The sequence below is a fragment of the Hevea brasiliensis genome, chromosome 1 (assembly GCF_030052815.1).
Source record: "Hevea brasiliensis isolate MT/VB/25A 57/8 chromosome 1, ASM3005281v1, whole genome shotgun sequence".
NCBI classification, from domain to species: domain Eukaryota; kingdom Viridiplantae; phylum Streptophyta; class Magnoliopsida; order Malpighiales; family Euphorbiaceae; genus Hevea; species Hevea brasiliensis.
In genome coordinates, this window is record NC_079493.1 from 122,281,184 (window position 1) to 122,568,662 (window position 287,479).

The 287,479-nt window shown below is 34.4% G+C and overlaps 26 protein-coding genes, 2 non-coding genes and 1 pseudogene across 43 annotated transcripts in view; 12 read left to right on the top strand and 17 right to left on the bottom strand.

Annotated features, from left to right (window-relative positions):
- Positions 1-5,866: 5,866 nt before the first annotated feature.
- LOC110650332 (profilin-6) lies at positions 5,867-8,272 on the bottom strand. 2 transcript variants are annotated; one of them, NM_001405323.1, is given in 3 exon segments: positions 5,867-6,374; positions 7,385-7,522; positions 7,969-8,272. In NM_001405323.1, coding segments are annotated over 3 exon segments (396 nt in total). In that variant the 5' UTR covers positions 8,092-8,272; the 3' UTR covers positions 5,867-6,239.
- Positions 8,273-10,575: 2,303 nt separating this feature from the next.
- On the bottom strand, positions 10,576-16,329 carry LOC110650326 (DNA-directed RNA polymerase III subunit rpc31). 3 transcript variants are annotated; one of them, XR_002493926.2, is made up of 10 exons: positions 15,688-16,329; positions 15,460-15,555; positions 14,715-14,835; positions 13,673-13,798; positions 13,489-13,542; positions 13,024-13,070; positions 12,728-12,841; positions 11,751-11,805; positions 11,486-11,599; positions 10,576-11,175 (listed from the first exon to the last, which is right to left on the bottom strand). XR_002493926.2 is itself a non-coding variant. In XM_021805260.2 (9 exons), the coding sequence occupies exons 2-9, from the start codon at positions 15,553-15,555 to the stop codon at positions 11,583-11,585; spliced, it is 630 nt and encodes a 209-aa protein (XP_021660952.2). In that variant the 5' UTR covers positions 15,688-16,329; the 3' UTR covers positions 10,576-11,582. The 3 variants fall into 3 exon arrangements, 1 of the variants encoding a protein (XP_021660952.2); XR_002493925.2 differs by having other exon boundaries at positions 11,449-11,599; XM_021805260.2 differs by having other exon boundaries at positions 10,576-11,599.
- A 2,110-nt stretch (positions 16,330-18,439) lies between these two features.
- LOC110650328 (mitochondrial-processing peptidase subunit alpha) lies at positions 18,440-24,409 on the bottom strand. Of its 2 annotated transcripts, XM_058150344.1 has the most exons (13): positions 24,250-24,409; positions 23,268-23,507; positions 22,845-23,141; positions 22,387-22,554; positions 22,051-22,218; positions 21,797-21,877; positions 21,609-21,675; positions 21,310-21,407; positions 19,794-19,866; positions 19,606-19,676; positions 19,316-19,365; positions 18,897-19,009; positions 18,440-18,800 (listed from the first exon to the last, which is right to left on the bottom strand). In XM_058150344.1, the coding sequence occupies exons 1-13, from the start codon at positions 24,286-24,288 to the stop codon at positions 18,751-18,753; spliced, it is 1,515 nt and encodes a 504-aa protein (XP_058006327.1). In that variant the 5' UTR covers positions 24,289-24,409; the 3' UTR covers positions 18,440-18,750. The 2 variants fall into 2 exon arrangements, 1 of the variants encoding a protein (XP_058006327.1); XR_009150123.1 differs by lacking the exon at positions 19,316-19,365.
- Positions 24,410-25,107: 698 nt separating this feature from the next.
- LOC110650327 (uncharacterized) lies at positions 25,108-26,712 on the bottom strand. Its single transcript, XM_021805262.2, has 4 exons — positions 26,157-26,712; positions 25,601-26,055; positions 25,317-25,511; positions 25,108-25,209 (listed from the first exon to the last, which is right to left on the bottom strand). Exons 1-4 carry the CDS (start codon positions 26,710-26,712, stop codon positions 25,108-25,110), a joined length of 1,308 nt encoding a protein of 435 aa, XP_021660954.2.
- Positions 26,713-36,667: 9,955 nt separating this feature from the next.
- LOC110649974 (ATP-dependent 6-phosphofructokinase 3-like) lies at positions 36,668-42,223 on the top strand (annotated as a pseudogene).
- A 45-nt stretch (positions 42,224-42,268) lies between these two features.
- LOC110649971 (protein LIM3-like) lies at positions 42,269-43,415 on the top strand. Its single transcript, XM_058150349.1, has 2 exons — positions 42,269-42,921; positions 43,001-43,415. The coding sequence occupies exon 2, from the start codon at positions 43,040-43,042 to the stop codon at positions 43,373-43,375; it is 336 nt and encodes a 111-aa protein (XP_058006332.1). The 5' UTR covers positions 42,269-42,921; positions 43,001-43,039; the 3' UTR covers positions 43,376-43,415.
- Positions 43,416-48,864: 5,449 nt separating this feature from the next.
- LOC131169717 (small nucleolar RNA R71) lies at positions 48,865-48,972 on the bottom strand. Its single transcript, XR_009140617.1, has one exon. It is a non-coding gene; the product is annotated as a small nucleolar RNA R71 (small nucleolar RNA).
- A 12,640-nt stretch (positions 48,973-61,612) lies between these two features.
- On the top strand, positions 61,613-65,112 carry LOC110649977 (putative disease resistance protein RGA3). 3 transcript variants are annotated; one of them, XR_009150128.1, is made up of 3 exons: positions 61,613-64,543; positions 64,651-64,738; positions 64,849-65,111. XR_009150128.1 is itself a non-coding variant. In XM_058150358.1 (2 exons), exons 1-2 carry the CDS (start codon positions 61,664-61,666, stop codon positions 64,675-64,677), a joined length of 2,907 nt encoding a protein of 968 aa, XP_058006341.1. In that variant the 5' UTR covers positions 61,613-61,663; the 3' UTR covers positions 64,678-65,112. The 3 variants fall into 3 exon arrangements, 1 of the variants encoding a protein (XP_058006341.1); XR_009150126.1 differs by having other exon boundaries at positions 61,613-64,738; positions 64,849-65,112; XM_058150358.1 differs by having other exon boundaries at positions 64,651-65,112.
- Positions 65,113-66,517: 1,405 nt separating this feature from the next.
- Positions 66,518-70,246, top strand: LOC110649973 (putative disease resistance protein RGA3). The gene is made up of 3 exons (XM_058150361.1): positions 66,518-69,546; positions 69,716-69,767; positions 69,979-70,246. The coding sequence occupies exon 1, from the start codon at positions 66,685-66,687 to the stop codon at positions 69,529-69,531; it is 2,847 nt and encodes a 948-aa protein (XP_058006344.1). The 5' UTR covers positions 66,518-66,684; the 3' UTR covers positions 69,532-69,546; positions 69,716-69,767; positions 69,979-70,246.
- LOC110649972 (protein CHUP1, chloroplastic) lies at positions 66,856-88,913 on the top strand. Of its 4 annotated transcripts, XM_021804744.2 has the most exons (6): positions 85,163-85,381; positions 85,464-85,542; positions 86,143-86,376; positions 86,474-86,553; positions 86,939-87,712; positions 87,807-88,913. In XM_021804744.2, the coding sequence occupies exons 3-6, from the start codon at positions 86,232-86,234 to the stop codon at positions 88,713-88,715; spliced, it is 1,908 nt and encodes a 635-aa protein (XP_021660436.2). In that variant the 5' UTR covers positions 85,163-85,381; positions 85,464-85,542; positions 86,143-86,231; the 3' UTR covers positions 88,716-88,913. The 4 variants fall into 4 exon arrangements, with proteins under 4 accessions (XP_021660437.2, XP_021660433.2, XP_021660435.2 ...); XM_021804745.2 differs by lacking the exons at positions 85,163-85,381; positions 85,464-85,542 and adding an exon at positions 66,856-66,996; XM_021804741.2 differs by having other exon boundaries at positions 85,158-85,542.
- A 1,227-nt stretch (positions 88,914-90,140) lies between these two features.
- Positions 90,141-94,870, top strand: LOC110649975 (uncharacterized). Its single transcript, XM_021804747.2, has 7 exons — positions 90,141-90,450; positions 91,983-92,292; positions 93,061-93,326; positions 93,416-93,712; positions 93,805-94,091; positions 94,179-94,240; positions 94,508-94,870. Exons 1-7 carry the CDS (start codon positions 90,240-90,242, stop codon positions 94,512-94,514), a joined length of 1,440 nt encoding a protein of 479 aa, XP_021660439.2. The 5' UTR covers positions 90,141-90,239; the 3' UTR covers positions 94,515-94,870.
- Positions 94,871-95,035: 165 nt separating this feature from the next.
- LOC110649976 (GDSL esterase/lipase APG) lies at positions 95,036-96,752 on the bottom strand. Its single transcript, XM_021804749.2, has 5 exons — positions 96,405-96,752; positions 96,175-96,305; positions 95,849-96,082; positions 95,465-95,720; positions 95,036-95,383 (listed from the first exon to the last, which is right to left on the bottom strand). The coding sequence occupies exons 1-5, from the start codon at positions 96,658-96,660 to the stop codon at positions 95,190-95,192; spliced, it is 1,071 nt and encodes a 356-aa protein (XP_021660441.1). The 5' UTR covers positions 96,661-96,752; the 3' UTR covers positions 95,036-95,189.
- An 11,677-nt stretch (positions 96,753-108,429) lies between these two features.
- TRNAS-UGA (transfer RNA serine (anticodon UGA)) lies at positions 108,430-108,511 on the bottom strand. Its single transcript has one exon. It is a non-coding gene; the product is annotated as a tRNA-Ser (tRNA).
- A 535-nt stretch (positions 108,512-109,046) lies between these two features.
- LOC110649970 (probable LRR receptor-like serine/threonine-protein kinase At1g05700) lies at positions 109,047-113,995 on the bottom strand. 3 transcript variants are annotated; one of them, XM_021804738.2, is made up of 13 exons: positions 113,506-113,993; positions 112,469-113,015; positions 111,752-112,218; positions 111,541-111,676; positions 111,351-111,407; positions 111,175-111,246; positions 111,019-111,099; positions 110,771-110,922; positions 110,426-110,655; positions 110,196-110,322; positions 110,027-110,089; positions 109,746-109,935; positions 109,047-109,660 (listed from the first exon to the last, which is right to left on the bottom strand). In XM_021804738.2, exons 1-13 carry the CDS (start codon positions 113,693-113,695, stop codon positions 109,231-109,233), a joined length of 2,742 nt encoding a protein of 913 aa, XP_021660430.2. In that variant the 5' UTR covers positions 113,696-113,993; the 3' UTR covers positions 109,047-109,230. The 3 variants fall into 3 exon arrangements, with proteins under 3 accessions (XP_021660430.2, XP_021660429.2, XP_058006377.1); XM_021804737.2 differs by having other exon boundaries at positions 111,351-111,422; positions 113,506-113,992; XM_058150394.1 differs by lacking the exon at positions 110,027-110,089 and having other exon boundaries at positions 111,351-111,422; positions 113,506-113,995.
- A 6,318-nt stretch (positions 113,996-120,313) lies between these two features.
- Positions 120,314-121,784, bottom strand: LOC110649809 (probable 2-oxoglutarate-dependent dioxygenase AOP1). Its single transcript, XM_021804519.2, has 3 exons — positions 121,264-121,784; positions 120,825-121,146; positions 120,314-120,586 (listed from the first exon to the last, which is right to left on the bottom strand). The coding sequence occupies exons 1-3, from the start codon at positions 121,638-121,640 to the stop codon at positions 120,329-120,331; spliced, it is 957 nt and encodes a 318-aa protein (XP_021660211.2). The 5' UTR covers positions 121,641-121,784; the 3' UTR covers positions 120,314-120,328.
- A 4,259-nt stretch (positions 121,785-126,043) lies between these two features.
- LOC110649810 (probable 2-oxoglutarate-dependent dioxygenase AOP1) lies at positions 126,044-127,710 on the bottom strand. The gene is made up of 3 exons (XM_021804520.2): positions 127,270-127,710; positions 126,825-127,146; positions 126,044-126,585 (listed from the first exon to the last, which is right to left on the bottom strand). Exons 1-3 carry the CDS (start codon positions 127,644-127,646, stop codon positions 126,328-126,330), a joined length of 957 nt encoding a protein of 318 aa, XP_021660212.1. The 5' UTR covers positions 127,647-127,710; the 3' UTR covers positions 126,044-126,327.
- Positions 127,711-128,705: 995 nt separating this feature from the next.
- LOC110649812 (probable 2-oxoglutarate-dependent dioxygenase AOP1) lies at positions 128,706-130,093 on the bottom strand. 2 transcript variants are annotated; one of them, XM_021804523.2, is made up of 3 exons: positions 129,549-130,093; positions 129,190-129,460; positions 128,706-129,047 (listed from the first exon to the last, which is right to left on the bottom strand). In XM_021804523.2, the coding sequence occupies exons 1-3, from the start codon at positions 129,920-129,922 to the stop codon at positions 128,799-128,801; spliced, it is 894 nt and encodes a 297-aa protein (XP_021660215.2). In that variant the 5' UTR covers positions 129,923-130,093; the 3' UTR covers positions 128,706-128,798. The 2 variants fall into 2 exon arrangements, with proteins under 2 accessions (XP_021660215.2, XP_021660214.2); XM_021804522.2 differs by having other exon boundaries at positions 129,139-129,460; positions 129,549-130,083.
- A 584-nt stretch (positions 130,094-130,677) lies between these two features.
- On the bottom strand, positions 130,678-134,091 carry LOC110649813 (inositol oxygenase 1). The gene is made up of 11 exons (XM_058150410.1): positions 133,336-134,091; positions 133,009-133,117; positions 132,492-132,573; positions 132,162-132,366; positions 131,884-131,943; positions 131,740-131,792; positions 131,529-131,651; positions 131,339-131,408; positions 131,160-131,238; positions 130,997-131,078; positions 130,678-130,912 (listed from the first exon to the last, which is right to left on the bottom strand). The coding sequence occupies exons 1-11, from the start codon at positions 133,364-133,366 to the stop codon at positions 130,886-130,888; spliced, it is 921 nt and encodes a 306-aa protein (XP_058006393.1). The 5' UTR covers positions 133,367-134,091; the 3' UTR covers positions 130,678-130,885.
- A 971-nt stretch (positions 134,092-135,062) lies between these two features.
- Positions 135,063-138,471, bottom strand: LOC110649814 (mediator of RNA polymerase II transcription subunit 6). The gene is made up of 5 exons (XM_021804525.2): positions 138,161-138,471; positions 137,682-137,856; positions 137,223-137,292; positions 135,889-135,995; positions 135,063-135,438 (listed from the first exon to the last, which is right to left on the bottom strand). The coding sequence occupies exons 1-5, from the start codon at positions 138,388-138,390 to the stop codon at positions 135,283-135,285; spliced, it is 738 nt and encodes a 245-aa protein (XP_021660217.2). The 5' UTR covers positions 138,391-138,471; the 3' UTR covers positions 135,063-135,282.
- A 448-nt stretch (positions 138,472-138,919) lies between these two features.
- On the bottom strand, positions 138,920-143,943 carry LOC110649808 (putative leucine-rich repeat receptor-like protein kinase At2g19210). Its single transcript, XM_021804517.2, has 13 exons — positions 143,795-143,943; positions 142,301-142,835; positions 141,731-142,206; positions 141,408-141,546; positions 141,247-141,318; positions 141,068-141,139; positions 140,846-140,926; positions 140,623-140,774; positions 140,317-140,537; positions 140,052-140,178; positions 139,923-139,985; positions 139,628-139,817; positions 138,920-139,514 (listed from the first exon to the last, which is right to left on the bottom strand). The coding sequence occupies exons 1-13, from the start codon at positions 143,856-143,858 to the stop codon at positions 139,091-139,093; spliced, it is 2,616 nt and encodes an 871-aa protein (XP_021660209.2). The 5' UTR covers positions 143,859-143,943; the 3' UTR covers positions 138,920-139,090.
- A 1-nt stretch (position 143,944) lies between these two features.
- Positions 143,945-147,324, bottom strand: LOC110649817 (putative F-box/FBD/LRR-repeat protein At2g05300). The gene is made up of 3 exons (XM_021804529.2): positions 146,042-147,324; positions 145,674-145,919; positions 143,945-145,554 (listed from the first exon to the last, which is right to left on the bottom strand). Exons 1-3 carry the CDS (start codon positions 147,308-147,310, stop codon positions 145,315-145,317), a joined length of 1,755 nt encoding a protein of 584 aa, XP_021660221.2. The 5' UTR covers positions 147,311-147,324; the 3' UTR covers positions 143,945-145,314.
- Positions 147,325-157,852: 10,528 nt separating this feature from the next.
- Positions 157,853-159,910, bottom strand: LOC110649815 (putative F-box/FBD/LRR-repeat protein At2g05300). The gene is made up of 3 exons (XM_021804527.2): positions 158,619-159,910; positions 158,305-158,496; positions 157,853-158,185 (listed from the first exon to the last, which is right to left on the bottom strand). The coding sequence occupies exons 1-3, from the start codon at positions 159,885-159,887 to the stop codon at positions 157,955-157,957; spliced, it is 1,692 nt and encodes a 563-aa protein (XP_021660219.2). The 5' UTR covers positions 159,888-159,910; the 3' UTR covers positions 157,853-157,954.
- Positions 159,911-160,768: 858 nt separating this feature from the next.
- LOC110649816 (putative FBD-associated F-box protein At5g56700) lies at positions 160,769-162,171 on the bottom strand. Its single transcript, XM_058128366.1, has 4 exons — positions 162,157-162,171; positions 161,648-162,064; positions 161,198-161,477; positions 160,769-160,851 (listed from the first exon to the last, which is right to left on the bottom strand). Exons 1-4 carry the CDS (start codon positions 162,169-162,171, stop codon positions 160,769-160,771), a joined length of 795 nt encoding a protein of 264 aa, XP_057984349.1.
- Positions 162,172-166,695: 4,524 nt separating this feature from the next.
- Positions 166,696-172,235, top strand: LOC110652831 (LRR receptor-like serine/threonine-protein kinase IOS1). Of its 3 annotated transcripts, none has more exons than XM_058150439.1 (13): positions 166,697-167,012; positions 167,292-167,393; positions 167,954-168,494; positions 168,574-169,040; positions 169,153-169,291; positions 169,391-169,462; positions 169,545-169,616; positions 169,705-169,785; positions 170,066-170,220; positions 170,372-170,604; positions 170,698-170,824; positions 171,294-171,483; positions 171,739-172,235. In XM_058150439.1, exons 1-13 carry the CDS (start codon positions 166,973-166,975, stop codon positions 172,133-172,135), a joined length of 2,616 nt encoding a protein of 871 aa, XP_058006422.1. In that variant the 5' UTR covers positions 166,697-166,972; the 3' UTR covers positions 172,136-172,235. The 3 variants fall into 3 exon arrangements, with proteins under 3 accessions (XP_058006429.1, XP_058006422.1, XP_058006433.1); XM_058150450.1 differs by having other exon boundaries at positions 166,698-167,012; positions 168,254-168,494; XM_058150446.1 differs by lacking the exons at positions 169,545-169,616; positions 169,705-169,785 and having other exon boundaries at positions 166,696-167,012.
- A 58,628-nt stretch (positions 172,236-230,863) lies between these two features.
- LOC131169265 (putative leucine-rich repeat receptor-like serine/threonine-protein kinase At2g19230) lies at positions 230,864-231,645 on the top strand. Its single transcript, XM_058128370.1, has 3 exons — positions 230,864-230,985; positions 231,296-231,358; positions 231,452-231,645. The coding sequence occupies exons 1-3, from the start codon at positions 230,973-230,975 to the stop codon at positions 231,643-231,645; spliced, it is 270 nt and encodes an 89-aa protein (XP_057984353.1). The 5' UTR covers positions 230,864-230,972.
- Positions 231,646-234,194: 2,549 nt separating this feature from the next.
- Positions 234,195-235,850, top strand: LOC110654889 (uncharacterized). The gene has a single exon (XM_058128376.1). It carries the CDS (start codon positions 234,195-234,197, stop codon positions 235,848-235,850), a length of 1,656 nt encoding a protein of 551 aa, XP_057984359.1.
- A 7,555-nt stretch (positions 235,851-243,405) lies between these two features.
- On the top strand, positions 243,406-250,823 carry LOC110653753 (LRR receptor-like serine/threonine-protein kinase IOS1). The gene is made up of 15 exons (XM_058128378.1): positions 243,406-243,475; positions 243,542-243,603; positions 246,149-246,275; positions 246,357-246,903; positions 247,090-247,578; positions 247,730-247,870; positions 247,960-248,031; positions 248,144-248,215; positions 248,294-248,374; positions 249,022-249,188; positions 249,303-249,517; positions 249,605-249,731; positions 249,965-250,027; positions 250,105-250,294; positions 250,406-250,823. The coding sequence occupies exons 1-15, from the start codon at positions 243,406-243,408 to the stop codon at positions 250,821-250,823; spliced, it is 2,841 nt and encodes a 946-aa protein (XP_057984361.1).
- Positions 250,824-276,037: 25,214 nt separating this feature from the next.
- Positions 276,038-281,807, top strand: LOC131181609 (LRR receptor-like serine/threonine-protein kinase IOS1). 2 transcript variants are annotated; one of them, XM_058150452.1, is made up of 14 exons: positions 276,038-276,146; positions 276,425-276,526; positions 277,093-277,633; positions 277,727-278,193; positions 278,306-278,444; positions 278,544-278,615; positions 278,698-278,769; positions 278,858-278,911; positions 279,892-280,058; positions 280,151-280,389; positions 280,477-280,603; positions 280,837-280,899; positions 280,977-281,166; positions 281,278-281,807. In XM_058150452.1, the coding sequence occupies exons 1-14, from the start codon at positions 276,107-276,109 to the stop codon at positions 281,696-281,698; spliced, it is 2,694 nt and encodes an 897-aa protein (XP_058006435.1). In that variant the 5' UTR covers positions 276,038-276,106; the 3' UTR covers positions 281,699-281,807. The 2 variants fall into 2 exon arrangements, with proteins under 2 accessions (XP_058006435.1, XP_058006438.1); XM_058150455.1 differs by having other exon boundaries at positions 277,393-277,633.
- Positions 281,808-284,297: 2,490 nt separating this feature from the next.
- Positions 284,298-287,479, top strand: part of LOC110639053 (LRR receptor-like serine/threonine-protein kinase IOS1) — a 4,326-nt gene continuing 1,144 nt past the window's right edge. The window contains exons 1-10 of the mRNA XM_021789836.2: positions 284,298-284,373; positions 284,481-285,036; positions 285,121-285,596; positions 285,698-285,839; positions 285,922-285,993; positions 286,076-286,147; positions 286,223-286,303; positions 286,703-286,863; positions 286,964-287,187; positions 287,314-287,440. Of these exons, the coding sequence (XP_021645528.2) occupies positions 284,298-284,373; positions 284,481-285,036; positions 285,121-285,596; positions 285,698-285,839; positions 285,922-285,993; positions 286,076-286,147; positions 286,223-286,303; positions 286,703-286,863; positions 286,964-287,187; positions 287,314-287,440 (1,987 nt within the window). The remainder of the gene's footprint in view (positions 284,374-284,480; positions 285,037-285,120; positions 285,597-285,697; positions 285,840-285,921; positions 285,994-286,075; positions 286,148-286,222; positions 286,304-286,702; positions 286,864-286,963; positions 287,188-287,313; positions 287,441-287,479) is intronic.

The window sequence follows — 287,479 nt, forward strand, 5'->3', positions numbered from 1 at the left end:
TTTTCATTGATATAAATTTCAGGTCAATTTGACTTTTCTACACTGAGTTATGACTATTTGAACAAACACTATTCATTTGGTCATTTTATCCAGGCAGAATGAATGGTACCCGGATTTGGTCAATTTTTAGGTCAGTCTATTGTAGTTTTCTGAGCAGGGTTTCTTCATCAAAGTCGTGCCATTATGTATCTAATTTCATGTCCAATTGACCCTGCACCAATTGAACCTACACAACTCCAGTTATAGCTGCCCAAATCTGTTGGACTCACACCCAGTCCTGCAGCTCACATTAGGCAGCATATCTAACTTCAATTCCCATGGCACAAATCACTTCATTTCATAATCACACATAACCAAATGGTCACTAATTGACCATTAGAACTTCCTTTCACCAATACATGAGCAAAATCTCAAATTTGTGCCCAAACCCTAACTCTACCATTTCAATTCTTCGAACACATACAATCAATGGATCAATTCATACTCCCAATGATGGATACACAAAGTTTAAAGGATTAATTGACATTAACCTTTGTTGGAGAGTTTCTCACACTTGCAAAACCTCTTTGTTTCCTTTCCTTTTTGCTGCCTCAAGTTTACAAAAGGTATAAAGATCAAATTTAGTGAAGACAAGGTAAGGTTTTATGGTGATTTAAGGTGGGATTTGAAGCTTTGTTGAGATGGCAATGGTGGAACACTAGGGAGCCGGTTCGGCCAGCTGAAGAAGAAAGACAATTCTGATTTTTTTTTTCTTAATTCTTATCTCTTTTATTTGTTCTAAGAAGACTTGCTAAATGGTGATTGGTGGGAGGGTTTTAAATGACATCATTATGATGTCATAATTAGGCATTTTATTCATTTTTCTTTTTACTTTCATTTCTACTCACTTCAAATTAATTTTTCATCAACATTGATTCATATTTTATGTCATATAATTTATGTACTTAATTGGATAAATTAGTCAAAAATCATCTCTAAAGACGAAATGACCAAAGTCCTACGTTTGACTTAACGAGCTAAAATTGTGTGTGCCGATTGATTAAATTTTTTTTGTGTTTTCTTAGCATTTTATTATCATTAAAACCCCAATAATCCTTCCCTAAAATCCCAAAAATTATTTCATGGAGTTTTTCCAGGGTTTAGGGTTGCTAACGGCCTTCACCGTCACTTCCCGTTAGGGTCACTCATCGCTGGAACTACGGTTCATTTAATCTTGGTGCATTTCATTTCTAAAAATTTTCCTTAATTTTTCTTATCATTATTTGGTTTATTTATAACTCCTCACTCCAGTCTAATTATGATTCTAAATGTTCTAACTGCCCGGACAGACATTGGTCACCGGAACAGTAGAACATACGGATTAGCTAAAGTGAGAATGTCACAATGTTAAACTAATGAATGTGTATTTATGTCATATATGTATAAGTAATAACACATTGTTACCATCTTAAGTAATAATCTAACCCTCTAAGAGTTAATTCATAAATAAAATTCTGTTAGTCTCGTAAAAAATAATTTATACATAGAAAATATTTTTTATTGTTTGATGAAAATATTAAACTAATTAATGTATATTTAGGTCATATATGTATAAGTATTTTTATATTTTAATAAGATTATCAAAATTTTAAAAATGAAAAATGGCATTTTCTTTTAAAAAATTAAAAATAACTTAATTTTTTTCTTTAATAAAAAATATTTTCCATTAACTCATTTTTCTAAATAATTTAAATATAAAAAAATACATAAAATATTTTTCATGTAAAATAAATAGAGTCTAAATTTATGTATTTTCTTATCTTATTAATTAAGATATTTAAAATTACTATTAAGATATTTATGAATCAACATATTTAAAATAGTTTCAATAAACTTTTAGAAGTAAATCATGGTTGGCTCCAATTGAAAGGCATAATTATCTAATCAATGTAGTAAAAAAAAACAGCATCACATTGTTAAGTATATGATGAATAAAAAAGAATGGTTAATTTTAAAGGTTGCATACTCTAAAAGGTGAAAAGCAAGAAGAGACAAAAAGATAGTATATAATAAACTAGCTTAGATGTTGCTAAACCAAGGGGTGCCTTTTGGAGAACAAGAGCAAAGGAATGCAATACCATGGGCACACCACTACCCTATCTAATTATTTATTGTATAATTCACTAAAATTGTTGATTACATTTTATAAGGTTTATCTCATCTCATCTCATTGGAATCTTTATGCCCTTTTGATATGTTTGAGTGGCTTGCAGTTGTGGCATGCATGATATTTTAACTCTCATTTCATTAATTAATTCATTCCCTTGATCATAGATTATTAATTAATTTATTTATGTGTGTTTTATAATATTAGTTATTTTAACAGTTATTAATTGTTTTAATAATTTTCAACTATTATATATTAATTATTAATAATTAACTATTTATGTGTCTATTGAAATAAAAGTGTTATATACATAGCTTTTGACAAATCCTCTTTTCCCCTTTTTTCACATTACCATTTTTCAAAATCAAATGACTATTATTATATACATATAATATAAACTATTTTGACCATATACCTTAAATTATAGCATATTCAACCCTCTCTATCTTATCAAATGAATTCTTAATATATTATTGTTTGAACCTAACATTTATTATAATTGAGATAGGACTTGAATTTTAATCAAAAGATATAAATTTAATTTAATTATATAAAAGTTTGCTTGATAGAGTTAGTCTAATTAGTTAAAATGAGAGATATTCTTCTTCATTTACCAAGTATACATTTGAATTTGTTATATAACATTTAAACTTTATAATTTTGAATACGATTTTAATATTATTCTTAAAGCACCAACAAATTGCGAAGCTTAAACCTATCTATCTTCTAGAGAGAGTAGAAGACAAGGGTGGCACCAAAGGAAAGTGGTAGGAAGGCGTGCAAGGATAAGGAAATAGACAAGATAGTGCAAGTCACCTACCAAAAATACCCAAAACCCAAAAAGTGGTGAGATGGGCAAGTTAGTCTCCACCACATTATTTTAGGTTACAATCTTATCCATGTTATGTTAGACCTTCAAATCCCATCAATGATCAAGCTATATATTTATTATCTTCTTGATAAGTTTTAATAGAAGGCTTGGTATAATGTTTGTTGGTGTGAGAACCAATCTCTAGCTCCAAAGTGTCATGTTTAGGTTCATTGCAATTATCCTTTATCCCATTTCCTTCATATTTAAATTATGTCTCTATTTGTTTAATTTAATTTAATTTAATAATTAAAAATTTATTATTTACCTAATAAGTGTCGTATTGGAATCTTTATTCTCTCGATCTCCCTATAAAAAGAAAGACATATATCTACCAATATGGACAAGAAATGTATATAGCAAATGTACGGGGAAACGTGGACCAATTGATTATGGTAACATGGCAAGTTTTCCACATATTTTTTGCGTTTAATTAATATTCTTTATCTGTGGAACCGTTGAAAAATTGTTTGTAGGTGCAATATTGCCTCGTTTAAAAAATGGGAAAAATGAGAATTTGGTTGCTTATTTCATTTTTTGAATTTTACTTATTTTAATATTGAATATAGAAACTATGCAAGAAAAAAAGATCTAATAAGTTGAAAGGGAAAATTAAAAGATACATTTTAAATATGTCTTTGATTATTCGTTGAATTGTTAATTTATTGACTTAAATAAATATCTTTTAAAATTTTTATTCTTCATATAATTTTTCTAAGGTCTCAAATGCAAATGAATTTTATTAATTTTATTTTTATTTAAAAAAAACTTTTTTAAAAATTAACATTTTAACCTCTATGATGCCTGAAAAATACAAAATTTTAAGGATCGAAGAATTTCTTAAAATAATAATTCAAGGACTTTTATGTAATTAAAATTTCAACTTTAAGGATTTAAATATGATTTAAGGCCTGTTTGAGATTATGGTTGAAAGTCAGAAAAAATATTTTTTTTAAAAGTATTATTTTAAATTTTATTAAAAAAATAGTTTGGAAGAATCTATATAATTATTTACAAGTTTTTATAGTTAAAATATATCAAATTTAAGTTTTAATTAATTTTTAATAATGTCAAATAAAACCTTAATTTAAAACATCATAATTTTATAATTAGCAAAATTGTTTAAGGGCCCAAGAGAGTTGAACTGAGCTTTGGCAGAGATCAGGCGACGTAGTTTGCCCTGGATGGCGGAAATACATTTTCTATCCAGTATTTTATATATATATATATATATATATATATATATATATATATATATATATATAAGAACCAAAATGTGTATTAAGGCAAACATCGAAGGATCTTTTGTAATTAACTTATTTTTGTATGGAAAATTTATAATTAGAATAGTTTAGTTGGCTACCGTCTTAATTTGATATATTTGGTAGGAGGTTGAATATTAATTACTCTTATAAATTTTAATATTTAAGAGAATAATTATTAATTTAGATCCTTTAAGATTAGTATTTAACTTAGTTCCTCATGATAAACTTTTAATTTTTAAAAAAATTATAAATATTAATAAGGTGAAAAATTAATTTATTATCTTTTAAATATAAAAGTTACAATAATAATAATTATTCCTGTTAATCTCATACTAAATAATAAAAAAAAATAAATCCCATAATTTTTTTAAAAAAAAATAATATAGATAATTAAATGATTTATTTTTTTAAAATAATTTTTTTAGTTTATCCCAATAGACTCACTTGTTGTAACAACAATATATTTTTTTATTTTTCTTTTTAAGAGATAAGGGGTTAGAGTGCGAGAGACTCAAATAAAAGTAATCACTGAATAAATAATAAGATTTTATGTTAATTAGGTGAAAAAAAGAGAAATTTCATATTGTTAAACTAAAAAAAAATTGTGTTTATAATATATAGAATGGTAATTTAAATAAAATTAGAATTAGGGAAACTCATCATGGGCCCAACCTAAACCCCACCCTATTGATTGCCTCAGCCCAATTGAATTGGTTTGAGCAGATTTGAAGTCCGGCCGAATTCTTAAACATAAAAATGCATACATTTTTTATTTTTAAATAATTTTATATATAAAAAAATTATAAAACTATATATATATATTTAACTAAATAAGAGTATCGAATCTAAACAAGACTATTGAAAAAAAAAAAAAAATATCTAAACAAGACCATTTTAATTCATTCGGCTCAACCTATCTCGTAATAAATGAAATGGTAAGATTTAGATTTTTCTTTTAATAGAAAACACACAGGATAAGATCTAAAGATTGATATTAGAGAATAATATTATTAATACCCAAACAACTATATCTTTTTATTAACTTTTTATGCCAATCATGATTTAAAAATTTCGATATTTAAATCTTATTTTATACAGTTTTCTCCTATTATTTAGTTCGTTCTTAAATTTTATTCCGTGTTTTATTTTTACCACTTAATTCTAGTTTGTATTAAAAAATTTTAAAAACTTCTATTTTATTTAAAAAAAATACCCTGCAGTTCATCTAAATTATCTAAATGATATGTATAAAAAATATACCTTCAACCTACAGTTCCTCTGAACAACATTTATAGGTATAGTTTCAGTACTTCCCTGTAAAGGGTCAAGAAGTTGAAATGTTTTTTAAATGTAAGAGAAAAAGAAATAAAAAATTCATTTTAAACCCACAACAAAAAAGTTAGCGAGCGTAAAAGAATCGAAACTATTTAACTTTCCAAGTTCAACGAAGTATACATTGCACCAACACAAACTGGCTTCTCATGATGCACAGCCAAGATTAGCCACGACTACCATTCTATTCAATGCTACTCAGAATTATAAATCTTCTCACCAACTGTTTTTGCAGATAAACCCTAACAGAAGTGATGAAAATGCTTTCCATTAAAACCAGAAATGTAAGAGTATCAAAGATATCGAGCGTAGAAACTCAAAAAGATACTATTATGTAGTATAAAATAAATCCAAAATATTCAACCTTTAGATATCCAAACTTAATTCAAGCATAAAAGAGGGCAGCATGAATACACATAAATTAAGAAAGCATGGCGGGAGTTGAAAAGATAAAAAGGCAATGATCCTACAATCAACAACAAAAGGTGACAAAAAAAAAATATCATTGTTTCTGTCCTCACAATGTTATTTCCCAGCAAAATCACTAATGCCAGTTCATAGCCAGCTGCAAGCCCAATCCTGAAATCAGCATTTGACAACCATGAAGCTAAGACGAGGTATTGAAAGCCTACAGGCCTTGATCAAGGAGGTAATCACCCAGCCTCTCTACGATCATGTTGCACTGTCCTGGAGTCAATGGTTCATCGTAAATACCAATAATGAGAGCTTGGCCGGTTTTCTTCACAGTGATGCCACCAGAACCCTGCAAAATGCATGTTAAATATATAAAAGAAAGTATAATAAAATCTTCACTCAATTCCACCTAATTAGATGGAGCTTGAAAGGTTCAATGTCTTATCAAGTCTTTACCAAACAATTCCCCACCAACAGTGCAATAAATTTGAATATTTTAGTGGCAGTTACTAAAAAAGAAAATTCATACCACAACATGAAATTATGAATAATTAAAATTGCATTCATCTTCCTACCCACATTGCACCGAAATAGCAAGCAAAGTTGATCCCCGCCAAATGAAGAGGAATAATACGTTATTAGGTCTTGCCACCAAAACAGATGAAAATGACGCATCCCACGATACATTACATTAGGGATACCAAATAACTTGGGACAGTTTGTCAACTAAACTTTATAAAAGCAAAACCAACCTGTCATATATGTGTTTTATCTCTCCTGCGTAGGCCTAATAAAAGGAAACAATAGTCCATGACCAAAATAATTGAGGACTACAGTGCAAATAAGAAAAAAAAAAGGTCATTAAAGACTCTTAAAGGTGGTCCAAAGTATGAAATTCTTAAAGCCTTACCATTATTTGCTAAAGAACGAGTGGGATTTTAAGATCTATACCAAAGTGCTATTACAGTAAAGTTCCCGACAGCATCAATAACAGACGTTACAGGAATTCTTTACGTTAGATATTTGAAAGTCAAAAGATGTTAAGGTGGCCCATTAATCATAATAAAGATGCATATTAACACAAATCATCGTCATTTTGATAAATCTTAAATAATCAGGAGAAAATGGACTTTTATCTGCAGACAACTGTAATGCCTTTATTATTCTGAATTTGACAACAGCATTATGCAATCTTAAGCATCTTCATAAAGTAAATGAGATACCATGTTATGCAGTAGTTGAATAATACTATAAAAGCCTAAAACTTTAGGTAACTGCCACATGATTCATACTAAATATAGATCAACAGTTAACAAAAAGAATAATATCAGAAACCCAATTATCTAAACAATTAAATACCTTCTTTCCACGAATCACAGCTCCGGGCTCTCCCTGGATCACCATGTACTTTGTGCCACCAAGATGCAAACCAGTTGGGGCAAGGGATCCAGGCTCATCAAAATCTTTCATGACGGCAGCAACCTCATCTGACTTAAACTGCAAAAAACCAAAGGGATCTTATATATCAGGGACAGGTAAAATTTCAGATAAAGGGAGATGGAGGAGAAAACCACGATATAAAACCAGATATAAAACCAGAAATGTGCTAAAAGGGATAAAAGAATTGAAAAATGGAAACTCACTGACATCACAAAAATAGCAATTCCAATAATAAGGCAATTGCTAGAACTTGCAATTTGCAAAACCAAACATGTTCCTTAATAGTACTGATAATTTGCAGACCAAATCCCAGGGGAAAAACCCCAAAAACACAGATCATCTAACAGGAATTGGATTAATAAAGTGAAGATTATAGTGTTTGTATATTGTAAGACCAGATCCAATTAAAATCTAAACAAATTAACGCAATCAACAAACAAAAACCAATAATCCAAACAAATGGATCAGGACAAAATAGAATTCTAAAGAGAGAGAATAGGGACCTGAGGGAAGCTGGAGCTCTGGGCCCACACGCTGCCATCGTGGCCGATGATAGCGGCCGCCGTGAGACGGTGGCCGTCGATATCACACATAAGGTGATCATCAACGTACGTTTGCCACGACATTTTCGATCAACAAATCGTAACCGTTGATCCCTTTACTTTGAATATTTTTTTTTGTATAACGGGCTTTCTCTTTTCTTTTAAGTTGGGTGCTGTGAAATCTTCAGGTTCAAAGAAGAAAGGTATATATAGTGATTTCAAAGCTCAGAGTGTGTGGTCTAGGTGTTAAATGGGTCCCTTAGCGCTATGATTGATGATGGTGATTTCTGATTTGTGATCGGATCTTGGCCGTGCATTTTAACATGATTGAATGAGTGCCGTCCACGTTCTCCTTGCGTTTCAAGGGGTGCTTTGGGCGTATGATCACTCGCTCATTAACCGTGGATACATTGGATAGACAACTATATATATATATATATTAAAAATTTATAATTTTATGAATAAGAGTATATTTTAAAATTTATTCCACATGAAAAATCAAATGCATTGAACTTCCACTTTCAAATTTCTATAAATTATTATTATTATTATTATTATTATTATTATTAATATTTTATAATTTACAGAATTAAAACATTTAAATGATAGAAAATAAAATTCAGAATTTACATTTGAATTGCAAAGACATTATTCTCTTTAAAGGCGTAGAGGGTCTCACTTGGGTAACCTGGCACTGTCCTCCTTGTCATTATGAGTTCATGGTATAGCTTTATTAGAGGAAATGATAATCCAGTCTTTTTTGCTTTCATCATTTGCTATTACTCGGTTGATTGTATTCTGGGGACGAGATGATAGAATTTTTAACATCATTATTAGTATAATTAGATATTGAATGAGAAGAGTGCCGATTAATACATCCAAACCGCTAATTTATATGAATTTTATTATTTAAGGTTTGATTTATTTTGTGAAAAATAAATTATATATAAAAAAATATTTTTTATAAAAATATTTTTTTATTATTTAATTATAATATTAATATGTATTTATATAACATATGTATAAATATTTTTATATAAAATTATTAAAATTTAAAAAATGATTATTACTCTTTTAAAAGGAAGAAATAATTTTCCATAAGAATCATTTAGTTGTCTCTTCCAGTGAAATTTTTTTTTTGTTGACTATCTTTTTAGCCCCTTATCGATAGATAATTAAAAAAAATTCTGTAAAATAAGCGGATTCTAAACTCAATTTATTTAGACAAAATAATTTATATATAAAAAATTTTTATGAAAATTATTTTATACAAAAATATTTTTTATGATAATATTTTTTTATTATTTAATTATAATATTAAATTAATAAGATATATTTATATTGTATAATAAAATTATTAAAATTTAATAAATTATTTATTTTTAAAAAGAATTTTTTTAAAAAAATTATTTATTTTTTATTTTAATTATAAAAATATTTTTTATTAATTTAATTTATAAATACTTCAAACACTAAAAAATATTTAAAAATTATTTATCGTGAAATAACGAGCCTTAGTATATATAAAGTTACATGAATTAAGAGTAAATGCGTCAGATAGGAATGACGCTAGTTGGGTCACCCACGACCGACTCCAGCATTTTTAACCGAATAATTACGCGTGTAAGCATTCTTTTTCCACTGCCATTTATATGCTTCGTTTCAAACTTAAATTCTTTTTCTTAATATGCCCGTTAGCTGTTGTGCTGAAAATTAAAGGATGGAGAAATGATGCCCCTGGCATGAAAAGGGTAGGAAACTACCCGAAGAATACATGCCATTGACGTATGAACCCTTAGCTAAGAAAAATATTCCATTTTTTCTTCTGTATAATCGATCCTTCCCGAGGTAATAATATAAGCCCTATTTAATATTAAATTTTATAGTCTAAAACTACCCTTCTAAATAGAATATCATTTTAAATATTATTAAAAAAATAATTTTATTATTTTAATATTTTATTTTTATAATTAAAATTAATCAAATTTAATTTTTAATTATTTTTTAATATTTTTTAATTAATATATTTAAAAAAATAATTTTTTCAATTATAATTTCAACAACAATCCCAAATAAACCTATAGTTAAAAAGAAGGCGTGTCCTCTTAAATATATTAATTGAAGATTATTAAAATTGATTTTAAATTAAAGTTATACATTTTAATTATAAAAATTTTAAAATAAAAATTTAATTACTTTCAACCTCTAATATATATATATATATATATATATATATATATATATATATATATATATATATATATAAAGGCAGATTGAAACCAAACCAAACTCAAAACAATAGATTAAGGATATATTAATATTAATATTAATATTAGAACTATTATTAAGAAAATTATTTTTCTCTTTAAATATATTAATGAAGTATTAAAAAATAATTTTAAAATTAAATTTAATAAATTTTAATCATAAAATCACTAAAATAATAAAATAATTTTTTTAAATACTTTTTTTCAATAGCAGCTGAAAAAAACTTTTTGACTCTTAAACCATAAGCATTCAATGGCGAAACAAGCCAGAAATGTAAAATGAGAAAGAGAAGAAAGCACATGGAAGGACTAAAAAGGTTAAAAGCAACCAAGCAGCCGTCCACAAGACATGCTTTAGCCTAAAGAGTTGGACCAAAAATAGTTTCTTTCCCTAACCATGTCTAGTTATTTCATCATTCTCACTGTATCAATGTTACTTGCTTGGATGTTTCCAGATTCTATACCCAAAACCAAAAGCACAGTACCTCCAGACTCCACTTACAAATACAATACAATACAGCTTCTCACCATTCAAACCCAAGACAGAGCACTTGAGCTTCTATATCAGTTAGAGAAAAAGCAAGAATTCAAACATTCATGGGTGACAACAAGAGGAACAACAAGTCTGTTCTTAAGTTATTCAAGGGCAAGGCTCGGAAACCTCTGAGAGAAGAAGATAGTTCTAGCCATGGTAGGAGGTCACAGAAGGTGCTGCCTAGCGATGAAGATGAAAGTCCTTGGACTGCTGATCCTCGCATCAATGATAAAACTTCAGCCTTTATAGCTCGTATCCAAGCAACTCACTACTTTGCGTCCTGATTCAAAAAATTAGGCTGGAAAAGCCTTTCATGCGTGACTTGTGTGTGTTGGGTTCATATTTTTGTTTAAAGTTGACAGTAGCCTGCATATTTAAGTAACATAGGAACTTGTTGATTACTTGATTAGCCTATTTTCTCATATAGACTCTCTCTCTTTATGTACTTATGCCTTACTGCAATACTGCCAATGCCTCAATTTTATCACTTTGAAGCTATCATTCTGTTATTGGGCTAGACTGAAGATTTCTAGTGTATATTACCATTTCCAAATTTGCTTGTTGCTCAGTATTTTCTCCTCCAAAAAAAGGAAGAAATTTAAGGTAACCATTAAAAGAAAAAGGCCTTTGTAGTTTTACCACCATGAATAATGCCTGGTTGAAATTTGATATCTACCTTTGAAAATATTTTCATATTCATAGAACGAGTTCTATGAATCTGCTGAAGACAGTGCTGTCAGACGAATGCCAGGAAAACTTTCTTTGAACGCCATCTAATATACAGGTTCATCTGCAAGATTAGAAAACTATTAGCATATGCTGAAGGAATCCATTTTGTTCACTTATTTCATAGCACCAAAATCAGGAAAAAACTGCACTCAAGTTCGATAAAATTCCAACACAGCAGCAAGTTTAACAGCTGATCAATTGAAGTTGCATACCATCATTGCCATCATCATCATTATAATCATCATCATCATCATCAAAATCAACGTTCTGCAAGATTAAAAAAGATTTGGTTAAAACCTAGCTGCAATCTAAATAAGGTTTCAAATTCAATTTCTCATGAACAGAACTTAAAAGAACACATAGAGGTGTACTATGTCACACATAAAAGAAAAAAGAAATGGATCCCTCCAATAAAACATCAACTAACCTTATTGTTCAATTACAGAATATAACTTTAATAGTACAGACTCATTGAACAATTTAGCATTCAAATGATGAATCAAACAAATAAACTATAATCCACACAGAGAATTGAAACAATACATTCAACATATAATCAAAGTTCCACCAAAGTTTTTCACAACGTGCAGCAAGAATTTTGAAATTCCCAACCAATGGCATACCATCATCCATTAGGACAAGGAATTAACAATTCCTAAATTAAAGACTGTTTGCCCAGGCCCAGCAAGCCTGGCTATAAAATGTCCTCAACAATCCATAGAAGCTGATGTGCAAACTCATCATCCTAGTGCTTCTGTTATTGTTTTTAAGAAAGATGCCACAAATTAGTTGATTAGTGAGATAATGTAATTATGAACCTCAGTTAGCAATTATCTGTCCCAGTAATTTAAATGGTGTGATCCTCAAAAATTTGCTTATAATGAATATTGTGTCCCTAAAGCTTAGAGACTCTATTGTCAACGCAATCTGTTTACTATGATGGATAAATCTATTTACATGAGAAGTTTCTTCAACTGGATTCATTTTTTGTAGGTCACTATTTTCCACTTGCAATGGTCATTCTTGGTGATGATAAAACACTTTGTCCCATAGGGAATAAAAATGACAAGACATCCATCATGAGAAGAACTACTAATATGAAGTGTAATGATCCTGAATATCTGAAGCTTATGAAGTGTAAGGAATAAAGATGAAGCAAAATATAGTATCCTAGGTTTCCTGAATGAACCTGATTATAGTCATCATCACTTAAATCTTCCTCAGCTTCATCTACTTCTTCATCTTGATCTTCTTCCTCATCTTCACCTTCTTTCTTTTCCTTTTGATCTTTCTCTTCTCGTCCCTGGAGATATCGCATAAACACAAAAAAACAATCTGTTGGAACAAAATTCACAACGAAGACATAAATAAAAGCACCAAACTTAGAAGTCCAAAGCCAAAAAAAAAATCAATGACAGTGTTTATGACCTGTTACAATAATTTCTGACCAAACAGGTTGAAGATTTAAATCTAGAAATAATTTACCTGATACTTCTGTTCAAGCTTCTCAAACAGATCGAACTTTTGCAGGTCTGCAATGCACAATCCAAATCAATTTAATAAAATATTGAAAAACTTCATGTTGCAAGACAGTTGCAACTTGCACACAAACAAAGCATGGGTACTTTATAGAAAATATTGAATATATTTATTACTGAGATTTCAAATTTTAAACAAGTTATTCAAACTATGTATATGTAAAGCAAAGGCAAGCAAATGGAATCTCAAAACTACGAATATTTTAAATTTGATTAAAATTAATAAAGAATAGCTACTCATTTATATCATTTACTACGATGGTAATGGTTATAAAGATAAAATTAAATCCAAAAGGACAACATCAAGATATACCTTGAATTTCTAAAAGACATTACCAGTATGACAATATCCATTCATCCAGAAACAAATAAAAGTACATAAAGTAAGAACCAATCATGCCATATTACAGACCTGAGTCTGGGTTCCATCGAACTTTTTTGGGATTTGGCTGCTGTGTCTTTACACCTGAACCATTATTGCAACATCAGAAAAGTATCCAAAGTGACCATTAAAAACACCATTAATTAGTGAAGTATTAAAAACGAGTTTGAGAGAGAGAGAGAGAGCACATAAGTAAAAGATATACTAAGCAAACCTTGAATAAGTTCTGCAGGAAAATGCATAGGTGTGAGCAATAGAAAATTGTTAAGTTTATCACGTTTTGATGTGGACTTTGACTTTCCCCAATCAGAAAATCTTTCTATGTCAATGCTCTGGCCCTCTGATGTCATGGTCAGGGAAAAGGCAAATGAGGGAAAAATCATTAAAAAAAAATAACAGAACAAACTCATATAGCAGACATGGAACTGGCAAAAACATATAAATCTGAATGCCAATGGCAATTCATACTAACACAAGTAATGTAAAAGCAGCATGGGAAACAGTTAAGTTCACCGACTCACTGCTGGGTCTGCAACAACTATGTCGTAAGAAACACAACAGTAAGATTTAAATTTATGGCATAGAAGCTAGTACTACTATCAAGAATTTTCTTCAGTTCTTCACAAACATATAACCATGACTCATTACTGGGTATGGAAACACATATCTCCCTGCAGCTTTCACAAATGGCTTTCTGTTCTTTTTCTTTTTCCCCATATTGCACGATGTGGCTTCAACTCTTAAAGTAAATGGTGCAGAAAATAGGAAAATGACAGTGGATGTACAATGCAAAAGATGTGGGACAAATGGAACCCAAAATCCTATAACTATCTTCTAGATTTAATTTTGTGCTACAACTCATTTGAAGCGCCAAACATATACTAAACTGTAGTGAACAATCAGAGGCAGTAAATCTCACTAGTCACTACCAATCTAGGATAATGATCATATCTCCTGTCAATCCAAATAGGATATAATAAGAGATGTGCGCTAGTGTTGGAACATTTAAAAGAAGAAAGAAACTCCTCCTCCTTTCACATGTCTATATCTAGTTCATTTACATATGATGATTGAAAAAAACATAAACCATAGAGTATAATCACCTGTCAGTGAATTCGTGAGTGTATCATGAATTTGAACTTATTGAAAGCCATATACTCAAGTGAAGTAGGAAATTTTTTCTCCTTTTTATCATTAACTTATTTATTTGGGAAATAGAACATAAACAATGAAACTCATAAGCTTTCCATACTCACTCTTTGAAACAGTCTCATCAAGATAATAAGCAGAGCTTTTCCAAAAATTTTGTAACTTTGCATTCCCAACAACTAAGGCCCTTTCCTCCTTCACAGCTTTGTGATCAGGTAATTCAATTTCCTGCAATTTTCATAGAGCAAGTTTCATGTAGAAAACAACGCAAAATAACGGGCTTTACTCATTTGACAGTGTTACAGTTACTACAAAAAACCTCTCAATCAAATTGAACAAAAACAACATCTTTGCATGAATATGACCATGTTAAAGATCAATCATATAAATGGCAACCAGAAAATATAAGGAGAAAAAAAAAATGTGCTTAAAGTAGATAGCATAAGAAGTATTTTTAAATTATTCAAGAAGGATATCCTACATTTTATTTCCATTCAACAACAATAAATCAACCACCACAACTTTAAGAACAATCTGAGTTATAAATGATTTTCCCTCTAGTGTATTTATGTTCAAGCAAAATTTGAACTCCAGTAATTCCACTCTAGTGTCTGTAGCACCTCCTAATAGAATTTAACACTAAACACGAATTAGTATATCCATAGTTCAAAAGTAGACAAATTCAAATCAACACAACACTACTTTATCAAAATAATAAGTCAAAATAACAAAAATGGTAAAAATAAAATCTAAATTTAGCTTGCCAATTCCAATGATAAATATAAAATTCAATGTTCAAGGCTTCGAGCAATGATCTTCTTTTAAGGTAAATAAGCAGTAAAATTGACTCACAGGAAACTCCACAAAAGGCTCTTGCTTTATATAGCCGAATCCACCACCTCCTCCTCCAAATCGCCCTCTCCCTCGACCTCGCCCCCGCCAAGCCATCTACAAAACACACACGCAAACCCAGTTTGTTTTTTTTCTTTAAAATCTCTTGACCATGGTTTAAAATAAACTGGGAAGCCAGTGTTTCAGCTTCTTCCTGGTTCCTTGATAATCTAAAACGAATAGTTTTACCTTTAGAGATGTTTCTTTCCTTTCTTTCGCTGCCTTCTCTGCTAAAGACACCGCTCGCTCGAGTGAATGTGGAGGTTTTGCGAGCTTTCACTTTTCGCAGTTAAGCTTGTATTACAAGAGGAAGCGACGGGAGCGGATGAGCTTTTAGTGTAGGCTTAAAATGGGATGGAAATAGGGGTGTACAATCCGTCGGTTAGGTTCAGAACCGTACTAACCGGAAACCGAAGTGCAAAATTGTAGAAATCGAATCGAATTAAGAGAAAAAAAAAATCAAATCGAACCAAAAGAATTTTCAGTTCGGCTTGGTTGAAGCAGTTCAAACCCAAGCCACACAACTCAAATGAATCAACGCTACAAAATCAAATGAAATTCATCTATAACACTACAAAAACAAATAATACGAGAAGATAATGAGCAGAGACAATGAGCTCGATATGGGTCGGGGTGGGCGCGAGACGGCGAGAGGGAGCAGAGGAGGCCCAATAGCACATGCAGCTCTCGGTGACGTCGTGGGTTGGGTGGAGAGAAGAAAATAAGGGGGGAGAAGAGATGAGAGTAGGGATTCGAGAATGGAGATAATGGAAGACAGGGACAGGGAGGGTGGCGTCGGTGCAGATGGGAGTGGGATTTGAGAGAGCTTAGCGCTGAGGGATTCAGATTTCTTCAAATGGCTGGGCTGGGCTGGGCTATGTGCATGTATTAACTAATGGACCACTTGAGCCTGTCTTGAGGAATACGAGTGTAAGCCCAAATTTCGGTCCGTTCGATTAATTATTAATTTTTCTAAAAAGTAAAATCAAATTGAATCATTTAATTAAAAAATTAAATTAAAAAATTGAAACTAAATCAATTTAATTCAATGTTCAATAAACAACTGATCAATGGTCGGAAGAGAGTTAATCTATAGTTTTAAATTAATAAAAAAGATAACATACATATATTTTATTGAGGATTTGAAGGTACATTAATTATAACATGATGAACACTTGACAGAATAAGCTGCTTATTATTATTTTTTTTAATTCCCATAATTATTAAACCCTAATATCCCAGGGGCAGCAGTAACACAGAAGGAAGTTGGATTAAGGTAAATAATGCATTGGATTAGGTAGATTGAAGCATCTTCTTCCTGCACTAGGCCCTGATAATAGATCAATCCATTGGTCAGCTGTATTCCCAACAATTCTGTATCATTCCTTCCCAAGTTTTGACCTAATACTCGATTTATATTCTAGCGCTGTCTTGTTTTTGAAAGCTTCACTCCTGCAATAAACATTTGTCAGATGATATGATCCCTTCGTTCAAGAACCGAACTCATGTTCTTCATTATAATTAAGCTAGTGATTAAGATTTTACTTTAGTATGAGCTTCTCCCATGTTTCATATCCAACTTCCTTTAGATTTCTTATTGTCTTGTCTTTTTTGTCCTCTCCTCTTCCTGTCAAGCAAACAACCTTAATCCCAACGGATAACACTTCTTGTACAGCCTTAGAGACTCTAGCAATGCCGGTGCTGTGTCTGAGGAATCATTGAGCTGTCGTGAATTGTATGTCTCCAACCTGAAATTTCAGTTATACAAAACTACAATTAATCAACTAAATTAAGTAATTAAAGCTGGTTATGAATATTATAAGTAGTGATTACATACCCTAACCCATGGTTAAGAAAGTAATCCACATTAGAAAGAACAGTCTCATCTATGTCAAAAATCCAAATGCTCCTTCCATCTCTTGGAATATGAAGGGTATCAACATAATGGAGAACCTAATGAATCACAACTTTTGAATCTTCCTGGTATTGGCCGTCTAGTAAATACCTCCTTATATAGCTTTCACACCCTCTTGGAGGTGTTTTCCACCCAATGGTATTGTTAGCTTCATTGGCAACTCGCCAACCTAGGCAAAAATTCACCCTGTGACGCGGCCACTATCGGCTGGCCTCCGTTTCTGGCCGGACGGAGATACCCCCTTGGCAGGTTGCAAGACTTGCAGCAACAAGTAGGAACAACAACATTACCATTTTCATAGGAGGGCGAAGTTGTTTAATTTTACGTGAATGGTCGGCCAACTTTCGTTTGTTTATACTGACTTCAATGTTCATATATGCCCCTAGATTTTTTTTTTTTCTATTTACATATTTGAAGCTTTTATCACATTGAAAATTTCCAAAAATTATATACATATATCTTCCATAGCTTCCACCTTAATTTAAATATATTGGTGCCCTTAGGAATTCGTCCCTCTCTCAAGGCACTCCATTAACATTTGATTTATTTTTCTTTATTTAATTAATTATGGCCATCATATATGAAAGCTGCCTTCTTTGCAAGCAAATGATACTCGATCTTTATCCCATATGCATTTATCTATGCGAACGTGAGTTGTCATATATTGAATCCAAATCTTCATTTAATTTAATATCATTATTTTAATTTAATAAATTAATTATTTATAATTTTTTTTAAAAAATATATTGTTTCAAAATTAAAAAAAAAAATTATCTATTATTTTTTTAAGGAACTCAAAATCATTATTGATTACCAAGATGAAAGAAAAGAGCTAAGCGACCATTTTAGGCTATTGCAATTCCAGGGCTAAACTGCAAGATGCTGCTGTTCTGAGAACACAATTCAGATATGGTATAGGTACTAGGAAAGAATTTGCTGGTAAAAATTCAATCATGGGAGTGGAGTCGATGTAAGGTTTCATTTGCTAATGATAAATAAACGTCCCATAACAGAGCTGAAAGTGAGTTCAAATTGAACACATTGCTGGATTTCATTTTTCCTTGGGAGTAACATTGACATGAACAAGCAAAATTCCAAAATTCTTATGATGATATTCATAAACAAAAACTCCTTAGCCTTCCAGGTTTGGAATAAATGATCAGTCAAATCCAAAAGAATTGGAAGGGTCCTATTTCCTTTCATCTACAGAAAACCTTCTTCCCGAATCATTTTTATTTCGACAGCATGCAAGAAAAGGAAATCGCTTGATTTGAGCACAGGATCCGATGATGATAGCAAAGTGAAGGCCAAATTGCAATGTACCATCATTGGTCAATTTATGCATGGAACTTGCAGCTAACATACTCGTAGCTGGGGACGTTAACAACTGCCAACAAAAGAAAAAGAAGAAAAAAAGAACATATATTACAAACCAGATTACAGTGATACAAAAAGTCAGGGTTATCAGAAAACTAGACATTACCATCTCCATAAGACGCCATTGTTAGAGGAGAAGAAAGAATCTTTTGTGCAATGTTAGTAATGTCCTTGGTAGTGATTTCATCCAAGGCCTTCAAGAAATGTTCAACAGGCTTCCTGAGAGGATAAATGATGGCAGTGTTATAAAAATATATTTCACATCCATTTCGTGAAGCAAGATTAACAAGAAAGCAGAAATCATGGCTATCTTGGGCAAAATAAGCATTCTAGTTTTGTTTACAAAAACAAGAGTTCCTATAATGACCATTAAATGACTTCCACCTACACTATTAAATTCATCCATCCAGATTCTTACAATGTTTGCCCTCACAAAAATACAGTATGCTGACAAATTCTGAACCCTTATTCAATTGGAAAAATGCAATGTTATAAACAGAATAGAAGTGAGGTCTTTAAGCAAACCTTTCTCCGTAGGTCAAAAACTGCCTTCCTAAATCTTCTGTCACAATCATCTACAGAATGCAGTCATGAAACAATTATAAGAGCCCTCAACAAACAAAAGAAACCAAGACAAACTAAAAAATTGGGGAAGTAGATATACTTCAATAATGTAACATCCGCTATGGGAAGTACATGCACAGGAACTCAAAAAATACTCCACTATCATGTAGGAGTTAGAAATGCATTGGCCCAAATGCAACAAATACACTAAGCAATAAGATCAGTAAAACTCAAGAAAGAAAGAGACATACTCGAGATTCCAGATTCATCAGCACAGCAGATTTTGTAGACTCTTTGGCACGATCAAGTTGTAACTTGGAAACTGCCACCAGAAAATTAAAAAGCGAAAATGATAAGAAATGGAGCTCTAACACCAACTTGGTGATTGCTTCAGAAGTAGCTCATCAAATCACAACAATGTGAAGAGATGCAAAGGAACCTTGTCCAGGTGCTGCAATTGCAATTAGTTCTCCAACTGCTATGTCAACTGCTTTTGGCACAAAGTCTGGGGTCTGTCACAGTAAAGAGCATTTATTAAATCTATGAAGAGTGACAATAAAGATCAATATTCAATAACAGATTTTCACCCAAAAGAGTTCAAAACAAACATCAGCAGCAAATAATAATAATAATGATAATCATAATAATAAGGGCTAATGGTTTAATATATTCTTAACTTTATTCACCTTTTCAATTATGTACAATAATTTTAATTTCATCTATTTGGTTGGTGAATTTCTCATTTTTTGTAGTTATATCCAACGGGCCTAGGGTGTGCACATGCAAACATTTTGTTGACCCTTAACTCCAAAGGAATTACAATATAACTTTACTTGAGTACCTAAAACATCCCTCAGTCTTCCTCAAGTAGCACATTCAGAACAACTTTCTACAGTGAGGCTATTACTGAACATAATAGCATATCATATCTAGAAAGAACTCAAGAGTCGAGTAACAGAAACGGGCTTGCAACACGCATGTAACAGTAACGGCTTGTCACTACGCAAATTTTTTTGAAAAATTGGTAAAGTTCATGATAAAAAATATAATTAAAACTAAGATATACAACTAAATGATAAGTACAAATTTATCAAATAAAGGCATTAAATCCACCATTCTTATACATCAGTAGTATTAATCAATTTAAAAACCAAACTAGCTAAAAAGATAATAAATAACTAATCTTATTACCACTAAAATGAATGTCTAGGAGGTTCTTGATTATCTTGACTTTAATCCTAGGGCTAGCACTAGGAGCTTTGATCATTAGCTTAGGTTGTAAACTTACTATTTAATTTATGAAAATTAATTTCAAGTGCAAATTTCATAATTATTTATTTTTCTTAAATTTTATCTTGTAAAAGCCTAAATTTATACTTAGAAAATATTATTAAAGCCTAAAACTTTTGTTGATATTATTTTCTAATTATTTATGTATTTACCTAAAAATAATTCAAAAATAGCTAAAAATTAGTAAAAGAAACAATAACTCACTCTTTAATCTCCTTTATTTCAAAACTATCTTGTCTATTTGATGATCTATGCTCTTGCTGATAAAAAATTATAGAAAAATGAAGGATTTCACTTAAGTTGGTTGTCGAGAAAATTGAGAAAAAGTGGCTTAGTTGCCCAAAGAGGAAATAAAAAGGTGCTAAAATGAATAAGCCAAGATAATTTTTTGTGCAAAAAAAGGTTCCTCTACTACATTTCACATGAAAGATGTAAAAAAAAGCCAAGAATTCTTAGCTAGAAAAGTAACAGCCATTACGACTGTTAACGGCCATAACAGCCTTTATAGTTACAAATTTTAAAATCCATTAAATAAAGGTGGTAGCAGTAAGAGTAAGCCAAAAAAAAAAAAAAACCTTTAAAGAACGGCCGTTATGTAACGTAAAGGCCATTACTTAAAACCATGCTTACATCACACGTTATATTATTTGAGCAACTGGACTTACAGTGCTGGCATGGATGCCAAACAATCCGGTCTTATTGAAGATACTGTTGAATGCAGAAAAAGATTGGAGTTGTTGATACTCATTCAAGACTCGGAGATCTGTTTTTCAAGCGCATTCAATAGAGTTAATATAAGAAAAAAAAAATGGTAAATTTCTGTACCAGAAACTATGCAGTTTAAGAAATTAAAGAGCTACAGCCATTTTTGGAAAAAACACACAACAAGATACAAGCATAACCAGAATGAAGACACATCATCAAGTTTAAGTTACCAGTAAAGTGCTAGATGGTTGCAACTTACACAGTCGTGAGTGCATCCCTTTTCCAGGGCCCCCTGCAGAGAATGACCCACCACCTCCCATAAGCATCTGCAGTATTTCTAGAATGGTTATTTACTGTGCTTTACTAGTAAAATGCAAACGAAACTGTAAAAGTAGGTTGTAAAGAGAGTAAAAGGAACAAAGTAAAGCCAAGGTCAATATATAAAACCTGAAGAACAGTCAAAATTATAGCTTCTTTCTCATCATGCCAGCCTCCAGGAACTTCAAAAGCAAGAGCAACATGTGTCATCTACCATCATAAGCAACCAAAGAAAAATTGTAAGTATCATACAAACTGAATAAATCTCATTTGAATCCACATCATAAGGTGTGATGAAATTTTTACGCTGGTTGTCACACAAACTGAATAAATGATTAAGAATATATAAAGAGCATATTCAAGGGATGATAATAAATAAGCACCGATGAATCAGCTTGGCGACGATAATCCCCACCAACATACACAGATTTTGGCTCTTCTGGACGTTGCACACGTGGGAGGTCAGAAAGCAGTGGCTCTGCAACAGATATAAGCTCCTCAAATTCAACACCAGAAGCTGCAAGAACCATTCGAGGAGCTGTATAGTGCTCCTAAAATTCATTTACAAAATCATCCAGTTAAAGGAAAAGCAAAATAGAGGTAAGAGAAAAATAACAGAATCGATGAAAGAATATAGATCCAATAATAATGGTAATTTGAATGCATAAATTAAGAAATCTGTAGCCTGGACACACTATTCAAGGATTATTTGTTCTTACAGAAACAAATTCCTCCAAAATAACACCATCTAATCGATTTAGTGCTGATTCAGGAGCCAAAAGAGGATTTGCCAATGCACCGCTATACCCAGCAGAGTGTATTGCCTCCAGCAGTAAGCCTTGTGGATTGTTAGAGAGTTGTCCGATTTCATCTTTAATCTTCTTGAGCTGTACAAAAATATGGTAGATTATTAACAACTCAAGACATTTATACACCCTGACAACAGTGAGCAAATGTAGGCACTCAAGAAGGCAACAATAGATACTAATACTGAATTGTTTTCTTTCCACAACATAGCATCAAAATGAAATTACTAACACAAAAGCAGCATATTAGAGCACATTTTATAAATCTATAAAACATAAGATAGTCTAAAGAAAAACCAAAAAGAGCCTGAAGAGAACCCTTGGAGGTTCACATATCAGGAATACTAAAACATCATCATTTCTAAAATCACCTCTTCACTGACTTCCCAATCCAAGAAGACAGGATTTCTCACAGAGTCAACAAGCAATTCTACCATTTCAGGAACATGACTCTTAAGAGCATCAAAAGTGTAAGCCATTTGCTCCCGAGAGGCTGAAGCAGCAACACTACCCCCAATTGCCTCCACTTCCCTAACAATGCGCAAGTGGCTCCTGTTCCTAGTGCTCTTGAATGCCATCCGTTCAAGCAAGTGTGTGGCCCCACGTGACATGGGTGTCTCATAGATAGAACCACAATCAAGATAAAACCCTATGGAGGCTGCGGGATTCTAATCAATCAACCAAATGAAGATTCATTAGGAAATCAAAACAAGAAATTGATGATAATAACAATACAAGTCATAATGGAAATTAATAAAAGAAAGCTTATAAAGAATGCAACATAGCAAGCATACCGGTGATGCTTCTGAGACAATCCTGACACCATTTTCAAGAGTCTTTGACTTAACCTTGCTTGGTTCAACGTAATCTGGCAGAAGAGGTGGAAGGGAAACACCAGGAATTGGGGAATCCAAAGGAGGAAGAGAAGCAGAATGTTCCCCAGTCAGCCAGCTAAAGAACACCGGTGAGGATGTCCTAGAAGCAACTGCACTTGAAGTTGCATATCGCGTAGCCCCCAAAATGCCAACAGGGCTCTAATCACAAAGAACGAGAGATTCACTTAGTCAGAGCAACCATGCAAGATGCTTCAGAAAAGTACACAAGACTAACAATAACCACCCTATTATGCAACATATTTCAACTTTATTTATGGAAGTAAAAGTCATGGAACTGACTTTCACATTATCATAAAGTTACTGTCCTCTTTACAGGAGAGGGGAACAAACAAGAAAGGAAGCTAACATTTTTACGCCCACAACAAAATTGACCACTTCCCCATTTAAGAGCTATCGGAAGAGATGTACACAAAGACAGTAATCTTGTGTGAGAAATATTATGGGTCCCATTTGTTTGCCAAAAATATTAATGCATTAAAAACTAATTCAAATACTGAACCGATTATAATTTGAATAGCAAAGACATATCTGAAATGAGATAAGCTAAATTGGGAAAAAATAATTACACACCTAAAAACATAACTAAAATGAAAAATTCATAGCCAAATATCAAAAAATCCATTAAAACCCACAAATGGAAAATAAATTAAGATCTAGCAGCGACACGAAGAGCGTTCTCTCACCTAGTTGTTCACCAATAAAATATTGAGCAAAACGAAATTTTAAAAATAAAAACTAATAATCTTCGCCTTCTAATTATGCAGTTGACTGAGAAAAATATTTCCGTTAGCTTCACCTCATCAGAAAACATACCAACAAACTCCATCTTCCTACATTTTCTCGAAAACCAAACAGAAAGTTAGGGTTTTTAAGAACCTACCTTGAGAGCTCGAAGTCGCGAAGCTGCCGTTCTATACATAATAACCTTCAATCTACCGGAGAAACCCTAGAAATTGGCTGTTAAGGCTGCGGTCCCCCTCTCTGTTTATTGTATTTTGATTTTGTAAGAGAGAGAGGTGGCTACATCGAAGAAGCAGAAAAACGACCAGTTTGCTAGTACTTTGGAAATTTTGGATTCTCTGCAGTGCAGCGTATACTAATCAAGTCAGATTCAGCACTGTGATCTTGCCACGTCGGTATTTTGAAGGCCCGAACCTATTTTGCAATTCTGGCTAAATTTTATAAAAATTATAGCTTAGATAAAACTCAAAATTCAATGTTATTAAATTAAAATTCATTAAAAAGTTTTATATTCTTACCTAATATAAATATTGAAAATATTCATACAATATCACTGACCTAATAATATTAGAATTATTTTCAAAACTCTGATATTTCAAATTTAAATTAGGATTGAAATTAAATGAATAAAAAAAGAACTCTCTCTTAAAATTTTTCAAATTAATAATAATAATAATAATAATAATAATAATAATAATAATAGTAATACTTTTAGAAATCATCCCAAACATTGATAAAAGCATATCATAATTATCATTTGAAATGCAGACACTTTGCATGTACCAGTCACCTTCCTCTTGAAAGCTTTTATTCATGATTGGTACAAGGCTTGTGTACTCCAATTCAAAGCAAAATATACATGGCCTCCTCCAAGTTTTGGCAGAGCATTTAATAAAGTATCCCATTGAAGAGGCCTCTGTTTTAAGAGAGCCAAGCATTGCGGATCATCTTCTTTGGCCCTTTTAACTCTCTCAATCTTCACATCCTTTAAGTAGTGTCACCAACATTTTTGTTCTCTGAAGCTGCAGCAATTTGGGTCCTTGATGTCCATTGGATTTTCACATACAAGCAACCAAAGAATTCTCGAGTTGTTAGCAACCTTGAAAAAGATCAAAGCTACGTACATGTGCATGTTTTATCCTTGTGGGTGCAATGATTCTTGATATATAGTGCCTGACTGCCTGTATCAAGAAAAGAATTACATACCCTAATGAATTTGTTTGCAGACTTGATGGTAGATGCTACAGAAAGAATCTTAGGTTGGCAAATAGAAAATAGGCCTTCTATAATTGCTTTGTAACTTGACTGTGATGCATCTGTTCCTAAACTCAAGTGTTCCACCTCGCAACATGGAGAGATTGCTAATGGCTTTTTTTCATCATCATCATAATATGATGAAATCTTGACACGCAACGCAAATAGAGAAGAGGGTGAGATCATGAATTGATAAGGTTTTGTATATGAAACAATGCATGTTATCGATTAATTACCTCTTCAGAAGAGATTGATAGCGTCAGATCTTTAAATCTTTTTCCCTGAACCAAAGACTCCAAATCACATAACCATAAGATGTCACAATCTAGTTCAAGTTTCACTTTCCACTGACATGGGGCATAGATAAAACCACCACAAAAGGCACTCAAATTCCCATCATATTCGAAAGACAGTAAATTTGGAGTAACAATTTCACAATGCTCCAGATAGAGACAATCCCTTATTGTCAAGCTTTTGAGACGATGGCTTGAAATTTTTATCCTTTCTAACATCTTGCAATGATCCAACTGTAAGGTTTCAAAAAGGGGATGTTCAGACATCAGGTTATGGAACAACTCATCAGTAACCATATCTACCCCTTTCAAGGTTAAAGATGACAATCCCTTATTGTCAAGCTTTTGAGATGATGGCTTGAAATTTTTATCCTTTCTAACATCTTGCAATGATCCAACTGTAAGGTTTCAAGAAGGGGATGTTCGGACATAAGGTTATGGAACAACTCATCAGTAACCATATCTACCCCTTTCAAGGTTAAAGATTTTAGTTCCTGACTCTTATGTGCTTTGATCATAACTGCATCACCACTAATAGTTAAACTTTGAAGACTTGGTGCTACAATAGTAACTCTCTCGAGTTCTTCAAATCCGCTTTTCGGCATGATTAACTTCAGTATCTTCAAATTTTCCAGTCCTGCAACGAAAAGATCATTGAAGTCGCCCTTGCAGTTCCTGAAACAAAAGCGTGCAATCAAGGGACAGCTCAATAAAAGAACTTTGACAGTGAATTCATCAACAAAAACTTGGTTGAGAGACAAATTATGCAGAGAGGGCAACTTAATAGCACCTTTGGCTTTGTATAAGAGTCCCCTTAAATCACAACAGCATAACTTCAGAACTGTTACTGATTTGCAAGCAAAGATTTCTTGAGGTAAAGTGTGTATACGTATCAAAAACGGTGGCATCGGTGTATGCACTTTTACCTCTCTGACACTTCGTTTCATGGCTAAACGTATCCACTTTTTCACCAAAGAAATATGCTTCAATTCATGGATGCTTATATAGAGCTTGAATTTCTGTACGCATATCTCACGATCACGGACTCTGTGCATGGTGCCATTCACATGCAAATTTTATGAACTTCTCTTTTCTTACTCTCTTTTGTCTATTCTCTGTCGGGTTCTCTCTATGAAATCCAAAAATTTCTAGCTCTTTACCAAATAAAGATTGATCAAGATCCAGGTTAGGATATGAAGCCCACTTTGATCCCCAGCTCTTGGATAAAAGAGTGGTTATAGCCGTATCTTTTGTGGGCAGGAATGAGTAGATGTGATGGATTATAGATTCTGGCAACTCCGAGATTCGATCTATCCTCTCTATGTTCAGTTCTGAAATTCAATAAAAAATTTGATTGTATCATATTGCATTCCGGTCTACGTAACATAAATATATGTTAATGAACAACGTTCATTCTAGTTTCATGAAGACCAGTAAACTTTAAAACCAAGGACTTGATTGATTCAATAATTAGGGTAGCCTAGCTAATTGATCACCACCTTATACAGTAAGACGAAATGGTGGAAGAGAATCACACCCACCTAAAAACCCCAACATACTAACAAACTATGAAAGAAAAGGATACTTGATTGATTCAGGAAGAAAAGGAATAGAAACTCTATATCTAACGTAACAAAACAAAACAGATAAATCACAGCTAATAGTGTGTTTGGATGGAGTAAAGAAATGTTTTATAAAGTAAAATAAAATAAGATAGCAAAATCTTCTAACTCATTGGACGGTTGATAAAGTAAAAGTTTGAAGGTTTTGAAACTCTCCAAAATTTTTACCTTCTTTAAAATTCCTTCCTCCCAAGTAAGTATAGTTACCTCTTCCCAAACAAGCTTTATAAAATTAAGTTTTTCAAGCTAAAACTAAACAGTAACGGGTAACAATTTAATAAAATATCTTCTGTCTTTTGTCTTTTATATATTTCTTTTCAATTTTTCTGGGTAACCAAACAAGAGTCATGATTAAAATTTATGAGAAGAAAAGTAGCAAAAATAAATAGGTACCTTGAGGAGAATCTGAAACGGTGGCATCCATGATGTTTTCTGTAGTTAATTCATAACACAAAGAAAGAGAATGTATTTTAGGCCCCAAATTGACAACCTGTTCTGTTTGGCTATTGGAAATATATGGTTTTGTGATATATATATATATATATATATATATATATATATATATATATATATATATATATATATATATATATATATATATATATATGTTTATGTTTTTAAAAATTTTTCTACGTGCCCGTAATTTAATTTTTTTATATGTAATTTTAAAAAAATAGTATTAATTAATTAATTAATCATAAAATTACAAAAAATTCTTTCAAAACAGTAATATGATAAAACTAAGAAAAATAATGTTCTAAATAAAAGTATGAAAACATCTAAATAATAAAAATGTTATATTCTAGTTATGTATTTAAGTAAATAATATGTATTTTTTTTTATGAAATAAAGATGTATTCTTAAGATATAAAATTAAATTAATTATTTTTATTGTAATATAAAATTTTTATTTATTATGAATAATTAAATATTTATAAATTTTATTTGCATAAATCTAAAATAAATTAGGAAATAAAAAATAAAAAGATAGAAAATTAATTAGTTTGATATGTGGATTGGATTTGCTCTCCAAACTTAAATTATACCACTAATTTTTTGCGTGCTTTGTACGTTTTCTAATTTTTATATTAATTTAAAAAATATATATAATTTTATTGATAAATTTTAAAATTAATATAATTTTTTTAAAAAAACAGGTATAATAATAAAATAAAATTAAGAAAAAAATAATGATTTAAATTAAAACTATAAAAACAAAAAATTCGTTATATTCTAGTTGATGTATTTAAGTAAATAAGGTATATTTTTGAAATATAAAGTTAAATTATCTATTTTATTGAAATAATATAAAATTTTTATTTAAGTAAGTAAGATGTATTTAATTAATAACTAAATTATTTAATTTTATTGATATATAAAATTTTTATTTTTTATGAAAATATAAAATTAAATTAAAATTAAAAAATAAAAAAACAGAAAATTAGTTAGTTTAATGTGTAGACTAGATTTACTTTTCAAACTTAAATTTACCATTAGTTTTTAATGTGCTTTGCACATTTTCTTGTATGTATTTATAATTTAATTTTTTATATTAATTTTTAAAAGGAATTATACAATTTTATTAATAAGTTTTAAAATTAATAGAAATTTTCTTTCAAAACATGTTCAGTGATACAATAAAATTAAGAAAAAAAATAATAATCTAAATTAAAACTATAAAAACATCTAAATAATAAATTCGTTATATTCTAATTGATGTATTTAAGTAAACAAAATATATTTTAAAACATAAAATTAAATTATTTATTTTTATTGAAATATAAAATTTTTACTTAAGTATATGTTTAATTAATTAATTAATTAGTTAAATTATTTATTTTTATTGAAATATAAATTTTTATTTTATGAATAATTAAATATTTATAAATTTCTATTTGAATATAAAAGTCTAAGTGTAAAATCAATTAAAAAAAAGTTAAAAAATAAAAAGAAAAACTTGGCGGATTTGCTTTCCTACTTTCCCTAGAAAATCATTAGAACATAAATTCATGTAGAAGAAAGTTGCATTCAAACTACTTAAAAATAAAACTTTTACTGTATTATTAAGTAAAAATAATTTTTTTTATTAAAGAATTTTTATTTATTTATTAATTTGTTATCATACTTTATATAAAACTTATTATTATTAAATTTTTTTCTTTGAAAATATTATTATTAAGTTAATAAATACCGCTAAAATAGTAGATAGTTTCAAGGATTTTTCAGTTTACAATGATTATTGATTAATTTTGATAAATTCATATTACCCACAAATGTGTTCTTTTTTTAATACGTTTTATTTAATAATATTTTTTTTTATTTTAGATATAATTAATCTTACCCATATTCATTAAAATATAAATTCTTTATGGTACAATAAAAAGTAAAAAAGCAGAAAAAAAAACCTACATATTGTGAATTTATCTAAGCTGATTTATTTTGTTTGCCTTGAATTTATTCCTTATTATTAAGGTGCATTCTTAAACCACGCTTGAATCCATTTATAATCATGTTCATTAAAGTATAAGTTTTTTTTTTTTAGCCTTGTTGCTTTCCTATTTGTAATTATTTCATTAATTATTAAGAATTTGTTCATTTTTACTAAATACCAAGTTATCATGCAGCCTTCATTGAAAATAAATTATTTATAAAAAAATTTAAATAAAATTTCATATAATCATATTTAATTTTTATTTATTTAAAAATAAAATTTTAAATTAAAAAAAATTCTTTCATTTTAAATATAAGAATTGATAAAAAAAATTAATTAAATTAAATTCTTATGGAAATCAATATTTCAAACGATAGAATGTGTTTATATTTACTATAATAAAATTTATGTGGTGGATGTTATAATAAAAACTTGAAAAGATTATCCCTCCTTTCCTCCCTTTTATCTTCTACTCTTTGGGTGGTGGCAATTTTTTTTTTTTTCTAATAATTTTCAAATATATATATATTTAGAACGGATTTTAAGCATATCTTATTAGATCAATTATTTTTTTATAGATATTAGGTGAATAAATCCTTAATTTGTCTTTATTGGTAGATTTTGTATATATGATTTTTTATATATATTTTTCTTCTTTAGTAGATTTTGCTATAAAATTATTTTAATTTTTAGAAAAAAAGTGACTTATAAGGTATAAATCATTTCTTTAATATAAGATATAAATTTGAAGGTTACCTGATGAGACTCATAAAAAAAAAAAAAAAAGAAATCGAAGAGTAAAAAACAGAGCTCACTTATTAACAAATTTATATACTTTGTTAATACTATCAGATTTTTCAAATTCTTTATATTTTTTTATAAGTATTTAATTTTATTTATATAAAAAATAAAATAAGTTAATTTGTATATCAATTTTATACTTTGTTTTCATTGATAAAATATCTTCACTATTCTATAAAAAAAAAAAAAAAAAACTTGATGAGATTAAAACATTAATAAAAAAAATCTCTCATTATTAATAAAAATGATATATTTTATTAAAGAAGAGAACTTTTAACATTGAGTTTTAATTAAATAAGACTTTGAAGAGTTATTCTTTGAGATTATGAAATTTTGAATTCGAAACTCAAATTAATTTTAACAAAACAAACTATATCTTAATTTACATATGCATCTAAAAATAAAATTAAACTATATATATATATATATATATATATATATATATATATATATATATATATTTTTTTTTTTTTTTCGATTGTAGGCTTATAACGGGCTTTAAAAGTTGTATATTTTTGATAGGTTTTAGAGGGCAAAATATTGGAGATGACTCTCACCCAGTTTCACCATTGGACGAACCAACTGGGAAAGTGAAATTTGGGGACAATGTTCAAGAAAAATAACCAAGTGTAACAATGGCTAGGGTTTTGGATTAGAAAAGCATTTATCTAGGCTTAGTGGTAGTCACAATATATGAAGGTTGTAGTTGTGGGAAGGCTTTGGCCAAATTTTGTTTGAAATTTCTAGGGAATAGATAAGTCTTGACCCCAGTTGAAAGGATGGATGACTTTGATAATGATACAAGTGGAATAGTTTGGAACATGGGAGTGTATATATATATATATATATATATATATATATATATATATATATATATATATATATATATATATATATATATATATAAAACTCTCATAAACATTCTTGATTTGTATTGACAAAATTTTAATAAATGATTTATAGTTTTCTATTTCAGTTGGTGTTGACGGCAGAGAGCATGTGGAATTAAAATGAATGTTGTCGCTAATTAATTAACTAGATCATGCACAGTCACATTTAATACTAGCTAAATGCCTGTTGTATGCATAGTTTTAATATAAATAATTTTTTTATATATTTAATTAAAATTTAATAATTTAATTTTTATTAAATTTTTTAAATATTTTTTATATAATTTTAATTACTAAAATTTGTAACACAAAATTATAATATTCTCATTTTAATATTTTATTTTTAATCTTTACATATTATTATTTTTTAAAGGATGATCATTACATATCAATTAGATTTTTAATAAAATTGCATTTCTTATCCTATTTTGCAATCATTTTCTATGGAAATAAATTAGTTAATATATATAATTAAAATATATTATCACTCATATATGATAAATAAATAAAAAAATAAAAAAATTAAATATTATTATCGTCATGATTAATAGATAAATAATTATGAACATATTCAAATTTAATTGAATAAATATACTTAAATTTAATTGAATAAATATAATAATTTTTAAGTAATAAATTTAATTGCAAATAATCTTTTAAATAATAATAATAATAATAATAATAATAATAATAATAATAATATACTTAAAAAAATAAAAGATAATTAAATTCGGTAAAAAAATATAATAATTGGTAATTATAAAGCAAGATAAATTTTTTATAAAAAAATATCATGTGGCAACACGATAAAAAAATAATATCATATATTAACACCTTAAAAAAACTTGCATAATTTATATAAATATATAGGTCGATTTTAGTTATCTCCAGTACCTTGTATTTTTTCTTTCACGTAAGGTTGTCTTGCGATTGCTTTTACAACTTGGCCTGCAACAATACCTTGATCAACCTTGGATCAATAGAAGTAAGCCTCAACGATCAACCAAGCAGCAATAAAGAAAGAAAAATAAAAAAGAAAATTGGAAGTGAATTAGACTATATATTAAATCTCATACAACAAACGCATGAATGATTACGTAGATGGAATCAACGATACGTTAATGCAAAGAACTCAACAGCTAGAGAAATAAAATTATTATTAGACCATATAACAAGAATTTGGGAAAAGTGTAAGAAAAGGTTCATGTAATTTTACCCATTGATATTTAAGGATTTGTGATTTAATTTTTATTAAAAATGCCATTTTGAAATTATTTTCGTTAGCACTAATGGTTTAAAGTATATTAATAGTGTTAATTTAATTTGCTATATCACAGCTAAAATTAATAATTTTTTTAATACAGTGAATTATTGGAAAGGCAGCTATTAGCTGCCACATATTTTTGTATTTATTTAGGGCATTTGTTTAGGAATTTTTGTGTGCATATCTGTTCTTACATTTTGTTGTATGATTCTGATACAATTTTGGTAGTTTAGCTCGATCAGGAACCTATTTGTTAGCTGTAATTTTTTATTTATATCTTTGATTTCTGGGGCAATAAACATCAGAATTCTTATTCCAAAATTTCTTAGTTCTTTTACATGGTATCAGAGCCATGACGGATGAAAAGAAAAATGAGAGTTCTGGATCAGGGAAGAAAACTTCTAGTTCTTACACACTGAATTCAAATGACAACCCAGGTAACTTGATTACCCAAGTTCAGTTGAAGGGCGAGAATTACGAACAATGGGCGCGAGCTATGCGGACTGCATTGCGGGCCAAAAAGAAATATGATTTTATTGATGGATCTGTTAAGCAACTAGCAGATGACTCACTGAAACTCGAAGATTGGTGGACGGTTCACTCTATGCTGGTTTCTTGGGTGTTTAACATCATTGAACCGATGCTTCGCTCGACCATCTCTCACATGGAGAACGTAAAGGATCTGTAGGAGGATATTAAACAGAGGTTCTCGATTGGGAATGGTCCACGAATGCAGCAACTGAGATCGGATCTGGCGAATTGTAGGCAGGAAGGTCAACTGATCGTGTCCCATTTCAGAAGACTCAAAACGTTATGGGATGAAATAAACAACTATGATCAGATACCGCGGTGTATGCATGCAGTCGCAGATGCAATCTTACCATTGAATTGGAAAGAAAGCGTGAAGAAGAGAGAGTTCATCAGTTTTTGATGGGCTTGGATGAAGAAGGATATGGAACAGTGCGCTCTAATATTTTGAGCACTGAACCCTTGCCCAATTTGAATCGTTCCTATGCTATGGTTGTTCAGCAAGAGCAGGTGCGAACTATGACACGAACCAAGGAAGAAAGAGGCAATCCTATGAGTTTTGCAATTCGAGTAGGAAGTCGAAATTCAGGGGAGGATAAAGACAAATCCTCAATTTGTTCTAATTGCAACCGAGAGGGACATGATGCTGAAAGTTGTTTCCAGCTGATAGGTTATCCAGAATGGTAGGGTAATAGACCACGTGGAACTTCTGCTGGACGAGGAGGTGGTCAAAAGCGTGGCAATGGAGCAAGACATAGCAAGGGAGGAGTTGCTCGTGCCAACGCCACACAAGCAACTGGAGTTAATGGTGGGCGTGGAATTGTGACAGATTCAGATCGAAAGGGTCTTAGTGGATTAAATGAAGAGCAGTGGGCTGCTTTGCTGGGCATGTTGAATTCTTGTCAGAATGGTAACAATGAGAGGCTAACAGGTACGCAGAGGATATTTCCTTGGATTATTGACACAAGAGCTTCCCATCATATGATAGGAACGTTGGCATTTTTGAGTGAATTGCGTGACTTGTGCCATGCTCAGTCGGGTTACCTAATGGAGAAAAGACCTTGGCGGTGAAAAAAGGAACTGTGTTGCTTGGAGGAGACTTGAAATTGCAATGAGCCCTTTATGTGCCAAATTTGAATTGCAATCTGATCTCTGTATCACAACTACTTAATGATTCAAATTTGGTTATTCAACTCACTAACAAAATTTATGCTATACAGGACCTAAATTCGAGGAACCTGATTGGAGCGGGTGAGCAACGTGAGGGGCTGTACTTTCTCAAGGGAGTGACATCAGTACATGCTTGCAACGTAACTGATGTGGGATCTTTTGAGCTTTGGCATAAGAGAATGGGTCATCCTTCTTATAAGGTGGTAGAGTTAATTCCAGAAGCTGGTAACATAGTTAGGAAAACTAATAAAACTTGTGAAGTTTGTTTTAGAGCAAAGCAAACAAGAGAGATTTCTTTTCTAGTGACAATAAAGCTGATGGTTGTTTTGAATTGATACATTGTGATTTGTGGGAACCTTATAGAGTCCCAACTTCTTGTGGAGCAATTTACTTCTTAACAATTATTAATGATTACTCTCGTGCTATTTGGATATATTTGCTGAATGGAAAACAAGAAGTAGCTTGTGTTCTTAAGAAATTTGTTGTGATGGTTAAACTCCAATTTGAAAAAAATGTGAAAATTGTCAGAAGTGATAACGGAAGTGAATTTATGTGCTTGAAAGAATATTTTGATGAACAAGGGATGTTGCATCAGACTTCCTGTGTAGGAACACCTCAACAAAATGGCCGAGTGGAAAGAAAACATCGCCATATTCTTAATGTGGCAAGAGCCTTGCGTTTCCAAGCAAATTTACCCATAGAATTTTGGGGAGAATTTGTACTTGCAGCCGGGTATTTGATTAATAGGACTCCATCTATGTTATTAAATGGTAAAACCCCATATGAGATGCTCTTTGGGAAAGTACCTTCTTACAAACACGTTCGGGTTTTCGGTTATTTATGCTATGCGCATAATCTGAATCGAAATAAAGATATATTTGGTAGTAGAAGTCGTAGGTGTGTTTTTGTTGGATATCCATTTGAAAAGAAGGGATGGAGATTGTATGATTTGGAAACTAAAGAATACTTTGTATCAAGAGACGTGGTATTACCTGAAACAGAATTTTCCATATGCAAATGAGAAAACAATGGGTGATGAACTCATTAAAAATGGAGTTGAGGAGTTGGGTGATGAAGTTGATGGTTTAGAAAACAACTTGGGAAAGGAGCACGATGAAAGTGTAGGTAGAGAAAGTGAGGTGAATCCTGAAACGGAAGAATTGATCCATGAAAACAGTGAGAGAGTGGATAGAGATGAAGTTGTTGAAGAGCAACTAGGTAGGGGACAAAGAGCCAAGCAACCTAGTGTTCGTTTGAAGGACTATGTGACAAACGCTATCAAAACAAGCCCCTCGATATGCTCACCTTCCCAATCTGATTCCTCAGGTACGCCTTACTCTATAGCACATTATGTGGGTTATGATAAATTCTCTGCACAACACCGATGTTTTTTGGCAGCCATTATTACAGGACATGAACCAAGCTCTTATGCAGAAGCAGTTAAGGATGAACGGTGGAGATCGGCTATGAGAAAAGAAATACAGGCTTTGGAGGACAATGATACATGGACAGTTGAAAATCTGCCATTTGGGAAGAAAGCAATAGGAAGCAAGTGGGTATACAAAATTAAATACAATTCTGATGGAAGTGTTGAACGATACAAGGCGCGGTTAGTGATATTGGGAAATAATCAAGTTGAAGGCATAGATTATCAGGAGACTTTTGCTCCTACAGCAAAAATGGTTACTATGCGCACCTTTCTTGTCGTTGTGGCTGTAAAGAATTGGGAACTCCATCAGATGGATGTCCAAAATGCTTTCTTACACTGTGATTTGGAGGAAGAGATTTACATGAAGATGCCATCTGGATTTGCTTCTCAATCACCAGGGAAGGTTTGTAAACTCTGGAAATCTCTATACGGTTTGCGGCAAGCACCTAGATGTTGGTTTGCGAAATTGGCTACATCTCTGAAAGCTTATGGATTTCAGCAATCATATTCAGATTACTCTTTGTTCACTTTTCGAGCTGGGACTGTTCAATTGAATGTGCTTATTTATGTGGATGACTTATTATCTCCAGCAATGATGTTTCCGCTGTACAAAAATTTAACAACTATTTGAGTCGTTGCTTTCATATAAAAGACTTGGAGAAGCTAAAATTTTTCTTAGGGATTGAAGTAGCCAGAAACTCGAATGGTATTTTCTTATGTCAACGTAAGTATGCATTGGATGTAATTTCAGAAGTTGGATTACTGGGTTGCAAGCCGGCTAAAACTCCTTTTGAACAAAGTCACAAGCTGGCCCTTACCGAGAGTGATGATGTGGATGACCCTGCTCAGTATAGGCGTCTGGTGGGATAGCTTATTTATCTAACAATAACTCGGCCCGAGTTGTCTTATTGTGTGCATATTCTTGCTCAGTTCATGCAACAACCGAAGAAAGCTCATTGGGAGGCAGCTGTTAGAGTTGTGCATTATTTGAAAGGAAATCCAGGTTAGGGTATACTACTGCATGCCAATTGTGATATCAAATTGTCTGCTTACTGTGATTCTGATTGGGCTAGCTGTCCTTTGACAAGACGGTCTTTGACCGGTTATTTTGTTCTTTTGGGTGAATCCCCTATCTCGTGGAAGACTAAAAAGCAACAGACAGTGTCTCGCTCATCCGTTGAAGCTGAATATCGGTCTATGAGTACTACAACTTGTGAACTTAAATGGTTGAAAGGATTATTGAATTCTCTTAGTGTGGCGCATACTGAATGTCACGACCCAACCTATGGGCCGGACCGGCACTAGGACCTGGGCCAGCCTAAAGCCCCCGAGGCCCGTAGTAAGCCTTAACTGTTCATTTACCCAATTCTAAGGCCCATTGGGCCCAAATTCAAGAAAACAAACGGACAGAGTCCGGCCATAAAATGGACTTTCCAACGGGGAGTTTTCGACTCACCCGACCTGTAAACACAATATATAGTCAATTGGGGAGCTCAGCTCACCCTCCACATACTCATCAACATAAAATAAATGGGAGCTCAGCTCCCTCATCCAATCCATCAAACATGCATAGCACATTTAAGTTTACAGGTCCAAAAATAATAATTTAGTTTACAGACCCAAATCAAATAAACATTTCTAACACATGCGGAAATTCTAAGATTTAACAAGTTTATACAAACAGTAGTAATCGACCTGCGAGGGAGAAAGCAGGTTAACCTCAAAAAAATATCCTCCTGTGGCCTGTAAAAATTTTTGAACAGGAGTGAGCGTTCGACTCAGAGAGTAAAATATCAATTTTAACCATAATCTCTATAACTATCTCAGAACTAATGCACTCGTAGCGTGAAATGCAACATCAACATCATATTCACATCATAGCATCAAAAGGTAATTTAGAGCACTCACGCACTCGTAGCATCAATCATAATATATTGGGAGCCGATCCCTATACTGACTCTCTTAGATCCAACCTGGTGCCAGCGAAGAACTCAAGCCGGACTTTCGATTAATAAACCAAATCGAGGGTCCCAGCGAAGAACTCAAGCCGTGACTACCCCTCGAAGGAACGGGTCCCAGCGAAGAACTCAAGCCGTGTCTACCCCGTCCTATCCATCGTCCACACCACATCACACGACGCCAACGCACGCACACCGCCTCCAAATTACCACAACAACACTCATGGCACATTAACAGTTATGAATGCAACATAAATCGTGCCTAGAGTTTAACTACATAAATATATGCATATAAGTGATGCATGGGCATGCTGAACATATAATAATATCGAAATTATAATTAAAATTAATATTTTACTCACAGACTTGACGACAATCACTGTGTAGGCTGGGCGGAGGAAGAAGGCTGTCCCGTCTCACCTGACAATTACATTACATTTATTTAACACAAATGACTCAATACAAATAAAGAAAAGACCAAATACGTCCTAAGTCATGCCGAAAATCCGGCAGAGTCTCCCCTATACCTAGGACCTACCCAACCTGCAAAAGGGCTCAAAACACACTTCTATATCCACAATCCATATATCCACAACTCAATCACATCACACAGCCCATCCTGGGCCCATCAAATCAATCATTCATCACAATATGGAAAAATTTCAATTTAGTCCTTATAATTGATCATTTTTGCAAAAATTGCCCAAACAAGCTCTAAAAATTATAAAACTTTGCCCCGCGGTCCTTAGCAATATTACTAAGCTATTGCAAAAAGAATCGTAATTTTCTAAGCTACCACGAATATTTTATGAATTTTTAATCCTATTTAAGCACTAGAAAATTACGAAAAAGCAAGGTTCGGGTTTACCTTTGCCGATTCCGACTTGAACGCTCGGGACGTCTGACAATGGGGGGCTAGCCAAAACCTCGGTCCAATTCGGAGACTTTTCCGGTAACGGGTCTGTCTGGCCGGAAATTCACAGATCCGGACAACTGTCGAATTTCCGCGAATTGAGGATACCTACACGAAGCCCAATAATAATATATAAAAAATCAGGGGTGTTACACTGAACCTATGAATTTGTATTGTGATAGTCAGGCAGCTCTGCATATAGCTGCTAATCCTGTCTATCATGAACGTACCAAGCTTATTGAAGTGGACTGTCATTTTATCCGTGATGAGATATTGAATGGTAACATTCAAACAGATTATGTACATAGTTCAATGCAACCTGCGGATATCTTCACAAAAGCGTTAGGAAATGATCAGTTTGACTTTCTTCTTCACAAGTTGGGCATTCGAGATCTCCATGCTCCAACTTGAGGGGAGTATTGGAAAGGCAGCTGTTAGCTGCCACTTATTTTGCATTTATTTAGGGCATTTGTTTATGAATTTTTGTGTGCATATCTGTTCTTACCTTTTGTTGTATGATTCTGATACAATTTTGATAGTTTAGCTTGGTTAGGAACTTATTTGTTAGCTGTAATTTTATATATATATATTTGATTTCTGGAGCAATAAACATCAGAATTCATATTCCAAAATTTTTTAGTTCTTTTACATTGATCATATAAAATTCAATTTATTTTATGATTTTTAATATAATGAAATCTTACAAATAAATAAAAATTATTTTTAAAATTATTTTAATAAAACTGTTTTATTTTAATTGAATTTTAAAATTAAAAGGGTAGAACACGAAGAGTATGTTCCGCCCCCCTCCCCCCCACAATTTTTATTTAGTCAAACTCTTCAAATTCATCAAACTCTGTCTCTCTAAAATCACTAATTTATACTCACAGATTCTCATACAAAAGGCGCAATCTAATAATTTCCAAAAACAATCTTGTTTCAGTCTACATTTCATGGCCGAGACCCATCTCCGATGGCCGGCGGAGCAAATGAAGAATTCATGGCCTAGACCCACATTTCATGCAAACCTATGCAAGTCCCTGTTTTTTTTTTTCAAGCCATTTCCTTTGTCAGTTTACTCTGTTTTTTACCCTTCTTCTAGCACCATCTCAAAGGCTCAAACCGCCAAATTTTCTTTTTTTTTTCAATCGTTTTATCATTTTTGCCTTTTTAGTTTCGATGTTTATTACGCAATAAGTACCACCTTTTGCAATCTAATAAATCTCCACCGTTTAACTGCTTTCTTATCAACGGCTACAATCTATCAGCGACGCTGGATACGTTCTTGAAGACGTTCCTCACTTGACAGATTACATATCTGACCTCCCTGTACTTATATTATTTCTTTCTTGAAAAAAAAAATCGATTTTTTGTCGGTGATGAACTGACTGAACTGTTATATTTCAGTGTTTATGTTACTTGCGTTTGTTCTTGTTTTGTGGTCTGATGCAGACAAATCCTAATCCATTACAAGACAATCCTTCCTATTCAGTTGTTAAGTAAGTTTAGCTTTGTGTTCTTAACTGAAAATTTGGAGACATAAATGTTTGATTCATAACATGAAAACTTCTATACCAGGCAACATTTTGTTAACGCCAATGATACTTTAGCCCAGAAGGTATCTTTCTCAAACTTTCTGATTTAAAGAAGTTTCATGCTCTGATTAATGACCCATCACTGCAATTTTTTTTGGGTTTTTGTTTTATATTTTATTTTATTTTCTATTTAATGCATGCAGATTGTTGTTCTGAAAGATAGTCCAAGAGGAACACACTTTAGACGTGCTGGGCCTCTTCAAAAGGTTTGAATTGTGTGCCTAATTAATTTCTTGAATTTGGATTTTTGAACCTTAGATGGGTGCATGACATCATGTTATTGCATGATCTTCATTACTCAGGTGTACTTTGAATCAGATGAAGTTCACGCATGTATTGTAACATGTGGTGGGCTATGCCCTGGTTTAAACACAGTGATTAGGGAATTAGCATGTGGCTTACATTACGTGTATGGTGTCAACAGAGTTCTTGGGATAGAGGTAAGAAAGCAAATGTTTTGCTCATTAGTTTGTTCTTTTATCAATTCATGGTAATATTAGATTAAAGGAATTTGGATTTTGAAAACAGGGAGGATACAAGGGCTTTTATGCTCGCAATACAGTTCCTTTGTCGCCAAAGGTTGTGAATTCTATCCATAAACGTGGTGGCACCATTCTTGGAGCGTCCAGAGGAGGCTATGATACCTCTAAGATAGTTGACAGCATCCAGGAAAGGGGCATTAATCAGGTTCTCGTCCTCTGACAACATTTCCATTTTCAAACGCATTGTAAGAATGATAACTGAATGTATTTTTCAGGTTTATATAATCGGAGGAGATGGAACTCTAAAAGGGGCTGCAGTGATTTTTGAGGTAATTTTCTAGTCTCCAGTCAGACAGAAGGATTTTTTTTTTTTTCAGATTGTTTTCTGCTGGGAATTTGTAAACATTATTAGCATTGCTTGTTTTCAAGCAGGAAATTAGAAGACGTGGTCTCAAAGTTGCCGTGGTTGGAATTCCAAAGACCATTGACAATGACATTCCGATATTCTTCTTATCACAAGAATTTCTGCTTCTGATGCAAAATTTCAAACAAACTGAAAATTTTGCATTTTTTGCAACTTTTTGGGTTCGGGTTATAGACAAGTCCTTCGGCTTTGATACTGCTGTTGAGGCTCAACGAGCTATTAATGCAGCCCATGTTGAGGCAGAGAGTTTCGAGAATGGTATTGGTGTTGTCAAGTTAACGGGCAGGTACAGTGGTAAGGTCTGCATCGTTATACTCTCTACTATAATGCGAGTTCTGCATCCTCACATGGTTATTGTAATTGCTGAAGGTGCAGGACAAGAGCTTCTTTGTGAAAGTATGCGTGCCGTGGACCAACAGGATGCTTCAGGAAACAAGCTACTCCAAGATGTTGGTCTGTGGATATCCCAGAAAATTAAGGTAAGAATTCTGCAGCAGAGTTTAACTATTCATGTCATTCAACTTTGTCTTATTTTACATATATTTAATTTGCTCTTGCAGGATCACTTTGCAAACCAGCAAAAGATGAATATAACTCTGAAATACATTGGTTAGTCAATTAAAATTTTTCCTTCATACCAATTGAAAGCAACAGCCATTATGAAACAAGCAATGTAAAGACTAATGGATTTGGCTTGTATGGCAGATCCCACCTACATATTCTGAGCTATTCCAAGCAATGCGTCTGACAATGTGTACTGCACTTTACTAACTCACAGTGCCATTCATGAGGCAATGGCAGGATATACAGGTTTCACAGTTGGACCTGTAAATGGAAGACACGCTTACATACCATTTCATGTAAGTTCCTCTATAACCAGTTCATACTCTTTCCTGTTTGTCATTGATTGTTCAGGGCAAAACTAATTCCATAAAAACATGCACTCTCCTGCTGATAAGTTCCACATTACTGATCCATAGCATAAAAGGGGATTCTGCATTTTTGCATATTGCCTCATGATATCAGTATCAATTTGTCTGTGTCTAAATCCTTATGAGCTTTCTCTCGGTTAATCTCGGTTAATCCACATTACTAATCCATGTAACTATCATGGTTAATTATCTATTTGAATTGTTTGAAAGTCGTCACCATTTTTATTAATTTCTTTCTGATTTATCCAATGTTATTAAAAGTAAATGGTAGTTTTGAGATGCCTACACAATAAACATACACTAAAAAACAGGGTAAATTGGACCAACTGTTGCTTGTTATTTCACTTCAGTATCTCTCAATTTTAGCATGGTGTCAGAAAAAGTTTCTTGATTTCTAGGTTTAAAAGAAGTTTTTTATTTTTCTCTTTTTTATTTTTATAATTAATAATTATTATCATAAAATTATTTTATTTTAACTCAATTTATTAAGAAAATTATTAATTATATATATGTTATTTGTTATTAATTAAAATTAATTTATAACAATCTAGGAAAATAATAATATAATAATAATTTTTAAAATAATATTTTATTCTCTCTCTCTTTCAAATTTTTTACTTTTAGGATGATCATGTGAAAATTTAGGGTGGGAGCATTATCATAGATGGAACTTCACACCATATGTGTAACAGAAGAAGCTAGCTGCCAAAGGGAGCCAGCAAAATCCTCGTTTGTTCCTCTGTAAGTTGTAAAAGAGGTGAAAATGGAAGCGTTTCACAGCAAACAACTAATTTCAAGAACACCAAAAACAGCCAATGCACAGAGGTAACAGTCATGCAAAGATTCCAATTTCCCTTCTTCAAAACTAAAGTTCTTGTCTATATAAAGCCAACCACATATGCAGGCTCGCACTCACACACATACAAAGAAACAGAGAAAGGATATGGCGATGATCTTGAACATCAACTTCATGGGATTTGCTATTCTTGCAATGGCTGGAATTCTGATTTCCAATGGATCCAATGTAGGTCTGGGTCAACCATGCGAAGGTGACCTGCAAGGTCTAATAACACAGTGTGCTATGTATGTTCAAAAGGGAGGTCCAAGAATGGATCCATCTCAAGGGTGTTGCAATGTAATAAAGTATGTTGATATTCCATGCGTGTGCAAGTACATTTCCAAGGAGATTGAGGACGTTATTGACATGGACAAGGTTGTTCATGTTGCTGATTTCTGTGGCAAACCACTTAGCCATGGCATGAAATGTGGAAGTGAGTAACAATTCAATCTTTTCTGGATTTTATTTCTTTTATTTGCTTGTGGTTATGGATCAAATGTTCAAAACCAACTAATTTATTTATTTTCTTTGTTCTGTCTAAATTGCAGGCTATACAGTCCCGTAAGATGGTTGACAAGAGCATATATATATATATATATTTCTGTATTTCAGAATAAATATATTCATGTAGTAGCCTCTAAATTAAAATGAAATGAAGCTACAAATTAAATCTATGGTATTTCCCTAAATCAGCATGCAATTTTCCCCCTTTTCTCTCATGTTGAGCTAATTAAAAGAAAAAGTGCTTCAAACTCATAATATTATATGAGGATGACGTGACGCAAAAATAATACAAGCGAATTTAAACTCGAGATTTTTAATATATATTTACACTTTTTAAAAGATAAAATTTAAAATATACTAATTATATATATAACAATTTTATTATAACAATTAATTATGATGAATTTTATTGAAGATACCCATTTAGATTTTTTCTATTGGAATTTAATTTTATTTATTGAAATAATTAAATTCAAATAATTTTATAATAAAATTTTTATAGTTTAAAAAAGTTAAATAAATTATATTTTTAATCAATTGAAAAGTAAATTAAATTAAATTCTTTTAAAATTTTGTAACTTTTTAATATAAATTTTGTTATAATAGACACATGCACTGTGCATATAATTGTAGTGTAGAGAGAAGAAGAAAAATGAACAGAAAAAAAAAAAAAGAACTTATATCTGATAATGATGATTCGAATGATAGAAAAATGTATAAAGGAATGCAAAAATGATCCCTCAATGTGTTTACTAAATTTCTCAAAATGTTTAGCTTATACTCTTCGCTTCCATCACAAATCTCATAAAAATATTTTATTCAGATTACAATATAAAACTTTTCAAATCAGATTACAATTAGAATATGCGAAGACAGATATAAAATTTAAGTAACATAAATAATAAATTCATATTTTAAATTATTTTTTAAAAATAAAAAAATCAATTTTAATAATTTGAAATTTTCAGTATAAAGATTGATTAAATATAAACAATTAATTGAATTTCAAATTTTCTTTTGTTTTGTTTTTCATAGTATTCAATTTTTCATTTTAGACCCTCCAAACTTGTCAAACTTATCAAAGTTCTTCGAAGTGCCAAATAAAAGGCTAGAGATTCAATTATCTGAAATCAACATAATTAAATAGTCTGAAAGTGATTTTGTTAATTAATTCAAATACGAAAGAGATTTTGCAGCTGTATATGACGGCTGGATAATGACTGGGTGGGAAATTTTAATTATAGTCAACGTACGTATCTAGTTTTTAATCAATTCAAAAAAAAAAAAAAAATTGAGTCTATTTAATGAAATGTCCATCCGCTTTCGATAGCTGAATTGATATTTTGAGATCTTTACATCAGTCGTAAACAACGTGTGTGTGTGTGAGATATAAGACTTAATATATTTTGATAAAATTATTATGATTTTGTTAAAATGTATATCTTTTCTGTTTTTTATGTGTGCATATATTTTTAATCAATTTTTTAAAAAAAAAATATTTGAAGAAATAAACATTTTTAGAGACTTATATTAACACGAGATAAAAGAATCAACCAATGTATATAATTAAAAGATTCTCCCAGCTAGAGAAAAAACTTGCAAATATATACAAAATCTACAAAATAGGCTCAACTATCAATTATACTAATAACTCCCATAATTTATTTATTAAGGTCAATAGAAATTAAGTGTGAAAATGAATGAATTGTGGTGTAGTGTAAGTATTTGATTAGAGTATCGTGGAAGAAATAATAATAATAATAATAATAATAATAATAATAATAATAATAATAATAATAATAATAATGTTTCATTTTTTTTCTTCATTTTTATTGTGAGAGAGTCAATTTTTAATATTATTAGTGAGAATGTAGGTAGAGGTTCATGTTTATACTTTATCTTAATCATAAATTAGTCAATGAAAAAGCAAACGTAAATGTAAAACAATTTAATTAATTCTGTATTGGTAATGGTTAAAGCGTGTTAAGATTACCATGGTAGGTGAAGTTACAAATTAATAATATTATAGTATTTAAATTTAATTCAACCAATGACCCATTCTTCCACTTTTATTTGAGAATTGAACCTTTTCAATATTCAGAAAGGAGATTATCTTAACAAGTTAATCAATGTATTAAATTATCAAATCTCAATATTTTTTTTAAAAAAAATATTAAATAAAACTAAAGCAAATTGGGGTTCAATTTATTTCATAAAAAATATATTTTTTAAAAAATATTTTTTAGTGCTTGGTAAAAAAAATATTAATGAAATATATTTTCCTAATAAAAAAAATTAAGTTTTTTTGGAGAAAATAATTTTTTTTAAAAAGAAACACATTTTTCATTTTTTAAGATTTGATAATTTTTATGAAAATGTAAAAATATTCATATATATATATATATATATATATATATATATATATATAATACAAATACATATTATTAATTTAATATTATAGCAAAATAATTAAAAATATTTTTATGAAAAAATTTCTTAAAAATATTTTTAATATACAGTTTTTTAAAAGATATTTTTCATTGAAAATATTTTTCATATGAAAATATTTTATGAGCCTAAGTATTTAGCTATGACACACTCTTATACCTTATCCTTGGCCATGAACTTCCATAGGATTTTTTACTCACTCAATTCTCCTTTCTTTTCTATTCAAAGTAAAAAAAATAATAATAACAATAATAAAAGAAATTATTAGTTTAAAATTATAATTATAAAAAAATTAATTTATTAAAATGAATATAGTGATAATAAATAATACGAAAGTTTTAAATAATATTTATATTATATTCTTTTTAGAGTTTTTTTAATCCTAATTTTAATTTGTGGATTTCATTATAAATAAAAATAACCCTTACCTTAATTTTTTTTTTGATGTACTTCCAATAAATATAGATATGTTCTTTTTATGGCATATTGGCTTTTGCTTTTCTTATTTCTCTGCTCATATGGAGTTGAATTCCCTATGTATTTATCTTCTCTAATAATCATGCAAAAAATATATTGATTCTAAGCTCAAAGAGGATTCATCATTAGCAAATTCACTTGAATTCCACAAATTGACTGATGCATACATTTTGCATAGTCATTTAGGTCTAATTTCATAACCATTTTATTTGATTATTAGTCATTTTTAGCTAATTTCATTAGTTAATTAGTTAGTTTTTCATAATTGTCGATTTTGGATTAATTTGTAATTTTTACTTTGTTTTGTAGGAAAAATGGTGTTTTTGAAGGACTGAAGAGAAATTTTGCCACTGAGGAGTGTCTTCTACAGCCAAAGATGTCAAAAACAAGTTCTCAAGCTGAAATATGCATTGACCAAACTGTGCATAACTTGCCGCATAAGCTATGCAGATCTGCATAAGGAGAAAGATCATCGCTGTAACCAGCCGAAATGTGCATAAGGAGACTGCATAGCTTATGCACATTCTCGCCTCCCTTATGCACCTTCACGGAATTGTGCATAACCTATGCACCAAGTCATGCAGCTTCGCATAAGTGACTCAGAAACAGCCGAAAACTGCATAAGGGACTGCATGACTTATGCAATCCACTTATGCAGTCCCATAAAGAGTTCATTAATGAGCTGGCAGAAGATTCCCTCAGATAATTCCTCCTAGAACATACCATTTTAGGGCTCCATGTTAGAAAAATGCTATAAATAGTCTCATTTTCCCATTTTAGAGAGAGAGGACAAGGAGCAGAAAAGGAAAGGAGAAGGGAGGCAGAATTTGAAGAGTCACTTTCACCTTCCACACCATTTTCAACCAAGATTTGCAGATTTCTTTCTTTCCTTATATTTTTCTATACTTCTAGTGTTTAATTTCTTACTCCTTAGCTTAGATTAAAGCTTTATTTCCATTTAAACTCAATATATCTTGTAAGCATTATGGATAGTGAGTAGTTTTATTTTGATTCTGGAGTAAGGGTTGTAATATTTGATATATTTTGTGGATTTTGATTGGGTAATCCATATTTTGTGGTCTTAATGAGTTTTATTCATTTCTTGTATGCTTAATGACATGCTTAGTGTAGGATCCCATTAAGTAATATTTTTAATCCATGGTTGAAACACCGAAAGGAGAAGGCCTTGAGATAGATAATTAAAAATTTGGACTTAATTAACTTAGACCTAGAAATAGGCTAAAGGTTAAGAGGATTCACAGATTAATTAAAGAACTTAATGGGTCTTAATTAATTCTAAGTCCACGAAAGTAGGATTAGATTGATTAAGGCACTCTTTGTCTCACTCGAAAGGGAATTCAAAGGATTTAAGAATTGATCTCCTTAAAACCCATTAGTTTCACAAGATTGGATAACCAATTTAAAATCCCAAAATAGCTCGAATATGAAATCCCGAACTCCGGAATCGCCTTTTTTCCATTGTTAATTTCTAATCGAATTTAATTACTTGCCATTTTGAATATTGCCACATCTGAACTTGCTTATTTCAATTTGATGCAATTTTAGTTTATACATTGTTGAATAGAACATTAATTTTGCACATTTAGATTTCATACTCCATTACCCATCAATTCATTACTTTAATTTCATAAATACTTCGATTTAGTCAACTTTTATATCAAAAATTCAATCATTAACATAACTCCTCGTGGGATCGATATCTTTTCTATACTACTTGTACGACCCGTGCACTTGCGGTAGGGACGCATCAAGTTTTTGGCGCCGTTGCCGGGGAATTGTTTGTTTAAGATTGAATTCTTGATTATTTTAGCTATTTTTAGTTTTATTTTTGTTATCTTTTCATTTTGTGTTTGTTTGTTCTTTTTCAAGTACTTTTAATCTTTTATGAGAAGAGCTAGAAGCTCAAGTGACACATCCTTATTGTTCAATCCTGAAATTGAGAAATTTTGTAAAGCCAATAAGAAAGAAACCAGAAGAAGGAAAGAAGCATTGAGAGAAACTGAATTAGAAGCAGACATGGCTGATGAAAGAATTAGAATCGGTGGTAATGCTGGAAATGGTCAAAACAATGAAGATGCAGCCCAAGGGGAAGAAGTTGTTAATGCTAACGTGCCTAGGGGAAGTATGATGGATCATGCTTTTCCTCGTTTTGATGACTTGAGAGAGAGTATAGCAAGACCAAGAATTGATGCAAATAGCTACAAGATGGATTTTGGAGTTCTTCAAATGATTCAGAATTCTCAATTTGGAGGACATCCTTCTGAAAATCCACATACACATCTGAAGAAGTTTGCTATGAATTGCGACATGCAAAAACAACCTGGAGTGTCAGATGATGCAGTAAGATTGAAGCTATTCCCATTCTCTTTGAAAGATAGAGCATTGGATTGGCTTGATTCTTTACCTCATAACTCCATTACAAATTGGGAGCAACTCACTGATGCATTTCTTGCACAATATTTTCCACCTGGAAAAACTCAAGAGTTGAGGAATCAAATGACAGCTTTCAGACCAAGAGAAGATGAAACTCTCTATGAGTCATGGATGAGATGGAAGGAATTAGAGAGATTATGCCCACATCATGCCATTCCGAAATGGATGATAAACCAGAATTTTTACTCAAATGTCACTCCTGCAGTTAGAGGAATTATTGATGCTCAAACAGGAGGAGAATTTATTATAAAGCATGAAGATGAAGCTTATGAGCTATTGGAGAAAATTGCAAAGAATACTCATCTTTGGAGTAGTCTAAGAGGACCAGCTCCAACTCAAAAGAGGCAAGCTGCTGGAATGTATGACCTTGATCCATTCAACATGATTAATGCAAAATTTGATGCACTTACAAATGTCCTTGCTAAGAAGATGGAAGATTTGAGTATGTTGGTTAGTTCATCATCATCAGCTGGAAGTTCACAACAAGTGGCTTATGCAGAGGAAACTACCAGCTGTGGAGTAGATTATGGAGAACAAGCAGCATATGTTGGTAATTATGGAAACAAGCAAATGGGGAATTCTTATTCTCAAACTTACAATCCAAATTGGAGGAATCATCCCAACTTTTCATGGGGAAATCAGCAAAATCAAGTTCAAAATCAGAATTTTCAACCACAACAGCAACAAGGAGTTTCATATCAGCAAAATAGGCAACCATTGCCTAATTTTCAGCAGAAAAATATGAACCCTCCACCAAAACAAAGAAGAACGAAATTCCACCACAAGCTTGATTACAACACATTCGTGCTAACCAAAATACGCATGATGTGGAGAGGAGAGAGATTAAAGCAAGGTGGAGCAGATGCAAACACACAAAGAATCTTTGGAAAACCAGATTGCACAACAAGCATCTTCCTCAGGTGCTAAATCTTTTGGAAAACTTCCAAGTCAACCAGAAAACCCAAGAGAGCAGTGTCAAGCTATTACTTTAAGAAGTGGAAAAGTTATAAATGATGAGAAGAGTGAAAATAGTGAGAAGAGAGAAAATGAGAAAGGAACTGATGAGAGTGAAAAACAAGAGAGTGCAGAAAAATGTAAGGAGGAATTTGAAGAGAAGGAAGAGAAATATATACCTCCTGAACCCTACAAGCCACAACTTCCCTTTCCACAAAGATTTCACAAAGTAATTTGGGAAGTTCTTAGAAGTTTTGAAGAAGCTATACATAAATGTGCCTTTTGTTGACGCTCTTTCACAAATGCCCTCTTATGCAAAATTCTTGAAAGAAATTCTCTCAAACAAGAGGAAACTTGAAGATGATGAAACTGTAGCTTTGACAAAAGAATGTAGTGCTATCCTTCAAAGGAAACTTCCCCAAAAGCTCAAGGATCCAGGGAGTTTTTCAATTCCATGCCACATAGGGGAATCATGTTCTACAAAAGCTTTATATGATTTAGGGGCTAGTGTTAGCCTTATGCCCCTCTCCATTTATGAAAAGCTCAATATGGGAGATCTTAAACCAACCCACATTTCTCTTCAGTTAGCTGACAGGTCAATTAAGTATCCTGAAGGGATTTTGGAGAATGTGCCTCTGAAGGTTGGGAAGTTCTACATACCTGTTGACTTTGTCATCTTGGACATGGAGGAAGATTTTAATATCCCAATTATCTTGGGAAGACCCTTTCTAGCTACAGCAGGAGCATTGATTGATGTTAAGGGAGAAAAGCTGACTCTTAGTGTTGGTGAAGAGCAATTGGTTTTTAATATTAATAACACTATGAAAAAGCATCATTCTGAAGCTGATACTTGCTTGAGAGTTGATATTATTGATGAGCTGGTTGAAGAACACTTTAGAAAGAAATATCCAGAAGATCCACTTGAAAATTGTTTGGTTCATGGAGGAGGCATAGACTATGACAACCCTCATGTAGCTGCATATGCTCAACACTTAGAGGGAAGTCCACCATTCATTTCTGCTCCAGTTTTTCAACTCACACAAAAGGAAAAAGTAGAATTTAAGCAACCATCATTCAAGGAAGAAGATGCACCTAAGGTAGAACTTAAGCAACTTCCTTCTCAGCTCAGGTATGAATTTCTTGGCACTAATAACACTTATCCAGTAATTGTAAATGAAAATTTGAGTACTTTAGAGGCTGATAAGTTGTTAAGAGTGTTGAGGCAATTTAGGAAAGTTTTGGGATACACCATAGATGACATTAAGGGAATAAGCCCACACTTTTGCATGCATAGAATCAGTTTGGAAGAAAATTGTAAGCCATCTATTGAACATCAGAGGAGGTTGAACCCAAATATGAAAGAAGTTGTTAAAAAGGAAATTTTGAAGTTGCTTGATGCAGGGATCATATATCCCATCTCGCATGAAGACTTGGGTGAGCCCAAGACATGTTGTCCCAAAAAGGGTGGAATGACAATTGTCAAAAATGAAAATAATGAATTAATTCCCACCGTAATAAAGAACTAGTTGGCGAATGTGCATAGATTACAGAAAATTAAATGTTGCCACTAGAAAAGATCATTTTCTACTTCCCTTCATTGATCAGATGTTAGAAAGACTGGCTAGGCATTCTTACTTTTGCTATTTAGATGGATATTCAGGTTTTTTTCAAATCCCTATCCATCCAAATGATCAAGAGAAAACCACTTTTACTTGTCCGTATGGAACCTTTGCTTATAGAAGGATGCCATTTGGGTTGTGTAATGCACCAGCCACTTTTCAAAGGTGCATGATGGCAATCTTCTCAGATTTCATTGAAGACATAATGGAGGTTTTTATGGACGATTTTTCTGTTTATGGATCTTCATTTGATATATGCTTGGCTAACCTTTCTAAAGTTTTGCAGCGATGTGCAGATACTGACCTTGTGTTAAACTGGGAAAAGTGTCATTTCATGGTTCAGGAAGGGATAGTGCTTGGACATTTGGTGTCTAACAGAGGAATAGAGGTTGATAAAGCCAAGGTTGAAGTGATAGAGAAGATGGCTCCTCCTACCAATGTCAAGGGAATTCGAAGTTTCCTAGGACATGCCGGGTTCTACAGACGCTTTATCAAGGATTTTTCTAAAATAGCTAAACCTTTGTCTAATTTGTTAAGTAATGACACACCATTTGTATTTGACCAAGAGTGTTTGGATGCCTTTTGCAGATTGAAGCAAGCTCTTATCACTGCTCCAATCATGCAACCACTTGATTGGAGCCTACCTTTTGAAATTATGTGTGATGCTAGCAACTATGCAATTAGAGCTGTTCTTGGTCAAAGAAAGGACAAAAAGGCTTATGCTATTTATTATGCTAGTAGAACACTGGATGAGGCTCAAACAAATTATGCAACAACTGAAAAGGAATTTTTAGCAATTGTCTTTGCCTTGGAAAAATTCAGACCTTACATTATTGACTCAAAGGTGGTTATATTTTCAGATCATGCAGCAATCAGGTATTTGCTCCGTAAAAAGGAGGCTAAACCTAGACTCATTAGGTGGATTCTGATATTACAAGAGTTTGATTTGGAGATTAGAGATAAGAAGGGAGCTGAAAATGTAGTTGCTGATAATCTTAGTAGGTTGAAATTGGATGATGAAGAATTGGATGAAATCCCTATTGATGAGTTTTTCTTGGATGAACAACTTTTCTCTCTTGTTGCTAAACTACCTTGGTATGCAGACATTATGAATTATCTATCTTGTGGAGTTTTACCTCTAGGTATGACATGGCAACAAAAGAAAAAGTTTTTGCATGAGGTGAAGTTTTATAGATGGGACGATCCTTTACTCTTCAAGAGATGTTTTGATGGTTTAATAAGGAGGTGTATTCTTGATGAGGAGACATAGAGTATTTTGCATCATTGCCATGCTTCTGATTATGGAGGACATTTTGGAATCTCTAAGACAGCTAGTAAAATTTTGCAAGCTGGTTTCTTTTGGCCAAATCTTTTTAAGGATGTGAGGAAATTTGTGTTGGATTGTGATAAATGTCAAAGGAGTGGAAATTTGTCAAAAAGAGATCAAATGCCCCTAAATAATATTCTTGAAGTGGAATTATTTGATGTTTGGGGAATAGATTTTATGGGGCCATTCCCTCCTTCATATGGTAATAGATACATCTTAGTTGGGGTTGACTATGTGTCAAAGTGGGTGGAAGCTATTGCAACTCCAACTAATGATGCTAGAGTGGTAGTGAAATTCTTGAAGAAATTTGTCTTGAGCAGATTTGGAGCTCCTAGGGCTGTAATTAGTGATGGGGGTTCCCATTTTTGCAATAAGCAATTTGAGAGCTTAATGAGGAAGTATGGTGTAGTGCACAAGATAGCTACCCCATACCACCCTCAAACTTCAGGACAAGTTGAAATTTCTAACAGAGAGCTCAAGCATATTTTGGAGAAAACAAAGGAACAATTCTCGGAAAGATTGGTCTATCAAACTAGATGATGCTTTATGGGCATATAGGACTGCCTACAAAACCCCTATAGGAACTACTCCCTTTAGGTTGGTGTATGGTAAGTCTTGTCATTTACCTGTGGAGCTAGAACATAGAGCATATTGGGCCATTCAGACCTTGAATTTTGATCTTAAACAAGCTGGTGAGAAAAGGTTGTTACAACTTAATGAGCTTGAGGAATTGAGGATGGATGCTTATGAAAGTGCCCGTATTTACAAAGAAAGAACTAAAGTTTGGCATGATAAGCATCTTAGGAAAAAGGAATTCAAAGAAGGTGATTTAGTTTTGTTGTTCAACTCAAGATTGAAATTGTTCCCTGGAAAACTCAAGTCAAGGTGGACTGGTCCATATAGAGTTTCTAATGTTTTCCCTTATGGAGTAATTGAAATTTGGAGTGAAAAATCTGGGAATTTTAAGGTCAATGGGCATAGATTGAAGCATTACATAACTGGAGACCCAATAATAGGAGCAAGCTGTTACAAGCTCTCCAATCCCTCACATCTTTTCAGTGAAATTCATGAAAAGTCCAGCTAAGGACTATAAATTAGCCCTCTTGGGAGGCATCCCAAGTCCTTTTATTTTGCTTTTGTTGATTTACTTTCATTTTCAATGATTTTGTTTTTATCTTAAATTTCCCCAAATTTAATTTTTGACATTGTTAAATCTTGTCCCTTGTAGATGTATTTCAATGAAGAAAGGCTGGTGAACTGTTGGGGGAGTGACCCTTAACTTGAAAATTTTGTCCTTCAAACTCTCCCAAAAACTGATAAGTTTTTGCTGCATAACTGCGGCAGAGCTGCAATCTAGTTCATACAGAGGAAAAATGAAATCAAAGAAAAGGGTGTCTGCAGCAAATGGCTTGTATTTTTGGTGAGGTTGAATGTATATCAATGGAGAAAGGTTAGTGAACTGCAGGAGCTGCAATCTGGTTTATGCAGAGGAAAAATGAAATTTGCAGCAAAGAGAGTGTCTGCAGTAGATGGCTTATGTTCTTGGTAAGGTTGGGTGTGTGACTTTTAAGTATATATGCTTATAATGTTAATATGGTGGTAAGTGAATCATTTTTGCAGTTTTGAGCTTCTTTGGGTTGTAGGATTCAAGATAGAAATGCTGCATTTTCTTGGCAAAACTTGGAGAGTTCATTTCTCATTTGTGGTTAGATGCAACTTTATGCAGATTTTATTGAGTTTTAATGTGCTAAATGTTGATTTGCTCAATTTGAGTCAAAATGGCATAGTTCTCAAAGGTCTTTTATGTAGGATCCATACCTACATACTTGTGTGATGCATTTTTTTGATGAACTTTGTATATATTGATGTGTTTTTGGTGAAAATTCTCATGGTTTATGCTTCATAGAATTATATTTCCTCATTTTAGGGTATTTTTCACAGTTGCAATTCATGTTCCATTGCAATCTTAATCTTGTTGAATTGTGCATAAGCAACTGCATAGCTTATGCACTCCTGCATAACCACAATTCTTGCCATTTTTCACCTTTATTACAAGTGCATAAGGAGAGTGCATAGCTTATACAACTCTGCATAGCCTAATTTTGTCAAATTTCACATCTTTCGAAACCTGCATAAGCAGAGTGCATGACTTATGCACATTTGCATAACTTCAAATTTTTCATTTTCTCTCTCTGCCGAAGTCTGCATAAGGAGGGTGCATAACTTATGCACTTTCGCATGACCAAAAACTCCAAAAATTCAAACCTGCCGAGGAGTGCATAAGGGGAGTGCATGACTTATGCACTTCTGCATAACCAAAAACTCCAAAAATTCAAATCTGCCGAGGGGTGCATAAGCAGAGTGCATAGCTTATGCACTTCTGCATGACCAGAAATCAGAAAATTCCACACTTGCCGAGAGGTGCATAAGCAATGTGCATAGCTTATGCACTTCTGCATAACCAAAGACTCTGAATTTCAAAACCCACCAAAGAGTGCATAAGCAGAGTGCATAGCTTATGCACATCTGCATGACCACCAACCCAAATTCCAAAAATTGCCGAAGAGTGCATGAGCAGAGTGCATGACCTATGCACTTCTGCATGACCCGATTCTCTGAAAAACCAATTCTGCCGAGAGATGCATAAGGGGAGTGCATGACTTATGCACTCCCGCATGACTTCACTCCTCAAATTTCAAAAGTTGACGAAACCTGCATAAGCAGAGTGCATGGCCTATGCACTTCTGCATGACATATTTTTCTGAACTTCAAAACAAGGCGACACTTGCATAAGCTGGTGCATAAGCTATGCACATGCACTTTCCCCTTATGCAGTCTTTTACAAACCCGATTCAAATTCCTTTTCGGCAAACAAAATTCCCACCTCCACTTCCCGACTCTTCTACCCACGACCGTCCTTCAACCTCCATTTCTTCCGGCATTTTCACCGTCTCTCTCCATTCTTCTCCATTAGAAATTCCACCGCATAAACCCTAAACTTCCCCCTGCATTTTCATTTCCGCCCTTATCTCTCCATCCTCTCCATCGGCAATGGAGTCCCCTCCCCATTCCCGTCCAGCTTCCCCTCTCCAGGTTTCACCATTGTCAACTATACCTCCTAACCCTAATTCCCCTCCACAAGAAACACCCCCACCACCTCCCCCAACCACGTACAAACGAAAAATCCGGTCAAAATCTGTGCGACCCATGTCCTCTGCCCCTCCTCTATCCAAACGCAAAGAACCACCCACCCCATTGTCGGAACCACCACCCAAAAAGCCAAAAGCTCCAGCCTCTACACCCTCTTCCAGCAAAAAGACAATTTCGGTAGCCTCACATGTATCAAAGCTACCTTGGCCTCTTCCTGATACAATTCAAAAAGCAGCTTTTAAGCGACTCAAGGATAGGAGGGTACAACCCACTAGGTATATATCTGCTGATTCTCTACAATCTCTTGGTTTATTTGACAATGTAGTTACATATCTTGATGGTATGGGTTGGATGGAATTTGTGCATAAGCAGGAGATAGTTTATCCAACTCTAGTTTTGGAGTTTATTTCTTCATTCTCTGCTACCCTCAAATTGCATGATGTAGACCATAAGCCACTTATGAAATTTAGATGCTTGGGGCAAAATAGAGAGCTGTCATTGGACCAATTTCATAACATTTTTGGTTTTGCAATTGATGGGTTATTTCGAGTGCCACATACTGGAGTAGAGGTAGCCAACAAGGGTATTTGGAATGCTGCCCAATTTTGGCGAATCATCACAAACCAACCTCAAACTTTCTCTGCTGGAAGATCAAAAACCTCCCAAATACTTGACCACGCACTTAGGTTTATTCATAGGTGATTGCTAGCACCATATTGGGCGGAGGGACTAGTTCAGTCTTTGTGAGGAAATCTGAACTATTTATGTTATGGTGTGCATTTCACAAAGTTAAGGTTTCTCCCGGTTATTTCTTACGTGAGCATGTCTTGCATATTGCCACCAAATCCATAGGTGACATTGTTTTGGGTGGGCTCATAACTGTCATAGCCAAGCATTTTGGTTTTAATCCTGCAGAGCACTCAATACCAGCACTTGTGGACACTTTATATTTTGATACTGCATACTTAACCAAAACAGGGTTCAATTTGTCATATTTTGATACTGCCCAACCTGCAGCAGAAACTGAGCCCATTGCACAACCAGAAACCCAACATTTCCCATCAGTCCCACAGCACCCTACTACACCTACCCCACCCTCACCGCACAAGACACCCCAAAGCCTGCCACCCCATACCTCCTACAGCTGAACCTTCCTCATCCACAACCCCTCCTGCATTCAACACTAAAGCCTTATTCACCTATCTTGACAGGCTTAGTGATGATATATACTTTGTGGATAGGAAGCTTGACACCGGTCTTGATACACTCAAGGATCGTCATGATCACCTATTTGACCTTGTCATGGAAACCAGGGACAAGCAGAAAGAATTGAAGGAAATGGTGAAGCAACTCATGATCTTTCTAGGCATGCCACCCCCACCTCCATCACCTCCTCCAAAGACCATCATTTCGACAAATGCAGCCACCACTTCTTAGCAACATCTTTGGACAAAGGCAAAACAATAGAACTAGATTAGATTCTGTTTTACTTTTGTTCAATCTTGTAGGACCTTTTCTTTGTAAATATGTTCATACATTTATAGTTTGCTTTGAATTATGTTTGTTTTGAATTAGTTTGTTTTAAATTCTGTTTTTCTTGAAGTTTTATTGGATAGCTATTACATTAGTCTTCTTTGATTTTCATTGCACTTATTACCCTTTTGTACATATTTGCCCATACTTTGTATATATTTCAATGCTTCTACTGCTGGTTGTACATTTCCCTTGCCAATTCCCATGCAGCAGCTTTTGTATACACTGCACAGGCTATGAATTTCCTCATGCAAATATTTTGCATAGCCTGTGCAACCCTTTCTGCTACTTATGCAGAACTGCACAGGTTGTATTCCCTTTATGCAGATGTCCTGCATAGCCTATGCAACCTATATTACCTCTTATGCAGAACCGCACGGCTTATGCACCCTACTTATGCCCATGTTCTGGACAGCACTTAACTCTGCATAACCTGTGCAGCTTCTTATGCATTCCCATTATATCTTGAATTCTCATCTGCTCCATACCAGGTAACTCTTTCTTTTTGCTTTTAATCTTTACAATTCCTGGTAATTACTATTTGCTTTGACTTTTGATAATACATTGCATGAGACATTGAGGACAATGTCCAATTTTGAGTTTGGGGGTGCACATTCTGATTTTTGCTTGATTTTTGCTTCATTTTTCACATTTTGAGTATAGGAACATCTCATCCCATTTCATTTTCATATATTGTAAATATTTTACATATACATCCACACATACATATACATAACACATTTACACACACATTATACATCACTTAGAAATTATACACATTGCATACAAATAGACTTTCTCCATTTAGTTAATGCATTACTCATTTTAGGAATCATGCACCATGCATTAAAATCTTTTGCCAAACCCCTTGAGTATTGAAAATGTGCCTATGAGAGTGATTTGACTCACCTTTTAGTTGGGTTTGTGGATTGAAAGTTTCCTAAAAGATGCAAGGCTTTGAAATGTCTATCCCTTGCCTATATCTTCTTAGCCAAAAAGCCACCCAACTAGTCATTTGGAGATGGAAGTGTTTAGAGGGAGTTATTGGATATAAGGTAGTCAAATGATGTCTCACCAATCCTAGAACAAATTTTCTAAACCTTTCAAGGCGAAATACCAGCTTATACTTGAAAAGAGAAATGATTAGGCATTCTTTGATTTAAACCTTCTCATTTTGAACCTTTGGCCCTTTTTCCTAATTAAAATTTACCCTTGCAAACCCCTTTGAGCCTTTTTATCCCTAATTTTTCTTGAAATCCTTATTGCTATCTAGCCAATGAACCAAACACTCCTACCCTTTTCATGAGAATAGTATTGAATATTAGGTACACTTTCTGGAAAAAAAAATAATAATAATAAAAATAAAAAATATACAATAAAAGGGAGAAGAAGTGCTTGTCATCTTGTAAAAGTGCTAGTATATGTGCTTTTCACTATTGCCATTCAAAATGAAAGAAATCCACCCAAAGTATTAAAAGAAATGAGTTTGGGGGTGGCATTTTTAGGGACAATCATCAAAAGAAAATGCAAAATACAAGTTTAAAGTATCAAAATGTCCCTCCATTTTATGTGTTTTGTAAACTATGCTAGCACTTGACAATTCTCATTGTGTACTTCTCTCCTCCATATATACAAAAAAAATAAAAAAAATAAAATAAAATAAGAAGTGTACCTTATGTTGTTAAGATTGGAAATATTCTCATGCTTTGAATCCTTTTTACCCATTCTTCTTCTTAGGCTCATTTTGAACCCCATGGCCCCATTACATCCCTAAAAAGACCTTTGATCTCTAGATAGTACTTGCTACATTAGTGGAGATGGGAGTAGGGAATTTGCCTATGGGATTGGAAAACTATTCATTCACTCATTCAATTCCATCATTCCATATAGAGACACTTTGACTATTGATTGTTCTAGAATTCCTTTTGAGCATGACTCTCTCTCTTGATTGGTTGGTTTGGGGATTTTGAATGATAATTGACTTGATGGCTAAGCGGTGAAAGCTTGGATAAGCATTAAATTCTTTGCATTTTGAAGGATGGGTATATGGATTGCTGGTATGGCTAAAAGGGTGTTAAGTTACCTCAATGGGTGATTTTCATAACTCTTTGGATAAGGCACCCCTAAAATTTTTGCACCACATTTTAAAGTTTGCTTGAGGACAAGCAAAAGCTTGAGTTTGGGGGTATTTGATGCATACATTTTGCATAGTCATTTAGGTCTAATTTCATAACCATTTTATTTGATTATTAGTCATTTTTAGCTAATTTCATTAGTTAATTAGTTAGTTTTTCATAATTGTCGATTTTGGATTAATTTGTAATTTTTACTTTGTTTTGTAGGAAAAATGGTGTTTTTGAAGGACTGAAGAGAAATTTTGCCACTGAGGAGTGTCTTCCACAGCCAAAGATGTCAAAAACAAGTTCTCAAGCTGAAATATGCATTGACCAAACTGTGCATAACTTGCCGCATAAGCTATGCAGATCTGCATAAGGAGAAAGATCACTGTTCTGAATCCAAATTAAATGTGCATAAGGAGATCGCATAGCTTATGCACATTCTCGCCTCCCTTATGCACCTTCACGGAATTGTGCATAACCTATACATCAAGTCATGCGACCGCATAAGTGACTCAGAACAAAAGCGCATAAGGGACTGCATGACTTATGCAGTCCACTTATGCAGTCCCATAAAGAGTTCATTAATGAGCTGGCAGAAGATTCCCTCAGATAATTCCTCCTAGAACATACCATTTTAGGGCTCCATTTCAGAAAAATGCTATAAATAGTCTCATTTTCCCATTTTAGAGAGAGAGGACAAGGAGCAGAAAAGGAAAGGAGAAGGGAGGCAGAATTTGAAGAGTCACTTTCACCTTCCACACCATTTTCAACCAAGATTTGCAGATTTCTTTCTTCCCTTATATTTTTCTATACTTCTAGTGTTTAATTTCTTACTCCTTAGCTTAGATTAAAGCTTTATTTCCATTTAAACTCAATATATCTTGTAAGCATTATGGATAGTGAGTAGTTTTATTTTGATTCTGGAGTAAGGGTTGTAATATTTGAGATATTTTGTGGATTTTGATTGGGTAATCCATATTTTGTGGTCTTAATGAGTTTTATTCATTTCTTGTATGCTTAATGACATGCTTAGTGTAGGATCCCATTAAGTAATGTTTTTAATCCATGGTTGAAGCACCGAAAGGAGAAGGCCTTGAGATAGATAATCAAGAATTTGGACTTAATTAACTTAGACCTAGAAATAGGCTAAAGGTTAAGAGGATTCACAGATTAATTAAAGAACTTAATGGGACTTAATTAATTCCAAGTCCACGAAAGTAGGATTAGATTGATTAAGGCACTCTTTGTCTCACTCGAAAGGGAATTCAAAGGATTTAAGAATTGATCTCCTTAAAACCCATTAGTTTCACAGGATTGGATAACCAATTTAAAATCCCAAAATAGCTCGAATATGAAATCCCGTTCTCCGGAATCGCCTTTTTACCATTGTTAATTTCTAATCGAATTTAATTACTTGCCATTTTGAATATTGCCACATCTGAACTTGCTTATTTCAATTTGATGCAATTTTAGTTTATACATTGTTGAATAGAACATTAATTTTGCACATTTAGATTTCATACTCCATTACCCATCAATTCATTATTTTAATTTCATAAATACTTCGATTTAGTCAACTTTTATATCAAAAATTCAATTATTAACACAACTCCTCGTGGGATCGATATCTTTTCTATACTACTTGTACGACCCGTGCACTTGCGGTAGGGACGCATCATTGACAACAGCCTTACTGATCACCAGAATGAGCAGTTAGTAATTAAGGATTAATTACAGTGATATTAGGAAGTATTCCATTTGTAAGTGAATTATATCTGGGTATACATGTGGGATTTTCTTGATTTGACAAATATGAACTTCAAATTCACATATCTTGGATTTATTCAATTCCATTGTATATATATATTTTTAGTTTTATATATATATATATATATATATATATATATATATATATTTTAGTTTATGGTAATATAATATTGCAAAAGCAGCTTTCAGCTTTCAGCTTTCGTGTAATTATGAAAAATGTTTACAAAATATTTTAATTTACCATGAAGGTTTTTGGCTTTTCCCATGCAATGCACTATAAATTTGAAGCATGGAAGCTTCATCTTTCCCACAAACATATTCTACAAACGCTTCAATTTCCCCATTACCAATCAGCTACCACAGAACTTTGAGAGACATGGCTGAGACGCTTGTTTCTATAGCCCTACAGCAGCTGGCGAAAATCATGGAAGAACAGGTGAAGCTTGTAACTGGTGTAGAGGAAGATGTTAGAACCCTCAAAAGCAATCTCCAGTCTATCCAAGGTGTGCTGGTTGAAGCAGAGAAGAAACAATTTGAAAATGTTCCCATCAAGCAATGGTTGGATAACCTTAAGGATGTGTCCTATGCAATCGACGATGTGCTGGACGAGTGGAGCACAGCCATTGTTAGAGCACAGACTGAGGAAGATGACTTTTCCCACAGCTGGTTCGAGAGCCAACTCCTTCAGTTTCCTTTTCTCAGACAAGTATGTTCCTTCCTCCCAATAAATTCTTGCTTTGCTTGCACTGAATTTGGTAACCGCTATGAGATTGCTCGTAAGATTAAGAAACTAAATGCAAGGCTAGATGATATTGCCAAGGAGAGAAAGAGGTATACTTTTAAATTAACTGAGGGAAATGAAGAAGTTAATAAACCGCTTGTTGTTACTTCTGCTATTGATGTAGCTGAAGTGAAGGGTAGAGAGCAAGATAAAACTGCAATTAAGAAAATGTTAATGGTTGAGAGCGGTAATAGATCAAACCTGCAGCTGCAGGTTGTTTCTATTGCAGGGATCGGGGGGTTGGGAAAAACTACTTTAGCCAAACTAGTCTACAATGACAAAGATGTGGAGAAGTATTTTGAGAACAGAGTATGGGTTTCTGTCTCAAAGCCCTTTGATGAGGTTAAGATAGCAAAATCAATCCTAGAAATTCTTACTGATGCTGCTTCATTTTTTAATGAATTTGAAACTATAATGCAACACATACAAAAATTAGTTAAGGGGAAAAGGTTTCTGCTTGTCTTGGATGATGTGTGGGAAGATGGTCCGAGCAAGTGGGAAAGAATGAGAGATTCTTTCACATCTGCTTCACTAGGAAGCAGTATTTTGCTGACCACTCGAGATATGAGTGTACCAGGGAACATGGGTTGCAGGAGAGATTGCTTATTCAAACTAGGAAAATTATCCCTGGAGGATTGTTGGTCAATATTTAGTGAAATTGCCTTCTTTCAGAAAAATAACGAAGAGAGAGGACGTTTAGAAGCTATTGGTAGGGAAATTGTAGAGAAGTGTGATGGTTTACCTATGGCTGCAAAAACTTTAGCATGTCTTTTGCGCTCGAAACAATCATGGAAAGAGTGGCAGAGTGTCTTGGATAGTGAGGTGTGGGAACTGGATGGGTTATGGGAAAAGGGCTCAGAAACTCAAAGTGGTTTTGCCTCCTTGTGGTTGAGCTATTATAACATGGTTTCAGAACTGAGACCATGTTTTTCGTATTGTTCTATCTTCCCTAAGGACCATGAGATAAAAAAAGATGTCTTGATTCAATTGTGGATGGCTCAGGGATATCTTAGGCAAACACCTGCAGAAGACATGGAGAGAATTGGTGAAAAGTACTTCCAAAATTTAGCTGCATTTTCTTTCTTTGAAGAGTTGAAAAAAGATGATTATGGTAATATAATAAGCTGTAAGATGTATAACATAGTGCATGATTTTGCCAAATACATTAGAAAGAATGAATGTTTAAGCATTAAGGTTGATGGTGGCGAAGAGTTGAGGACGGACTCTCTCGGAAAAGAAGTGCGCCACTTAAGGGTAATGCTTGGGAAAGAGGTCTCATTCCCTAGCTCCATTTATAGGCTAAAGAATCTGCGTAGTCTCTGGGTTCAAAGTAAAGGGAATTCGATGATCGGGGCAGCCCTGCCTAATTTATTCAGTGGATTGACTTGTTTGAGAACCTTAAACCTGAGCAACTGTAACATTGTAGAAATTCCATCCACAATAAGCAAACTCATCCATTTGAGACAAATTGATTTGTCTTACAATAAGGAACTGAAGGAGTTGCCTGAAACATTATGTGAATTATATAATTTGCAAACCTTGAATATCAGTTGGTGTGTTAGCTTAGTAAAACTGCCTCGTGGTATAGAAAAGCTAATCAACTTGAGGCATCTGAACAATGGAGGTTTTGAAGGAGTCCTGCCAAAAGGGATCAGGAGATTAAGTTGTCTGAGATCATTAGATCGGTTTGGCATTGGACATGATGGTGAAGAATCATGCACTCTTGGAGACATGAAGGGCTTAAACAGCCTTCAAGGATACTTCTGTATCAGGGGGTTAGAAAATGTTGCTGATGTTGATGAGGGAAAACAAGCAGAACTCAAGAAAAAGACAGAAGTCTCTCCTTTGGAATTAAGGTTTGGCAAAGGGGATGCAGAGTGGAGGAAAAGCCATGATGGGGAATTGCTAGACGCCTTGGAGCCACCTCCATATGTGCAAGAATTAAGGGTATATGACTACCAAGGCAGCACAGTGTTTCCAACCTGGATGATTTCCTTAACTAGTTTGAAGACGCTTTTGCTTACCAATTGTAAAGCCTGTCAACATTTGCCTCCTCTGGGGCAGCTCCCTTCCCTTGAATTTCTTCGGATATGGGGTATGGATGGAATAAAAAAGGTGGGTCCTGAGTTCCTGGGAACAGAAACTCAGTCCGCATTGGTGGTTGCATTTCCCAGACTGATAAAACTTCGTTTCGTGCGCATGCGGAATTTGGAAGGATGGGCTGATGAGTTTAGCATTAAAAGAACAATAATGCCAAGGCTTCGCACTCTGTCCTTTGCTTGGTGCCCAAAGTTGAAGGCAGTGCCAGATCAGATGCTGGGGAAGGCAACATTGCAAGAGTTAATATTCACTTGCTCCCCTATTCTGAAACAACGTTACCAGAAGGGGACTGGAGAGGATTGGCACAAAATCTCTCACATTCCTAACATCAAAGTTTGGAACTTCGGAGAGAAACGGTTCTTGAAATTGCTAGAGGTGCACCTTAAACTTCTACTTCGACTTGTTCTGTTTTGATTTTATTTTGTACTGATAAATGCTGCTTCTTTACACCTGGAAACAAAATTTTGGCCAATTTTCTATAGGAGAGAGGACTGATCCTTCATTCCTAATCTGATGAATTAACCAACTCTGTTGCTGTGGCTGTACGTTGTAGATACTATCGACTCGTAGGTAATGTTCCTAAAATTGTAGGATTTAATGGGAAATTTTCTTTTTTTTTTTTAATTAAGATTTTAATTTTATTGGATTGGCAAAAGTTCTGATAACCCTTAATTTTGCAGGTATTTCTTGTTGGAGAGACATTAGGCAGATATTTCACGAGGGTGGGAAAACAACAGCAATTCCCTCTTTGATGCTCTTCCAATATGGGAAATCAAGCAATCTGAAACATCTTCTAAAGGATACGGCAGGCCAATTTTTGAAGAAATTCTTGAAATGATCTTAGATATGCAATGAGATAGTCGACAAGTGCAACTGCTTGTAACTTCCATAAACTACTAAAAAAAATTTCCATAAACAATTGCATTATATTTTTATTGGATTTTAGTAATTTGAAATGTTAAATAATTTAATTTGACATTTTCAAGATTACTCAACAAAATCGATGAAAATTTATGGTTAAAAATTTAAAATTCAACTGGGATTGAAATGAAATTTAATCTATATATTATTACATAAATGATAATAATGTATTATAAAATTATTAATTTCCCAAAAAACAATGATAATGTATTTATTACAATTGTTAGTGCAATATATTTTTTATAAATAATTAGCAAAGTAAAATTAATTATATTTTAAGTTAAAATTTTTTAAAAGTAAGTGTGCAGTGCAGTTGGTCATTCCTCATTGAAACTTGTGGCAGCTATAGGTTTGAAGCTCAGCTGCGCGCTTCCAAATTTTTTTAAAGTGAGGCAGTGAGTTGATTTAACTGTTTAAATTGATCGGATTAACTGGTTCGCCGGTTATCCCATCGAGTTGAAAGGATCAATATTGATTTTTAGTATGAGAGGGTTTAAAATTTGAATCAAACCGATTATTGGTTCAACTTCCGATTAAATTGGTTTGACCTACAGGATCGATTTTAATAATATTGCTTATAACTATGGTGATTAAACCTGACTTAGAAATTGACTGCATTGAGGGATCGGATTAACAGGTCACTGATTCAATTGGTGGTCATATCAGAGTCTTATTTGCAATTTAAGATGCTGGTTTACCCTCTATTGCAAAAGTTGCTCGACAAAAGTTCCAGCTGGTTGATCTCCTTGACTGCTCAGGGGCGGAAAGGCTACCCCTAGCTCCTCCCCGAAATGATTTGCAAAAATTTTTTAATTGGTCTAAAAAAAATTTCTTAGCTCTACTGCTGCTTTTGCCACCGAATTTCAAAATATTTTTCTCTTTCCTTGTCTTGGATGCCTTTCTTCGATTTTGAGGTCTATGAGAGGGGTTGAGTTTTTCGGGTTTTAGCCGATGTCTGAGAATTTTGTAGGTATATTAGTAAGATGGATAAAACGGTGCGTTTAATTTTTAAATTTTGGTATATTAATAAAAATAAATTAATTGGTTTGTTTGTATTTTTTTTTAAATGTTTAATGATATCAAAAGATGTGGAAATTTTCATTTCAAATTCCTATCCATATATCTCAGAACAACTTTAATGATAAGTCTTTGTTGCTTTAGTGGTTTCCACTTCTCCACATATATTATATTAATAAAAATCAAAGGAATCACTAATCTAAGGCCATAAAATTGACAACAACTAAGCAATTAGGTAGAAAAGGATATGTAGAAAAATTTTTAATTAAAATTTAAATTTCTTTTCCAAAGGTCATGCGTCAAAAGGCAGCGTGACTGGTTGGATCCAACGGCATAGATGTTTACTTTATTAAGATAGTGGTAAAATTGGTGGGGATATATTGGAAAGATACAAAAGTAGAGCACCGAAAGAATAAAAAGAAACAAAAGAAAAAGAAGCTTATGCATTAGTCTAATATGAATGATTATTTGGCTCTCTCATATCTATGGTAGTACTATAAATTTGAAAGCATAGGAGCCATATCGTTGCATAAGCATCCTTGATATTTCTATTTCTCGCTACTCTTTCACCTTTCAGTATGGCTTTTGCAGTTATTTCCATGATCCTGGAACGCTTGAGTTCTTTTGCTCTTTCAGGGCTTGAACAAGAAGCGAGATTGGTTATGGATGTTGAGCGAGAAATCCAAAAGCTCAAATACAATCTTGAATCCATCCAAGTTGTGCTTGATGATGCAGATGTAAGACAAAGGAAGGAGGCCAGTGTGAAACTTTGGCTACACAGGCTCAAAGACATATCGTACGACATTGACGATGTGTTGGACGAGTGGAGCACTGCAATTTACAAATCCCAAATTGAGCCAAGTCCAGAAGCTCCGGAGCCTAAGAGGAAGGTATGTTCTTCCATCCCCTTTGCTCGTTTTCTCCGTAGAGAAGTTGTCCCTCGTCATGACATTGCTTGCAAGATAAAAGAGCTAAATGAAAGATTAGATGCTATTGCCAAGGAGAAGGATAGGTACAACTTTAGCTTTAGAAAGAGCACTGAACAACTTGAAAGACAGATCACTGCATCTGTCATTGATGTAGCAGAGGTGAAAGGCAGGGAGAATGATAAAAATGAAATCATAAATAAGTTGTTGACTGAGGTTAGACAAACACCAAATCCCCACATCATCTCCCTAGTAGGGATGGGGGGAATTGGTAAAACAACTCTAGCCAAATTAGTCTACAATGACAGCAAAGTAGCAGCCCATTTCAATAAGAGAATATGGGTGTGTGTCTCGGATCCCTTTGATGAGGTCAGGATTGCCAAAGCAATCCTCGAATCACTCAGGGATACTGAAACAAATTCGGTTGAACTACAAACTTTATTGCAGCAAATGCAACAATCCATTAAGGGACAAAGGTTTCTTCTTGTCCTAGATGACGTGTGGACTGAAGATGCCAGAAAGTGGGAAAATTTGATGCATTCTTTCAAGTGTGGTGAGCGGGGAAGTAGAATTCTGATTACCACACGCAAGGAGAATGTTGCAACCCGCATAGGTTGCACTGACATACTCCCAATAGGACAATTGTCCATGGAGGAATGCTGGTCAGTGTTTAGTCAAATTGCATTTTTTGGAAAGACCAGTATAGAATGTGAACGTGTAGAAGACATTGGTAGGAAAATTGTAAAAAAGTGTAAGGGTTTGCCTCTTGCTGCAAAGACACTGGGAGGTCTTCTGCGCTTCAGAAAATTTAGAGAGGAGTGGCAAAGTGTTTTGGACAGTGATGTATGGGAATTAGAAGAAGCTGAAAAGGATCTTTTAGGTGCCCTATGGTTGAGCTACTATGATTTGCCTATGGCATTGAGACAATGTTTCTCATATTGTGCCATTTTCCCTAAAGACCACCTGATATCAAAGCCTAGATTAATTAAATTATGGATGGCTCAAGGATATCTCAAGGCAACTAAAAGAAAAGACATGGAGATGGTTGGTGAAGAATACTTCCAAAATTTAGTGGTTCGCTCTTTTTTCCAAGACTTTGACAAATGTGATGATGAAATATTGGCATGTAAGATGCATGACATAGTGCATGATTTTGCCCAATTTCTTACACAAAATGAATGCTTTAGTATGGAGGTCAATGGTTTTTTAGTGCCGAGCATGTATTTTTCCGGTAAAGAACCACGTCATTCAATGGTTGTGCTAGCAGAAAATGCCGTTTTACCTGGTTCACTTGGTTCTCTAAAAAAGCTGCGTACTCTCTTGATCGAGTCCCATGGCCAATCAGAGATTAGAGCAGCCCCACCTGATTTATTGAATCAGCTAACCTGTCTGAGGTCGTTAGACCTAAGTAATTGTGGAATTGGAGAAATCCCACCCGAAATAGGCAAATTAATACATTTGAGGTTTCTTGACTTGTCTGCAAATGAGTTGGTGGAGTTGCCTGAAACAGTATGTGAATTATACAATTTGCAATCTCTAGATGTCCATTGGAATCTTCTGACGCTGCCTCCGGGGATTGGAAAGTTAATCAACTTGAGGCATTTTTATCATGACGGAGGAAACGGTGTGTTGCCGAAAGGACTTGGAAAATTGATTAGTCTTAGGGAAATAAAGGAACTCACTGTTGGCCACAATGATGAGGAAGCATTTTCTTTCGGAGATCTAAAAGACTTGAACAACCTTCGAGGATCCTTGTGGATTAAAGGGTTGGGACATGTTGCAGATGTGGGTGAGGCTAAGCAAGCACAGCTGAAGAAGAAGAAACATGTCACTTTGATGAGACTAGATTTCTTTGAAGATAAAGAAGGGACAAGGGGAATTCATGATCAACAGTTAATGGAAGGGTTGGAGCCATCTTCAAATTTGGAAGATTTAATTATAGTCAAATACCAAGGTACTACAATGGTTCCCAGTTGGATGATGTCGTTAACTAATCTAAGATATCTTTCAATGAGTTTTTGTAGAAACTGCGAACATTTGCCTCCTTTGGGGAAGTTGCCAGCCCTCGAATCTCTTTACTTCCATGTTATGGGAGTGAAAAAGTTTGGTGCTGAGTTTCTGGGAATGGGAACTCAAATTGACAAGGATATATCATCATCATCATCATCAGTTGTTTTATTTCCCAGATTGGTAGAACTGAAGTTTATACAAATGCCCAAGTGGGAAGAGTGGGAAGAGTGGGACAATAGGATGATAAGTAGAGATGAAGATACAATAATGCCACGTCTTCATCGTTTGGAGGTTGTTAACTGCTCAAAGTTGAAGAAATTGCCAGACAAGCTTCTCCAAAAGACGACATTGCAGGAATTGATAATTGATCATTGCGAAATTCTCTCTCCACATTACCGAAGGGGAACAGGAAAGTACTGGCATAACATCTCTCACATTCCCAACATCAAAATTGACTGGAAAATTATGCAAGGAGAAGACATTTACTGAGCTTATGGAATTCAGGTTCTTACTAATACTATCCAGCCACTTGCTTTATTCTCTTCCCTTTGCTTTGATTGTTCATTGTTTCAATTACATTCTTAAGCTGTAACATAATCTCAAAAATAAAATTAGTTATCATTCTAATGATATTACAGCAAAAAGATAATTTATTTATTTTGGCTTCATTTAGACAGGAGAGTGCTGGCTTCAGGGTGCTACAGGTTCTATCAATGTAACCAAAGGTAAATTCCTCCTTGATATTCCTTATATAATTAATTATTATAAATTAATGGAAAATTTGGTATGCTAGATCAAAATGCAACCAATTAAATTGGCAATTTTATTTCCCGACAAATAATGAATTTGATTTTCTGTAAAGTAAACAGCGAAATGAAAAATCATAGTTTATTAGATTTAGGCAAAAATGACAGGATAGCAAACTTTGTTATGCAGGTGTCTTCTGAAATTGTGAATCAATGATTTATTTAGCAAGACAGGAGCAGATGGAGAACCATATATGTTCAGATTCATGAAAAGAGATGGGTGCTAAAGAATTATGTGATACTGTGAAGCAAGCTCCTGCCTGCAGGATGTAAAGAAATAAGAATCAGACAATTGTATATCTATCTCTTCAGCAACTTCACTGTAATAATATTAGAAACTCTCTTCTACAGTTCAAATGGCTTAAACATGAAAATCATCTGATATGTTGTTTTGCTGATTGATTGTCCCGTCTCATTAGAAGAAAGAATTATCACTACTACAATGATTTTAAGTTTTAAGATCAGTAATAACAGAGACAAGACTGAAATTAACAAATGAAAAACATAATCTATCATATTAAAAAAGTATGATGTTTGCAAAAACAGGTCCATTCCCTTGCTTGAATCCATTTCAATTTCAGAATATTGTGAATTTAAATTTTAATAATAGCTTTAATAATGCAATCAAAAGCTTGCAAAGATTAATAAATGATGATTGCATTTAATTGGTAATGAATTGATCTACTTAATTACCTGCACATTAAATTAGTGACTAAGCTTGGAAACGCGTGTCCGAAGATTGAAGTGAACACCTCCATAACTATTTTAATTATATTCAATATAAACCTTTTTTTTTTACATAATTAATTTTTTTAAAAAAAATAATATTTTTATTTGATAGAAACTCGGAAGATTAAATAGTAATTAGTCGGCTATAAAATCGTAAATAGCTCTTCTCGTTTTTCACTACAAAAGTAATAAATATTAAAATAAATATAAAAAGATTTTAATTTAAAACTTACTGTAAGAATGATAATGGGTTATATATTTTTTAAATATAAATATGTTTATATTTAAAAAATAATATTTTATTAAATTTAAATAAAATAAATTTTTTTATTGAATATTTATTATTTCAATTTATTTATTTAAATAATTATATATATATTTATAATATATTTATGATTTTTTATATATTATATATTTGAAATAAACAGAATTTGAATATTTTATTAATTTATTAATTAAAATTTTAAAATATAAATTATCAATTAAAATATATATAATTAAATAGGTTTGATCATTATTTAAACAACAACAATAATAAATTTGATATGATTTTTAATAATCTAAAATAAATTTTAATTAAATTTAAAATGTTTAAATATTAAAAATATTATTTAAATTTTAAATAGAATAATTTTTGCAATACTCAATCTGTTATCCTTCGTAATTAAAAATTAAAAAAAAATATTAACTATTTATTTTTATTTGGTGGTGAAAAACTTAAATTAAATTATAAAATCATTAATAAGTTTGCATATATATATATATATATATATATATATATATATATATATATATATATATATATATATATATATATATAATTTTTTTTCTATGGGAGATTTGGCAAATTGTAGTCCAGTTCTTTGAGAAACTAGAAGAACGGCTTTAATTGAGCGACCTACACCGACCTTCATTATTAATCTTCTTAAGTTTAGAATATGACTAGTGATTTCTCATGTTTCATTCGTTTCCTTTTTTTTTTTTTTAATTTTCATTTCCTTTTTTATATAATTAATTAATTAATTAATTTTATAAGAAACTCACAAAATACACAATCTGGCCTGCATAATACCACTCATAAAAATTTTAAATACATAATTTAAACTATTTAATATAGGACTGTAACACCCCAAAATTTTATTATTTATGAGTATTTTTGGTATTTTAATTTTATTTGAATTTTAGGAATTTTTTTGAGATTTTTCGGATTTTAAAAATCGGGTTCGATTTTCCGAAAATATAAACTTTGATGATTTTTAAAAATTAATTTAAAGACCACGTGGCAAAACTAAAAATATATTTAGAGTCTACGTATTTTTCTGAGTTTTATGAAATTTTTTCGAAATTTTTGGACCTCGTTTTCGGTCCCGAGGCAGAGTAAAAATTTAAAATTTTGTATCCTGAATCGAACCGACCGAATCGAACCGGACCGGATCGGACCGGTCGAATCGGACCGGCCCTTTTCCTTCTTCCTTTTTCTTTCCCCGCGCGCCCTCTCCTTTTCTCTCTCGCTTTCTCTCTCCTCCCCTCGCCGCCCGCCTCCCTGCCTCCTCGCCGGGCCGCCTCACCGCCCCGGCCACCGGCACCGCCTGTAACGGCCGGAAACGCGCGATCTCCTCTACGCGCGCCGCTTCGACTTCCTCGGCCAAATCCGGCCGATCCGGCCACCAATTGGACCGGGTCTTGTATCCAAAATCATCTACTCGGCGAGAGCTTTCCATAGACACCAAGAACGCCGAAATCCATCGAGCGGATTGTCCGATTTTTGCTCGGGAAGATTTTAGCCCATTTCGACTTTTGGGCTAGATTTCTCGAAAACCGTGAATCCCACAAGAAAACCGAGGCCACCAGCATGCTCCATTCGTTGAGAGCTTCGCAACGACATAAATTTCGAATTTTTCCGACACCGTTTTTCGGTGGGTCCCACGGAACTTCGCAGTGTGTTTTCGAGCATTAAATGAGCTTAGAAAATTCTGAAAAATTTATGTACTAACCCCCGTGTTATGGGCTTCGTGTAGGTATCCTCGATTCGCGGAAATTCGACAGTTGATCGGGTCTACAAATTTCGGGCCGATGGACTGCACTCGAAAAGTCTCCGAATTGGGCCGAGGTTTTGGCTAGCCCCCCATTGTCAGACGTCCCGAGCGCGTTCCCAAAGTCGGAATCGGCAAAGGTAAACCCGAACCTTGCTTTTTCGTAATTTTCTAGTGCTTAAATAGGATTAAAAATCCATAAAATATTCGTGGTAGCTTAGAAAATTACGATTCTTTTTGCAATAGCCTAGTAATATTGCTAAGGACCGCGGGGCAAAGTTTTATAATTTTTAGAGCTTGTTTGGGCAGTTTTTGCAAAAATAATCAATAATAAGGACTAAATTGAAATTTTGCGTATTGTGATGGATGATTGATTTGATGGGCCCAGGAGGGGTTGTGTGATATGATTGAACTGTTGATATATGGATTGTGAATATAGAAGTGCGTTTTTAGCCCTTTTGCAGGTTGGGTAGGTCCTAGGTATAGGGGAGACTCTGCCGGATTTTCGGCACGACTTAGGACGTAATTGGTTTTTTTCTTTGTTTGTATTGAGTCAGATTGTATTAAATAAATGTAATATGATTGTCAGGTGAGCCGGGACAGCCTTCTTCCTCCGCCCAGCCGCCACAGTAATTTGTCGTCAAGTCTGTGAGTAAAATATTAATTTTTAATTGTAATTTCGATATTATTATATGTTCAGCATGCCCATGCATCACTTATATGCATATATTTATGTAGTTAAACTCTAGGCACGATTTATGTTGCATTCATAACTGTTAATATGCCATGGATGTTGTTGTGGTAATTTGGAGCAGTGTGCGTGCGTTGGCGTGCGTGTGATGTGGTGTGGACTATGGATAGGACGGGGTAGTCACGGCTTGAGTAATTCGCTGGGACCCGTTCCTTCGAGGGGTAGTCACGGCTTGAGTTGTCACGACCCAACCTATGGGCCGGACCGGCATTAGGACCTGGGCCAGCCTAAAGCCCCCGAGGCCCGTAGTAAGCCTAACTGTTCATTTACCCAATTCTAAGGCCCATTTGGGCCCAATTTCAAGAAAACAAACGGACAGAGTCCGGCCATAAAATGGACTTACCAACGGGGAGTTTTTGACTCACCCGACCTGTAAACACAATAAACAATCCATTGGGGAGCTCAGCTCACCCTCCACATACTCATCAACATAATAATAAATGGGAGCTCAGCTCCCTCATCCAATCCATCAAAACAGACTTAAAATATTAAGTTTACAGGTCCAACATGATAATAATATTACAGACCAAATTCAAATAATTACTGCTAACACATGCGGAAATTCTAGGAGTAAATAAAATTACACAAATACCGATAAACAACCTGCGAAGTATAAAAGCAGGTTAACCCAGAATAAAATATCCTCCTGCGGCCTGTAAAAATTTTTGAACAGGAGTGAGCGTTCGACTCAGAGAGTAAAATATCAATCTTAACTATAATCTCTATAACTATCTGAACTAATGCACCCTGTAGAGTGAAATGCAACATAAACAACATTTTCACATCATAACATCAAAAAGGTAATTTGGAGCACTCACACACCCTGTAGTATCAATCATAACATATGGGAGCCGATCCCTATACGACTCTCTTAAATCCAACCCGTGCCAATGAATTACTCAAGCTCGGACTTCCACTTAATAACCAAATCGAGGGTCCCAAATGAATTACTCAAGCCGTGACTACCCCTCGAAGGAACGGGTCCCAATTACTCAAGCCTTGACTACCCCGTCCTATCAATAGTCCACACCACAGCACACGCACGCCAACGCACTCACACTGCTCCAAATTACCACATCAACTTCCATGGCACATAAACTGTTATTAATGCAACATAAATCTTGCCTTGAGTTTAACTACATAAATATATGCATATAATTGATGATTGGGCATTCTTAACATATAATAATATAGACTTTATAATTAAAATTAATATTTTACTCACAGACTTGACGACAAATTATCATATGCGGCGGAGGAAGAAGGCTGTCCCGCTCACGACAATCATATTACATTTATTTAATACAATCTGACTCAATACAAATAAAGAAAAGACCAATTACGCCCTAAGTCGTGTAGAAAATCGCAGAGTCTCCCTATACCTAGGACCTACCCAACCCGCAAAAGGGCTAAAAATGCACTTCTATACTCACAATCCATACATCAGCTCAATCATATCACACAGCCCTCCCGCCCATCAAATCAATCATCCATCACAATACGCAAAATTTCAATTTAGTCCTTATTATTGATCATTTTTGCAAAACCGCCCAAACAAGCTCTAAAAATTATAAAACTTTGCCTCTGTCCTTAGCAATATTACTAAGCTATTGCAAAAGAATCGTAATTTTCTAAGCTACCACGAATATTTTATGGATTTTTAATCCTATTTAAGCACTAGAAAATTACGTAAAACTAGGTTCGGGTTTACCTTTGCCGATTCCGACTTCGGGGACGCGCTCGGACGTCGACAATGGGGCTAGCCAAAACCTCGCCCAATTCGAGACTTTTCCGGCCACGGTCCGTTCGCCCGAAATTTGCGCATCGGCCAATCGCCGAATTTCCGCGAATCGAGGATACCTACACGAAGCCCATAACACGGGGTTAGCACATAAATTTTTCAGAATTTTCTAAGCTCATTTAATGCTCGAAATTACATCGCGAAGTTCCGTGGGACCCACCAAAAATGGTGTCGGAAAAATTAAATTTATGTCGTGCGAAGCTCTCGACGAATGGAGCGTGCTGGTGGCCTCGGTTTCCTCGTGGGATTCACGGTTGCCGAAATCTAGCCCAAAAGTCGAAATGGGCTAAAATCTTCCCGAGCAAAAATCGGACAAACCGCTCGATGGATTTCGCGTTCTTGGTGTCTATGGAAAGCTCACGAGTAGATGATTTTGACACAATACCGGTCCAATCGGTGGCGGATCGGCGGATTTGGCCGAGAAATCGAGCGACGCGGCCAGGGAGGGGAGGAGAGAGAAAAGAAAGAGAAAAGAGAGGGACGACGCGCGGAGAAGAAAAAGGAAAGGGAGCCGGTTCGATTCGACCGTCCGATCCGTCCGGTTTGATTTGGCGGTTCGATTCGAATACAAAATTTTGAATTTTTACTGCGCTCGGACCGAAAAACGAGGTTCAAAAATTTCAAAAATTCCGTAAAACTCGTAAAAATACGTAGACTCCAAATATATTTTTAGTTTTGCCACGTGGTCTTTAAATTAATTTTTAAAAATCATCAAAGTTTATATTTTGGAAAATCGAACCCGATTTTTAAAATCGAAAAATCTCAAAAAATTCCTAAAATTTAAATAAAATTAAAATATCAAAAATACTCATAAATAATAAAATTTGGGGTGTTACATTCTTCCCCTTACGTAAAAATTCGCCCTAATTTTTTACACAAGGCGAATAAAACACATGATTATGCATTGAACAAGTAAGGGTACTTGCTACGCATGTCCCGCTCGACTCCTGTGTGCACTCTTCCACCGATCGACTCCTCCACAAAACCTTAACCATAGGGATCTGTTTGGATCTCACTGTCTCACTTGGTAGTCCACTATGGCTACAGTCGCTCCTCAAATGTCAAGTTCTCTTTAGCTCTATCACATCCGGTGCAAAGACATGAGAAGGATCAGGAATGTATTTCCAGAGCATGGAGATGTGAAACACGGGATGAACGTGAGAAAGGTTGGGTGGTAGCTCAAACAGGTAGGCAACTGCTCCAGCTCTATCACTAACCTCAAAAGGTCAGATATACCGACGTGCCAACTTGCCCTTCTTTCCAAATCTCATGACTCCTTCATTGGAGAAACCTTCAGAATACATAGTCGCCATCGCAAACTCCACATCCCTCCGTCTGGGTCCGCATAACTCTTACGCCTCTTGAAAGCCGCCCTCGTTCTCGATTAAAGGAACTAACTCTGAAGTGTACTGCACTAGGTCTACATCATGCACTTTCGCTTCCCCCATTTCTGTCCAACACAGAGGAGACCTACACTTTCTTCCATATACTGCCTCATAGGGTGCCAACCCTATGCTGGAGTGATAATCGTTGTTGTAGGCAAACTCCACGAGCTAGTCGCTCATCCCATCGACCTCCAAAATCCAAGACACTCATGCGAAGCATGTCTTCGATGTTTGGATCGTCCTTTCGATTTGTCCGTCTGTCGAGGGTGGAAGGTCGCATCAAGTTCAATCAGTGTGCCAAGTGCCTCCCGCAACTTTCTCCAAAACCGAGAAGTGAATCGGGCCCTCTGCCGATATTATGGAAGGAACTCCATGCAATCGACTATTTCTCGAATGTAGAGCCGCATACTGTGCCACAGTATGTAGTCTTTACAGTAAGAAGTGAGCTGATTTGGTCAAGCGGTCTACAATTACCCATATCGAGTCATATCCTCGCGTGGTACGAGGCAACCCACCACAAAATCCATAGTAATCATTTCCCACTTCCATTACGGGATAGGGAGCTCTTGTAGCTTCCCCGACGGTCTCTCGTGTTCAAACTTCACCTTCCGACAAGTCAAGCACTTGGACACAAAGTCGCTATGTCTCTCTTCATGCCATTCCACCGTAGCTATCTTTCACATCATGGTACATCTTGGTGGAACACAGGTGGATCTTGTCTGATGTATAGTGTGCCTCTTGCATGATTTCATTCCCGAGGTTGTCCACATCGGGCACACATATCCTAGAACCTTGCACTAGGGCGCCATCATTGGCAAATCTAAACTCACCACCTTCACCTTGTACTCTTTCTATGATCTTCATCAATTGTTGGTCTCGTGGCCGGGAAACTCTAACTCTGTCCCTCAAGTCCGCCTCACCGAAAAGTGAGCCAACAATACCCCTCATCCGAAAGATCTAGGATTAGACCTTGATCCATCAACTCATGTACTTCTGAATCAATGGTCTTTTCTCTGCTGAAATGTGCGCCAAACCGCTGTAAGATTTTCTCGCTCAAGGCATCCGCCACAACATTGGCCTTCCTGTGGTGGTACCGATGGTGCAATCATAGTCTTTCGTAAGCTCCATCCATCTCCTCTGTCTCAAGTTTAAATCCTCTGTTGGAAGATGTACTTTAAACTCTTGTGGTCGGTGTATATCTCGCACACTTCACCGCATGTAGTGTCTCCGCATTTTAAGTGCAAAGACTACAGCCGCCATTTCCAAATCATGGGTGGGGTAGTTCTGCTCATGCCTCTTCGGCTGCCTTGAAGCATAAGCCACTACCTTTCCATTCTGCATCAAAACGCACCCTAGGCCAACTCTGGAGGCGTCACAGTACACGGCGTATCCTTCACCACTCACAGGTAGTGTCAACACAGGGGCAGTGGTTAGACACTCCTTGAGCTTCTGGAAACTCACCTCACAGTCATCTGTCCAAATGAATGGAACATTCTTCCTGGTCAACTTAGTTAGGGGAGCCGCTATCTTGGAGAAATCTTGCACAAAACGCCTGTAGTAGCCAGCTAAACCCAGAAAACTTCGCACCTCAGTGACTGTTGTAGGCCTAAGCCAATCGATTCTGACTTCAATTTTCTTGGGATCCACTTGAATACCGTCACTTGAAACCACGTGTCCCAAGAATGAGATGCTTTCTAGCCAAAATTCACATTTTGAAAATTTGGCATATAGCTGGTGCTCCCTCAACGTCTGCAACACCATCCTCAAGTGCCACACGTGTTCTTCCTCGGTCTGAGAATATACCAAAATGTCATCTATGAATACGATGACAAAACGATCCAAAAATGGCTTGAACACCCTGTTCATCAAGTCCATAAAGGCTGCTGGTGCATTAGTGAGTCCAAAAGACATCACCAAAAACTCATAATGACCATACCTTCTCCTGAATGCCGTTTTGGACACGTCCTCATTCCTGATTCTCAATTGATGGTAGCCTGACCGCAGGTCTATCTTGGAAAAGAATCTAGCTCCTTGGAGCTGATCAAACAAATCATCGATCCGAGGAAGTGGATACTTATTCTTCACAGTCACCTTGTTCAGCTGTCTGTAGTCGATACACAACCTCAATGACCCATCCTTCTTTCTCACAAATAGAACAGGAGCACCCCAGGGTGAAGTGCTCGGACGTATGAAACCCTTGTCCAAAAGCTCCTGTAGTTGCTCCTTCAGCTCTTTCAATTCTGCTGGTGCCATCCTGTAAGGTGGCATGGATATGGGGTTTGTACCCGGCACAACATCAATACAAAACTCTATTTCCCTTCCTGGTGGCAACCCTGGAAGCTCCTCTGGGAAGACATCCATAAATTCTCTGACAACAGGAACATTTCCCATGCTGACACCTTCTACAGATGTATCTCTCACCAATGCCAAATACCCTTGGCATCCACGCCTCAACATTTTTCTGGCACTAATTGCTGACACCAAATTATATGGAGCCACGCTCCTGTCACCATCAAAGCTAAACTCTTCCACACCAGGTATGTGGAAATACACCTTTTTGTTCCTGCAGTCTAAGGTGGCATAATGAGTTGCCAACCAGTCCATCCCCAGGATTACATCGAAATCCATTACTGGTAGAGGAACCAAGTCTGCTGGGAGGATCTTTCCATCCACAACCACTGGGCTACCCGGAAATACCATGTCTACATCTATGTTGTCACTAAGTGGGGTAGCTACCGACAAAGGGCACTCTAAAGTTGTAGGGTTTCTACCCAACCTCATGGCAAACACAGGGGAGACAAATGAGTGCGTAGCACCATGATCTATCAATACACGAGCCTCATAAGAATGACTGAAGAATACCGCCACAACCGCATTTGAAGCTTGAGCATCCCGTGGGTCGTGGTGAAAACCCGAGCTTGACCCCTACCCCGAGTGGCGTAACCACGACATCGACTTCTACCTCGACCGCCTCCAAATCCACGCCCCTTGTCCTCGGCCTGGCATCCGAATCGATCGCCGCCATGTTGGAAGCACCGGATACAATCGCCGAGGAACATTCGCAATGAACCCCGTGACCCCATCCGTGGCTCACTGAACATGGGGCATTCTCTAGCAAAGTGACCGGTTGGCCACACTGAAGCATACTCGATCCCATCAAACAAGGTCACGAATGTCCTCTTCCACACTGCGTGCACAAGGTGCCAAGGAGGATCTGAACTGCACCTAATCGCCAGATTTCGAATCGTGACCACCGCTGATCCGCACTCGTCTCAATCCTCGTGGTCCGTGGTTCAAACCACTTCTCTTGCTCCTACCCTTTCCTCTGTAATTACCACGCCACCACCGTCCGAGTACCCATGGAAGGGACACCGAGGAACCCTTCGCCTGCTTTTTCTTTGCTCTTTCATTGTCATCCACAAAGATAATCGATCTCAATCTGTCTAGCTCGATCAACCACCACATCAAAAGATCGATCCGACATCATGGCTGTGTTCGCATACCTCTGTCAAGCCCCTTTAGGAACCTCTTCACCTTCATAGTTTCGTAGCTACTGCTGTAGGGGCATATCTGCTCAATTCGTAAATTCTCAGAGCATATTCATCTACTGCACTGCCATTCGTCTTAAGGCCTCAAAGGCCCACCGCTTCGATCTCTCAAGCTTTCGCACAAACCGATTGATAAAAGTTCCACAACCGAGCCCATGTCAAACCCTCCATCCGGTAACACGTAGTCATTAATCCATTGGCTAGGCATGGGCCCCATGACATGCTGCATACACTCTATCAATCTTCTATCACCAATCAGACTGCTCTCGCCGTCATAGAATCCGTAAACCGATATGCATCGTCGACACATCATAAGTACCGTGCACCAACTTCTTAAAATTTATGATCTGCTTGTAAGGTTCCCCTCTTGTGCGGTGGATCTGCCGCTTTGGAGGGTGGACCATATCTCGCGCCATCATGTCGATGGTTCTCTCGCACCGGCTAGAGTAGCTGCCATGGGGTCCATAGGACCCTTTGCCATGAAAGACTGTTCCTGAACTGTGGGTAGCTGCTCTTCTACTTGAGCAGCTCTAGGCCTCCTACCCCGCCTCCTCGGGGCAGGCGCCTCATCCTGTGCTGACACCTCGTCAGGCACATCCGCTCTAGTGCGATGGCGGCTCTCTTGCTTCTACGCATTTTCACGAAATTCAGCAAAGATTAGCCCACAAAATTCAAAACTGCACATTGCACAGCTCTATAGACTCATATTTACACACAATATATGAAGCAGAAACTAGAAGCAAAGACGACAATGCAAGACGAATATGGACCCTATTTTTCCGCATGTGACTCCTAGTAGACTCTTCCCAACACTTAGACAATTTTTCCCTAAGAATCTGGAGCCTAAGCTCTGATACCACATTTGTCACGACCCAACCTATGGGCCGGACCGGCATTAGGACCTGGGCCAGCCTAAAGCCCCCGAGGCCCGTAGTAAGCCTAACTGTTCATTTACCCAATTCTAAGGCCCATTTGGGCCCAATTTCAAGAAAACAAACGGACAGAGTCCGGCCATAAAATAGACTTACCAACGGGGAGTTTTTAACTCACCCGACCTGTAAACACAATAAACAATCCATTGGGGAGCTCAGCTCACCCTCCACATACTCATCAACATAATAATAAATGGGAACTCAGCTCCCTCATCCAATCCATCAAAACAGACTTAAAATATTAAGTTTACAGGTCCAACATGATAATAATATTACAGACCAAATTCAAATAATTACTGCTAACACATGCAGAAATTCTAGGAGTAAATAAAATTACACAAATACCGATAAACAACCTGCGAAGTATAAAAGCAGGTTAACCCAGAATAAAATATCCTCCTGCGGCCTGTAAAAATTTTTGAACAGGAGTGAGCGTTCGACTCAGAGAGTAAAATATCAATCTTAACTATAATCTCTATAACTATCTGAACTAATGCACCCTGTAGAGTGAAATGCAACATAAACAACATTTTCACATCATAAAATCAAAAGGTAATTTGGAGCACTCACACACCTGTAGTATCAATCATAACATATGGGAGCCGATCCCTATACTCTCTTAAATCCAACTTTGGTGCCAAATAATTACTCAAGCTCGGACTTCCACTTAATAACCAAATCGAGGGTCCCAAATAATTACTCAAGCCGTGACTACCCTCAAGGAACGGGTCCCAAATAATTACTCTGCCGTGACTACCCCGGCCCTATCCATAGTCCACACCACATCACACGCACGCCAACGCACGCACACTGCTCCAAATTACCACAACAACATCCATGGCACATCAACAGTTATTAATGCAACATAAATCGTGCCTAGAGTTTAACTACATAAATATATGCATATAAGTGATGCATGGGCATGCTGAACATATAATAATATCGAAATTATAATTAAAATTAATATTTTACTCACAGACTTGACGACAAATTACTGTGGCGGCTGGGCGGAGGAAGAAGGCTGTCCCGGCTCACCTGACAATCATATTACATTTATTTAATACAATCTGACTCAATACAAATAAAGAAAAAGACCAATTACGTCCTAAGTCGTACCGAAAATCGTGAGTCTCCACTATACCTAGGACCTACCCAACCTGCAAAAGGGCTAAAAACGCACTTCTATACTCACAATCCATACATCAACAGTTCAATCATATCACACAGCCCCTCCTGGGCCCATCAAATCAATCATCCATCACAATACGCAAAATTTCAATTTAGTCCTTATTATTGATCATTTTTGCAAAAACTGCCCAAACAAGCTCTAAAAATTATAAAACTTTGCCCCGCGGTCCTTAGCAATATTACTAAGCTATTGCAAAAAGAATCGTAATTTTCTAAGCTACCACGAATATTTTATGGATTTTTAATCCTATTTAAGCACTAGAAAATTACGTAAAAACTAGGTTCGGGTTTACCTTTGCCAATTCCGACTTCGGGGACGCGCTCGGGACGTCTGACAATGGGGGGCTAGCCAAAACCTCGGCCCAATTCGGAGACTTTTCCGGTCACGTGCATGCGGCGAAATTTGCGAACCGGTCAATCGCCGAATTTCCGAATCGAGGATACCTACACGAAGCCCATAACACGGGGGTTAGCACATAAATTTTTCAGAATTTTCTAAGCTCATTTAATGCTCGAAATTACACTGCAAAGTTCCGTGGGACCCACCGAAAAACGGTGTCGGAAAAATTCGAAATTTATGTCATTGCGAAGCTCTCGACGAATGGAGCGTGCTGGTGGCCTCGGTTTCCTCGTGGGATTCACGGTTTTCGAGAAATCTAGCCCAAAAGTCGAAATGGGCTAAAATCTTCCCGAGCAAAAATCGGACAAACCGCTCGATGGAGTTTGGCGTTCTTGGTGTCTATGGAAAGCTCTCGCGAGTAGATGATTTTGACACAAGACCCGGTCCAATCGGTGGCGGATCGGCGGATTTGGCCGGAAAGCTGAGCGGCAGCGCGAGAGGAGGAGGGAGAAAAGAAAGAGAAAAGAGAGTGTCGACGCGCGCGGGAGAAGTTAAAGGATAGGGAGCCGGTTCGATTCGACCGGTCGATCCGATCGGTTCGATTCGGCGGTTCGATTGAAATACAAAATTTTGAATTTTTACTCGCCTCGGACCGAAAAGCGAGGTCCAAAATTCGAAAAAATTCCGTAAAACTCAGAAAAATACGTAGACTCCAAATATATTTTTAGTTTTGCCACGTGGTCTTTAAATTAATTTTTAAAAATCATCAAAGTTTATATTTTCGGAAAATCGAACCCGATTTTTAAAATCCGAAAAATCTCAAAAAAATTCCTAAAATTTAAATAAAATTAAACTATCAAAAATACTCATAAATAATAAAATTTGGGGTGTTACATGAGTAATTCGCTGGGACCCTCGATTTGGTTATTAAGTGGAAGTCCGAGCTTGAGTAATTCGCTGGCACCAGGTTGGATTTAAGAGAGCTGTATAGGAGATCAGCTCCCATATGTTATGATTGATACTACAGGGTGTGTGAGTGCTCCAAATTACCTTTTTGATGTTATGATGTGAAAATGTTGTTTATGTTGCATTTCACTCCACAGGGTGCATTAGTTCAGATAGTTATAGAGATTATAGTTAAGATTGATATTTTACTCTCTGAGTCGAACGCTCACTCCTGTTCAAAAATTTTTACAGGCCGCAGGAGGATATTTTATTCTGGGTTAACCTGCTTTTATACTTCGCAGGTTGTTTATCGATATTTTTGTACTTTTATTTAATCCTATAATTTGCGCTTGTGTTATCATTATTTATTTGAATTTGGTCTGTAATATTATTATCATGTTGGACCTGTAAACTTAATATTTTAAGTCTGTTTTGATGGATTGGATGAGGGAGCTGAGCTCCCATTTATTATTATGTTGATGAGTATGTGGAGGGTGAGCTGAGCTCCCCAAATGGATTGTTTATTGTGTTTACAGGTCGGGTGAGTAGAAAACTCCCCGTTGGAAAGTCCATTTTATGGCCAGACTCTGTCCGTTTGTTTTCTTGAATTTGGGCCCAATGGGCCTTAGAGTTGGGTTAATGAACAGTTAGGCTTACTACGGGCCTCGGGGGCTTTAGGCTGGCCCAGGTCCTAGTGCCGGTCCGGCCCATAGGTTGGGTCGTGACAAGGACTTTCAATCTATTATATTTATCACTTTAATTTGAATATTTGTTTTCTTTTTTTATTGGAGTTTTCTGTATTTTATTCTTTTGTTGATAATTAAAAAATAGATAATTTTTTTCTTAATATAAGGAGCTGCTCTCTTCAATTGTAATCAGATTTCAGTTTTCCCTTGCAATAATATTTTCTGAAGTTTTCTTCTATGACTTTCTAAACATTTCTCTTTCTCTTCGAAAACTTTTGAACTTGTATCATACTCTTATAATCAGATATAGGTCACATATTGTTCAGCGAATGAGCTCTGAAAAGAGCATTTATCCATTATAGAGATCTGAACATATTCTTTTAATAAAGACCTTCTGAAAAAAACGAGGGATCTGATGTCTTATCAATTTACTTTGCCTCTAAACGAGATAGGCCGATCTACCCGGAGCTTGCTATTTAAAATTTTACATTAACTATGAAGTGTGTAAAAATGTGGCCTGTATAAAAGTAAAAATTTTATTAAAATTATAATAAAATTTTATTAAAATTATTATAATTTTTATTTTTATTATTAATATGTGTTTTATCTCTAAAAAAACTTATTTTACCTTTTTTTAATTAAAAAAATTGAAAAAAAAAATATTACATGGCCAACTCATATACGGACCCATCTACCAGCCAGAAAAATGGAGGGAAAATCAAATAGATTGCGAAAGATTATTTTAATTAGTGTGTTAATTATTTTTATATCTTTTTAAATTATAATTAATTTTAAATTTAAATTCATTTAAAATCTGATTATATTTTTATTGTCCAAATTTATTGTTAATTATTTAAATTTAAAATGAGAGCATATTTAAAAAAGAAATTAAATAATTATTATTATAATAATAAACATCACATTCAATTCAACGATACATAAGACAAAGATCCAATAGGCTGCGTGTGCGTGTTCGGTGTAAATGTTTTTTATATCTTATTCCTGATTTTGAAACTGAAAGCGCTCATCATTCCGATCGGAAGTGGAGTTCTTCACTTTATTATAATAGCGAAGAGAATAAAAGAGATGTGTTACTGTTCAACAGAGACTATGAACAGCAATCAAAGCGTTACTGTTTGATTCATTCACAGTTCAGAATCAATCTGTTGGAGACACCTCTCTGTGGACTATAATAGTAAGTCCTCTGTTTCTCCGTCTCAAATTCAACCAAATTTGACTTGGGTCTTGCTTATTTTTTGCCTTTGTTGAAATTTCAGCTTGTTTTGAGATGGTCTATATTGGTTTTCTTAATCTTTGGTTTTGGGTATGATCGGCGTTTCATTGAAGTGCGAATTGGTATACTTACTATCTATATATATATATATATTTTTTTTTTCTCTTTTTTTTTTCTTTAATTTTTGTTTTTGATTCGATGGGTTTAGAAGCATTTATTTGGGAGGGGGAGCATTTACGAGCTTTCTCTATATGGAATTTCGTTTAAACTAAAATGAATTTTGATATTTTTCGATTGATTATCTTTGCTCCTTCATAGTTTAATCTGTGATCGTTGAAGTGAATCTTTCTACTTATGGGCGTGTACTCCTGACAGTCAGATTATTGATAAATGGGTTGCCTATTTTGAACTTTTCAATTTTATTTTCGATATAATACGGTTTGGACAATTTTCATCTAATATGCAAGCTTTATGCGAAGAATTTAGCATAAGATGATGCAAGTTTAATATCTGATGCCCTTGGGGCCTTGTGATTCATCGATAAAAAAAAGCTCCTAATTGCATAAGCGATAGCTTACTTCTTTCGAGTTTTATGCGGTTATTCCGCTTTTTCTGGTCTTTGTGTTGGGTATACACAGGTTTTGCTGCTGCTTCATTTTTTCTTTTTATTCTGTTTCTGGATTGGTCTAGACATGCTAATCCTTCTTTTCTTATCCATGTAGATTGGAGGATGAGGAAGACAACCTGTGATCTACTTATCTCTTTGTTTTTGCATGCAATTTGATTATAATTAAAAGTACTAATTCTCAATATGGTGAAAGATAAGAAAGATATTAGGCCTGTTTTAGTGCAACTGGGGGTGGCTTTAGCTCTTTCATTTGCTGGATTTCTGTATTCTCGCATAAAATGCAGAAGGCCAACATCTTCTCAGCCTCCTCAATCTCCACAGCCACCAGGTTTGTGCATGCCTTTTGTTGATCATTCTTGTCTGAACTTTTATCTGGGTTTTCACATTTTTGTTCTCATTTTGATTGTGTTATGTGTGTTTTTCAGATCATGTTAGTGAAGTTGATGGAGGAGGAAGAGCTGCTGCATTGGAGAAAACATCCAGTTTGGGTTCAGTGGAAAGACATGTAAGTTCTTTTCATGATTTTGTTAGTAGTTGATTGTTTTTTCATTAAACTACTTTTAAAATTTGTTTTGTTATATGTCCCTGTTTTCTTATTCTATGGTAAATGACAGGTCATGATTGTGGATTATATCTTCTTTCTTTGTCTGTATGCCACAAATTTTTTTCCGCCTATTTTGGTGCAATAACTGTTTGTAATGTGTGACTTCAAAAACTAAATGATCTTTTCTGCTCACTTGCTAATAATGTTGATTATGGCTATTTTTTTTTGTATAAGAATTTGTGAATATGGTGATAATGTTTTTAACTTTTAAGTTATAGACAAGTAGTTGAAATGCTGTTTCTGCATTTTACTTGATACGAAAACTATTTTTGGTTGTGTCTGGCAGGAAGATACACAGATAGTCAAGATTGCTGCTGATAATCCTATGGTTCTTTCTCCAAGTTGTAGACATGGTGGGGAAAAAGATGGGTACCTCTTTCCGGAATTTAATGATCTTGTGGAGGAATTTGACTTCACTGCCAGTTATAGTGGGATATCTACAAAAGACCTAGATACACCTACGTTGCACGTGGGAACTACAAGAGCATTTCAAAATGTGGAAAATGATGATAATGAGCAAGAGATTAGACATCTGAATGACATGGTTAAAATGCTTCAAGAAAGGGAGAAGAACCTTGAGGCCCAATTACTTGAGTTTTATGGCCTTAAAGAGCAAGAAACAGCCATGATGGAGCTGCAGAACCGTCTGAAAATAAGCAATATGCAAGCTAAGCTTTTCAATCTCAAGATAGAGTCCTTACAGACAGATAACCAAAGACTACAGGCACAAGTAGCTGATCATGCAAAAATCATTGCTGATCTGGATTCTGCAAAAGCAGAAATTAAATTGCTGAGGAAGATGCTAAGATCTGAAGCTGAGCAGAGCAAAGAACAGATCTTAACCCTTAAGAAAAGAGTAAATCTGTTGCAAGAACAAGAACTCAAGGCCGCTGCAACTGATTCAGAGATACAATTAAAGTTACAAAAGCTTAAGGATTTGGAGGCTGAGGCAGAAAAGTTAAGGGAGTCTAACTTTAGATTGCATCTAGAAAATTCTGAATTGGCTCGTCAGTTGGGGTCCACCCAAATTCTTGCAAATTCTGTTCTGGAAGATCCTGAGGTAGTTTGTTCATTCTTGATAAATTCTGCTCTATTTCTTAATATCCATTGTTCTTGGATTTATTTTCTAGGTTTATTTTGTATTTTTGTTTCAGGTGGAAGAACTAAGAGAACTTAGCAACCGGCTAAGACAGGAAAATGCAGACTTGGCAAAGGAAGTTGAGCGACTCCAAGCTGGCCGATGTACTGATCTCGAAGAATTAGTCTATCTCCGATGGATAAATGCTTGCTTGAGATATGAATTGCGCAATTTTCAGCCTCCTCATGGTAAAACAGTTGCAAGAGACCTAAGCAAGTCCCTTAGTCCTGAGTCTGAGCTGAAAGCGAAACAGCTAATACTTGAATATGCAAACACTGAAGGGATGGGGGAGATTGGGATTGACAATTTGGATTTTGAGTCTGACCAGTGGTCATCCTCACACACTTCCTATATTGCAGACCCAGTGGACTTTGATGATTCTTCAGTTTCACCAAAAAACAACTTTAGAAAAATCAAAATTTTCAACAAGCTAAGGAGACTGATTGGGGGAAATGACATTCAGCATCGTAATCATGGGTCGTCAGTAGGCAAAACTGGAGGAGCTGAAGATTCTGATTCCCCACTTGATAGTTCAAGTATTTCAACAGCAACTGATGCTGCAGGTGATCAACAATCTAATAGATTACGAAGTCTGTCTCCAGATTTATCTAGGCACTCATCTAGACATTCTGCAGATATCCAAAGAATGAAGAGTGCAAAGATGGATGACACAAAGAATATTGAAATTCGTCGGAGAAATAGTCACTCTGGATTCTTTTATGGGCATAGGAGATTTTCGTCAGGTAGGATATCTGCTACTGATTTTTCAACTGAAAATCAACTAGAACAAGACCCATATTACACTGAGAAATCTGAATTGTTGAAGATGGCCGAAGTTCTTATGGACTCTAGAACAGGAAAGTTTCATAGAAAAGCAACTTCACTTGGTTCATTTGAGGCTTTTCAACGCAGAGCTTCACAATAATCTCACCTCATACCTGTTTATGTATACTCTTGGTCAGTGTAGATGAATGATATTCATATAATAGAAACTAGTTGCACAAAAAGAAGCATTGTAAATGAATGATAAAATGTTTTTAGTTACCAGCTTAATCAGCCATTACACATTTTATGCTAGTGACTCAGATTTTTGAATGAATAATGATTCCATAGTTTTCCTCTCCATGTCTCTCTTTGCACACTGATTATTCAATTTGGATTAAGATCAAGTATGTGGGAAGCATATTCCCTTCTTGGGGGATTATCAAATGAAAGGGTGTTTCTTATTTGAGATTTTATAGTTTCAAAACGACTTTAGTATGGCTTAATTAAAGCAAATTGGACAATTATCATTTGAACAAAACTTCACTCGTGGTCCAAAAATGAGGCCAAAAAAAAAATCAAATTAAGTTATGGGCTAAATAAATATTAAACTTTTTGATTAAGGTCAAATAAGTCAAAATTTAATAAAATATTATTTTTTTTAATTTTAAATATTAAAAATTATTCATTATTTTTAAATAAAATAAAATTTTTTAAAGAAGAGATTGGAGTATATGATGAATAAAAATTATTTAATATTAAAATTATTATTTTTAATATTTTATTATTAAAAATAAGGGAAAATAATTTTATAATTTTTTTAAAAAAAGTTGGATTCATAAAAAATTATCTATGTTTAATTTAAAACTTAATTTTAAATTTATTTATCAAAAGTATAAGAATTTATTTAATTTTTTTTCCTCCAAAAATCACAATATATTGTCATTCATAGCCAAATTTGTGAAAAAGATGAAATGGGAAACTTGCACGAGTAACCAAGTTTTGATTTCTACTTACATATGAAGTTGCTCATCTCATGGGCATTAAAAGGGCACACTTTTCTCCCTACTTGCTAGCTAAGTTTACTTTTCAGTGACCCCTGTTGAGGGCTTCATGTTTTACTTTTATGATGTTCCCGAAACTGGTTTCTTGATGAAATCCAACGGTGATGAGACGATAGTACATCGAGATTAATGGTCTCTCGTCCAAACGTCAGGTCGTTTTACCAAACTCTTCCAGTCTTCTTCATTTTTCCATATTCTTTCTTGGCTCACGTGTCCACCTTTTCAGAGCGAGTAAAGGGTTTTTTTCTACTTCACAGGAGTAACTAGGCGCTAAAAGCTTAAACCACCGTCTCTTATTCTGCGCCTATTCTACGAAAACGACATCGTTCGGTAACTTGTGGGGCCATTTGGGAGCACTTTGCATCATCTGAAAGCGAGTATCTGAGCTACTCCACCGTGGAGCGAGTAGCCATCACACCTGAAAAAATATAAAAACACACGCACGCAGAGAGCTCACCGTTATAACAAACGAAAATTCCCTCCTCTCTGTTTCTGTCTCTTCAGAAGGCAAAAACCCTTCCCTCTCCTACTCCAATTCTCTCTCTCTCTCTCTCTCTCTCTCTCTCTCTCTCTCTCTCTCTCTCCCCGCCCCCTCTGTTTGTGCGTTGAGAGCAAGACAATCAATGGCGGCGGCACCGTTACTGCATGCAGCGGCCGACCTGCGACAGAAGACGTCGCTGTATGTGGGTGATTTGCATCCGGAAGTCACAGAAATGGACCTGAGAACTGTGTTTTGCTCCGTGTGTCCCTTTTTCACTCTTCGTCTCTGCCGTTGCGCTTTCACCGGCAAGTCTCTTTGTTACGGCTACGTCAACTTCTACTCTCACATGCAAGGTATAATCCATTGTCGATCGCCACATTCCCTGTGCAAGAGGAATTTCTTGGATTCTTGGTCGTTTCTCTGTTTCTCTTTCTACGAACTTTTAACCTCTCTCTGTACACATTTACGTGGATGCATATGTGTGATTTTATGGAGATTTGGTTTTCTGTTCTCCAAAAAAGGAGATTTGGGTTTTGGTTCTTCACTAACGAGAATTTGGGTGGTTTTTATGTTTCTCTGTACTCCGTTTCTTTTGCAAACAACCATTTCTTGTAGATTTTCTTTCATCTTTCTGTTGTGTGTATGCATTGGCGTGATCTTTAGTTCTTTTTGGCACTGTTGAAGCTCTGTTTCTGTTTATCTCTTACTCCCCCTACAATCAATTTCTGTGGGAAGAAAATCTCTATTTCTGTATATGTATATGTATATGTTTTCTTTCATGTAGTTTTGTGCTTGGGTACAGTCTTTCAGAATTTAGCTCTGTTTGTTTTTTTACAACCTTCCTCCGATACTTCTATTGCTGCGTTTCTTCTTTAGTTCCACGGTTTTGTGCTTGGGATTAGGGAAGTATGCTTTTTTGAGACTCTCTGTTTCATCTTCTGATCTGTCTCCTTATATTTTTTCAATGTATGCTTGTTTGTCTGGTTCGTGGGGTTTTTCTTTTTTCCCCGGTTGTGCGGTTTGAATACTCTTCATCTTCTTTTCAGTCTCTGTTTTATTCTGAAATTTCTTTCCATGTGAGTGTATATTTTATTGGAAGCGGGCTATTGTAATGTTATCTTCCCTCACTGCATGTTTGCGTGAATATTATATGTCTATTATTGGTTTGAAATTTGTTTCTCGGCTGTTTATTATCTCTCTATACGCCGTGGTCTTTTGCATTTATAGTTGAGCTTTGGATAAATTCTTATCTATCTCTATCTGTAGGTCTCTGCATATGAATAGGATTTATTTTTCCAGTTCAATTTCTTTATTCTGCTGACATTGCTTTTAGTTCTCAAAATCAACCTTTGAGCACATGTGAATATATTTTGCCTAAAACTTCACCACTCTGCATGTATTCACCCCTACACTTGATTTCCTGGTTCATATATTTGACATGATTATAATATCGGTATTTTTGGCTCCCATGTTGACATATTGTTGCAAACTATAGGTTGTATTCTTGTTCATGCTGGGTTGTGCTTCTCTTCATTATTAAAGTCTGTCTTTTCTGTTTTGCGTGATGAACTCTAATTCATTTTTCCATTTAAATTTCTTTGACTTCATTATGGATAATTAACCCAGTTTGATTTGAATGCTGGTGAGAGTTAAGGAAAACTGAAAATTACTCTTATGCTGTTGTGATTTTCAGAAAATATCCACTCAGGCCAGGCTAAATGATCTTTTTGGGTAGAATATATCCCCTAGAATGATATGTTTAGTCCTTGGATTGTTTATTTTATTTTATTTTATTTTATTTTTCAGGGGGGTGGGGCGTGGGGTTGTGTTCTGGTTGAAAATTGGTTCTAATGGCACTTTATGCTGCCTTTTCTATTTCCATCAGCATCTGAAGCTTTGCGCAAACTAAATCACATGTACTTGAAGGGAAAATCCATGAGGTTAATGTGGTGTCAGAGGGACCCTTTTGCAAGAAAGAGCGGCATTGGCAATCTTTTTGTGAAGAATCTAGACTCTTCAATTGATAGTGCTCGCTTGGAGAGCATGTTCTGCAAGTTTGGGACTATACTTTCTTGCAAGGTGGCTGAAGAACATGGCAAGAGTAAGGGTTTTGGGTTTGTCCAGTTTGATTCAGAGTATTCTGCCCTGGCTGCTCGAAGTGCTCTCCATGATACTATGCTTGAAGGGAAGAAACTGTGAGTCCCCTTTACCTGGTCTCTCGATTTCTTTGATTACCCTAATTATCATTTCTTCAAGTGCTCAATGGATTGCATATTTTGACTTCTAGTATTTTTATTTATTTATCTATTTTGTGGGAGGGGGGGAGGGGCTTTAATTCTGTGCTCTTGTATGCTTCTTTGAATTACTGAGTTTTCATTAATAGGCCTCTTGTTCACTGGCAGAAACAAAAGAAGATATAGGCAAATTGTTTAGAAGTGCATAATGTCTCTTCTGTTTTTGAGAACTAAATGGTGCTTGGTTTTTTCCCTTCTTGATGGGAATCCAATACATAGAAGCAATGATCTTTTATGTTGCTGAAGTTTCTAGAAAATCAAAGTTGCCTTAATGAGGCGAAATATTGCAAAACCTGTGTTTTGGCATGGTAATTGGAGTTTTAATAGTCATAAGATGAATGTATGGCTCAAAGTTTTATTTTGTTTATTCCCTAATTAATTATTTTGTTTGTTCACTAATTGATTGCAATTTTAAGTCACCTAACAGAGATGACTTGCATTCCCAAATTGATTGCTTGGTGATTGCTTTTATTCTATGCAATTGATCTAACAAGACTTCTTATCGATTGTACATGTGGTTTGCTGACATTTTCTTTTCCATTTGTACATGTATTGATATCAATTCTGCTGCCAATTTTGGATGAGCAGATTGTCTTTTCCACATTGATTGATTTTTAATGGCTAGTTTTATTTAGCTTTTGTTGATCTTATATTACATGTTCTTCTCAGGTATGTATCCAAATTCATCAAGAAAAGTGAGAGGACAGCACCCACACTTTCTGAAGAATCAAACTTTACAAATCTTTATGTTAAAAATCTGGCTGATAACATAACAGAGGATACCCTTCAAAACATGTTTGCTGTATTTGGGAAGGTTTGTAATGTTGTCATCATGAAGGATCATGAAGGGACGTCAAGAGGTTTTGGATTTGTCAACTTTGATTCACCAGAAGGTGCTAAAAAAGCTGTTGATGCTTTGAATGGTTCCCTACTAGGTAAATTTTTGAACGTATTCCTCCCTGTTTCCTTTGCTCATTCATTTTAAATTAGGCAAGTCAACAAATAAAATGATTTTATGAATCAGGTTCTAGGACTTTGTTTGTGGGAAGAGCCCAAAAGAAAGCTGAGAGAATAAAGATATTACAACATGCAGACAAGGATATTTTCAACAACCATATTGAGAAGTTGAAGTTATCAAATGTGTATGTGAAGAATCTTGATGTACGCATTGATGACAACAAATTACGAGAAATATTCAGTGCCTGTGGAAAGATAGTTTCAGCAAAAGTGATGCGGTATGATAATGGAGTAAGTAGAAAATTTGGATTTGTGTGTTTCTCAAGTCCTGAAGAAGCAAAGAAAGCTCTGAACACTCTGAATGGTAAGCTACTAATTCTTCCTCTCTTTTCATATTGCTTATATTTATCTGTTCATAATAAGTTTCCTTGCTACCTAATGTTACTATTGTCTTAGGAATCATGTTTGGGAGGAAGTCTCTCTATGTGGCAATAGCCCGGTGTAGAAGAGATCGCCACCCGGAACAGGGGAAGTATTTTGCTGCACGCCAGTCTCAGTCATTGTATCCTTCTAACTGCAATGTTATTGCACCTCCAATTGGCCCACCATATTACAATTTGCCTACTTTCCATCCACCAATCTCTTTCCGACAGCATCCTATCTCATACCAGAATTTTGGTGCAAATATGGGTGTCCAGTGTCCACTAGGAGTGGAGAATTACCAGCAACAGTTTTACTCATATGTAAGGATTCTCTTTTATGTTACTGACATTTCATGAATAGACCTCTTTTTATTTCAGTTATTCTTATGTACTTACAAAAAATGACAGTTTCCTTTGGGACAAACACACCAACAACTCAGAACCCCTCTGCCCAGTTCTGACAACCGCATGTGAGTCCTAACTTACCTTTTTAAGGAAAGGAGATCTTCTACATTACTGTATCTAAATCTGTCTTATTTTATTTTATTTTAGCTTTTGAGAAGACTTATCGTAGTGCAAACAGTTGTGATTATTTATTCATATTGAGGTTTAAAGAACAAAATCTTAATTGATGTGCAATTCATTTCCTAATGTTGCTTCTTTCCTGATTTTGCATTATGCTGTTAGTTTCATTTGCTCATTTCTTCCCTGATTTCTGTTAAATTTTTTCTTTGTAGTCTGTAAATCATGCTATCTCAAATCTTTGTGATCAAAATCTGAACTATGGATATTCTGGGATTCAAAAATTTTGGCTCTACCAAAAGGCGGAACAAGAAAGGTGGAGCTACTCGAGCTACTAGAGTTGGTGGCTTTTCCAGTTTCTAACATTCTCAATGCTAAATGTATTTCTTTTCTTTTAAAAAAAAGAAATGTTCTCTAGTTGCTCGGTAAATCTTTACTAGGAAAGACCACCATCAGTTTTGTCATATAGAACATGGGATTTTATGACAATGCCTTTTGCCCTCCTACTTCTAACATATGTTTGGCTTGGCTGTGATGCGGAGAAATAACAAATGGGAGAAAATTTTATGTGCGCTTGATTTCTTGGAGCTGAATTTTGTGTTATAAGTAAAAGTATGTTGTTCCATTCCAAATTGATTTTGTTTCCATAACTACACAAAATCAATGATCTAAAATTACAAATCTTTTCCAGCTCTTTCTGCTAAATGATATCATCTTGACATCTAAGAATAAAATCAAGAAGAGAAATTTGAAGTTGAACTTCTCATAGAAGGAAATAAGTTTTCTTCAGCTACATGAAATTGAAGACGAGCTTTTACGATATTTTTTGGTTATGACAGTAGTAGATATACCACAAGAGGGATATGTTATACGGATAAAAGTTTTATGCGTCAAGCGTCAAAGGAGAGCAAAGCCCTGAACAATGAGTGCATCTGCAAGAACCTGATTAGCTGCCTGAGATGGATGGACACTGTCCCAAAATACATATTGGGTGGCATTGGGGCAAGTGCCTGGAGACTTTGGATTGCACAACAATATTGTCGTCTCTATAGTCCCTGTCCCACAGCAACCTCTTTTTGCTTCCACAAAGCCTACCAAACATTATAGAAAAGATTGTTACTATGATCCAATAAACTCAAATTTGCTTCTCTTAGTGTTCCTAAATTTGTTACCATTAGCTGAAGGAGATATAACAAGGTCATAGAGTGGCTTGAAGATGTCGAAGACGACAATTCTTAGATCAGGAAGTTGCTTTTGGAGACTTGTAGCAGCTGAGTTTATCTTCTTGTTAAATTGCTGGGCATCAGCGTTGATCCTGGAAACACACCCACTCTCATGAAATCCAAATAAAGTGCGAGCTGCAGGAAGGCAGCCCAATGGTGGGAGTGAAGTTACACCAAGTCTTCTAGCACCTGAACCATACAAGTCCTGTTTTCCAAGCAGAGCTTTCTCAAAAAGATTTATGGCATTTTTTGCTACTAAATTTCACTTTGCATGTTCTACACAGAAGTAGGAGAAAAATTTAGAAATGATGGATAGCGGTAATTAGCAGATACCTTAACAAAGCTTGTAAATGCACCGACTAGGAGTGAGCCATACTGATCAGGAGTATAGAGCTTGTTTAACAAAGGATTGACATAATAGTTCTGGAGGAAGTCACTACTTCCTGCACTCAATAAATAGAGTGCATCCTTGATGATTGATGCTGATTTGTTACATCCAGCCACCTTTGCTAGCTTACTCTTGTATTCCTTGAAGTAGTGTAACTGTTGAGACAATGGAATTGCATGCTGCAAACCAAAGTTTGAATATTGTTAGAGAAATTAGACTTTATATTAATGAATAATTATTTTCATAAATAAGATTAAAAAAAATAATTCACATTTAATGTCGCAGCTTTTTCATCGTAACCAGATGCAGCTGATGCAAAGTTTGCTCCTATAAGAAGGTTTTTTCCTGATGCATCTGGGCTAAGATATGCAGGTGGATAAGTCTTGAACCCAAGAGTTTCAGCTGCAAAAAAATAAATCATTAATGCATTGATGCATAATTTAAATTTTATAAGCAGAATCATAGTGTAGGACTAACCCTTGATGATTGATCTGTGGTTACCTGTTATGTCGGTGGCTAATTTGCCATTGCAGAACCTACCTGTAGGCTCATGATTGATAAAGTCCCTTCCATAGGGAGGGTAATTGGCCTTGAAAATTGTAAGGAGATAGTCATTGTTCCCAACATCCACAGCTGAGTCCCCAAATGTAATGATCGCAGGAACAAGAGTCTCTTGTGCATACCCACGATTCAGGAATGCAAATGCCAAGACCAAAAGCCCCAAAACCATGGCTCCTCCTCTAGAGTAGATTTCCATTTTTCTGTACTTAGCCTGCAGTGAGCGTGAGGGTTTTTTCTGACTTGATTAGCCTGCAGTGTGCAGTGGGTGTGAGTGTTTTTTCTGACTTGACCCTTTTATAAGGAAACTTGAAAGTCACATAGCTATGGATTAGGCCTTTGATGGAGGAGGATGGAAGTTGAGAATTGCTCATAAATGTGAGCTGTTCAAGTGGCAATGTTAGCATTCATAGCATACATAACACAACTTTCAATGCATGCTAAGATGTTTGGTTTCTCTTGTAATATGTTTTGTTTCGATGAAAGTTTTTAAATGAATAAATTAAAAGAGATGAATTATGCATGAAAATCATAAATCATTATAAACATATTAAAATCTTATTAAATACAGATAATTTTCAGTAAATAAAGGAGTAAAAAGGGCAGAAACTTATTCATGTGTGATAATCATGAAGAACTTGTAGTAATGAAGGAGAAAAGTAAGGTAGTTGGGGGTGATAAAGGTTGGCGTGCATTTGTTAATGTGGGTTGTTCTAGCATTAGTCAACCATAGTGACATGCAGGTTGGCTCTATACCAGATATTGCAATTACACGCTGATTTTATGAAAATTTGCTTGCTTTTTATAAATTAAGTGGCGAATTAAAAAAAAAAATTTCTAAGGTCAATATATATAAAAAAAATTAAGATTAAGATTTTTTAATCGATTTTCTACTTGCAGAATGTCACGACCCAACCTATGGGCCGGACCGGCACTAGGACCTGGGCCAGCCTAAAGCCCCCGAGGCCCGTAGTAAGCCTAACTGTTCATTAACCCAACTCTAAGGCCCATTTGGGCCCAATTTCAAGAAACCAAACGGACAGAGTCCGGCCATAAAATGGACTTTCCAACGGATAGTTTTCGACTCACCCGACCTGTAAACATAATAAATACTCAATTAGGGAGCTCAGCTCACCCTCCACATACTCATATCCTCATAAAAATAAATGGGAGCTCAGCTCCCTCATCCAATCCATCAAACATACATATCATTATATGTTTACAGGTCCAACATGATAATAATATTACAGACCATAATCAAATAAATACTTCTAACACATGCGGAAATTCTAGGAGTAAATAAAATTACACAAATATTGATAAACAACCTGCGAAGGAGAAAAGCAGGTTAACCAAAAATAAAATCCTCCTGTAGCTTTGAAAAAAATATTGAACAGAGTGAGCGCTCGACTCAGAGTAAAATATAAATTTTAACCATAATCTATATAAATATCTAAATCTAATGCACCATTTAGAGTGAAATGCAACATCCACATCATTTTCACATCATAACATCTAAAAGGTAATTTGGAGCACTCACGCACTCGTAACATCAATCATAATATATGGGAGCCGATCCCTATACGACTCTCTTAAATCCAACCCGTGCCAAGAACTCATTTCTGACTTCCACTTAAATACCAAATCGGGTCCCAAATAAGAACTCAAGCCGTGTCTACCCCGAAGGACCGGGTCCCAGCGAAGAACTCAAGCCGTGTCTACCCGTCCTATCCATAGTCCACACCACATCACACGCACGCCAACGCACGCACACTGCTCCAAATTACCACAACAACATACATGGCACTTTAACATTTATCAATGCATCAAAAATCGTGCCTAGAGTTTAACTACATAAATATATGCATATAAGTGATGCATGGGCATGCTGAACATATAATAATATCGAAATTACAATTAAAATTAATATTCTACTCACAGACTTGACGGTGGTCACTGAGGCGGCTGGGCGGAGGAAGAAGGCTGTCCCGGCTCACCTGACAATTTTATTACAATCATTTAATAAATTTGACTCCATACAAACAAGGAAAAAGACCAAATACGTCCTAATTGCGTTTAAAATCCCAGAGTCTCCCTATACCTAGGACCTACCCAACCCGCAAAAGGGCTTAAAACACACTTCTATATCCACATATCCACAACTCAATCACGCCACACACCTCTCCCGCCCATTAAATCAATCATTCATCACAATATGTAAAATTTCAATTTAGTCCTTATAATTGATCATTTTTGCAAAATCGCTCAAATAAGCTCTAAAAATTATAAAACTCTGCCTCGCGGTCCTTAGAAATATTACTAAGCTATTGCAAAAGAATCGTAATTTTCTAAGCTACCACAAATATTTTATGGATTTTTAATCCTATTTAAGCACTAGAAAATTATGAAAAAGCAAGGTTCGGTTTACCTTTGCCGATTCCGATTTCGAACGCTCGATGCCCGACAATGGTGGGGTAGCCAAAACCTCGATCCACCCGAGACTTTTCCTAGTGTCTGTTCGCCGGAATTCACGCATCCGACAACCGCCGAATTTCCGCGAATTGAGGATACCTACACGAAGCCCAATAATAATATATAAAAATCGGGTGTTACATTCTCCTCCTTACGTAAAAATTCGCCCTCGAATTTTACACAAGGCGTAATAAAGTACATGATTACACATTGAATGATATGGTACTTGCTACGCATGTCCCGCTCGACTCCAGTGCACTCTTCCACCGATCGGCTCCTCCACAAAACCTTAACCATAAGGATCTGCTTTGATCTTAGCTATCTCACTTGGTAGTCCACTATGGCTACAGTGTTGCTCCTCAAATGTCAAGTTCTCCTTTAGTTCTATTACATCCGATCAGTAGTACATGAGAAGGATCGGAATGTATTTCGAGCATAGAGATGTGAAACACGGATGAACGTGAGAAAGGTTGGGTGGTAGCTCCAACCGTAGGCAATCGCTCCAACTCTATCCGTAACCTCAAAAGGTCCAATATACCGAGGTGCCAACTTGCCCTTCTTTCCAAATCTCATGACTCCTTCATTGGAAAAACCTTCAGAATACATAGTCGCCTTTGCAAACTCCACATCCCTCCGTCTGGGTCTACATAACTCTTCCGCCATCGAAAGTTTTGATCGTTCCTCGATTAAAGGAACTATCTCTCAAGTGTCTTGCACTAGGTCTACATCATGCACCTTCGCTTCCCCATTTCCGTCCTACAGAGAGAGACCTATACTTTCTTCCATATAGTGCCTCATAGGGTGGCATCCCTATCTGGAGTGATAATCGTTGTTGTAGGCAAACTCCACCAAAGCTAGCCGCTCATCCCATTGACCTCCAAAATCCAAAACACTCATGCAAAGCATGTCTTCGTTGTTTGGATTGTCCTTTCATCTGTCCGTGCATTCGAGGGTGGAAAGCCGTCGAAGTTCAATCGTGTGCCAAGTGCCTCTGCAACTTTCTCCAAAACCAGAAGTGAATGGGCCCTCATCGAGATATTATGGAAGCCGGAACTCCATGCAATCTGACTATTTCTCGAATGTAGAGCCGGGCGTACTGTGCCACAGAATATGTAATCTTCACAGGCAAGAAGTGAGATGATTTGGTCAAGCGGTCTACAATTACCCATATCGAGTCATATCCTCGCGTGGTACGAGGCAACCCATCACAAAATCCATAGAAATCATTTCCCACTTCCATTCCGGGATAGGAGCTCTTGCAACTTCCCCGACGGTCTCCGTGTTCAAACTTCACCTTCGACAAGTCAAGCACTTGGACACAAAGTCCGCTATGTCTCTCTTCATGCCATTCCACCAATAGCTATCTTTCACATCATAGTACATCTTGGTGGAACTGAGTGGACATTGCATGCTGTATAGTGTGCCTCTCGCATGATTTCATCTCGAGATTGTCCACATCGGGCACACATATCCTAGAACCTTGCACTAGGGCACCATCATTGGCAAATCCAAACTCACCACCTTCACCTTGTTGTACTCTTTCTATGATCTTCATTAATTGTTGGTCTCGTGTTGGGAAACTCTAACTCTATCTCGCAAGTCCGGCCTCACCGAAAAATGAGCCAACAAGACCCCTCATCTGAAAGATCTAGGATTAAACCTTGATCCATCAACTCATGTACTTTTGAATCAACGGTCTCTTCTCTCATGAAATGTGCGCCAAATCGCTGTAAGATTTTACGCTTAAAGCATCTGCTACTACATTAGCCTTCCTGTGGTGGTACCGATGGTGCAATCATAGTCTTCCGTAAGCTCCATCCATCTCCTCTGTCTCAAGTTTAAATCCCTCGTTGGAAGATGTACTTCAAACTCTTATAGTCGGTGTATATCTCGCACACTTCACCATACAGTAGTGTCTCCAGATTTTTAGTGCAAAGACTACACCGCCATTTCCAAATCATGGGTGGGATAGTTACGCTCATGCCTCTTCGTGCCTTGAAGCATAAGCCACTACTTTTCCATTCCGCATCAAAACACACCCTAGGCCAACTCAAGGCGTCCAAAGACACGGTGTATCCTTCACCGCTCATAGGTAGTGTTAACACAGGGCGATGGTTAGACACTCCTTATCCTCGTCATTATAACTGACTCTATCGAGCTCTCTTCCTGTCCTTTGCATCTTATCCACTTCCCTTTTCCTATTTTTGGTATTGTTGGTATCTTTTCAACCTGCTGTACTTATTCCTTAATTTTAGTCATATCTCATCCTTACACCTTTTCCTTAAAAGACGTCTATCACATCATCAACTTTAACTTTCTTTTTATTTCTTAGTCTTATCTTGATTACTAGTTCCATTACTTCGAAAATTCTAACCTTACGGCTTACTCCTGCCAGCATATTCTTCACCTTTTATAACACTTATAATTAACCATAGAAAATTCGTTTTTGTAACCCCTTTCCCAACTTAACTATCAGAACATTATCATTCCCTACCAGCCTTAGTAGGAAATTGCTCATCTTGGATGAATATGAGCCCCATAAACTATAAGTTCCATCCGAACTAACACTACTGTAGGAAATATGTGTCATGCCTTAATTCCAAACAAGATACTTCACGTGTTCATTCTCCTTAATATAATCATATATACTGCCCATAGCTTTCTAAACTTCAACCTCAAATTACCCATCAGCAACAATTTCATCTATTGAAACTCATCCATAAATAGTACTTCATCTAGCTCATAGTTTAAAACAGTCGCAAGCCTTAGTAGCTAACTCAATTTAACTCCTGTCATTACTCTGTTCGTCCTTTCATACTTAATACTAGGTATGCACTTACTGTCATTCTCATATCAGAAATTATGTATGAATTTGTGCCTACTAAACTCTCAATAACTAGGTCTCCTTGACTCGGTTCTGTTCCTTATATAACCTTCTAGAACCAAAAGCACAAGCTAAACTTGAAAAGAAAGAAAATATCCTCTTATATTCAACTACACCCGATTGTCATATTATAACGTTTCACCTAAGTTTCTTGGTCTTTCTCTCCAAATTTCATCATCTCCTAGCACAATTATGCTCTACTTATAAGGTATCATCTGCATGAACCCTTTACAGTACCATTTTCCTTCTTGACATAATATTTTATAATTTATTAACTTTACTTATACTCGAACTATGATTAATATCTATCATCGTTTTTATTGTGCCCTTAACTTTTGTTGATTCTGAAAGATTTCTCTCACTAATAAATTCTTCCAACACTAATTCCACCCTTATCTAGGGTTATTAATTTGATCCTTGAACTTTCTAGTGATTTATAACCATCCAGACTTGTCACTTTTCGTTCTACCCCTACTATTGTCCCGTGTTATTGCTTCACTACAAAGTGATTCTGTTGATCACACTAAAAATGTTTGCCTGACATTCATAACGAACCTCTAACTACCTTCTCACTATCTCAAAAGTTTAACCTAAAACCTATGTGTCATTATCTATCATTATTTTCCTCTCATCATACCTATTTGATCCCTTAGACTGACTTTTATTCAACTTACTGCTTACTAACTTCTCTTTCTCTACCTATTTAGGTAGTCCGCAATACCATCGCACACCTTCTAACATTTACTCATTATTATTGTATTCCATACCTCCATCACTTTTCTCACTAATGTGGTCCCATTTTGGGTTTTCCATCCTTGTCATTCTCCTTGCCAAGAATAACGCTTAGCCTATCCTATATCTTAACTTTGTTCCTTTTATTATGCGCTCTTTAGGTTGTCCTTTCATTTATTTCCTTTGTCTTACCCAAAATAGAACTTGACTATTCTATCCCTGGTTTCATTCTTTTTCCTAACATAATAGCAGTACTTGCTAACTATATCTTTCAGAGTCTCTATCGCGTTATCATATGTCTGTGCTACTCAGATTTGGTCCTTTGACCACTCTAGCTAGTACTTCCACTAGCATTTAGATTATATTGCATATGCAATCAATTGTCCAAACTTTTATTCTGCACTTTCTTTATCCATTGGCCTTCTGTGATTTATCTTCGCTAATTTATTACTCTTAACACTATTATAATTATTATTTTCCATGTTTACTCAACTAGCCAAAACTTAAGATTCCGGGCACCCAAACCTGTCATCCAATTCAAAGGACTTACATCCATCATGATCTGATTATATATGATTCCTATAATGGAACTTGTATCCTCTCCAGGATACCCGAGCCAACTACTCTCTACCACACTCTACAGTCCCATCTGGGACACTATTCCATAAGTCATCATTATCAGTAATAACCTTCGATCCATTCTGAAAAGATAGGACTATATCCTAACTTGCTGCAACAAAGGTACTACATCTACCACCTTGCCAGAACCATGTCAAGTTAATGACTCTTTTATCATATCATAGCTCTATAAATCATCAATTCATAGTTTCGACCTTCCCTAGGTAGTAGGGTTGCACTTTACATCTTGCTAATACACACAAGGTATCCTATTCTCACTAAGTTCTAAGCAAAACGTCTGTCATTCTGCAAAAATCATCCAAAATTCCATACCGAAGACTAGATGGTCTCACTCTATAGGTGTCACTTTTTACTTTGCAACTAGTCTGAAACCTCTGGTCTGTTGGCAACTCTTGATGTAACTCTAGCTCATGCTGGGGTAACTGAGTCACTGACTCTAGTTATCACCCAACTGTGACCTTTCAATATTCTAACTCTAGACTCTTAACCAAGAGTTCCCAACTCCTCTGCAAATACGTAACTCGCTCGGCATAATCTGTACCAAAACAAGCCATCTCAAACACCCTCATTATGGAGCACCATGGGGATGCACGCAGCTCTACACAATAATCTCATGTCGGTACTGTAATCTGCAGCTTACAGAGCAGACATCGAGAACATTGTATAGTTACTACGATACGTCCTGACAGACTAGGTCTCCTAATTTCTTATCTCTCATGAATCTTCTATTATCACAAACTTATTCTGACTGGGTCATCTACTGATGACTGCCAGTAGTGGTATCCTCATCCTTATCTAGGGCAACTGTACTTTTAAGACTCACTTTTATGTACTCGTGCCTTACACGAAATGGGCACACCATTTAAACCCATACTGACAAAAATATAACATTTCTTGGAGTACGTATCCTCATGATAGACCTCACACGTCTACTAACTCTATTTCACATTTCTATGTACTCCACGAAAATCAAGACACTAACTGAGGTAATCTTATATTTCCCGAAGTATAACGTAGAATCTAGAAACAAAGAATTACAGGAAAAGACGAAACAGAATCCTATACTCCGCATGTGACTCCTAGTAGACTCTTCCCAACACTTAGATGATTTTTCCCTATGAATCTGGAGCCTAAGCTCTGATACCACATTTGTCACGACCCAACCTATGGGCCGGACCGGCACTAGGACCTGGGCCAGCCTAAAGGCCCCGAGGCCCGTAGTAAGCCTAACTGTTCATTAACCCAACTCTAAGGCCCATTTGGGCCCAATTTCAAGAAACCAAACGGACAGAGTCCGGCCATAAAATGGACTTTCCAACGGGGAGTTTTCGACTCACCCGACCTGTAAACATAATAAATACTCAATTGGGGAGCTCAGCTCACCCTCCACATACTCATATCCTCATAAAATAAATGGGAGCTCAGCTCCCTCATCCAATCCATCAAACATACATATCATTATATGTTTACAGGTCCAACATGATAATAATATTACAGACCATAATCAAATAAATACTTCTAACACATGCGGAAATTCTAGGAGTAAATAAAATTACACAAATATTGATAAACAACCTGCGAAGGAGAAAAGCAGGTTAACCAAAAATAAAATCCTCCTGTAGCCTGAAAAAAATATTGAACAGGAGTGAGCGTTCGACTCAGATATTAAAATATAAATTTTAAACATAATCTCTATAACTTTCTAAATATAATGCACTCAGAGAGTGAAATGCAACATCCACATCATTTTCACATCATAACATCAAAAGGTAATTTGGAGCACTCACGCACCCTGTAACATCAATCATAATATATGGGAGCTGATCCCCTATACAGCTCTCTTAAATCCAACCTGGTGCCAGCGAAGAACTCAGCTCTGACTTCCACTTAAATACCAAATCGGGGTCCCAGCGAAGAACTCAAGCCGTGTCTACCCCGAAGGACCGGGTCCCAGCGAAGAACTCAAGCCGTGTCTACCCGTCCTATCCATAGTCCACACCACATCACACGCACGCCAACGCACGCACACTGCTCCAAATTACCACAACAACATACATGGCACTTTAACATTTATCAATGCATCAAAAATCGTGCCTAGAGTTTAACTACATAAATATATGCATATAAGTGATGCATGTTCATGATGAAAATATAATAATATCGAAATTACAATTAAAATTAATATTCTACTCACGCACTTGACGGTGGTCACCGAGGCGGTGGGCGGAGGAAGAAGGTCATCGGCTCACGACAATTTTATTACAATCATTTAATAAATTTGACTCCATACAAACAAGGAAAAGACCAAATACGCCCTAATTGCGAAAATCCGGCAGAGTCTCCTATACCTAGGACCTACCCAACCCGCAAAGGGCTTAAAACACACTTCTATATCCACATATCCACAACTCAATCACGTCACACAGCCCCTCCTGGGCCCATTAAATCAATCATTCATCACAATATGTAAAATTTCAATTTAGTCCTTATAATTGATCATTTTTGCAAAAACTGCTCAAATAAGCTCTAAAAATTATAAAACTCTGCCTCGCGGTCCTTAGAAATATTACTAAGCTATTGCAAAAAGAATCGTAATTTTCTAAGCTACCACAAATATTTTATGGATTTTTAATCCTATTTAAGCACTAGAAAATTATGAAAAAGCAAGGTTCGGGTTTACCTTTGCCGATTCCGATTTCGGGAACGCGCTCGGGATGCCTGACAATGGTGGGGTAGCCAAAACCTCGATCCAATTCGGAGACTTTTCCGGTAGCTGGTCTGTCTGGCCGGAAATTCACAGATCCGGACAACTGTCGAATTTCCGCGAATTGAGGATACCTACACGAAGCCCAATAATAATATATAAAAAATCAGGGGTGTTACACAGAAATATATATCTATTTTCAATCGATAAGTGTTGATAAAATGATAAGATGATAAGGTCTACTATACTTTAAAGAAAGGATTCAGATTTGATCCTTGAATAAAACATTGTTGAAAGGAGTCGTTACTAACATCGAAGAGATTATTCTTCTATGGTCTGTAAAATGGATATAGAGAATATCTGATATATAAAAAAAAAGAGGTTCAGTAATTAAATTTATGAGTGTCAATTTAGATAAATATATATAAAAAGAAGTATCAATTGACCTCTCAATTTTATTCGTACATCTATCAATGTATATACTACTAAAATGCTAGTAGCAAAATTTGGTATACAAAACAGTATTAGAGTTATCTCCAATATTATACGTTCTGAAATTTAAATTTTAATTAGGATTAAATTATTTAAAAAAAAAAAATAGTATTCCAAATGCAGTTCACAAATTTTTATTTAATTTATATAATCAAGATATAAATCTTTTTTATGGATTAAGTTTTATTTTGTTAAGAAGTATTATAAAATTGTTTTGAAAAAATTTAATGCATCACATAGAAAAAATTTTAATTAACCAGATTAATAAAAAAGGGTATTCTCTTAAAATTATTTAAAGATAAAATTAATTTTAATGTGTATAAATTAATTTAAAAATATTTTTAACTGTAATAAAAAAAATATTAGTTTAAATTCAAATTAACAATCTAGCATTTAAATTAAATCGTTAAGGATTAAGACAACAATTAAATTGCTTAACCACTAATAATTAAAAGCCTGAATTTTTAGTTAAGAAGGGCTATCTATGAAAGCAACTTCAATCTTCTATGTTGTGTATGAAAATTAAGAGAGAGTCCTTATATTAGATAGAGATTGAGATGCTCAAATTAAAGCCATTTTCAATTTGACTTTTAATAAATGTTTGAGTCAACTATAGCCACACCATCCCATTTGATATTTTTTCAATATAACTTAATCAAAGGGTATTGCATCCAATAATTCATAAATTCTTCATGTAGTCTGATTTGATTTAATAATTGAAAATAGATAGATTTTGATTAAAATTTACATTTATTTTAATTTTTTAGTAAAAAAAATTAAGGATCGTTTATAAGTCACATATTAAAAATATAAATAATCAATTTATGATGGGAGCCCACTAAACTTATATTTGAAGATACTCCATATATATAATATAAAATAAAATAACAACATAATTAATAATTGGTAGAATTTCTACCCGTATAATCTCATTGAGGCAGCAAGTTAGGTTGGATTGAAGGATAATAACAAATAAAAATAATAATCGATAATTAAAATAAAATAAATATATTTTTATTAAAATAATTAAATATTAGTATTCTATTTAATTATTTAATTATAACTAAATAATTAATACACACTAAATATAAGAGGTGTATGCCATGCACAGTTAAGAAGTCACATACCCTATCCACTCTCATCCATAAATAAAGTGGCCCAACGACTTACAAATCCAAAAATTAAAAAATTCAATCATCCATAAATAAAGTGGCCCAACGACTTACAAATCCAAAAATTAAAAAATTCAAGATCCAATACAATAATTAATGAAATTGGTCTAATATCTTTTGGGTCGTTGGTGATAATTATATATAAATATTTTATTTTATATATAATTAGGAAATCATAATTTTGTAAAATTTATTTACATGTTCATCTTAATTATGTTGCAATCTTTTATTTAATTTTTATGAATGTTCACTACATCCGATCAAGTGTTTGATTCGCGAAGTCAGACATATTGGTAATGGGAATACTATGGTCATTGCACCTAAAAATAGCAGATAGCTTATAGAAAGTGGGGCAGATAAAAATCTGGAAGTACATATATATATATATATAGGTACTGTTGCAAAAGGAAAAGGATTGTTGCATAAACCATGGACCCAACAGAAGAAGCCAATTTTGCAAGCAATTAGTTGAATGGATTGAACATGGCCAAATGCAAATAACTGCAGATTGTGATCTTCCATGGTAAAGTTATATCATGGTACAGTGTTTGTAAAGCTGGCAGCTGCCCTACCTGTTAGGCCAGGAACTTTCAAGTTTCAACGAGCGCCCTTTAAGTTTGAAAGCTAAAATTATTTTTTAAATGAAAATATTATTTTAAATATTATTATAATATAATTAAAATTAATTAAATTTATTTTTTAATTATTTTTTAATATATTGTATGTGATGTGACTTTTCGCATTATTAAATGGAAAACAGACTCATGATTTCAATCTAAACTTGTTGCTTTATGATTATGGTTTCCTTTCCTATCGTCTAACTGGGGAAGAGGGATAATGTGAAATAAAAAAAAAAAAAAAACGTTAACGAAACGTCGACAGCAGGGTTCGAACCTGCGCGGGCGAAGCCCAACAGATTTCAAGTCTGTCTCCTTAACCACTCGGACATATCGACGTTATTGCCCATTTCTACATGTTTTTTAAAAACTTCTATAGCAGGACACGCGAGAAGGAACGATTAAGTGTAATTACTGTCTATAATTTGTCAATATTAATTATTTAGTCCCCATTTTTCAAGAACTCAATTAAAATGTCTTTGTGTTTTATAAAGAAAAATTTAGAATTTGGTCCTCAAATTTTATCCTATATTACAGTTTAGTCTCTAAATTTTAAAAATTAATTATTTAATCTTTAAATTTTGTACTAAATTATACTTTAATTTCTATAATTTTAATATATAAAACAATTTAATTTTTATGTAAAAAGATAAAATTATTGTAAATATTAAAATTATAGAGACTAAATTATTTTATATACTAAAAGTATAGATATTAAATAATTAATTTCTTAAAATATAGAAACTAAAGTGTAATATAATGTAAAATTCAGATATTAAATAATTAATTTTTTAAATTTTAAAGACTAAATTATAATATAAAGTAAAATTTAGAGACTAAATTATAAATTCTCCTTCTATAATGATTAAAAAATTTAATTTCACAAAATATAAGGAAGTTTTAATTGGATTTTAAAAGTGTAAGGATTAAGTAATTATTTTTGACAAATTAAAAGGATAAAAAAAAAAAACTTACAAAATAAAAAAAAAAAATTATATATGTAAAACTAGAGACATGAGTGCATTATACTGCACACTTGTGAAACCCTCGTTCATTTCTACCTTGCTTCTGGACCCACTTGAGTTTCAGGATCCACAGTAATGATTTCAAACGAATTGCTTAATCTCGTTGTTTGTCCCCCCATTCTGCAATTCTGTTCTCGAGCAATTTCTGTTTCCAAACACTCCTTTAATTCTGCAACTATATGGTTCATAGTTGGCCTTTGAATGGAAATTGATGGTACACATGACATTGCTATTTCCAAGAATTTCCAAACAGAATTGGTATCAAAATTTCCTTGTAGTCTTCGATCAACAGCATTTCTTATATCACCTCTTTCGATGTAAGGACTCACCCAATGAACAATATGAATGTTCTGATCATGGTTTTTTATTACTGCAGGTTGGCCTGTGATTAGCTCTAGAAGAACTATTCCAAAGCTGTAAACATCGCTTTTCTCAGTTAGCCTGCTGGCTGAGTAATAATACCTACAGAAACCAAGAAAAAGAAGATAGAAATCAAGTCCTGTGCCATCACTAAAAATCGAACTTATAGACATATGCAGCGACTTACTCTGGATCAAGGTAACCAACGGTGCCAACAACTCCGGTTGACAAATGACTCCTAATTTCAGATGGGAAAATTTTTGAGCACCCAAAATCAGCTATCTTGGCCTGCAAATTGTCATTCAACAAAATGTTGGCGCTTTTCACATCTCTGTGAATTATAGGGGGTTTGCAACCATGGTGCAAGTACTCTAGCCCTGCACAATTAATTTTATATTGTATTAATGCTAACATGAACAGATATGACCATGACTAGTTCAATTCATTTTTACTTAATGTTTTCTTGACCTTGTGCTGCATCCAGTGCAATCTGCAGTCTCTCTTTCCAACCCAGAACCTCTACTGTTTTATCTGCAGGCAATGGATACTAATCTCAGAAACTCTCTTATTTATTTTTATGTGGAAGATTGATTAGGTAATTATGCTGGAATTTAGGAATGGTTTGAATAGATGATACCTGATAAATAGTGTTCTAAATTTCCACAGGCCATGTATTCATAGACAATCCCAATGTTTCCGATTTCATTGCAATAACCAATAAATGAAGCTAAATTCCTGTGATGAACTCTCATCAAGAGATGAGCCTGTGAAAAATAATATTCAAGTAAAAACAATATCACATGGAAATCACACATAATATTTAATATTTACATGAAATTGAGTTGGGAGATAACTTAGTTATCATACCTCAGTTGGAAATTGAGTTGAGCCATGACCTGATGTTGGAGAAAGCATTTTGACTGCAACTTGGGTATCATCGCTTAAGTAGCCATGGTAAACTGTTCCAAATCCCCCCTTCCCAATAACAGTGCTAAAGTTGTTGGTCATTCTTACAATCTCAGCATACGTGAATTGTCTGTTGTGTGACTTCAGTGATGATCCTTCTTCCATCCGGGAATCGACAAGCATCCGTGCAACTTCATAAAGCATTGCAATTCTTCATTAGCAACACAGCTATTAATAGCTCTCTTGCAACCCTTGGAAATATGATTTTTTGTAAATTCAACAATCATCTAAGCCAAATGCATGTACCTTTTTTTCTTTTGTAGATACACAGGATAATCAGTGTCATTGCCATGAGGATGACTACCAATGGAACAATGGTTGCAACTATTGGAACCAAAGCACTCTTCCTCTCTTCTTTGCATGGAGACCACAGACAAAGCTCTGGATTCCCAACCAGTCTACCATTAGGGAAAATGATTTAGTCTAAGGACAAGAAAAGGAACTTTGGTATAAGCACAGGAATGCCAAAGGGAAAAAAGAGTTCATTCATGAACCTCAATGTCAATGATCCGCTAATGGATCTTTCCAAGAGAGCCAAAGGAACCGAACCAGAGAGTTTGTTTCCTGCTAAATTCCTGCAGTTTTAGTTAAATGATATCATTTCCCTTCTAATGGTTGCAGAATTATAGGATGAAGGAAGTATAACTTACAAAGTCCTCAAATATGGTAGTTCTGACAGAAATTCAGGTACTCCTCCCGTTAAGCTGTTCTCTGATAAATCCCTGAATTAAATGCAGAAAACAATATTAATTTGATGTGAAGTTTCACATAATTAATGTTAAGTTGAAGAAACATGATTCAGCATTGAAAATAGTTTTCTGCTTACAGGTGCTGCAGTAATTTAAGATTGGACAATGATCGATCGATCTCTCCTGTTAGTCCACTAGATGACAAATTCCTGAATGAAATTAATTACTTAAGCTGCAAGTGGATTATTTTTTTTTCATGGCCATAACAACTTTGAGTTAAGTCTTCTGTTATTTCATTTCATCTTTTGCTCAAGAACAAGAACTCACAAGGAAATAATTCTTGGGGGATTATAACCATTATCATTGCAATTCAAGCCATCCCATGATGGAAGAGGTATGCATGGATCTCCTTGCCAGCCTTTAACGACGTTATAGATTGACTTGATGTCTTCAATTGCTTTAACTATGATGAGAAATACAAGCAAGTCAAGCTTCAACAAAACAAATATAGATCACTGAATTATATCAAGAAACATACCATCTTCTCGATCGGTTGGTTGCTGCCAGAAATCTCTCACTAAATAAATTTCCAATGCATTCAAAATGGGAGGAAGGGTAGAATTTGGCAACTTAAAGAGACAGAAGCTAAGCTTGGCTCCTCTTACTGACTGGAAAGGTAAGGTTGTAGAACGCAAGTACTTGAGAACTACACCTTCTTGTAACAGCACACCATTTAATTCAATGTTGAATTCTCTAGATTGGTTCATTTGCAAAATTTCAGCAAAGTGCATGTAAATGTAGAAATTTTCGTTGGGATCGCCAATATCAAATTCGAATTTGAGTGGTTCATCTGCATTTATTGGCTGGACAGCAGTTTGCATCACCTTTGATGGTAGATTGAAGTCAGTGGTAACAAGGGAATCAACTGCAGAGGAAGTATTTATTGAAGCACATTGAGGACAGTTGTAAGGAAACCATATGCGATCATAGGCATCATCATGGTACCTAAGTCAGGGATCCAAGAACCATATGATATTTTAGAAAATCTCAATATTTGTTAATCATTTTAATGTATATGATCAATGTGACTGAATTAAATTGCATCAATCAACCATGTAAACTAAGTATGATTCAATTCAGTAACGAAACCATAATCCCTGCAATTGGCAGTAAAAGTGAGCATTCAGTCAGTTCAACTTATTCTGCACAGAATGTGGGTATGTGGCCTGAACTTTGAAGAAAAGGTGAAACTAACCTTACTATCTCGTTGGCTGTAGAGCCAAAATCGAGTCGCCGGTATAGAACTAATGATACAGATTCTGCTTTGTAGGTGGAATTATGGAAATGCCTCAACTCTAGAGCTGATATGAAAGGGGTTCCTGAACCAGTGTTTAGGAGACAGACATATATGTCATCAATTGTAGGGACATGTATGATCTCCTTGCTTACCATATGAGATGCATTGTCAAACTTCACTTTGTCCCACAAATTAACTCCAATGTATAATCGGAACTCTGGCAACTTGTCCAGATCATCATAATTTCCATACATGAAGGAGGCTCTAATCAAGTAGATACTAGCTTTGCCTTCTGGTGGTCTCAGGGCATAGCAGTTTCTTTTTCCCTGAGGAAAACTTCTGAGAGTCATTGCAGACATTGGAAGCTCATCAGAAATGAAGTTGGCAGAAATGTTCTTATTCACTCCAGTGTCTATGAATGTCCTATCCGAAATGTATTGAATGTCAGTAATGGCATCGGTGTAGCTGAAATCTTCTGGCATTCCACAATCAATGTTTATGGAACCTGTGATCATTCCCACAAGCCAGTAAGAAATTATTTTTTTTTTTTGGGGTTTATTTTGGCTATTACTGGGGTTGATCAAGACTTCACACCCAGAAATCCACGACTCCAATTCCAATAAGCCAAATGAGGTTATGCCTTTCTGTGTCTCAAATTAGAAATTTAGTACAAATATGTTATCAGTGTAACTCCTGACAAGAATTGGGAATCTTTCAGAGTTACATCCAAGAGAACCCTTACAATAAACTCTTAGATATCTCTCCAAATCTCACTAGAATTTGAGTCATAATTCTAATATAAATAGATGTATCAAGTATACAAAACCAAGATTTTTATCAGATCACAAGAAAATGCAATATTTGTATTAAGTCTTTTCAGAGAAACCTCTGAAACAGAACAAAAACAGGGGCTAGAAAGTGAATGAATCAAATGCTTCTATCTTTATAATGAATCAAATGCTTCTATCTTTATCTGAATAAAATTAAGGACTTACCAGCTACATCGTCCAATTTTCTTCTAGAATGCTTTTGAATGATGAAGTTAGGCTCAGAATTACTAAATTTGGAAACACCCGAGGCAAAAACATTTGAACCTTTGGTTTCTAAGCAAATAACTAAAAGTTGCAGCAAGATAAACCCGTTAATGTAACCCCAAGCCCATATGCCTCTGCATTTCTGGACCATTTTCTCTCCAGAGAAGAAAGAAATTATTTAAGCAGATGAGTTTGCTATGGCAGTAAAAGAAAGGCTTGAAATTAAATGATACAAACGTGGAACCAAGAAAAACTAGCACGAAAGAAGGCAGATAAAGATAATTTAGGTTAAGAGAAAGTAAAGCAATGAAGGATTCTTGTTCTCATCCATTAAAGCAACACCAACCTCCCTGGTCCTATCCCACTTGTGCATGGTATTAACAGAGGCCATGTCCGAAGCATTAAATTTAGGGAGGGAATTGGGAGAGTGGGTACGTTACGTGTTTTTACTTGCCGGACCAAATTAGGCTATATAATAAAAAGAACCTCAGAGATCTTATAAATTAGTCGCCACACTTGAATAATAATAAGAAAAGCCATATTATTAGAGAAAACAACATCAGTGGGTGCATAAATCAGCAACTTTAGGGCTGTTGACGTAATAAATCGGCAACCCGATCGATCAGCCCCCAGCAATAGGGCTGTTGATGAAATTTTCATCATCCATCAATTTGCATTACTAACCCTTCAGCTGTTTCAAAAGTTAACAGGGATGGGTATGTGATCAGAAAAAGGTGCAGGACTTTTTTCTTAATTTTACATTTCATGAAGTAGGGACCCCTCCCCTGGATCAAGGCCATCTGCTCAGGTAATACGTGCTTCACTGTGAATAATATATTATGTCGGACAGATAAGAAAATACTAAAAGAAATCTTGTGAGATATAAATTTTTTTTAACATGTTACTAGCATTAATGGGATTTTGGTCCCAATCATAAAATTTAATGCAAAATCCAGAAAAAAAATTAATTTTTTTTTACTCATCGGAGTATTTTTAAATAGCTTGATGCCCACAGGTCAATTTATGATTTTTAACTCTGGTGCCCCACATCATTAATGTAGCTAACTACTGCTGTTTAATTCATTTTTAGCTAACTACAGCCCAATCGCCATGGACACACGGGGATTGAAGGAGGCAGAGAAGACGATAGCGATGCTTCTACTACTGATAGCCCTTCAAAATAAATGGATCCAGACCCAAAAATTTTTCAACTTCATTTTCATTTATGATTTTTTTCCTCATTATTTTCTCCCATATACTGCTCATTCATTTGTCAATCAACTTAATATCTCAATAATATTTGCCTTCAAAGTTGTCAGTGACTTGATAATTTCGCATTTAAAAAAGTTTAATATAATAGACTCCATTTGAAGAAAATAATTTATATGTGAAAAATATTTTTTAATAATTTATTTTTTTTAATTGTAATATTAAAAAATAAAAAAAATTATTTTATAATGTTTAGAGTATATTTAAAAAATATTAATTTTTATTTAATTTATAATATTACAAAAATAATTATGCTATAAGCACTTTTTTTTTACTATTTATTTTTGAATATGACAAAAAAAAAAATACATAGCAATAAGAAATTATAGCAGCCACCACCATGAATATGCTAATTTATAAGAATATGCCTTTAAAATACGTTAAATTATAAGAATATGCCTTTAAAATAAATTAAGAACATGCCTTAATGAAAAATATATTAAGCCAATTTATAAGAATATGCCTTTAAAATTGCTTAGAGAGGGAATTTAATCTCAATGAATGTAAGCAGCTCAAAAAGACTCTTATAGTTTTTTTTTTAGTTTAATTTTAGTATTTCATTACCATCAAATTTTACTTTACACCCAATATGGTTAGTCCAATTACTAAGGATGGGAACCCTCTTTCTTATCAATTAGGGTTTAACTCCTAGCATTTCAGGATCTATTTATCTTTAATGTACTAGGATTGTACCCTTAAGATCACCTAAAATGGAAACTCAGTCTCTACGCAAGTAAGTTGGCTTGAAGATACCCTTATGGCTTTAGTTTTTTTCTTTTATTTTTTTTTTATTAATTTGAGCGTTAATTTCAAAACCATTAAATTTTACTTTACACCTGATGGGATTAGTGTGATTAGTAAGGATGGGAGCTTATTCCTTATCAATTAGAGTTGGACTTCTTTGAAAAACATTTCAGAATTAATTTTCTTGAATACAACAAATCGAAGTGGGAGAGTGTGTTCTTAAAATCAGCAGGAAACATAATCTCAGTATGCGCTGACCCAAAAATATGTAGGACCATAAATAAAATAAAAAATAAAAATATACTCTACACCTTATTCTATATATGTATGTATTAAAATCAAGCCAAATGTATCAACATCAGAGTAGTGAAAGGAGAAACACTCCTTTTGAATATAGTTTTATTCATATATTTGAAACATTTCTTCTTTATTATTTATTCATGCTTGTGTACGGCTGACAAGCACCTGAAAAGCTGAAACAGTTTCAAGGATCAACTGGAGTAGAACAGCATTCGCAGCACTCCCCTGGCGGTGGAGGTGTGCAACAGACACAAGCCGGACAAACAATGGGGTCATCTGTTTGGAGGAGACCTGCAAGATATACCAATCAAGACTTTAACATGGTGAATAAAAACAAAAAAATGAAGAACACATTCTTTAGTGGTACTGAAATTGTATTTAAAATTGTAAAGCTTTGAATTCAAATTTCAATTACCTCGAGGATGATTTGGCCGAGCTGCTTCACATGGTATCATCGGAGACAATACCAATGCAAAGATGAAGAGAGCAACCAAAGTATATTTGAGGGAATTAGTTGCCATTGCCGTATAACTTGGAGATGAGATGCATATGACTGAGGCCATGAATCGTTTATACAGGGGATTGGGGTCTTAGACCCTTAGGATACATTATCAATGTGGTTACATGTAAATGCAGCTTTGCTTGAATCACAAAGCTTTGATTTTATTTTTTTTTTCACCATTTTGAATGCAGCTAGCAGCTCCATCTTCAATGTTTATCCAAGACTTATTTGTGTAGCTTGGCATAGAGCAACAATCCTAATAAATTAACTGACTGTGACTTGAATTAGAAACCTCATAATTCTAGAGATGACTCAATATCACTGCATGGTTATTGACTTGTCCAAGTTGTCTTACTATGAATATATTTAGTCAATGATCTTGCATCTCTTGTATTTGACAAGTTCCAATCAGTTTGCTAACTCCACAAGCCAAGGATTCCTTTGCCTCTAGAGGTCTCTTGAAAAAATTTATAATACTCGTTTATGCATGGATTAAAGTCAAACTTTTGACGTTGTAATTATGTTAGCTATACATACAAAATAATTAACCATCTCAGAGATAATCGTACTTGAATTGGCAATCCCAGAAGAAACACTAAAAGTTAATTATGATTTAAGTCACCTACTTACAAAAATTTTTAGTGTATTTGGATGTCTAGCTAAAACTCTATCACTTCATGTTGAGAAGAATTTGCCTGTTTTTACGATCATTGGTAATTACATACAAAGATCAAAGACTAGGAAGTTATTGCAAAATATTCTCATGGAGAGCCACATAGGCTGAGTTACTATGGGAAACACACAGCACTTGCAGCCGCGGGTGCAGCAGGAGCCTGGCGTTGGATATCTGAGCCTGATCCACCAAGACATGTTTGAATTAGTCCCCAAATGAGAAAATAGAAGTTGGGATTGGGCTTATCTACTTTCTTATTTTATTTCCTTGATTCGAGCTGGTGACTCACTTCAGTATGTAATATTTAAAAATAAAAAAAAAAGATAATAAGGCTTTATATTTTCAGTCAAAGAGTACATAAATTTAAAATCATGTTTTAAGCTAAATAAGCTCCCCTATTTTCTAATTAAAATTAAATAAATTTATTTTTTAAAAAAATATTATTTTTAATAATAAAATATTATTTTTTATTTTTAAATAATAAATGTTAAAAATAATAAATTTTCACTTTTTTATTTTTTAATTTTATTTTAATTAAAATAATAAATAATATTTAATATGTAAAATTAAAAGGAAATAATATTTTATTATTAAAAAGAATGTTTTATTAGATGTAAATTTATTTGACCATAGAAATTATTTCTTACTCACTAATAAATTTATACTTTTTTCCATATTTCATTAGATTTTGGGGCTAACTGTCTTTCGATTGCTGTATTCTATTGGCTCTCCTCCCATTAGTTTCTTGGAAAGCATCGTGCTACGCATTCAAGGAAATTCATAGATTTAAAATGAATTTAAAATATTAAAAAAAGGAAACTATAAATTGTTATGAATATTGGCTCCCGCTGACAAGTGTTCATGAATCAAATATTCCTGTAGGATTTTTTTTTTATTTTTCATTCTAAATTATTTTTATATAATAAAATTTATTTATTAAAAAAATAAAAATTAAAAATATGAGTTTTAAACATAATTTTAATAATATATTTATTTTTTAAAAAATTATAATATTTAAATACATAAATATATAAAAATAACTTATTTTTTAATAAAAAAAAATTACTATTTAGTCCCTGTATTTAAATAAAATTAACTACTAAATCCCTGTATTTTAAAAAATATACTATTTAGTCTCTTTATTTTGCTTCCGTTAAACTATTTACTCACTTCGTTAAATTTTCCGTTATTTATGCCATCCAAACTACTATTTAGTTTCTATATTTTAAGAAAACTAATTAATTAATCCCTATATTCTCAAAACACTATTATTTAGTCTCTCTATTTTAGTAAAACTAATTAGTTTTTCAATGTATTTTAAAAAATATAACATTTTGAAAAATATATTATTCGATAAAAATAGAAATTTTACTTCTATAGAGACTAAATTTGAATTTATATTTTTTTAAAATTTTTAATTCTTTGGACATCATTTTTACATTTTCACTACTAGAAAATAATTTTTCTTTATCACTTGCAAATTTAAGTAAACTGATTAATTTTTTTGTATAGACAATTTGCATCATTTTTAAAAACAGATGAAAACAAAGAGACAATGAGGGAGAGAAAGGTGTGAGCATAGAGGAGAAGCAACATTTAGAGATGGAAATAAAAGAAGATAAGAGATAAATAAGGAAGAGATAATTAGGGTAGTTTAGCTATAAAAAATAATTATAGAACTAAATAGTTAAGACATCATTTTTACATTTTCACTACTAGAAAATAATTTTTCTTTATCACTTGCAAATTTAAGTAAACTGATTAATTTTTTTGTATAGACAATTTGTATCATTTTTAAAAACAGATGAAAACAAAGAGACAATTACATTTTCACTACTAGAAAATAATTTTTCTTTATCACTTGCAAATTTAAGTAAACTGATTAATTTTTTTGTATAGACAATTTGCATCATTTTTAAAAACAGATGAAAACAAAGAGACAATGAGGGAGAGAAAGGTGTGAGCATAGAGGAGAAGCAACATTTAGAGATGGAAATAAAAGAAGATAAGAGATAAATAAGGAAGAGATAATTAGGGTAGTTTAGCTATAAAAAATAATTATAGAACTAAATAGTTAAGACATCATTTTTACATTTTCACTACTAGAAAATAATTTTTCTTTATCACTTGCAAATTTAAGTAAACTGATTAATTTTTTTGTATAGACAATTTGTATCATTTTTAAAAACAGATGAAAACAAAGAGACAATGAGGGAGAGAAAGGTGTGAGCATAGAGGAGAAGCAACATTTAGAGATGAAAATAAAAGAAGATAAGAGATAAATAAGGAAGAGATAATTAGGGTAGTTTAGCTATAAAAAATAATTATAGAACTAAATAGTTAACAGAGTCAAATTATAGAGACTAACTAATGTGTTTTTCTAAAATATATGGACTTGCTAATTAGTTTTAGTAAAATTGAGGGACTAAATAGTAGTTTAATCAGTATTGACTAACAAAAAAATTGACAAAGAGACTAAACAATTTAACGGAGATAAAATACAAAGACTAAATAGTGTATTTTTTATAATACGAAGATTAAGTAATTAATTTCATTAAAATATATAGACTAAATAATAATTTATCCAAAAAATAATAACATGTTATTCTGGTGGGCGAATTACAAAGATTTAGAGAGGGAAAAAAGATTCACCATTTTCACCCTGCACAATATCTAAATCAGGGCAAGTAAAAAAAAAATTGATTGGGTTTAGGACAGAGCGAATTGGGTTTAGGAACTTGTCATTCCTAGAGGAGGGCAATACAACTCGCAGACTGAGATGAGGCTAAAGCAGAAAAGAGGAAGGAGAGAGAAATATGCCTTTTAATTTTAAAGGGATTGAAAGTAAAACGATATTTGTATTGTAAAAACTAATTATTCAATTTAGTTTATTAGGTTATTTTAATTTTATTAACCACTCAATTTTTTTTAAAAAAAATATTAAACGAATTGAATCTTTTAAATTAAAAAATTAAATTAAATTATTTTAATTTTATTTTCCGATTATAATTAAATTTTGCTCATCGCTGGCATCAAAAGGGAGCTCAAATTACAGAATGCATATCATAAATAAACAAAGTTCAATACCTCACACACAAATTCACGCTTCTACAAACATTTTTTTCTTGGGGATTGAAATTGTCAGGATTAGAACCCTTGACCAACTACATTATGAGGTAGGCAATTCACCACTTAGCTCTTAGCCAATGTCGATGAAACGTGAACTTTAGCTGCCAAGTTCACTCCTTCGTAAACAAATAGTCACCCCTGAATCAGAACTGACACGGCCAAATATATCAGATACCATTACCAAAATAATTCTTCAGAGCAGGTATGGATTTGCTCTTCCCATCATCTGCAAAACGGCGATTAAGATAGTCACTGTAATCAAAAGGCTTATACAGCAAGGGGTGGTCTTCGTCCACTAGCTCTTCCAAGGCTTTTATTATGTAGCCTTCCTTTGGGACTGAAAAGAACGCAGCAGAGTACCTTGTCTTGCTTCCACTCAGCATAACGCGATGGTATGGGCTATACAGTCGACCATTTGTCCAAGCCTGCAATATGTAGATTATACCCTGTTTCAATCTCTGATTTTGTTGTGCGTCTTTATCATAATTGTTCAATATCTTGAAGTGTTAGAATGTTGAACTTAATGATTGGCCATATAAATTTGTTTTCTTTAGCTTGATTTGCCTTGACATAACTCATATGCAAGAATCAAGGATTCTTTGATCTGTTGCAAGAAAGGGTGTTCAAGATGCATAGATTCTTGAAAAATGAAAAGGCACTTACATTGAAAGATTCTCCGATTATGATTAAAAATGAATCTGGTGAAAGCTTCACAGGGATCCATTCTCCATCTTTGGTTTGTATCTCTAACCCATCCACCTCATTTTGGTACAGTATGCTTGTTATGTTCTTGTCTGTGTGAGCCATGAGCCCTGTCTTTTTCTCTGTAGTTTGGGGTGCCTCATATTTGGCGACCCTGAGAAGATTGTATGTTGAGTTTATATGCTCATCCAAGTATTTCTCAACACCCAAGCTCTCCACAATCATCCTCCTTACCATTTGACCTAATTCCAGCACTGGTTCAGAGAATAAATGCACAGTTTTGCTGCCAAAAGAAATGAACGAGTGTATGGCTTAGTCAACTTAACATGAATATGAACATTATATTTTGTAAGTAAACCGGACGGCAGCAAGAAAGAAAGGCACAGAGAAACTCACAAACCTGATTTTTATGTTCCCTTCAGGCCACAAGACATTGGTGAAGTTTTCGACCATATCGTAGATACTAGGTTCAACTATGCCTAGGCTCTCGAAGATTGATGACCTCGCTGAAGTTGGTCCAAGATAACCATGATAAGGTTTTTCAGAAACATTGCGCCTTTTGTTTTCTAAAGGCAATTGCAACATCTCTTCCATTGCTCCATTCATTGCGTTTCGAAGGTCTCGAGGAATTTTGTTGAACAAAGCCTGGAAGCAACCATACTCCGCAGCGGCTTTTCCGACTTGGGATTTCACCAAGTCCCAGGGGGGAGAACCTGGCCTTAATTCTGAGAAAGAGAAATCAATCACTGGAAGACTAATAGAGCCTTCAGAGCCCATGTTGTTTTTCGATCTGTTTGGATGAGTAACAGTGCAAGAAAATGCTTAGAATGTACTTTAACGGTACGTGTGTGAGTGTGGCATATCTCGTTTAAGTTTACGAGTGGAGCTGAGTTTTCCAGCTTTCACATCTGTCACAGAGCTAGAGCGTGCATATATATGGTTTATATGCATTAACATATCTTAATAAAATTTATAATTTTATGAAGAGGTGTGTAGTCCTGATCCACATATATGTTCACTTTTGAGAAAAAAAAAATTTATTTATATAATTATTTAGTAGTCATAATAATCAAGTCTATAATTGTCATATACATACTAGAAATAGGCTTTAACCAATCATAACATCGGTTGATTATTATTATTATTATTATTATTATTATTATTATTTTTAAAGAAGTAGGGATGAAAATGTCTCAAATTCAAAATTTTCATCTATCTATTATGCAATTTATTATTTTTTATAGTATGAAAAGAAATGCGGTATTGTTATTAATTATTATTTATATATTGATCTTTCATCAAACAATAAAAAACATAAAAGAAGCTTTCTTCATGTCCATTATTGTACTCAAAGATAAGGTGTATATTTGATATGCTCTATTTATTTGTGTGAGGTCACATTTTTGGTAGTACTTCATTTGAAAAATGGGAAATGGTGTCGCATTCAAGTTCTACTAAACATGATTAATATCACCAAAAACCAAAATTTTAATATTTCTCCTATAATTTAACTATTTGAACACATGATGATAATAATAATAATAATAATAATAATAATAATAATAATAATAATAATAATAATAATAATAATAATAATAATAATAATAATAAAAAGAAAATAAAGTTATTTATTTTGGACTGCACTCGAAAGCTGTTTATATACCTTTATTACAAAATGAAAGATTCGATCCATGTAACTCTAAAAAAAAATGTATTTAGCATGCATAAATTTTGTGTCATAAAAAATTTTAATTAATAAAAAACACATAAATAAATAAGACAACAATTTAACATAAATTAACATTTTTCAGAAATAATAATAATCATAATAACAATTATTGCAAAGAGCAGGCAACAACATGAATAAAATTTAAAAGTCAATGCCTTTTCAAGGGCTGTACAATAAATGATATAATTCACATCCTCTTCATTGATCTCTACTCCAAGTCCAATAATTAAGTTAAACAAAATTTATGAATTGCACATGCCAAATTTGGCCCATGCGAGCAAACAATTGAATAAAGATTTATAACGCTCATAATTAAATTTCATAATAACATAAAATTTACTTTATTTTTCATTACTTGAAAGACTTAGGTGAATAAGATGATTAAAAAAGTTACATAATAATTTATGTATTTTTCTATAAACTCATTTCATGCTGCATCATCTAAAATTTTCGACTACTTAAGGCTAACTCCATTTCAAATCAATCATACAATACTGAAGTTTTAAATTTAATTCAATAATTGAAATGTCGTGTTTTTCTAACTCAATAACAACAACTTTAAAAAATATATATATCTAAAAAAAAATTGAACCACATTAAAATTTCTAGAACTTAAGTTTTAATTACTATTTTCATTAAATTTCCTAAATTTCTAAACCTTACCATTTAAACTTTGATTCAACGTATCAAATATAATTATTTCTTCTCAATAAAATCAAAGTATCCTTTAGTTTCATATTTACAAAGCTTCATATTTTTAAAAATAGTTACTTCTAACTAGTATTAATCCCATTTCCACAAGCTAATTATATAATTTCAATTGAAAAATTCAGAATCACAATAGATATGATACGAAACCCATTAACTCAATATTTCGAAAAGTAAAATTTATAAAAGCTAAATATAGATTTATCATCAATTTTCAACTAACCTTTTTCAATTAATAGATATATAAAAATTCCAATTTCTATACCTACATATTTTACATAATCTGCATATACCAATATTAACTTTCAACTCAAAATAAACTTATTCCCTTTTAAAAACTCATTATTATATAAACTATTCTCTCAAATAATAATAATAATAATAATAATATTAATAATAATAATATTAACATCAACAATAAAAATTCATAAAAATTTACAAATAAAAAAATCTCTAGCACTCAAACATCAAAAAACGTATTCTTGAATTGATTAAACTTCAATAAAACTAAAAATCTAAGATAAGTTAATAAATTTAAAAAATTTATAAAAAATAGTGCGTACCTCATTTGAGAATAATGGATACTTATAAACATCAATATAATTTATGAAAAATGTTAAAAATAAAATTTTTTTACTTGAAAGCTACTTTCTTTCTCTAACTATAACTTTTGTTTCTCTCTCTAAAACTTACAAGCTCTCATCATAAATTCTCATTTTCTACCCAAAATTGGTTGATTCTCCATGCAAATGAAGTTCAAAACCTCCCCTTCTCTCTTTTTTTTTTTTTTTTCCTCTCCTTGATCTCCTTCTCCCCTCCCCCTTCTTATCCTTTCCCGTTTTTCTTCTCCCTGCTGAAGAGTAGAAAAATCCAGCCCACGTGCTGGAAATGAGTGATGGGAAAGCTGCCGAGTGTCAGCTGATTTACAATTTGGTTCTTTAACTTTTTAAAATTAGGATTTCACCCCAAAACTAGAAAAATGTTACTTTTAAGTCTATAAATATGTTTTTTATCAACATACATTTTGAACAAAAATTTCCAAATCAAAACACTTCTAAATGAAAAATTTTACTAAAAATAATATATAAATATTCTTTATATTCTTAAATACCCATTAAATTTAATCATGTATATTTTATATAAAATAATTATTACATTTCATTAATTTACAAAATTTAGAAACTTTAAAGTAATATAATAGATTAAAATAATAATAATAAGAAGAAGAAGTAGATTGAAAAATAGAAAAGTTAGGTGTTATAAATAGTGAATTATATTTTTCTCATTTTTTTATAATGGAGAGAGATACTCAATCACATTTATAAAGTGACTATTATATTTTGAATCATTAAATCAAGTCAGATTAGACATATAATATTTTTATTATTAATTCATTTGAAAAGTGGGAAATAATTTCACTCTTCGGTTTATATATCATTTACTGTGCTGCTTTTTTTTTATTAAATGAGATTTTAGTGGGCTGATTAATATTTGATGTGTTATGTCTTTTTATTAATTTATTAAATAGAGTTTTAATAAGTTGATTGATTATTGATGAAAATAGTCTTTTACTTTTTCACCATAAAAAATAATTAATTTTAAATTAATTGATGGAAATATTTAAATTTATGATCTTTATATATCTTTAAAAATAAAAAAAAAACTAAATTGCAGAATCTATTTATCTTTAATGTACTAGAATTGCGCCCTTAAAATCACTTAAAATGAGAATTCAGTCTCTACGCAAGTAAGTAAGTAGCTCGAAGATATTCTTATAGCTTTAGTTTTTTTTTTTATTAGTTTGAGTGTTAATTTCAAAACCACTAAATTTTACTTTACACCTAATGGGATTAGTGTGATTAGTAAGAGTGGAAGCCTATTCCTTATTAATTAGAGTTTGACTTCTTTGAAAAGCATTCCAGAATTAGTTTTCTTGAATCCTTCAAATTGAAGCAGCAGAGTGATCTTAAAATCGTCAGTGAACATAATTTCAGTAGGCACTGATCTAAATATAAGTAAGATCATATAGTTTCACTGGCAGTAAAAGGAGAAGCACTCCTTTTACATATAGTTTTATTCATATATTTGAAACATTTCTTCTTTATTATTTATGCATGCTTGCGTATGGCTGACAAGCACCTGAAGAGCTGAAACAGTTTCAAGGATCAACGGGAGTAGAACAGCATTCGCAGTACTCCCATTAATTCAATAAAGGAATCAAAATAAAAAATTAACGCAAACAATAAAAAAAAAAAAAAGGCAAAATCAGAGCAAGACAGTACATGCAACACTACAAGTGAGGGAATTTGAGAGGTGTTTGAGGAATTAACACATACACCTGTGGAATTTTTTTTTTCTTTCTAATTTACTTTTATATAATAAAATTTATTTATTAAAAATAAAATAAAAATTAAAAATATGAGTTTTAAACATAATTTTAATAATATATTTATTTATAAGAAATTTTTTAAAAAATATTAAACGAACTGAATCTATTAAATAAAAAATTAAATTAATTTATTTTAATTTAATTTTTCGATTATAATTAAATTTTGCTCATCGCTAGCATTAAAAGAGGAGCTCAAATTACAAATTGCATATAGTAAATAAATTGGGTTATTTTGATTTTATTAACCACTCAATTTTTTTTTAAATATTAAATGAACTAAATCTATTAAATTAAAAAATTAAATTAAATTATTTTAATTTAATTTTTCAATTATAATTAAATTTTGCTCAGCGCTATCATGAAAAAGGAGCTCAAATTGCATATCATAAATAAACAAAGTGCAATATCTCACACACAAATTCACACTTGTACAAACATTCTTTTTCTTCGGATTGAAATTGTCGGGATTAGAGCCCTTGACTAACTACATTATGAGGTAGGCATTTCACCACTTACCTATTAGCCAATGTCCAGACTTTTCATTTTATAGTTACCAGAAATGTGAACTTTAGCTGCCAAGTTCACTCCTTCATAAACAAATAGTCACCCCTGAATCAGAACTGACACGGCCAAATATATCAGATACCATTACCAAAATAATTCTTCAGAGCAGGTATAGATTTGATCTTCCCATCATCTGCAAAACGGCGATTAAGATAGTCACTGTAATCAAAAGGCTTATACAGCAAGGGGTGGTCTTCGTCCACTAGCTCTTCCAAGGCTTTTATTATGTAGCCTTCCTTTGGGACTGAAAAGAACGCAGCAGAGTACCTTGTCTTGCTTCCACTCAGCATAACTCGATGGTATGGGCTATACAGTCGACCATTTGTCCAAGCCTGCAATATGTAGATTATACCCCTGTTTCAATCTCTGATTTTGTTGTGCGTCTTTATCATAATTGTTCAATATCTTGAAGTGTTAGAATGTTGAACTTAATGATTGGCCATATAAATTTGTTTTCTTTAGCTTGATTTGCCTTGACATAACTCATATGCAAGAATCGAGGATTCTTTGATCTGTTGCTAGAAAGGGTGTTCAAGATGCATAGATTCTTGAAAAATGAAAAGGCACTTACATTGAAAGATTCCCCGATTATGATTAAAAAAGAATCTGGTGAAAGCTTCACAGGGATCCATTCTCCATCTTTGGTTTGTATCTCTAACCCATCCACCTCATTTTGGTACAGTATGCTTGTTATGTTCTTGTCTGTGTGAGCCATGAGCCCTGTCTTTTTCTCTGTAGTTTGGGGTGCCTCATATTTGGCGACCCTGAGAAGATTGTATGTTGAGTTTATATGCTCATCCAAGTATTTCTCAACACCCAAGCTTTCCACAATCATCCTCCTTACTATTTGACCTAATTCCAGCACTGGTTCAGAGAATAAATGCACAGTTTTGCTGCCAAAAGAAATGAACGAGTGTATGGCTTAGTCAACTTAACATGAACATGAACATGAACATTATATTTTGTAAGTAAACCGGCCGGCAGCAAGAAAGAAAGGCACAGAGAAACTCACAAACCTGATTTTTATGTTCCCTTCAGGCCACAAGACATTGGTGAAGTTTTCGACCATATCGTAGATACTAGGTTCAACTATGCACAGGCCCTCATAGATTGATGACCTTGCTGAAGTTGATCCAAGATAACCATGATATGGTTTTTCAGAAACATTGCGCCGTTTCGTTTCCAAAGGCAATTGCAACATCTCTTCCATTGCTCCATTCATTGCGTTTCGAAGGTCTTGAGGAATTTTGTTGAACAAAGCCTGGAAGCAACCAAACTCCGCAGCGGCTTTTCCAACTTGGGATTTCACCAAGTCCCAGGGAGGAGAGCCTGGCCTTAATTCTGAAAAAGAGAAATCTATCACTGGAAGACTACTCGAGCCTTCAGTGCCCATGCTGTTTTTCGATCTTTTTGGTGAGTAAATGTGCAAGAAAATGCTTAGAATGTTCTTTCACGGCTGTAATCAACCTATTTATAGATTTATTTAGTAGTTATTATGAAGCTATGGATATACTATATAGTCTATAATTGCATATACGTACTAAAAAAAATATATTTTTTTGAGATAAACTAGAATTTATAGAATTTAACCAATCATAAAATAATTTGATTAGTCTTTTTTGTCTTTAAAAATATAGAGGTGAAGATTTTTCAAAATTAAATTTTTTATTATAAGATTTATATTTTAATAATGTAAGAGAAAATAAGTTATAATTCATTAATTATTATTCGTTATTAACTAAAAAAATAAAAGAAGCCTTTTTTCATGTCTATTATTGTACTCAAAGATAAGGTGTATATATTATATGTTTTATTTGAGGTCACATTTTTGTTGGTACTTCATTTGAAAAATAGGAAATAGTGAGGTCATATTTTGGTTGTTGCTTCATTTGAAAAGTGGGAAATAGTTTCACCCTTCAGTTTACACATCATGTACTGTGCAGCTGCTTATTTTTGTCTTTTTTTATAAAATGGAATTTTAGTAGGCTAATTAATTGGCACTTGTCAAATAAGAATATGTCTTGAGCTAACTAAGTCAAGTTAAGCATATTTTTAAATTTTATTTAATAGAAGAGTAGTTCTCGAATCTCTCAATTAAAATTAATCATCAATTGTAACACTATATCCGGCCACTTTACAATCAATTAGATATGGAAATCTTCTTTTGTGCTTTAATATATATATGCTTGAATAGTTATAGTTTTATTAAAATTCGTACTATTTTAACAATGAATTTTAGCTTAGTGATAATAAAGTTTGCAGGGCTAGGAAGTCTTAAATTTGAATCTCATTCGGAATCAATAAGTTTTAATTCAATAGTATTTAAATTATTTTTAAAACTATAACTTATTGTTTACAATATTTTAGTTCACAATATACTCACATAAAAACAGTTACACAATAAAATAGAAAGATGAGACCCCGCTGTTTTACTAGTGAAGGTACACATACACCGCGTGTGCACCTAATAATTTGCCTTTATTGAATTGCAAGTTCACAACAGAGAAGCAAATAGTCATCAATCCTCCAATCATGCCTTACATGGTCAGGCACCGAAATAATCCTTTAAAGGTAATTCATAACTTTTACCAGTATCTGCAAAACGGAGTTTAAGATACTCAGGATATTCAAAAGGCCTAAATTGCAAGGGGTGTTCTTCATCCAGTAGCTCTTCTGCTGCTTTTATTATGTAGCCTTCCCTGGGGACGGTAAACAATACAGCAGAGTACCTTTTCTGGTCTCCACTCATCATAACTCGATGATATGGACTGTGCAGTCGACCATTAGTCCATGCCTACAAATTTTACATCCAATTTCCATCAGATTAATATTGTAATAATCACAATTCATAAGCAATAACTTGGTATTTCAATCAATGAAATTACATTGAGAGATTCCCCAATGATGACTATGAAAGAGTGAGGTGAGAATTTCACATTGACCCATTCACCATCTCTGGTTTGCACCTCCAACCCATCAATCTGACTTTGGTACAGTATGCTAGTTGTGTTCTTATCTGTGTGAGCCCTTAGCCCTGTCTTTTTCTCAGTGGTTTTGGGTGCTTCATATTTGGTGACCCTGAGAAAATTGTACGTCGAGTTCATGTGTTCTTCCAAATATTTCTCTATACCAAAGCTCTCCACAATCATCCTCCTTATTGTTTGATCTAATTCTGATAATATCTTCGAGAACCAATGCACCGTTTTGCTGCCAAAAATGAAGTTCATCAGTAGAGGATAGATATTTATATATCAGAAAGAATACCAAATAAAGGAGAGGGAAGAAACTTATGAACCTGAAATTTGTATTTCCTTCGGGCCACATGATCTTGGTGAATCTTTCGACCTCTTTATGGTCTTCTGGGTTATCAAAGCCCATGCTCTCATATAGTGACCCCGGGGAAGATGATCCAATATAACCATGGAACGGTTTTTCAGAAACATTACGTTTCTTGATTTCTAAAGGTAATGCAAAAATCTCTTCCAGTGCTCCATCCATTGCCTTCCGCAGCTCCTGAGGAATATTTTTGAACAAAGCCTCAAAGCAACCAAACTCCTCAGCTGCTTCCCGGACTTGGGATCTCACTGTCTCCCATACAGGAGTCCTTGGCGTTAAATCTTTGCAGGAGAAATCTATGGCTGGGAGGCGAAGAGTGGTTTCAGAGCCCATTTTTTGTTTCCCACTTTTTAACTCTTTTCAAAGAATAATAAATGTGGAAGAAACTCTTTGTAGTTTATCTGTATCAGCTTTGAATATATAGTCCAGCCTGCTCATTAAATGCAGAGACACGGTTCATCGCAATGAGTCATTCTATCTAGCAATGTTCTTACATGTTTTGAGCAATTTCATTGGCTCGTTTTAAGTTTTGGGCCTTCAATTATGAGTATGAGCTTTAAAATATGTAGTCCTTTGTTACGATTATAGATATGCTGGATGAATTTGATTAATATTCTTAAAAATATTTGATTATGTAAGATTGAGCATGCCATTGTCATATTCCATAGAATAATGCTTAGGATTTAGTTCACATATATATGTTATTGCACTCTAGACAGTGAAGGCCAGATTTATTTATTTAACTATTTTGTGGTGCTTGATTAAAAATTGTAGAGAGTACCCAATTTCAATTTCTTCCATGGACGTATATATGCATAAGTTTCTGATATGCCCAGGGACCATTTTGGGTCCTCTTCATCTTAAGTTATGTCAAGATTATTATTCTGTGTTGATGATGTATGGAATCTGGACCACTAAGTCTTACTTGAAAGTGAAATGGGAGCCATATTAAGTCTATTATACAAGTAGACTGATTAATTAAATGCATGATACTTAAGCTTTTGTCAATATCATCTACAACAAATTGATTTGCTGTCTATTTTGGCTTATTCAGATGCAAACTGCTTGGATATTTGATCTTACAGAGATTAGCAAAGCATTTAAGCAACTTTATTTTTTGGAAGCAAACTAATAGAGTAAATGATGACACTCAAGCTACAAAGATCGAGCTGGATGCACAAAAAAACTGTAATTACTGTTACAAAGATGTTTCCAAGGGAACTACAGCAGCCCTTTGTCTCTGCAAGATATTAAGCATCCTGATCTTCACTGATTGAACTTGAAATCTTTCAAGATTCACCATTTTAGCTTTGCAGGGAAGTACTGCAAGTGCAACGTCATATGGGCAAAGATTAGAACAATTAAGAATCAAAATAATTAAGTCCGACAGAATGATTAACAATTTACCTTTTCAATGAGGGAGAGATAGTATGGCTTCACCTTTTCCACATCAATACGAACTTTGCTCTTGCTGTAGAGGTCATATTTGCTGCATAGGGGAAAAAAAAATTCAAAATCACCATTATTAAGTTTCATGACTAATTAAGCCATATTAATTTATGGGATTTACTTGAATATTTGAAGCCACTTCAGATTTTCAATATCCTCTTCATTCATCAAGTGCTTGTACGCTTCTGACCTGTGTAGGGCTGGAACATCAAACGCTTCCATTAGAAACAAATTGATTACCACAAAAATTAATGGTAAATAATTTAACATAATCATTTCTTTAATTGCACACTTAATTACCATAGAATGAATGGTATCTGATGATGAAAAGAGCTGCTGAAGGTAGAGTTGTCCTATTCTCCTTGGCCACCTGAAAGTAAAGACAAAAGGGTCAGATTTTTCCAAGCATATTTTATGGATAAAATAGGTTAATTTACATAATAATGCAAAAATAATATATTCATATAAAATCTTGAAATTGATTAATTACCAGATACATGTAATCATCGTGTCCCCACGACATCATAACATTGTTTAATCCACATCCTTCTGAGTAAACCCCATACTTAGTATTGAAAGCAGGATTATTGTAGTCAGGATTCTCCTTGAAATACTGCAGTGCCAAGAAACAACATTTTAGCTGAAATACTTGTATAATGTGCTTTAAAACTTCAGGGAAAATGCTCATAATCATGTCTAACCTTGTGATGGACTATTGATTCATCAAAAGCACATCCAACAGGGAAAGTGTCACCTGTAAAATGTTTCAAGATTAATAATTTCAAACGCTATTGGTAATATATGTAAATATTTTCATCCGGTAGTATAGTTGCCATGTACAATACCTACAACAGCCCATTGTGGAAGCTCACCAAAGCTGGGAAGAAGAAGCACCTTTCCAAGATCTAAAACCAATACAAGAAGAGGACTAATTAGTTAAATTATTTCTTTTGTCAAGATCATAACTTTAGTCATGTATGAGGCCTAGGCATCAGCCCAACCCACAAAAATGTGGGCTCAGACAATTTTTTTTTTCCTTTCCTTGGCTGAAATAAGCATCCTTTTGTTTGAGATTTTAGATTATAAAATTCAATGTTAAACAGAGTTTGGAATAAAAAATTACCATGAATAAGGCCAGTCAAGTGCAGCCAGTCTTCATTGGGATAGTCCTTTCTAATGGCTTCAGCTGTTTGCAGCAAATGCTCAATTTGAGGTTCATCCAAGTCAGGATCACTCTCATCTACAACATTATTAAGAAGTTCACAACATTCCCATATGCTCATTTCCACTCTGTTCAGCTTGGCATACTCTTCTCTCATCCTTTTCACCTAAAAATCATTCAACATGGTTTTTAAGTTTATTTTTTCTCCCATCTCATCCTAATAGCTTGAACTTTCAATCCAAGATTTTAGGTTTAAGAAACTAATTGGAAAACATGATTGAGTGTGCTCACAAATTCATAGGTCTGGCTAATGTGATTAATCCTGTAGAAATTCTCCACACCTGGTTGCCTCTCACCTCCAGCATCATAATCTCTGTTTTGAACGTATATGTATATATGATCATATTAATGAATCAACTCAAAAAAAAAAAAAAAAAAAATCTAAATGAGTCAACCCAAAACCATTTTCTTGATTTTTTTTTTTTAAATTATTCATATCTGATGTCTCCTCCATTAAAATACCATTATTCAATAAGTATAGTCCAAAGAAAGAAAAGGGGCAAGAGATATTTTCTTGATTGTATGTTTACATGGTTAATGTCCAAAACTGCCATTTGGCATAGGCATATGTCATAGATAGGATACAAAACCATTAAACGTTCACAATTGTTTATGCTAAAAATAATTAAACCATGCCTTGAAAGTAATTTTAGCTTATTGTGTTTTCTGTTGGGTTATTATTATTATTATACAATCAATAAAAGGGAAAAATTGTAATTGATTATTATGAAAAGAGAATAATAATAACCTAAAAGTTTGGCCAAAAGAGTTGGTTTGTGGCACCACAAATCCACCGTCCAACACCAGTTCTTTCTCGTCAACAGGGATCTTCTTTTCCTCTTCCTCAAACCCTGTAACTGGAAGGATGCCAAAAAATTATCCAACAAACTGAAAGAATTATCTCGTTGATACCCAATATTCAAGTCCAAAAATTTAAATAAAAAAAAAATCTAGGAATTTATAAAAGCATTACACAAAATCAAGAGGAAAAAACGACGAAACCAAAGATTAAAATTTGCAAGAAAACTTCTCCCAGAAAAAGAAAATTGAAAAAAAAAAGAGCTAAAAAGATTACCAAGCTGTGGTTGCTCAATGAGAATAGTCATCCTGAAAGAAGATTGAAACGGAAAATAATATGAAGAAAGCCAATAAAAGTGAAGAAAGCAAGAAAGAAATTAAGAAGGGATGGCATTGAGGTGAAAGTAAAAAGTAGGTATTTATAATTGGCCGGAGAGTCCTTCCCTGAGAATTCGCAGGTCCCGAGTCCTTCCCTGAAAATCCTAACTTTCTTTCTTTCTTATTACATACTTTATAGGCTTATTAATATCAAATATATATCACAAATTCAATTCAATCCATAGCAAATGTATGTACTTTTACTTTACACAACCAAGAGTTGAGAGAGAGAGAGAGAGAGAGAGAGAGAGAGTTCCATGCAAGTTGGCAACAGCAAGAATACAATATGTTTTGGGATTTGTAATATTTTATTACTATTTTTTTTCTTTTTCTTATTATTATGTATCCTTTTCTGCAAATATTACGTTATAGAAAAAAATAAATATAATTATATTATAGGATTAGATTTGATTTAAACTTTTAGACGTAAGCTTCGGAGTCCTCCAAACCAATGTGGAAAAGTTTGGGAGTCCTTCACGCCAAATCTTAGAACGTTTTGTGATTTGTGGGAATTTTTTTTTCTTGATATTGCGTGTGGGACCCGCACAAAGTCATGACTGAGTCAGCTTCACGCTGGACACCACAATTTCATTGCGGCACGTGACCGCTCTTCTGGGTCCCACTTGACGCGGCAATCTGTGTTGAGTACAGCTACAGTGACAGAGAGACTTGCTTGCACGTCGTTATCAGGCGGTTGCTATGTCCAGTCCTGAATTCCACTAATGCCACACCAGTTTCTAGTGTCCTAGTTGTAGGGGAAATTATCAGGTAGTGGCGAGTGGCGACTGGTGTCAACCGCAAAGCGTCACCGTTTGACGTGTTGCAGGAGGCATTATTTTGTCCAATGTGGTGTACGATTTCGATTTTAATTCAAAATTTATCTAAAAATTGAAATTGAAATAAAAATTTCGCATATTTTAATTTAATTTTTTTATATTTCTATTGTGTTTTCAGTTCGAATTTTAATTTTTAAAATAATTTTATATAATTATTTTCATAAAAATTATAATAATTATTTAAATTTTAAAATTAATTTTCTATATACTAAATAACATATAATATTTAAAATGTTTTATTACATTAAAAATTATAGTATAGAAAAATCTGAGAAAGTAGAGACATATGATTAACTCTCATGTGAGTTGACCGGCAGTGGAAGCAAAAGTGCCTAAAAGTTTGAATAAAAGCCCAGCCATACATACACAAGTCACTATCCCAACCACAGGGAGTAGCAATGTAGCAGCAGCCTGCAATGCAACTAAAAATATCTTGGAATGGTACAATGGTGTACTCAGAATTACAACCACAACCAACGCCTCCAATTGCACCACTTCATCTGAGAAAGCCAGTTATTGCCGCATTATTTAAATTATTTTAATTATTGCACCTTTTTACCTGTTTACAGCTAACGCTGCTTCAATTCAACCACGTTCATTTTGAAAAATTATGTTTGGATTTGGCATCTTAATTGAGGAGTCCGAAGAGAATTCGTGACAAGCTGAAAACTGAAGCACCGACACTCTTAGTCTTGACTCATTTCTTCGCTTACTCTTTTATTTTTCTGAAAAATAGATGCAAATAGCACAAGAATTAAATTGACTTCCAACATGTATCATTCATGCTACGTAGCTAACAACGTATTGTACGCATAAATAGTAAGATTGAATATCGACACATGTATCCTCATGCTACATCGTTACGTTGTACTTAGCATTTCAGATGTAAGAATTTTAGATTAGTTACGAGGAGGTGTGAAATTAGTTGAACAGCCTATTTTCCTAAAGAAATTTCCGTTCCTTGGATGGATAGTTCTGCTTTCTAATGAGAAAAACAAAAGCTTTGTAATTCAAAACTTCATTCGCTTGGCAGGGCCTTGGTCGATGATTGGATCAACAGAGGGTTGTGACTCTACTCCTTGCTGGGTTTCAGCACCTTTCTCTGCTTCTGTTGTTGGAAGAACATAGCCATCTGGAAATGGTGGTGGTGGAGGGGCTGGTGGTAACTGCAAGACAAGCAACCCCCATAAACCAAATCACTCCTTAGATTGCCTAGAATAAAGCTACAGATTTTCATGGACAGAGAAAGTTATATTCAATGTATTTCTTTGGTTAAAAGAAATTACCAAAAAAAGGAAAAAGAAAAAACTGATGCATTAATTCATAATAGCATTTCAAGCTTCCTAGATCTGACATTCAAAAGTAACCATGTCAAAGTAAGCTATCACGAAATAAAAGCTCTGAAATCTCTACCTAACTCCATGCTTATTGTTGCGACATAATATAATATGGAAGAAAGAGAATAACACATTAAGCAAATGTGTAGATGTAATAATTATAAGCACAAAGCTGTCATAAATAATTGGGTTCTTACAATCATTAAACTGTTCTGGGTATATATTTGAATCATCTAACATGCAGGGAAATGAGGAGTGCTGAAGATGTGTAAAAGTTACCTTGCGCTGTAAGGAGGCAAGGATATGATCTATTCGCTTAACTTCCTTGAAGTCAATCACGTCTTTACCAGCTTTTGACTCAGAAGGCACACCCTCCCCTTCATCAACTGCATCAGAAATTATGTAAGTATCAACTTATAGAACTTAAAGCTAAATAATATGACAGAGAAGGCCTTCATTAAGAACTATGGCAAATACAGACACAAACAAGAAAGAGAAGGAGAGAAATGCAGCGATTGTGCTTTGAATACACATGTTGAAGTGCTTTAAATTTGTGAATTTTGATAAAGGATTGAAAGGAATGTAGAATCAATATCAACTCAAGGAGGAAAATCGTGTTTGTAACATCTTACAACCACGATACTCAACCTCAAAGTTGTGGATAAATAACATTCCGAATGGGGATCATTCTTACCAGTGATAGTTTTAGGGTTACCAAGACAGAATGAGACATTGCCATAATATTTATGAACTAGAAGAAATTATCACTGAATACATCGGAAAGCAACTAAATGCATCAAGTTGATAGCATCAACAGGAGATGACCAAAGTGGTGAGGCTGAGAAAAAGATAAATATAAATCCTAATTAGATAGGGCTCATTATCAAAATCTAACAGCATCTTCTTCAGTCTAGAGGGAACTGCTGAAGGCACCATTGCATTTGCAGCTAGTATTAAGATTGTACTACTGATCACTACAACAAATAATTGGAAAATGTTTTTATGCTCCAAATTTTAACCCAAAAAAAAAACTGATGAGGAGTTGATGAAAATTGAACTTTCAGACACAAATAGGGCAGCTATACAGTTTTAAAAAGGGTCAAATGTAAAGTGGAGTGTGTAAATTCAAGTTATGTCATGAGAACAATGAAAGTCATTGTTCAACCTGAAAATAGTTTGGGGCCTCTGCATGTTTAATTGTTAATAAGTCATTCTGCAATAGTTTTCTAACGGAAAATCTGAAACATCATAATGATGGTAACCAAAATTGATTGCAGTAGTTTGCTACCAGAAACTTTATTCATAATCTTGTGTAAAAGTGGAACTAATAGTTTCAAGTAGATTGAAAAAACTGTTGTTCCGTCCTGTAACATGTCGTGAAACCACATTTGATTAAAATGGAATTAGTCCTTTCTATTCAAGCAAAAACATCAAGTTTTCATTTAGAAAGAAGCAAAATGTGTCATCAATTTCAAAGAAGAAAAACAAACCATGAAGGCACTGCATCCCTATGTGTTGTTCTAATGAACAACAAGTAAGCCGTACTCTCCCAAATGAAAAAGAAAAACTATTCTCCTAAATGAGTAAATTGAGCTAAAAGTTAGCTTCAATACCGTATCCAATCTTTTCCAACTTTGAAGCAGCGGTAGTAAAGGCCTTTGATATATAATAAAGAGCTCGTCCCTGCCACATGGTTAAAGTCAATCAAGAATAGCTTAGAATAATGCCTTATGAAAAAAGACATCAGATTATCTTAACAATATGATCTCATTAAGCTTTTTAATTTTTCATCTTTTGATACAAGCACAATCAACATATCAACCCACTGCTATATGTGCTTTGGAACTTCTTGCTTTGACTTCAGCAATTAAGAACATCATCCACATATATTATACATTTTTTTTTAAAGTTCCACATGTGATGCAAGACATAGAAATGAAATCTCTGATAACCATAACGAAATTAATCGATTTTCCTTTTCCAAATGTTAAAACGATGCTGCAATACAAAACTCATCCAAATAAGTGCAGCTTTCATGAACAACAAAGTTATGAACAAGAAAAGCAGCTTACAATTCGAGCTGCAAAGACATTGCAAAGCTGCGGTGCTTGGTATATTGATCCATCCAAGATATAATAAGTCAGCATTGCTGTGACTTTCTCAGGACTATCCCTTTTCTGTTTACGAATAACAAAGAGATTGGGTTCCATCACTTCACTCAGCATGTATTCTATGCCCGTCATTTTCCTTAAAAAAATTATATAAAAAGAAATTTCAAGTTCTTGAATAGAAATTGTTTGACAATGCAGATCAATAATGGCCAATCAATTATCACAAAATTAACCAAAAATTTTTTATAATTGGATGTTCCACTATTAAAAACCCAGAAAGAAAGAAATAATGCCCAATCAGACCATAACAAAATTCCATTAAAAAGCTCTTATTTTCAGATTCTGAAACTGAAATTCTGATTTTGTAAACAAAATCACAGCCTTCCAAAACAAAACAACAAATGAACCACACGTACATAGGTTAAAACAAACATACTTACGTGAGCTGGGAGAGATCGAGGGGGTGAATGGACTGTAATCGAAGCTTCTCGTTATTGCAAGTCCAATCATAAAAAGGGGACAACGCGAAGTAATCGAATATCAAGTTTCGATCGAGAGGGTAGGTGTTCAGCCATAGCTGGTCTCTGAAGCATATCCCCGTCATGTCCGTCCCAGGCGGTTGCGGCGCCACTGCAGGATTCCCCTCGAAGTTCGCCCCCGGCGTTGCCATTTTGCTTAGGTTGAGCAGGCGGACTGTGGAGCTCCTCGAGAAGGTGCTTTGGCAGAAAATTTGGGAGCAGACGTTGTTCCTTTATTAAAATTACAATCAGCCCACGGCCCATCTCATATTTATTATTTTATTTTTGTTTTATTAAAATACTAAAATTATTTAATAAAGTTATCTTATTTTCTAATTTTCTGATTTAATTTTACCTTCATATATTTCTCCTCTTTTTCTAAATTATGAGAATTTAATTTAAAATCAGTTAATAGCAATGTTTTTGTATTATATAATGTTTAATATTTTATTTTGAATAGCAGATTTTATATAACATAAAGTAATAAATTAATAAAGGCAATTTCTTAATTAAAAATATAATTCATATGCAAGTGTAATTTTTGAAAAATTTTTCTTATTCATAGCAATGAGTAAACCTCATAAGCTGAAGTATAATTTATCATATTCTATAATATATATTTAAAATGTCCTCAAAATATTATAATTATAAATTTGATTTCTATGACTTTGATTAAAATAATTCAGAGAAAAGAAAATTTATGATGATATAGAAAGTGTGTTACAATCACTAAAATTATAACTCCATTTGCAGCAAATTGAAATATTCTTTTCTAAATGAACTATGAGGCAATGACTTCAACCAAAGACAAGAAATTGCAGTAACCAAGAAACCCACAATTCACAACAATTACTACCTTGCTTGGGGACCTAAAGAAGTTTCAATGTCCGTAATCATCATTTCAATAGAACTTGCAGTATTCTCACTATCATTTTTCACCATGGAATTATTTCTACCGGCCATCTCAATGTCCAAGCATTCCTTTAATTCCACTACTACTTCACTCATGGTTGGCCTTTGAATGGAGCTAGATGATACACATGCCATTGCTATCTCCACAGCTTTCCACACACAGTTTATGTCATAATATCCCCCTAATCTTGGATCCATAATGCCTCTTATTTCCCCTCTTCCAAGCATAGGATTAACCCATTGAACTATGTGAGTATTGTCATGGTTCTTGAGTATGGCAGGCTGCCCTGAAATAAGCTCCAGGAGCACAATCCCAAAACTATAGACATCACTTTTCTCGTTCAACCGATTGGATATGTAATACCTGCAAGAGAAAATGTGTGTAAATGAAAACTTCTTATATTCTGTGATTAACTAGTTACTGAAACAAGTGCTGGTGTTGCATATGGTTTTCAAGAAGCAAGAAATTAGGCTTACTCAGGATCAAGATATCCGCGTGTGCCAACAACTGCAGTTGATACATGGGTTCCAGATTCCAATGGCAGGAATCGACACAAGCCAAAATCTGCAACTTTTGCTTGCAATTTCTCATTCAATAAGATGTTAGCAGTCTTGACATCCCTGTGGATGATGGGCGGCTTGCAGCCATCATGCAGATATTCCAATGCTAAAAATTTCAGTAGTTCATGTTACTTATATGCAACAGTATAATAAAAAAACAAGATTTCAAGCAAAATTCACACTGATCATATATTCATATCCAGTGCCTGACCTTGTGCTGTGTCAATTCCTATCTGAAGTCTCAGTTCCCAAGTCAATACAGCTGCTTTCCCATCTGCTTCAATGGTAAATAAATTATTCATTGTTATCAGGTGAAATTAGACTTCAAATCTTGTTTTACCTGCTAAATGTTCTTGCAAGTTTCCATTAGCCATATACTCATACACAAGCCCCATGTGTGGACCATCATCACAGTATCCAATCAGAGAAGCCAAGTTTCTGTGGTGAACTCTTGTCAAAAGCAGTGCCTATTGTTCCAAATTGTGTAAGACTTGTCAATAGTTGTAATATAATTCATACATTAACATTGGCTGCTCATACTCAGGTTGTAAATTTCTGTTAAGTCAAGAAATTATGAGTATGAAAATTCAAAATTGAGCACTTGCCTCAGTTTGGAATTCCTTGGATCCTTGAGTTGAAGATGGTGATAACATTTTGACAGCAACTTGAGTTCCATCTTTCAATTGGCCACTAAAGACTGTTCCAAATCCTCCTTTTCCAATCACCTTCTGGAAGTCATTAGTAATTGCTACAAGCTCAGAATATGTGAATTGTCGATTCCTTGCCTCCAATGTCTTTCCATCTTTCTTACTGTTGAAGATAAATCCTGATAGGAAAAGTTAAAAATCATGTGAAGACTAACAGCAAAAAAATCAGTTCAGGTGATTAAAATATCTCAGCAGCAAATGTACCAAGTTTTTGTCTTCTCTTTAAGTTCCACAAGATTGCTAAAACACCTAAGACAAGTAAAATTGAAGTGATGGAAGCAACAAGAGGAACAGTAAAATTTTTCTTCTTTTTCTGGCACGGATTACGGAAACAAAGATCTGTATTTCTGGTAACACTAGCAATAAAACAGACACTCATCAGCAATACATAGAGAGAACTTGAATTCATGATTTTCTGGGAGCATACCTCAAATTCAGGGTGCCCTTGTCAAATTTATCCACGAGAACAGATGGAACTAAACCTGAAAGCTTATTTCCAGACAAGTTCCTGTAAAGATATAAATTAATATACTCTCACCTTTGCAGTTTCACTAAGGCAATAAGACTATCATATCTATTGATTTGATTAAGGTTATTTCTCTAGATGAACAGGTTAAAAGAGATTAATTAATAAATTTCAGTTACTGACAAGGTCTTCAAGGAAGTAATCTCAGACAAAGATTCTGGAATAGATCCACTTAAGCTATTGTATGATAAATCTCTGCAGCAAATAAGCCATATACGTTTGGTATTAGCCCTGAGAAACTAAAGTTGATATCAGTCCCTAATGAGATTGCAGCGTTTTGCCTTGTGCATCACTATACTTACAAGTATTCTAATGATGTGAACCTGGAGAATAGAGGATCTATGGTCCCTTCCAATCCACTTGATGAGAGGTTCCTGGAGACATTACATAAACACTCATAATTCTTGAAGAAAAACATGGGAACATTGTAGCAGCTGGTTCCGATTATCCTGTTTTCACTTACAGTGAGATGATAAGAGGAGAACTATAACCATTATATCTGCAGCCCACACTATCCCATGAGTAATTTTCAGGGGCACAAGGATCTCCTTGCCAGATTTTATTCACAGTGTATACTGACTTGATCTTGTTGATAGCATCAACTAAATAGTTTCCACGAGTAAACAAGATTACAACTCACTTTAAAAACAGAAAAAGGCAAACCATGGTGAAGCTACATGCAAAAGCACTATATTATATATGGTAAAAACTAATGTTCCTTATGAGGCAAATGAGGCTTATAATTAGCTTGCAACTATAGAAGAAGCATATGGATAATAAACATACCATCAACTTGGTCAGTTGGTAATTGTTGAACGTCTACCAAACCATAAATCTCCAATGCATTGAGAATAGGTGAAAGAGTTGAATTCTCCATGACATTTATCGAAAATGACACATTTTCACGCACAGGAAAATTAGGCTGAATAGTATGTGGTGACAAGTAGTTATCAAGAACAAGTTCATTATACCAGGGACCACCATTGACTGTGATATTTAATATTCTTTTCTGGCTGACTTGGGTGTTTTCAACCTCAGCAAAGTGTAAGTATATGTAAAACCATCGAGTAGGGTCATTAGGGTACCAAGTAAACTTCAACGTTTTGCCTCCATCTGCAGGTATCACAGCAGTCCTCATAACAGCAGACGGAATTTTATAGACATTACTGCTTAAGATGTCACTAGTATATTGTGCACTAATGGGTTTCCAGCTTGAAACGTTTAGTGGTTGCCATATGCGATCATACATATCGTCTTTGTACCTAATGAAAAGCTGTGATATGTTACTTTCAGGGCAAAGAGAAAGGGAGAAAAAAAAAAGTTTTCATCAAGATAGGTTTCCTCAGTGTTTCTTGCCTGACAATCTGATTTGTCGTTGAACCAACATCTAGCATTGTGGCAAGTACTAATGATCCAGACTGGATCTTATAAGTGTCATTGTTTAGCTGCCTGAGCTCTAAAGCTGATATAATGGGTATTGTAGAGCCAGATTTCAGGAGACATACATATATGTAATCTGTTTTAGGAACTTGTATGATTTCTACCGTTCGAATTTGAGACGCATTTTCAAATGTAATGTCCAATTCATCAAAACCAACAGTGATTGCAAATTCTGGAACTTCATTTTTGGAGTCATAGTTCCCATACATGAAAGTTGCTCTAATCAAATACTTGTTATTCTTCCCTTGTGGTGTAGTTAAGTTGTAACAATTCTTGCCTCCAAGCGGAAAGCTTCTAACATTTGAAAGCTGCTGAGAAATTCCACTCAAGAAATCTTCAGCAATATCATGATTCTCTCCAGAACTTATATATTGTCCATCCGGAACGTAAGCTATGCCAGTTTTATCATCAATATAACCTTCAACTGTGCCACAATCAATGCTTAGGAAACCTGAAAAAAATAATTTGATAATTACAGAGATATGATAATGCTAGGTAGTTGTGCTAGCTTGTAAGTCAGGATCAATTGTACTTTCCAATAAAATAAAAGGAGGAAAAACTGCAGGCATAAACAGGGCAATATTCTGCTTTTTTGAATCTTTCCTATCAAGAAAACATCATAGGAAAAAGAAAAAATAATGAAGGAGAAGTCATTGAAGACAGGAGAAGTAATGGTGAGCACTGAAACACAAAAAAGAATTACTAAAGATGCTAATTAAACTATACTGTTTCTTGATTTCTGCTAGAGATGGAGGCATGAGTCTTGAAGCTTTTCAATCCATTGGAAAAAACTTTAGATAATTCTTTCCTTTATAAAACTTGTGGAAGCATTGAATAAAACATAGAAATTTAGATCAGGAGGCCATTCTTTTTTATCCATATATTTTTTTTTCTACATGTAAATTGTCAATTGCAGAACAGAAACTAATTGTTGCAGCATAGACATCTGGATCATTTCTAGGCAATGTTTATCAAAAACCTCTTGAGGGTGAAAAGCTTTAACAGATATAAAGGGCAAGCTAATCAGTCTTTTCATCAAGAAAAAATATAACAGTTTTTTTTCCTAACAATGACTTGCAATCTAATTTAATGCACCTCCTTAACACCGAAAGAACTGCAGGACCCACTGCTGGTTATCTTCTTGTCTTTGTCAGTTCATGAAGTGATTGTTTGTTATAACATGAGCTGACATAGGATTTTTCATGCAATCATGTTAATAATAAAGTGATATAAATACAAGACAAAACTGGCCATAACCATCCAATTCTTTCGCAGCCTATAAGGTAATAGCCAGAAGAATTAATAATCTACTTAAAGGCCACAAATATGACCTAATGAACTTAATCATGCATCTAGAATCAGAGGGAAAGTTTAGAATCATCACATGAGAGACAGAGAGAGGGAAGGAACCTGATTGATCTTGCCCATGAACCAGCAGTTGAAAAGCTAGGCAACCAAATAACACATAAAACATCTCTACTGCTCTTCCGATGCCCTTCCCCCCCTGGGAAAGAATGGCTTTTCAAGTTGTCAACTGTATGTTTTATACATACATACATATATATATATATATATATATATATATATATATATATATGCATTGACATGATTGTTAATTACCCAATGGTGCAAATTTATTATTTATTAATTAAAGAATATCTTGATTAGTTTACACAGAAAAGTCTATGATCAATGTAATAGTACATGGCACCAGAAACTTGGTTAAAGTAATCAACTAATTCTGTAGACCACACAACAGAAAATTAATGGACAAACTAAAAAAGCTGATATAAAATTTATTTTTTTATAACTTAAAATAGACAATATTTCAAGAGGTCTTTCATACATATGTACATACATTGGACATGTATTGATACAGTGGGATAGCTCTGTATTTCAAACTGTATTAAGACCTACAGAACAATCATATTCTACTGGCAAGTTGCGATGAAATTCTTGTATTTTTAGGCTGAATAAGAAGTGTGAATACAATGTTTCTCATTTTAGTTAGTCAGCCATATAAAACTAATATTGAGAAATATAAGCAAATAATGTGCAAGTTGTTGATATGATATCTCACCAACTTCTTTCTCTAACATTTTCTGCTTTCGTTTTCAGGAAACTAACGAGGAAAAAAAAAAGCAATTTGCTGAAGCACACCAACTTTCAATTTTGTATTACTGAAGTTTTCTCATCATTTTACTTCTCTTGCTGTATAAGAATTTATTATTTATCTGTCTTTAGTTTGGTATGGTCAAACATAAACCGGGAAAGTTAACGTGAATAAGATGCTATTATCGGAATGGTGTGTCAAGTGTCAACCGTGGAGATCTGAACTTTATTCCCCTCAATTATTCTTATATTGGGATTTGGTCACAGAAATTGGTCTGCAGATTTTTTTCCCCCTCGTTATTCCGGTTGAGCAATTTAAAACTAATGTAAAAGATATAAGAAGTGTCTTAGGCACTCTGATGAAACTTTCTTTGTTTTTTTTGGGTACACAGGTCCCCTAGCACTTGCAGATTTCCAGGAAAAAATTGAACTTCACAACCACAAGCTGTTGATGCATTTCATCGATCAGCAGGGAGATTCCAAGCATGACAATCATGCTTGAACTGAATTCATGACAAGCATGACTCTGGGCAGCAATCTTCAATACTTGGTTCTGCAAAAGCCTTGACTCAATTTAATTCAGAGAGTTCTATTATATTAATGAGTACCATTCATGAATGAAAGCATTTATAAATGGTTAGTTTACAAGCAAAAGGTAGCATATGGTTGGAGGCTAATTATAACCTGGGAAGACAGATGCTGATGGGGCATAATAAGGACAACATACACATTCATAGCTGGTAAAACCTGTTTTCCATGCATGGCAGAGGGACCTCAAGGAGTGCGGCTAATATAACCTAAGAAACCGTGCTGCTTTGTTAATTGTACCCTTCAGAAGTTAACAATGACTCCAAACCTTTATCTTCCGCTTCCCATGTTAATTCAAATGTGACTAATTTGTACTCATCAAAACTTAACAATGACTCCAACCCTCTTTCATCAAAAACTTCTAAGCCTTCGATCTTCGCATCTTTTAAGTGATGCCGCCAGCGTGAGAAATTGCAGTGAGATGATCGCCGGAAACTATCCTTCCCTTTTGTAAAGGCCTTGCAAAGGAACTGTAATTGATATAGAATCAACAATCAAAATCAAGTTGATTTTGATGCATGTTAAAGTATATATACTAGTTGAAGTGGCTTTATAAGAACTCATTTTATGCACACAACAGATTATGTACCTTCACTAGTTCTCTGTTTCGTTCATTTTCCAATGCCACAGATAGAGTTTTTGGACGACAACACCATAATAATCCATCCAGTAGAGCTTCATAATTTTCCTTGCTTGAAGTCATACCTAACATTAGATTTTCAAGTACAGCTTCATGATTTTCCTTGCTTGAAGTCATAACTAATATTAGATTTTCAAGTATTGGTAGTTCAGAACCACATCTTCCCCTCCACTCCATTGGATTAAATGTGACGCTCTTCATCCATTAAAGAAAAAAAGAGAAACAGAGAGAGAATGAAAGCAGAAAAAGAACACATAAGAAAAGATACAAAACAACAAGAAAAGAAAAATAAGAAAGCATAGGTTGAGTTGACATACCGCATAAGAGAAAATGGTCAGGCACAGGAATTTATGGTTCTTGAACATCATAAGATATTTCAGCAAATTAATAAACCACTCTGTGTCTATGTCAACAACATCGTCCACATGCAGTTCAAAGGTAGCCTCTTGTAGACTTGAAGCATTCATAATTAATGAAGAGGGGACAGTGTTACTGGAGAATCTATATGATTTAAGATTTGGAGCGTTAATCTCAATCGCCTCTGGATCACCGGAAACTGATAAACTTAAGCTCTTAAGCTGATGTCTTGAAATTATAAAACTTATGCGGTATGGTTCGTACGAAGAGAAATTATAATCCAAATTCAAGGTCTCAAGGAGGAGGAATTTAGCAAAAACTTCCTGAATACACTGGTTGATAATTGTGGGGTTAGAATGTACTGTCAATTCTTTTAGATTATTACAAGGAAGTGCACCCAGCTCCAAATTACTAGAAAGAATTGTACAATCAAGAATTTCAAGATTTGATGCTTCAATAACGATACCATCCAAGTAATAAACCTCAACCTTCTTTAGCTTGGGAAGATTTGGAATACAGAGATGACTAAATCCCAGACATGATCGCAGTTCAAATTGCTCGAGCAAAGGGCAAGAAGACAACAGTTTTTCAGCCGTTGTTCTACTGAGATGAACCTTCGATAGAGAGAGATTTCGCAAACAAGGAAACTTGGAATGACCCAGAAATGTGATCTCATCCAATTTAAGACCTTGTAAATTCAATGCTGATAAGGATTTCGCTACAGATATGGTCCTGGGTAAAACATACCAATCGCTATGTGCATGGCAGCGATCAGAGTAAATTTCGAATTCTTTAACTGGGTTCTTTGTGACTAATTCTATCCACTCATCCATGTGAGACTGCAATTTAGATTCAGAATAAGGCAGATGTAGAAGGAAAGATTCAATCTTTACTTTCTCACTGCGGATCCTGAACAAAGAATCATCAACGTATTTGATAAACTTGTCCAAGATTTCCTCATTTCCCACATTTTCTCCTTCCTCCGGCACGCAATTCCGTGGAAAAGAGGAATACCGGAATTTGAAACTCTCTGTGGGTAGAGAACTCCACAAACGCCGCCATGTCTTGGACAAAAGACTGGTGCGAGCTGCTTCTCTTACCGGTAGCAAAAACAAGATTCGAAGCATCAGTGCTTCGGGCAACTGAGATAAACAATCTACAGTGCCCATTGTTGAGTTGACGATGGAATTTTCTTCCCTCCTTCTCTTTGGCTCGTTCCCCTGCTGCATTCTATTGCTGAGTTTTGCGTTCCCCCTTTCTTTTTCTTGTTCACACCTCAGGTACCGTTTATATAGTTTATCCGAAAATTTTTATATATAAATTTATTTTATATACTTAATTAATCAAAAATTAAAAATTATATTCTAAAATATAATTTTTTTTTATAATAAAATTATTTTAATAATATATCAATTATTAATTAAATAGATATATGCATATATAATCATGATAATTTTAGTTTATTTTTGAGAGGAAGAAAGTAATTTGATTTTTTAATTTGATCTAATTATACAATTGTATTAAAATTTAATAATTACTATATAATTGTATTAAATAATTAATTTTATTTTTTATTATTTTTTACAAAAAATTTACAGCATTTTATCAGTAATATATATATATATATACCAGTATAAATGGATATTTTTCCAATTAAAATTATTAAATGAATGTAACGGTGGGTATAGTTGCTACCATGAAGGTGGTTACGGAGGTGGTCACAATTGTGGTGAAGGACGTTACGTGGCGGCTGTGACCATGGATATAGTGATGGGGATTGCATTACTCTATGGATGGCACTATGGCACTATGGATATAATTATTTTTTTTAATTAATTTTTTCTCACTTTATTGTTTTTACTATTGAAATTCATATGGCTTTCATACAATAATAAATTAATATAAAAAAGAGGTTACATATATTTAATTTATAAAATTTATTAAAATATAAAAAATTATTTATGAAAAAATTATAGACTCCATTAAAGAATAAAGTAAATTAAATTTATATTTCAAAATAAAATTGTAAAATGTCAATGAGTTGAGTTATAAATTTATTATAATTTACAGCATGATAATTGAATAAATTTCATGATTATGAGTTTTTTTTTTATTGAATCAAATCGAAATATAAAAATAGAAATAGATAATGAGTTAAAAAAAAACATGGGCCTGATATTGAAAACACGTACAAGCCCATTAAATCATGTACAGGTGTTGTTCTCTTCATGGACTTGGCCCAATGGTCTTCACGTGATGATTTCTCCAAAACATGGGTTTGCCTCCCCATTCGTTGAGAACATTACACTATAATTTCGCTTGGGAATGATAATATTTGTTAAATTTTGAAATTAATTGTTTTGAGTTGATAAATTATTAATAATTAAATATTAAATTTAATTATAATAAATATATTTAATTTAATAATTTGGATTTTTTAAAGTAAATGTGAATCTTAATATTTTCAAACTAAAACTCAGAAAATCTTATAATAAATGGTAATTATATTTAGTAATTAATATTTTTTTATTATTTAAATTTAAAAATCAAATTAATTAAAGATTATATTTAAAAAATTAAATTATATAATAATTATATCATATAACTGTTTAAGAAATATAAAAAAAATTATCATTAATAAATTTAATTAAAAATTATCATTTGACATAATTGTGATAGATTTAAAATCTTATCTCTTCTTAAATTAATTTTACAAAAATTTAGACCACCTGAAAGCGAAACGGAATATATATATGTTTATTTAATATAATTAATAAATTAGTCTAATTAACTTTTAATTTTTTCTATCTCTAATTAAATTTAATTTTCCAAACATTTGTAATAACTAAATAATAATAATAATAATAATAATAATAATAATAATAATAATAGCCTTAAAAAAAATTTTAAATAATAATAAAACAATATAACACGATTAATATTTACTAAAGTAATAGTATTAATTATTTATTAAATATAGTATAAAAAATATAACAAAATAATGAAAATTGAATATTAATATAAAATTCTTATTTACCATAATTATGAAAATAAAATTTTATTCATTTTTTCATAATTCATTATATATATAGCATTCAATATATATATAATTGAAAATATGTCTTTATTAAATACATATTAATATAAGATAAATAAAAATAAAATAATATTAAAGTAAATTAAAATTTATTAAATATATAAAAATGAGAGAAAAAATAAAATATTTAATTCTATGTGATTACTTTTATAGTATAATTTTAAATCATTTTATTAATTTTATGATATATAATTCTTAAATTTTTATAATTAAATGAAATAATTAAAATTTTAAAAATTATTAAATAAAAAATTTATAAAATTAATGAAATGTATTTAATATATTTAATATTTTTTATTAATTCATTAATATTGTAGTAACAATGATAATAATAAAAATATTTAAAAATAAATTAAAAATAAAATTAAATACTTAACATAAAATATAATAATTATATAATTATAAGTTATAATAATTTTTATATAGTAAGTATCACGTGACAAACTCTCTTTTTTACAATGTCACGTAATAACATCAAGTGAAAATCTATCTCATATATATATATATATATATATATATATATATATATATATATATAGACAGAGTTGTAGAACGAAATTCCTGAGTTTATTTTTTTTTGGAGTTGTAGAATGAAATTCTGATTTTGTTTTTTTTTTTTTCAAATAATTTGGATGGTAGAAAGAACTATCTATTGCTACATGAGGAGATGCTGCCTGAGACACAAATGAATCACAATGCCCAATATGGGTTTGCTAAAACTACTACCATTTATATGTAAAATTATATATATATATATATATTTATTTATTTATTTATTTATTTATTTATTTATTTTTATTATTGAAATATACATATAATTATTAATTTATTATATAACATATATAAGAGTTTAAAATATAATTTTCTTAAAAAAAATAATTTTAATGTGTATACATATTTTCTTATTATATAAGAATCAACATTATAACTAGTATAATTATTATTTATAATATTTTTAAATTTATATATAAATTTCTATAAATATAAATAATTTATTGATATAAACAAATAATTTAAATACACAAATTTGTAATTAATAAATTTTAAAAGAATAATATAATTTAAATAAAAAATTTTAAAACTTAAAAAATTATAAAATAATCGCACAGCAACTGATAAAGAATAAAATCAATTATATCAACACCTAATTCGTAAATTTTACCAAATATATATAAAGTAACTGTTGGATAAAAAAATAGCTATTATGTATCTCAAAACACTAAACTAAATACCACCTTAATATTTAATTATTAAAAAAATGAGAAAAAATTATTTAGAGTGTATTTATCTTAACTTATAAACTGGTCAAACTAACTTATAAACTCTAAATATAGGGTGTTATTTGTTTATAAAAAAAAAAAAAAAGTTAGGGAACTCAATTTTTTATTTTTGTACTTATAAGTCATGTGCTTATAAGTCGATTTAACCAAATATTTTACTATATTATCCACATTTAATTTTTAAAATTTCATTATAAATCTCATTTAATATCTTTTTTAGTCATTTGAACAATAAATGTGCTTAATAGCTATTTTTTATCAAATATATTGATTGTTTATCAATCATTTATAAGTAATTTAACTAAATATGTAACTGCTTAAAATTAAATACTAGAGAAAAGCACATAATACATTTAATAATTTTATGTAGTGCTTTAATCAGGGAAAAATTGAAGATTCATGATTAAAATTAAAATAAAATATTTTATAATATAATAATTTAAATGTTAATGTCTAGTTAAATTTAGAAATTTTAATGAGCAATGTATAATTAAGGATTATGAATTAAAATAATATAATGAAAATTTTATAATTATTAATTGTTTCATTTCAGTTATCAATTTCAATTTGTTAAAATAATATCACTTAATTTTAATTTTTGTTAAAAAAATCACAACATGTTATAACAGATTGTCCAATTGCCAAAATAAAATTACCTCTTTACGCTCTCTCTTTCTCATTTACATTTTTTCGGCTCTATTTATTTTTTATTTTTTAAATTAAAATAAAAATAAATTTTATAATATAATTTTTGATATAATAAATTTTTATAACACAATAAAGATAAAAAAAATTATATTTTTTAAATATAAAATATAATTTAATAATTGAAGTTAACATACTAATAAAAAAAATTATTGGTAACTTTCATTATTCAAATTAAAGTTGATGAATAAAAAAAATATTTATGTTTTTTTTTTTTGTTATCACTGGTTTGATTCTTAATAAAAGCATATTGTAACGACCTAATTTCTAGGCCGAATTGGCACTAGGATTTGGATCGGTATAAGACCCCTAAAACCCACAGCAAGCCTAAGTAATTTACAATCAAATAACTAAACCCAAAAAAGGGAAGGCCCAACGTAAAAAAAACAAACAAATAAAGTACATCTATAAAATGGACAATCCAATGGGAAGTAAACGCACCTGACCTATATCAAAAACAAAACCACAATTGTAGAGCTCAACTCTTCGTCACAAACCAAATCAATATCTAATATCAAAATGGAGAGCTCAGCTCACACTAAATCCAAAATTACAGAAGCACCATATGCCAAATACATTAGTTTTACAATACAAGAATACTATTACAGCTACTGTAGAGTCTTAGATTTGAATAATAAAATTAACAATTATTACATTAACCATTTCAAATTTCCTGCGAGAAAGAAAGCAGGTTAACTCCAAAATAATATCCATCTGTCACCTAGGAAAAAAAATTAAATAGAGGTAAGTGTTCATGTAACACCCCAAAATTTTAAATTTTATTATTTTATGAGTATTATTGATATTTTAATTTTAATTAAATTTTATGAAATTATTTGAGATTTTTCGGATTTTAAAAATCGGGTTCGATTTTCCGAAAATATAAACTTTGATGATTTTTAAAAATTAATTTAAAGAACACGTGGCAAAACTAAAAATATATTTGGAGTCTACGAATTTTTCTGAGTTTTCTGGATTTTTTTCTGAATTTTTGGACCTCGTTTTCGGTCCCGAGGCAGAGTAAAAATTTAAAATTTTGTACCCTGAATCGGACCGTCCGAATCGAACCGGACCGGATAAGACCGATCGAATCGGACCGGCCTTTTCTTTTTATTCCTTCTTCCTCCCGCGCGCGTCGACCTCCTCCCCTTCTCTCTCTCTTTTCTCCCTCCTCCCTCCTCCCCTTGCCGCGCCGCCGCCTCCCCTGCGTCCCCACCTCGCCGGCGCCCCACCTCAGCCCTCCCCTACGGCCGGCCGCCGCCTGGAATGCCGGAAAACGGCCTCAGAACGGACGCGCAGCGTGCGCGCGACGCCTGGACTTCCCAGCCAAAATCCGGTCGATCCGGCCATCAATCGGACCGGGTCTTATGTCTAAAATCATCTACTCGGCGAGAGCTTTCCATAGACACCAAGAACACCGAAATGCATCGAGCGGTTTGTCCAATTTTTGCTCGGGAAGCTTTTAGCCCATTTCGACTTTTGGGCTAGATTTCTCACAAACCGTGAACCCCACGAGAAAACCGAGAGTACCAGAGCACTCCACTCGTCGAGAGCTTCGCGGCGACATAAATTTTGAATTTTTTCGACACCGTTTTTCGGTAGGTCCCACGGAACTTCGCAGTGTTTTTTAGAGCATTTAATGAGCTTAGAAAATTCTGAAAAATTTATGTGCTAACCCCCGTGTTATGGGCTTCGTGTAGGTATCCTCAATTCGAGGAAATTCGACAGTTGTCCGGGTCTGTGAATTTCCGGCCAGACAGACCCGCTACCGGAAAAGTCTCCGAATTGGATCGAGGTTTTGGTTACCCCCCCATTGTCAGACGTCCCGAGTGCGTCCCAGAAGTTGGAATCGGCAAAGGTAAACCCGAACCTTGCTTTTTCGTAATTTTCTAGTGCTTAAATAGGATTAAAAATCTATAAAATATTCGTGGTAGCTTAGAAAATTATGATTCTTTTTGCAATAGCTTAGTAATATTGCTAAGGACCGCGGGGCAAAGTTTTAGAATTTTTAAAGCTTATTTGGGCAGTTTTTGCAAAAATGGTCAATTATAAGGACTAAATTGAAATTTTACACATTGTGATAGATGATTGATTTGATGGGCCCAGGAGGGGCTGTGTGATATGATTGAGCTGTGAATATATGGATTGTAAATATAGAAGTGTGTTTTGAGCCATTTTGCAGGTTGGGTAGGTCCTAGGTATAGGGGAGACTCTGCCGGATTTTCGGCACGACTTAGGACGTATTTGGTCTTTTTCTTGATTTGTATTGAGTCATTTGTATTAAATAAATGTAATGTAATTGTCAGGTGAGCCGGGACAGCCTTCTTCCTCCGCCCAGTCGCCACAGTGACCGTTATTAAGTCTGTGAGTAAAATATTAATTTTAATTGTAATTTCGATATTATTATATGTTCAAGCATGCCCATGCATCACTTATATGCATATATTTATGTAGTTAAACTCTAGGCACGATTTATGTTGCATTCATAACTGTTAGCGTGCCATGGATGTTGTTGTGGTAATTTGGAGCAGTGTGCGTGCGTTGGCGTGCGTGTGATGAGGTGTGGACTATGGATAGGACGGGTAGACACGACTTGAGATCTTCGCTGGGACCCAGTCCTTCGGGGTAGACACGGCTTGAGTTCTTCGCTGGGACCCTGATATGGTTATTAAGTGGAAGTCCGAGCTGAATTCTTCGCTGGCACCAGGTTGGATTTAAGAGAGCTGTATAGGGGATCAGCTCCCATATATTATGATTGATGTTACAGGGTGCGTGAGTGCTCCAAATTACCTTTTTGATGTTATGATGTGAAAATGTTATTGATGTTGCATTTCACTCTACAGGGTGCATTAGTTTTTAGATAGTTATAGAGATTATGGTTAAAATTGATATTTTACTCTCTGAGTCGAACGCTCACTCCTGTTCAATATTTTTCCAGGCCACAGGAGGATATTTTTGAGGTTAACCTGCTTTCTTCCCTCGCAGGTTGTTTATCAATGTTTATGTAATTTTATTTACTCCTAGAATTTCAGCATGTGTTAGAGATATTTAAATGATTCGGGTCTGTAATATAAATTGTCATGTGGACCTGTAAAATTATTATATGCATGTTTGATGGATTGGAGGAGGGAGCCGAGCTCCCATTTATTTTTGATGTTGATATGAGTATGTGGAAGGTGAGCTGAGCTCCCCAATTGATGATATATTTTGTTTACAGGTCGGGTGAGTCAAAAACTCCCCGTTGAAAGGTTCACTTTATGGCCGGACTCTGTCCGGTTGGTTTCTTGATATTGGGCCCAAATGGGCCTTAAAGTTGGGTTAATGAATAGTTAGGCTTACTACGGGCCTCGGGGGCTTTAGGCTGGCCCAGGTCCTAGTGCCGGTCCGGCCCATAGGTTGGGTCGTGACAGTTCAACTCAGATAATTTAGATATTAATCATAATTATAATTTCTATAATTATCTAAGACAGATGCATTCCTAAGTATAAAATATACACCGAGTACTTATATTAAGCAATTCACCCAATTCTCGCACAAGAAAATAATTTAGAGCTACACACGCACCCAGAATAGTATTTTCATAAATAACTATGCGAGCTGATCCCCTATCTAGCTCTCTTAATTTAAGACCCGCCAGCAAACTTAATTAAAGCTGGACTTTCGCTTAAATCTAAGTGCGGCGACTAGCAAGATCAACTCAAAGTCTTGCTTCACCTCGACTTTCCATATCCATAAGAATCAAATTCCAGCGAGACTAGCTCAAGTCGTGACTACTCGTCCAATCATATCCATTATATATATATATATATATAGCACATTTCAAATTATCCTCAGAGTGACAATCACAAATAATTAATAATAATTAAATGTGTGGTAATATGAATATTTTAATTTATTTAACTAAGTATGAAAAAATATATATACAATGCATGAGCATACCAAATATAAATAATATTGAAACTACAAATAATCAATATCTAACTCACTGTACAACCTAATGCTTATTAGTTCTGCTGAGAAGAAGAAAATGGTTGATTTGGATCACTTAAGCAAATACACCAAAGAACTATCAAGAATAGACCAATAATAATTAATTATAGAAATAAAAGACTTCCTAGTTTTGTGCCGAAAATTCTACAGAGTTTTCCTTATACCTAGAACCTAACCTCCCTGCAAGAAAATACAATTTATATCTCAAACCCAAAGGCCTCAGGCTTACAACACAACACAATACAATACCCATTTGAGGCTTGTCAAAACCAATTAACTAATGTTATTGCTCAACTTTAGTTGAACAGCTTAAAATTCACTTTTGTCTAAAAATATCCAATATCACTTTCAAAAAGTCTATAAATATTCCTGAATGTCCTTAATAATATTATCTTAATATTACAATTAAAATTACTACATTTCATTCACCCACAAATATTTTATTAATTATCAAATTATAGCTCAACTTAGGGTGAATTTGCATTTCAGGTTACCTATGCTAATTTTAACACTTGGAATGTGTCCTTGGCATCTGAAAATGGGAGAACGACTATAATATTGATCTACTTCTGAGGTGGGTCTTGGAGCCTGTGCGTTCGGACTAAAACTGCAGTCTCGGGCGCCCATGAAATTTCTCCAAAACGAAAAAATCTTAAATGAAGCTCACAACATAAGAAGTTAGAATATAATTTTATTTAACCTAAAAGATAGTTTTAAAGACCTGAAATCTTACTAGTTAGCTCGTGAATCTCGAAAACTTTTCAATGTCAAAAATTTCTCGAATTAGTATCGTTTCGAAATTCTTGAAGTGTACAACAGGCTGGTATACTCGAATGTTTGAGAAGAAAAAAATCGATTTGAGAGAAATTAAGCCATAAGCCAAAATGAGCTAAAATTTCTTAAGCTTGATTCACGCAAACCGGGAAACAATACTGTGCAAGCCTAGTATCTATGCGAAGCCCATAAGAAAATGAGTGTTATGGTACTAATCTTGCTGAAAATGGTCACGGGATGTGAGAGATCCAGCAAAAAAACTAATTGGGTTATTTTGGGGGTGTTTGAGCATTTTTTTTGTCCAATTATCGGCCAAAATCCGGCAATTGGAGGGGTGGCAAGGTTGCCGGGGGTGGAGGATGGTCGGAGGAGGTGCCTGGTGGTGGTGAGGGGAAGGAGGAAGAGAGAAGAAGGAGAAAAGGAAGGGAAACCAAAAGATAAAAAATCAATTAGAGGTACGTAGCTTGATACTTAATTTTTATTTTTTTACTTTAAATGCAAAACTATAAATTGATCCATAAACTTTCTAGAACCTCCCAAAAAAGTCCAACAATTCATTTTAATTAAGAGTAATTTTAATTTAATACAGTAATAATAATAATAATAATAATAATAATAATAATAATAATATCTAAAATATAAAATTATAGAATTTCACAATCAAGAAAATTTTTAATTCAAAATTCAGAAATTAAATTTAAAACTAAAAATAATAATAACAATCCCATGAAATATATTTATTTAATAAAATAATATTATAATAGTCAAATTTATAAATTATTTATTTTTAAAAATTTTCAGGTTATTACATAAATGCTCAATTAATAATTATTCATTATTTACATTAATATACCATAATTTAATATAACTTAAAAAATTTTATAAAAAATGTTAAAATAATAAATAAGTACATAATAAATAAAAAGTCATTAAAATTAACAAATCAAATTATGGATTTTGTTATGCGTTGGGCACTTGATAAAATTTTCTAATGGCTTAAAGATAAAAAAATATAAATATTTTCATTTATAATTTATTTTAATTGTTTAAAATTATTGTAATTATATTCAATTTTAATTAATAGAACCTTTAAATATTTTTTTATCCAAGGTTATTTATAAGGATTCAACTCCAATAATATCTTAAGATATTTCAAGTTTTTAATACTCATATATATATAGAGGGACAAAATTTAATGGTGACAGAAAAAAGAGTGCATAAATAAAATTACTCAATTTTATTAAACAACTAAAAATTTTAATGCACTTTAATGTTAAAATGAAGCTTGAAAGGTCTGATAATAATAATAATAATAGAATGAGATCATCAAAAGTAGTTGTGAATTAGTCAAAAAATAAAATTGAAGGTTGAACGAGACAAATTAAATACATTGGAAATAATCTTTGGCAATTAAGATAAAATTATTATATATTAAAATTTGTGATAAAATTAAAAAATTTTAATATATCTAATTTTATATTATAAAAATAATGACCATGAGCAGCAGGTCGCGGCGGGGTGGACTTAAATGCCTGAGCGTTTGAATCTTCTATATAATGTAAGAATTTAGGCAGAGTTAAGCCATAACAGAAAGGAAGGAGATTAATTATGACAATCATGAAACAAAAAAGAAAAATGAACTTCACAACTGGAAGCTGTTGATGCATTTCATCGATCAGCAGGGAGATTCCAAGCATGACAATCATGCTTCAACTGAATTTATGACAAGCATGACTCTGGGCAGTAGTCTTCAATAGTTGGTTCTGCAACAGCCTTGAATCAATTTAATTCAGAAAGTTCTATGATATCAATGAGCACCATTCATGATTGAAGGTATTTATAAATGGTTAGTTTATAAGCAAAAGGTAGCATATGTTTGAAGGCTAATAGGACATAATAAGGACAACATACACATTCCTAGCGGGTAAAACCTGTTTTCCACGCATGGCAGAGAGAGCTCAAGGTGTATGGCTAATGTAAACTAATAAACCATGCTGCTTTATTGGAAATAGTAGATATGAAACTTGTTAATTGTACCCTTCAAAAGTTAACAATGACTCCAAACCTTTATCTTCCGCTCCCCATGTTAATTCAAATGTGACTAATTTGTACCCTTCAAAAGTTAACAATGACTCCAAACCTTTTTCATCAACAACTTCTAAGCCTACGATCTTTACATCTTTTAAGTGATGCCGCCAGTTGCAGTGAGATGATCGCCGGAAACTATCCTCTTCTTTTGTAAAAGCCTTGTAAAGGAACTGTAATTCATATAGAATCAACAATCAAAATCAAGTTGATTTTTCTGCATGTTTAAGTATATATGCTAGTTAATGTAGCTATATAAGAAGTCATTTTGTGCATACAACAGATTATGTACCTTTAATAGTTCTCTGTTTCGTTCATTTTCCAATGGCACAGATAGAGTTTTTGGATGACAACACCATAGTAATCCATTCAATAGAGCTTCATAATTTTCCTTGCTTGAAGTCATACGTAATATTAGATTTTCAATTACTGGTAGTTCAGAACCATATCGTCCCCTCCACTCCAATGGATTAAATGTGACGCTCTTCAACCATTAAGAAAAAAAGAAAAAAGAGAGGGAGAACGAAAGCAGAAAAAGAACACATAAGAAAGATAACAAAACAACAAGAAAAGAAAAATAAGAAGGCATAGGTTGAGTTGACATACCGCATTAGAGAAAATTGTCAGGCACAGGAATTTATGGTTCTTGAACATCATAAGATATTTCAGCAAATTAAGAAACCATTCTGTGTCTATGTCAAAAATATCTTCCATATGCAGTTCAAAGATAGCCTCTTGTAGACTTGAAGCATTCATAAGTAATGAAGAGGGGACAGTTTTACTGGAGAATCTATATGATTTAAGATTTGGAGCATTAATCTCAATCGCCTCTGGATCACCGGAAACTGATAAACCTAAGCTCTTAAGCTGATGTCTTGAAATTATAATACTTATGCGGTATGGTTCGTATGAAGAGAAATTATAATCCAAATGCAAGGTTTCAAGTTGGAGGAATTTAGCAAAAACTTGCTGAATACACTGGTTGATGATTGTGGGGTTAGAATGTACTATCAATTCTTTTAGATTATTGCAAAGAAGTGCACCCGGCTCCAAATTACCAGAAAGAATTGTACAATCAAGAATTTCAAGATTTGATGCTTCAATAACGATACCATCCAAGTAATAAACCTCAACCTTCTTTAGCTTGGGAAGATTTGGAATACAGAGATGACTAAATCCCAGACATGATCTCAGTACAAATTGCTCGAGCAAAGGGCAAGAAGACAACAGTTTTTCAGCCGTTGTTCTACTAAGATGAACCTTCGATAGAGAGAGATTTCGCAAACAAGGAAACTTGGAATGACCCAGAAATGTGGTCTCATCCAATTTAAGACCTTGTAAATTCAATGCAGATAAGGATTTGGCTACAGATATGGTCCTGGGTAAAACATACCATTCGCTATGTGCATGGCAGCGATCAGAGTAAATTTCGAATTCTTTAACTGGGTTCTTTGTGATTAATTCTATCCACTCATCCATGTGAGACTGCAATTTAGATTCACAGTAAGGCAGATGTAGAAGGAAAGATTCAATCTTTATTTTGTCACCGCGGATCCTGAACAAAGAATCATCAACGAATTTGATAAACTTGTCCAAGATTTCCTCATTTCCCATATTTTCTCCTTCCTCCGGCACGCAATTCTGTGGAAAAGAGGAATACCTGAATTCGAAATTTTCTGTGGGTAGAGAACTCCACAAACGCCACCATGCCTTGGACAAAAGACTGGTGCGAGCTGCATCTCTCGCCGACAGCAAAAACAAGATTCGAAGTATCGTTATTTCCGGCAACTGAGATAAACGATCTACAGTGCCCATTGTTGAGCTGACGATGGAATTATCCACCCTGGTTCTCTTTGGCTCGTTCCCCTGCTGCATTCTATTGCTGAGTTTTGCGTCTCGCTTTTCTGTTTCTTGTTTATACCTCAGCTACCGTTTATATGGTTTATCCGAAAATTTTATATATAAATTTATTTTAAATACACTTAATTAATTAAAAATTATATTCTAGAATAAAATTATTATATTTTATAGTAAAATTATTTTAATAATATATCAATTATTAATTAAATCGATATATATATATATATATATATATATATATATATATATATATATATATATATATATATATATATATATAATTTTAAAATTTCATCAAATAAGCCCACCAAACAAGGTCTTAAGTAAACTCTTGATTTCTCTCATCTTACTCTTCAGTCTAATCTGAGTTTTATATTCACTTCACCATCTGAGTGTGCTTGCCCAAATTCCCTCTACCAATACTATGACCTTTTCTCTTGAGACACATTAACAATTTACTTTTTAATATTAAAAATTAAAATTATATTTAATTTAACTAAATAGAATTAATTAATCTTGATTAATGAATCACAATTTTATGAAATTTAAAATATTATATTAATCACAAATTTCAATGAACCCAACTGAAGAAAACAAATAAGGAAATTTGTCAAATAATAAAATAAAAAATTTCTTAAGTAGACTTAACAATTTCCTCTTTCCATGTTCAAACAAAAAGTCCAGACACCATAAATTCTATATCAAATTCAACAAGATGGTGATAAACTCATAGTCAAATTAACTAGTAGATTGATCTTCTACTCACCATGTCAATTCAAAGATAACTTTCCCCTCACATTCAAGATTTTCCAATGACTCAAATCCTCCTTTCAACTCAATTTCTGACTCTGTAGAACTGTCACAGTCCCAATCTCAACTCTTAATCTTAACATCTTTCAAGATATGCCGCCAACACAAGCAATGGCGACTAAAACATTGTTGAATTTCATCCCTTTTTGGTGAAACTCTTCCAAAGGAACTGCAAATCATGAAAATAGATTTTAAGTCAAAAAAGAAAAAGCATTTATACTTTTTTCTACAATGATATTACTTTTATGAGCTCATGATGTGGCCCATATTCGACATTTAAAGTTCTTGGATAAGTACAGCATAATATTCCATCCAAAAGAGCCGACTAGTTGTTCATAATTTTGGATGAAATATGAATGATCTCTATATGATCAAGATTGCTTGGTTGGGGTGTAGATATGTCTGCCCACTCCATATGATTGAATGAAATCTTCGTCCATTAATTCAATCAAAGCAAAACAAGGAAAGCAAATTAAAATACAAGCCAAGAAGTTGAGATTATCTTCCCCTATTACCAACCAATGGATTCAGGAACCTTTTGATAAATTCCAAGTGCAAGATCTCAAGAGATTGGAATTTATCAAAAGGTTCCTGAATCCATTGGTTGGTAATAGGGGAAGATAATCTCAACTTCTTCAGATTGTTACAAACAAGTAAACTCAGCTCTAATTCATATGAAAGCTTTTCACAATGAAGAATTTCAAGATTGAATGCTCCAATGTCAATAAAATCTAATTCATCTACAATTACCTTCTTGAGCCTGAGAAGGTTTGGAATAGAAAGATCCACCAATCCCTGACATGATTGAAGAGAAAATTGCTCAAGCGAAGGGCAAGAAGACAGTAGCTTTTCTGCCGTCACTTGCCAAGGTGAACATTGAATAGAGACAAATTTTGTAGACAAGGAAGCATCATATCACCTCTAAACAAACTGTCCTCCAAGGTAAAACCTTCCAACTTTAATACGATCAATGGTTTTGCTAGAAAAGTGGCCTGAGGCAAAACTGACCTTCTGATATCTTCTGCAGAGATAAAGCAAACACCAATATGTAGCTCCTGAATGCAGTTATTGGCTACCAATCCAATCCAATCATTCATGTAAGAGGGCAATTTTTGTTGATAACAGCCTAGAAATAAGCAAAATGTTCCGATTTTTGCCATCCGGCCTTGGAGTCTTTGCAACGAATCATCAATGGATTTAATGAACTTGTCCATGCGTTTGACAGCTTCAGAATCTTTCCTTTTGGAGGAGTAGTTGAATCGGAAATTCTCTGTTGGTAGGGAATTCCAGAAACGTCGCCAAGTCTTGGATAAAATAGAGGTGCGAGCTGCATCTCTTGGCGGCAGGAAAAATAAGATATGGAGCACAAGGGCTTCAGGCAACTGGGATAAATGATCAATGTTGTGTATTGCAGTGTTAATGGCGGCATCGATTTTGCTTCTTTTTTGCTTCTTGTTAGGATTTCAGTATTTGCCTCTGTATCTTCCATGATTGCCTAGCGAGGTGTTGAAGACAGGTATTCTGTATATCCTTTTGCAAAAGCTATAGATCATCAGTTAATTGGCTTTAGAGTTTTAACTCTATTATGAGAGTTGTGTTGTGATTGGACTTTTAAGAATTTTAGTTACAGTTGAAAATGAACTCTTTAACAAAACTTTAATTTATAATAACAAAATCAGTAAAAAAAATTTTAAATTAATCTATTTTTGGATGACTCTTCAGAATCCAGAGAACAAGTCGACGCTATTTAGCCCAACTCTACTGACCGCAAGATACAGACATGGGCCTGATATGGAAAACAGGCACTAACCCATTAAAACACGTCCTGCCGCATATTACTCTCTTCATGGAATTGACCCAAGGATTCACGTGATGATCTCTCCAAAACATGGGTTTGCCTTACAATATTAGTTTCGGCTGACGTGTTTGGGCCAACTCTAACCCTCGAAATACACCCTAAAGCACAGAATGAAAACAGTTCACAGAAACCCATGTTACAAACAAATCCACCCACCCATCTTGGGAAACACCACTACCAAAATTTAACTTAGCCCATCCAATTGGAGGATGAGTCCATCCAGTGAGAACGTCAACCAGGATGAAAGATACGAATTTGGACCTACAACCTGAGAGACTACCTTAACTCTATTTCTTTAAAATTTCTTTCGTGGAATAGGAGGATTATCATTTGTGGAAGTTGGGGATGTGTTTTTAATCACAAGCAACCGCAAGCAGTGGCGGGACCAAAATATTGAAGTGTATATGTGGCCACCTTTTCACCTCTGAAGACAGTGGCAAAACCTGAAAACGAAGATAGAAAATTTCATGATTGGGGTCAATTTTCGCCCCTTATACAAGAGGTACAATTTCATCGTATGGTTGATTTGAGTTATACATATATGTCTTGCCTACCTCTCAAGTCAAAGTCTCAACTACTCTCGTGGAATTGTTAGGAGACTTGAGAAATGGTTCGTTGATGTATAATAATCAGTTGTTAACAGCACAATAATGCCTGACCTTTCATCCCATCTTTTATGTCAAAGATTTGTCTCAAAAGTCTATCTTATCGTATTGACTGAGCCCCTTCCTTGACGATTTCTTTAATAAAAAAGTTAAAGCAAAAAAAAAAAAAAAAACCATATCACAAATCCGGGGAATTCGACATATATATATATATATATATATATATATATATATGAACTAAGGTTGATGTCCATCCACAGATTTATGTAGTAAAGAAACGTGAAATTAACCTAAGCCGTTTTTAATATTGTCATCTATATTTTTTTTAATGTTTTTCTTTTGGTTGAAAATAACGCATGCATAAATTTCAGGCACGTAGGAAGGAAGATTGAATCCTTATTTTCTTTTAGGAAATAATCAACTTAATTAACTAAGAATCTCTCGACCAGATTTTCAATATTTTATTAATGAATTTATCTTGCTTAAATAAAAGAAAAATACAATAACATCTCAAATAAGACAAGACGAGAAAATTTATCGAAATATAATTACAGATAATTAAAAATTTCGCACTTAGTTAAAAACATCATTACAATTTTAGAAAAAAAAAATAATTACAGATAATTAAAGATTTATGTTGAAAGATGATATGAATAAACGAGAATAATTTTTCTCATAATAACTAAACTTTTTTCATTTTAAATGATAAAAAAGATTCATAATATTACTATTTTGAGAACTTGCTATCTTGTGGTCCATAAAAGAATTTAAATCATTAAATTTTAATAGAAAAAAAATTTACACTATCAGACACTATTAGTAGAAAATCCAAAGTTTCTAATAAAAAGAAGTCACAATTTATACTATATTTTGAGCAGTCAAAAAACTTATTAAATAAAAAAAATAACTTAAACAAATTAAAAAAAATTAAAAAATTATGTAATAAAAAATTATTTTAATTTAATTAATGACATGGTAAAACAAATTCTTAAAAAATTATTTTAATAAAATAATATGAATTTTAAATTATTTATCAAAATAATATAGTGTAATAGAAACTGCCACTTAAAAAAACGATTATACGTTTTAACACTTGAAAAAGAAATTGCTATTTGAAATAAAACTTTCGTTATTTTGTATCAGTGTGATAGAGTAATATTGCTCTCAAAACCACTAGTCAAACTGGTAATGTTGTATATTGGCCCATCATCTATCACATTAACAAAATTTGGCTTTTTTTTATAACTAAAACCACCAAATGAAATAACGGTTTCAATTGCAATTTGTATAGTATGTTGGAATAGACATATTGCAGAAATATTGCAGAGAATTTATTCCCTCTGCTCTTGTATAGTATGTTGAATTATTGGCTTCACATGATTATTCGTGCCCGTGAATTATTTTGCTGGCTTTAAAAGCCAGAAACTACTAATCTTAAAAAATGGAAGACTTCCTTTGTATTAAGTAAAACTAAATTTTAAAAACTATCAGGTTTTTTCTTCTTTCATCTTCTTCATTTAAATTTTTTCCTCTTTGTATGAAGTTATTTTTTTGTATATCCAACACAATTTTTTTATATATTATATATGGTATTGTTAAGTTGTGTTACTAAGTGAATTTTCACATTAAGAAGCAAAATTATTGCAATTAACGTACATTTTCTTCTTTCATATTCTTCATTTATTTTTTTCTTTTTATATCAAGTAATTTTTTTTATATTAAACATAATTTTTTTTATATGTTATATACAGTATTTTTAAGTTGTGTTGCTAATTGAATTTTCACATTAAGAAGCAAAATTATTGTAATTAAGGTACATTTTCTTTTTTCATCTTCTTCATTTATTTTTTTTCTTTGTATCAAGTAATTTTTTTTATATCCAACATAATTTTTTTATATGTTATATATAGTATTTTCAAGTTGTGTTGCTACTTGGATTTTCACATTAAAAAGCAAAAATATTGTAATTAAGATACATTTTCTTCTTTCATCTTCTTCATTTATTTTTTCTCTTTGTATTAGGTAATTTTTTTTTACATCCAACATAATTTTTTTTTATATGTTATAAATAGTATTTTCAAGTTGTGATGCTACTTGGATTTTCACATTGAGAAGTAAAACTATTGCAATTAAGGTACATTTTTTACTTTAATATAAAATGTTATTGTGATTATTATATAATATATTTATTTAATATTTTAGTTATGATAATTTTGTTAGATACACATGTCAAATCCTGTGATAAATTTAGTGTATATAACATAATTGTTATTAGTTAAAAATTAAATTAGTATGATTATATGATGTGAAATATAAAAATTGTGATAAGTGCAAAAAAAATGAAATAAATAAACATGCTTTTGCTAAAAATGTCAATTTTAAAAAATTTTGCAAAATAAAAATTAGAAAGATATGAAATAGATGTTTTTATCAATATATAGTGTGACTTTCTTAAAATTAAAATTTGAAAATTTTAACGTTGTGCATGCAAAGTTTTGATAAAAATAAAGACAAAAATTTAATTTAATAAATTTAATATTTATTTTTAATTATTGGGACATAAAAACTATAAATACAAAATTTTAATTATAATTTATGTGTTATGTTTATTAAATTATTGTATATATATATTTTTTATTTAATATATTGAAAATAAAAATATTTCATAAATAAAAAGTTATAGTTACAAGTAAAATAAAATGTATTTATAATTAGAATATATAAAAAAATAATTTAATTATTGCATTTAATATAAATGAAAATAATTTAATTATTGAACTAAATATAATAAAGAAAAAATGTGTGATGGCTATAGATAATTTAGATAAAATAATTTAATATTTAAATATGTATTATATTTATATGAAATTTACATAAATAGTTGTGACATATATGACTCTCAAGGTTTTGAGAAATGCATTTACTGATACGATAGTTAAAAAAATTTGAAAAAAAATATATGAAGTTAGAATGAATACGTCGCATGAATTGGTGAAATACGAAAATAATAATTTGACTGACAATTTTTTGTGTATCTAACACCCTAATTAAAATATATATTATATAATTTGACTGACAATTTTTTGTGTATCTAACACCCTAATTAAAATATATATTATATAATATATTTTATATTAACAATTAAATGGTTATTTAAATATAACTTTTCATAAAAATAATTAAATAAAATTATTTTAAAAGTTAAAATTTAAACTGAAATTATATTAAAAATAAGAATTAAGAACAAATTAAATTGAAATTGAAACATTAAAAAATTAAATCAAAACCAAACCAAAATAGTATCAAAATTTCGGTTATTTTGATTCTTAGCTAGGGCCCCAACACGCCACTTACAAGTTAGAAATTTGAATGAGTAGTACTGTCCTGTTAACGGTATACAAAGACCAGAGTATGATGACTATGAACAGCAGGTCGTGGTGGGCCGGTGGAAAAAAATGTCTTAGCGTTTGAATCTTCTTCTATATAATGTATGAGAGTAGGCATAATTAAGCCATAATAGAAAGGGAGGAGATAAAAGCATTCGCTTGTAAACGGTGAGAACTTGGCTGGTCTTCCTGCTCGCCGGTAATTACAAGTTAGAAATTTGAATGAGTAGTACCGTCCTGTTAACGGTATACAAAGACCAGAGTATGATGACTATGAAGAGCAGGTAGTGGTGGGCCGGTGGAAAAAAATGTCTTAGCGTTTGAATCTTCTTCTATATAATGTATGAGAGTAGGCATAATTAAGCCATAATAGAAAGGGAGGAGATAAAAGCATTCGCTTGTAAACGGTGAGAACTTGGCTGGTCTTCCTGCTCGCCGGTAATGGCTGCTTCGAGGAAGCTTGACGGTAATGGCATTTCAGGTGAGTAGTATATATGCTTATTGCTTAACAAAGGTTATACTAGACATTTTTCATAATTAAAGCTTGATTAATCGGTGAGTGAAGTTGCTAATTGGATTTTATACTTGAATTAATCGGTATGCTAAGAATCTACTAACAATGGAGTGATAATATTTGGTCTAAATCTGTAGGATAGGGTAGAAATTACACATTCTTCATGGATATGGTAGATGAAAATCTTCACTATATTATTTTGGCAGTGGAATTGTAACCCTGCAACTCCTCTTTGCTTCTCAACAGGGAAGAAGTTAAAGGCCGAGATGGAGATTTTACAGTGTTTCCTTGTTGTGTTACTAAGTGCCATTGTTCTTACGACTCTGGCCCATGCTCAGGATCAAACAGGTTTGAATTTCAATCTTTGTTTGTCAATAGTATTTGTCGGGTAATTTTCACCTGTCAGAAATGCTTGCATTATTTTTATCCTTTAATTTTAATTTATTATAAAAAATTTTAAATTTTAATTTTATTTGAAAAAATCTCTAAATTTCCAAGTAAAAAAAAATGAAATTATCTATTTTGCTCGTATCAAAAATTATTATTTTATTCTTTTCTTTTCGTTTTTATAATTAAATTAATTAATAATTATTTATTTTATAAAATTATTTTATTTTATTCGTTAATAAAATTATTAATTGACAGTCAATTTTTTCAAATAAAATTCTATTCTCTCCCACAAATGGAGGGGAGAGGGAAAGTTAGGGGGAGAAGAAATGAGGGAAAAGGGAGATGGAACGGTGTAAAAGAATAATTTTATTTTATTTTGAAAATTATTATTGTAGGTTAATGGAATTTGTTTTTTAATAATAAATTAAAATTGAGAGAAAAAGTAAAAATTATCCGGTATTTGTCCTCTGCTAACCTTTCATCAAAATGGCCAAATTTTTGCTGTTTATCTCTCTCAGGCTTCATTAGCCTAGATTGTGGACTACCTGACAATGCTACCTACAACGATTCGATAACGAGCCTAAACTACAATTCAGATGAAGCATTTATAGACACTGGCATAAGCAAAAGAATATCTTCTGAATTTAGTAATTATAGCTTTGTGAGGAGACTACAGTACGTTAGAAGCTTTCCTCAAGGAAACAGAAACTGTTATAAATTAGGCCTTGATAAAGGCATCAAATATCTGATCAGAGCTACTTTCTTGTATGGAAATTATGATGGCCAAAACGAAATACCACAATTTGATATCCATCTAGGAACTAATAAATGGAGTACGGTGCAACTAGAAGATGCAATCCGTTCATTTTCCACAGAGATCATACATGTGACTGCTAGGAGCTACGTATTTGTCTGCCTTGTGAACACCGACTCTGGGACACCATTCATATCAGCATTAGAATTGAGGCCTCTGCATAATAAAACTTATAATACTGAAACTGGATCACTAGTACTCGTCAGGAGGTTAGATATTGGTTCAACAACCAATGCAACGGTCAGGTGAGCACCTTCGTAATTATATCACCAAATTGTTTTTATTACTATATCAATTCTGCCTTGATATGATTAAATGTCTCAGGTTTCCGAATGATATTTATGATCGAGTCTGGCAAACTTACAATTGGGCAAAATTGATTAGCTCGCAAACTGACGATTACCAGGAACAAAATTTTTACCATCCACCATCAAGTGTTATGACGACTGCTGTCACATCAACAAATGCTACTGAGCCACTGTCTTTCTCGATAGGCACTGAAGGTAGTGCTAGCCAGTATTATACCTATATGCACTTTGCTGAAATTGCAATTCTCCAAGCCAACCAATCCAGGAAATTCGACATATATTTGAATGGACGAAAATGGTATGGACCAATATTTCCTCGTTATTTGTCCACAAATACAATATTTACTCCGTCAGCATTGAATGGAGGAAAATTTCAGTTTTCCTTGAATAAAACTGGAGATGCAACCCTTCCACCCCTTATCAATGCAATTGAGATTTATACTGTACTTGAACTCTTACAACCTCAATCAGATCAAGAAGATGGTATGTTCTTTTTAATATTTGTATTTTCATGGCCATTACAGATATATATGGTCTTTTCCCAGTATCCTTACTTTTAACTATTGCTATTTTTGTATAATGTGTGATCTGATAGTTGATGCCATAATGAACATCAAGTCAGCATATAGAATAGAAAGAAACTGGCAAGGTGATCCTTGTTCCTCACCAGATTACTTATGGGAAGGTCTCAATTGCAGCTATAATGACGATGACCTGCCCAGAATCATATCCTTGTGAGTCTATATGCTCTTTTCTTTTCTTTTTTCTTTTTGCTTTTTCTTTTTCTTCCGAATTTGAAAGTCTCTCAATAACATTGTTCAACAATCAATTAGGAACTTATCGTCAAGTGGATTGACCGGGGAGATTAATCGTTACATATCCAATCTCACATTGTTACAATCTCTGTAAGTAATTTTTATCTCAAATAAAGTTGGCATGTTCTCAAAATTTATATGTCAGTAACAAATGATCTTATAATGATGTCAGGGACTTATCAAACAATAGTTTGACTGGATCAGTGCCTGATTTTCTGTCTAAATTATCTTCCTTGAAATTCTTGTAAGTCACTGGGGATTAGAATTGAAAATTCATGCCTCTCAAAAGAAATAATACCATAGCAACTGATCATATTCATTATGCCTGGCAGAAATCTATCAGGAAACCAACTCACAGGCACTGTTCCCCCAGCTCTCATTGAAAGGTCAGAGAAGAGTTTGTTAGTGTTAAGGTGAACATTTTGCCAGAAATCGCAAATCTATAGCAGCAAAATTTACAATGAGGCATGTTAATTTTATTTAGTGTTGCCCTGATCATGCCTCTGTTTGAGTGCTTAAGTGATCATAGCAACTGTGAATTGTTTGTTTTTCAGTTTCTTGTCCATTTAATTTAACAAGTTGACTTACATGCAAACAGAAACTAGTAAATGATACTGCTAGAGTATACTGGAGTTTACTGGAAGTCAATAATCTAACGTACTAATTTTGTTGAATTTACTCGATCAATTCAAGTGTTGGAGGAAATGCAAATCTATGTCCATCCCTTTCATGCAAGAAGAAAAAGAAGAAGAAACTATTTACCATTCCAGTAGTGGCATCTGTTGCTGCAGTGATCATTGTAGCTGCTTTGGTTATCTTATTTTGGAAAATTACAAGAAGAAAACAAGGTAAAAATTCAAATATTGAACATATTAATAAGAGTTTAAGGGAAAATTCCAGATGTGAATTTCTACGTCATCACAATAAACTCTGTCAATAAATATGTGCTTTCTTCTCAGTCCTTGGTAAGTATGTGCTTAATAAATCATTTTGTTAAAGTTTCACTAGCTGGGAAAGAAGATGCCAAAACCAACATTGTATGCATGCCACTGGAGCCAAAAAATCGAGAGTTCACATACTCTGAGATCCTGAATATTACGAACAACTTTGGGAGGGTTCTTGGTAAGGGAGGATTTGGAACAGTTTACCATGGCTACTTAGATGACACTGAAGTAGCTGTGAAAATGCTCTCCCCCTTATCAGGCCAGGGTTCTAAGCAGTTCCAGGCAGAGGTATCACTAGTATTTAGAACGAATGTTCTGAGCCTTTGTTTTTTCCTTGTGTGTGTTTGGACTAAAAAATGGATGTATGGTTTCTGAATGCAGGTCAAACTTCTTTTGACAGTTCATCACAGAAACTTGACAACCCTTGTTGGTTTCTGCAGTGAAGGTGCCCACTTGGGGCTCATCTATGAGTATTTGGCCAGGAGAGATTTAGAAATGCACCTATCAGGTTCATTTATATTAAACATATTTTTTGGATGACTTAATGGTAAATCTAAACATGTTATTAACTACTGCGACTGCTGTGTCAGCATACCATAGACAGTACTTTTAGGTTCTGCTATAACAATTCTCTTTGATTTCATTAGCAAATGCAATTTTTACTGCAATCATCTTTTTCAAATTGCAAGCCCATTGCCTAAAATTTTAGGCCTTCATATCATAAATTACGAGAACATAGTTGATACAATTTTTATAAGTGGCATCAAATATTTTTCTATTCCCAATAGAAATTTGAGGCACAGCTTTTGTATAAATGTAGAAATGAGCACAAATGTGTTGTGTTGGGGGAGGAGACTTCAAATAGCAGTCGATGCAGCAAAAGGTTGGCAGAGATAATTTGCATGACTTTCTATGTACTAGTAATGATTTGTAGCCATTAGTGAACTCAAAAATGTAGATTTTATATATATATGTAGGATTGGAGTATCTCCACAATGGGTGCAAGCCCCCAATTGTACATAGGGACGTGAAGACTGCAAACATCTTGTTGAATGATAAATTCCAAGCCAAACTGGCTGATTTTGGACTGTCCAGACCTTTCCTATTTGACGGTGGCAGTCACATATCAACAGATGTTGTTGGCACTCCTGGGTACCTTGATCCCGAGTGAGTGGTCTATAATACTGTCTAGAATATTTGATTTATGCTTTTCAGAAAAATTATTTCACTTGTACTTTTGTTAAAGGAACTCCTTCTTTCCCTTTCATCCTCCTAGAAACAAAAGGAAGATACTTTCTATTCAACAGCACGGGTGCAAATTTGCAAATTTGTCCACTTATAAAAGAACTAGATCAATCAAAGAAATATACTAATGATTAATCAAGAACTGACATGGTTCGAGTTTAATGTTCTGGTTTTCAGGTACTCTGTGACATACAGATTAACAGAGAAAAGTGATGTGTATAGCTTTGGCATAGTTCTTTTGAGGATAATCACAGGCAAACCTGTGCTTGCAAGAACCAACCCAATGACTTATTTAAGACAGTGGGTTAGCTCCCTGCTTGCAAACGGAGATATTGAAAACGTTGTTGATCCACGGTTAGGTGGAGACTTCAACATCAACTCTGTCTGGAAGGCAGTGGAAATAGCAATGGCTTGTACATCTCCAACTTCCACTAGAAGGCCAACTATGCTTCAAGTAGTGAATGAATTGAATGAGTGCTTAGCAGCAGAAATACCTCCAACAAAGGAGAGGCATGAGATTGAATTGAATGGTTCCACTGGAGTGTCGAATGAATCAACTCCGCTAGCTAGGTAGTAGCTCAAAGATTTAGGGCTATTATGGTGCTAATTGATTTACATTCTATATGTAGCACTGTCATTGCACGAACTGAATAAAATCGTGCACCCTTCGATAAGTAGTTAATCTATGTTCTTGCCAGCACACCTAAAAAGGGTATAGCAAAACAAGAAAACTATTTACTATCAATTGTTTATATGAAACCAATTAGGCTTCAACTTTACACTATATTTGGATCATGTTCTGGGATGATTTCATATAACTAATTTACATGTTTAAAAGATTATTCCTGTAAAATGATGATTTCTTTACCATCATTTTATTATAGCTTATCAAACTATCAAATGGGTAATTTGACATGGTTTAAAATTTTTATTTTTTCATTTTATCCCTCACAATATATAAATTTTTAATTATATAACTCTAATGTTATATATTTATAAGGCATATTTAATTATTAATTAAAAAATAAAATGTGTCTTTAATTATTGTTATGATAACATTATTAATAAATTAATATTTTATTTAAATAAATATTTGTAAACTATTTATATATTTAAAATAGTAATAAATGATATTTTAGTAATCTTTATATTTATTTTAACATAGCTTAATATCTATCCAAATAAGAGAAAATCATTAAACTATCTCATATCATACCATCTTTTTAAACATATTAATAATAAAAATTATATCATATAATACAATATGGTACATTAATAAGCTTTATTGCACTCAATCTAATAAGGAGTTAATGGTATATTGATAAGTAGATTGACAGACTTTGGCAGTCATTAAGAATGTTTTTGAGGTTTTTGAAAATAGTGAAAGGTTTTTCAAGATTTAAAAATTTTGATTTTGTGTTTGAGAAAATTTGTAATTTTTTAAGTAAGGCTTTTGAGATTTTTTAACCCTTTCCCATTCCCAATAGAAATTTGAGGCACAACTCTTGTATGAATGCAGAAATGAACACTGATGTGTTGAGTTGGGAGAGGAGACTTCAAATAACAGTTGATACAGCAAAGGGTTAGCAAAGATAATTTGCATGACTTTCCATTTACTAATAATAATTTGTGGCCATTAGTGAACTCATGAATTTCTTTTTTTTTTTTTTTTTTTGGTGTAGGGTAGGAGTATCATAAAAAAGTTCAATTCATAAAATAAAATTCTTGAATAAAAACTACTCAATTAATTGAAAAGTAAAAAAAAAAAAAAGGGGTAACATGTTAAAAGATTTTAAGCTACATTATGCAAAAACTAAAAAGAAAATATTTGTTTATAGTAATTAAATAAAAAAAAATTAAAAATAAAGACATCAAAAACAAGAAATCGCAACGGGGTAAAATGATCACAAAATATTGAATAACATTTTATTATAAATAAAATTGTTTCAAAATTATTTCAATAATAATTAAACAGTTTGAATATAATGAAAATGTAATCATTAAATGAAATAAAGTTAGTGGTCAAATTAATATATATATATTTAAAAAAAAAATAAAATTTATGAAAAAAATAATTTTTTATATATTGATCTCAATTATGTAATATATTTTTAAATTTGTTCATCATCACCAATTTGGAAATGACATTTGGTCCCTTTATTTCTCGAAAAAATATTTTTTTGAAAAATATTTTTTTATTTTTTTTAATATTATATTTAAAAAATAATTAATAAAAAATATTTTTCTAATTAAAGAGAAAATTAAGTCATTTTTTTAAAAAATAACTTCTTTTTTTATAAGGAGAAAGTTATTTTTTATTTTCTAAATTTTAATAATTTTATTAAAATATAAAAATATTTATATATACATAATATAAATATAAAATTATTAGTTTAGCATTATAATTGAATAACAAAAAAATATTTTTATAAAAAAAATATATATTTTTTATTTTTTTAAAATTTTGTATGTATAAATTATTTTTAATAAAATAAACAGAATTTAAAAAAAATTAATAAATATATATACGCTCCCGGTTTTGTTTTTGCAGTCCACATGTGCAAAAAAAAAAGAAAAAGTAAGAGCAAAGAAACACTAAAAGTGTACTTTTTTTTAAATAATATATAATAATAAATCAACTAGGAAAAATTATTATGTGCATTTAAATTACTAAATTTTAATATTTTTTACTTTTATATAAATATAAATTTTTTCATAAATTATAAAAAAATAAATTTCATATATATATATATATATATATATATATATATATATATATATATATATATATATATATATATATATATATGTGAACCAAAAGAGATTCATTGATAGTCGTTGCAGGTACAAAAGACATATTGCATATTATCATATGCATTATATAGGGAACGCTCGTCATAATGTGAGGACTAATTAAATCAATTTATAAACCCTATAAATAAATTAATATATTTATTTATAATAATTTTTAAATTTATAAATTTTTATAAGTTAAAAAAAATAAATTAAAAAATTTCTTTTAATATTGATAAATTATGTGCTTATAAATAAATTTAAGTAAATATTTTATTTTATTATTTTTATTTAATTTTTAAAATTTTATCATAAATATTATTTAATATCTTTTTATTATTTTAATAATAAATATATTTATAAATTAATTTTTATTAAATATATTAATTATTTATAAGTATTTTAATTAAATATTTAATTATTTAAAATTTTAAATATTTATAAATTTAAATTAACTTATTTATAAATTAATTGTCTAATACTTATAAATTAACTTTTTTAAATTAAACTAAACGCCCTCATAATTTATCGTGAATAAGATGCCCAGCTGTCAAGTCTCCACTACTTGTTGACTTCTCCGAAGGAGTAATATAGAATCCAAGAAAACTCGTGTGTTTGGACAAAGATTGAGTCAGTCTGTCGTACGTTGACTGAGCCACAAGGATAGCTAATAGCAGCTTCTTTCTCTGGTTCTTTAGAGCTCCTTCACTCCTTCCCCGTTGTTTTGTTCTCCCCCAATCCCCACATTCTACACAACGCGGAAACGTGGCGGAACTGGAGATTAATATTTAGAAGTTAAAAATAAATATTAAAAATTTTATGAAATCTTAATAAAACTATAAATATTAAAATAAAAATATAAAAGATTAAAAAATTAAAATTAAATAATATAAAAATATAAATAAAATTTACATAGAAATATAAAAGTTAAATAATAATTTAAAAAAATTTAAATTTAAAACTTTAGAAAGAGCGAACAGTAAATTTTTTTTAAAAAATAAATTATAATTTTTAAAACTCATATATATATATATATATATATATATATATATATATATATATATATATATATATATATATATATTCTTGACAAATCAATTTTAGATAAAAATCTCATAAGAAAATATGTTATAGTAGTATATATATAATGCACCTTTTTTTTTTAATTATATCAAAGAATTATATTAAATTGATTAGAACAATATAAAATTAAATTTATTGTACTATCTTAATTTTAATTTTTCTCTTAGAATTGTGTTGGACTGCAATTAGATCAAAATCAATTTATATATATATATATATATATATATATATATATCTTATAGTTAAAGTTTAAATATTATATAAAAAGAAATAATTAAAATGTATATATTATATGATATTTTATGTATTATCTAACTAACTTTAAAATACAAATGATAATTTATGTATGATTTTTTATATAAATAATTATATAAAATTATTTTAAGAATCGAAATTCATATAAAAATGAAATTAAGAACTGAATTAAATTAAAACTAAAATATTGAAGAATCAAAATAAAAATGCATTAAAATTTCGTTTCAATTTTGATTTTTAGACATATCACAAGTATAAATTGAACCGTGTAGTTGTAATTAGAAGTTAGAAAATTAAATGGATAGTAGAGTCCTGTTGCCTGTATCCAAAGACCAGAGTTGTAGACCTATGACTATGAACAGCAGGTTGTGGCTAGGGTAGACATAAATGTCTAAGCGTTTGAATCTTCTTCTATAAAATTTATGAGAGTATGCAGAATTAAACCATAAAGAAAGGGAAGGAATAATAGCATTCGCTTCTGAACGATGAGAACTATTGGCTGCTCTTCCTGCTCACCCTGCAATGGCTGCTTTGACGGTAACGATATTTTAGGTGAGTATACAAAGCAGCCATTGTAGGGCGAGCAGGAAGAATGGTACTCACCTGAAATATCGTTACCGTCAAAGCAGCCATTGCAGGGCGAGCAGGAAGAACAACCTATATCCCTGCAATGGCTGCTTTGACGGTAATGGTATTTCAGGTGAGTATATATATATATTGTTATGACTCGATCTCTGGGTCAGACTGGCATTAGGACATGAGTCAGAATAAAGCTCTCTTTATTGTTCTGAAACCCATAATCATGACCAAAATCAAGGCCCCACATGCAGACAGAAATAAAATAAAACACTATAAGTTTACTTGGGTTAACTCAACTTGATTTCTATCAAGAAATCAAAACTAGGGGAGTCTAGCTCAACCCTGATACCTATTATGAACAAACTATTTAATATCATAAAATTTTCACTAATTAATACAATATATATATACACACAAATTAATGTCACAGCAGAGCTCTAGTTATTAAACAAATAAATAAATAAATACAATAAACTATTAAACTAAGAAGCACAACATACGGAAGAAAATACAAGTTAGAATCAAAGAAATAAACTCGTTCCTCCTGCAACTTAAGAAAAATATTTGAACAGGAATGAGCGTTCGACTCAGAGAGTTTAGATATTGATTATAAATACAATTTCTATAACTACCTACGGCTATTATTATCCCACCATGAAAGGCACATCCATCACATATAACAAATAATTCACCCAATATTCATACGAGAAGTTAATTTAGAACTACTTACACACCCAATATATCACATCAATAAATATATATGGGAGCTAATTCCCTATATACCTTTCTTAATTTCAATACCTGCCAATAAGGTCAACTCAAGCTGGACTTTCTCTTAATAATCCAAGTTCATGGGTCAATAAGATCAACTCAAAGTCATACTCACATTAATTTATCCATATATGAGGATCGGGTCTCAGCGAGTCAAACTCCAACCATAACTACCTGTCCTACCCATATCTATATCCACACTATACTTACGCTAACACATACACACACAGTTCCAAATTATCCTCGGAGAGGCAATCACAATAAATAATAATAATAATTAAATATACAGCAACCAAAAATGCCCCTAATATATTAACTATTTATATGCATAATTAATTATTTATAGAATGCATGAGGATGTCAAACATATAATTAATATTGAAATTACAAAAATAATCAATATCTAACGCGCAGATTGATTGACTTGTTTGTAGCTGGTCCGACTGAAAGGAGAAGAAAGGCTAGTCGGTACCAATTACCTAGACAGATACATTGACCTCTATCAAATTAACTGACAGAAATAATTAATTAATTTAATCAAAGAAGCAAGAATAATTTCCTAATGTTTTGCCGAAATTTCGACAGAGTCTCCCCTATAATTGGACCTAACCTCTCTATAAAAAAAACACAATAATAGCACCACACAGGGCCTTAGGCCCAGAACAACAATTATAACGCCCATTTGGGGCTTACAATAAACTTAATCTAAGTTTAAACATCCAAACTTTAGCTCGAGTCCCTAACTCCTCTATAGTCCAAATAAATATTTTTAGCACTTCAAAAATTACAAAAATATTCCCGGAGGTCCTCCACATCGTCCTTCTATTGATTAAAATTATTTCACTCAATTTTACTAAGTTAGGAATATATTATAGACTTATCACCTAGCATAGCTAAGGTAAAAACTATACAACTTGAGTTCGGGACTTCCTTTTCAAATTCTGCTACCTGAAATACATCCGGAAAGTTCGAAAATGTTGGAAATAACTATAAACAAGACCACTTTCTGGGACAGCCTGGAAAACACCCAGACTAGGCTAAAAACTTAGTCGTGAGTGCAGGTGAGCTATCGCTGATCCGATTCCACCTAAACGAAGTCCATAAATTATTAATAATTATCATTTAATTATATTTCATTTACGGGCATAAAAAAAACAAAAATCTCACTAAGCTATCTGGACCGTCATATGATCGCCTTTTTCAAATGGTATCTGATCGAAGCGGGGTCGATTCCATTTCGAAGGTTTCACCGTACTGAGTTCATCGGTGGTCTTGAATCGTCAATCCGAAGGTCGGATTGGCTGGAATTGGACCTAAAATTTCTGTTTCTCTCTCTTTGATTCGTTGGATTTCGGCAACAATAAGGAGTGGGATTGATCAAATTTGGTAGCCCAGAGGAAGAGGAGTTGAATGCCGGTGGTTTGCGTCTGATCTGCCATAAAAATCGCTAGAAAAATGGTGAAAGACTATTCACCTTCTTCCTTGCGCTCTTTGCCAAAAAATCTCGCCATCCATCACCGTTCGTCATTCGAGGAGTGTCGCTGGCGTAGCTGAGGGTTGTTGGAGGTCCACCGACAGTCGTTTGGCACTGGGTCCTATTGGAGCACAATGAACGGAGAGGAAGAGGGAGAGATGCGGGAGGAAGAGAGAGATTTTGGGGGCCGGGGTGGTGGTTTGTTTTACATATCTAAAATTTCTGGGTTTTTTTTTTTTAAACTTTAATTACTCTTTTAATTTAGCCCTTGAACTTTTTGGGTATATATAAATAGGTCCAAAATCCTTTTCAATTGAGTACCCAAAATACAAATATAGGTATAATTAAATAATAAAGACAATACAATAACAATAATAATAATAATAATAATAATAATAATAATAATAATAATAATAATAATAATAATAATAATAATAATAATAATAATAATCAAATTAATAACAATTAAATTAAATCTTATAACCAAGATTAATGATAATGTAATAATATATTTTGTTAATTGATTTAATATTAATATTTAAAACTAATTATTTTAATTAAAATTAGATTATTAAATAATTTATAAAATATATTTAGAAATAATTTTAAAAATATATAAATGAAAATTTTATAAAAATTATAAATTAATTAGATAATAATAAAATAATATTTAAATACTATATAAAAATATAAAATTTATATTTTTAAAATTCAGGTTATTACATATACTTATTGCTTAACAAAAGTTATACTTGACATTTTCATAATTATAGCTTGATTAATCGGATAGTGAAGTTTTTAATTGGATTTGATACTTGAATTGATCGAACTCCAATATTATATTATTACTATATAATAAAAGTAGCTACCATGTGCCCCTGTGTTTTACATAAAATTTCATATATATATATATATATATATATATATATATATATATATATATATATATATATATATATATATATATATATATATTAAAACTAAATCTTAAAAATAACTTTACAATTGTGCCCCCTAATCAAATAAAGTTGTCTAAAGAAAAGGGCATGTGACATATATATATATATATATATTTTCACTTTTATATTTTTTTATATAATAATGAACTTATCACATTAAATAATAAACTTTTATCTAAGAAATTTTGAATGTCAACTATTAAAATCTGATATCATACAAAATATTAATTATTTCATTAATAATAATAATAATAATAATAATAATAATAATAATAATAATAATAATAATAATAATAATAATTTCACTTGTTAGATAGGTTAGAAATTGCACACTCTTCATAGATATCGTAGATGAAAAATATTCAGTATATTATTTTGGCAGTGCGAATTGTGACCCTGCAACTCTTTTTTTCTCACAAGGAAGAAGGTAAAGGCTGAGGTAGGGATTTTACAATGTTCCCTTGTTATGATACCATGTACCATCGTTCTTGCAATGGTAGCCCATGCTCAGGATCAAAAAGGTTTGAATCTCAATCTTTGAATGTCTATGGTATTTGTCTGCTACTAACCTTTGATCAAATGAAGCTGAATTTTTGCTGTTTATCTCCCGCAGCAACAGAACAGAACAGGATGGACATAGAAAAAAATAGAAGATATCATAGAAGGAGACTAATTAGGAAGAAACAGGATAGGAGGAGGATCATGGTTGGTACTTGGAATGTTGGATCACTTATAGGAAAATTAATGAAGCTTGTGGATACCATGGAAAGGAGAAGGGTGAATATTGCTTGCATTCAGGAGATTAAATGGATAGGAGAGAAAAGCAAGGAAGTGGGTAATTGAGGGTATAAATTGTGGTTTACTGGAAAGGAGAGAAACAAGAACGGAGTAGGCATAATCATAGACAGGACATTGAAAGACGCTGTAATAGCCGTGAAAAGAGTAGGAGATAGAATTATACTAGTAAAGCTAGTACTAGAAGGAGAAACAATAAATATAGTTAGTGCTTATACCCCACAAATAGGACTAGATAGTGAGAGTAAACAAAGGTTTTGGGAAGATATGGATGATTTAATACAAAGCATACCAAATGAAGAGAATGTTTTTGTCGACACCATATTTTGGCCGACCCCTAGAATCAATAAAAATTCTTCTTTGAACAGCTAATCACGTTTCCGATCCCTCTTTGATAGGCGGTCACATTTCCGATCTCTCCTCACAAAGGATTGAATCAATGCTAAGTCCTCATATTCATTAAAGCCTTGCCGATCTCTCAAATCATTTACCGACCTCTCAAACCCGTTGTCGAATTTCCGGACCTGTCAAGTATATTCCTGATCTCTGTTGATAAATAAAATGAACTGGCACTAGATCTTTTCCTACCAGTTTTATTGCCGACCTCCTTTCCGAAGGTTTAAGAGCTAAAGTTTTAGTTCGATTTAATGAGGATTCCGATCTTAAGTGTTCGAGTTAAATTTTCAATCAAGTTCCGTTCAAAGATTTCTTCCCTACCGATCTCATGCTTAAAGTGCTTTCCGATCTCTCATACTTAGATTAATAATCACATTTAGTTTTTGTTTTGCTGTGCTCATACAATCAAATACTCAGACAAACAATGGTTTAAAATTTTCCGATCACAATCATTCATTGAACAAAGAGGCATTTCATTTCATGTCATAATCTGTACAAGTTATTCGGCTGGGGGATCACCCCCAGCCTGATCTACATTTGGATCACTCTCCCTCTCTCCCTCACCTTCGGCTTCCTCCTCACTATCTTCGCCGTCGCCCTCGGGAGCCAGGTCATCCATCCAGGAGAAGTCCTCTTCAGGGTAGCGCTTTTGGAGTTCGGCCAAGAGATCCTTATGAGCATTCACATAGGCTCCGGCTATTCCTGACACCATCTCTTCATCTTTTTCCTTAAGCTCTTTGCCTTTCTCGGTAAGCTCCTTATCCTTCGCGTTAAGCTCCTCTATAAGTTGAGCGACCTGAGCGGCTTCGTTGGCCTGAAGTGCCTGGACTTCTCTGAGAGCCCGTTCTCTTTCAGCCAGGTCACGAGACTTCTCGGCCAGCTGGTCTTCATGGTAATTCGCCCGTCCCTCGACTTGAGATATATAATCCCGAGCGGATGAGAGTTGGGATCGGAGGAAGCCAATTCCTGATTTTTCTTCCCTACCTCCTTACCCAGACGTTGAATCTTTTCCCGAACCATGGTCTGGTTCACCAGACACTCCACATTCAAGCTCATGGTTCGAGTCAAGATATCATCGAGACCATTCCGGATAGCTGTCCGATCCTCTTGAAAGAAGATGGTAGATCCTGGGACTTTGGCAAAAGCGGAGTTCTCCCTCACACTCCGGTTATTCTTCAAGCAGTCGATCAGGATCGGAGCGCCCCGAGACGAGGTCCTCCCAGAAGATTGAGACGGCTCCCTTTCCGTGCTTGGAATAACTGAGAGAGGCAGGGGCTGCTCTTCCGATCTAGGAGGAGATCGGCGGCCAGTGGTCGGCGCACCGAAGGTTGAGGTGGGTCTCTTTGTATCTCCCGTGTTCGTGGCCAGGGTGTTTGAAGTCGTTCCGAACGCTTAAGCTCGTTTCTGTTCCGGGAGATGTCTCTTTGTTTCTTTAGTTTCGTAGAACCTTCACAACCCGCCATACCGCATGTAAAAGAGGTTAGTGAGATCGCTAAGGTCCCGAACGAGATATAGAAAATACCAATGCCGAGGTCGAGAGCGGAAGTTCGCGATCTTGGCGGTGATCGATTGCATGGTCCAATGGTGCGATTCGGCAGTCACCGCATTTGGACAGGAATATTTTAGAGTGGCGGCCTGACTTTTCAGCTCCATCACTATTAAGCTTTCCTCTTGACTCAGGGTAATGTGCTTCGGAAGCAGGGGCCCCTGGTACCACCAGCTACGAGGAAAGTCCTCAAAGCGGCTTCGGATCTTTACTCCTCGAGAATGAAGAACCGGTTCTTCCAATTCTTAAGGGATGAGGCGGATCGTAAAAGAGTCCGCAATGAGGCTTCGCTGAAAGTACCGATGTTCGTCATCCTTTCGGCGAGTTAGTCATGCAGCTCGGCGAACACCTTAGCCGTAGGTCCGATTCCCTTAGCTCGGCATAGACCTCGAAAAGCTACCAAGATCCGCCACGAGTTGGGGTGAATTTGAACAATGGATGCTCGGTGAAGTTTTAGGACCTCCTTATAGAAATCGGCTAGAGGAACCTCGATCGGCCTTTAATCGTTCCTCGTACACCATAACCATGTCATTCTCTTCAAAAGAGTGATCGACACGAAGATCGCCATGGCACTTGATCAGCTCATATGAATCAGGACAAATATTGTATTCTTGAACAAACGATTGCAGATCGGATTCTCGAAGAACCGACGGAAGCTCGTCTATAGGAAGGGTCTCTCTCCTTGAAGAAGGTGCGAGCCTCGATGGTATGACCCGCCCCCGAGTTGGAGCGGAGGCCACAGGAGGTTCTTGTTGAACGTTTGGCTTTCGCCTCTTCTTCGCAGACGATGACCACGAATCGAATCGAAGGAGGGCTCGCGCTCTCGACCTTGGCACCATTCATTTTCAAAAGAAACAAAGAATTTAAATTAAAAGAGGATCAAAGCCCTTACGAGTCCGATCGTCGGCCAAGAACTTGAGAAAACGAGAGAACTTCGAAGTTGTGAGCAGGGGATTGAAAATGGAATGAGAGAACAACTGGCTAACCCTCCCACCCCTATTTATACTAGTCCGAGCATTTAATGCTCGCGAGGTTCTAGGCAGCGCATCGATTGGTGGAACTCGACAGCTGTTCTGACACTTCTCTCAAATATCTGAATGTTCAGAGATCGCTTAATTAGAGATCGGCATAATGAGTTAAATATTTTGAATAAAGGATCAGTTAAGTGTCATTCAGGTAAAGAACCGGATCGGATAATCACATTAGAGAGCGGAAAATAATCAATGCAAAAATAATAAGATGATAATCGACAAAATAAAGTCTTTATTTTCAAAAGATCGGATTACATCATTTGGGCGATCTCTAGGGATCGGGTTACACTAAAATTGGATTACATCATTTCTGTGATCTCTAGAGATCGAATTGCATTAAAAACAAAATACATCATTTGGGCGATCTCTAGGGATCGGAATGTCACATTGTGACTGATCCAAAGGGGTGTCACCGACCAGAACCGAGGCGCCGCTTTAACACCCAATGTGGAGGAAAGCCGCTGTCGGAACACTCAATGTGATGAGAAGCCGAATGAACTCAGTTGAGCGACTCAAGATCGATACAACCGAGGTCCGCAATACAGATCGGTCAAATCCAGTTCTCTCACCATCGTCAGTTAGGGTTATGCGATCACCGGGATCATAAATTTTCAGCCGGTGGTTAAAGAAGCTCATCGGAAAGGGATCAAAAACCACCATCATGGCCGGAACTTCCACCGGAGCAGCTAGAACAGGAAAAGTAAGAAGGAAGAGAGGAAAATTAGATGAAGGAAATGTCTCTGTCGACAGGGGTATATATAGGGGAAAATTAGCATTTATTGCTGAGCAGAAAACGAAGCGAACGCTTCTGGAATCGAGGGGCAATTAATGCTTTGACCAGACCGGACCTAAGGAAGGGAAAGATCGGAATAATAGATCGGAAGATGGGAGACCAGCATGAAAGATCGAAAAGAACATGTGAAACAGATCAGAAAGAGGAGGGATCGGAAGACAAAAAGAATAAGACAAATTCCAATAACCGTCGTCAGAATCAGAGCCGAGGTAGTTAAGGCGTTGCAGACGAGATCTCCACCGCACGCCAAAGAATCGCCCGCAATCTTGACAGTGCTGTGGTATGTCATGACAGTCCTGTACATCCCAATCTCCACCGTTGATCCCACTTGTAAGGACAAACCCGGAACCCTTAGATCAAAAGAGAAGACGACAATACCAGCGCCTTTCGCTCTTAGCCCTCGGATCATTCCGGACAAGGAAATTTGGACCGTCAGATGGAAAGAAGAAAATGACAAATATTATGAAGAGTGATCTCAACCATTCATTTTGATTCTCTTTAATTCCTGAACCTTCGATCATGTCCTTCGAAATCTTAACCCTCCATCTCCCTCAAAATAAATCCTGACCCTTCACGAAGAGCACCCGATTCCTATAAATACCTGCATAAAAACTGTTCGACGGACGGACGAAAAAATAGACGAGAGGCTGTTATTATAGCAAGAGGAACTCTGAAAATTCATTTAGTTTGTTACTCTGCTATTTAGAAGTGTTGATTAAAAAGACTTTGGAAACTAGTTTTCTGAAGTGTTTTCTTGAAGAGATTTTGAATACTGGAACTCTATATTTCCAGTTTGTTCATTATCTGGTCATACTCTCACTTTCTGTCTTTTATCATCTCTGTTTTCACTGCCCAAGATCAACTTCATATCACTCATTTCTTTAGCTAAGTACCCTCCAGTTCACGAAGAACACCACCCTCAGGCTAATCAGTCTACTGTCTCATCCCTGTCTGCCACCCCGTAACTATTTTAGTAGACCCGGCTCCTCACAGGTAAGAGTTCATACTGCTGTTTACGTTTATTTTCTGCACTTCTTTTGTTCTTCATACATCTGCAACTTTCTTCAAGATTATTTTGTACAAGAGAACCCAAGAAAAATGTTGTTGTAAGAGTTCATGCTACTGTTTTATTAAGTGTCTACGTTTATTTCCCGCATTTTCCTTGTTCTTCTCACATCTGCGATTTTCCTCAAGATCATTTCTGCACAAGCAATCCCAAAGAAAGTCACTCTCAAATCATCTTTTAGTGATCAGTTCGTTTTATTGATCTCCGTCATTTCTGAAAACAAGTTTTTCTAACTCCTATTACTATGTAAATGGTTGGGTAAACGTAGGTAGCTGCAACTTAGGGGTCTCTTTTAAAAGAGAGAACATGAATAACACGTCAGGAAGATAGCCAAACTATTAGGCTGACGTAAACAGCAATTCGGCAAGATGTCATAAAGCGAAATAGAACCATAGTAAACATAACAGAATAGATCGGATGTTAATGGATATTGGTAAAATGAATACATGGAAGGTCGGTAAATCGAGTCTAGTTTTCCCCATCTAGCCAAAAGGTATCGAAAAATCTTATCCCCAACCTCTTTAAATTTAAGGATCCTTATCCTTAGGTTCTTAGGACACCAAAATTCGGGAGATCGGAAAAATCCCTTTCAGGCTCCTTTCTAATTTAAAAGAGATCGGAGGAGAGTTCTTATCCGGTCTCAACTCAAAATTCTAATTTAAAAGAGATCGGAGGAGAGTTCTTATCCGGTCTCAATCCAAAATTCTAATAAACATCAAATAGAGATCGGAGGAGAGTTCTTATCCGGTCTCAACTGAAAATTCTAATTTAAAAGAGATCGGAGGAGAGTTCTTATCCGGTCTCAATCCAAGATTTTAATAACTATTAAAAGAGATCGGAGGAGAGTTTTTATCCGGTCTCAACTCAAAATTCTAATAAACATTAAATAGGGATCGGAGGAGAGTTCTTATCCGGTCTCAACTCGGAACATTAATAAATAACTCTAGAGGAGATCGGAGGAGGGTTCTTATCCGGTCTCCCCTCAAAATTTTAATAAGTAACTTAAAAGAGATTGGAGGAGAGTTCTTATCCGATTCTCACACCCGTTCACTAAGGTTGTCTCATTTACTTATGTATCTGGGTGATCCAAATTTAGTGAAAAATCAAATATTCCTTCTACCAAAAGGATTAACATTGCCGCCTAAGCCCTCCTAACTAATTTATAAAGGACGCAGAATTAAATCTAGTTACCCTTATTTAGGGACGAGGTGGGGTGCCTAACACCTTCCCCACCCGTTTACGGACCCCGAACTTAGAATCTCTGTTTTGAAGTGGTTTCATTTTTAATTTAACTTCTCAAATGGTTTTCTTTAGTTTCCCTCAAAACTAAGGTGGCGACTCCTCACTTTTTCCCACTTCGGTGAGTGATCGTCCAGGCGACCGCAAAATCTATTGCGACAGCTTGGCGACTCCACTGGGGAAGTATACCTGGTCTAGTGGTCCAAAAGTAGATTTAATCTTGTCTGATCAAATTATAGTTAGATGGGTTCACTCGGCGATGTCTTATATGTTAATTATTATTATTGCTAACTATTTTGTTTTGCCTGTTCTATCTCTTACAGTGCTCTTCATTTCAAAAGGAAAAAATGGAAAAAATGGAAAAATAAAATCCCCCTAAATTGGGAAGAGGTAAAGGTGTCCCTTCACACACCGAACACTCCCACAATGTCCTCACACACTATGGTCCTAACCCGGGCTTTCTTACCCTTTTAGGAAAGTAGGAGGGAGTCATGTAGCGGTACCCGTGGGTTTTACCCCGTTAGTATCCGTGAAGGCTTCTGCTCAAATTGAAACTCGCTCTATCCACTGTGATACTCGTGGAATTTTCCCGATAACATCACAGGGGTAGAATGGGGCTCTACTGTTTACAGTAGGGGCAATTTGGGAACCTGTGGCTTTTAGAAAATTAGTTCCTGAGCTAAACTATCACAATAGTTGAAGGCCGTAGTAAACTACCTCATAAGATAGAACTATCCAGGTAGGTAGCACTCACCCGGTGTTAGGAGTCTCCCTACTATAGGACAAAAGGGGCATACTTTCTCTTACCCTATTCTGCTTTAATTTCCTTTTGTCCATTTCTTTTGAGGGCAATCTTGAATCCTACTAGAACACCTACACATTTTCCTACTTTGATAAATGTGTACGTGTCACTCTGTCAACAGTATGATTCAAAATTACCCTAATTTGTCTTACTAACGAATTTCCTCACAGGCATTACCAAACCAAGAGTCTGTAAAAGGATAGGCATCATTTTTATCATGGCATCCTCGAGTCAGTCGGCAGAAAAGGTTCAGAATGCTAAACTTTGGTCCAAATCAGCTCATAGTCCGGTACCCTCGCAAAATGATGCTTCCGAGGCACCTGCTAGCTCGCTACCTTCGCTAGATCTGAATAAAATAGAGGTCAGAATGAACAGCTTGGAGGGTCTGTCTAACGGATGGAGGTCGCTTCCCGATCAGGCCAAGGTACGTTTTGAAGAGAAGTACGGGAAGATTGCAACCTTAATGCAAGTCAAGGTCCAAATCCCGGCATTAAAAGCCATGTTGTCGGTTTGGAATCCTAAATATGGGGTATTCTCTTTCAATGACATTGATACGGTCCCCACTATGGAAGAATATCAGGCATTGCTGGGGATCCCATACTCATTGCAGAGCCGGATCTACTTACACCTCGAGCATAGGCAAACCTGGAAACGGTTGGCTCATATGTTGGGTTCTCCCTCAGAGGAAGTAAAGTCCAAAGAAACTGCCAAGGGAAAAACACATGGTTGGTATTGGACATATCTCCAGAAATGTTTAGATCAATACCTCCAAGAGAAACAGTGGGACCGGGCTTCAGTAGCTCTCGCTTTGGGAATCTACGGTCTGATTCTGTTCCCGGGACCATTGGGAATCATAACTTGCAACGCGGTGGAAGTGTTCTGGACGGTGGAAAGGCAGCAGATTAATCCAATACCTGCAATCCTTGCGGAGACTTTATTAACCCTTACCTACTGCAGACAACAGGGCAGAGGATCCCTTAAGTGTTGTTCTCAACTGTTATACCTCTGGACTATCAGTCACATGTGTCCTGTGGAGACAAAAGGATTGACTTGGTACCTTGACCAGCCTCCCATTGAGAAGATGATCCGGTTAGTGATCAGCCCGAAGAATGAAAAACAATGGTGGGAACGGATTTTGAGTTTCAATAGCCATGATTACTGTTGGAGGAAGCTGTGGACGTCAAGCCAACCCGTTTTGATCGGTACAGGGGGTATTCAGTCGGTGTCCCTGATCGGAGTAACCGGATACACAAGTTACACTCCGGCATTGGTAATGAGGCAGTTCGGCTCAACACAGTCTGTGATCAACATTGAAGAATACCACCAAGGTTGCTTCTACCACGAGCTCAAAGGAGAAGAAGGGTTAAAAAAGGCTCGCAAGTCGTGGGAGAACGTCACTCTGATGGAGAGATCGCCTAAGGGCCCAAGCACCTCGGGCGATTATCTTAAATGGAGAGCTGACAGGGACCGAGAACATTCAACTGTGAAATTCGAAGACAGTAACCCGCTCCGAGATGTCCTATTAGAAGAAACGAATGGCCATCTGAATGACTCACTACGAGAGGCTAATACTGAGAACTCACAACTACAGGAACAAATAAAACAGCTGAAGGACCAACAGCAGAAACTTAAAAGGAGAGTAAGAAGACTTAAGGAAGAGGTAAGGGCCGAAAGGATGGGATTCGAGGAGCAAGAGGTGCAGTGGGAAAAGGAAAAAGACTCTCTTCAAGCTGAGACCAAAGAAATAAAAGTACAGAATAGCAAGTTTCAGGAAAAGATGAAATACCAAGAGATACTCATCGAAGAGTATAAGCAAGAAAACAAAAAGAAGAAGCTCGAATTGAAAGAACAAGCACTACTCATCAACGATATCTTGAAAGAGTGTGCTAAAGAAAGGAAAGAGAAAGAAAAACAAGCTGCTCTCTATCAAGGACTGAAAGAGAATGTTGACCAGCTGGAGAGAACAATAGCACGGGGAAAACAAGAATTATTACCGGAATCCGAGTACGCTCTGAAAGCATTCGACCCCGCCAAGCAAGAAGAAAGGTTATATGAGTATCTCAGAAAATGTCATCTTATTATAAAGAACCTTCCAGAGCCTAGGCCAATGTAACAGATACGATGTACAATTACTCAGTTAATGAAGTGATTTTTGGACCATTGTTTAGCAAAATTTGTGAATGAATAGTATGACTCCCGTAGGAACTTCCTCGCTAGGGTTATGTGAAAAATTGAAATGCGCTATATGGACAGGTATCATAAATGCGCATTCAATCCCGTCATTCACGGTCAGACTATCGAACGATGCCATGATAAAGCTGAGGCGATTATCCTTTTTACAGATTTCAACTTGGCTCTCAAATGCCATCAGATCCTTCGTCCCGCACTGTGACTTTTAGTTTCTTTGCAAAATTCGAAGTTTATTTAAAATTTTCTTTTTTACTCCTCACAGGAAATCAATATTGCTTCTAACAACGCAAGTCTGACCAAGCACACGGTTCAACCCCAGCGAGTGTACTTAACAAGATCTCGAACAAGAAAACTAATGGAAGACCAGGAACAAGTACAGAACCTACAGGGCAAGTGTCCGAACTAAAAGACTGTGTTTGAGAACTTATGAAGATGATGAGGAGATGTCCCAAAATAGGCCCACTTGGACCCTAACCTACAATTACCTCCCCACCTCCTACAACGGTTGATTCTCACTACGCTCAACCTCCTTCACTTTCCACCATCAATCCGGACCGACCGTCATCATCAATCCGGTGACCATAAATAATGACCTACCTTTTTCCTATTACCCGGCTATCTCAAATGCCGAGCCTCACCCTTCAATCCCGATCCCTCAGTTTACTCCACCCCTCAGCTCCCAGTTGGAGGAGCGCATCATACGGTGGAAGGAGAACATAGGGCGAGAGAAAATGAGAAACTATCGGCTCTAGAAGAAAGACTGAGAGCAATAGAAGGGCTGAACATGTATGGTTCAGTCGATGTGTCATCACTGAGATTGGTGCCAGATGTGGTGGTACCACCCAAATTCAAGGTTCCGGATTTCGACAAGTACACCGGAAACTCAGATCCCCGCATCCACTTGGCAACCTACATTGCCAAAATGTCTGCCTTAACAGAAGACGATAGACTTCTCATTCACTTCTTTCACGAGAGCCTCTCCGGAGCAGCTCTGAGATGGTGCATACAATTGGACAGGAGCAAGCTGCACTCCTGGAAGGATTTAGCCGATACCTTTCTAAAGCAGTACAAATTCAATTGTGATGCAGCACCCACAAGGAGGGACCTCCAGAACCTGGTACAGAAAGACCGGGAAGGTTTCAAGCAGTATGCCCAACGATGGAGGGAGAAGGCTGCAGAAGTATATCCTCCGGTGACCGACAATGAACTCTGCTCCCTATTCATCGAAACATTGAAGGCTCCCTACTTCAACCTGATGATTGGAAATACCTCCAACAGCTTCTCAGATATCATCCAAGCTGGTGAGAGAATTGAAGCTAATCTGAGAATAGGAAGACTACAGGAGTTGGCTGAGAACCCTGTGAAGAAGACTGCCAATTTTGGCAAGAAAAAGGAGAGTGATGTGCATTCCATCACTCGACAGAATAATTACCCCCAATTTTCCCAAAATAACTACCAGCCATATCCTCCCTCTCATGGCCAGACCATCGCAAACATTCCACCTTCTTTCCTAAATTATCCACAACCACGCCCACAATACGCCCCACCTACAAATTTCCAACCAAGTCCACCTCCTCCTCCAGCTCAACCAAGACCACCGCAAAACAACCCGTCATTCACGGTCAGACTATCGAACGATGCCATGATAAAGCTGAGGCGATTATCCTTTTTACAGATTTCAACCTGGCTCTCAAATGCCACTGTATCCTTCGTCCAGACCAGGACTTTTAGTTTCTTTGCAAAATTCGAAGTTTATTTAAAATTTTCTTTTTTACTCCTCACAGGAAATCAATATTGCTTCTAACAACGCAAGTCTGACCAAGCACACGGTTCAACCCCAGCGAGTGTACTTAACAAGATCTCGAACAAGAAAACTAATGGAAGACCAGGAACAAGTACAGAACCTACAGGGGCAAGTGTCTGAACTAAAAGACTGTGTTTGAGAACTTATGAAGATGATGAGGAGATGTCCCAAAATAGGCCCACTTGCACCCTAACCTACAATTACCTCCCCCACCTCCTACAACCGTTGATTCTCACTACGCTTCTACCTCCTTCTCTTTCCACCATCAATCCGGACCCGACGTCATCACAATCCGGTGACCATAAATAATGACCTACCTTTTTCCTATTACCCGGCTATCTCAAATGCCGAGCCTCACCCTTCAATCCCGATCCCTCCAGTTTACTCCACCCCTCAGCTCCCAGTTGGAGGAGCGCATCATACGGTGGAAGGAGAACATAGGGCGAGAGAAAATGAGAAACTATCGGCTCTAGAAGAAAGACTGAGAGCAATAGAAGGGCTGAACATGTATGGTTCAGTCGATGTGTCATCACTGAGATTGGTGCCAGATGTGGTGGTACCACCCAAATTCAAGGTTCCGGATTTCGACAAGTACACCGGAAACTCAGATCCCCGCATCCACTTGGCAACCTACATTGCCAAAATGTCTGCCTTAACAGAAGACGATAGACTTCTCATTCACTTCTTTCACGAGAGCCTCTCCGGAGCAGCTCTGAGATGGTGCATACAATTGGACAGGAGCAAGCTGCACTCCTGGAAGGATTTAGCCGATACCTTTCTAAAGCAGTACAAATTCAATTGTGATGCAGCACCCACAAGGAGGGACCTCCAGAACCTGGTACAGAAAGACCGGGAAGGTTTCAAGCAGTATGCCCAACGATGGAGGGAGAAGGTCGCAGTATATCCTCCTGGACCGACAATGAACTCTGCTCCTATTCATTGAAACATTGAAGTCTCACTACTTCAAAATGATGATTTTAAATACCTCCAACATCTTCTCAGATATCATCCAAGTGGTGAGAGAATTGAAGCTAATCGAGAATAGGAAGACTACAGGAGTTGGTGAGAACCTGTGAAGAAGACTGCCAATTTTGGCAAGAAAAAGGAGAGTGATGTGCATTCCATCACTCGACAGAATAATTACCCCCAATTTTCCCAAAATAACTACCAGCCATATCCTCCCTCTCATGGCCAGACCATCGCAAACATTCCACCTTCTTTCCTAAATTATCCACAACCACGCCCACAATACGCCCCACCTACAAATTTCCAACCAAGTCCACCTCCTCCTCCAGCTCAACCAAGACCACCGCAAAACAACCCGAGACCTCCAAGAAACCCTGATCCACCTCTTCCCCTTCCTCTCAGTGAAATATACCGATACCTTGTCGGTATAAACCAAATCGTACCAGTCCCCTTAGACCCAATCCAGCCGCCATATCCTGTGGTATGATGCCACCGCCGTGTGAGTATCACGGAGGGGCACAAGGGCATTCAATCGATAATCTGCGGGGCACTCGGAGGAGAGTGCACGCTTAATCCAAACGGGTGGTTGAAGATCGAGGGAAATGGTTCCCTCCCCAATGTTACCTCAAACCCACTGCCTAACCACAATGCGGGCAGTGGTGTAAATATGATAGAGTCTAAGGGAGAGGGATCAACACCAGAAGTGGATGAGCTGGTTCCATACTTCGAGGAGATTTTTACTGTAGCAACGAGGGAAGGCTACCTTTGCCCTCAGGTAGCGGGATTCGAAGAGAGTACGAGGTGTCCTTACCATGGAGGGGCAGCTAACCATGAGCTGCGAGATTGTGAGGGGTTCAGGCAAGAAGTCCGGAACTTATTGTCACTCAAGGTTCTGAGATGCCAGACAAGGCTGAAGACGGAAAAAGGAGTGAACACCACTGGATACAGCCAGAACGCTTCTACCTCCAAACCCAGAATCACCTTCTCACCCCCGGTAGCCTCACCGCCGGTAACAGTTATCCAAACTCCACCTCAGCTCCCCATCACCAATACTCACGCTGTCCCTTGGAACTATAACTTCCAAGTTTTCACTCAGGGAGCGTCAAGCAGTACATCCGCTCCTAGTCTTGCCTCACCTCCGGCACCACCAAAACCATGTTTCGCTCCTCACGAGCACTTCAGAATGACTTATGCTGGACCTGCTAGCAACATTACTCCCCAAACCAGTTCTCGGCCCGTTATTGCAACAAAATCCTCTCCACCTGAGCAAGAAGTCGAGTTTATAACTCGAAGTGGGAGGTGTTACGGGAACGAAGAAAGAGAGAAGAGAAAAGGGAAAGTAAAAATGGGAGAGTCATCCAGAAACACGGAAGAGGAGGTTGAGAAAGCAGGGGAAGCAGAGCCTATTGAGCACAAGGAAGATGAAGAACTGCTGCTCCAAATAATGAAACAGAGCGAGTATGATGTGGTGGAGCTGTTGAGAAAACACCACTTGGATTTCATCAAGTATCACCGATCCCGAGCTCGGAAGTGCACCGACAAGCCTTACAAAGAATCCTCGGATCAAGTTTTGTGAACCCCGACATTACTCCGGGCAATTTGAGAAGATAGTAGAACAAATCTGGGCATTCACTTTGTAGCCTTTTCTGAAGAGGAGGTAGACCCTGCAGGCTTAGGGCACAATAAAGCTCTGCATGTAACTGTGAAATGCAAGGGTTGTATAGTGGCCAAAGTTCTCATCGATAACGGATCGGCCCTTAATGTATCGCCAGCGCAACCTTAGCCAGCACGGCCGACCAATCATATATACGTCAGAGTGCTATGGTGGTAAGAGCCTTTGACGGTACCAGGAGAGAGGTGCTGGGAGACATTGATTTGCCAATCCAAGTCGGTGCATGTACTTTCAATGTCACGTTCGTGTCATGAACATTGAGCCGCTTACACTATCTTTGTTGGGAAGGCCGTGGATCCATTCTCGCGAATCTTTGTTTCCGACTTTGCACCAGAAGATCAAATACATTAAGGACGGCAAAATCATCACTGTAAGGGGCGAAGAAGCCATACTGGTCACCAAGCCGCAATCACTTCCCTATGTGGAAGCGGCCGAGGAATCGTTGGAGAGTTCTTTCCAGGCCCTTGAGCTGCAAGATACCGGGAAGGAGGGGGCTATGGCTATGGTAGCCAAAGTGCTGTCAAAGAACGGGTATGAAGAGGGTAAAGGCCTAGGCGCCACATTACAAGGGATCGTGGAACCCATACCGGCTATTCAGAAGGTGGGCCGTAGTGGTTTGGGATATGAGGAGGATGCCCTCGTGGATGGGCGATTCTGGATGAGAAAAATACTTCGGGATCAGAGGTTTGACCAGAAGATGGAAAAGATGAAAGTAGTCCCGATAATCACGAAGATCTTCACCAAACCGGTCATTCAACATCCGGCAAATACAGAAGAATCACCCGATGATCCATCCATCGATGTCATCCAACTGGACTCCTTGTATGAGGCCCTAGTCTCGCCAGTGGTTGAGGGGCAGGAGCTGAACAACTGGACAATGGAGGATATCCCTGTACTCAATCTCGAGTAAAGTACCTCTGGTTATCTACACTTGATCACTTTGTCCATGGTGACAAGTGTAATACTGTAAATGGACCTTTTCTTATGGCATTAATATTATTAATGAATTGATAGCGCATTTTTAAATCCAACACTCTCTTTCTTTCCTTTTTAAATTCCATCTTTATAACATGTTCTATTCTTTATTCATTCAGGACCATTCATCAATTAACACCTAATAATCCAATAGACTCAGAAAATCCTCTAGTTAATTTTGAAATCCCCATAACTGCCATTACTTCAAGTGATTCTGAGGAAGACCTCATAGAAGAAGACGATGAAAAAGATGAACCCTCCCTCATGCCTTGTGAAAACGAAACGCGCACAATAAACTTAGGCACGGAGGAAGTAAAAAGGGAACTTAAGGTAGTGGAGAGTGAGGAATTGGGAGATATGATCTGTCTGCTTAAGGAATTCCTCGACGTGTTTTCCTGGAGCTATGATGATATGGTGGGTTTGGACCCTCAGATAGTGACGCACAAGATTCCCTTAATCCCAGGAACGATTCCGGTAAAGCAGAAACTAAGGAGGATGAATCCCGACACACTGCTTAAGGTTCGGGATGAAGTCAAGAAACAGTATGACGCCGGATTCTTGGAAGTGGTCAAATATCCCCAATGGGTGGCTAACGTCGTTCCGGTAATGAAGAAGGACGGGAGAGTCAGAGTGTGCGTTGACTACAGGGACCTTAATAAAGCTAGCTTGAAAGACGATTTCCCTCTCCCCCACATTGATGTGTTAGTTGACAATGCTGCGGGATTGGGCAGGTGTTCGTGTATTGATGGGGCATCAGGGTACAATCAGATCCCAATGGACGAAGAAGACAAGGATAAAACTGCTTTCATCACTCAATGGGGAGTATTCTGCTATCGGGTCATGCCCTTCGGGTTGAAAAATGCAGGGGCTACTTACCAGCGCGCAATGGTCACATTATTCCATGACATGATGCATAAAGAAGTGGAGGTGTACGTGGATGATATGATCATTAAATCCAGGGGAGAAGAGAGCCACGTTCAGGTGATGAGGAGGGTATTCGAAAGGCTCAGGAAGTACCACTTGAAGCTGAACCCTGCTAAATGCATATTCGGAGCTAAAACCGGAAAGTTGTTGGGATTCATAGTAAGCGAGAAAGGGATAGAAGTAGATCCAGACAAGGTTCGAGCTATTCAAGAAATGCCATCCCCAAAAACAGAAAGGGAGGTGCGCAGTTTTCTGGGAAAGCTGAACTACATTTCGAGGTTTATTTCTAATCTCACTGCCAAAGCTGAGCCTATTTTCAGATTACTCCGGAAAAACAACTCAACTCAATGGGATTCAGTTTGTCAAGAGGCTTTTGAGAAAATCAAGCGATTCATCCAAATCCACGGTATTGGTCCCTTTGTGGCGTGCAGGCCTCGATCCTGTACATGGCGTCAGAATTCAATGGGATGTGTTTTGGGACAACATGATGATACCGCCAAGAGAGAGGGCCATTTATTACCTAAGCAAGAAATTCAACGATTGTGAGTCAAGGTATTCTTCCTTAGAAAAGACTTGCTGCTGCGTTAGCACAGACTGACAAATCGCCTCAAGCACTACATGTTGAATCACAAGACATGGCTCATCTCCAGGATGGATCCTATCAAGTATGTATTTGAAAGCCCATTCGTGCCAGGAAGGATAGCTAAGTGGCAAGTTATACTCTCCCAATATGACATAGTCTACATGACCCGAAAAGCGGTGAAAGGTAGCGCGATCGCTGACCTCCTAGCGGAAAATCCTATCCAGGATTATGAAGCTCTGGATTTTGAGTTCCCTGACGAGCATATTAATGAAGTAGGCTGCGAAGAGGAGAGGCCCGCCGATGTATGGGAAATGTATTTTGATGGAGCAGTCAATTTATCCGGAAACGGAATCGGGTATCTTGGTATCCGGACGGAAAACACTTCCCGATATTGTCAAGTTGAGGTTTGACTGTACCAACAATGTCGCAGAGTATGAAGCTTGTGTGATGGGTCTACAAGCTGCTATCGAAATGAAAATCGGAAAGTTGGAGGTGTACGGAGACTCGGCTCTGATAATTTATCAAGTCAAGGGAGAATGGCAAACTAAGGATCCCAAGTTGATCCCATATCAGAAGTACTTACTGGAGCTGATTAGGGAATTCGAAGAAATCTCTTTCACTCATCTTAGCAGAGACAAGAATCAATTTGCTGATGCTTTAGCTACTCTAGCCGTTATGGCCCAAATGGAAGAAGGACAGACAACTCAAGCATTGAGGGTTAAAGCAAGGGATGAACCAGCCTACTGCTTCACGATTGAAGAAGAACCCGATGGAAAGCCTTGGTATCATGACATCCTGGTCTATTGTAGAACTGCAGAATTCCTCAGGCAACCAAAAATGAAAAGAAGATGATTCGGAGATTAGCATTGGGATACTTCCCCAGTGGAGAAACCCTATAAAAGAGGAGCTCCAACAGCGAATTACTGAGATGTGTAGATGCGAAAGAAGCAAAGAGAATCCTCTTTGAGACACATGAGGGAAATTGTGCGACCCATGCCAATGGACACATGATGGCTAAGCAAATCATGCGACGTGGGTATTTTTGGACCACAGTGGAAAAGGATTGCGTCGAGTACTTCTGAAAGTGCCATAAGTGTCAGATTTATGCGGATCCAATAAATGTACCACCTCACAAGTTATTCAACCTCGTCTCACCTTGGCCTTTTGCAATGTGGGGCATCGATGTGATTGGTCCCATCAATCCTAAGGCATCCAATGGGCACAGATTCATCCTGGTGGCCATCGACTATTTCTCCAAATGGGTCGAAGCAACGTCGTATGCCCACATCACACAGAACACATTTCTCAAATTCTTCAGAAGCAATATCATCCGCGGCATGGTCTCGAATGAAATTATGCGATAACGCCAAGAACTTGAATGGTCCAAAGATTCAGGAATTATGCGATCGGTACAAAATCCGGCATCTCAATTCCTCCCCGTACCGTCCCCAGATGAATGGAGCAGTGGAAGCTGCAAACAAAAATTTAAAGAGGATAATCCGGAAAATGACGGTCACATATAGGGATTGGCATGATATGCTCCCTTACGCTCTTCACGCATACCGACTTAGTGAGGACCTCAACGGGGCAACTCCATACTCATTGGTCTATGGTATGGAGGCGATGCCATTGAAGTTGAAATCCCTTCCCTAAGAATCCTGAAGGAGTCAGGAATTGATGAGTCAGAATGGATTCAGTCAAGGTTGGATCAGTTAAACTTACTTGATGAGAAAAGGTTAGCAGCAGTATGTCATGGGCAATTATATCAGAGGAGAATAGCTAGGGCATTTGATAAAAGCGTTCTCCCACGCGAATTCCAACCCGGGGACTTAGTTCTGAAGAAGATGCTGTCGAACCAAAACGATCCACGGGGCAAATGGTCACCAACATACGAGGGACCCTATGTGGTTAAAAGGGCATTTTCCGGAGGAGCCTTGATCTTGACCCAAATGGACGGCGAAGAGTTTCAGAGACCTGTGAATGCCGACACTGTCAAGAGGTATTATGCATAAACAAGTGAAGGATGAAAACCCGAAAGGGCGTCCAAAAAAAAAAAAAAAACTTAGGGTGAAAACCCGAAAGGGCATCCCAAGAACCAAAACGGAGAAATAAGGAAGGAGGTATGAAACCAAGGATGGAGACCGTTACGACAGGAGGCTTGAAAACCCGAAATCTTGGCTAAAAGACTTCAAAACCAACTATAAGGATTATGTGAAATCTATCCTTGTACCTTCCCTTTCAAAGTCTATCCATGTTTCTCTTGAAGCCATAATAAAGTCATACTTTATTCCTTCTGCTTTGGTTTTCCTATTTACTCACCTTTTAATACTATCCTTTATCTTTGTTTAATGTGCTATTAATTAGTTAAATTTTTGCCATAAGATTTGAATTCAAAAATTGATAACTTCACGTACTTTATTATGAGATTTGCAGGGAATGGCCGTTAAAAAAAAAAAAAAAAAAAAAAAAAAAAAAAATAAAAAAACGCCCAGGCGCTTTCCATAGAATAAGAAGAAAATCAGGAACAGAAGAGGGGCATTTGAAGAAAATGGGGTTATAGGTCAAGTCTTGCAACTTCTTTTCCGTTAATCGTCGGCCTTCGGTATCTTGTTAAGTACACTTCGTCAGGGAAAGAACTTCATGTGTCAGGGTTAGACTTGCCTTGTAAGTCAATTTTAATTAGCAATTTTAATGTTCTGTTATCAACCTCTGGTTCCTTGATCTAAGTTGATTTTAATTTCATGCAATTTACATTTCTGTTATCAACCTCTGGTTCCTTGATCTAAGTTGATTTTAATTTCTTGCAATTCACATTTCCACCATCAACCTCTGGTTCCTTGATCTAAGTTGATTTTAATTTCATGCAATTTACATTTCTGTTATCAACCTCTGGTTCCTTGATCTAAGTTGATTTTAATTTCTTGCAATTCACATTTCCACCATCAACCTCTGGTTCCTTGATCTAAGTTGATTTTAATTTCATGCAATTTACATTTCTGCTATCAACCTCTGGTTCCTTGATCTAAGTTGATTTTAAATTTCATGCAATTTACATTTCTGTTATCAACCTCTGGTTCCTTGATCTAAGTTGATTTTAATTTCATGCAATTTACATTTTCTGTTATCAACCTCTGGTTCCTTGATCTAAGTTGATTTTAATTTCTTGCAATTCACATTTCCACCATCAACCTCTGGTTCCTTGATCTAAGTTGATTTTAATTTCATGCAATTTACATTTCTGTTATCAACCTCTGGTTCCTTGATCTAAGTTGATTTTAATTTCTTGCAATTCACATTTCCACCATCAACCTCTGGTTCCTTGATCTAAGTTGATTTTAATTTCATGCAATTTACATTTCTGTTATCAACCTCTGGTTCCTTGATCTAAGTTGATTTTAATTTCCTGTTATCAACCTCTGGTTCCTTGATCTAAGTTGATTTTAATTTCATGCAATCTACATTATCTGGTTTTAAATTTCATGCAATTTACATTTCTGTTATCAACCTCTGGTTCCTTGATCTAAGTTGATTTTAAATTTCATGCAATTTACATTTCTGTTATCAACCTCTGGTTCCTTGATCTAAGTTGATTTTAATTTCATGCAATTTACATTTCTGTTATCAACCTCTGGTTCCTCGATCTAAGTTGATTTTAATTTCTGCGATTCGTTTTACGTCATCAAACTCTGGATCCTTGATCTAAGTTGATTTTAATTTTTATTCCTCGATTCTTTGATCCAAGTAAATTTGGGTCTAACTTCTGTTGCCTATTTCTAGGTCATTAACTTAGGTGTGCTTTAGTTCCTTAACTTCAAACACCTAATCGTCCAAAATATGAGTCGGAATCTTTACATAATTCCTATACGAAAATTTTTCCTTTAATAGAAATTATGTAAAGAGGGGCAGCTGTCGACACCATATTTTGGCCAACCCCTAGAATCAATAAAAATTCTTCTTTGAACAGCTAATCACGTTTCCGATCCCTCTTTGATAGGCGGTCACATTTCCGATCTCTCCTCACAAAGGATTGAATCAATGCTAAGTCCTCATATTCATTAAAGCCTTGCCGATCTCTCAAATCATTTACCGACCTCTCAAACCCGTTGTCGAATTTCCGGACCTGTCAAGTATATTCCTGATCTCTGTTGATAAATAAAATGAACTGGCACTGGATCTTTTCCTACTAGTTTTATTGCCGACCTCCTTTCCGAAGGTTTAAGAGCTAAAGTTTTAGTTCGATTTAATGAGGATTCCGATCTTAAGTGTTCGAGTTAAATTTTCAATCAAGTTCCGTTCAGCATTTCTTCCCTACCGATCTCATGCTTAAAGTGCTTTCCGATCTCTCATACTTAGATTAATAATCACATTTAGTTTTTGTTTTGCTGTGCTCATACAATCAAATACTCAGACAAACAATGGTTTAAAATTTTCCGATCACAATCATTCATTGAACAAAGAGGCATTTCATTTCATGTCATAATCTGTACAAGTTATTCGGCTGGGGGATCACCCCTAGCCTGATCTACATTTGGATCACTCTCCCTCTCTCCCTCACCTTCGGCTTCCTCCTCACTATCTTCGCCGTCGCCCTCGGGAGCCAGGTCATCCATCCAGGAGAAGTCCTCTTCAGTAGCGCTTTGGAGTTCGGCCAAGAGATCCTTATGAGCATTCACATAGGCTCGGCTATTCGACACCATCTCTTCATCTTTTCCTTAAGCTCTTTGCCTTTCTCGGTAGCTCCTTATCCTTCGCGTTAAGCTCCTCTATAAGTTGAGCGACTGAGCGCCGTTGGCTGAAGTGCCCGGACTTCTCTCGAGCCGTTCTCTTTCGGCCAGTCACGAGACTTCTCGGCCAGGTGGTCTTCATGGTACTTCGCGTCCCTCGACTTGAGATATATAATCCCGGCGGATGAGAGTTGGGATCGGAGGAAGCCAATTCTGATTCTTCTTCCCGACCTCCTTACCCAGACGCTGAATCTTTTCCCGAACCATGGTCTGGTTCACTAGACACTCCACATTCAAGCTCATGGTTCGAGTCAAGATATCATCGAGACCATTCCGGGATAGCCTGTCCCGATCCTCTTGAAAGAAGATGGTAGATCCTGGGACTTTGGCAAAATCGGGGTTCTCCCTAACGATCGGTTATTCTTCAAGCGATCGATCGATTCGGCGCCACGAAGAAGGTCCTCCCGTAAGATTGAGAAGGCTCCCTTTCCGTGCTTGGAATAATCGAGAGAGGCGGAGGTGCTCTTCCGATCTAGGAGGAGATCGGCGGCCGGTGGTGGCGCACCGAAGGTTGAGGTGGGTCTCTTTGTATCTCCCGTGTTCGTGGCCGGGTGTTTGAAGTCGTTCAACACTTCATCTCCTTTATCTTCCGAGATCTCTCTTTCTTTCTTTCGTTTCCTAGAACCTTCACCACCCGCCATACCGCATGTAAAAGAGGTTAGTGAGATCGCTAAGGTCCCGAACCGAGATATAGAAAATACCAATGCCGAGGTCGAGAGCGGAAGTTCGCGATCTTGGCGGTGATCGATTGCATGGTCCAATGGTGCGATTCGGCGATCCTTGCATTTGGACAGAATATTTTAGAGTGGCGGCGACTTTTCAGCTCCATCACTATTAAGCTTTCCTCTTGACTCGGGGTAATGTGCTTGAGCGAGGGCCCCTGGTACCACCACTACGAGGAAAGTCCTCAAAGCGGCTCGGATCTTTACTCCTCGGAATGAAGAACCTGGTTCTTCCAATTCTTAAGGGATGAGGCAGATCGGAAAAGAGTCCGCAATGAGGCTTCGCTGAAAAGAACCAATGTTCGTCATCCTTTCGTGAGTTAGTGCAATGCAGCTCGGCGAACACCTTAGCCGTAGGTCTGATTCCCTTAGCTCGGCATAGACCTCGGAAAGCTACCAAGATCCGCCACGAGTTGGGGTGAATTTGAACAATAGATGCTCGGTGAAGTTTTAGGACCTCCTTATAGAAATCGGCTAGAGGAACCTCGGACCGGCCTTTAATCATTCCTCGTACACCATGACCATGTCATTCTCTTCAAAAGAGTGATCGACACGAAGATCGCCATGGCACTTGATCAGCTCATATGAATCAGGACAAATATTGTATTCTTGAACAAACGATTGCAGATCGGATTCTCAAAGAACCGACGGAAGCTCGTCTATAGGAAGGGTCTCTCTCCTTGAAGAAGGTGCGAGCCTCGATGGTATGACCCGCCCCCGAGTTGGAGCGGAGGCCACAGGAGGTTCTTGTTGAACGTTTGGCCGATTGCCTCTTCTTGACGATGACCACGGCCCGAATCGAAGGAGGGCTCGCCGCTCTCTGACCTTCGGCACCATTCATTTTCAAAAGAAACAAAGAATTTAAATTAAAAAGAGGATCAAAGCCCTTACCGGAGTCTGATCGGCGTCGGAAGAACTTGAGAAAACGAGAGAACTTCGAAGTTGTGAGCAGGGGATTGAAAATGGAATGAGAGAACAACTGGCTAACCCTCCCACCCCTATTTATACTAGTCCGAGCATTTAATGCTCGCGAGGTTCTAGGCAGCGCATCGATTGGTGGAACTCGACAGCTGTTCTGACACTTTTCTCAAATATCTGAATGTTCAGAGATTGGTTAATTAGAGATCGGCATAATGAGTTAAATATTTTGAATAAAGGATCAGTTAAGTGTCATTCAGGTAAAGAACCGGATCGGATAATCACATTAGAGAGCGGAAAATAATCAATGCAAAAATAATAAGATGATAATCGACAAAATAAAGTCTTTATTTTCAAAAGATCGGATTACATCATTTGGGCGATCTCTAGGGATCGGGTTACACTAAAATTGGATTACATCATTTCTGTGATCTCTAGAGATCGGATTGCATTAAAAACAAAATACATCATTTGGGCGATCTCTAGGGATCGGAATGTCACATTGTGACTGATCCAAAGTGTCACCACTGTAACCGAGGCGTATTTCGAACACCCAATGTGGAGGAAAGCCGCTGTCGGAACACTCAATGTGATGAGAAGCCGAATGAACTCAGTTGAGCGACTCAAGATCGATACAACCGAGGTCCACAATACAGATCGGTCAAATCCAGTTCTCTCACCATCGTCAGTTAGGGTTATGCGATCACCGGGATCGTAAATTTTCAGCCGGTGGTTAAAGAAGCTCATCGGAAAGGGATCAAAAACCACCATCATGGCCGGAACTTCCACCGGAGCAGCTAGAACAGGAAAAGTAAGAAGGAAGAGAGGAAAATTAGATGAAGGAAATGTCTCTGTCGACAGGGGTATATATAGGGGAAAATTAGCATTTATTGCTGAGCAAACGGCTTAACGCTCGAATCGAGGGGCAATTAATGCTTTGACCAGACCGGACCTAAGGAAGGGAAAGATCGGAATAATAGATCGGAAGATGGGAGACCAGCATGAAAGATCGAAAAGAACATGTGAAACAGATCAGAAAGAGGAGGGATCGGAAGACAAAAAGAATAAGACAAATTCCAATAACCGTCGTCAGAATCAGAGCCGAGGTAGTTAAGGCGTTGCAGACGAGATCTCCACCGCACGCCAAAGAATCGCCATAATCTCGACAGTGCGGTGGTATGTCATGTGATCCAGTAAATCCCTATCTCCACCGTTGATCCCACTTGTAAGGACAAACCCGGAACCCTTAGATCAAAAGAGAAGACGACAATACCAGCGCCTTTCGCTCTTAGCCCTCGGATCATTCCGGACAAGGAAATTTGGACCGTCAGATGGAAAGAAGAAAATGACAAATATTATGAAGAGTGATCTCAACCATTCATTTTGATTCTCTTTAATTCCTGAACCTCCGATCATGTCCTTCGAAATCTTGACCCTCCATCTCCCTCAAAATAAATCCTGACCCTTCACGAAGAGCACCCGATTCCTATAAATACCTGCATAAAAACTGTTCGACGGACGGACGGAAAAATAGACGAGAGGCTGTTATTATAGCAAGAGGAACTCTGAAAATTCATTTAGTTTGTTACTCTGCTATTTAGAAGTGTTGATTAAAAAGACTTTGGAAACTAGTTTTCTGAAGTGTTTTCTTGAAGAGATTTTGAATACTGGAACTCTATATTTCCAGTTTGTTCATTATCTGGTCATACTCTCACTTTCTGTCTTTTATCATCTCTGTTTTCACTGCCCAAGATCAACTTCATATCACTCATTTCTTTAGCTAAGTACCCTCCAGTTCACGAAGAACACCACCCTCAGGCTAATCAGTCTACTGTCTCATCCCTGTCTGCCACCCCGTAACTATTTTAGTAGACCCGGCTCCTCACAGGTAAGAGTTCATCTTTGCTTTACGTTTATTTTCTGCACTTCTTTTGTTCTTCATACATCTGCAACTTTCTTCAAGATTATTTTGTACAAGAGAACCCAAGAAAAATGTTGTTGTAAGAGTTCATGCTACTGTTTTATTAAGTGTCTACGTTTATTTCCCGCATTTTCCTTGTTCTTCTCACATCTGCGATTTTCCTCAAGATCATTTCTGCACAAGCAATCCCAAAGAAAGTCACTCTCAAATCATCTTTTAGTGATCAGTTCGTTTTATTGATCTCCGTCATTTCTGAAAACAAGTTTTTCTAACTCCTAGTACTATGTAAATGGTTGGGTAAACGTAGGTAGCTGCAACTTAGGGGTCTCTTTTAAAAGAGAGAACATGAATAACACGTCAGGAAGATAGCCAAACTATTAGGCTGACGTAAACAGCAATTCGGCAAGATGTCATAAAGCGAAATAGAACCATAGTAAACATAACAGAATAGATCGGATGTTAATGGATATTGGTAAAATGAATACATGGAAGGTCGGTAAATCGAGTCTAGTTTTCCCCATCTAGCCAAAAGGTATCGAGAAATCTTATCCCCAACCTCTTTAAATTTAAGGATCCTTATCCTTAGGTTCTTAGGACACCAAAATTCGGGAGATCGGAAAAATCCCTTTCAGGCTCCTTTCTAATTTAAAAGAGATCGGAGGAGAGTTCTTATCCGGTCTCAACTCAAAATTCTAATTTAAAAGAGATCGGAGGAGAGTTCTTATCCGGTCTCAATCCAAAATTCTAATAAACATCAAATAGAGATCGGAGGAGAGTTCTTATCCGGTCTCAACTCAAAATTCTAATTTAAAAGAGATCGGAGGAGAGTTCTTATCCGGTCTCAATCCAAGATTTTAATAACTATTAAAAGAGATCGGAGGAGAGTTCTTATCCGGTCTCAACTCAAAATTCTAATAAACATTAAATAGGGATCGGAGGAGAGTTCTTATCCGGTCTCAACTCGGAACATTAATAAATAACTCTAGAGGAGATCGGAGGAGGGTTCTTATCCGGTCTCCCCTCAAAATTTTAATAAGTAACTTAAAAGAGATTGGAGGAGAGTTCTTATCCGATTCTCACACCCATTCACTAAGGTTGTCTCATTTACTTATGTATCTGGGTGATCCAAATTTAGTGAAAAATCAAATATTCCTTCTACCAAAAGGATTAACATTGCCGCCTAAGCCCTCCTAACTAATTTATAAAGGACGCAGAATTAAATCTACTTACCCTTATTTAGGGACGAGGTGGGGTGCCTAACACCTTCCCCACCCGTTTACGGACCCCGAACTTAGAATCTCTGTTTTGAAGTGGTTTCATTTTTAATTTAACTTCTCAAATGGTTTTCTTTAGTTTCCCTCAAAACTAAGGTGGCGACTCCTCACTTTTTCCCACTTCGGTGAGTGATCGTCCAGGCGACCGCAAAATCTATTGCGACAGTTTTCATTAGTGAAGATTTGAATGGACATGTAGGAAGTGATAGGCAAGGTTATGAGAATGTTCATGGAGGTTTTGGTTTTGGCAGTCCAAATGAGGAAGGAAAAAGTATCCTGGATTTTGCTATGGTATACGACTTTGATGTCCCAAAATATGTCCAAGAGGGGGGTGAATTGGACTTTTAAAAACAATTTTCGGTTCTTGCTCAAAACCTTTGAAAATTGTAGCTAGGTTCAACTCAATTTACTAATGTGAAATATGAACAATACAGCTCTATTGACAAGTTGATTCAAAGTTATGCTATATGCAATCAGTATACTGATCTAACAAATTATATCAGCATTCAGTAAAGATATCAGTAATCTGGATAAATTTTTAACACAGCAACCAGAGCAGAATACCACATATACTAACTGACAGCAGATCAAACAACAAGCAGATTATATCAGATATCAGCAGATTTAGCAATAAACTGATTTTCTCAAACAGCAGCAAGATCAACAGCAAATGACCTCAATTTTCATGTCAGCAAAACACATCAATCATAAAGTTAAATTGCATAAATGTAAAGAGCAAGGGTTGAGAAAATGAACACTGAAATTTTTATAGTGGTTCGGCTTTAACTAGCCTACATCCACTCTCTCAAAGATCCCACTTTGAGTCTTCACTCCACTATTCTTCTCTTTCAAAGGCAAGAGACAAAGCCCTTTACAAATCTTCTCACCAAAGCTTTTACAAGTAGCTTCACACTTCTACCAAGTGTTATCCCAAACACTTATCACAACCAAGCTTCAATAGGTGCTTGAATGACCTCTCATAAATGATAATAATGTGTTTAAAACTCACTCTCACTCAATACAACATAAACTATAAAGAAGAGTTGAGTAAATAAGCCAATGATGAGCAATAAAACACTTTGAGCACTTTGAATGAAAGCTTTTATGATTTTGAACAGTAGAGGGACTTTCATTAAGTGCAAAATGGCCAAAGGAAGGTGTATTTATAGCTTTGGAACGTTTTTTTATCGTTGCAGAACTCATTTGAATGTTATAGATACGAATTTCAAGAAAATAGCCGTTATTTTGTCGTTTTCTGCAATGTTGTGCAGAGTTGAGACAGTTAGCATACTTGAAAAAATAGCAAACCAGTTAGCATACTAAACAAGTAGCAAACCAGTTAGCATACCAGGAAAACTTTTCTGCAAAACTTTCAAAACTATAAAACTTTACACCAAATCATAGTCAAACACTTTTTTAGGCCAATAATGATATCTAAAAAGAAAATCTTTTGAGGGATTGAAAATAAGCATCATTGAATTTTACTCCTCAATTCTTTTCACAAGTAATCCTATCAATAAAACTTAACTTCTATACTATGTGTACCTTCAATTCTGATTTTCAATGCAGCCTTGAAAGGTAACCTTTTCTTCTTTTATCTCCTTTGATTCGTCCTGTGTTATCCTTAGAATGTCATCCTTTCTTCAGAAGCACGAATCCATCATAAAATCCTTGTCTCTTTTTCTTTGAGATGCACAACACTTAAAACAATGTTAGTTTGATTATAGTTGAGTTTTGGTATCATCAAAATCTATGCTCCTTTGAGCATGTGGGGTCAACAGACCTAATATTAGCAAATACCTACTTTATAAAAAGAGAGTCACATTTAGTGACTTTCAAAAGTGGGCAACATAGAAGCCAAATTGACTTCCTCTTAACCAGGAAGACAAATAGAGCTCTATACAAAGATTGCAAGGTCATTCCATAAGAGGCTTTAACAAGTCAACATCGGTTATTGGTCTTGGATGTCAAGTTTAGGAACAATTCAAGTAGGGTCAGAAGAAATAGTGTAGCTTGAATAAAGTGGTGGGAGTTCAAAGGAGTAAAGCAAGTGAAGTTCAAAAATGAGCTTCTCGAGTCCGAAGCATGGAAGCTGGATATGGAAGCTAATGATATGTGGATACAGATAACATCAAAGATTAGAGAAGTAGCTAGAAAAGTACTTGGAGAGTCTAAAGGACATGGACCACCCTCAAAAGAGAGATGGTGGTGGAATAAGGAAGTACGAAAGGCAGTTAAGAGAAAAAGGGAATGGTATAAGAAATTACCTAAATGTGATAATAATGAGGCATATGAACAATACAAGATAGCAAAAAAAGAGACAAAAAAGACAGTTAGTCAAGCAAGAGCACAGGCCTTTGAAAAGTTATATGAGAAACTTGGAACTAAAGAAGGGGAGAAAGATATTTATAGATTAGCAAGGAGGAGAGAAAGGAAATGTCAAGATCTCAATCAAGTTAGGTGCATTAAGGATAAAGAAGGAAAAGTGTTGGTGAAAGATGAGGACATTAAAGAAAGATGGAGAAATTATTTTAATGATCTCTTTAATAATAATCAAAATGGTAATAGCGTGAATATAGACTATAGAACAATAGAAAAGAATGTGAATTATACTAGAAGGATTAGATCTTTAAAAGTAAAGGAAGCACTTAAGAGAATAAAAGTGGGTAAAGCCTGTGGACCCGATGGAATACCAATTGAAGTGTGGAAGTGTTTGGGAGATATGGGAGTGACATAGTTAAATAAATTATTTAATAAGATTCTAAACTCAAAAAAAATGCCTGATGAATGGAGAAGGAGTATTTTAGTACCTATTTTTAAAAATAAGGGAGACATACAGAGTTACTCAAACTATAGGAGAATTAAACTCATGAGTCGTACTATGAAGTTGTGAGAGAGAGTTGTAGAGCATCGACTACGTCATGATACTTCTATCTCTTTAATTCAATTTGGCTTCATGCTTGGTCGTTCAACTATAGAAGCAATCTTTCTCATTAGAAGCTTGATGGAGAAATATAGAGATGTGAAGAAAGATCTACACATGGTTTTTATTGATTTGGAGAAGGCTTATGATAGTGTTCCAAGAGATGTCTTATGGAGTGTGTTAGAACAAAAGAGGGTATCTATTAGATACATACAAGTGTTGAAAGATATGTATGAAGGAACAAGTACTATTGTGCACACAGTGGGAGAGGACACAAGAGATTTTTCGATCTCAATTGGATTACACCAAGGATCAGCTATAAGCCCTTACCTTTTTACATTAGTTTTAGATGAATTGATGAAACATATACAAGAGAGTATTCCTTGGTGCATGATGTTTGCGGATGATATTATTCTGATAGATGAGACACGAGAATGAGTCAATAGAAAGCTAGAGCTTTGGAGAAGCACTCTAGAGTCAAAAGGCTTTAAGTTAAGTAGAACGAAGACAGAATACATACATTGCAAGTTCAGTGAAGGCCAAACTGGTGATAGGGAAGGAGTTAGCTTGGATGGAGTGGTACTGTCCCAAAGTAATCACTTTAAATATCTCAGCTCAGTCCTTCAAGTAGATGGGGGATGTGAGGAGGATGTTAGTCATAGGATTAAAGCCGGATGGTTGAAGTGGAGACGTACCACGGGAGTTTTATGTAATCGCAAGATTCCCAATAAGTTGAAAGGAGAATTTTAAGGTACAGCCATATGACTGGCTATGTTATATGGTAGTGAGTGTTGGGCACTGAAGGAGTTATATGCGTCTAAGATAAGAGTTACAGAGATGAGATTATTAAGGTGGATGAGTGGCCATACTAGACTAGATAAAGTCCATAATTAGAGTATTAGAGAAAAGGTAGGAGTGGTGCCAATTGAGGATAAGTTGAGAGAAGGGAGATTGAGGTGGTTTGGTCATGTGAAGCGTAGACATATGGAGGCTCCAGTTATACAAGTAGAGCACATTAGGTTAGAGGATAGAAAGAAAAAAGGGGTAGACTTAAATTGACTTGGAGGAGAGTAGTACAACATGACCTAGAAGCATTACACATTTTTGAGGATTTAACCCAAAATCATTTAGAGTGGAGAAAGCGAATCCATATAGCCGACCCCAAATTTTTGGGATAAAGGCTTAGTTGAGTTAAGTTGAGTTGAGTATCTCTCGTAGGCTTCATTAGCCTAGATTGTGGACTACCTGATAATGCTACCTAAACAATTCGATAACGAACCTAAACTACAATTTAGATGAAGCATTTATAGACACTGGCATAAGCAAAAGAATATCATCTGAATTTAGTAACTATAGCTTTGTGAGGAGACTACAGTACGTTAGAAGCTTTTTGCATAGAAATAGAAACTGTTACAACTTAGGCCTTGATAAAGGCATTAAATATCTTATCGGAGCTACTTTCTTGTAAAGAAATTATGATGGCCAAAATGAAATACCACAATTTGATATCCATCTAGGAACTAATAAATGGAGTACGGTGTAACTAGAGGATGCAATCCATTCATTTGCCACAGAGATCATACATGTGACTGCTAGGAGCTACATATTTATCTGTCTTGTGAACAATGCCTATGGGACACCATTCATATCAGCATTAGAATTGAGGCCTCTGAATAATGCAACTTATAATACTCAAACTGGATCACTAATACTCTACAGGAGGTTAGATATTGGTTCAACAACCAATGAAACAGTCAGGTGAGCCCTTTACATCACCAAATTGTTTTTTTCACCGTAAAGAAAGATTCATTTCTGACTTGACATGATTAAATGTCTCAGGTTTCCAAATGATATTTATGATCGAGTCTGGCATCCTTATAATTGGCCAGAAGTGATTAACTCGCAAACTGCTGATTACTAAAGAATTTAGCTAATGAATTTTGTAAATGAGCAAAAGCTGTGTTATTTCATTGAGTAATGGTATGTTTATATACAAGTAAAAGAATGCTCTAGAAGCTATTTTAGAAGAAATCTCTATGCTACCCTCCCATATTTACAGGTGATTCTAACTAATTTACAATAACTTGTAATGCCATTCTTAACTGAAATGGCTAGCTGGAATAGCTGAAATAAGCAGCATGTGGGAGTGATTGATTCTCTGCTGCTTCGATGCTTTAAGAGAAATTATAGAGCTAAATTGGCCCTAAGAAAGATTGGAGCTGCAGAACTAAACTAGACCCAAGCCAAAACTAGATAAGCTTGTAAAAAGAATAACAGCTAGTCCACTTTCACCCATCTCATACACATCGTTTTAATCCCATCAGTTTTAACCCCATCAGGCCCCCCTTCAACCCCTTCAAGATGGAGATACATGGATGTCATGTATTCCCATATTGAAGAGGTTCTCATTGAATAAAACTGACGCCAGAGGCTTTATGAAGATAATGGTGAGTTGGTGCCGAGACGGTACATGCACGGTGCTGATAAAACCTTTAGTCAGCTGATCTCGGACCACATGACAATCTATTTCAAGGTGTTTAATCCGCTCATGGAAGATTGGGTTAGTAGCAATATGTTCTACCGCTTTATTGTCATAATGCAAAGTAATTGGAAGGGGCAACTGTAAACCAAATTCACCCACAAGATAGCTGATCCATTGTAATTCACAAACCGTCATCGCCATGCTCCTATACTCTGTTTTAGCTGAGGATCGACTGATGGTGGTTTGCTTTTTAGCTTTCCATGAGATTAAGGAGGGCCCCCACAAATCAATATGAATTAAGTCAAAAACAGATTCTGTTGTAATTTTACTCTTTTGAAAAATAAGCCTTTGTTGTTTGGCAAATGGGCCTACCTCACACACTTGATGATCTTGATTCTTTGGTTTTATTGAGGTGATATGTGATAATTTGGTGCTTGAAATGTGTCCAAGTTTGGAATGCCACAATTCAAAAGAATTAGGTGTAACAGAAGATTGGTGAACTTCATTCATTTGCAAAGTAGGTTTAGTACAGTGAGTCTTAGAAATAGGAATATAGTTGCTACTAGAAAATCCAAGATTATGCTTATTTCTAAGAGACCTACTACTTATTATGTATAATCCTCCTTGCTGCTCCCCCCTTGCTATCACTTCCTCAGTCACTTGGTCCTACAAAAGGCAGTAATTAGTGAAGAATTTAACATTTATTTTGGAAGTTTTGGCAAGTGCACTGACTGACAATAGATTGTGTTTGAAGCTTGGTGTGTAGAGTGTGTTGTGTAGGTGCATTTTTGGGCTCAAGTTAATGGTTCCACTATATAAAACTTGCTTTGTTGTTCCATCTGGTAAGGTAACTGTGCTATGGCCATTTAATTTTGTAGGGTTACGAAAAAGAGTGAAGTCATGACTCATTTGTATGGAAGCTCCTGAATCTACTATCCAAGAGCCTCTTTCCTCACCATTACTACTAGAAGAGTAGCTACATGGATTTTTACCTGCAAAGCCTGTAAAATTAACATAGTTTGCCTCATTAACAGCAGGATTTTGGTTTTGCATGTACTTGGCAATCTCCTATTGGATTATGCTTGACCGGTCAACACTAGCCTTCTCAATTTTCTACTCAGCCTTGCCCTCAATTTTAGCTACTTTTTCATATGCATTTGCTGCCATATTGCCCTTGCCTTTCCCTTTCTTTTGTTTAAGTTCAGTAAACCATTTTGGATAAGCATTTAGCTTAAAACATGTTTCTCGTGTGTGGCCGCTTCCATTACAGTAATCATATGAAAAAGAGTGAAGTCATGACTCATTTGTATGGAAGCTCCTGAATCTACTATCCAAAAGCCTCTTTGCTCACCATTACTGCTAGAAGAGTAGCTACATGGATTTTTACCTGCAAAGCCTGTGAAATTAACATAGCTTGCCTCATTAACAGTAGGGTTTTGGTTCTGCATGTACTTGGCTATCTTCTGCTGGATTATGCTTGACCAGTCAACATTAGCCTTCTCAATTTTTTGCTCAGTCTTGCCCTAAATTTTAGCTACTTTTTCATATGCATTTGCTGCCATATTGCCCTTGCCTTTCCCTTTCTTTTGTTTAAGTTCAGTAAACCATTCTGGATAACCATTTAGCTTAAAACATGTTTCACGTGTGTGGCCATTTCCATTACAGTAATCATAGGATCTGTTTTCCCTTTTTCCAAATTCCTTTTTCTTGCCTTGAGATTTCTCCTTCTAGAACTATCCCTTTACCACCATGACAGAATTGAATTTATCACTTGAATCAGTGTGAACTTCTCTTTGCTTTTCCACCCTTAACACCATGGAATATGCTTTGTTCACACTTGGTAAGGGGTCCATCAAGAGGATTTGATTTCTAGTTTGATCATAAGTTTCATTCAAACCCATCAAAAATTGTATAAGCTTGTCCTCACTATTAATCTCATCCATTTGTTTTGAAGCCCCACATTCACAAACAGGTAAAGGCTTAAGGCATGTCAATTCATCCCATAATTTTTTAAGTTTAGTAAAATAAACCATAACAGATGCATTTGATTGAGTTAAATTGCTTATCTCTCTTTTGTGTTGGTAGAGGAGAGGTCCATTACTGTCTCCAAACCTCTCTTTGATTTCTTCCCACAGATCTTTGGATGAATCAACATAGATAAAGGCATCCACCAACTCTTTTGAGATAGAACTTAGGATCCAGGAGGTCACCATGCTATCCACTTTTTTCCATTTGTCCAGTGCAGCAGAACGAGCAGCAGACATTTTGCAACTCCCATCAACAAATCCAAGCTTGTCCTTGGCTCTCAAAGCAAGCACCATGGATTTACTCCATGATAAATAATTTTTCCCAGTCAGCGGGGCACTTACAAGTATCATGCCTGGGTGGTAAGAGTTGTCCAGATGAACACCATCTTCATTGACAGCAGCCTGAGTACCAATCCCAATGCCAGTCCCAGATGTCTCGGTTATATTAGCCATTCTCTAGAATAGCTTAAGGGCAGAATAAAAGAAAGGCAATTAGAGGGCTGCATTTTACTAAGAAGAACAATCTTTCAGTAGCACAGGTTGTGCTCTGATACCATGAAGAGTTTAGCTAAAAATTTTGTAAATGAGCAAAAGCTGTGTTATTTCATTGAATAATGGTATGTTTATATACAAGTAAAAGAATGCTCTAGAAGCTATTTTAGAAGAAATCTCTATGCTACCCTCCCGTATTTATAGGTGATTCTAACTAATTTACAACAACTTGTAACACCATTCTTAGCTGGAATGAGGAACATGTGGGAGTGATTGATTCTCTGCTGTTTCGATGCTTTGAGAGAAATTGTAGAGCTGAATTGGGTCTAAGGAAGATTGGATCTATAGAACTAAATTAGACCCAAGCCAAAACTAGATAGGCTTGTAAAAAGAATAACAGCTAGTCCACTTTTACCCATCTCATACACACTGTTTTAATCCCATTAATTACCAGCAACAAAATCATTTCTGTCCACCATCAATTGTCATGAAACTGCTGTCACATCAGCAAATGCTACTGAGCCACTACTTTTTTGGATGGGCACTGAAGGTACTGCTAGCTAGTGTTATACCTACATGCACTTGCTGAAATTGCTATTCTCCAAGCGAACCAATCCAGGGAGTTCGACATATATTTGAATGGACAAAAATGGTATGGACCATTATATCCTCGTTATTTGTCCTCAAGAACAATATTTACTCATTTAGCATTGAATGGAAGAAAATTTCAGTTTTCCTTGGAGGAAACCGGAAATGCAACCCTTCCACCCTTTATCAATGCAATTGAGATATATATTGTACTTGAACTCTCACAATCTCAATCAGATCAACAAGATGGTACGTTCTTTTTTAATATTTGTATTTTCATGGCCATTGCAGATTTATACGGTATTTTCCCAGTATCCTTAATTTTCAACTATTGCTATTTTTGTATAATGTGTGATCTGATAGTTGATGTCATAATGAACATCAAGTCAGCATATATAATAGAAAGAAACTGGCAAGGTGATCCTTGTTCCCCACAAGATTACTTATGGGAAGGTCTCATTTGCAGCTATAATGACTCTGACCTGCCTAGAATCAAATCCTTGTGATTCTGCTTCATTATTATTATTATTATTATTATTATTATTATTATTATTATTATTATTATTATTATTATTATTATTATTATTATTATTATTTCTTCTTCTGAATTTGAAAGTCTCTCAGTAACATTATTCAACAATCAATTAGGAACTTATTGTCAAGTGGATTGACCGGGGAGAATACTCCTTACATATCGAATCTCACATTGTTACAATCTGTCTAAGTAATTTTGATCTCAAATAAAGTTGGTATGTTCTCAACATTTATATATCAGAAACAAATTGTCTTACAATGATATCAGGGACTTATCAAACAACAGTTTGACTGAATCAGTGCCTGATTTTCTGTCTAAATTATCTTCCCTGAAATTTTTGTAAGTCACTTGGGACTAGAACTGAAAATGCATGCCTCTCAAAAGAAATAATACCATAGCAACTGATTATATTCATTATGCTTGGCAGAAATCTATCAGGAAACCAACTCGCAGGTTCTGTTCCCCCAGCTCTCATTTAAAGGGCAGAGAAGAGTTTGCTAGTGTTAAGGTGAACATTTTGCCAAAAATCACAAATCTATAGCAGCAAAATTTACAATGAGGCATGTTAATTTTATTTAATGTTGCCCTGATCATGCCTCTATTTGAGTGCTTAGGTGATCATAGGAACTGTGAGTTGTTTGTTTTTCAATTTCTTGTTCATTTAATTTAATAAGTTCACTTACAGGCATACAGAAACTAGTAAAGGATTTACCGCTAGAGTATGTTAGTATTCACTGGAAGTCAATAATTTAAAGTACTAATTTTGTTGAATTTACTCAATTAATTCAAGTGTTGAAGGAAATGCAAATCTATATGCATCCCTTTCATGCAAGAAGAAAAAGAAGAAGAAACTATTTGCCATTCCAGTAGTGGCATCTATTGCTGCAGTGATCATTGGAGCTGCTTTGGTTATCTTATTTTGGAAAATTACAAGAAGAAAACAACAAGGTAAAAATTCAACTATTGAACATATTAATAAGATTTTAAGGGGAAATTCAAGATTTTAATTTCTTAATCATCACAAAAAACTTTTTCAATAAAAATATGCTTTCTTGTGAGTCCTTGATAAGTATGTGCCCAATAAATTATTTTGTTAAAGTTTCTGTAACACCCTCACTGTAGGTAGTCCGTACGTTCTAGTGTTCCGACGATTAATGTCTGTCCGGACAGCCAGGATGTCTGGAACTACACTTAAATGATATTAAGGAGATATAAAATGATGGAATGCATGATAAGAAAATATAAGAAAAATTAAGGAAAAATAAAAGAAAGGAAATGCAACTAGGTTAAACGAGCCGGAACCGTAGCGATGGGTGACCGCACCGGGAAGCCACTGTGTAGACAGTTGACGATCCTAGGACCGCAGGGAAACCCCGATAAATAATTTTCGAGACCTAATTAAAGGTTTATTGAAGTACAAATGACATTAAAAATGTCAAAGAAAATTTAGTTAATCAGTACAGATAAAAATGAAATTAAAGGAATCGGCGGATTAGGGATTTAATCGGTAGTATCGAAAAAGTTCAATTGTACCTCGAAGAGGGGCATTTTGGTCATTTGACACCTAAAGTTGACTTTTGACCTAAATGTCCATTAAAAATAAGAGAAATTAAAAGTTGAAAACCCAATGAAAATAAGAAATTACATGTGTAGTGTAATAAAGGAAAAGTGAGGGGGTGTAAGTAGAAATATGAAAACTTGATTATTTTAATAATTTATTTGTCATTAGTGGGGGTATAAATAAGCTTAAGTGGACAGAATTCTCCACTAACTAATTCATCTTCTTCAATCTTCATCACTATGGCCGAATGAATTTCTCTCAAACCTCCATAGCTCTTCCTTCATGCAAGCTTCAATTTCTCTCAATCTCACCATGATTTCCACTAGTTCCTTCATAAGAAATTGTCCACACATCATGGGAAGACTATAGACAGCAAGAAAAGAAGCTTTGGTGAAGGTTGAGAAGTGGTCAACTAAAGGTAAGGGGTTATATCTTTTCCTTGCTTTATTAAAACTTGAATTGAGGTGGATATGAGATGAATTATGCATGAAATCTTAGAGAAATGAAGGGTATGAGAAGTTTTCAAATTTGGCAGCCATGAAAAGACTAGAAGGTTGATCAATTTTTACATGTAATTGATGGGTAATGAAGTTGATTAGGCTAATTACATGTACTAGTAATTTCATGTTATGTGTAAGTTTGAAATTGATCATTTGAAGTAGAGTTTTGAAGTAAATTTTGAAGGTTTGTGCAAATGTTAATTTTGGCAGTCTTGATGTACTTAGGAGAACATTAATTTCATGTATGTCAATGTTAATTTATGGTATTGATGAATGAGTTAATTGTTGAGGAATGTGTATTGTTGATTTTGATCAGTTGAATTAGGGTTTGGAGTTGGTTATTGGAGACTTATATAATTGTTGGACATTTGACTTAATTGAATTGAGTGAATGTGTAATTGCTGGACATTTAATCAAATTGAGTTATTGCTGGACATTTGACCAAATTGAGATGTGCTTGATGCCAATTAGAAGTGCTATGTATGCAATTTGTAGTTTGGGAGAAGGAGGAATGAAAATTTGAAAGTGTAATTTTGTGCAGGTTGAGTAATTTGTTGAAAATAGTATCTATTTTAAGCCATAAGTGAAATTGTGTGATCCCAATTGGTATGAGACCAATTAATGGTAAAACTAGACCTAAAATGGATCAATTTCCATGTAGAAACCATGTCCAAAATCTGCCTAAAAAGTGACCAAAAGTTTTCCCTAATCTGGATTACCAATTAGTGAACCTAGAAAATGACCAAATGAACAATATTCATTCATTTGGCCATATCTCACTAAAGACAGGTCCAAATAACTTGAAATTTATACCACTAGAAAGCTTAGACATAGGACTACAACTTTTGTGAAGAACACAAAGCCCAGAAATATTATTAACTAAGTCAAATTGCTTGCACAAGTTGGGACACAAAAACTGTCCAGAACCAAAATAGCCCAGAATTTACCTTTGTCTAGGCAACTTGACCAGTTTTGGCAAAGAGGCCATAACTTGGTCCACAGAAATCCAAATGACATAAAACTAGTACCAAAATTTCAATAAGATATAGACCTACAAGATTGGTATTTTGACCAGAACCCAGAAATCAAGAGAAATAGGTTAATTGGCTAGGCCAAATTAGTGCATAAATTCTGGAAATGATATAAATGACCATTAACTCCGGAATAGTTTCTTAAGCATAACTCCCACTAGAAGTCTTCAAATGAAATGAGTCATACCAATCTAGAAAGCTAAGAAATAGACCTAAAACTTTGTTTTAGACATCTTCCTTAACTTATAAATGTATGAAGCCTAAATTTAAGGTCAAAGCTACTGACCTAAATAGATATCATGCTAGTATAGGACATTTAAGTCCAAGCCAATAATGTGGCTATAATTAGTTCCACAAGACTTAAAAAATTACAATTAAAATTTTTAAGTGACCATAAGACATAGGGAAACAAATCTTATGAAGCACACTAGGCCTAAATATCACTATAAGTTGTCCAAATAAATTGGTTAAGTTCAACATTAAAACTGCCTAGTAAGGGAACTAAAATCCAAAATTGACCTAGTTATGGTTATTTGACCATAACTTGAGTTATATAAATCCAAATGACATGATCCAAAAAGGAAAATAAAGATAAGACATAGAAGAACAACTTCCATAAAGAAAATGAGGCCAAACAGTGGCCATAAATTGCTCAATTTGATATGCAAAATTAAGATACTAAAATTGAACCTAAAGAAAGGTTCTAGAAATAAATTATTGACTTATCCCTAATAAGTCATTACATGCTAAATTACATGAAATAGATATGTGGGACACACTTTTCCCACTTTCCCACTACAAGGTGACATGAAATCAGTTGATACATAAAATATAAATTACCTAAATGGTTTGCTAAACACATAAGTCATATGAAAATACACTTGGAACCTATGTTTCCATCATATATGAAATAACAATACTATGAATATGTATAGTACATGATATAAAATAATGAGAGTAATAATACATAAGTTATATAAATATGTACTTGAGACTCATGTGTCCCATTATAAATGATATGAATATGTAATTGGGACCTATGTTCCCATTATAATGACATGAAAATGGTATTAGAGCAAAGTAGGGACGAAGATACGTAATGCCTACAATTCCTGGGAACTCTCAAGTGTGAATTGTGACAAAGCGTGGCTCTCCGCCCAGGAGCTTGCAGGGACGGTGATACATAATGCCTGCAAGTGCTCTGATAGGTACCCTCTCCGCCCAGGAGCTTGCAGGGACGGCAATACGTAATGCCTGCAAGTGCTCTGATAGGTACCCGCTCCGCCCAAGGGCTTACAGGGACGGCGATACGTAACGCCTGCAAGTGCTCTGATAGGTACCCTTATTTGCCACCAAAGACAGTGAATTATGGTATCAGATGCCATTGTGCATAATTGTATTTTTGGCTTTATGGCTGCCTACTGGCCTTGTGCCTAACAGACAGTTATATATAGGATATTATATGCCTGCCCACTGGTCTTTTGCCTGACATGACGTTGTATACAGGATAGAATATTCCCATATATCTAGCCTTTATAGACTGTTATAGGTTACTTAGGCACAAATTCATTGATATGACATGAAATACACTAATATGATACGAAATACACTGATATGCTATGAAATACACTGATATGATATGAAAGACACTGATGTGATTTTAAAGACTATGACATGAGTTTAAAAAGACAGAGAATGAAATAAATACACAGAAAAGATACTATTAATTAATTTATTCTCAAAGTGCAGGATCTAGAAGTGCAAAATTCTACATAGAGCTATTACTTTTAACTATTCAATTATTATTCTTTAAGATTATGCACCACTAAACAATTTGCTTAGCGCGTTGAATTCTTTATAGCGTAGGTACTGGAGACCAGACACAGCAGCCGCCATAGTAGTGCTCTGATTACAGTTGTCCAAATCTGCTACAGTCCACAGTCCAGAGTCACCTCATCAGTTATAATATTTTGCTAGGGCCCATGTATAGAGTAGTATTTTGGTTCATGTAATTATAGTTGATGATGTAATAAATTGTATTGATATTTTTGAGACTGTAAAATAAGCTTATGAATTTTTGTGTATAATTTCTATATGAATGAATGAATGAAAAATATTATTTTCTTGAAATTGAATGAACATGTAACACCCCAAAATTTTATTATTTATGAGTATTTTTGGTATTTTAATTTTATTTGAATTTTAGGAATTTTTTTGAGATTTTTCGAATTTTAAAAATCGGGTTCGATTTTTCGAAAATATAAACTTTGATGATTTTTAAAAATTAATTTAAAGACCACGTGGCAAAACTAAAAATATATTTGGAGTCTACGTATTTTTCTGAGTTTTATGGAATTTTTTCGGAATTTTTGGACCTCGTTTTCGGTCCCGAGGCAGAGTAAAAATTCAAAATTTTGTGTCCTGAATCGAACTGGCCGAATCGAACCGGACCGGATCGGACCGGTCGAATCGGACCGGTCTCTTCTCTTTTTCTTCCTCCCGCGCGCGACGCTCCCTCCCCTCTTCTCTCTCTCGTTTCTCTCTCCTCTCCACCCCCAGCCACCAGCGCCCGACCAGCCAGGCGGCGTGCGCAGCCGGGCGCGCATGAAACGCCCCTGCGCGCGCGCGCGCCGCTCCAGCTTCCCCGGCCAAATCCGGCCGATCCGGCCACCGATTGGACCGGGTCTTGTGTCCAGAATCATCTACTCGGCGAGAGCTTTCCATAGACACCAAGAACGCCGAAATCCATCGAGCGGATTGTCCGATTTTTGCTCGGGAAGATTTTAGCCCATTTCGACTTTTGGGCTAGATTTCTCGGAAACCGTGAATCCCACAAGGAAACCGAGGCCACCAGCACGCTCCATTAGTCGAGAGCTTCGCAACGACATAAATTTCGAATTTTTCCGACACCGTTTTTCAATGGGTCCCACGGAACTTCGCAGTGTATTTTCGACCATTAAATGAGCTTAGAAAATTCTGAAAAATTTATGTACTAACCCCCGTGTTATGGGCTTCGTGTAGGTATCCTCGATTCGCGGAAATTCGACAGTTGACCGGGTCTGCAAATTTCGGGCTAGACAGACCCGTTACCGAAAAAGTCTCCGAATTGGACCGAGCTTTTGGCTAGCCCCCCATTGTCAGACGTCTCGAGTGCGTTCCCGAAGTCGGAATCGGCAAAGGTAAACCCGAACCTTATTTTTTTCGTAATTTTCTAGTGCTTAAATAGGATTAAAAATCCATAAAATATTCGTGGTAGCTTAGAAAATTACGATTCTTTTTGCAATAGCTTAGTAATATTGCTAAGGACCGCGGGGAAAAGTTTTATAATTTTTAGAGCTTGTTTGGGCAGTTTTTGCAAAAATGATCAATAATAAGGACTAAATTGAAATTTTGCGTATTGTGATGGATGATTGATTTGATGGGCCCAGGAGGGGCTGTGTGATATGATTGAACTGTTGATATATGGATTGTGAATATAGAAGTGCATTTTTTTTCCCTTTTGCAGGTTGGGTAGGTCCTAGGTATAGGGGAGACTCTGCCGGATTTTCGGCACGACTTAGGACGTACTTGATCTTTTTCTTTGTTTGTATTGAGTCAAATTTATTAAATAGATGTAATGTAATTGTCGTGTGGAATGACCTTCTTCCTCCGACCGCCACGATAATTTGTCGTCAAGTTTGTGAGTAAAATATTAATTTTAATTGTAATTTCGATATTATTATATGTTCAGCATGCCCATGCATCACTTATATGCATATATTTATGTAGTTAAACTCTAGGCATGAATTATGTTGCATTCATAACTGTTAATGTGCCATGAGTGTTGTTGTGGTAATTTGGAGCAGTGTTCGTGCGTTGGCGTGCGTGTGATGTGGTGTGGACTATGGATAGGACGGGGTAGTCACGGCTTGAGTTCTTCGCTGGGACCCTCGATTTGGTTTATTAAGCGAAAGTCCGGCTTGAGTTCTTCGCTGGCACCAGGTTGGATTTAAGAGAGCTGTATAGGGGATCAGCTCCCAATATATTATGATTGATGCTACAGGGTGTGTGAGTGCTCCAAATTACCTTTTTGATGCTATGATGTGAATTTATTGCTGATGTTGCATTTCACTCTACAGGGTGCATTAGTTTTAGATAGTTATAGAGATTATGGTTAAAATTAATATTTTACTCTCTGAGTCGAACGCTCACTCCTGTTCAAAAATTTTTACAGGCCGCAGGAGGATATTTTATTCTGGGTTAACCTGCTTTTATACTTCGCAGGTTGTTTATCGATATTTGTGTAATTTTATTTACTCCTAGAATTTTCGCATGTGTTAGCAGTAATTATTTGAATTTGGTCTGTAATATTATTATCATGTTGGACCTGTAAACTTAATATTTTAAGTCTGTTTTGATGAATTTGATGAGGGAGCTGAGCTCCCATTTATTATTATGTTGATGAGTATGTGGAGGGTGAGCTAAGCTCCCCAATGGATTGTTTATTGTGTTTACAGGTCGGGTGAGTCGAAAACTCCCCGTTGGAAAGTCCATTTTATGGCCGGACTCTGTCCGTTTGTTTTCTTGAATTTGGGCCCAATGGGCCTTAGAATTGGGTAAATGAACAGTTAGGCTTACTACGGGCCTCGGGGGCTTTAGGCTGGCCCAGGTCCTAGTGCCGGTCCGGCCCATAGGTTGGGTCGTGACAGATGTGGTATCAGAGCCTAGGCTCCAGATTCTTAGGGAATGTTGTCTAAAGTGTTGGGAAGAGTCTACTAGGAGTCACATGCGGAAATATAGGGTCCACATTCGTCTTGCATTGTCATCTTTGCTTCTAGTTTCTGCTCCATATGTTATGTATAAATATGAGTCTATAGAGCTGTGTAATGTGCAGTTTTGAATTTTGTGGGCTAATGCTGCTGAATTTCAGGAAAATGCGTAGAAGCAGGAGAGCTGCCACTGCACCAGAGCCAGATGTGCCTGACGAGGTGTCAGCACAGGATGAGGCGCCTGCCCCGAGGAGGCGGGGTAGGAGGCCTAGAGCTGCTCAAGTAGAAGAGCAGCTACCCACAGTTCAGGAACAGTCTTTCATGGCACAGGGTCCTATGGACCCCATGGCAGCTACTCTAGCTGGTCTGCAGAGAACCATCGACATGATGGCGCAGTATATGGTCCACCCTCCACAGCAGCGATCCACCGAACCAAGAGAGGAATGTTCCATACAGATCATAATTTTCTAGAAGTTGGTGCATGGTACCTATGTTGTGTCAGAGGATGCATATCGGTTTTGGATTCTGTGAAGCAGGCGAGAGCAAATTACGATTGGTCGATAGAAGATTGATAGAGTGTATGCAAAGACGTCATGGGGCCCATGCCTCGGCAATGGATGAATGACTACGTGTTACCGGATGGAGGTTTGACATGGGCTCGATTTGTAGAACTTTTTATCAACGATTTGTGCGAAAGTTTCAGAGATCGAAGCGGTGGGCCTTTGAGGCCTAAAGACAGAATGGCAGTGCAGTAGATGAATATGCTCTGAGAATTTACGAATTGAGCAGATATGCCCCTACAGTATCTCAGAGACTATGAAGATGAAAAGATTCCTAAAGTGTATTGACAGGAGATATGCAAAAATGGACATGATGTCTGATCAGTATTTTGATGTGGTTGTTGACCGATCTAGACAGATAGAGATCGGTTATGCTGTATATGACAGCGGAAGAGCAAAGAAAACAGAGCGAGAGGTTCCTCGGTGTCCCTTCCATGGGTACTCGGATAGTGGTGGCGAGTAATTACAGAGGAAAGAGTAGGAACAAGAAAAGTGGTTTTAGACACAAACCACGAGGATTGAACCAGTGCGGATCGGCGGTGGTCACGCGATTCGAAGTCTGGCGATTCTGGTGCAGCTCAGATCCTCATTGGCACCTTGTGCACATGTGGAAGAGGACATTCAGACCTTGTTTGATGGGATCAGAGTATGCTTGGTGTGGCCAACGGGTCACTTTGCTAGAGAATGCCCCATGTTCAATGAGCCACAGATGGGGTCACGAGGTTACATTGCGAATGTTCCTCGGCGATTGTATCCGGCGCTTCCAACATGGCGGCGATCGATTCGATGTGGCCGAGGACAAGGGGCGTGGATTTGGAGGCGGTCGGAGGTAGAAGTCGATGTCGAGTTACGCCACTCGGGGTAGGGGTCAAGCTCGGGTTTTCACCCGACCCACCAGGATGCTCAAGCTTCAAATGCGGTTGTGGCGAGTATTCTTCCAGTGCATTCTTATGAGGCTCGTGTTTTGATAGATCCGGGTGCTACGCACTCATTTGTCTCCCCTGTGTTTGCCATGAGGTTGGGTAGAAACCCTACAACTTTAGAGTGCCCTTTGTCAGTAGCTACCCCACTTAGTGACAACATAGATGTAGACATGGTCTTTCCGGGTAGCCGTGTGGTAGTGGTTGGAAAGATCCGCGTTGCAGACTTGGTTCCTCTACGAGTTATGGATTTCGATGTAATCCTGGGGATGGACTGGTTGGCAACTCATTATGCCACCTTAGACTGCAGGAACAAAAAGGTATACTTCCACATACCTGGTGTGGAAGAGTTTAGCTTTGATGGTGACAGGACCGTGGCTCCATATAATTTGGTGTCAGCGATTAGTGCCAGAAAAATGTTGAGGCGTGGATGCCAAGGGTATTTGGCATTAGTGAGAGATACATCTATAGAAGATGTCAGCATGGAAAATGTTCCTGTTGTCAGAGAATTCATGGATGTCTTCCCTGAAGAGCTTCCAGGGTTGCCACCAGAAAGGGGAATAAAGTTCTGCATTGATGTTATTCCGGGTACAAACCCCATATCCATGCCACCTTACAGGATGGCACCAGCAGAATTGAAAGAGCTGAAGGAGCAATTACAGGAGCTTTTGGACAAGGGTTTCATACGTCCGAGCACTTCACCCTAGGGTGCTCCTGTTCTATTTGTGAGAAAGAAGGATGGGTCATTGAGGTTGTGTATCGACTACAGACAGCTGAACAAGGTGACTGTGAAGAACAAGTATCCACTTCCTCGGATCGATGATTTGTTTGATCAGCTCCAAGGAGCTAGATTCTTTTCCAAGATAGACCTGTGGTCAGGCTACCATCAATTGAGAATCAGGAATGAGGACGTGTCCAAAATGGCTTTCAGGACAAGATATGGTCATTATGAGTTCTTGGTGATGTCTTTTGGACTCACTAATGCACCAGCAGCCTTCATGGACTTGATGAACAGGGTGTTCAAGCCATTTTTGGACCGTTTTGTCATCGTATTCATAGATGACATTCTGGTATACTCTCGGACCGAGGAAGAACACGTGTGGCACTTGAGGATGGTGTTGCAGACTTTGAGGGAGCACCAGCTATACGCCAAATTTTCGAAATGTGAATTTTGGCTAGAAAGCATCTCATTCTTGGGACACGTGGTTTCTAGAGACGGTATTCAAGTGGATCCCAAGAAAATTGAAACTGTAACTGATTGGCTTAGGCCTACAACAGTCACTGAGGTGCGAAGTTTTCTGGGTTTAGCTGGCTACTATAGGCGTTTTGTACAAGATTTCTCCAGGATAGCGGCTCCCTTAACTAAGTTGACCAGGAAGAATGTTCCATTCATTTGGACAGATGACTGTGAGGTGAGTTTCCAGAAGCTTAAGGAGTGTCTAACCACTGCCCCTGTGTTAACACTACCTGTGAGTGGTGAAGGATACACCGTGTATTGTGACGCCTCCAGAGTTGGCCTAGGGTGTGTCTTGATGCAAAATGGAAAGGTAGTGGCTTATGCTTCAAGGCAGCTGAAGAGACATGAGCAGAACTACCCCACCCATGATTTGGAAATGGCAGCTGTAATCTTTGCACTGAAAATCTGGAGACACTACCTATATGGCGAAGTGTGCGAGATATACACCGACCACAAGAGTTTAAAGTACATCTTCCAACAGAGGGACTTAAACTTGAGACAGAGGAGATGGATGGAGCTTCTGAAAGACTATGATTGCACCATCCAGTACCACCCTGGGAAGGCCAATGTTGTAGCAGATGCCTTGAGCAGAAAATCTTCTGGCAGTTTGGCGCACATTTCAGTAGAGAAGAGACCATTGATTCAGGAGGTACATGAGTTGATGGATCAAGGTTTAATCCTAGATCTTTCAGATGAGGGGGTATTGTTGGCTCACTTTTCAGTGAGGCCAGACTTGAGGGACAGAGTTAGAGTTTCCCAGCACAGAGACCAACAATTGATGAAGATCATAGAAAGAGTACAGCAAGGTGAAGGTGGTGAGTTTGGGTTTGCCAATGATGGCGCCCTAGTGCAAGGTTCTAGGATATGTGTGCCCGATGTGGACAATCTCAGGAATGAAATCATGCGAGAGGCACACTATACACTGTACAGTGTCCACCCAGGTTCCACCAAGATGTACCATGATGTGAAAGATAGCTATTGGTGGAATGGCATGAAGAGAGACATTGCAGACTTTGTGTCCAAGTGCTTGACTTGTCAGAAGGTGAAGTTTGAACACCAGAGACCGTCAGGGAAGCTGCAAGAGCTCCCTATCCCAGAATGGAAGTGGGAAATGATCACTATGGATTTTGTGACTGGGTTGCCTCGTACCACGCGAGGATATGATTCGATATGGGTAATTGTAGACCGCTTGACCAAATCAGCTCACTTCTTACCTGTGAAGACTACATATTCTGTGGCACAGTATGCCCGGCTCTACATTCGAGAAATAGTCAGATTGCATGGAGTTCCGGCTTCCATAATATCTGACAGAGGGCCCCAGTTCACTTCTCGGTTTTGGAGAAAGTTGCAGGAGGCACTTGGCACACAGTTGAACTTCAGTACGGCCTTCCACCCTCAGACAGACGGACAGTCCGAAAGGACAATCCAAACACTGGAAGACATGCTTCGCATGAGTGTCTTGGATTTTGGAGGTCAATGGGATGAGCAGCTAGCTTTAGTGGAGTTTGCCTATAACAACAGTTATCACTCCAGCATAGGGATGGCACCCTATGAGGCACTATATGGAAGAAAGTGTAGGTCTCCTCTGTGTTGGACAGAAATGGGGGAAGCGAAGGTGCATGATGTAGACCTAGTGCAGTACACTTCAGAGGTAGTTCCTTTAATCAGGGAACGATCAAGACGACTTTCGTGACAGAGAAGAGTTATGCAGACCCCAAACGGAGGGATGTGGAGTTTGCAGTGGGCGACTATGTATTCCTGAAGGTTTCTCCAATGAAGGGAGTCATGAGATTTGGAAAGAAGGGCAAGTTGGCACCTCGGTATATTGGACCTTTTGAGGTTACGGATAGAGTAGGAGCAGTTGCCTACCGGTTGGAGCTACCACCCAACCTCTCTCACGTTCATCCCGTGTTTCACATCTCCATGCTCAGGAAATACATTCCCGATCCTTCTCATGTACTGCAGCCGGATGTGATAGAGCTAAAAGAAAATTTGACATTTGAGGAGCAGCCTGTAGCCATAGTGGACTACCAAGTGAGACAGCTGAGATCAAAACAGATCCCTATGGTTAAGGTTTTGTGGAGGAGTCAGTCGGTGGAAGAGTGCACTGGAGTCGAGCAGGACATGCATAGCAAGTACCCTTATTTGTTCAATGTATAATCATGTGCTTTATTCTGCCTTGTGTAAAAATTCGAGGACGAATTTTCTGTAAGGGGGGGAGAATGTAACACCCCAAAATTTTATTATTTATGAGTATTTTTGGTATTTTAATTTTATTTGAATTTTAGGAATTTTTTTGAGATTTTTCGGATTTTAAAAATTGGGTTCGATTTTCCGAAAATATAAACTTTGATGATTTTTAAAAATTAATTTGAAGACCACGTGGCAAAACTAAAAATATATTTGGAGTCTACGTATTTTTCTGAGTTTTATGGAATTTTTTCAGAATTTTTGGACCTCGTTTTCGGTCCCGAGGCAGAGTAAAAATTCAAAATTTTGTGTCCTGAATCGAACTAGCCGAATCGAATCGACAGGATCGGACGGTCGAATCGGACCGTCTCTTCTCTTTTTCTTCCTCCGCGCGACGCTCCATCCCCTCTTCTCTCTCTCGTTTCTCTCTCCTCTCCACCACCGGCCAAGCCAGCCAAAGACTGGCGCCGTACCAGCCAATGGCCGTACGGCCCGAACGTGGCCGAACGCAGCGCTGAACGCCCCCTGCGCACGCGCGCGCCGCTCCAGCTTCCCCGGCCAAATCCGGCCGATCCGACCACCGATTGGACCGGGTCTTGTGTTTAGAATCATCTACTCGGCGAGAGCTTTCCATAGACACCAAGAACGCCGAAATCCATCGAGCGGATTGTCCGATTTTTGCTCGGGAAGATTTTAGCCCATTTCGACTTTTGGGCTAGATTTCTCGGAAACCGTGAATCCCACAAGGAAACCGAGGCCACCAGCACGCTCCATTCGTCGAGAGCTTCGCAACGACATAAATTTCGAATTTTTCCGACACCGTTTTTCGGTGGGTCCACGGAACTTCGCAGTGTATTTTCGACCATTAAATGAGCTTAGAAAATTCTGAAAAATTTATGTACTAACCCCCGTGTTATGGGCTTCGTGTAGGTATCCTCGATTCACGGAAATTCGACAGTTGACCAGGTCTGCAAATTTCGGGCCAGACAGACCCGTTACCGGAAAAGTCTCCGAATTGGACCGAGGTTTTGGCTAGCCCCCCATTGTCAGACGTCCCGAGCGCGTTCCCGAAGTCGGAATCAGCAAAGGTAAACCCGAACCTTGTTTTTTTCGTAATTTTCTAGTGCTTAAATAGGATTAAAAATCCATAAAATATTCGTGGTAGCTTAGAAAATTACGATTCTTTTTGCAATAGCTTAGTAATATTGCTAAGGACCATGAGGCAAAGTTTTATAATTTTTAGAGCTTGTTTGGCGGTTTTGCAAAAATGATCAATAATAAGGACTAAATTGAAATTTTGCGTATTGTGATGGATGATTGATTTGATGGGCGGAGAGGGCTGTGTGATATGATTGAACTATTGATATATGGATTGTGAATATAGAAGTGCGTTTTTGCCCTTTTGCGGGTTGGGTAGGTCCTAGGTATAGGGAGACTCACGGATTTTCGACGACTTAGGACGACTTGATCTTTTCTTTGTTTGTATCGAGTCAAATTTATTAAATAGATGTAATGTAATTGTCGGTGAGGGGACAGCCTTCTTCCTCCGCCCGCCCACGATAATTTGTCGTCAACTTAGTGAGTAAAATATAAATTTTAATTGTAATTTCGATATTATTATATGTTCAACATGCCCATGCATCACTTATATGCATCTATTTATGAAGATAAACTCTAGTCACGAATTCTGTTGCAGTCATAACTGATAATTTGCCATGAGTGTTGATGTGGTAATTTGGAGCAGAGTGCGTGCGATGGCGTGCGTGTGAGGAGGTGTGGACTATGGATAGGGCCAGGGTAGTCACGGCTTGAGTTCTTTCTTGGGACGTTCCTTGAGGGGTAGTCACGGCTTGAGTTCTTGCTGGGACCCTCGATTTGGTTTATTAAGCGAAAGTCCGCTTGAGTTCTTCTGGCACCGAGTTGGATTTAAGAGAGTGTATAGGGATCGGCTCCCAATATATTATGATTGATGCTACAGGGTGTGTGAGTGCTCCAAATTACCTTTTTGATGCTATGATGTGAATTTATTGCTGATGTTGCATTTCACTTTACAGGGTGCATTAGTTTTAGATAGTTATAGAGATTATGGTTAAAATTGATATTTTACTCTCTGAGTCGAACGCTCACTCCTGTTCAAAAATTTTTACAGGCCGCAGGAGGATATTTTATTCTGGGTTAACCTGCTTTTATACTTCGCAGGTTGTTTATCGATATTTGTGTAATTTTATTTACTCCTAGAATTTCCGCATGTGTTAGCAGTAATTATTTGAATTTAGTCTGTAATATTATTATCATGTTGGACCTGTAAACTTAATATTTTAAGTCTGTTTTGATGAATTTGATGAGGGAGCTGAGCTCCCATTTATTATTATGTTGATGAGTATGTGGAGGGTGAGCTGAGCTCCCCAATGGATTGTTTATTGTGTTTACAGGTCGGGTGAGTCGAAAACTCCCCGTTGGAAAGTCCATTTTATGGCCGGACTCTGTCCGTTTGTTTTCTTGAATTTGGGCCCAATGGGCCTTAGAATTGGGTAAATGAACAGTTAGGCTTACTACGGGCCTCGGGGGCTTTAGGCTGGCCCAGGTCCTAGTGCCGGTCCGGCCCATAGGTTGGGTCGTGACAGAACAGATATGATACGATATGTTATATGACAAGATGAATAGAACATATATGATATGAAATTGTTTTTGACAGGTAACTATTGGAACCCGCCAGATGCCAATAAAATAGAGCAGGCTCTGCCTGGGTTTCCACAGAGATAAATTGTGATAAAAAAAATATTACCACATATTTTCTATAAAGTTTAAAAATTAACAAAGGACACGACATCCGCACTGAATGTAGTATACCTTGCTCGGCATCACTGTAGACGGGTGAAGGGTGTTACAGTTTCACTAACTGGGAAAGAAGATGCCAAAACCAACAATCTATGTGTGCTACTAGAGCCAAAAAAATCGAGACTTCACATACTCTGAGATTCTGAATATTACGAACAACTTTGAGAGGGTTCTCGGCAAGGGAGGATTTGGAACAGTTTGCCGTGGCTACTTAGATGGCACTGAAGTAGCTGTGAAAATGCTCTCCCCGTTATCAGTCCAGGGTACCACTGGCATTTCGTTTGAATATGTTCTGAGTTCTTTTTTTATCTTGCATGTACTAAAAAATGGTTGTATGGTTTCTGAATACAGCTTAAACTTCTTTTGACAGTTCATCACAGAAACTTGACAATCCTTGTTGGTTTCTGCAATGAAGGTGCCAACTCGGGCCTCATTATGAGTATTTGGCCAGGAGAGATTTAGAAATGCACCTATCAGGTTCATTTATATTAAACATATTTTTCGGATGACTTTATTATAAATCTAAACATGCTATAAACTGCTGCTACTGTTGTGTCAGCATACCATAGACAGTTCTTTTAGGTTCTGCAATAACGGTTCTCTTAGATTTCATTAGCAAATGCAATTTTTACTGCAATCATTTTTGTCAAATTGCAAGCCCATGGCCTAAAATTTTAGGCCTAAAATTTTTACTGCAATTTTTACAGTTGATACAATTTTTATAACTGGCATCACATATTTTCTATTCCCAATAGAAATTTGAGGCACAACTTTGGCGTGAATGTAGAAATGAGCACAAATGTGTTGAGTTGGGAGAGGAGACTTCAAATAGCAGTTGATGCAGCAAAAGGTTAGCAGAGATAATTTGCACGGCTTTCTATGTACTAGTAATAGTTTACAGCCATTAGCAAACTCGTAAATGTAGATTTTTTTATATGTGTAGGATTGGAGTATCTCCACAATGGGTGCAAACCAGCAATTGTACATAGGGACGTGAAGACTGCAAACATCTTGTTGAATGATAAATTCCAAGCCAAACTAGCTGATTTTGGACTGTCCAGACCTTTCCTAGTTGAAGGTGGCACTCACATATCAACAGATGTTGTTGGTACTCCTGGGTACCTTGATCCCGAGTGAGTAGCTTATAATACTGTCTAGAATATTTAATTTATGCCTTTCAGAAAATTTATTTCACTTGTATTTTTGTTAAAGGAACTCCTCCTTTCCCTTTCATCCTCCAAGACACAAGAGGAAGATACTTTCTATTCAACAGCACAGGTGCAAATTTGCTAATGTGTCCACTTATAGACATTTACTTCATAATATGGAATAAAGAGCTAATTCAATCAAGAAATACACTAATGATTAATCAACAACTGACATGGTTCGAATTTAATGTTCTGGTTTGCAGGTACTCTGAGACGGGCGAATGACCGTATTAAGGTATCTCAGAAACGAAAAATACCAAAACAGGCTAACACCTCAAAAAATTACGAAGAGGGGGCGGGTTGCAGTGGTCAGCGCATGGGACGCTGTTCAAAATAGCGTCTGAACAAGGGACGTATTCATAATAGCACCCGAAGCTCGGACGCTATTTTGAATAGCGTCCGGAATGAGCCACGTCCTATTACGTCCCATCTCGTCCCATCTGCTCCGGATGCTAATTATATTAGCATCTTGTACCTCCGGACGCTAATATAATTAGCATCTTTGGGCATGGCATGCAACCTCCTCCAATCTGTGCAGCGAATCTTCAGTAGTGGGACGCTATTTTTATTAGCGTCCCGTGTTCATCCACTCCTCCTCCCAAGCCTGGCGTGCAGCCTCCTCCCAAGCCTGGCGCAAGTCCAATCTGTGCAGCGAATCTTTAGTGAAGGGGGACGCTATTTTTATTAGCGTCCCGTGTTCATCCACTCCCCATTTCTACCGCTACTCTCTCTCCCTGCGCTCTCATTTACGGTTTCCATTTCGCCCTCAAGCCCTCGCTCATTCATTCCTCGTCCATTGTCTCCCTCGCTCGTTCATTCCCTCATCCATTGTCTCATTTTGGTGGAGCAGCTCGGGTGGAGCAAGAAGCAGAAGAGACAGTTGCAGTTGCAGTGGTAGATCACAAAGAAAGAAAGAAGAAATTTGAAAAAAAATTATATTAAGGTATGTATTTTGACTGTTTAATAATTTTTAACATGTAATATATGAAATGCTTAGGTGATAATAATGTTTATTATTGTGAAAATAATGTAATATTCCTTAAGAAATAAATTTTCATTACAAGTTTTAACATGCAATATATAAAATGCTTGAGTGTTAATGTAATTATTATGCTGAAAATAATATATATATTTTTTTTATGCATGCATGTTGGTATGTTTGTGAGCAAGTTGATATATATATATATAGTAATAGCATAATACTGATAAAATGAGTATAAGTTATTGGGAAAAATAATACAAAAAATTATATTTTTAGTGTATAATAGTAAAGAAGGTAAAGAAAAATAATATAAATTTGTAGTATTAAGAAAATGTTAGGAAAGAGAAAATAAAAATTATAAATGTAAATTATGTTACAAAATAAATTTTATATTAACTAAAATAATTTTTGTATCTCACAATATAATAGTTTAATAAGTTGAACATAGAATATTAGTATAAAATAAAATAATAGTTTAAGTTTTTAAAAATTAATAAAAGTTATAGAAGAAAGGGAAAAATTAATAGAAAATTGAGTTCATAATATATTATAGAAAATGATGTAATAAAAATAAAATATAAATTTATATAAAATATTAATAAAAAATGAGAAATTAGTAATATAAAAAATTGCCAAAAAAAATAAGTAGCATTTTAATTAAAATGTAATTATTAGAAATAAAATATTAATTTATTTTATTAATTAAAATTAAAAGAATAGAAAAATTAGTAATGTAAAATGTTGTTGAAAATAATTTCTTTATTAATAGAAAATTGAGTTCATAATATATTATAGAAAAGGATGTAATAAAAATAAAATATAAACTTATATAAAATATTAATAAAAAATGAGAAATTAGTAATATAAAAAATTGCCAAAAAAAATAAGTAGCATTTTAATTAAAATGTAATTATTAGAAATAAAATATTAATTTATTTTATTAATTAAAATTAAAAGAATAGAAAAATTAGTAATGTAAAATGTTGTTGAAAATAATTTCTTTATTAATAGAAAATTGTGTTCATAATATATTATAGAAAAGGATGTAATAAAAATAAAATATAAATTTATATAAAATATTATTAAAAAATGAAAAGTTAGTAATATAAAAAATTGCCAAAAAAAAATAAGTAGCATTTTAATTAAAATGTAATTAATAAAAATAAATTATAAAATTATATGATTTAGATAATATGGAAGAAATAAAAAATAGTAAAATAAAAAAAATTGGCGAAACTCAATATAACAATTAATATGTAATTATTTAAAAAAATTAATATTATTAAAATATGATTAAAAAATTAAAACAAGAGTAACATAAAAATTTGTCGAAATCATTGCATATTTAATTAAAATATAATTAGTAGAAATAAAATATTAATTTATTTTATTAATTAAAATTAAAAAAATAGAAAAATTAGTAATGTACAATGTAAAACCTATTGTCAACCAGACCGTTTATGCTGATAGTTGTTGCGATTTTTATTTTATCAGAAATGTCAATTCCAAGTTTTGCTACTTTATATTGGGATGGAGAAATCATTATGAATGATGAAGGCTATGAATATTATGGGGGTTCATCAACCGTCATTACTATTGGTAAACGTATGGATTTTGGTACTTTAGGAATGAAAATTGTCCGTGGAATTAATCTTAAAGGTGGACATGAATTTATATCGAAAATCTTATTCAGACAACCCATTGAAAAAAATGGCTCATTTAAATGGGATTGCATGGGTTTGGCAAATGATGACGATGTGAATATTATGTTTAATTTCATTGATGAAATTGGAGGTATGTCATCGATTGAATTATATATTGAAATTTTTCGACCATCTGCAAATGTTGTTGATGAAGCGGGCCCATCAAATAGTTGTTACACTAAAGCACGTAAGTGTACGGATGATTTTGAATGCGCTAGCAATGATTATTGTCCTGATGATGATGAGGATGATGCGGAATCTGATGAAGAATGGATTGATAGTGATGACTGGGACATGAATGAGGATGGTGGTCATCATAATGAGTTAGTAGTAGATTTGCCTTTTTACTATAATACTCATGTTGCAAACCCAATAATGCCGCTTGTCCCTCCTCCGCCTTATAGTGAAATAGATTTTTCATTGCTAACGGTTGATCCATGGTCAACACCACAGTGTAGTTCAATGTGGGATCCATTAAAAGAGTTTGAATTAGGAATGATATTCTCATCTAGAGAGGATGTCCAAAAAGCTGCCAAAGAATATCATTTACATAGGCACCATGAGTTTTGTAATGAGGAGACAAAGAATAGAACATATGCCATCAGGTGCAAAGACACAACGAGCAATTGTAAGTGGAGATTGCGTGCCTCACGAGGGAAAGGAAGTGATATATGGAAAATTACGCGATATAATGGACCACATACATGTGTTAATCCATCACTGTCACAAGATCATAAGCAATTGGATAGCAAATTTATATCTGATTTCATTCTCGCCATTGTACGTGAACAACCCAATGTGAAGATAGGAGCGTTACAGTCTGAAATAAAAGATAAGATTGGATATATGCCAAGTTATCGAAAGACCTGGAAGGCTAGGCACGATGCAATTATTAAGATCTTTGGTGATTGGGACGAATCTTACAGAAGGTTGCGACAATTTAAGATTGCTTTGTGCAAACAGAACCCTGAAAGTATGTTCTTGATTGAAGATGATCCTTTTTTTGTTAATAATAGATTAGATCCTGCTTATCGGGTTTTCGATAGAATGTTTTGGGCATATAAACAAACAATAGAAGGATTCAAGAACTGTCGACCGGTTATATTCATAGACTCAACTTTTTTATATGGAAAGTACAAAGGATGTTTATTTTGTGCAACAACACTTGATGGTAATAACCATATTTTCCCAATTGCGTGGGCAATAGTCGACAGTGAAAATACAAGGAACTGGGATTGGTTTATGTCTTGTTTGAGGGTGTTTGTGACAGATCGTAATGGAATATGTGTTATATCAGATAGACATATTGCCATAAAAAAGGCAATGAATCAAGATTGGTGGCAGCCTCCTGCTGGGCATCATCGATACTGCTTAAGACATATCATCAGCAATTACAACACAAAGTTTAAGAATACTAATATGAAAGAAGCTCTCCGAAAGGCAGGTTAGTTTTCTAAGTTGACTAGTTATTGTTACTGTAATCTAAATATAAAGTTGACATGTGTATCCAACAAATAACATGGCTTTTTTATTTTTACAGCACAACAATTGGAAAAAAAAAAAAAATTATGAGGCCATGAACACAATCAAGAATGAGCATCCTGATACATTTGAATGGGCTACAAAGATACCTTTGGAAAAATGGACACGTTCTCATGATGGAGGGAAACGTTATGGCTCCATGACAACTAATACTGTTGAGTCTGTTAATGGAATACTCAAAGGGATCCGTGCTTTACCCATAACTGCAATGGTAGAAAAAATATTTTTCCAGTGTGTTAATTATTTTGACACACGCCGCACGACCCTCCGTGAGCAACTGCAAATGGGCTTCAAATTTACACCAGCATGTCGTCAAATATTACTTGACAATTTAAATGAAGCAAACTCATATAATGTCCGAATCTTTAACCGCGATTGTGGTGAATTTGAAGTTTGGAAGGGAAGATCTGAAACGAAGCATGTGGTCAAACTTGATGAAAGGAAATGCACATGCAAGAAGTTTGAAGAAATATGCATTCCATGTTCTCATGTGATTGCCGCATGCCAAGCAATGTCAATTAATTATGAGCAATACGTTTCAATTTATTACACATTGGAGCAAACACTTAAGTGCTATGAGTGGCAGTTTCATGCTCTTGGACATCCTGATGATTGGCCAACAGATAATTATCCAGTTCTTCTACCTGACCCAACCCAGAAAAGGTCTAAAGGACGACCAATTTCGTCAAGGAAGAAGAATGAAATGGATTGGAGTGTAAATCATTGTTCGCTATGTCATGTACAAGGACACACAAAAAAAAGTTGTCACATGCGAAGGAACAACATAACTTAATTATGTTAATATGTATCATTATTATAAATTGTTGTGGAATGTATTTATTTTTATATTTTAATTTTATGTGTAAATGTAACATGTATTATTATCAAGTACATTATCTCCCATAATGTTTGCATTATCATGTGATTCTCATATATTTATTTGTGCTCCATTTTGTTTATGTCGTAGATAATATAATGGCTCGTATAATGCGCACTCCAAAAAGGATTGTCAATCAACAACAAAGAGCAAGGGTACATGGTCTAATTAAGAATTTGATTAATCTACCAATGGAAGTAACACCCTCAACTACAGGGAATTACCTACTCTGTATTGTTAAGCATATGATAAGGGTCAACGGGCTTATTCAACAAATCATATGGGAAGGAGAGCTATTAACAGATAAACCTAGATATTTGGCTTTAAGGTCAGCTTTTAGCTGTATCTACGACAAGGGTATACTTGACCGCGTATGGCAAAAATTAGAAGCTAACCGTACCCCATCATATTTACTGCTAATTAAGGGATTCGCAAAAGAATATGCTAGTTGGGTCGCTACGCGGACAATGTGTCGGTCAAGTGGTATAAAAATTCGTGATAGTAACAAACATACTCTGTTGAAGCCCATGTTACCTAAAATCAACTACACATTGGACAAAGACCTTTATGATGAGCTAATTAGATCATGTCCTGTGAATCAAATAGTCAGGGTGACCTAATTAGTTCTAATATTTATATGTGTTGTTCATGTATATTTATATGTTTTGATGATGTACTCAACAATATTGTACTTTTAAGTAATGTATTGACTATGTTTATTTATATAATTTAATTCCTTCATTATATGTTTTTGTTACTATTCGTGTATTAATTAATGTACAAGAAACATATGTGCATTGTTTTACCTATCAAAAGATCCATTGAAAATGTATATTTTGTAATACTAAATAGGTATGACTACACAACAAGAAAGAAGAGATTACATTGTGCCTGGTCCAATTGATAAAGAGCTTCTTCGACTCCAGCCACAACACCGCTCAAGGGTTTTGGAATGGTACAGTTGAGCATGAAGTGGTTACATGCAGGAGGCAGGGGCTAATATTACATACTGACATTGATGACCGAATTGTTCCTCATCTTCGCGATTCTGGATTTATTAGTATATCTAGACTAGGGTTTTTTTTCTCTTGATTGGCACCTGATCAGTGCCTTTGTTGAGCGATGGCGACTGGAAACCCATACGTTTATGATGCCAATTGGTGAGTGCACAATCACTCTTCAGGATGTCAGCATTATTTCCGGCTTGTTAGACATGGGTCTCAGAATCGAATGTCACGAGCCGACTGGCCAGAAGTTTGTGAGACATTATTGGGAGCTAGACCACCCCCAGAAATGATCCGAGGACATACACTAAAATTATCGTGGCTAGTTGATGAGTATGTAGATATTCCACATCAGGCTGATGATTTAACCGTATTATGGCATGCAAGAGCATTCATATTACGACTCATTAGTTCGATATTTCCCGACAAGACAAACTCACGTGTCAACTTGATGTTTCTACCCCTTCTAGAAGACTTGAGGAAGTCTGACATACAGTTGGGGTGGAGCTTGCTTAGCCTTCCCTTATCGTGAGCTATGCCGTGTTGCTGTTACTGAAACAAAGGAGATTTCAGGACCACTATTCATTTTGCAGATCTGGGCTTGGGAGAGATTTAAAATAATCTCTCCATCAATAAGGGATCCATCAGCTCCTAATGATGCACCTCTAGGTGCTAGGTATGTCATTAAATTTATATTTTTATCCATTAAGCAATGAATAAATTGCCTTTTATTCTATTATATTTTTAATTTTCTTATCAACTAACAGGTGGAGTAGAGCTCGACAAATCACTGAAGTAACAACCCATGTACTGCCACAAATTCGGTACAACCTTGACCGGATGCGACCTGAAGATGTAATAATATGACATAAAATAATATGTTATATTTTTCCGTACATTTATAATCACTTCATGTTTTGCTAATATTCACTTGCAGATCACTTGGGAACCATATAGTGAGGAATTATTGGATGAGCTGCCAGACATGTGTATCCAAGGTCGTCCCAGTTGGAAGACAGTGGTGCCATTAATTTGCTTTCATATTATTGAATGGCACCAACCTGACAGAGTGATGAGGCAGTTTGGTTTGGCCCAGCCTATTCCAGCACCACCGATGCAAACAGATGAGTTGCACGATATTACTCTCCGACTCAGTGAGAGTAATTGGGCACACCACCATGCAACATATATTCATCGTTGGAATAGGCGAGAACAATATATTGTTCAAGGGCAACAAATGGGACAACCACTCCACCATCATTCGAATATATGGAGTGGTACCGCTGTCGGTAGAAGTTGGATCTCAATAAGTGGAGCTGCTATTGGCTGTGTGGTAATGATTAACAACATGTATTTTTTTCATTATTAAATACTTATAATAATAATTTTGTATTTTTTAACCTAAAATGTAACGTTATGTATATATTTTTTATTTTTACAGGAGGACGCAATTGAGGATTGTTTGATAAAATTACAAAATCCATCAACACAAAACGTGGCAGAAGTTAAGCGTACATTAAGAAAAATGATGATTGCTCTGGAACAAGAAAGTAGGCTTTGCCAAATGCCACCTCCTCAGTCTGCACCTCAAGCAGCAACTTTTAATGATGAATTGGAAGAGGACCAACCCATCAACCAACCTGGGCCCTCACGTAGACCAGCACGACGTCAATCACGTCCTCCTCGACGTCGTCAACATCAAATGCGTCAATCCTCTCCACCTGATGATGTTATGCCCCCACCGCCGATTTCACCCTTTCTCGCATGGCATCGCTCGATCCTATTCCCTTAGCTCCTGCACCGTCTCATCCTATTCCATCCACAGTATTCCAACCATATTCAGAAACTATCCCCCCACATTATACTGGTTGGATGCCTACCCCATCAATACCTGGCCCATCAACACCATGGATGTCATATCATTCTCATGTGCAAAGCAGAAGCACATTTGACTTCACTGAGAGTCAGCAGCCACAAACACCAATGAGTAGCTTATTTGCTCCATTTGGCAGACCATCTAGCATTGGGCCATCACAATATGCTTCAAGTCAATTTGGCGGATATGGTTCAGATCAATACTATGCACTATATCAGTCTAGTGCCTTAGGCCATATTCCATCTGGTGCAGGTCTATTTGGACACCATGAACAAGGTGCTATGCATTATACTGCAGGGGGGGAATCATCAGGACAACAACAAGGGCAACCTGGCCAACCCCAAGATGCACAAGGTGATCCAGAAGAGCAGCAAGAAGGGGGACAACATCGAGTTCTTCGACCGAGACGACATATTCGAAGACCTGGTTGTGGCACATGACTAATTTAAGTATTTATTTTTATTTGTATAATAATTATGAATACTTGTCTTAATTTATATCTTGCTTTAAGTCAATTGCTCGTATGACATGTTAGTAAACAATTTATATATATATTTTTAATTAATTTGAAAATAATAAAGTAATTAAAACTAATTAAGTAATTACATTTATTAATTGCTACGAAGAAAATATATTATCCATAATTATAATAAGAATAAAAATTAATATTAGTTATACTTTTATAACTTTTAACGTTTATAACTAACATAATTTTAAATTTATCAATCTAATATATTCAAATATTATACATTTATATTTTTTAATCTATAAATTAAGAAATATTTTTATGATTAATAAATTTTTTTTACAAAAATATAAAATTAATTTTTTGAATATAAATATTTTTTAAACCGTACAATTATATTCTATTTACAATATTTAAATAAAATTAATTTCATAAATATATAATATTAAATAAATATTACTACTACTAAAATATAAAATAAACTTTAAACAAAATCAATCTATATATTTTATAAAATATAATAAATAACTATAATTAAATGATCGATCAAAATATTATAAATTTAATATATTTTATAAAATCAATTAAATAAATAAAATATTAAAATTGATTGGGACGCTAATATGATTAGCGTTTTTCATGCTTTGGGACGCTAATCATATTAGCGTGTTTCTGCTTCGGGACGGTGCATGTTTCTGCTTCGAGCGGCTTCGGGCGGGGCGGCTTCGGGCGGAGAGGGCTCTGGGACGCTACTATAAGTAGCGTTTTGCTCGCTGTCGTGGGGACGCTATTCAAAATAGCATTTTTTTTTTTTTGACGCTATTTTAAATAGCGTCTGTGTGTTGGGACGCTATTTTTATCAACGTTTTTTGGTCTTCTCGCCCCCTTCCCGTAATTTTCTCAAATTCTACCCCGTTTCGGTATATTATTTTTTAAATAGACCCTATACGGTCAATTGCCCCTCTGAGACATTCAGATTAACAGAGAAAAGTTGTATAGCTTTGCATAGTTCTTTTGAGGATAATCACAGGCAAACCTATGCTTGCAAGAACCAACCCAGTGACTCATTTAAGCCAGTGGGTTAGCTCCCTGCTTGCAACTGGACATATTGAAAACGTTGTTGATCCAAGGTTAGATGGAGACTTCAACATTAACTCTGTCGGGAAAGCTGTAGAAATAGCAATGGCTTGTACATCTCCAACTTGCACTAGAAGGCCAACTATGCTTCGAGTAGTGAATGAATTGAATGAGTGTTTAGCGGCAGAAATAGCTCCAACAAAGGAGAGGCATGAGTTTGAATTGAATGGTTCCACTAGAGTGTTGAATGAATCTATTCCCCTAGCTAGGTAGTAGTTCACTATTAGCTAGTGGTTCAGAGATTTAGGTTTACATTCTATATTGGAGGAGCTGAATAAAATCCTGCATACCTCGATAAGTAGTTGATCTTTGTTCTTGCCAACAATACCTGAAAAGGGTATACCAAGTTCTTTTTTTTTATTTTTATTTTTTTATTTTTTATATCAAGTTCTTTCTTTTCAGTGTCAAAGAAGTACAACTTCTCTCTCATTCACAGCTTTTCAAAAAAAAAAAAAAAAACCTTCTATCATTCACATTTTGCTTGTTTCCCAAGCTGTGTGCAGATTAAAATGAAAAGATATTATTCATATAATGACTTCATGCTACAATTTGGCATCTTCTCTATCATTCACAAGTAAAACTATTTAATATATTATTTTAATTTTTTATATACTATAAATTTTTATTGCCATATAAGATGTATAATAAAAATCACTTATTAAATATATAAATTTCACATATTTATATCTTTAGTCTAAATTTTTAACAAAGAGAAATAGTCTTATTTTTGAACACTTCAAATAATTTCTTAAGAATGGGAGTTGAGTAGACATAAATATATAATTGAATTGAAGATGTAAATTTTAGTATATATATATATATATATTTAAAAGCTATGTGAACTTATCTTTCTTATGGACAAAAAAAAAAATGATTCTATATTTGTTGGACTTTTGCCAATTCTCGAGGTTCAAGCTTCCTTAAATGAATCTATATGTGGCTGTTCCTTTAGTTATATATATATATATATATATATATATATATATATATATATATATATATATATATATATATATATATATATATATATATATCTTTATATATCTTTATCCTTGATAAATCAATTTTAGATAAAAATCTCATAAGAAAATATGTTATGGTAGTTATAAATATAATGCACCTTTTTTTTTCTCAATTATATTAAAGAATTATATTAAATTGATTATAACAATATAAAATTAAACTTATTTTACTATTTTAATTTTAATTTTTCATTGAAAATTGTATTGGACTGAAATTAAATTGAGAACCAATTATATATATATATATATATATATTTATTTATTTATTTATTTATTTATTTATTTATTTATTTATTTATTTATTTATTTACTTATAACCTAATATTGTCTTTATTTTTCTATCATTTTTTTAATAATATTAGTTATAAATATATTAAATATTCACCTTATAATTCTTAATTATAAGTGTACCATTATTATATAACATATTTAATCTATAATTTACTTAATATATAGTTAAAGATTATATAATTAAGAAATAACTAAAAAGTATATTATAAGATATACTTATATTACTATATTGTATATTATGTTTAATCCTAAATTATATAATATCTTATAGTTAAAGTTTAAATATTATATAAAAAGAAATAATTAAAAAAAAAAAAAAATATATATATATATATATATATTATATGATATGTTATGTATTAACTAATTTTAAAATTAATATAAATGATAATTCATGTATAATTTTTTATATAAATAATTATATAAAATTATTTTAAGAATCAAAATTCATATAAATATAAAATTAAAAATTGAATTGAATTAAAACTAAAATATCGAAGAATCAGATTGAAAATGCATTAAAATTTCATTTCAATTTTGATTTTTAGACATATTGCGGGTATAAATTGAACTGCGCACTCCTAATTAGAAGTTAGAAAATTGAATGGATAGTAGAGTCCTGTTGCCTGTATCCAAAGACCAGAGTTGTAGGCCTATGACTATGAACAGCAGGTTGTGGCTAGGGTGGACATAAATGTCTGAGCGTTTGAATCTTCTTCTATAAAATGTATGAGAGTACGCAGAATTAAGCCATAAAGAAAGGGAAGGAATAATAGCATTCGCTTCTAAATGGTGAGAACTATTGGCTGTTCTTCCTGCTCGAACTGCAATGCCTGCTTTGACGGTAACGGCATTTCAGGTAAGTATATATATATATATATATATATAAGGGAAGGAATAATAGCATTCGCTTCTAAATGGTGAGAACTATTGGCTGTTCTTCCTGCTCGAACTGCAATGCCTGCTTTGACGGTAACGGCATTTCAGGTAAGTGTATATATATATATATATATACTTATTGCTTAACAAAAGTTATACTTAACATTTTCAAAATTATAGCTTGATTAATCGGATAGTGAAGTTTTTAATTGGATTTTATACTTAAATTGAATTGATCGGACTCCAATATTATATTATTACTATATAATAAAAGAAGCTACCATGTGCCCCTGCGTTTTAGATAAAATTTCATATATATATATATAACTTCTCTCTCATTCACTGCTTAAAATTAAAAAAAAAAAAAACTTCTATCATTCACATTTTGCTTGTTTCCCAAGTTATGTGCAGATTAAAATGAAAAGATATTATTCATATAATGACTTCATGCTATAATTTGGCATCTTCTATATCATTCACAAGTGAAACTATTTAATATATTATTTTAATTCTTTATATACTATAAATTTTTTTTATCTTATTAAATATATAAATTTCACATATTTATATCCTTAACTTAAATTTTTAACAGGGAGAAATAGCCTTCTTTTTGAACACTTCAAATAATTCCTTAAAAATGGGAGATTAGTAGAGATAAATATATAATTGAATTGAAGATGTAAATTTTAGTATATATTTATTATCTTATTAAATATATAAATTTCACATATTTATATCTTTAACCTAAATTTTTAACAGGGAGAAATAGGCTTCTTTTTGAACTCTTCAAATAATTTCTTAAAAAAGGGAGATTAATGGAGATAAATATATAATTGAATTGAAGATGTAAATTTTAGTATATATATATATATATATATAAAGCTATTTGAACTTATCTTTCTTATTGACAAAAAAAAAAAAAATGATTCTATATTTGTTGGACTTTTGCTTATTCTCGAGGTTCAAGCTTCCTTAATGAATCTATATATGGCTGTTCCTCTCATGATAGTGAAATTAACCAAAGCACCTTGTTATATTATCATCTATAATTTTTCTTTTTTTTTATTGAAAATAACGCATGCATATATTTCAGGAAAATATATTGAATTGTAGTTTTCTTTAAGGAAATAATCAACTTCATTAATTAAGAATAAAAAAAATCTTTCTCTTGAATCAATAGGATTGATAAGAGTGACAAAAAATTTCTGTATCCCTTAAAAAAGATTGAATTTTTTATTATGAAAAAAATCCCACTAACAATGCTTTATCTCTATAACAATGAATTCTCTCCAAACAATCAGAATTAAGTTTAATCCAATAAATTGAGAGATATCTGTAATTTATTATCAGAAATCCTTTTCTTGGTTTGGTTTTTATTATTTTATTAATAAATTTATCTTGCTAATAAAAAAAAAATATACAGGAAATCTCAAAAAAGACAAGGTGAGAAAATTTATGGGAATATCCTGTGCCGACAACACAGTTTTTATTCTCTGGGAAAATGGAAAAAAAAGTTAAATAATTTTGAAAGAAAATTTTAAAATTACTTAAATGAAAAACTATTTTAATTTAGTTAATGACTTAGTAAAACAAATTCTTAAAAAATTATATATTTTTATTTTTAATTTAAATATATTTTTTAAAATAAAAACCTCCAAACTAACTAAAATGTAGTTTCTACAATTTTTTAACTAAAAATCTTCTTTAGTGACGTCTGGATTTCGCCACAAATACTAAATAGTTACATTAAGAAGTTATCCCTGCTCCTTTAAAAAGGAATTAGTTGCAAGGGTAACTTTCAGTCATGAATCGTGAAATATATTAATCAGAAAGTATTACATAATGATTTAAAATTAAATTTTATAAATTTTAATCATAAAAATAATAAAATAATAAAATAATTTTTTAATTATTTTTTAAAAATATTTAAAATATTATTTTTTTTCCTAAAAATAATTTTAGATATTCAAATTCAATACCAAGCAAGCAATTAATATATTACATCAACAATTTAACATTAATATATACTAAATAAATGTCATATCAATATCTATTGCATTTATTTAGTATTTTTAAAGTTAACAAATGATATTTAAGAGGGTGCTTTAGTGTATCATCTAGAGATCATGGACCGAATCATGAAATTAAACAGCTTCTTTACAAAGTAGTCTTAAAACTGTGCAAAATTACGAATATCAACTTTTAAATATGAAACGTTATGTACATTGAGTTACCTTTTAATAAATGATACATGACGCTAAGGAGTAGTTAAATAGCACAGAACATATACACGCACATTTGTATTTAAAAAAAAAATCTCATAATGAAAATTTCAAACATTGCCTACTCCCTTCAATAGTTGACATTGTTGTTGTTGTTGTTCTTCTTCTTCTTCTTATTATTATTATTCTTATTATAGAAGTAAATGGACTTGCAGCACTTACTCTTGTATTGGTCACTATATAATGGCTAGTTGACAGAAATTAAAGCTGTAATTACCATTGACCTAGTTACTTACTAAAGTTCATTTAAGCATATGATTTTGATATTATAAATGAAAGATTTTATCTGTAAAATTGATAGATCTCATTGAAAATATATCTCTGGATATATCTATGAAGACATTTTCCTTATAAATGAAGAGATATTGCAGTATCAGTGCTTACATGTTCTCCCCATGCAAGAAGAAGCTCTAGGCAGGAATGCGTGCTTGGAGATCTTATTTCTTTTTCTTGTTTTTGTAGCTCTTGCAATTTGTGTTCAGGGACAGGATCAATCAGGTCTGTATAAATCCCAATATCTTTTATATCGTTTTAAAGTTTCCTTTTTGCTCATCATATGTCACTTTCTTTCTTCCTCAGCATTCATTAGCCTTGATTGTGGATTGCCACCAAATACCAGCTATTCTGATGCAAATACAAGTCTAAATTACATCTCAGATGCATCATTCATTGACAGTGGGGAAAGTAAGAGCTTAGCACCTGAATTCAGTACAAACAGCATCGACAGACCGCTATGGTACGTCAGGAGCTTTCCTCTGGGCAGTAGAAATTGCTATGATTTGACACTTACTGGAGCTACCAAATATTTGATCAGAGCTACTTTCATGTATGGAAATTATGATAACCTAAATCAGCTACCAGTATTTGATCTGCATATAGGACCTAATAAATGGGTTACGGTGAAAATCCTCAATGCATCCATTCCTGTAAGCGAAGAGCTCATATATGATCCTCCACTCAAATACTTATATATATGTCTTGTAAATACAAATTCACAAACACCCTTCATTTCAGCATTGGAACTAAGGCCTTTGAAAAATACCACATATGTAACCCAGTCTGCAGGAGCGCTTGCACTCTTCATTGCACGGCTGGATATTGGTTCAATAACCAATCAAAAAGTCAGGTGATGAACATATTTAAATCTCCTATTTCTTTTGCAATGAGTAACTTTTTTATTTATTCATTTATTTTGTTCCAGTGGAGGCTTAAACTCCAAACCTCACCACCTGAAGACACTCCAGCACCATTAAACTATAGTTTATTGATTATTGTTTTAGTATTTTAACGAGAATGTATGTATATGCCTCAGGTATCCTGATGATGTCTATGATCGTTTATGGTATCCCTATCATCTAATCCAATTCACGGATATAAGTACCAATCTGAGTGTTGATTTGGGAAGTAACAGTAATGATTACCATCCCCCATCAATTGTCATGAGGAGCGCATCCACACCAGCAAACAGCAGCATTCCCTTGAATATATCTGTTACAGGAGGTGAAGTGGAGTATAATAATTACCAATTTTATTTGTATATGCACTTCGCTGAAGTGGTGAAGCATGAAGCCAACCAATCCCGTGAATTCAATATATCTCTTCAGAATGGAACGATCTGGTATGGACCTGTTACTCCTTTGTACTTGTACTCATTGACTGTGTATAGCATGTTAGCACTGCCTGGAGAAATTGCTAGCTTTTTCCTCTCCAAAGTCGGAGGTTCAACCCTGCCGCCCCTTCTCAATGCCCTTGAAGCCTATTACGTGGTTGATCTCTTGCTATCAGAAACAAGCCAAGCAGATGGTAAGTTTATTAGCAGGATATATATTTACCTACTGGAATCATCTCTAGACATAGGTCTCGAATTTGAATCTCCTTCGGGATCTCAAAAAAAAGTGCTATATATTTTTCATTGTTTGTCTATTGCCAATTAATAATTGAACGTATGATATCGTTGATGCAATCGTGAATATAAAGTCAAGATATGGAATAACAAGCAACTGGCAAGGAGATCCATGTTCTCCTCAGGATTATGTGTGGGATGGTCTTAATTGCAGCTATAATGGAACTGCTCCACCAATAATCACATCCTTGTAAGTTCATGCCTTCTGGTTTACCATAACTCAACTTTTCTTTTCAATTCCATCTGCTTATAACAAGTATTAATGAAAACTAAAATTAGGAACTTGTCATCGAGTGGATTGACGTGGGAGATACCTCCTGATATAGCTAATCTGAAGTCGCTAAAATCTCTGTGAGTATCATAACTTTGGAATTATATGGAACCATGAATTATTCTCAATTTGATATACATAGGGGGAAAAAAAGGAAAAATAATTCAATTCCATTTTCTGTTATGATGACAGGGACTTGTCAAACAATAGTTTAACTGGACCTGTGCCTGATTTTCTTTCTCAGATGCTGTCCTTGAAAGTCCTGTAAGTTGCTTGTGATTAAACTGTTGTATGGAAGCTTCATAAAAAATTAAAGAAATTCTCATATGCATGCGTGTGCAGAAACTTGACAGGTAACAGGCTCACAGGTACAATTCCAGTTGGCCTCTTAATAAGATCGCAAAGTGGTTTGCTACTGCTAAGGTCTGGCTTCCAAGAATCTTAACTAGCTTTAATTAAATTCTTAATTATGACAAGTAATAATGTCCATTACCATCCCTCTTTCTCAATATATAGTTTTTCTTAAAAAAAAAAAAAAAACTCAATTTATTATATGTTGATACTTATTTCTTGAATTGATAATTTATAAATAATTTAATTATATAATAAGCTTATTTTAAAGACAATTTTGACATTAAATAATTTAACTATTATTATATTTTGAATTGAATTTTGGAAGTCTATATGCTTCGGGAATGTAGTCCAATACCTAAATGTATAAATGGGCCTAAACATGAAGTGGACTTTTCTTTTTGAAGTGGTCTTAGTCTCCTAGGGTTGCATCACTTTTTTTTTTCTTTTTCATTTCCTTTACAACAAATGTTATGAATGATTTACACAGATTTAGTATATCATAACTCAAATTATAAATATATGAGATCATGTATTAAACAGATTGATTTTACCGTATATAATTAGACAATAATTGGAGAAAATTAAATAATACTTTTCTCTCATAAAATTTTGAGTTGTTTGAATGTATATCGACTTTACATTATTGCAACCCATGATTTAACTTTCAAGTGCTAAGTCTTAATTATGTTGTCATCTTTGTGATCATGAAATTCAAGTGTTAGCGGAAATCCAGAACTTTGTGCATCGGTTTCATGCAATGATAATAACAATAAGAAGAAGCACGTTGTTCCAGTAGCTGTATCAGTTGCTGCATTATTTGTTATTATTGTAGCTGCACTGGCAATATGGAGATGGAGCCTTAAAAGAAGAAAGAAACAAGAAGGTATATTTATATATGACTTAGGTTTGAATAATCTATATGCACCAATTTTCTGTATATGTTAATAAATTCCATGAACTCATTACATTGCAGTGGAAGCTGGTGAGATGATGGTAGCTCAAACCAGGAGAACAAGTGAAGCATTGGAGTCGAGAAAATTAAAGCGACAATTCGCTTACTTTGAAGTCCTGGAAATTACCAATAACTTTGGGAGCGTTCTTGGTAGGGGAGGATTTGGAACCGTTTACCATGGCTACTTGGATGATATTGAAGTAGCAGTAAAGACGCTATCTCCATCCTCAGTTCAAGGCTACAAGGAGTTCCAGGCTGAGGTATTTATATGTGTAAAAGCAGGCCATCTTATTTAAACTTTCCCTTCTCTGGAGATACATTACAAAGTGTGTATATTCTAATGGCAGGTTAAACTTCTTTTGAGAGTTCATCACAAAAACTTGACTTCCCTTGTTGGATACTGCGAGGAAGCCAACAACATGGTGCTCATCTATGAGTACATGGCTAATGGAAACTTAAAACATCATCTCTCAGGTTTGTTCTATACATATACAGAACCAATGTTGGAGTTGAAATTTTATTAACCTTTAAGTAATTTTGTAGAATTTTTAAAGTGCAAATGAGTCCCTTAATTTTTTTTGGTAAACACTACAAGACAGGCACTCCAATCCCATAATCTTATAAAAATTCCTTACAAAATATTTTAGCTAATATTGTCATACAGAGCCTACTTCTTGGAAAACAAATGAGTTTTTGTGCGAATGCAGGTGATCAACCAGATATCTTAAGCTGGGAGGGTAGACTTCGAGTAGCCCTTGAGGCAGCACAAGGTTAGTAAGCATAGGATTTTTTTATGTATGTACAAGATTATGTTGTTGGCAAACGGCATTAAAATGGGAAAATGTAGGATTGGAGTATCTTCACAATGGTTGCAAGCCACCAATTGTACACAGAGACGTGAAGACTACAAACATTTTATTGGACGCTAAATTCCAAGCCAAACTATCTGATTTTGGGCTGTCAAGAATTTTTCCAAATGAAGATGATTCTCATGTGACAACAACCATTGCTGGCACTCCAGGCTACCTTGATCCCGAGTAAGTATTTCAAAGAGCATGCCCAAAAACCAAATTAGATGAAATCAAGAAGCATTAGTTTCTTGGTGGAGATGAGTGTGGATTAAATTAATGACAGGTTTTGGTTCGCAGCTACAACATAACAACCTGGTTGACTGAAAAAAGCGATGTTTATAGCTTTGGAGTTGTTCTTTTAGAGATCATCACAAGTCGACCTGTCATTGCCAAAAACGATGATGCTGATAAGATTCATCTCAGCAACTGGGTCAGTTCCATGCTTGATATGGGGGATATCAAGGCCATTGCCGATCCAAGGTTACATGGAGATTTCGATGTTAATTCTCTATGGAAAGTTACAGAATTGGCAATGGCTTGTGTATCTGAAACTTCTTCTGAAAGACCAAATATGACCCAAGTGGTGATGGAATTGAAGGAGTGTTTAGCAACAGAGATGGCTCGAACAAGGGAGGGGAGTAGTCCTCAATCAAATAATGCTATTAACTTGATGGCCCTGAATTTGCATTCTGAAATTTCTCCCCTGGCGAGGTAGTCATTTCAGAAAAGAAGGGTATCTTGTTGTATGCAAAACTTTTGCATAGCAAAAAGCTTTGCAACCTTGAACTCAAAATATGAATATGAAAATCTAATTATACATTTTATGTCTTGAACTGAATCTAAACAATTATTAATAAATATTACATCAAACTAATAAATAAACACTAAATGTTGATGAACGATAATCAAAGTATCTGACAATTATTTATTAATTAAATATAAAATATTATATTGTAAGTAAATTAAATTCTATTCTACTTAAAAAAAAAAAAGGCTTTATTGGGGAAATGTTTTTACAATTTTTTTTTTCTTCTTGAAACTTGTTTTTACACCATTTTAAATATTGAAAAAGGAAATTTAAAAATATTTTTTAGTTTTTACCATTAAAACATATTAAATTTAGGGTAAATTATAATTTAGTTCATAAATTTTGACCGAGCCCACAATTTAATCAATACATTTTCAAAACTAAGTAATTTGGTCTATAAGATTAAGCAAAACTTACAATTTAATTCTTCCATCCAATTTTCCGTCTACCTGATCATTAATTTAAAAAAAATGATTAAATTATTCTTAACTCTATATATTTTCTAACTAAAAAGATTTAGTCTCTAAAGTTTTATATTATATAAATAAAATAGTACCTTGATTTAAAATCAAATAAACAAAATAGTCTATTGATTTAAACTATTTTATTTATAATACAAAACCTCATGGATTTAATTGTTTAAGTTAGAAAATATATATAATTAAGGGTATTTTGATTATTTTTTTTATATATAGTAAATTGCATGAAATGATTAAATTGTATGTTTTACCAAACCTTAAGGACTAAATTATTTAGTTTTGAAAATACAGGGACTAAATTATAAATTTTGTAAAACTCATGAACTAAATTATAGTTCACGTTAAACTTAATTTTAAATCAATTTTAATATTCTTTTACCAATATATTTAAATAGATAATTTCTTTTTTCTATAGTAGCAACCATATAAACATGTGGCTCAATCTCATCCAAGTTAAAAAACTTTTTCAAAAACCCTAATTTGTGAAATTACCTTTTTACGCCTTTAACATTAGAAATATATATATATTGCATTTTTGCCACTTAATTTTGAAAATCCTTTCTTTTATATCCTAAGCCCCATATTTTAAAGAATCAGTTCTAATACTCAACCAGTATTAAAAACAAAATTAATGCCGCTCTCAATAATTCTTATATAGTAAGAATAGCTAATTATATATTAAGGCAATTGTGTGTTTAATTAACAAAAAACTTTAAATCAAACATTAATTAGATATTTAACCATAAAATAAGATATTAAAAGAAATTTAAATAATTCGCAAATTAAATAGAAAACATTCATATCTTAAACAAAAGTAAGGGGCCAAGGAAAGATTAATAAATTTCATTAGAAAAATTGCAATTTTAAACTAGTATCAGAGCCTAGTTAGCTGTTAAAACTAGAAATTTAAGATTTTCTTGCATAAGAAATAATTATGAGCATATTATTCATAGCCCTACTGGAAGTGGGAAACATGATAATATCTATTATAGAACAACAAAAGAATATTATAGAATTAATTAAAATTTTATTATAAATTAATACATGAAAAAACAATAATTATAATTAGTAAACGATATTAGACATATTTTGTCCATTATTTTTTTTTTTTTTTATAGTTTATACTACAAAAGAAATTATGTTTTTCCATTAAAAATTATATTTTGAAAATAACATATTTGTTATATATATATATGTAGTAAAATCTTTTTTATGAAGGGGAGGGTGTAACCAGAAAGTCAATTAGTTGCAGAATTCACCTTTTCGTATACGCATAAACTGAGATGTTGCAGTCAATATGACCATGTCAAAGATCATTGAAGTGATGAATTAATAATTTCGAATTAAAAAGTTAAAACAAATTAACTAAATGTCATATTAATAAGTATTATTACTAATAAAAATATGCCCAAAAATAACTATTCAAATCTCTCTCTATATATTGAAAAGAAGATGTAATAAATAAATTAAATACGAATGACACAGTAAAATGCTCAAAGTCAAAGGGATAGAAAACAGAAGGAAAAAGATCAATGAGAGGGACAATCGAAGAGCAAGGGAAAGCGCAGAGAAAAAAAAAATTAATGAAAAACCCATAATTTATAATATATGTGCAGCTGATGAGATCGTTAGGAGGAAAGAGTTATCAGTCATCAGCTTGGTTGGCTCAGGTATTGCCTAGTAATCCATTTTTTAGCATATTTTTCATTATATATTTTCCTTTTGACTTGGTCATCAGTGACTTGATCATACTTCGTATGGTTTGAGTCGTGAAGTAATTAATAATATTAATAATAATATAATAAAAAATAAAAAAGAAAAATATATGCATAGCTTCAAGAGGCATATCACTCATCTGGCATGCTCAAGTTTTCACTTTCTCAATCCTTCAATTTTCCCAACTCAAAAAGGAAAATATATAATGAAAAATATGCTAAAAAAGGAAAAAAAAAAAATATATATATATGTATACACACATACATGGGATCATGGTTACTATGTTCACTGGAATTGAGAAATGTTACTTGAGTTCCTTCTGGTATTTCTTGGTATTCTATCACTTGCAGTTCCAGTTCATGGCCAGGATCAATCAGGTTTCGATCTAACTCTCATTCTTTTCTAATCAGTTTAAATTTTCTTCACCAAATCATGGAACTAATTAGCCACTCTGCATGTTCTTTTCTGATCAATTTCCCTCTCAGGCTTCATTAACGTAGATTATGGCTCTTTAAGCGCTCAATATTTGGATGGGTTTACGGGACTAAATTACATTTCGGATGATTCATTCATTCAGGGTGAGAACCCTGGCATACCTAAAATGATGGCAATTGATGAATTCAAAAATATCTTGGTGAGCAAAACTGCCTTAGGAGCTTTCCAGGAGTTGAAGCTGACTGAAATTGCTATAATGTGACACTCACTAAATACGTTAAATATTTGATCAGAGCTACTTTCTCGTATGGAAATTATGATAACCTCAACGAACCACCCTCATTTGATCTGCATCTTGGACCTAATAAGTGGGATACCGTTCAACTCTGGAATTCACCCGTTCCTGTATATAGAGAAATCGTCCTACACTGAATTATATAAAGTTTGTCTGGTCCCGACTGGCCGTTCAACACCTTTCATATCAACATTAGAATTAAGGCCATTGAAACATACCACATACGTAACTCAAAATGGATCACTGGCACTTATCATGCGGTGGAATTTTGGTTTTGCAAAATTTCCCTCATCAGTTGAGGCATTTTATATTACGAAGTCCAAATTTCTTGCAATCAACCAATGGTATGGTATTACTTGAAGCTTCTTGGAATCAACCAATGGTATAGTATTACTTGTAGCTTACATTTGTGAAGCCAATAATGTCACAGGTATCCAGAAGATGACTATGATCGTCAGTGGTATCCTGCTCATATATGGAACAGCAATTTAAGTACTCTTCAGGCCATTCATTCCCGAGATTACAATGATTTCCGGCCACCATCAACTGTCATGATGACTGCAGACACATCAATAAACATCAGCAAGCCCCTAGATTTAAACATCAACACTCATCAGACCACTCCCCAGTTTTATTATGTTTATATGTACTTTGCTGCAATTGACCTGAAAGCTAATCAGTCTCGTCATTTCAACATTTCTGTGAATGTAGAGCCCTGGTATGGACCTGTTACTCCTGAATACTTATTCGCAACCATTACGCATGCAAATTCGCCCGCTGGTCCCGTCACAGGAAATACGTTTTCATTCTTTCCTGTCGGAGATTCAACCCTGCCGCGCATCCTTAATGCAGTTGAAGCTTATTCTGTGATTTATTTCTTGCAGTAAGAAACAGATCAAGAAGATAGTAAGTTCAGTATACGCTTTTTTTCAATAGTTTAGGATTGTTTTATCTTAATTATTGCGTAGAATATTGATATTTGCGTTTGAAAAAAATATGATTTATAGTTGATGCAATTAAGAAAATCAAGTCAAGGTATGGAATAAGTACAAGAAATTGGCAGGGAGATCCATGCGCCCCTCAGGATTATGTGTGGAATGGTGAAATTTTTAGCTATTAATTTGTAAATTTGAGCAAAAGAAGCTGCTATTTTTATTGTTGGAATAATGTGTTTATATACATTTACAAAGAATAATCTAAAACAAAAGCAATTTCCTATTCTACCCTACCTTATTTACAGGATCAAGAAAACAAACCTCTAACAAATTTGTTAAAGCCTAGGAGCTGAGCTGGAGCATGAGAATCTCCTCCTTTCTCGTCTAAAATCTGTTACCTGAAAGAGAAAATATGTGGACTGGGTTTTTTCAACCTATGTTCTTATATCTTCAGCCCATGTTACAACCCATTTACTTCTTCAGTCCATGATATCTGCTTCTTATTAATGAGCATTACCAATTTTATCAGGTCCCTCCTCAAGATGGAGACTTGTATACATCATGAAGTCCCATCTTGAAGAGGTGTTCATTGAACAAGACAGAGGTGAGGGGTTTTGTAAATAGATCAGCGAGCTGGTGTCTAGAAGGCACATGCATGGTGGTGATGGACCCATGGTTTATCTCGTCATGAACTACATGACAGTCTATCTCAAGATTTTTGCTCCTCTCGTGAAATACTGAGTTTGCTGCAATGTGCTCTGCTGTTATCACAGTGTAAGGCAATAGGAAGAGATAGTTTCAAGCCAAAATCAGTAAGAAGATAACTAATCCATTTTAGTTCACAGACTATTGCTACCATGCTTCTGTATTCAGCTTCGGCTGAGGATCTACTAACAGTGGTCTGTTTCTTTGCTTTTCAGGATACCAATGATGGTCCCAAGAAGATGCAAAATCCAGTAATGGACTTTTGACTCATGGGACAAGATGCCCAATCTGCATCACAAAATGCTCGGAGCCTTAAATTATTATCTTGTGGGAAGAACAAGCTTTTGGAAGGAGATCCTTTTAGGTACTTAAGGACATGTATGGCAGCATCCCAATGTGGCTTGCGAGGAACTTGCATAAATTGGCTCAATTTTTGTGTGGCATGAGAAAGATCTGGCCTTGTGAGCCCCAGGTATAATAGCTTCCTTATGAGTCTTTTATATTTATCTGGTTCTTTCAATAACTCCCCACTTTCATTGTCCAGCTTTAATCCTTTTAGCATGGGGTAGGAACTGATCTTTGCATTTTGTAATCCCATTTCTTGAATTATATCCAAGATGTATTTCCGTTGGTTTAGGAACATTCCCTTTTCTGACCTGGCAATTTCAAGGCCTAGAAAATACTTGGCATACCCCAAGTCTTTGATAGTAAACTGCTAATCTAGGAATTTCTTGACTTTTGCAATTTCTGTTTCATCTTCCCCTGCAATTAATAAATCATCTATGTAGACAATTAGTGAGATAAAATTGGGACCAAACCCTTTAATAAAGAGGCAGTGATCAAAAACAGATTGGTGAAACCCAAAAATATGTAACTTGTTTGTCAATTCCTTGTTCCATTGCCTTCCTGCCTGTTTAAGGCCATAAAGACTTATGACTAACTTACATACTTGACCTGGAACAGCTTTTGTGTAATCTTCTGGAGGTTGCATATAAACATCTTCATCCAAATAGCCATGTAAATATGCATTGTTTATGTCAAGTTGATGAATTGGCCAATTAAACTTTGTAGCTATAGCTAAAAATAATCTCACAGTAACTAACTTAGCTACAGGTAAGAAATTATCATGGTAATCAATTCCAGCCAACTGGTTGTACCCCTTAGCAACTAGTCTAGCCTTGTATTTGTCAACTGTACCATCAGGTCTGTATTTGACTTTATATACCCATTTTGAGGCTATTGCCTTCTTGCTTTGAGGAAGGGTAGTGAGGATCCATGTTTTGTTCTTTTCTAGAGCCTCCAATTCAGTTTTCATGACTAGATTCTAGTTACTGTCCTCCTTAGCTTGATGGTAAGATTGTGGTTCACAAACAGTAGACACATTTGCCATGAATTGAATGTAGTCATGATTATATAATGGTGGAGAAACAGAAAATGAAGTGTAAGAGAAAGGATAGGTACCTGCAGGTTCTTTGGAAGTACTAGCAAATGAAGTTGCAGTAGGATTATCTTTACTAACTTGTGCCACAAAATCATTTAACCATTGAGGTCTTGATGATACCCTTGTGCTTCTTCTAACAGGTATAGGGTTGATTGGTGATTGTGTATGACTTGTACAGGGTGTGGAAATAGGATTGGTGTTTGTGACAGATGGTGTGTTGCTGATGGGTAAATCATGTGAATGAACTAGATCAGAAGGTAAATCATGATTTTGTTCTGTGTCAGGAATAGCCAAAGGAATGACACTACTATCCACTTGTGTAGTGTGTCCACTTGAGTATGGAAAATGATTTTCATAAAATACCACATCCCTAGAAATTATAACTTTTTGATTATGCAAGTCATATAACTTGTAGGCTTTAAAACCTGATGCATAACCTATAAAAATGCATTTGAAAGCCCTTTGTTCAAACTTATGTTTATGTGGACTTGCATTAGTAACATAACATAAGCTACCGAAAACTTTGAAGTAACTGTAATCTGGCATTTTGTTAAACAAAATTTCATATGGGGTCTTCTAATTTAAAACTGTGTTGGGCATCCTATTTATGAGATATGTTGCTGTTAAAATGCTTTCTCCCCAAAAATATTTTGACACTTTTGGTGCAAACATTAAAGCCCTTGCCACTTGCAACAAATGTTTATATTTCCTCTCTACAACCCCATTTTGTTGTGGAGAGTGTGGACAAGTTTTCTGATGCAAAATTCCCTTGGATTTGAAAAGTGTTGAAAAATGTTGGTTGATAAACTCTGTCCCATTATCTGATCTTACTGCTTTAACTTGTTTTTGAAATTGATTTTGAATTGTGTTTAGAAACTAAAGTAGTGTAATATAAACTCTAGTTTTATCATGTAGCAAATATGTCCATGTGACTCTTGAAAAATCATCAATAATAGAAAGAACATACTTTGAATGTGAAATTGAATGTTCTTGATATGGTCCCTATAAATCAATGTGAATTAAGTAAAAAACAGATGTGGTAATAATTTCACTCTTTTGAAAACTGAGTCTCTGTTGTTTGCAAGTGGACACACTTCACATATTTCATGATTTTTGTTTTTCAGTGTAATAGAGGTGATGTGAGACAACTTGGTATTAGATATGTGCCCTAATCAAAGGACTGAAAAACTTCATTCTTATGGTATTTAGTCTGAATATGTTTGATTCTAGAAGCAGGGGTACAATTTTCTTTAAAGATTTTTGGATTACATCTGTTTGCTCTTATTATATATAATCTTCCCTGCAGTCCTCCCTTTGCTATTACTTCCTTAGTCACTGGGTCCTGTAGGAGACAATGGTCAGCAAAGAATTTGACAGATATATTTGAAGTTTTGGTAAGAGCACTGATTGAGATTAAGTTATATTTAAAACTAGGTGTATGAAGAACATTATGGAGACGCAAATGTGGTTTTATGAAAATGTTTCCACTGTATTTTGTAGGTTTGGTACTTCCATTAGGCAGGGTAACAAAACATTGGTCATTAAAATTTCTGGGGTTTTGAAAAAGTGAAAAATCATGACACATATGTGTGGAGGCTCCTGAGTCTACTATCCATATCCCTTTGTTCTCACCATGTTTGGTAAAAGAGTAGTAAGCTGGTTTCTTACCTACAAAGCCTGTGTAATTGACACAGCTTGCCTCATTTGTTGCAGGATTCTGGTTCTACATATATTTGGCAATCTCCAACTGAATAATATGTGCCCAATCAACTCCTGTTGCCTCCTTTTTATAATCTGACTTGCCATCATACTCAGGTATTTCCTCATACACATTTGTTGCTGAATTTGCTTTGGCCTTTCTCTTTTTTTATTTCAATTCAGTGAACCCTTTTGGATACCCGTGTAGCTTGAAGTATGTATCTCTAGTGTTTCCACTTGTATTACAGTGGTCACATGTTCTAGTGTCCCTTTTCCCAAACTCCTTTTTCTTCCCCTGACCTTTATCTTTCTGAAATTGTCCTTTGACAGCCATTGTTGAATTGAATTCCTCAATTACATCAGTGTGAACCTCCCTCTGTTTTTCCACCCTCAGCACCGTAGAATATGCCTTGTTTATACTAGGCAATGGATCCATTAAGAGAATTTGGTTTCTAACATGATCATATGTTTCATTCAACCTCATTAAAAACTGCATTAGCTTACCCTCATTATTAATTTCATCCATCTATTTGGCTACACCACATTCACACACTGGCAGTGGCTTAAGACAAGCCAATTCTTCCCATAATTTTTTGAGTTTAGTGAAATAAACTAAAACAGAAGCATTAGTTTGAGTCAGGGTACTTATCTCCCTCTTAAGCTGATATAGGAGAGGTCCATTGCTCTCTCTAAATCTTTCTTTGATCTCTTCCCACAGTTTCTTTGAAGATGTTGCATAAATGAAAGCATCCACTAGCTCTTTTGAGAGAGAGTTTAGAATCCAGGATGTGACCATGCTGTCCACCTTTCTCCATTTTTCCATATTTGTTGCATCTGCAGCAGCAGCTTCATAACTTCCATCTATAAATCCCAACTTGTCCTTGGCCCTCAAAGCCAGCACCATGGATCTACTCCATGATAGGTAGTTCTTTCCTGTGAGTGGTGAACTCACTAGCATCATTCCCGGGTGGTGTAGAGAACTCCACAAACGCCACCATGTCTTGGACAAAAGACTGGTGCGAGCTGCATCTCTCGCCGACAGCAAAAACAAGATTCGAAGTATCGTTATTTCCGGCAGCTGAGATAAACGATCTACAGTGCCCATTGTTGAGTTGACGATGGAATTATCCACCCTGGTTCTCTTTGGCTTGTTCCCCTGCTGCATTCTATTGCTGAGTTTTGCGTCCCGCTTTTCTGTTTCTTGTTTATACCTCAGGTACCGTTTATATTGTTTATCCGAAAATTTTATATTTAAATTTATTTTAAATACACTTAATTAATAAAAAATTAAAAATTATATTCTAAAATAAAATTATTATATTTTATAGTAAAATTATTTTATTAATATATCAATTATTAATTAAATCGATATATATATATATATATATATATATATAATCATAAATAATTTTAGTTTATTTTTGAGAGGAAGAAAGTAATTTGATTTTTTTAATTTGATCAAATTATATTAATATATTATATTTATTTAAATATAAAATTTAATAATTATTATACAATTGCATTAAATAATTAATTTTATTTTTTACATAAAATTTATAGTTTTTTTTATCAGTAATAAAAACAAAAAATATGTATAAACATAAAAAAATATTATAAATAGATATTTTCCTATTAAAATTATTAAATGAAGGTGACGGTGGATACAGTTGCTATTGTGGAGGTGGTTATGAAGGTGGTCACAATTGTGGCGGCGAAAGTTACGCGGCGGCTGTGACCGTGGATATAGTGATGGGGATTGCATTACTCTATGGGTGGCAGTGCTTCTAAAATGAGAACAGGAGAAATTAGGATATAATATTATTCGTGGCTTTGTGGTGTGAATTAGATTAGGTTTATCATTTTCTGGAATTTTTACCTAAATTTGATTAATTATATATTTAAAATATAAATATGTAAATTCATCTTTATTATATATTTTATATTTTATATTTTTAATAAATTAAATTTAATTAAAAAAAATCTTTTATATTGAATAATCTTTAATAATGTTACCTTTTATTAGATGAAGTATTTATTGATAAGATTTGTGTTTACCGTTCTAAAAAAAATTATAAGTTAAAATTATATGAATGTAAAAAATATTTGTAAGTTAAAATAACATAATTAGTATTAATTTATAAAAAAAATTCAAGGTAAATTAAAATTAATTTAGGCATTGTAATTTAAAACTTTAGAAGAATTTAATGATAGGCACATATTCAATTGATAAAAAAATTAAATTAATAATTAAAAACCTAGAAAATAAATATTAAAGACTCTAGATATATTCATTCTATAATTATATTTTTTTAATTATTATTTTTTTTCACTTTGTTGTCTTTACTATTGAAATTCGTATGGCTTTTTTTTTTCGGTGGACTTTAATACAATAATAAACTAATATAATAAGGAGGATTGTCCACCACATGAATTTAATTTATAAAATTTATTAAAATATCAAAAAATTATTCATGGAAAAAATATTGACTCCATTAAAAATAAAGTAAATTTAAATTTGCATTTCAAAACAAATTATAACATGTCAATTTTAAAATCTATTTCTTATTTTAAGATAGTCTTTAAATAATTGAAATCAAAGAATTAATATATTTCTTCCACTTAAAAAGAAATAGATTAGAGTTATAAATTTATTATAATTTATAATATGATAATCAGTGAATTTCATAATTATATATTTATTTTATATCAATCAAATCAAAATGAATAATGAATTGAAAAAAATAAAATTTATTTATTTTATAAAAAGCCCAGTAAGTATAAAATTAAATTTAATTAATTATTACTCTCAATCTGCGGTTGGCGAAAATATGCAAGTAAATTTATATATTTTAAAAAAATTGTTACTATAAAATTAAATTTAATTAATAATTACACTCTATTTAGTAATATAGGATAAAATTTTATTTGAATCATAAAAATTTGTTCACGGTAGCATAGGGTAATTTTTTTACTATGTTCTTAAACTTTATCCTGTATTTTAATCTTGTCTTCTAACTCCAATTTATTACTAAAAAAATCTCAAAATTTTAATTTTTAATATAATTTCAACATTTTTTTGATAAAGGGTAATATTTTTTTTTTATGATATTAGTATTTCTGAGATAAGTCTATTAAAATAGCTAGTATTTTTTTAATGTAAGAAGAAATAAGATAAAAAGGTAATTTTTTTTTAAATTAAAAATTTTTTATAATAGGTATTTCTGTGATGATGATATTGGTATTTCTGTGATAAGTCTATTAAAACAGTTAGTATTTTTTTAATATCATTATAATATTAAATATAATATTATTATGATACGTTGGTATTTCTGTGATAAGTCTATTAAAATAGCTAGTATTTTTTTAATGTAAGAAGAAATAAGGTAAAAAAAGTAATTTTATTTTTTTTTAAATTGAAAATTTTTTATAATAGGTTAGAGAATTTTTTATGAAATAAAATTAAAATTTAAAAATTTTTAATAATAAATTAAAATCAATGAACAAAAAATGAAATATAAAACAAAATTCGAAAACGAGGTGAAAAAATTACCTTGCTAGCACATGTCGCTACTAAACTACTCTTCTATTTTAGTAGGTAAAGGTTTTGTTTTATGCTTTGTAAAATTAAATAATTCTAAATATTAGAATTTCTATATATTTAAAGTTCTTTCCCTATTTTACTCTTTTTAAAGTAATTTTTTGTCAATATATTGTATATTTTTAAAATTTACAAAATTTCATCAAATAAGCCCACAAACAAGGTCTTAAGTAAACTCTTGATTTCTCTCATTTTACGCTTCAGTCTAATCTGAGTTTTATATTCACTTCACCATCTGAGTGTGCTTGCCACAATTCCCTCTACCAATACTATGACCTTTTCTCTTGAGACACATCAACAATTTACTTTTTAATATTAAAAATTAAAATTATATTTTGTTGGAATCCTACATTAAAATAATATAAAGTAAAAGGGCAATATATAAGTGGTTGGGTTGCAACATTGACTTGATTAGTCATTTTAATGTGTAAAGCAATCTAATCACTTATATAAGCTCAAATTAAAATGAATTAATTATAATTTGACCAACACTCTCCCTGAATTTAATATGGTATCAGAGCAATAAAGATCCCACCTCGACAACATCAGCTCATCGTTCAAATACACCTAACCTCTCTTTACTTGTTATTACTCCACCATGGCTAACACATCCAAGAAAGAAACAGAACATGACCAGTTCACCTTATCAAATTCTGATCACCCAGGCATGTCACTGGTCAACATCCCTCTCACTGGTGATAATTACCTCACTTGTGATAATTACCTCACTTGGAGTCGATCCATGTTGATCGCATTAAGGGGCAAAGATAAACTTGGGTTCTTCAATGGCACATGCAAAAAGCCAGCAAATACCTCTCCAGATTCTGAGAAATGGCTCAAGGTCGACAGCATGGTCATCTCTTGTATACTAAGTTCTATGTCAAAAGAAATAGTAGAAGCTTTTCTATATGCATCGTCTGCCAAGGATTTATGGGATGAGCTTGCCCAGAGATTTAGCGAAAGCAACGGTCCCTTGATATATCAAATCAACAGAGAGATATGCTCTCTTAGCCAAGGTAATATGTCTCTCATAAATTACTTCACTAAGCTCAAAAAGCTTTGGGATAAACTAGCTTGTCTCAAGCAATTTCCAGTTTGTGAATGTGGAGCCTCGAAGGAAATTGCAGAGATGGAAAATAATACAAAATTGATTCAATTCCTTATGGGATTGAACCCATCTTATGACCATGTCCGCAACCAAATTCTGCTCATGGACCCATCCCACCTGTCAACAAAGCCTACCCTATGGCTTTGTGAGTTGAAAAACAGAGAGAGATCAACACTTTTTCCCTTGACAGCACTGAATCATCCGTAGCCATGCTGGCAAAAGGATTGAGCTCCAAAAGAATCCATGAAGGCAACAAAAATCAAAACAAAAGGAAGGATGGAATCAAGAAAGAGGATAAATACTGTGAGCATTGTAAGACAACCGGCCACTTCTCGGAAAGCTACTTTAAAATCATTGGATACCCGGAATGGTATAAAGGACGAAGAACCACACCATCTGCTAATCTAGCAAATACAACTTCTCAGGGAAGTACAGCAGATGAATCCATTGAACAAGGCAAACATTCTGGAGATTGGAACAACCCAAATCTCACTAACTTGATCCAGCAAGAAATCATGAAAGCATTAAAAGGTAAAATCGATCATGAAGCTGGTTGTGTCGACTTCCCTAACTTTGCTGGTAAGAGTTCTCATACCTCTGCTTTATGTAAAGATGGTGAATGGATTATTGATAGTGGTGCAACAACTCATATGTGTTGTGATCAAAATCTTTTTACCACTCTTACGCCCCAAAAATCACACAATTTTGTTCAACTACCTGATGGCTCCACCAAAAAAATTACCCATATAGGAACCGTGGAGTTACATCCACATTTGAAATTACAAAATGTGATTTATATACCTGAATTCAAACATAACCTCCTGTCCATTCACCAATTATCCAAAGATTCGCAAATTCCTGATCTCTTCACTAATAATCATTGCTATATGCAGTATCCTTGGACTAGGAAGTTACTGGCAATTGGAAGGATGGACAAAGGACTATATAAGCTTGTCACAAGCTCATTCAACCAAGCTCGATATCGCTCTGTGCTCACTACATTTGAGGAACTATGCCAACTTTCAAATAATTGTAGAGATTCTGTGAATGCAATTTCAAGTCATGTCAATGACTCCTATTTGTGGCATCAAAGGCTCGGGCATGCATCTGAGTCTACATTTTCTCATATTGCCAAAATAAAATTTAATGGAAATCATTTTGCTTGTGATATATGTCCATTGGCTAAGCAACAAAGGTTGCCTTTTCCAAAAAGTACCATCAACAGCTCAGCCATTTTCCAACTATTACATCTCGATCTATGGGGTCCATATAAGATCAAGTCCTTACAAAGCGCATCCTACTTCCTCACCATTGTGGATGACTATAGCAGGTCAACCTGGACATACTTACTAGCTGATAATTTTCAAGTTCCTTCCACCATTGCAACATTCTTACAATTCATCAAGAACCACCTTGAAGGCACTGTGAAAATCATACGAACAGATAATAGGACTGAATTTATCAACCACGAATGTGAACAATTGTTTGTTCAAAATGGTATCTTACACCAAAGGACCTGCACATACACCCCTAAACAGAATGGAGTCGTTGAGAGAAAGCATAAACATCTACTTCAAGTTGCGAGGGCCCTTCTATTCCAATCCAATCTAACACAGAAGTTTTGGGGACATACCATCCTCCATGCCACCTACATCATCAACAGACTGCCCACTGCAGTCCTTAATTGGAAAAGTCCATATGAAGTTCTCCATTCTCAACCACCAGATTATCGAATACTGAGAACCTTTGGGTGCCTATGTTATGGCACCAACACAAAGCCATCCAAAACTAAGTTTGAGCCTCGAGCGATCAAAAGCATTTTCCTGGGGCATGCTATGGGCTATAAAGCCTATAAACTCATGGACCTAGAAACTCAAACCATATATATGTCCAGAGACGTCAAGTTTCATGAGCATATATTCCCCTACAAATCAATCCACCAAACACAAGCATCAACACCCTCTCCTTACCCAATATCAGAAGATGAGATACCTAACACCTCCACTGACCATGAGCTCGATGTTCCCCAACCAGAAATGTAACACCCCCATTTGCATAGCCTGGTATATTTCACTATTCCGGTGACCGGTGTCGGTCCGGACAATTAAGGGGATTAGAACCATACTTAAGACAACTAAATAAGCCATAAACACAAATAATTAGTAATTGCCAATTAGTTAAGTATAAATAAGAAAAACAGAACATAAGAAGTTAAACGAGCCGAGAGTCGCAATGATGAGTGACCGTCTCGGGAACGACTGCGAAGTCATTTTAAACTCAAATTTCGAACCGTAAAAAGTGACGCTGCGGTCCTTAGGACCCTCATGAACACAGTGGAAAAGAGAAAATCACGAAAAAGAACTGTTAAGCCAGTCAAATAATTAGGTCAGAGAGCCGGAAGAAATATTAGATTATTTGCAAACCGGGATGAACCGACGAGGGGCAATTTGGTCAATTGACCCCAAGAGCTGACTCCTGACCTAACTGTCAAATAAAATCGGGGAAAAGAAAATTTCAGAATCGAGAATTAAATTGAAGAACTAATAGAAAAATATGAAAAAAAAGAAGAGAAAAATGAGAAAAGTAAACGGGTGATTACATCATGCATGACCTCATGCATGATGTCATAAAAGAATTAATTAAATTATTTATTAAATTACATTTTGTGGTCTTCCATAAGCCAAGTTTATAAAATAAAAGAAAAGAAAAAAATAATTAAAGGTCATCTTTTTCATAAAAAAAAACGTGACTCTCTCTTTCCCTCTCCCAAAGCTCACTCTCAAACCTCCATTAGAGCTCTTAGCTCAAGCTTTATACACCCTAAATTAACCATAAGTTCCCCTAAAATTCTCCACTAAACCTCATCCTTGCATCTTGAAGAGTATAGAGGAGCAAGAAAAAGAAAGAAAATTGGTGAAAAGGGGAGTTAGAAATTGCTACACAAAGGTTGGTATTCTAACTCTTAATTTTATGTTTTAAGTGTATGTTTAGTGACTTAAATGAACTTAGAAACTAAGGAAATGAAGAGAAATCAATTGTTGAAGGACTAAACTGAATTTCGGCCTGTTGAAGGGGAGTATGATTTTGTATGGTTTGATGGAGTTAAATGAGTTTAGAAGCTTTATTTAGTTGATTGATTAGGATTAAAACCATTAAATGTAGTTAAATATAATAATTTAGTAAGTTAGGGTTTTGGGACTTAGGGTTTGTGAACCAAAAATGTAAGAAATGAGTAAATGGCATGTTTGACCTATTGTGAAGTAAAAAATGGTCAATTGTGACCAAATGAGTTGTGTTTGAATTATTAGAAGTGAAGTCAAATTCGTAGGGTAAATGGTCATGCTGCTGGCAGCATGACCAAGCCAACTTTGAAGGACCAAAACGGAAATTTTACAAGTCCAATTAATATGCCACAAATTGGGGATGAAAATAGACATAAAATGACACAATTTTCATTAAGGAACTATGCCCAAAAACTGACCAAAACCTAGTGAACAAATTGACCAAAGTTGAGTAAGAGCAGTCTGCCACTGCACAAACTGACCAAATGAACAGTTATTTGGTCATAACTCGAGTTAGGCAGGTCAAAATGACCTGAAATTTTACCAGTAATTAGATAAGATATAAATCTAAAACTTTCATGAAGAACACCAACCCAAATTATGCCATTAACCTAATCAAATTATTGAGCAAAGTTGAGTTACTGAACCTGCAAAACTGTAGATTTCCATTTGAACAGTAAAGTTCCAATGGCTATAACTCTCTCTAGAAAACTCCGATTTAGGCGATTCTTGAACCGATGGAAACCTAAGACATAGTAGAACATTTCGTATGAAGGAAATTAGACCAAATTATGGACTTAACTTGATCAAATTACTGAACGAAATTGGATAAAAAATCTACCAGAACCAAAATAGCAGTATGAATAGTGCACATGAACAGTAACTGTATTTTGGCCATAACTTGAGCTACAAAACTCCAATTGGGGTGATCCAAAAATGAGAATATACTTAAGACAATAAGGAACATTTTCTATGAAGGAAGGTTTGCCAAATTCTAACAGTAAAAGGACCAATGAAACCGTGCAACTTAGGATTCCAAAACCGAAAATTGGCAATTTTGCCTAAAAGACCTAAGCTTTGAGAAAATGACCAAAACCAACAAAGTTAATGACCAAAATATGGTATGTGGGTGAAGTTGGAGTTCCCATACCTATTAAGCCTTAAAAAGTCAACAATTTGACTTGAATAGTGTAGTGAATAGTAACCCAAAACACAAAATTTCAAGAACATCGAATTTAGCACGTTAGAGCTAGGTAAAAGTAAAGTTAAATTTATTATTGGATTTATGCTAAGTTATGGTACTGAAACACTGTGAAATTGTGTGTTTCAGTGGAAAAGAATACCAGGACAGAACCCGAGGAGTCGAGTCAAGGCCAACAGGCGACTCGTTTGAGGTTTGTGCACAACTAACACTTTTGTTACTTTTCAATTCCAAATTGATTTGAAATAAATTTATTGTATGATTTATGATTTTGTTGTGTTGAGAATTTTAACTTATTGAATGAAATTGTATAATTTGAATATAAATTTTCTTATGCATTTAAGAATTTATTGCATTATTTTGAGGATGGTAAATTTTAAGTTTGATGTGTTGCCAACCTTGAGCATGAATTTATGATGATTAAATATGTTGATTTGTAAATAATTTGTAAATAGAAATTGTTTTGAATATGATTTGAAACCACAGTTGACATGACAAAATATGTTGTGAATTCTCATTAGCTTATCTAGTGAGATAACTCCTCCACTTGATGGGGCGAGTTTCTTCCTCTCTGGCTTGCCAGTTGAGGAATGATGTGAATGAGTACTCATATATACTAGCTAGTCCTTGTTTCTCCATTTTAGCCTCTGTTATTGGGAGTATGTGAAATGTCGTGGTGTACAACACGGCATCTATTCGAATTTTGGGTCATGGATTCGACTTTGTGTATTGTTGGCAACGCCCTTTAAATTATGCATAATTTGATAAATTGTGATTGAAATAAATAATTTGTTAATGATTCAAAAATTTTTGCATTGTCTCAGAATTTAAAAGAAATGTAAATAAATAGTTACTATTTGATGAAAATGTTATTCGAATGAATAATTTGCATGAATGAAAATGTTGATTTCTGAAGGTCATGGATTTTGAAGAATTTAGAAATTTTAAAATTCTATTTGTTATGAATTGTCAAGCATAAATTGTATTAAGTTTTAAATTATTAGTTTGTGCACCACTGAGTTCACCACTCAGCGATAGCTTGTTATGCTGTCGCAGATATAGAGACTAGAGGAACAGCAGATTGAGCTGCTGAGGACAAGGGAGCTACCTGCTAGAAGTTATCGGGTATAATTTATACCCTGACTATAAATATTCATTTTGATGTATGTATTGCACGTAATTGTATGGACATGTAAAATCGGTCTTGAGCAGCTTGTACAAAGTTTGTATAAAGTTGTAATATTTATTGTAGTTTGAAATTCTCTTAATGTAAATTTTGTAATGATGTATCTAAATTGTTTTGTTTCTAATGAAATATGAATGATATTGATTGACAGTATTTTGATAATTATTGAACTTGTAAATTTGAGAAATTGATTGAGATTGAGTATGAAATTGAAGCAGTTGTTGAGAAAAATTTTTAGAAGTGCTTTTTACAGGTATTTGAAGAACTGTTTTCTCAAAATACAGAGGGAACTTTGTCAAAATTTTTATAAAATTTGCGGAAAAAGAAAATGGGCTAAAAATTCCAACTAGATTTAATTTAACTAAATGTTTTAAGTACTTATTAGAAAATGCTCACCACTTGTCAAAAATAAGAAAATTGTTTTAAAATCCCTTGTAGGGTACTTAATGAGTTATCGGTAGGTAAAGTTCGGTAGTTAATTAGGTATTCTACGGGATCATGTTATACCTTACAGAGGGGTAAGGTGTGATAAGAAAATACCACTGCTTCAGAACCGGCTCCAATCATGCGAAGAAGCTCACGCACACATATACGTCCTGCTTAGTTGAATGACTATGTGGCAACAGTTGATGTTAATCCATCCTTCCCATTTGACAACAGTAACTCACCTAGTCTGGCGAATGACTCAGGTAACCACAATCAACACCCATTTCACTTTTCTAATGTTTGTTTCGATCACAATCACCTTGAGTTTGTTGCAGCAGTATCACTAGCTCACGAACGTATTACATATGAGCAAGCAAAAACAGATCCAAACTGGACTCAGGCCATGCAACAAGAACTTGATGCATTAGAGCTCAATCAAACATGGAATATGGTATCAGAGCCCAGACTGGATTGTGAGTTTCAGCCATCCATAAGGCTGTATAATTGGGCCGTATTGGGTTAAAAATAAAAATACAAACTAATTATCAAGTGACAATCATGTGGTTGCACTTAAAGGGGAGTGTTGGAATCTCACATTGAAATAATATGAAATAAAAGGGCAATATAAAAGTGGTTGAGTTGCAACATTGACTTGACTAGTCATTTTGATGTGTAAAGCAATATAATCACTTATATAAGCTCAAATTAAAATGAATTAATTATAATTTGACCAACACTCTCTCCGAATCTAATCACTTATGATTGCATGGTTGGGGTGTAGATATGTCTGCCCACTCCATAGGATTGAATGAAATCTTCGTCCATTAATTCAATCAAAGCAAAACAAGGAAATCAAATTAAAATACAAGCCAAGCAGAAACAGAAAGAAAATAGAGAAAAGAATTGAAGATTTTGAGAATACCACATTAGAGAAAATACGTAGAGCCATAACATCATGTTTGTGGAACATTCCAAGATACTTCTTCAACTTTAGAAACCACATTGTGTCAATGTCAATAATGGGACTTAGTTTGAGTTTGGCAATTTGTAAACTTGGAGTATTGATATGACAGGACCAAGGGGCACTTCTACCTATGCAGTGTATGACTTCAGATTAGGAGCATCAATCTTAAGCACCTCTGGATCTTTGTCCAACTTCAATCTTAATCTCTTAAGCTTACGGTTTGAAATAAAAACTCTTTCGCATCGACCCATAAATTCCAAGTGCAAGATCTCAAGAGATTGGAATTTATCAAAAGGTTCCTGAATCCATTGGTTGGTAATAGGGGAAGATAATCTCAACTTCTTCAGATTGTTACAAACAAGTAAACTCAGCTCTAATTCATATGAAAGCTTTTCACAATGAAGAATTTCAAGATTGAATGCTTCAATGTTAATAAAATCTAATTCATCTACAATTACCTTCTTGAGCCTGAGAAGGTTTGGAATAGAAAGATCCACCAATCCCTGACATGATTGAAGAGAAAATTGCTCAAGCGAAGGGCAAGAAGACAGTAGCTTTTCTGCCGTCACTTCCCAAGGTGAACATTGAATAGAGACAAATTTTGTAGACAAGGAAGCATCATATCACCTCTAAACAAACTGTCCTCCAAGGTAAAACCTTCCAACTTTAATACGATCAATGGTTTTGCTAGAAAAGTGGACTAAGGCAAAACTGACGTTCTGATATCTTCTGCAGAGATAAAGCAAACACCAATATGTAGCTCCTGAATGCAGTTATTGGCGACCAATCCAATCCAATCATTCATGTAAGAGGGCAGTTTTTGTTGATAACAGCCTAGAAATAAGCAAAATGTTCTGATTTTTGCCATCCGGCCTTGGAGTCTTTGCAACGAATCATCAATGGATTTAATGAACTTGTCCATGCGTTTGACAGCTTCAGAATCTTTCCTTTTGGAGGAGTAGTTGAATCGGAAATTCTCTGTTGGTAGGGAATTCCAGAAACGTCGCCAAGTCTTGGATAAAATAGAGGTGCGAGCTGCATCTCTTGGCGGCAGGAAAAATAAGATATGGAGCACAAGGGCTTCAGGCTACTGGGATAAATGATCAATGTTGTGTATTGCAGTGTTAATGGCGGCATCGATTTTGCTTCTTGTTAGGATTTTCAGTATTTGCCTCTGTATCTTCCATGATTGCCTAGCGAGGTGTTGAAGACAGGTATTCTGTGTATCCTTTTGCAAAAGCTATAGATCATCAGTTAATTGGCTTTAGAGTTTTAACTCTATTATGAGAGTTGTGTTGTGATTGGACTTTTAAGAATTTTAGTTACAGTAGAAAATGAACTCTTTAACAAAACTTTAATTTATAATAACAAAATCAGTAACAAAAATTTTAAATTAATCTATTTTTGGATTACTCTTCAGTATCCAGAGAACAAGTCGACGCTATTTAGCCCAACTCGACTGACCGCAAGACACAGACATGGGCCTGATATGGAAAACAGGCACTAACCCATTAAAACACGTCCTTCCGCATATTACTCTCTTCATGGAATTGACCCAAAGGATTCACGTGATGATTTCTCCGAAACATGGGTTGCCTTACAATATTAGTTTCGGCTGACGTGTTTGGGCCAACTCTAACCCTCGAAACACACCCTAAAGCTCAGAATGAAAACAGTTCACAGAAACGCAAGTTACAAACAAATCCACCCACCCATCTTGGGAAACACCACTACCAAAATTTAACTTAGCCCATCCAATTGGAGGATGAGTCCATCCAGTGAGAACGTCAACCAGGATGAAAGATCTGAATTTGGACCTACAGCCTGAGAGACTACCTTAACTCTATTTCTTCAAAATTTCTTTCGTGGAATAGTAGGATTATCATTTGTGGAAGTTGGGGATGTGTTTTTAATCACAAGCAACAGCAAGCAGTAGCGGGACCAAAATATTGAAGTGTATATGTGGCCACCTTTTCACCTCTGAAGACATTGGCAAAACCTGAAAACGAAGATAGAAAATTTCATGATTGGGGTCAATTTTCGCCCCTTATACAAGAGGTGCAATTTCATCGTATGGTTGATTTGAGTTATACATATATGCCTTGCCTACCTCTCAAGTCCAAGTCTCAGCTACTCTCGTGGAATTGTTAGGAGACTTGAAAAATGGTTCGTTGACGTATTGACTGACCTTTCATCTCATCTGTTAGGTCAATGATTTGTCTCAAAAGTCTATCTTATCGTATGACTGAGCTCCTTCCTTGATGATTTCTTTAATAAAAAAGTTAAAGAAAAAAAAAAAACCATCTCACAAATCCGGGGAATTCGACATATATATATATATATATATATGAACTAAGGTTGATGTCCATCCACAGATTTATGTAGTAAAGAAACGTGAAATTAACCTAAGCCGTTTTTAATATTATCATCTATATTTTTTTTAATTTTTAATTTTTGGTTGAAAATAACGCATGCATAAATTTCAGGCATGTAGGAAGGAAGATTGAATCCTAATTTTCTTTTAGGAAATAATCAACTTAATTAACTAAGAATCTCTTGACCAGATTTTCAATATTTTATTAATGAATTTATCTTGCTTAAATAAAAAAAAATACAATAACATCTCAAATAAGACAAGACGAGAAAATTTATCGAAATATCCTCTGCCCACCGTGCATTTTTTTTTTTTAAAATTTCGCACTTAGTTAAAAACATCATTACAATTTTTGAAAAAAAATATAATTACAGATAATTAAAAATTTATGCTCAAAGATGATATGAATAAACGTGAATAATTTTTCTCATAATAACTAAACTTTTTTCATTTTAAATGATAAAAAAGATTCATAATATTACTATTTCGATAACTTGCTATCTTATGGTCCGTAAAAGAATTTAAATTACTAAATTTTAATAGAAAAAAAAATTCACACTATCAGACATCATTGGTAAAAAAATCCAAAGTTTCTAACAAAAAGAAGTCACAATTTATATTATATTTTGAGCGGTCAAAAAACCTTTTAAATAAAAAAATAATTAAACAAATTTAAAAAAATTAAAAAATTAGGTAATAAAAAAATATTTTAATTTAATTAATGACATGGTAAAACAAATTCTTAAAAAATGATTTTTAATAAAATAATGTGAATTTTAAGCTATTTATCAAAATAATATAGTGTAATAGAAACTGCCACTTGAAAAAAATGATCCTACGTTTCAACACTTGAATAAAAAATCGCCATTTGAAATAAAATTTTCGTTATTTTGTATCAGTGTGATAGAGTAATATTGCTCTCAAAATCACTAGTCAAACTGGTAATTTTGTATATTGTCCCATCATCTATCACATTAACAAATTTTGGCTTTTTTTTTTTTTTAACTAAAACCATCAAATGAAATGACGGTTTCAATTGCAATTTGTATAGTATGTTGAAATAGACATGTTGCAGAAATATTGTAGAGAATTTATTCCCTCCACTCTTGTATAGTATGTTGAATTATTGGCTTCACATGATTATTCGTGCACGTGAATTATTTTGCTGGCTTTAAAAGCCAGAAACTACTAGTCTTAAAAAATGAAAGACTTCTTTTGTATCAAGTAAAATTAGTTTTTAAAAACTATCAGGTTTTTTCTTCTTTCATCTTCTTCATTTAAATTTTTTCCTCTTTGTATAAAGTAATTTTTTTTATATCCAACACAATTCTTTTATATGTTATATACAGTATTGTTAAGTTGTGTTACTAAATGAATTTTCACATTAAGAAGCAAAATTATTACAATTAAGGTACATTTTCTTCTTTCATATTCTTCATTTATTTTTTCTTTTTATATCAAATAATTTTTTTATATTCAACATAATTTTTTTTATATGTTATATCCAGTATTTTTAAGTTGTGTTGCTAATTGAATTTTCACATTAAGAAGCAAAATTATTGTAATTAAGGTACATTTTCTTTTTTCATCTTCTTCATTTATTTTTTTCTCTTTGTATCAAGTAATTTTTTTTTATATCCAACATAATTTTTTTATATGTTATATATAGTATTTTCAAGTTGTGTTACTGCTTGGATTTTCACATTAAAAAGCAAAAATATTATAATTAAGATACATTTTCTTCTTTTATCTTCTTCATTTATTTTTCCTCTTTGTATCAAGTAATTTTTTTTTTACATCCAACATAATTTTTTTTTTATATGTTATATATAGTATTTTCAAGTTGTGATGCTACTTGGATTTTTACATTGAGAAGTAAAACTATTGCGATTAAGGTACATTTTTAACTTTAATATAAAATGTTATTGTGATTATTATATAATATATTTATTTAATATTTTAATTATGATAATTTTGTTAGATATACATGTCAAATCTTGTGATAAATTTAGTGTATATAACATAATTGTTATTAGTTAAAAAATTAAATTATTATGATTATATGATGTGAAATATAAAAATTGTGATAAGTGCAAAAAAATGAAATAAACATAAACATGCTTTTGCTAAAAATGTCAATTTTAAAAAATTTTGCAAAATAAAAATTAGAAAGATATGAAATAAATGTTTTTATCAATATATAGTGTGACTTTATTAAAATTAAAATTTGAAAATTTCAACGTTATGCATGCAAAGTTTTGATAAAAATTAAGAAAAAAATTTAATTTAATAAATTTAATATTTATTTTTAATTATTGAGACATAAAAACTATAAATACAAAATTTTAATTATAATTATGTGTTATGTTTATTAAATTATTGTATATATATTTTTTTATTTAATATATTGGAAATAAAAACATATTTCATAAATCAGAAGTTATAGTTACAAGGACAATAAAATGTATTTATAATTAGAATATATAAAAAAACAATTTAATTATTACATTTAATATAAATGAAAATAATTAATTATTACACTAAATAAAGAAAAAAATATGTGATCGTTATAGATAATTTAGATAAAATAATTTAATATTTAAATATGTATTATATTTACATGAAATTTAAATGTTATTAATGGAAAAAAAAATGTATGATGGTTATGAATAATTTAATGTATCTTTTTTTATGTGTATAAATGGTTGTGACATATATAACTCCCAAAGGTTTTGAGAGATACATTTGGTGATATGATAGTCAAAAAAATATGAAAAAAAATATATGAAGTTATAATGAATATCGGTAGAGTACGAAAACACTAATTTGACTGGTAATTTTTTGTGTATCTAACACCCTAATTAAAATATATATTATATAATATATTTTATATTAACAATTAATTGGTAATTTAAATATAACTTTTCATAAAAAAAATTAAATAAAACTATTTTAAAAGTTAAAATTTAAACTGAAATTATATTAAAAATAAGAATTAAGAACAAATTAAATTGAAATTGAAACATTAAAAAATTAAATCAATCAAAATTTCGGTTATTTTGATTCTTAGCTAGGGCCCCAACACGCCACTTACAAGTTAGAAATTTGAATGAGTAGTACCGTCCTGTTAACGGTATACAAAGACCAGAGTATGATGACTATGAACAGCAGGTAGTGGTGGCCCGGTGGAAATAAATGTCTTAGCGTTTGAATCTTCTTCTATATAATGTATGAGAGTAGGCATAATTAAGCCATAATAGAAAGGGAGGAGATAAAAGCATTTGCTTGTAAACGGTGAGAACTTGGCTGGTCTTCCTGCTCGCCGGTAATTACAAGTTAGAAATTTGAATGAGTAGTACCGTCCTGTTAACGGTATACAAAGACCAGAGTATGATGACTATGAACAGCAGGTAGTGGTGGCCCGGTGGAAATAAATGTCTTAGCGTTTGAATCTTCTTCTATATAATGTATGAGAGTAGGCATGATTAAGCCATAATAGAAAGGGAGGAGATAAAAGCATTCGCTTGTAAACGGTGAGAACTTGGCTGGTCTTCCTGCTCGCCGGCAATGGCTGCTTCGAGGAAGCTTGACGCTAATGGCATTTCAGGTGAGTAGTATATATGCTTATTGCTTAACAAAGGTTATACTAGACATTTTTCATAATTAAAGCTTGATTAATCGGTGAGTGAAGTTGCTAATTGGATTTTATACTTGAATTAATCGGTATGCTAAGAATCTACTAACAATGGAGTGATAATATTTGGTCTAAATCTGTAGGATAGGGTAGAAATTACACATTCTTCATGGATATGGTAGATGAAAATCTTCTCTATTATTTTGGCAGTGCGAATTGTAACCCTGCAACTCCTCTTTGCTTCTCAACAGGGAAGAAGTTAAAGGCCGAGATGGAGATTTTACAGTGTTTCCTTGTTGTGTTACTAAGTGCCATTGTTCTTACAACTCTGGCCCATGCTCAGGATCAAACAGGTTTGAATTTCAATCTTTGTTTGTCAATAGTATTTGTCGGGTAATTTTCACCTGTCAGAAATGCTTGCATTATTTTTATCCTTTAATTTTAATTTATTATAAAAAATTTTAAATTTTAATTTTATTTGAAAAAATCTCTAAATTTCCAAGTAAAAAAAAAATGAAATTATCTATTTTGCTCGTATAAAAAATTATTATTTTATTCTTTTCTTTTCGTTTTTATAATTAAATTAATTAATAATAATTTATTTTATAAAATTATTTTATTTTATTTGTTAATAAAATTATTAATTATATATTTCATTTATTATTTGTAACAGTCAATTTTTTCAAATAAAATTCTATTCTCTCGGGAAAGTTAGGGGGAGAAGAAATGAGGGAAAAGGGAGATGGAACGGTGTAAAAGAATAATTTTATTTTATTTTGAAAATTATTATTGTAGGTTAATGGAATTTGTTTTTTAATAATAAATTAAAATTGAGAGAAAAAAGTAAAAATTATCCTGTATTTGTCCTCTGCTAACCTTTCATCAAAATGGCCAAATTTTTGCTGTTTATCTCTCTCAGGCTTCATTAGCCTAGATTGTGGACTACCTGACAATGCTACCTACACCGATTCGATAACGAGCCTAAACTACAATTCAGATGAAGCATTTATAGACACTGGCATAAGCAAAAGAATATCTTCTGAATTTAGTTATTATGGCTTTGTTAGGAGACTACAGTACGTTAGAAGCTTTCCTCGAGGAAACAGAAACTGTTATAAATTAGGCCTTGGTAAAGGCATCAAATATCTGATCAGAGCTACTTTCTTGTATGGAAATTATGATGGCCAAAACGAAATACCACAATTTGATATCCATCTAGGAACTAATAAATGGAGTACGGTGCAACTAGAGGATGCAATCCGTTCATTTTCCACAGAGATCATACATGTGACTGCTAGGAGCTACGTATTTGTCTGCCTTGTGAACACCGACTCTGGGACACCATTCATATCAGCATTAGAATTGAGGCCTCTGCATAATGCAACTTATAATACTGAAACTGGATCACTAGTACTCGCCAGGAGGTTAGATATTGGTTCAACAACCAATGCAACGGTCAGGTGAGCACCTTCGCTTCGTCATTATATCACCAAATTGTTTTTATTACTATAAAGAAAGATTCAATTCTGCCTTGATATGATTAAATGTCTCAGGTTTCCGAATGATATTTATGATCGAGTCTGGCAAACTCACAATTGGGCAAAATTGATTAGCTCGCAAACTGATGATTACCAGGAACAAAATTCTTACGATCCACCATCAAGTGTTATGACGACTGCTGTCACATCAACAAATGCTACTGAGCCACTGTCTTTCTCGATAGGCATTGAAGGTAGTGCTAGCCAGTATTATACCTATATGCACTTTGCTGAAATTGCAATTCTCCAAGCCAACCAATCCAGGGAATTCGACGTATATTTGAATGGACAAAAATGGTATGGACCAATATTTCCTCGTTATTTGTCCACAAATACAATATTTACTCGGTCAGCATTGAATGGAGGAAAATTTCAGTTTTCCTTGAATAAAACTGGAGATGCAACCCTTCCACCCCTTATCAATGCAATTGAGATTTATACTGTACTTGAACTCTTACAACCTCAATCAGATCAAGAAGATGGTATGTTCTTTTTAATATTTGTATTTTCATGGCCATTACAGATTTATATGGTCTTTTCCCGGTATCCTTACTTTTAACTATTGCTATTTTTGTATAATGTGTGCTCTGACAGTTGATGCCATAATGAACATCAAGTCAGCATATAGAATAGAAAGAAACTGGCAAGGTGATCCTTGTTCCCCACCAGATTACTTATGGGAAGGTCTCAATTGCAGCTATAATGACGATGACCTGCCCAGAATCATATCCTTGTGAGTCTATATGCTCTTTTCTTTTCTTTTTTCTTTTTGCTTTTTCTTTTTCTTCCGAATTTGAAAGTCTCTCAATAACATTGTTCAACAATCAATTAGGAACTTATCGTCAAGTGGATTGACCGGGGAGATTAATCGTTACATATCCAATCTCACATTGTTACAATCTCTGTAAGTAATTTTAATCTCAAATAAAGTTGGCATGTTCTCAAAATTTATATGTCAGTAACAAATGATCTTATAATGATATCAGGGACTTATCAAACAATAGTTTGACTGGATCAGTGCCTGATTTTCTGTCTAAATTATCTTCCTTGAAATTCTTGTAAGTCACTGGGGATTAGAATTGAAAATTCATGCCTCTCAAAAGAAATAATACCATAGCAACTGATCATATTCATTATGCCTGGCAGAAATCTATCAGGAAACCAACTCACAGGCACTGTTCCCCCACCTCTCACTGAAAGGTAAGAGAAGAGTTTGTTTGTGTTAAGGTGAACATTTTGCCAGAAATCGCAAATCTATAGCAGCAAAATTTACAATGAGGCATGTTAATTTTATTTAGTGTTGCCCTGATCATGCCTCTGTTTGAGTGCTTAAGTGATCATAGCAACTGTGAGTTGTTTGCTTTTCATTTTCTTGTCCATTTAATTTAACAAGTTGACTTACATGCAAACAGAAACTAGTAAATGATACTGCTAGAGTATCCTGGAGTTTACTGGAAGTCAATAATCTAACGTACTAATTTTGTTGAATTTACTCGATCAATTCAAGTGTTGGAGGAAATGCAAATCTATGTCCATCCCTTTCATGCAAGAAGAAAAAGAAGAAGAAACTATTTACCATTCCAGTAGTGGCATCTGTTGCTGCAGTGAAAGCCAAAATATGGAGAGAAAAGTTACTTCTTTTTAAATAATAAAATTATAATACTATTTTTAGATATTCAAAGGAACTTAAAAAATTATAAGAATATTTTTATAATTTTAAATATTTTTCTCTCACTTTCTCCATGGAGAGAAAATGGGAATAGAATCTAACTCTTATTTTCTTTTTAAAATTTTATTTTCTCTTTATTTTCCTCTTTAACTAAATATAAGTGAGTGAAAAATAAGGTTATTTTCCTCTCAAATTTTCCTTCCTCCCATATTTTCCTTCAATCCAAACACAACATTAGGATTGCATCACCTTTTTTCTTTTCATTTTCTTTACCACAAATGTTATGAATGATTTACATAGATGAACACTAAATATATGAGACCATGTATTAAATAGATGAATTTGTGGTGCATAACTAGACAATAATCGGAGAAAATTATATAATGCTTTTCTCTCAAAAAATTTTTAGTTGTTTGAATCTATATCGACTTTACATTATTGTAACCCATGATTTAACTTTCAAGTGCTAAGTCTTAGTTATGTTGTCATCTTTGTGATCATGAAATTCAAGTGTTGGCGGAAATCCAGAACTTTGTGCATCGGTTTCATGCAATGATAATAACAATAAGAAGAAGTACGTTGTTCCAGTAGCTGTATCAGTTGCTGCATTATTTGTTATTATTGGAGCTGCACTGGCAATATGGAGAAGGAGCCTTAAAAGAAGAAAGAAACAAGAAGGTATATTTATATATGACTTAGGTTGTTGAAAAATCTATATGCATCAATTTTCTGTATATGTTAATAAATTCGATAAACTCATTACATTGCAGTAGAAGCTGGTGAGATAATGGTAGCTCAAACCAGGAGAACAAGTGAAGCATTGGAGTCGAGAAAATTAAAACGACAATTCACTTACTTTGAAGTCGTGCAAATTACCAATAACTTTGGGAGCGTTCTTGGTAGGGGAGGATTTGGAACCGTTTACCATGGCTACTTGGATGATATTGAAGTAGCAGTAAAGACGCTATCTCCATCCTCAGTTCAAGGCTACAAGGAGTTCCAGGCTGAGGTATTTATATGTGTAAAAGCAGGCCATCTTATTTAAACTTTCCCTTCTCTGGAGATACATTACAAAGTGTGTATATTCTAATGGCAGGTTAAACTTCTTTTGAGAGTTCATCACAAAAACTTGACTTCCCTTGTTGGATACTGCGAGGAAGCCAACAACATGGTGCTTATCTATGAGTACATGGCTAATGGAAACTTAAAACATCATCTCTCAGGTTTGTTCTATACATATACAGAACCAATGTTGGAGTTGAAATTTTATTAACCTTTAAGTAATTTTGTAGAACTTTTTTAGTGCAAATGAGTCCCATAATTTTTTTTGGTAAACACTACAAGACAGGCACTCCAATCCCATAATCTTATAAAAATTCTTTACAAAATATTTTAGCTAATATTGCCATGCAGAGCCTACTTCTTGGAAAACAAATGAGTTTTTGTGCGAATGCAGGTGAACAACCAGATATCTTAAGCTGGGAGGGTAGACTTCGAGTAGCCCTTGAGGCAGCACAAGGTTAGTAAGCATAGGATTTATTTATGTATGTACAAGATTATGTTGTTGGCAAACGGCATTAAAATGGGAAAATGTAGGATTGGAGTATCTTCACAATGGTTGCAAGCCACCAATTGTACACAGAGACGTGAAGACTACAAACATTTTATTGGACGCTAAATTCCAAGCCAAACTATCTGATTTTGGGCTGTCAAGAATTTTTCCAAATGAAGATGATTCTCATGTGACAACAACCATTGCTGGCACTCCAGGCTACCTTGATCCCGAGTAAGTATTTCTAAGAGCATGCCTAAAAACCAAATTAGATGAAATCAAGAAGCACTAGTTTCTTGGTGGAAATGAGTGTGGATTAAATTAATGACAGGTTTTGGTTCGCAGGTACAACATAACAACCTGGTTGACTGAAAAAAGCGATGTTTATAGCTTTGGAGTTGTTCTTTTAGAGATCATCACAAGTCGACCTGTCATTGCCAAAAACGATGATGCTGATAAGATTCATCTCAGCAACTGGGTCAGTTCCATGCTCGATATGGGGGATATTAAGGCCATTGCCGATCCAAGGTTACATGGAGATTTCGATGTTAATTCTCTATGGAAAGTTACAGAATTGGCAATGGCTTGTGTATCTGAAACTTCTTCTGAAAGACCAAATATGACCCAAGTGGTGATGGAATTGAAGGAGTGTTTAGCAACAGAGATGGCTCGAACAAGGGAGGGGAGTAGAAGTCCTCAATCAAATAATGCTGTTAACTTGATGGCCCTGAATTTGCATACTGAAATTTCTCCCCTGGCGAGGTAGTCATTTCAGAAAAGAAGGGTATCTTGTTGTATGCAAAACTTTTGCATAGCAAAAAGCTTTGCAACCTTGAACTCAAAATATGAATATGTAAATCTAATTATACATTTTATGTCCTGAGCTGAATCTAAACAATTATTAATAAATATTACATCAAACTAATAAATGAACACTAAATGTTGATGAATGATAATCAAAGTATATGATAATTATTTATTAATTAAATATAAAATATTATATTGTAAGCAAATTAAATTCTATTTATAAAATTATTGCCTACTTCAATGCCGCTTTGTATTTTGGACATTCCTTTCTACTAAAAAATTTAAAAAAAAAAGGCTTTATTGGGGAAACGTTTTTACAAATTTTTTTTTTCTTCTTGAAACTTGTTTTTACACCATTTTAAATATTGAAAAAGGAAATTTGAAAATATTTTTTTAGTTTTTACCATTAAACCTATTAAATTTAGGATAAATTATAATTTACTCTCTAAATTTTGACTGAGCCCATAATTTAATTATATATTTTCAAAACTAAGTAATTTAGTCTATAAGATTAAGCAAAACTTACAATTTAGTTCTTCCATTCAATTTTCCATCTAACAGATCATTAATTTAAAAAAAAATAACTAAACTATCCTTAACTCTATATATTTTCTAACTAAAAAGATTTAATCTCTAAAGTTTTATATTATATAAACAAAATAGTACCTTGATTTAAACTCAAATAAACAAAATAGTCTATTGATTTAAACTATTTTATTTATAATACAAAACCTCAGGGATTTAATTGTTTAAGTTAGAAAATATATAGAATTAAGAGTAGAATTAAGGATATTTTGATCATTTTTCTTATAAATGATAAATTAGATGGAATAATTAAATTGTAAGTTTTACTAAATCTTAAAGATTAAATTATTTGATTTTGAAAATATAGAGACTACATTATAAATTTTGTAAAACTCGTTGACAAAATTATAGTTCACGTTAAATTTAATTTTAAATCAATTTTATTATTCTTTTACCAATATATTTAAATAGATAATTTTTTTTTTCTATAGTAGCAACCGTATAAACATATGGCTCAATCTCAGCCAAGTTAAAAACTTTTTCAAAAACCCTAATTTGCGAAATTACCTTTTTACGCCTTTAACATTATATATATAAATATATATATATATTGCATTTTTGCCCCTTAATTTTGAAAATCCTTTCTTTTATATCCTAAGCCCCATATTTTAAAGAATCAGTTCTAATACTCAACCAGTATTAAAAACAAAATTAATGCCGCTCTCAATAATTCTTATATAGTAAGAATAGCTAATTATATATTAAGGCAATTGTGTTTAATTAACGAAAAACTTTAAATCAAACATTAATTAGATATTTAACCATAAAATAAGATATTAAAAGAAATTTAAATAATTCGCAAATTAAATAGAAAACATTCATATCTTAAACAAAAGTAAGGGGCCAAGGAAAGATTAATAAATTTCATTAGAAAAATTGCAATTTTAAATTTTAAGATGTTCTTGCATAAGAAATAATTATGACCATATTATTCATAGTCCTACTGGAAGTGGGAAACATGATAATATCTATTATAGAACAACAAAAGAATATTACAGAATTAATTAAAATTTTATTATAAATTAATACAAGAAAAAAATAATTATAATTAGTAAACGAAATTAGACATATTTTGTCCATTATTTTTTTTTTATATAGTTTACACTACAAAAGAAATTATGTTTTTCCATTAAAATTTATATTTTGAAAATAACATATTTGTTATATATATATATATGTAGTAAAATATATGAAGGGGAGGGTGTAACCAGAAAGTCAAGTAGTTGCAGAATTCACCTTTTCGTATACGCATAAACTGTGATGTTGCAGTCAATATGACCATGTCAAAGATCATTGAAGTGATGAATTAATAATTTCGAATTAAAAAGTCAAAACAAATTAACTAAACGTCATATTAATAAGTATTATTATTAATAAAAATATGCACAAAAATAACTATTCAAATCTCTCTCTATATATTGAGAAGAAGGTGAAATAAATAAATTAAATACGAATGACGCTGTAAAATGCTCAAAGTCAAAGGGATAGAAAACGGAAGGAAAAGGATAAATGAGAGGGACAATCGAAGAGCAAGGGAAAGTGCAAAGGAAAAAAAATTCATGAAAAGCCCATGATTTATAATATATGTGTAGCTGATGAGATCATTATGAGGAAAGAGTTATCAGTCATCAGCTTAGTTGGCTCAGGTATTGCCTAGTAATCCATTTTTTAGCATATTTTTCATTATATATTTTCATTTTTGAGTTGGGGAAGTGGGAGGATTGAGAGGATGAAAACTCAAATTTGAGAATGCCAAGCGAGTGAGTGATATGCCTCTTTGAGCTATGCATATATATTCCTTTTTTATTCTTTATTATATTATTAATATTATTAATTACTTCACAACTCAAACTGTAAGAAGTATGATCAAGTCACTGATGACCAAGTAATTAGCTAATTACTTCATCATGATAATTAATTTTGCAGTATATATATCATAGGACCAGAGTTACTAAGTTCAATGGAATTGAGAAATGTTACTCGAGTTCCTTCTCGCATTTCTTGGTGTTCTATCACTTGCAGTTCCAGTTCATGGCCAGGATCAATCAGGTTTCGATCTAATTCTCATTCTTTTCCAATCAGTTAAATTTTCTTCCCCAAATCATGGAACTAATTAGCCATTCTGCATGTTCTTTTCTGATCAATTTCTCTCTCAGGCTTCGTTAGTATAGACTGTGGCTCTTTAAGCGCTCAATTTTTGGATCCGTTTACAGGACTGAATTACATTTCAGATGATTCATTCATCCAGGGTGAGAACCCTGGCATACCTAAAATGATAGCAATTGATGAATTCAAAAATACCTTCGTGTTGCCGCAGCATAAGTACCTTCGCAGCTTTCCAGGAGTTGAAGGTGACAGAAATTGCTACAACGTGACACTTACTAAATACGTTAAATATTTGATCAGAGCTACTTTCTTGTATGGAAATTATGATAACCTCAATGAACCACCCTCATTTGATCTGCATCTTGGACCTAATAAGTGGGATACTGTTCAACTCTGGAATTCAGCTGCTCTTGTATATAAAGAAATCATATACATCCCTACGGTGACTTATATACAAGTTTGTCTGGTCCAGACTGGCCGTTCAACACCTTTCATATCAACATTAGAATTAAGGCCTTTGAAAAATACCACGTATGTAACTCAAAATGGATCACTGGCTCTTATCAGGCGGTCGAATTGTGGCTTTTTAAACTATGCCATCATCAGGTGAGGCATTTTGTATTACGAAGTCCAAATTTCTTGGAATCAACCAATGGTATATATAGTATTACTTGTAGCTTAATGTCACAGGTATCCAGATGATGACTATGACCGTCTGTGGTATCCTGATCATATATGGAACAGCAATTTAAGCACTCTTCAGGCCATTGATTCCCGAGATTACAATGATTTCCGGCCACCATCAACCGTAATGATGACTGCAGACACATCAATAAACGCAAGCACAGATTTAAACATCAACACTCATCAGACCACTCCCCAATTTTATTATGTTTATATGTACTTTGCTGAAATTGACCTGAAAGCTAATCAGTCTCGTCATTTCAACATTTCTGTGAATGGAGAGCCCTGGTATGGACCTGTTACCCCTGAATACTTACGCGCAACCATTGCGTATACAAATTCGCCCATTGGTCCCTTCACTGGAGGAAACTTTACGTTTTCATTCTTTCCTGTCGGAGATTCAACACTGCCGCCCATCCTTAATGCGGTTGAAGCTTATTCTGTGATTTACTTCTTGCAGTCGGAAACAGATCAAGAAGATAGTAAGTTCAGTGTACGCTTTTTTGTCAATGTTTTAGTATTTCTTTATCTTAATTAGTACGTAGAATTTTGATATTCGCGTTTGAAAAAATATGATATATAGTTGATGCAATCAAGAAAATCAAGTCAAGGTATGGAATAAGTACAAGAAATTGGCAAGGAGATCCATGCGCCCCTCAGGATTATGTGTGGAATGGTCTTAGTTGCAGCTACAATGGGACTGCTCCACCTATAATCACATCCTTGTAAGTTTATGTCTTTTCAGCTCGCACAATAAATTTCCTTTTCAATTCCATCTTCTTGTAACGGAAATGAAAATTCTATTAGGAACTTGTCCTCGAACGGTTTGACAGGGGGGATAGCCCCTGATATAGCCAACCTGAAATCATTGATGTCTCTGTATGTATCCTAATCTCTCGTGAAACAATTTCTATTTCCTGAGCAACAATTATAGTCGATTAAATTTCTATTGTTATTTTAGGGACTTATCAAACAATAGTTTGAGTGGAACAGTGCCCGGTTTTCTCTCTCAGTTGCTGTCCCTGAAAATCCTGTAAGTTGCTTGTGATTCAAGGTACATAACAAATTATGAAAAGGGTCTTTAATTAATTTGTACATGTTTCTGTAGAAATTTGTCAGGGAACAATCTCTCTGGTTCTATCCCGGTTGACCTCCTTAAAAGAAATGCAAGTGGTTCACTATTGTTGAGGTCTGTCTTCCAAGAACCCATGTATTACATCGGCAAAACTTTATTTAGACTATACGGAATATATGGTGAAATTAATCTTGCATGTGAATCCTACATATTTCTACCCACCAGGTTTACTCAAATTATACATATATATACTTTCACTTTTATTTTACTAAAAATTATAAGTCAATTTCACAACGTCAAATGATTTGTAAAGCGAATAATAAAATTAATGATTATTTTATATAATTTTAAATAAAAATTTTTTAAATTAAAAAAATTAAATTCTTTCATTTTAAATATAGAATTAAGAAAAAAATTAATTAAATTAAATTATTATAAAATTTTAGTTTTTAAATTGGGGTGTTGATTATGATTTAGGTCTTACTTTTTTTAAATCTTTTTCATCAATTCAAGTGTTAGCGGAAATCCAGGCCTTTGTTTGTCGGATTCATGCAATAATAAAAAGAAGAAGAAGAAGTTGGTTGTTTCAGTGGCAGCTTCGGTTTCTTCTTTATTTGCCATTGTAATTTTACTGGCAATCATATTTCGGGTACATAAAAGAAGAAAGCAGCAAGGTATATATATATACATATATATATAAACTCATACGAGTGAATGCTTAAAGATAGATTCTTTCTTTATATACCAACCGTCTGTAAACTCATAAAATTTCAGTAGCCCGGCATGGGGAAGATAAAACCAGGAGAACTCCACTGCTGGAACTGAAAAGGCGACAGTTCACATACTCTGAGGTCGTGAATATTACCAACAACTTTGAAAGGGTTCTTGGTCGTGGAGGTTTTGGAACGGTTTACTATGGTTGCTTGGATGATCTCCAAGTAGCTGTGAAGATGCTCTCTTCATCTTCAGTTCAAGGGTACAATGAGTTCCAGGCTGAGGTATATGTATATATATATATATTGCCTTTGATTAAAATTTCAAATTCCAATTGTTTCCTTTTCTGTATAAGTAAAACAAAATAATTAAAAAAAATCCACATAAAAATAGATTTATTTGCATTACAGGTGAAACTTCTTTTGAGAGTTCATCATAGAAACTTGACTTCCCTGATTGGATACTGCAATGAAAACGACAAAATTGGCCTCATCTACGAGTACATGGCTAATGGAAATTTAAAAGATCATCTGTCAGGTTTGTTTTTGTTCAAAATTTATCCAATTACATATATTT

Bases quoted from the DNA above. Each gene is read 5' to 3' on its own strand.
- LOC110650326 (XM_021805260.2), bottom strand. From the start codon at position 15,555: ATGGCTTGGCGGGGGCGAGGTCGAGGGAGAGGGCGATTTGGAGGAGGA. The intron at 14,836-15,459 runs GTGAGTCAATTT...TGAAAATTGCAG, and splicing joins AGCCTTTTGTGGAGTTTCCT to GAAATTGAATTACCTGATCA. The intron at 11,806-12,727 runs GTTCATTCAGGA...TTAATCTTGCAG, and splicing joins GTGATGATGACTATAATCAG to AACGTTGATTTTGATGATGA.
- LOC110650328 (XM_058150344.1), bottom strand. From the start codon at position 24,288: ATGTATAGAACGGCAGCTTCGCGACTTCGAGCTCTCAAG. The intron at 23,508-24,249 runs GTAGGTTCTTAA...CTTTGTGATTAG, and splicing joins CGCGACTTCGAGCTCTCAAG to AGCCCTGTTGGCATTTTGGG. The intron at 22,555-22,844 runs GTGATTTTAGAA...ATTTTTGTACAG, and splicing joins ATTGGGAAGTCAGTGAAGAG to CTCAAGAAGATTAAAGATGA.
- LOC110650327 (XM_021805262.2), bottom strand. From the start codon at position 26,712: ATGCACAGAGTCCGTGATCGTGAGATATGCGTACAGAAATTCAAGCTC. The intron at 26,056-26,156 runs GTCAGGAACTAA...GAAACCTTACAG, and splicing joins TATGATCAAAGCACATAAGA to TTGGATCATTGCAAGATGTT. The intron at 25,512-25,600 runs GTAATTAATCGA...TTGCGTGTCAAG, and splicing joins TATCAATCTCTTCTGAAGAG to ATTTCATCATATTATGATGA.
- LOC110649971 (XM_058150349.1), top strand. From the start codon at position 43,040: ATGGCGATGATCTTGAACATCAACTTCATGGGATTTGCTATTCTTGCA.
- LOC110649977 (XM_058150358.1), top strand. From the start codon at position 61,664: ATGGCTGAGACGCTTGTTTCTATAGCCCTACAGCAGCTGGCGAAAATC. The intron at 64,544-64,650 runs GTGCACCTTAAA...AATTTTCTATAG, and splicing joins GGTTCTTGAAATTGCTAGAG to GAGAGAGGACTGATCCTTCA.
- LOC110649973 (XM_058150361.1), top strand. From the start codon at position 66,685: ATGGCTTTTGCAGTTATTTCCATGATCCTGGAACGCTTGAGTTCTTTT.
- LOC110649972 (XM_021804745.2), top strand. From the start codon at position 86,232: ATGGTGAAAGATAAGAAAGATATTAGGCCTGTTTTAGTGCAACTGGGG. The intron at 86,554-86,938 runs GTAAGTTCTTTT...TGTGTCTGGCAG, and splicing joins TGGGTTCAGTGGAAAGACAT to GAAGATACACAGATAGTCAA. The intron at 87,713-87,806 runs GTAGTTTGTTCA...TTTTTGTTTCAG, and splicing joins CTGTTCTGGAAGATCCTGAG to GTGGAAGAACTAAGAGAACT.
- LOC110649975 (XM_021804747.2), top strand. From the start codon at position 90,240: ATGGCGGCGGCACCGTTACTGCATGCAGCGGCCGACCTGCGACAGAAG. The intron at 93,713-93,804 runs GTAAGCTACTAA...CTATTGTCTTAG, and splicing joins AGCTCTGAACACTCTGAATG to GAATCATGTTTGGGAGGAAG. The intron at 94,092-94,178 runs GTAAGGATTCTC...AAAAAATGACAG, and splicing joins AGCAACAGTTTTACTCATAT to TTTCCTTTGGGACAAACACA.
- LOC110649976 (XM_021804749.2), bottom strand. From the start codon at position 96,660: ATGGAAATCTACTCTAGAGGAGGAGCCATGGTTTTGGGGCTTTTGGTC. The intron at 96,306-96,404 runs GTAACCACAGAT...ATTTTTTTGCAG, and splicing joins ATTAGCCACCGACATAACAG to CTGAAACTCTTGGGTTCAAG. The intron at 96,083-96,174 runs GTGAATTATTTT...TTTGGTTTGCAG, and splicing joins AAAAAGCTGCGACATTAAAT to CATGCAATTCCATTGTCTCA.
- LOC110649970 (XM_021804737.2), bottom strand. From the start codon at position 113,695: ATGGTCCAGAAATGCAGAGGCATATGGGCTTGGGGTTACATTAACGGG. The intron at 111,100-111,174 runs GTAAGTTATACT...CTAAAACTGCAG, and splicing joins CTACCATATTTGAGGACTTT to GAATTTAGCAGGAAACAAAC. The intron at 110,656-110,770 runs GTACATGCATTT...TGCTTTATGAAG, and splicing joins TATCTACAAAAGAAAAAAAG to TTGCACGGATGCTTGTCGAT.
- LOC110649809 (XM_021804519.2), bottom strand. From the start codon at position 121,640: ATGGGCTCTGAAGGCTCTATTAGTCTTCCAGTGATTGATTTCTCTTTC. The intron at 121,147-121,263 runs GTTTGTGAGTTT...TTCTTTTGGCAG, and splicing joins GAAGGGAACATAAAAATCAG to CAAAACTGTGCATTTATTCT. The intron at 120,587-120,824 runs GTAAGTGCCTTT...TACATATTGCAG, and splicing joins TAATCGGAGAATCTTTCAAT to GCTTGGACAAATGGTCGACT.
- LOC110649810 (XM_021804520.2), bottom strand. From the start codon at position 127,646: ATGGGCACTGAAGGCTCGAGTAGTCTTCCAGTGATAGATTTCTCTTTT. The intron at 127,147-127,269 runs GTTTGTGAGTTT...TTCTTTTGGCAG, and splicing joins GAAGGGAACATAAAAATCAG to CAAAACTGTGCATTTATTCT. The intron at 126,586-126,824 runs GTAAGTGCCTTT...TACATATTGCAG, and splicing joins TAATCGGGGAATCTTTCAAT to GCTTGGACAAATGGTCGACT.
- LOC110649812 (XM_021804522.2), bottom strand. From the start codon at position 129,922: ATGGGCTCTGAAACCACTCTTCGCCTCCCAGCCATAGATTTCTCCTGC. The intron at 129,461-129,548 runs GTTCATAAGTTT...CATTTTTGGCAG, and splicing joins GAAGGAAATACAAATTTCAG to CAAAACGGTGCATTGGTTCT. The intron at 129,048-129,138 runs GTAATTTCATTG...TAAAATTTGTAG, and splicing joins TCATTGGGGAATCTCTCAAT to GCATGGACTAATGGTCGACT.
- LOC110649813 (XM_058150410.1), bottom strand. From the start codon at position 133,366: ATGACTATTCTCATTGAGCAACCACAGCTTG. The intron at 131,793-131,883 runs GTATTGTACATG...AACATTTTACAG, and splicing joins TCCACAATGGGCTGTTGTAG to GTGACACTTTCCCTGTTGGA. The intron at 131,409-131,528 runs GTAATTAATCAA...CTTTACTTTCAG, and splicing joins ACGATGATTACATGTATCTG to GTGGCCAAGGAGAATAGGAC.
- LOC110649814 (XM_021804525.2), bottom strand. From the start codon at position 138,390: ATGGCAACGCCGGGGGCGAACTTCGAGGGGAATCCTGCAGTGGCGCCG. The intron at 137,293-137,681 runs GTAAGCTGCTTT...ACCATGTGGCAG, and splicing joins ATGTCTTTGCAGCTCGAATT to GGACGAGCTCTTTATTATAT. The intron at 135,439-135,888 runs GTAACTTTTACA...CTTGTCTTGCAG, and splicing joins TTGCCTCCTTACAGCGCAAG to TTACCACCAGCCCCTCCACC.
- LOC110649808 (XM_021804517.2), bottom strand. From the start codon at position 143,858: ATGTTTTATGTGTTATTTGGTTGCCTAGCTTTTCAACTGCTGGTTCAT. The intron at 141,319-141,407 runs GTAAGTGAAAAC...TAATGTCTCCAG, and splicing joins TCTCCTCTTATCATCTCACT to GAACCTCTCATCAAGTGGAT. The intron at 139,818-139,922 runs GTCAGGCACTGG...TGAAATTTTTAG, and splicing joins AGGAATTGACACAGCACAAG to CATTGGAATATCTGCATGAT.
- LOC110649817 (XM_021804529.2), bottom strand. From the start codon at position 147,310: ATGCAGCAGGGGAACGAGCCAAAGAGAAGGAGGGAAGAAAATTCCATC. The intron at 145,920-146,041 runs GTATGTCAACTC...TAATGGATGAAG, and splicing joins TGACCATTTTCTCTTATGCG to AGCGTCACATTTAATCCAAT. The intron at 145,555-145,673 runs GTACATAATCTG...TATCAATTACAG, and splicing joins GAAACAGAGAACTAGTGAAG to TTCCTTTGCAAGGCCTTTAC.
- LOC110649815 (XM_021804527.2), bottom strand. From the start codon at position 159,887: ATGCAGCAGGGGAACGAGCCAAAGAGAACCAGGGTGGATAATTCCATC. The intron at 158,497-158,618 runs GTATGTCAACTC...TAATGGTTGAAG, and splicing joins TGACAATTTTCTCTAATGCG to AGCGTCACATTTAATCCATT. The intron at 158,186-158,304 runs GTACATAATCTG...TATGAATTACAG, and splicing joins GAAACAGAGAACTATTAAAG to TTCCTTTACAAGGCTTTTAC.
- LOC110649816 (XM_058128366.1), bottom strand. The intron at 161,478-161,647 runs GTATTAAAGTTG...CAATCATGTCAG, and splicing joins TTCTAGCAAAACCATTGATC to GGATTGGTGGATCTTTCTAT. The intron at 160,852-161,197 runs GTAATAGGGGAA...CATGATTTGCAG, and splicing joins GTTCCTGAATCCATTGGTTG to TTCCTTTGGAAGAGTTTCAC.
- LOC110652831 (XM_058150439.1), top strand. From the start codon at position 166,973: ATGGCTGCTTCGAGGAAGCTTGACGGTAATGGCATTTCAG. The intron at 170,221-170,371 runs GTAAAAATTCAA...ATTTTGTTAAAG, and splicing joins AATTACAAGAAGAAAACAAG to TTTCACTAGCTGGGAAAGAA. The intron at 170,825-171,293 runs GTTCATTTATAT...ATATATATGTAG, and splicing joins TTTAGAAATGCACCTATCAG to GATTGGAGTATCTCCACAAT.
- LOC131169265 (XM_058128370.1), top strand. The intron at 231,359-231,451 runs GTTAGCAGAGAT...TTATATGTGTAG, and splicing joins AGCAGTTGATGCAGCAAAAG to GATTGGAGTATCTCCACAAT.
- LOC110654889 (XM_058128376.1), top strand. From the start codon at position 234,195: ATGTCAATTCCAAGTTTTGCTACTTTATATTGGGATGGAGAAATCATT.
- LOC110653753 (XM_058128378.1), top strand. From the start codon at position 243,406: ATGGTGAGAACTATTGGCTGTTCTTCCTGCTCGAACTGCAATGCCTGC. The intron at 243,476-243,541 runs GTAAGTATATAT...CTAAATGGTGAG, and splicing joins TGACGGTAACGGCATTTCAG to AACTATTGGCTGTTCTTCCT. The intron at 246,904-247,089 runs GTGATGAACATA...TATATGCCTCAG, and splicing joins ATAACCAATCAAAAAGTCAG to GTATCCTGATGATGTCTATG.
- LOC131181609 (XM_058150452.1), top strand. From the start codon at position 276,107: ATGGCTGCTTCGAGGAAGCTTGACGCTAATGGCATTTCAG. The intron at 276,147-276,424 runs GTGAGTAGTATA...GCTTCTCAACAG, and splicing joins TGACGCTAATGGCATTTCAG to GGAAGAAGTTAAAGGCCGAG. The intron at 280,900-280,976 runs GTTAGTAAGCAT...GGGAAAATGTAG, and splicing joins AGCCCTTGAGGCAGCACAAG to GATTGGAGTATCTTCACAAT.